This window comes from Tachypleus tridentatus, chromosome 7, assembly GCF_004210375.1.
Source record: "Tachypleus tridentatus isolate NWPU-2018 chromosome 7, ASM421037v1, whole genome shotgun sequence".
In the NCBI taxonomy this organism is placed as follows: Eukaryota; Metazoa; Arthropoda; class Merostomata; order Xiphosura; family Limulidae; genus Tachypleus; species Tachypleus tridentatus.
In genome coordinates, this window is record NC_134831.1 from 144,514,830 (window position 1) to 144,775,269 (window position 260,440).

General features: G+C 33.7%; 1 protein-coding gene and 3 long non-coding RNA genes across 28 annotated transcripts; 1 reads left to right on the forward strand and 3 right to left on the reverse strand.

Moving 5' to 3' along the window:
- Positions 1-10,224: 10,224 nt before the first annotated feature.
- LOC143256814 (uncharacterized) lies at positions 10,225-44,411 on the reverse strand. Its single transcript, XR_013031525.1, has 3 exons — positions 44,224-44,411; positions 43,568-43,813; positions 10,225-12,561 (listed from the first exon to the last, which is right to left on the reverse strand). It is a non-coding gene; the product is annotated as an uncharacterized LOC143256814 (long non-coding RNA).
- Positions 17,869-240,064, forward strand: LOC143256811 (uncharacterized). Of its 24 annotated transcripts, XR_013031510.1 has the most exons (10): positions 17,869-17,988; positions 19,579-19,855; positions 55,303-55,509; positions 66,855-66,980; positions 88,352-88,467; positions 106,664-106,738; positions 107,439-109,694; positions 110,554-110,699; positions 115,575-115,624; positions 146,101-147,261. XR_013031510.1 is itself a non-coding variant. In XM_076514525.1 (7 exons), exons 3-7 carry the CDS (start codon positions 55,464-55,466, stop codon positions 238,934-238,936), a joined length of 252 nt encoding a protein of 83 aa, XP_076370640.1. In that variant the 5' UTR covers positions 17,869-17,988; positions 19,579-19,855; positions 55,303-55,463; the 3' UTR covers positions 238,937-240,064. The 24 variants fall into 24 exon arrangements, 3 of the variants coding, with proteins under 3 accessions (XP_076370640.1, XP_076370641.1, XP_076370639.1); XR_013031509.1 differs by lacking the exon at positions 88,352-88,467; XR_013031511.1 differs by lacking the exon at positions 107,439-109,694 and having other exon boundaries at positions 66,870-66,980.
- On the reverse strand, positions 72,966-96,599 carry LOC143256813 (uncharacterized). The gene is made up of 2 exons (XR_013031524.1): positions 95,846-96,599; positions 72,966-73,228 (listed from the first exon to the last, which is right to left on the reverse strand). It is a non-coding gene; the product is annotated as an uncharacterized LOC143256813 (long non-coding RNA).
- LOC143256815 (uncharacterized) lies at positions 108,750-154,455 on the reverse strand. 2 transcript variants are annotated; one of them, XR_013031526.1, is made up of 2 exons: positions 153,160-154,455; positions 108,750-110,298 (listed from the first exon to the last, which is right to left on the reverse strand). It is a non-coding gene; the product is annotated as an uncharacterized LOC143256815 (long non-coding RNA). The 2 variants fall into 2 exon arrangements; XR_013031527.1 differs by lacking the exon at positions 153,160-154,455 and adding an exon at positions 110,499-110,635.
- Positions 240,065-260,440: the final 20,376 nt, after the last annotated feature.

A 260,440-nucleotide genomic window follows, 5' to 3' on the forward strand; every position in this document is an offset into this window, starting at 1 on the left:
GACCATGTACTTCCCTTGCCTAGGTTGTGTATATGCGAATTTCACGTTCATAACCCGTCACTGCAAAAACGTGCCACACTCTTAGGAGCTAGGGGTGTGGTATAAGATATATGGTCAAACACTTCTATTTGATCATTTAAAAGTTCAAGATTGTTGGCTGTGGACTAAGCCGCCTTCCCTTTAGTTCAATGGGTCCTGCATGGTCAGAGCGCTCGACTCGCATTCTGAAAATCGCAGGTTTAAGTTCCTGTCACATCAAATATTTTCGTCCTTTCAGCCGTGGGAGCGTTATAATTATCGTCGCTAAAAACCAAAAGTCAACTTCAAATAAAGTTTACGTATGAGACAATAAATTTACTACACATTATTAATTTTCCTTGTATTATTACATAATAAGAGTTTTCGTAACGATTGTATTGGTTAAAATAGTTTAGTTATTTTTATTCTTCAAAAACTTGTTTTTATGCTGAAGAACATTCACTGTTTGATCTTATTAAAAAGCGTCAAACAAATCGTATTTGCGGTAAGTTACGATAATTATTAGGTTTAAACAATAAAGGTCCACTGAAGGTTTTATCAAATTGATGTCAAAGTTTAAGTAAATCTTTCCGTAAATCTATTTCATTTGTCGTATTCATTACTAGATGGCGCTACATGAGTGTAATTTTTAATCAAGACGTTAATAAGTAGAGGAGCGGCATGGCCAGGTGGTTAAGGCACTCGACTCATAATCCTAGGGTCGCGGGTTCGAATCCCTATCGCACCAAACATGCTTCTTTCAGCCGTGGTGGCGTTATAATATTACGATCAATACCACTATTCGTTAGTAAAAGAGTAGCCCAAGAGTTGTGGGTGGATGGTGATGACGATTTGCCTTCCCTCTAGTCTTACACTGCTAAATTAGGGACGGCTAAGGCAGATAGCCCTCGTGCAGATCTGCACGAAATTCAGAACAAACCAAACTAAACAGTGTTTTCCATTTAGGTTTCATAATTTCATTAAAAGATAGTTAATTTTGCGGAATTACCCCCTGTTGACCAACTTAGGCTCACTATTAAAAGATTCCGGGCTGGTTCGTTAGGCAGGTGTTAAAACACTGAATAAATTTGTTTGTTGTTGTTCCTTGCCACTGAGGGTAGGGTAATTGGAAGTGTTTTTAACGTCATCCACATATAAGAAGATTCGGCTTTGTCAATTCGTGTGTAAATAAAATAATCTTTAACTCGTGATATTACATCTTGATGCTGTTGTTCTGATGAAATTATTAATTTTAAGGTATCTGCACTCAAAGTGGAAACCAAGACTAATTCAGGTAAAGATGAACAGTGTGGGTTAAGGCAAGAATATTTTGTTAACATTACTTGCGGATGACAAGGAAACATTTGGTCCTTTAAAGGCAGAAATGAAAGGATTTACACCCACACTGTATTTTTCAGAAAGTTATTGATTCTCCTCTTAAATTCATAGTAAGTGTTGTCTTCACATACTGCCAATGACAATTCACTTTTTAAATTGATCGCCTTGTTAGAAAAATTAAGCTGTCTTAACTTAGCGTGTATTTTCAGAATATAGAACAGAGAAAGCAGTGGTTTTTATTTGTCGATTGCACAGAAAATCTTGTGAACTTTTGTTTGTTTGAATTTCGAGTAAAGCTAGTTAAGGGTTGTTATCAGCACTAACCATTCATAATTTAGCAACATTACTGTCTAATTTTGGGCTGTTCTTGTATGACCGCAGAGTGGATTTGATTACTACTCTTATTACGTACCTACAGCTCCAACATATGCAAAGAGGCTTTTGGTTTGTTTGTTTTTTACGGTAACAAAACGCGAGCTAGAAAACGTCAGATACACGGTTCGGTACTTTAAAGAATGAGACAATCTCGGCCCACGCTTTTTGCTCTTCTTTTTTGAAGAAAAGATAAGTTAAAAGAGTTCTTAACCTGCCCTTGTAACATAACTCTATCATCTGAGAAATCGTCCTGATATCACTCCTTTGAACCGTTTCCTAGTCCGGCATGCCCAGTTGGTTTAGGGTATTTGAGTTACAGTCTGAGAGTTGAGGGTTTGAATCCCTGTTTTCCCAAACATGGTCGCCCATTTAGCTGTTGGGGCGTTATATCGTGACGGTCAATCGCACTATTCGTTGATAAAAGAGTAATACAAGAGTTGACGGTTGGTGGTAAATACTAGCTGACTTCCCTCTAGTATTACATTGCTAAATTAGAGACAACTAAAGCAAATAGCTTTCGTATAGCTTTGTGCAAAATTCAAAACAAATAAACTCAAACCAAACCTGAACCTTTTCCAAAACCTCAATATTCTTTTTTATTTAGAAGACCAAAACTGTGCACACAATTAAAAGTGAGGTCTACCTTAGGATTTGTATAATGGTAACTTCTTATCATTCATAGCCAATAAGCATATAAAAACGACCTAATATTTTTATGAGCTTTGCTACTAGCAACAGAGCGCATACTTCTGAGATTTGATGACTTCGCCTTCCCCATGCCAAAATAATGCTGCATTTAACGTAAGATCAAATTATGATAACTCAAATATATAACCTTACCATTATTATAATTAAATGTCAAGTACTTGTCCAACATACCAATTAATGAAAATCATTCTGCAATTCTTCAAATTCTTCAGTGAAACTGCTAGAAATATTTAACAATTAATTTCTTAGTAAATCTTACTTATTTGCTAATTATGCCTCTATCAATATGATCAAAATGAACAAGGTGAAAAGCACTAACTCTTTAGAAAATGCACCAGTAACAAAGCTCCGGTTTTACTGGATTCCATTATCAACAACTTTTTCGCTTTCTTCTGTACAACTGACTACCCTACAGTCCAATTAACTAATTGTTTCCTAATCTTTTCCGATTTAATTTTTCAACATATTTTTGTACGGCTCCTTATTTAAAGTTCTGAAAATCTAAGCACACCAACTCTATATCTTTTTCCTTCATTAAGATAACATCTAATCCCCCCCAAAAAAAAAAAACCCACCGAATATTAACAAAAATTTCCCTTTGGCGAATCCATTGTTTTCACTTACTTATGAATCATATTTTGCTAAAATATTTCATAAAACTTCTTTTATCAGACCTAGATTTTTTACCATTATAGAAGGCCCGGCATGTCCAAGTGGTTTAGGCACTCGACTCGTAATCTGAGGGTCGCGGGTTCGAATCCTCATAACTCCAAACCTGCTCGCCCTTTCAGCCGTGAAACTGTTAAAATATGACGGTCAATACCACTATTCGTCGGTAAAAGAGTTGGCTGTGGGTGGTGATGACTACTGCCTTCCCTCTTACACTGCAAAATTAGAGACGGCTAGCGCAGATAGCTCTCGTGTAGCTTTGCGCGAAATTCAAACCAAACCGTTATAGAAGCAAGTTTAACTGGTCTGTAGTTTCCAGAACAACTCTTGTTACCCAATTTGAAAATGTAAAAACGCTACAAGTCGATTCAGGTAATCACATAGTTTGGAAAGACTTTTTGATGTGTATAAAAAAAAAGTTTATATTAATATAAAGATTGACTTTTTTCTTTTATTTCAAACCTCAGTAACCAATTTGAATACCTGATATTTATTTTTTCTTAGTTTGAAAGGCGGAGTCATTTATTCAGCTCAAACTACAAACGACCTCTTTTGTGAGTCACTAGTTTATGGTTTCATATTTTTGCTTCCCATTTCACAATACTCTTTTTCAAAATGAACAGTTCCGACACAGCCCAAAAACTACTTGAAAATGTTTGTTTTTAATGTAAATAATCCGAAGCTTTAGTATTATAGACTGAAGCCTCGACAGACGGTACTGTCTCAGGACTGCTATGACACTGTGTGGAAAGTAACGTGTGTGGTCTAAATAGGGAAAACTATAATTTCTTTATTTATCTGATTTATTTAGCAATTTATAGGTAAGGTCAGAGAGTAATAAGTTATAGAAATAAGCTTTCTCTCGTATTCACTTCCATTAGAGATGAAGTCAAAATGTAAATCATCAGCACTGTGCTGAACCCTGCGTGGAATTTAATTACGCATGCGCGACACCTGTAAATCTATCCTGAAATAAATGGGCTTCCGTCGTTCGTGTTCGCCGAACTTAAATCTGTGTACACTGTATTTATTTAACCTGTGGGTGGGCATTAATGCTTGTACTAAATAAACACAAAACATGACAGTTTCACTTCATTTATTGTTATTACGGTGTACAAGTATTGTCATGTGGGTTGTGGGCTTTTGTGACAAACATTGTAAATGTCTTTGATCGTATTTCTGTGGAAATACAGTGTGTGTGTGTGTTTGAGATTCTTAGCACGTGACTGACATAAACGTAGAAACTCAAAATGGAAAGATTAGTCTTTGGAGGTGACAACGGGAGGTTGGAGTTTGAGGTTTTATTATTCTAGAACTCAAGTGTTCTACAACAAATGGAAAATAAGCATTGGGTGTGGCTTTTTTTTATTCAAGTCAGCAGTGTTTCCTTACGATACATCATGCATTATAACTAGTTAATAACTTGAACTTACTGTTAATGTGTACATGTATATACAGAAGGAGAGAGAAAGTAGTATGAAGGTTTAAATCATAAACTTCTATTAATGACATACGTAATAACTGGGTGAATGACTGTATGAAGTAACTGATGTCCTCTACACACAAAAATGGAAGTTTTCTGTTACTGTGATTACACTGATTAAGCTATCACTATCTGCAGTATCTCGGAACAGTGAAGACATTAATTTGTTTTAACGGATTTAATATTATTTTAAGATATATGTTTCAGTTTAATATATATCTAGAAATATATGTAACCTATATTGTTCAATGTCTATTGTGCAAGTTTTACCTGTTCTATAAATTTATAGAAGATTCTCGAGCGTAAGAATCAACAATGTACTAGGTGTGTATGTATTACTAGAGATTGAAAATATATATTGTTGGTCATGGCCAGGTGGGTTAAAGCGTGCGACTCGTAATCTGAGGGTCGCGGGTTCGCATCCCCGCCACACCAAACATGCTCGCCTTTTCAGCCGTGGGGGCGTTATAATGTTACGGTCAATCCTACTATTCGTTGGGTGGTGATGACTAGCTGCCTTCCCTCTAGTCTTACACTGCTAAATTAGGGACGGCCAGATAGCCCTCAGGCTTTGTTATAATTGACGGTATATTAAGACCTCGAAAGTCATAATTGTTACAAACTCTAACTAATCGGGAAATTACAGATATTTTACCAGGAACGTTTATAGATTTCGGACATTGCAAACCGATAAGGCCCGGCATGGCCAAGCGTGTTGAGGTGCGTGGTGATGACTAGCTGCCTTCCCTCTAGTCTTACACTGCTAAATTACGGACGACTAGCGCAGATAGCCCTCGAGTAGCTTTGTGCGAAATTCAAAAAACAAACAAGCAAACCGTTTAACTTCAACGGATTAATTTCAGACGTGAAGTGTAACGATATAAACTAAGAATGAATTCACTCATCGTTTGTAAATTCGTAAAACTTTTGTATATATATCATTATTTGTAATTCTCGTTATTATAAATTGTATTATTCTTTGTTAATTAAAATATATTTGTATTAAAAAAGAAAACTGTGTTTTTTTAATCTTGTGCAAAACTACACGAGGGCTATCTGCGCTAGCCCTGCCTAATTTAGCAACGTGAAACTTGAGGGAAGGCAGCTAATCATCACCACCCACCCCCAACTCTTGGGCTACTCTTTTTCCAACGAATAGTGGGATTGACCGTAACATTATAACGCCCCCACAGCTGAAAGGGCAAGCATGTTTGGTGCGACGGGAATTCGAACCCGCAACCCTCAAATTACTAGTCGAGCTCCCTAACCATTTGGTCATGCTGGGCCTAAAACTGTGTGTATCAATCGTGTTGGCAAACACCATAAGTTTCATACATCTCTAAATTTTATAAACTAATTGAAATCATAATACATAATATTATAAATTAGAGGCTCATCCGAGATAAATCATAATACGTAACATGATAAATTCGGTATTCGTCCGGGATCTGAATCAGAGACAAAATACAGTCAGATTCAATTTATATCTAACAATCCCAACAGCCTGATTGTGAAGATTTTTTTGAATCATCTTCCCTCAAACAACTAGAAAGATATAACAAAAGTTAGTTGCTCGAAATTACCAAAATTTTAGAACTAGATGTTTGACAGCAATTGAGAAAACATGAACTATACAAGCGTATATTGGTCGAAGATGATTTGTTGTCTGAGAAAGCATTAGAGGAATACTCTCGTGACTCCATTAATCATCAGAGTTGAGTGATAAAAATAATTAGAAATCCAGCTAAAACTTAAACAAATCGAACTCTACCAAGCCCGTGTCAAAGCCGAGAAAGAATGAGCAGATATCAAAGCCGAGAGAAAAAATAAACATCTCAAGCTCGTATCGAACGAAACCTAGAATAAAATTAAGCTGAAATAAATGGAAATTAGACTCAACTCCGATCGGCCAAGGCAGCATGATGACTTTGGACTCAGTCGATATATTAAAGTATCATCATTGAATGAAAATGATGATGTTAAATATTTCCAACATATTGGGAAAGTTACCGAAGTCATGGAATAGCACACCAAAAAATGATCATTATTATTATTACAGGTAGTTTTAACTGGTGAAGCACAGGAAGCTCATGTTGCTCTCTCTCTCTCTCTTTGGAAGACTGCTCGAATTATATGAACAAGCTTACATAAGTGTAGCTTTATTTAATGACTGTACGTATAAACAATAAAGTTACTTATTATAGTGTATGGAATATAAAACAGTTGTTAGTGTTTAGTATATATGACTCGGTTTTTACCAGTTGAAACGAAGAATAAAGTTTTGTGTAGCTAAAAGTTCTTTATAGCAGTCTATGAAATGAACTGCAGCTAAATTATTGCAAGTTAAAGTAAATGTGAAGTTGTAATAAAAGTAAACTTAGCTGATTATGCAGAAACGTCTAATTGCGTGCTCAAAAAGTGATAAGTATTTGGCTTTGGACGAACTGCGCATGCGTATTTTAGACCTAAAGAAGTCGATGGAGCTATTGAAATTTATTTAGTGTAATGTTTTAGGAAATTACACGCGAGTTAAGTATTTTTGTATGAAATGCTTTCAAAATTAAAAAAGACAACTAAAGTTCAAATCGAAGTTGGTCGAAACTGTTCGTCACATATTGACAACGTCTTTGTTCCATTGTATATCACACTCGTTGCATTGAAACTATGCAAAAACTATTTTGACTATGCAAAAAATCAGGTAAGGTGATTCTGAAATGAAAAGCCAATATGCATTTGAACTCCTCGGGCAATGAATTGACTTTCTAATGATATGAGATTTGTAAGGTGTGATCGAAAAACTTGCGACAGAGTATTAGGACAGAAACACAAGCGTATTATTTATTTAGATGTTTTGTAATTAGGTATCTTGATGTCAGATATTAGTTTTAATATGAACTGAATATCCAGAATTGTATTATTATTCTAGTTGTTTTAGAATGGTAATTATTCTCTGGAAGTATTTAGTTATGTGGAGGTCTTGAATATTTACTCGACTCTCGCACTAAGACATTTGGAGAATTTCCTGAACTAGAAGATGTTTCTTCCTCTATTTCTGGCCCGGCATGGCCAAGCGTGTTAAGGAGTTCGACTCGTAATCTGAGGGTCGCGGGTTCAAATCCCGGTCGCACCAAACATGCTCGCCCTCACAGCCGTGGGCCGTTATAATGTGACGGTCAATCCCACTATTCGTTGGTAAAAGAGTAGCCCAAGAGTTGGCGGTTGGTGGTGATGACTAATTGCCTTCCCTCTAGTCTTACACTGCTAAATTAGGGACGGCTAACGCAGATAGCCCTCGAGTAGCTTTGCGCGAAATTCAAAAAACAAACAAACAGACAATCCTCTACTTCTTGGTAAATGGTATAACTTTACTGTGTATGGTACATAGTGAGAAATTAAATGTCTTCAAATGAAATGTACAACAGTAAAATTCTTACTTAATCGTTCTGTTAATTCATCATAAGAATTCTTATAGATCTGTGTAAAATATCTCATAATTTTTGTAGTTTTCGTCCAATTCTTTGTTTTCATTTCAGTTCCTTATATTGGCAACTGTATTCGAGGCAGAATATTTCTTCTTTTTTTATGTATGTGTTACTGAAACTGGGCCCAGCAGACTGTAGTTTTATAAAATCAGTTTCAATCACTGAATCAAGTAGTAGGGTGTCCCATGTGAGTAGTGATTTTATGTATGCCGTTTATAGCTACTCGAATCTTTTTTCTTATTATGTGATTTTCCGGTGTATGCCTTACTTTCACAGTGGTAGCAGGCTCATTAAACAATCGTGTTGTACGTTTTCACTCGTTCACGCATTCTTATAGAGCATCACAGCACATGCGTGTTTTACACTTGAGAAGAACAAAAGTATTGAATGGATAAAGCGGATGGTACGTAGTAAACCTAGTGACAAAATGAAAAAAAAAAGATGTTTACGAACACTTAATCGCGCAAAATTTTACTTTATTTGGTAATGAATATCTCATTTTTTACCCCTCATCCCATAATTCCCATATGCATTTATACTTGAGGTATGCTTGGATAAGAACAAATAAAGACAGCTCCATGCGTATAGCTGATGCAAAGAAACAGCCTAATTGGATCTTACATGTGCAATTGAAGGTAGAAAACCGAGTAAACATGGTATAATACGGTACTGTTTACACCCGCTCACACCTATAAACACATGTTCATGTACACTTTGAATGTTTTCATTAGAAATAATGAACCGCTTCTAAATGTATCCCTCTTTCTCCTTCCCTCCCTCGAACCCCCATACATAAATATAAAGATCGAGGGGGATTATATGCAAAATAGCAAATGTAAATGATCTGGAAGCATTACCTACAAGTCGTGTAAACAAACTAGTCAAACTCGTGTAACAGCTTTGGTTGCTTAAAAATGTATACGCGTCATAAATCACAAACAAATTTCTGATATTTTCCCTTCTAATCGTAAAGGTCTGTTTGACATCGCTAAGGTTTCTCATTCTGAGAGATGTGTAAAGAAAAAAAAAACCTTGTCTGATCCATTAGGCTTTCTTTACTGTTTATTGTTGTTATCATGATCTCATCCATTAGTCTTTCTTTGTTATGTATTTTTGCCATCATGATCTCATCCATTAGTCTTTCTTTACTGTGTATTTTTGTTATCATGTTCTCATCCATTAGTCTTTCTTTACTGTGTATTTTTGTCATCATGATCTCATCCATTAGTCTTTCTTTGTTATGTATTTTTGTTATCATGATATCATCCATTTGTCTTTCTTTGTTATGTATTTTTGTTAGCATGATCTCATCCATTTGTCTTTCTTTGTTATGTATTTTTGCCATCATGATCTCATCTATTAGTCTTTCTTTACTGTGTATTTTTGTTATCATGATCTCATCCATTAGTCTTTCTTTACTGTGTATTTATGTCATCATGATCTCATCCATTTGTCTTTCTTTGTTATGTATTTTTGTTATCATGATCTCATCCATTAATCTTTCTTTGTTATGTATTTTTGTTATCATGATCTCATCCATTTGTCTTTCTTTGTTATGTATTTTTGTTATCATGATCTCATCCATTAGTCTTTCTTTGTTATGTATTTTTGTTATCATAATCTCATTCATTTGTCTTTCTTTGTTATGTATTTTTGTCATCATGATCTCATCCATTAATCTTTCTTTACGGTATTTTGTTATCATGATCTCATCCATTAGTCTATGATCCATTAGATTAAGTCTTAAAATACTTTGTAGTAGTAAAGTCTGAATACATCGCTATACATTCTTATTAGTTTGATTTAAGCTTCCTATTTGGCATATGAAATAAGTTTCGAAATTGATAAATGAGTTCTCATATAACCAACGATTTATAGTAAAAACATAAATTGGAATCTTCCTATATACCTTACACACATATTCAGGCGAGCCTACACACCTGGTAGAATATTTAATATATTACTCCCCCTGGTAATAAGCAACCAAATAAAGTATCTGATTATCCCTCAGACTACTCAACACTACACTGATTTGTTTGTCAGAAATTTCTCTAGAGGACTCGTAAAGATCGACAAGAACAAATGTGATGTTCTACCTCATTACAGCGATAGTGTAGGACAGGGTAATGAACTTCATGTGGCTAAGTGATAAGCTAACTACACATATTTTATTTGTATCCGAACGATACATTAATCACCGTCACAGTTTATTCGATCACTGATAACCGATTTTGCCGTCCTTCGTGTAAAAAAAACGAAGAAAGCGACATCAAGTGGGCTTTCACTATGGATACAATGTAAAACGTAATTGTGTTTATGTTCAGAAGGTTGTGAAATTATGTCGTACGCAATCCATATATTTCAGGTTTAGTTTAAGTAATAATTATTATTACTGTCAGATTTGATTTATTCGGACGTATTTGTTTTTGTGTGACGTAATGTGTTACAAATATATAGAGAAAGTTATGGTTAATCAAAACGATCGTGTGTGTATATCGCGAGAACGAGTTTTTTATGTGCATATTTACGTTTCTATATTAATTTAAAGCCTTATTTCACCACCAGTAACGCATATTTCCAAATTATAGCTACCTGAACATTAAAGTGGTATTGAGATGATATTTTTCTTAGTTTATTTGTTTCCCGGACTACCGGTTGAGAGAAAAAAAGTTTTTTCACACAGGTTATGAAAGTTTTAATAACTAACATTTTTTTCTTTCTCATTTTTTTAGTTTTGCAAGGTTGATAAATTGCTTCAATAATTTTATTTAATATTCTGTTTTAAATGTAGCTTAGATTTACTTCTTGAAAGGCCCAGCATGGGCAGGTGGTTAAGGTACTCGACTCCCAGGGCCGCGGGTTTGAATCCCCGTCGCACCAAACATGCTTGCCCTTTCAGCTGTGAAAGCATTATAATGTGACGGGCAATCCCACTATTCGTTGATAAAAGAGTAGCCCAAGAATTGGCTGTGGGTGGTGATGACTTACACTGCAAAATTAGGGACGGCTGGTGCAAATAGCCCTCGTGTAGCTTTGCGCGAAATTAAAAACAAACAAACAAACTTCTTTAAATTTAATCAGTGTATTTCAACAGTGCTTGTGATTTACTTTTTAAATCTAAAGTATCATTTATATAATTCGCAACAAATTTAAAATTTGTTCTCAAAGTTTATATAAATCAGTGAAAATGTGTATGTGTCTGGAAAATACTTGAATCCCATTATACGTAGACCACATGAAAAAACTACATTGACAAAAAGCAGCAATTTTGATGTGTCAGTGCCCGTGGTCAGATAGATAGAACGTACACCATCTGATTAAAGTTGTACAAGATCAACTGTGTCACTTCAAGACAGGATCTGCACTGCATGGCTATTAGGAATGACCAGTCTACTGCTCGTGGACTGAATACAAAAATCAGAATTTCGAATGGCTGGGTTATGTGTGACAAAGTAAAATTTATTTGTGGGTCTGGATTTGTCCTACAGTTGCACATACAGCGTTGCACAGCTCGTTTGAACTTTTGTCAAGATCATTAGAATTGGCAGCAGTGCCTGTATTTTTCACAATACAATCAAAATTACGTGTCTCCACCAGAAACTAACGGGTTTGTGTTGGGAGAACCAGGGGTTAGTACTGTCAATTGCATGTTGCTGAGATTGTAATGGGTAGTCCTAGAGGTCGCGGATTGGCAAGAAAGATTGACCCCTGGGATCTCCTTAGAGCCTAAGTGCGTTAGCACCTTACATATTCTATCACCTGAAGAATGGTTCGAGAACCTCTCATAATTGTCTGCCTACTGATTGGAAGCATGCTTTGCAGATGTAAAGACTATGTCAATGTTAAGAGGATGGCTTGGTAGTTTGTACCTGTAACTGAGTGTCCCTGTCTGATATCACTTTTTCGTACTAATTGATTCAGTCACATACAGACTCTGATCATTTTCGATTTGTGGTTACTCACGTTTCACTGAATATAACTAGAAATATATTCCAGTGAAACTGGTTCTGTGAAGTAAAATTACCTTGTCTTGATTTCTCCATCACACATTTATTTCAGAAGATTTGAAATTTCTGTTACCAATACTTCAAAAATTTGCATGTCATTAAAAAAGCAGTTTTACTGAAAATATCTAAACTAGGACTTTTTTCGGTGTTTATCAAGAAACAATAAAAAACAGGTGTCACCCTTGCTGATTCCGACTTCCCTCTCAGTGGCAGTACACTAAAAGCATTTACAAGAGAGGCCTGGCACGTCCTGATTTTAAAGGCTCTTCTAATCACAGTCTATGGGTCTCAGGCGTAAATCTCCATCATTTTAGTTGTAGGCACGTTATAGTTTGACGGCCAGTCCCATTATTCTCTAATAAGAGAGTGACCCAAAGGTTGATGTTGACTAAACACCTTCCTTCTAGTCTATCACTGATAGGTTATAGATGGTTAGCACAAATAGTCCCTCGTTTATCTTTGCTCGTAACAGGTTCGTAGGCTGCCAGAAAAAAAATAAAAGAATTCAATTAATGGTTTATATTATATTTATTATATCCACCAAAAAAAAAGTTTAATATTAAGTGGTTCTCAGTTGTATCTTATTTTCTCCCATGCAATTAATTAAAATGACATTCATGTGTGTTTTTAATGTGAGAAACAAAACGTTTATTACTCAAACTTTTGAACGGTTAGATTATCGTTAGGGTTAAAAAAACATCGAAGAAATAACATGATTCATTGTACTTGTTTCGTAGATATGCAGTAATTCATAGCATAGTGATGGACGAAATAAACATTTTATATAGTTTCTTTTGATTATTAATAACAATATAAATGGTATCATATAACGTATTTTTGCGTTACAATTGTAAAACTGCTTCTACGTGTTTTACAATGATTTTGTAATGCGTAACTTGTATTTCAACCTTCTTTTCGCATGCTCGTCAACCCTCGATATATGATTTAATGATATAAAATAAACATATTTTAAACCACGAACAATCACTGTGTGTTCACACTGGAACTTACTCTACAGAATATGCACAATATAATCATTTTTTGTCGTCGTGTATCATCAGAATTTGCACTGATTCAAATGGAATACTAAAACTTTCTTTCCCTTCAAGTTGATGTTTTTATATTATACGTGTACTATTGTTTGTTATTATAACACATAAACTTCCTGTTTCATCGGAATGTTGTAGCTATCTAATATAATATTAATATTATTAGTTGTCCCAGTACATCAGAGGTAAAATGTGTGTGTATATGATGCCCTGCGATTTAAAAGTGGACCAAACTATGGGCAGAAAGTTTAAAGCGTCCCGGAGGAGAAAATTTGTATTTGTATTTCGCACAAAGCTACTCGAGGGCTATCTGTGCTAGCCGTCCCTAATTTAGCAGTGTAAGACTAGAGGGAAGGCAGCTAATCATCAGCACCCACCGCCAACTCTTGGGCTACTCTTTTACCAACGAAAAGTGGAATTTACCGAAACATTATAACGCCCCCACGGCTGAAAAGGTAAGCATGTTTGGCGCGACGGGTTTGCGAAACCGCGACTCTCAGATTACGAGTCACACGCCTTAACACGCTTGGCCATGCCGGGCCACGGAGGAGAAATTAAATGTCTAGGATTGTAGTATCAGCCTAGGCATTTTTGGTGCAATTAAGATTGAATTGTGATTAAAATAACAAACGAAACTGGGTATTCGTAGTGGGCAGAGCATTCTTTAGCTTGAACATAGATTTATTTTAAAGAAAATTTATTGGCAATATAAAAACTAGAGACCAAAAATCACGAAAAAATTCAATAAGGTTATTAATTCCAAATTAAACCGAAAACTTGTAAACAAACGTACGCACGAGCACGTGGATAATAAAATCTTCAACCTCGAAATCATAAAATGCCTTTTTTTTCAAAAAAGTAACTTAATGAACACAAAATTTGGAATCTCAATTTACAAGCGATCACATTAAAACGTTTTAAGAAGTCAAAGTGAAAAAGAAAGTAATTGATGATTGTTTGTTTGTTTTGAATTAAACACAAAGCTACACAATGGACTATCTCTGCTTTTCCCACCACGGGTATCGAAACCCGGTTTTTAGATTTGTAAGTCCGCAGACATCCCGCTGAGCCACTGGGGGGCCAATAATTGATGAACAACTTTATACAATTTACAAAGATTCGAATACTGTCTTACGTCAGCTCGAGACAGAATTCTCAAAATTCGTAATCGCTGTCCACTTATAACCATACAAGAATGAGAATAAAAGTGGCCTGACATGGTCAGGTGGATAAAGCATTCGAGTTGCAATCTGAGGGTTGCAGGTTCGAATCCTCTTCACACCAAACATGCTCGCCCTTTTAGCGGAGATGTGTTATAATGTGACGGTCAATCCCACTATTCGTTGGTAATCGAAGAGTTGGCGATTGCCTTTCCTCTAGTGTTACACTACTAAATTAGGGACAGGTATCGCAAATAACCCTCGTGCAGTTTTGCGCAAAATTCAAAAACAAACAAAATGCCACTCCTTCAATTGAACGAAGTTTGTATATATCATCTGAAACTACTTACTTGTGTTTGTTCTATTAGTGTTTTCTACTGATTTTGTTTTTGGAACCGGTTTGTTTTTCTCACTACGTTATATGAGAACGTGAGAAATTTAACTATACATATGTGTGTGTGTGAGTTGAGTGTACGTGTGTATAACTCAAGGCGTTCCTAAGATATGTAATAAAATCGAGAATAACAGCCTCGAGTGAAAAAGCTCCACATTAAAAGTGTTAGAAACAAATCAGTGTTGTTTAACTAATTTCTCAGAGCCTTACGCTATATGTCACATAATGTTACATGGGATATATGTTATTGCATTACCTAATTAACTATTATTCGAAACTTAAGTACAAAAACAAATACGAACGATCTGCAATAACGTGTATACGTGTAACGAAATTAAACTAGTGCCACAAATGAGATGTTTAGTGTCTGTATGCTTGATTTACGATAAGCTGCTAAAATTGTTAATGCATGTTATTATATTGAAGTTATTACAATCTAGAAACGAGGGAGTAAAATTTCGAAAACGTGAACTTCCTGTGTTCTTCATGGAAACGGTTTGTTTGTCTGAGCTTTTTAGATCAAAGAGCTATCTGCTGTGTCCACCGTAGAGAATCGAGTCCCGGACTTTCACGGAAATGGAAAGCCTTGCATAGTAGAGCCGTTAAGAAAACAATGAACTAGAAATGAAACACAAGCAAACCAGTAACAAAAACCTCTTTCACAAAATGAAGACTATAGTCGGGAAAAGGATCTTCTGACCCCAAAAGAATCATTGGGATAAAACTGGGCATATCTTCTGGTGTAATCATTGTATTACAATTTTAAATAGTCTCGTCAAATATATTTAGCAGAAGTGATTAAATTAACGACATAATTGATCATTGATTATTTTCTCTTCTCCTGACATAATCTGCACTTAAAAAGGAAGACAAAATAAATCACTGAACCATTAAGCGGTTACAGAGTGCCCTTCTTTACAAAAATACTCGGGCCCGGCATGGCCAGGTGGGATAAAGCGTTCGACTCGTAATCCGAGGGTCGCGGGTTCGAATCCCGGTCGCACCAAACATGCTCGCCCTTCAGCCGTGGGGGCGTTGTAATATTACCGTAAATCCCACTATTCGTTGGTAAAAGAGTAGCCCAAGAGTTGGCGATGGGTGGTGATGACTAGCTGCCTTCCCTCTAGTCTTACACTGCTAAATTAGGGACGGCTAGCACAGATAGCCCTCGAGTAGCTTTGTGCGAAATTCAAAACAAACAAACAAATACACTCTCTTATCTCTCTCTGTCTTTTTTTTTATATAACATAGGAGAGTTGCACATATCGACATGTTTTGCATTTTCTATTCATAATAATACTCATTCAGAAACAAATTCAGGTATTTTTCTTAGCTTATTTTAGTTTCATTTATATGATGTTTGTTTCTGTAAGAAGCTACATTTTTTTAAACTCAATTGCATCTCGGCGCTAGTTTATTAAAACAAAGTGCACAATTAATATCCATTTTTCTTTGTACAGACTCATTAAAGAGTTTTGACAGGGAAAACAGTGAATTTTCATGACAACCGTGCCGTTTCTGGACTGTAGAGTTTCCTTTTATATACTTCTGAATGACAGCACGATTGTTCCTGTGCCAGTTTATTGTTCAGCTGCTGTCCATCAGTTGGCAATACAACTCAAACCATGCAAGTACTTTTTTTTAATTTTAAAAAATAAATAAATTGAGGTGCCACTTACAGCGTTGCTTTGAAACTTGAGTTTGAGCGACTGTCTTTTTAAAGATGATAGCTTTTAATGTAAGTTAGTTATTTTACTTTATATAACAGTGATCAATCAATGTAAATGTCAGTTTAAAGGTACGTAAGATGGTTAACAGTTCAACAGACAAAATTAGCTAGGATGTCTGTCAAGTGAGGCTTCGCACAACCATTTCATCGCTTGCATGGTTATAGCTCACCTTACATTACAGGCCAGGAGTTATAAACGGTTGTTGAATCGTTACAGTTAAGAATAGAGAGTAAAAATTGAAAGCTCGTGTCACCCTGTACACATTAAGGCTTCATTTAATGCGTTCAAATTCCGTTCGTTTTAACGCATTTTGGTGCTACTGTTTTTTGTAAGACTTGATAGCAAAATGTTTTATTTGATTTTTTTTGTTTAATTTTCGAGCACGGCTACGCAAGGGTTACCTGAGATAGCCGTTTCTAATTCTGAACTGATAGACTAGATGGACGGTAGTTAGACAACAGCGCCAACCACTAGCTCTTTGACTGCACATGTCTGGCATAATTGTGGAATTTGTCTGTCACTCCTATAACATACTCATGACTCTAAGTTGATTCGCGAGGGCATTATTGAACTGCGAATCATGAACTCCAAAATACCAGATCAGTCAGACTAATTTGACGGCCACGTCCGGTCATTTGATTTTGGTTTGGTTTGTTTTGAACTTCGCGCAAAGCTACACGAGGGCTATCTGTGCTAGCCGTCCCTAATTTAGCAGTGTAAGACTAGAGGGAAGGCAGCTAGTCATCACCATCCACCGCCAACTCTTGGACCACTCTTTTACCAACGAATAATGGGATTGACCGTTACATTATAACGCCCCACGGCTGATAGGGCGAGCATGTTTGATGTGACGCGAAATTAAAAAAAAACAACACATTTTGTTATAATTTCTCAGTAAAATCATATGTTTTGGTTTGTTTTGAATTTCGCGTAAAGCTTGAAGATTATAGATTTAAAAAGTTGGTTAGAGAGGAAATTAAGATATGGAAAGATGATAATATAAAAAATGAGGGTTTCTTTAGATTTTGTAAAGATATTTGTAAATAAAATGTTAGGTTTGTGGTAGGACCTTTGAAGGATGATAAAGGAAGGCTCCAATTTGATGATTATTTGATGGCTAGGATAATAAAGTATTCTTCTTCATCAGTTTTTAGTAACAAATATTTAAGCAGCTTTTCATATCTCGAACAGTTGATAGGTGGAAACAAGATCGAACAAGATAATTGCATTAATTCTGAGCTGGTTAATAAACAATTGGGAAGTTTTGATAATGATAAGACTCCTGAGCCAAATAATATTTCCCCAAGGGCTTTGACGGAGATTAAGAATTGGATATGTGAGCCACATTCTACTTTTTTTTTTTGTAAGTCCTTGAATAGTGGGCAGGTACCAGAGGATTGGAATTTAGCTAATGTCACTTCCCTCTTAAAGGGAGGTAATAAAAATTTTCCCAGTAATTATAGGCGCATTAGTCTTACCTCAGCTGTGGGAAAAGTTTTGGAAATTCTGATGACATGCAAAGTCATTATCAAGGTTTAGAGTTAACATTCTTTGAAAAGGTTACTGCTTATTTAGGTGAGAGTAAGGGTGTACATTTGGCATATCTGGATTTTCAGAAATCATTTGATAAGGTGACACATAAAAGGATTGTAAAAAATTAAAGATATTTCTATAGATCAGGGAATGGGTTAGAAAATTAGATAGAAAAGTGGCTGAATGGAAGAAATTAGATTTAGATTAATTAGAGCTTTGGTCAAATAATTAGCAGATAGCTTTTAATTATAATAAATGCAAGGTAATGCATGTGGTATATCATAATTTGAATTACAGGTATGAATTTGATGGAATAACCTTACTTAACAGTGTCATTACAAAAAAGGGGTTTTGGTGTTGTAGTCGATCAGTCTTTTATGCTTTCTAAACATGGTCCTGTTGCTAATGGTAGGGTAAGTACAATTTTAAGTTATTTATGCAACAATATTGAATTTAAGTCTGAAAGGTTATATTATTACTGCATAAGTCGCTGGTAAGGTCACATTTAAAATATAGTGTTCAGTCTTGGGCTCCTTACTTTAGGAAGGACATTAAACTGTTGGAAAGGGTTCAGAAAGGGGTTACTAGAATGGCTCCTGTAAGTGTTATATTGATCTTTACTTCTCTCCCTGTATTACTATAGCTAGGTAAGTGTTATATCAATCTTTACTTGTCTTCATGTATTACTGTAGCTAGGTAAGTGTTATATCGATCTTTACTTGTCGTCATGTATTACTGTAGCTAGGTAAGTGTTATATCGATCTTTACTTCTCTTCCTGTATTACTATAGCTAGGTAAGTGTTATATCAATCTTTACTTGTCTTCATGTATTACTGTAGCTAGGTGAGTGTTATATCGATCTTTACTTGTCGTCATGTATTACTATAGACAGGTAAGTGTTATATCGATCTTCACTTATCATTATAAACTTTCGTTATTATACTTGTTTGTTTACTTTGTATCAGCTATAGTTGTGTGCGTCAGGAATATCAATCAATTTGATTTTATTACTAATCAGGATCTATACCGATCAACCAATCAACTTTAATTACTTGCCCAAAGGATCGTATCGTCCGTTTTATTTATGTATACTAGTATCCTTTTCGATAAAAAAAGAGAAATAACTGGGGCCCCGGATGGAAGAGTTCTCTGAAATAATTAGATCGATAAGGTATGCTTGTCTGGATAAGTCACATACTTACTTAAAGAAAATTCGCTGAAATAGTGAAATTTTGATTCACACCATAAACAAGTATGTAGCGACTCAGACGGCTGTATGAGTACAATAAGCTTTAGTGTTTACTCAGCTAATATTCTAATAATCAATGTTGATATTAACATTTTGAGGGGGTTTAAATGAATGTTTGTTATAACTTTCATGTTGTTTCATCACGATCCATATCGTTAGGTACTACTGTACTTAATGACAAATTAATCATAAATTTAGTATAACTCATACATATGTTATAATAAAAATAATACAGTTCAAGTTGTTGTTTAACTTGCTGATAACGTTTCTCGTTACAAGAAATCTCTGTAGTGTTAATTAAAATCATTAGTGTCGTAGTTCGTGTGACTGAATGTACAATGTACGTGTGGGTGTGGACAGAGAACTAAATAATTTCTCAACAGGACGACTATTGGGTACAGGTGGAAGCTTACCCTTTGAACCTTGGCACGTGCTATTAGCCAGGGAATCAAGTAAGACCATGTTGAAGAACTAGTCTCCGTGTCTCATTTCACGGAATCCTGCCATTTCAGTTTAACACGTGCTCGCTAAAACAGTAGGCTTTCATGGCTGCCGTCTGGTCTTAGGAACCTTCCCATAAACACGACTGTATCCATCAACACAAAAGGGAAACAGCTCCGCTTGGAATGCACTGTTTTATTACAAGACTGCTTTCTCTAGGTACGATGAATGAAAAGTTAAATATTACTTTAAAACCTTATACAGTTAGAGAGATAAAAATTTAAAAATTGATTTACTGTAACAAGAAAGTAGTTAAATGAATGATGTCTCAGTTAAACATTAAATACTTAATTATTTTTCCCTTATAAAAAAATTTAACAATTTAAATTTTACCAAACTGTAGTTGCTTTTATTTTCTGTTTATTACTAGAGACATCCATATCAATGATGTTTTAAATTTACAGGTTAACGAGGTTACTTTTAATAACACAAGATGATGCAAGAGAATGACATTGATAATTTAAGTATTTTTACAGTGCTAAGATCTGGGGTTCGATTCATTGCAGGCCCGACATGACCAGGTGGTTAAGGCACTCGACTCGTAATCCAAGGGTCGCGGATTCTAATTCCTGTCACACCAAACATGCCCGCCCTTTCAGCCGTGGGGACGTAATAATGTTCAGTCAATCCCACTATTCGTTGGTAAAAGAGCAGGCCAAGATTTGGCGGTGGGTGGTGATGACTACCTACCTTCCCTTCATTCTTACGCTACTAAATTAGGGAACGGCTTGTGCAGATAGCCCTCGTGTAGCTTTGCGCAAAATTCAAAACAAACCAAACAGTCGATTCATCGCACTGGAAGGAGCGCAGTCGTCCTATTGTGTTGCTTTGAACTTACAAAAACAATAACACCAACAATGTTGTTGCTGAAGACACGAAATTTGAAAGTTATTACAACTTCTACTTTTGAATTGAGGATAAACTGCCAATTTGAAACGTCATGTTATAATTACTTTGGTTCTGGTATTATTTAACATTTATAATTAAAGTAAATATACTCGTATCATAAAACATAACATATTGTTTTAAGCTTCTACATATTTCAAACGTGTATGAAAATATAAAATATCTTTATGTTTCCATGACAAAATGTTTGACGTAATAAAATCGTTTATAGCTAATATAAAAATCAGTGTGTGTGTGTTTTCTCATTTCTTCCATATTCCACTGATTGGGAATAAATGAGTAAATTATTATGAAGGAATAAAGTAAAGACTACATCATAAAACGGGTGTAGCAATTAGACAACAACAACAGAACAGTAAACTGAACAAACTGTCCCAAGTCTCGATACTGGAGTCACCGTTTTTGACACATACTTCAGTCTGATGTTAGAGAACGTGAAACAGAAGAGGACACACGAATGTACCCGTCTAATCTAGTTTTCGTGTTACTATATAACGATTGCAATAAATATCGTCAACTTAAGTCTCAATACATCCATTACCACTGCACAATTAAGCCTACTATTACATGTTAGTGGAAAGTTGATCGTTTATTCATAAACAGCGTGTTTGGGCTAACGTATTCATATACCTCAATTTGTTACTTTTATATGTCTATCTTTTCGTTGTGTGTACTGTAATATATTTTAACCTAATTATCTATTAGTAGATAACTGACACCCCTACTATGTAGGCCCGGCATGGCCAGGTGGGTTAAGGCGTTCGACTCGTAATCTGAGGGTCACGGATTCGAATCCCCGTCACACCAAACATGCTCGCTCTTTCAGCCGCGGGGGCGTTGAAATGTTACGGTCAATCCCACTGTTTGTTGGTAAAAGAGTAGCCCAAAAGTTGGAGGTGGGTGGTGATGACTAGCTGCCCTCCATCTAGTCTTACACTGTTAAATTATGAACGGTTAGCGCAGATAGCCCTCGTGTAGATATGCGCGAAATTCAAACAAAACAAACCAATATTCATAGCCTGTTTTCCCAAACATATATATTATTGGAGTAAATTTAACTGTTTTGAAATCTGTCATTTTATGTTTTTAATGTTAATGTAAGTAATATGAATTTGAAAACTAATGTTAAGAGTGTAATATATTTGTTTTTTTCTTATAAAAATGGTAATAGTATGTGATTTTATTTTCATACGTGGTTTTTTATTTGATTTAGAACACATATTTAAAGTTAAATTAAGTATACAGTTGTTGAGTATTGATGTTTATCATCTAATTATTTTAAATCAAATAAAGAAAATGTACATTTTGTATTTGCATCTAGGATAAAAACAGTTTTATCTATATTGATTAAGAAAAAAGACATGAATATTCGTTTAGGTTCACCATGTGACAAATTTTCAAATTTGAATGTTTTATATATTTTTCCATTAATGTCACTCGTTGGACACCAGTAATGTTTACGGACTTAAGCATTATAATTTAGGCTTCGATTCTATGGACATAGCAGATAACCAAATATAAGTTTAGTCTTAAATAAACAACTGATTTTTCATTAGTTTTTTGTACGTATATAATTCATGATAGAAATGAAATAAAAATCCTAGAACCCGAGTGCTAACGAAAGGTTCATCTTTTCGCTCGGGTGATAGGGTTTTTATTTCATTTAGGTATATAAAATATTTATTGTTTTTATATTATAAATTATTATTAAAGTTTTCATTTTACATCAATTTAATTTTACCAACATCATCAACTTAGACAACTGACTTGTTGGTGTAGCCTAAATAAGAAAGCTGTTTCAAACCTGTTAAAATTGAAAATACTGAGATTTGCCTATGTTATGCTATAAATGATTTTTTCTTTTTTTAACGAAAACTTGCATGTTGATTTGTCGTTATATTGTGGGGGATATATTGAGTGTCTTTTTTCATAATGCACCATTTTGCAGGAATTTCTTTACAGCATGAACCATCTTGTTTATTATGCTTATCACTCACCATTGTTGTTCTATATATTTGCAGATTTCTTTGTGATATGTGTGTTAAGGAAAGCATTGTTAATTTGATAATGAACGCAATTACAACTAAATAATAACATTAACTTTAAACTGATTAAGTAAGGCTTAACCAATATTTAGAGAAATAAGGTTTTGTTTTTTTCTTTTAGCACTCTAACTCCAGGTCTTTTATTGCTATTATTGTAAATGATAGGATCTGCGAATAGATGCAAAAATCGACAGTTTGATCATATTGATTACGAATTTTGAAAATAACATGTATATTTCTTTTTTCATGACTTTAGAAAAAACACTTAGGTTCAAGAAGTATTGATAGAAATGAATAAAAACTCTATAACCCGCACGTTTTCGAAAGGTGGACATTTCTTCTTCAGCGGCAACTTGTTTGTTTCTTATTTATTGAAGTTTGTGTGAACTTTATTTTGCTGATACTTTGATCAGCTATTTGTTTCAGAATATATCTTGCAATGCAGTGATTAAAGAAGGAAGAATGCAGTAACTTTGAATTATACTCCTAGATGGCGCTGATAAAATCAAATCATGTTTTCGTTTGTTTACATCATCATCATCGATCAATAAGTGTTGAGAGCTAGGTAAGCGAAGAAGGAGATGATGGAAGCCAGAAATAGCGAATGGGGACTATAAGATGGAAAAGCGCTTTGGAGAATTTTTTTTTACCTCTATAATTAAACCGTCTAGCTCTCTCTTCTTGTCTTATTTTATATTGATTTTCTACATGGAAGAGGTTGGAAAGATATAAAATGTCACCCTTGCTGTTAAAACAAAACAATGTTGCCAGATAATTACAATAATCTTTCATGAAAGATTATCAAGTTTGAAAAATTCATTTTAGGGTAAGAGTATCTATGTGTGTTTGTGTGGAGGCAGAGGTGAACGACATGATCGAGAACGAATGGAAAAACACGAAACAAATATGATAATTTCAAAGATAGGCTGGGCATATGAATACAAAAATTTTGAGTGTATACAGGTCTGTAAGTTTATTATTGCGTCGTATGATTAATCTCGAACACAGATGCAACTTGCAGGTTCAAGCGTTTTACTGTGCAATTTTGAAATGTATTCCCTTACGACGTGTAGAGGTAGAAGGTTGTTTACTCAACCTGCTTCTTCTAATGGATGAGTAATAGGTTATTCGTGAAACTGAAGTTCTCTATTTTATTCGTGAAATTGAACCCCTGTGTTCACTGATCTTTGGTATCGTGAAGGAACGGTATGTTAAGTACACCCTAAACTTAATGTAAATTGGTTCAATTAGAAAATATTAACAATGCTTTTCTTCATCAGTGATAGAAATAAAAAGTGTAAATAAAAATAGTTTTATTTTTTACGTTCATTAAAGCATAAATTCAAACTTGGTTTACATGTTACAATTCCCTCGGTAGGTTAGTGGTAAAGTTGACCGAGTTACAACACTAAAATACTGCTGCTACAGTAATGTTAAATACTGTTTATAGCAACACGTTCTATATGTTTACAATCTCTCTCCACAATATAGTGGCGTAAGAAGCGGTCAGGAAGTCCCCATTTTACAATACGTCCCAGCGAAAAAAAATTATGAAAATTACTTTCAGGAAAAACATAAGAATGCATAAATTTTAAATGAGAACCAAAGAGCTTCTAGGCGAGCCTTGAACCCTGGTGTAATAGGTGCATTTGTGGATTACATTCCCTCGCTTTGTTTGGTCAAATAAAGACTTATTTATCTCCTATACCTCTGCAATAGGACAACAAGAGAGTATGTGTGTGAATAATTGTATACAGAAATACAAAAATTTAGTAAATAAAAAACAGTAATATGTTCCAGTAATTCATACATTTAATTAAAGACTTTCAACCGTTTTATTTCAACCAGTGTATTTCTCATATAAAGCACAACATAAGAAAAGAATAGTAGCCTAACGTAATTAGTAGTACAGTTTTCATTACAAAATTAGATCTTTTATAATACGAGTAGTGTACAAAATTATCTTACCAGCGAATTTATTGATCCGAAAACCAAATATTTTCGACATCGAAATGAGATTTTCATGTTCAATACAAAGCATATCATTTTGTATCATCAAATTAAGAAAGGAAACATACTGATTCCCAAGTTATAGTTTTGTATATTTCTGAAAGTAGAATGTGTTTTAAACAAACGTAATCGAAAAATAGAGTTTTAGAAATTCGTTGTTTTGCATGAAAGCAGCAGAAAGATTTGCAAAAGTAACTTGTAGCTTTATCATGTACTAAAATACACTAAAAAAACCAAAATCCGCATATATTTAAAGTAGAAGTACATCATCTAAATACGTGTGTCACATACCATTCCCAAGTTAGATGGAGCTTTACTGAAATTATTGTTTGTTTTTGAATTTCGCACAAAGCTACTCGAGGGCTATCTGTGCTAGCCGTCCCTAATTTAGCAGTGCAAGACTAGAGGGAAGGCAGCTAGTCATCACCACCCACCGCTACTCTTTTACCAACGAATAGTAGGATTGACCGTCACATTATAACGCCCCCACGGCTGAAAAGGCGAGCATGTTTGGTGTGGCGGGGATGCGAATCTGCGACCCTCAGATTATGTTTGTTTGTTTGTTTTTGAATTTCGCACAAAGCTACTCGAGGGCTATCTATGCTAGCCGTCCCTAATTTAGCAGTGTAAAACTAGAGGGAAGCAGCTAGTCATCACCATCCACCGTCAACTCTTGGGCTACTCTTTTACCAATGAATAGTGGGATTGACCGTCACATTATAACGCCCCCACGGCTGAAAGGGCGAGCAAGTTTGGCGCGACGGGGATGCGAACCCGCGACCCTCAACGCGCCTGGCCATGCCGGGCCTACTGAAATTATCTTTATTATTATTACGGCAAACAAATTTACCCTTAACCGTCAAAAAATTTTTTTGCGTATCATTTTCCATCAGCCACCTTGTGTTACGGTTATGTATTTTTCATTTATTATTATAATGGATGTTAGATTCCTGACCAAGTTTCTTTATGAGTAGTAACAACCTGTGCTTTGAACAGTTAGGAAAAACTAAAATTATTTGACGTCGAGACGATTCAATCTTAGGCCGTTTCTACCAATTAAAAAAACTGTCTTCAAATATCACTGATACGCAGCCCTAAACATTCTGTGAGATAGGATTTTCGATTATTAAAAATAAACGTATTATTCAGTATCTAGAAATGTTTAACAAATATGCAGTTGCTCAAAATATATTTTTGATTTACACAATTGTGAAACATATTTTCAGTCAAATGTTTATTAAGTGAAGATATTTTGTAAACGCATTAATAGTTTTTAACAAAGAAATAATGTAATTCTGTAATACGTCGCTTGAAGATTTCATGTTAGCATTCTAGCGGGTGCTCGTTGTTTGCCTGATGATATAATTTTTTTTTTCGTTCGTCGACTTACACAACGACTTTTGGTTAAAATATTCGTGTCTTGTCTGTTGTTCATTTGTTTCTTGAATCACACACAGACTTACTCGATAGCTATCTACAACCAGGCAGTACCATCCACCGATAACTATTGGGCTATTCTGTCAAAAAAAAAAGGGAACTCACCGTCTCATTATAATGTCCCCACCGTTGATAGGGTATGTTGGGTAACAGGATTCAAATCTGCGGCCAACAGATTGCTAGTCGAACGTCATAACCAGCAAGTCGTTAGAATAAGAGATACAACTATATGACTTATATAAGTGGGGTTACTCTTTAACTGTTAAATATGATTTTACAGAGTGCGAACGTATATTGATGACAACCTTGTAATTCGTATACATATATAACGTAAATGTTTTGTGTTTCTATAGGACTGGATATTGCAAAATATCCTAAACTCAGCAGTTTGTGTTCCTACTCGTGTTTCTGTTCCATTTCGATACTACTACAAGTAAATAAAAAATATTTTTCATAATACGAAATAACTATGAAGATGGTTAATATAAGTCCTGCAAAAACAATGCAAATATGACAGTTGAGACGATACATGTCATCTTTACTATCTTGTTTACATTGTGTTTACTTCGTTTCTTGTGTGCTTGTGTTTTTATTCCACTGTTTCAATAGACACAGAAAGGTTACATTTATAACTAAGTTCTAAATGCACTGAGGTTCCAACTGTGATATTTATTGCTTATCTGCTACTGCCTGGTAATTTTATTTCTTTTTAGAGGAACACCAATGTCTTTAAGATAGCTAACTTCAAGGGGTAGTGATAACATCATTACACTATACTTATGGTTTTTAAAACTTACTACCAGTTATTATTAGCATTAATAAAAGTGGATACTTTTGAAACTATGTCACCTCAGTAAAATTGATTGACATCATTGTTTTGGGTTTTGAGTTTACTTGTAACAAGAAAGAAGAAACAGAAGAAAGAAGAACAATAAATCCAATATTTTTCCTATGATACTTACCGACATTACCAAAACCTGTGACTCAGTCATTAGATACTGTTATCAAACGACATATTGTGTAGTACTGTAAAGTTGTGATAACCTGTTGAGGAAATATTTAAAATATTGTTTTAATGAACAATTCGAGCCATCCCTACATTGGCGGCGCTACCGTCTGCCTGATATTTCGCCACGGAAACAATATTTTTCACGAGAGCTTTGCCAAAAAAGGGAAACTTTCATTAGTTTATAAAGTGAATAGTTCTAAGTGTTCCTTTAATTTACGTTAGGTTTTTACTTGTGTTAGTAAGCAGTAAAAATATAAATTTCGGTATTAAATTTAATGCTTTTAAGTTGTCTGTGGTCAAATATTTTTTCTTCTTCTTCTGAAGATAGATGGTAAAAACACCTGAATACATTGACTCCATTTCAGAAATCGGTGAGGATAAAATATCTTAAAACAAAATTTATAAAATGTTTTGATCGCAAGAATGCCAGCATATATATAATAATTATGGTAGTTTCGTGTGTGTTCTCATTTGTTAGTTTAGAATTACATTGTCTTGTAATGATTTCGGGTACAATGATAAAGTTTGTTTTTGGTCTCGGATTTAGTTTGCATTTGAACGAAGAGCTTTTCGAATATTGTGTTTAAGAAATGGACTTCCTCCCAGTGGCACAGCGGTGTGTGTACAAACTTAAAACCCAAGAAACCGCGTTTTGATATCTGTAGTGGGCAGAACTTTGCGCTTAGTTTCAAACAAAAAATTGATACAATGAATATAACCACTTAGTGACGATAATACTTTAATGTTTGAAAATCAAGATTTAAAACCAGAATCGTTATACCAACAACAAATAAAAAGCGAGATGGAATTACATCCTAAGTTTGGAAGTTTGAAAAAAAATCACAATCGTTAGGTATCGAACACTTAAACTTCGATATCACGATATGAGATAAATGAATTAGCTAGTTGGACGTTTTCTGAAGTTCACCACGTGTCATTCTGTAGCATCTGACGGAGAGAATCCAGTCCCTAAGAACCTGCTGCACGCTTTTAAAATACAGAATGATTGTCCAAACAATTAGTTCACTCAAACTTTGCTATGAACTCTCTCGGTACTCGTAAAAGATAAGAATAGTTAGGAATTCTACAAGCACCCAAACTAACTGACCTTGTTCAAACAGTGTTTTTTATATATAAAATACTCAAAAAATGGGAGAATGTACGCAAACCATTGGAAACCTGTTTGGTATGCTTAGAGTTTGCCTCAAGCTCTGTCTCTGAGACAGTGAAGGACACATAGTATTCAAACGAAAAACACTATTTCATAGCTCTTACCTTCTCTCTCGCGGGTTTGAATCCCCGTCACACCAAATATGCTTGCCCTTTCAACCGTGGGAACGTTATAATGTGACGGTAAATCCCACTATTCATTGGTAAAAGAGTGGCCCAAGAGTTGGCGGTAGGCGGTGATATCTAGCTGCCTTCCCTCTAGTTTTACACTGATAAATTAGGGACGGCTAGCGCAGATAGCCCTCGTAGCTTTGCGCGAAATTGAAACCAAACTAAACTTCCCTTCTATGTAGTATTGAATAATATAATAAACATATTTCAAAGTCTCTTTCCAAACAGAAACGTTCTATGCAGAACGAATATCTTCATCACTATTATACTTGGACAGCGATATTCTATCAAAAAGGGGTAAATGATGCTATGATATATATATAAAAGTGGTGAATATTATGATAGCAAGATATATTTCGTAGTCTCTATTATTCTAAGACAATAACATTCTATCGAACAGGTGTAAATATTGTTATAATGGTAAGATACATTTCAGGGTCTCTGTCCTTCTCTGACAGTAATATTCTAATTAGAATAACACTATAGTGATAAGATTCAGTTCGAGGTCTTTGTCTTTTCTCGACTGCTGTACTACCTTACACAACATCATAATATGTTGTACTGCAATATCTTGTGTTACATTTATCTCAGTGAAGTATCCACCAGCACTTCATGTTATACACTTCAATAAACTAACCATTGCATGCAACATTGTTGTACTCTGTTCTTCAGCACACCATACTAATTAGTACGCATTTCTTTGTATTACAACACACTTCAGTGCAATATGTTATACAATATACTCCAGAAACGCAAACTGTTATACGCTACGCTGTTCTTCAGTTACACTATGCTGAATTCTACGTGGTTCACTGTTCTCAATCTTTATGTAGCATTGTGTTTGCTTCTAGTTTGTACTGCTTTCGGAAAAAGTGAATTAATTACGACATGCTACAGACTGTTTTATACCGCACTACATAGTTTCTCATTTTCTATGCTACGTTATTCTACTTTACTATATATCATAATATGCTAACCACCACGTGCTACATACTTTGTCTGTACGTAATATTACTATATATTATATTGATATTTTTCGGAGTTGTTTTCTTAACTTGCTACACAACACTTGCTAGCAGACGTACCTGTGCAGCACATAGGAAGACAAATGGACTCCTGATGTAACATAGGGGCTGTTAGATTCGTTATATGTTACCGCTTGACGTCCCTTGGGGTGCGTACCAGATTTGGTGATAATCAGCGATTCGCCAGACGTGAGAGGAAACAGACTTTTTTCGAGCAGTAGCTGAGATTAATGTAATGGTAAACGGTTTGCATAACTTAAACTTTTAGAGCAGTGAACGTTTAACAGTATTGTAATGTTGGGAAACTTTCTTAAAAATAACAGTAAATAGTAATGCTGTGCCAAAGATAGAACTACATACAGTCTGCCAATCTAAATAAGTAATCAGCAATGGGATTAGTTTGTGTTCGTAGTTTATACAGTAAACGTCAGAATGTTAATTTATGAATTTATTACGAAACAACATTGTAGAAAAGTTTCTAAAATAATAATTAACTTAATACCATCTCCACCTTCTAAAGCCAGTGTCTTAAATATATATTCTTAAAACACGACTGAGAAACTGCCGTATCGCTGTCTCAATGTGTAGATGTACATATTTTATTTGTCTGTGTGCTTATTTGTCTAGGTATCTGTGGTCCTGTCACTATTTATCTACCTGCCAGATTCTTGTCTATCTCGGTTTGTCTAGTGTGAAGTTATATTTTCTGAATATATAAATAACACGTCTTGTGCTTTATTGCATCGTCTAACTGAATACTTGATTTCGTATTTTTATGACTATTTTAGTTGTTTTTTGGGTTTTATTTTCTTCGAACAACAATGATAAGATAACATTTCTACTGGTCCAAATTACATGCTTGTGTGAAATTTAACAAGGATGCGCTTCTCTTGTGGCAAAGTGTTTTCTAAGCAGTTTTTTTTTAAAGCCCAGAAGGTGAAGTGGCTCGGAGGGAGTGTTAGATAGAGACTAGTTTTTATTCAAGGCTGAAACCACCAGGGCGTTTCAACTGAATTCCTGCTCACGTTGGAAAGCTAGGGACCTTATAAATCTTCCCTATATGCGCCTTAATAAGGTTAAGGAGATGAGAAGTGAAAGTAGGTGATTGGGTGAAACATAAATTATCAATCCAATTAATTCAATACAGTGAATTTATATGTGGGTGTATGTATGTGTATCATCATCTTTCAACGTTTATCCACCGCTTTAGAAAAAACAGTCTCTAGGGGTTTCAGAAATTGTTGGCTCGGTATGGCCAGGTGATTAGGGCGCTTCGTTCGCAATCTGATAGTCGTGAGCTCGAATCCTTGTTCCATCAAACATACTCGCCCTTTCATCCGTGGGTGCAACGGTCAATCCCACTATTTGTTGGTAAAAGAGTAGCCCAAGAATTGGCGGTCAGTAGTGATGACTAGCTAGCTGCCTTTCCTCTAGTCTTACACTGCTAAATCAGAACGGCTAGCGCAGATAGTCCTCGTGTAACTTTGCACGAAATTCAACGAACAAACAAACCAGAAATTGTTTCATGTACATCTATTCTGACTTGTATTATTTTATATACAGTAAGATTAATAATACAGTATCGCATTTTACAAAACACAGCTGTTTTACAAAACCCCTTTTATCAGAATGTTATCTAAATTGTTATACATTTGTGGTATTTGGTTTTGTTTGTTTTGATTTTCGCGCAAAGCTACACGAGGGCTACCTGCGCTAGCTGTCCCTAATTTAGCAGTGTAAGACTAGAGGGAAGGAAGCTAGTCATCACCACCCACAGCCAACTTTTGGGTTACTCTTTTACCAACGAATAGTGGGATTGACTGTCACATTATAACTCCCTCACGGCTGAAATGGCGAGCATGTTTGGTGTGACGGAGATTCGAACCCTGTACCCTCGGACTACGAGTCGAGTGCCTTAACCACGTGGCCATGCCGGGTTTTGTGGTCTTTTGACTTTCCTTGAAAAGTCTTCAACAAGCGCTTTACTTTCTCTACTTTAACTTGCTGTAAAGAACATTAAGCTGATTCGGTGAACTAAGTCTCTAAATTTCCAAAATTTACAATATTTCATTTTCTGTAATCTTAATATATTTGACTATTTTAAAATAATCTGCTTTTTTGTAGAGACAAATTTCAATATTTTTTATTTTTAAAATATATAAATCACATTGAATACGATATTTTAATTATCATTTTATTTGTTCACTTTTCTTAACTAGTAGTTCCTATATTACATGCAAAAACCACTAGATAGAAGAAAGGACCAGTACTAGGTAAGCGTAACTTTTGTTTTCGTTTCTAACAACGGTTTGTAATTTCTCAAAGAAACAATCATATTGCGTAATATCCTTGTCTGTTATTTGTTTATATTTATCCTAGAATCCGTCATACAAGTAATGTAATTTCAAAGCGAAAGTAGTAAAAAGGGCTTGACTATTCTAAGTTTACAGACATTGTAATTAATGAAACTTATTAGTGTGATTAGAGTGACTAGCCTTAATTAAGAATCTATTTTCACAAAATTTACGCAGAAAGCCCTGGAATAAGTTGCTACTTCGAAGCTTCTTTACTTGATTTGTACCGACAAGTGATACAGTTAGGCTTAACATTCGACTATCAACATTATCTACTCATCAAAATGGGGGATTCTTTGGTATCCTTTCCTACTTTTTTGTCCATTTTTTTTCTTTTCTTGTAACAGAGATATTAAAAGTAAAGTAGATTACTGCTTTTATTTACGAAGAAAATCCGTTCGGTGTGTAGTCTTAAATAAGTGTGTTCTTAAACTAATGAACTTTGTTGTAGAATAATTATTTGCACGAATTTAATCTTGTTTGTTCATTCTGTTTATTCCTCACCTTCGGTTTAAGACTGTTTTTTTTTTAGTCTTGTTGAGCTATGTTCTAATCTTATCGATAGAAACGAAGCATGGTTTATCTACCAATAATTTACTCCTGCTTGTTTGTTGTTGTTGTTTTTTTGGGGAGCATGCTAAGACACTAGTTTTTCTTTTCAAAATCATTTTTGAACTTTGTGCACATTTTCAAAATTAATATGCTGTTCCCCGCCATTTGTCACTTTAGTGCACATGGTGTTACTGATGGTTGTATTTTATATGCGTCTGTACACCAACACTGAAAATTGTATGACCTCGGGCTTGTTATTCCAATACCAGTTAGCCTTGAGTACACTTCGGGCCGCTTACTATGTAGTTTATGTTAATGAAGTTAGATAGCCATGGACCGATTGGAATGAAGTAATTAACGTTTTATTACAAATATACATTATTGTTTTTTTAAATGTAGAAACGTATTGTTGATACTTAAAAATTTATGTGTGTGTTATATATATACAAAAGTATGTGTATATATACACACATGCCTATCTAATGTGTGTGTGTGTATTTCTGAACTTGTTCTGATATATTGGTTTTGCCTCATCATGACGTGTCAGGGCGTTTCTCATCCTTCGTGTCATGTAGCTGCGTCATACACGATGCATAAAGTTGTTAATTGGACGTCTTACAGATTCCATGTTATGTGTGAATGAAATTGACAAGTTCATGTTATTCTATTCGTTTTCTCTCAGTTAAATTAGATCTGTTTCAGTTAACTGCTCTTAAGTTGCTGTTTTTTGTGTTGTTTTTGCGAACAGCATACACATACACAAAGACTGGTTATTCCTGTGTTATAAAGCGTGCTTTAAAGATCAGCATGCAGGCAAGACATAATAGGTTGCAAAAACAGACCAAGGGCAAGTTTTAAACATAACTTGCTGCTTTAACTAATGCAAATCAACATTTCGTTCAATACATAATTAATATATATTTTATAACTTTACGATCTCGATTTCCATATTAAATGGGACGTTGATTTTTGGTGGGGGGGGTAACAAAAGCATTCTCATTAAGCTCCTAATCCTTCATTTATTCGCTTGATGCTTTGATTAAGTGCATAAACTAAAAGAAAGAAAAGTCATGCCTCGTAAAAACATATTCTACAGATGGATTGATAGACAGAGAGTATGGTGCAAAATCGAAGAACAACAATGGCGAGGTTCTTCTAGAATATGACCATACGAATGTGACATAGATCATGTTCATGAAGAATGATGCCATGTTTTTTGCACACCATGTTATTGTAGAATAAGATCGTATTCTTGTATGTTGTACCATGTTATTGTAGAATAAGATCGTATTCTTATATGTTGTACCATGTTATTTTATAAAAATGGCCATGTTATTGTAGAATAAGATCGTATTCTTGTATGTTGGACCATGTTATTTTATAAAAATGGCCATGTTATTGTAGAATAAGATCACATTCTTGTATATTGGACCATGTTATTTTATAAAAATGGCCATGTTCTTGTAGAATAAGATCATATTATTGTATAATAAGGTCACGCACTTTGATAGTGCATGATCGAACGCTCTTAAATTGTATAGACATGTCATATATATCTGTATTTTTGTAGCTACATTCACACATATTACTTGGATCAGCAGGTTTACAGTATAAAATCCATTCTAAAGCTAATTCCATTTTGGAAGCGAAGTCCTTTTTAACGCGGTCAATCAAATTGTTTGTTACTCGCATTACTGTCTCTTATGAGAATGTACACACTAATGTAGTTTTAGTTCAGAAAGCTCAATTTTCATTTTCGTTTTCAGGAAATAATTTCGCCCATTAAATTTTTAAGACTATTATAATTTTAATTTATTTTATTATTCTGTTTCACTTGTTTTAGTTATCTACCGTGTTTCTCCGATAATAAGACCTACCCATAAAATAAGACCTAGTGTGATTTTTGGGGATAGTTTTAATATAAGCCCTACCCTTAAAATAAGCCCTAGTTAAGAGTGGCAGGAAGAGGAAAGAAAAAAAAATTAGTTTATTAATTAGTTTAATAGTTAGTTAATTAGTTTGTTTAAGTATTAATCAGTTAGTTTAATAGTTTAATAATAGTTTATTTTAAATGGTTAGTTTAATAGTTTTACTTTGTAACTTCATTTTTTTAATATATCAAAATAAGACATCCCCGAAAATAAGCCCTAGTGTCATATTTTGGAGTGAAAATTAATATAAGCCCTGTCTTATTTTCGGAGAAACACGGTACCTTACGCTCCTGGTTTTTCTGTTATTAGTTATTAACGTGCTCATTCTTACACCAAAACCAACGATTTTGTTCACAACGATAAATTATACTCATTTTAAAACCGTACACAATTAGTCTTTCTGTTTATGTAAAAAAAAGGTTTGTTTTTCTTAGCAGAAAATTAGAGATGACCTTTTCAATACGTTGGTCTCTTTAACTTGATTTATGAACTAACAAGATGCAATTTATAATTTTAGAAAAATTAAGGCCACGATAGGTAAAGTGCACTGCGCAACCGCGTAAAATCTCCTCACGAATCACGTGCTATGTCCCCACGCCTAGCTGAATATTGATTGGTTCTTTCTCACCAACAGTCCAACTGATTCATCAGTCTATTCTAATCCCTTCATCTGCCATGAATAGGTCATCTACAGGAGTATTTTCTATTATTATCTTTACTTTATATATCTATGGATATTTATGCATCTGTTTGTGCAAAATATTATATTAGACATAACATCAATTCCACTATTAAATGTATCAGGATTTTTTCCCACTATAAACTCTAAGTATTTCCAGTTAATATCGTAATATCATGATGATGTACAGTGGAGAGAAAGGGTCACAGTAGTTACGTGTTTGAGCGTTTGCTGTCTTTGAGACAATGTTATAACAAATCTAGACCCCCACTGGCACAGCGGCATGTCTGTGGACCTACAACGCTAGAAACCGGTTTTCGATACCCGTGGTGGGCAGAGTACAGATAATCTATTGTATAGTTTTGTTCTTAATTACAAACAAACAAACAAACAAACTGTGATTTAGCTAACATCAATGGTGGGGTTATACTGCTATTTCGTAACTTTCATTGTCCTCTTCAGGAAACTTAAGAATTATTAATTTTATCTGTCTCCCTGTGCATCTATAAAAAACAATAGATCTTGAATACATTGTAGTTTAAAACCCCTTAATTTGCAATATGTAAATCAGTACCACTAGACAATAGTAAGTTACCTTGGTGCTGCCGTTTATTAGATAATTCAGTGTTTTCATTGTTATTTTCTTATGGTTAAACGGTGAATATGAAAGTCTTTTCTATTTAATTTATTTTGTAAATAACATGAAGTAATTGACAGATCACTGAAAGAAAAGTCTTGTGATGGACAAAATATATCTTCAGTTAAAACTAAGTAATTTTAAATCAGAACGCAAAAACTTGTTATAAAATAATAATTTTTTTACGATAAAGTAACGTGAAATATTAGACACAAGAGCTAAACGTACGAAAAACGTACATTTTACTGTATTAAGATTTTATAATAAATGTTTTTAAACATCAGGCACGTGAATACAAAGTGTTTGTTCTGTGTTCTGTAATCACCCGTGTTCATTTTAGATACTTAAACTTTAAAAAAAAATTGTATTGGATAAGGTTGTTTATGGCATTGGCCTAGCTAGATTGGCAAGCATATCATTTGTTGAAACAATAGCATTTTTCTGACTATTGTGTGAGTATTGTTTCGTCGTCTGAGCTCTTTTCATGATTACCGTGTTGAACATATTTTATTCCATTGTGTTTAGGGTTAGACTTATAATTTGTATTTCAGTAGGGCAATTGTCACAGTAATATGGTCCTTTTTGCATCAACATAAATATTTTAGCTTGCATACTTGGTTCATTAAGGGTTTTGATCTTACACAGCAATAAATACTAGCTCTCATCTGGTGACAACAATTAAAACAATTTTGAATCAAACGTATTACTGTATTACAGGTGTAACAACAGAATCTTAATATGATCCATCATACTCGCTCTTGTGGCTGAAGTAATAATATTTAAACCACGCTTTGGTGGAAAGTTGAGCACTCGTCTTCTGTCTGATTAACATGACAAGGTTAGTTGTCTTCTGTCTGCTTAACATGACAAGGTTAGTTGTTTTCTCTCTGATTAACATCAGAAGGTTAGTCGTCTTCTGTCTGATTAACATCAGAAGGTTAGTTGTCTTCTGTCTGATTAACATGAAAAGGTTAGTTGTCTTCTCTCTGCTTAACATCAGAAGGTTAGTTGTCTTCTGTCTGATTAATCATTTCATAACTATGCAACGTCCAGCTATGTAAAATATAATAAATTCAGATAAATCGACTGCTTAAATATGGAAAGCTTTCAGTGACGTATATGATTAGTGTTCTCCTATTGGTCATCAACAGCTCTTGTAGATACTAAAATCCTCCAAATAGCATGTATGAAAGTTACATTTTTGAAATACTTTAATAAATACTGGATGATTTGATAAATGCGAACTAATTCACAGTGAACATGTTTACAAAAAAACAAGTTTTTAGTAGCTTTTTCTGAAAATGTTAGATTGAAGTAAATGAAAAGAAACCAAATGATTAAATGTAAGCTGCAATACTGTAATGAAACAACACTCCTTGGCCTTTCTAAACATATGTAAGTTTTCGGTCTTAGCCCTAAAAGAAAACTAATAAGTTAAAGAAGCCTAGAACAGTTTGTGAATTTTAATCGTTTTAACTATTTCTAGATGGCAACATCTATACTTTGAGAACTATCAAACATTTTGATTCTGTAGTATAAATTCGTAAAACTGCTTTATATGGTGATTAAAGTGGTTCTAGTGTTGACACCAGAAGAGATTTTGTGTCGAAATCTCCAAATTAAGCACTAAGTACAAAGTGTTTTTAGTTTATCTGAAAACATATCGTATCAGAAATGTGTAAATATGTAAAGTATTATATTTTGTGCTCATATCCTCGTTTTTAAGCTCCCAGAAAATGTCTAATTATGCAAATAGTTTCCTATTAATTTTACCAAATGATTTTTTGATGAAATAATGAAAAGAAAGTGCTCAAAAGTGCTAAAACCTTAGTTTATAATTGATAGCTATTTAACACATTTGAAATGTAATCCCTGCTAAATGAATCCTATCGTTGGTTTGTAAAGTTATATAGGTTTTACAAAGATCCAAAATTATCACTATTAGGCTGAACCCTTCAATGTGCGCTTTCTTCATCGTAGTTTATAAAAACTCCAGTTGTTAAGCTCTGAACACCACTTTTTTACATATATTTTTTCTATCCGTATATCATGCTTTAGAGGTGGTGCTTCAGTTAGTGTTGACTAACATGTCGTAAGTTGGCCTTGAATTAATCAGGATTTTAACTTCAAAGTGGAAAGTTTTAAATGTTTGTCACGTTCTGCCATTATTCTTGTCGTTCAGAGACGACCAAACTTAAAATGTTGCATGCAATTACCGAGAATCCGCAACATAACCTGTGATTGTTTTATTTCAGTAGAAAGTTTTTTTGTGTTCCATCTGAAGGTGTAAATTAAATCTGCAACAAAAATCCCACCCACTTTCATCGTTTATGTACGAAACAAAGAATATGAACTAAGCTTTTGATAATACAACAAGTGGTTATTTAGATAATAAAATTACTTTGTATAGATGGTTGGTTAGATACGATTGCGATATCAATGATGCCTTTGAATAACTTTCATGAAAAACAATATACAGTTATTATTAACAGATCATTTATATCGGAGCAAGACACTAACTAATTCATACTCTCGATAAGTTTATTTGTACCGAGCTTGATAAATACAAAACCGAAACGTTAATTATTACGGACAATAATATTTTTTAAACCTATTATTTCTGTAATTTTAAGACCTACGTGAAAAGTATCATTTGTTTAAAAATATCAGCCCTATATATAAATGAATCAGAAACAGATATAAACATTTAGTTAGATAGTGATGGGATGTTGAAAATATTTATTATGGAGCCTCTTGTAGAATAAATGTATACTTTTGAAGGCTTGACTAACACATATACATCACGAATTGCTTCATTTCCCGCCATTACCAACGTCTGACTTGAAAGTCTAATTTTACTGATCATATGTATATATCTTATTAGCTTCCTACAGATAGATATTAAATCTAGCATTAAAAAGCACTCATGTCATCTTCATGTATTAAATCAGTTATTTTGCTCAATTAAAAGTTTCTAATTTAACTAATCTTCACATTTCAATTTCCTTCAATATGCATAAGTAAAATGTGATGAACGACCTTGCGCAAAGAAAACATTAAATTACGCAATAAATTACTAATGCAGCTATGTGCGCGGGGGTTCCCCTGTGCTGAGAAACTTGAATTCAGATAAACTATGTAAGGGGGTCATTTCGGTGAAGTTCAACGATGTCAAGGCATCCCTTCTGTTTAGCTGCTGGCATTTATGTTGGTCTTTTAGAAACTACGTCTTCTGTATATATTCATTTCAACAACCAGTAATTAAGCTATACCTTCTGGATCTAAAGAAGCTAGATTACATACTTCTGTATACACCGCGTTTTGTTTTGTTTGTTTTTTACACTAAAGAATAACATCACAAAGCATTGTATAACTAATTTAACAAAAACAGCTTAATAATAGAACTTAGTAAAACATTTTCGTATATAAAAACGTATAAATGCTATGAAGACACAGTTAAAAAACAATAGAGATAAATAAATATTGTGTATATAACAAATATCGCTTCATACACGAAACTCGATGTTTTAGAATGATAAAGGCACTATTTCTATAAGAGTTTATTTAACTATATTTGTCATAATACTTACAAAATATGGTTTTCATTACACACTGGGATTCTTATTTAGGAAGTTTAAATTTATTCAGGCTCGGCATGGTCAGGTAGTTAAAGCACTGGACTCGTAATTTAAGGGTCCCTGGTTCGAATCCCCGTCACACCAAACGTGCTCGCTCTCTCAGTCAGGGGGTATTATAATGTGACGGTCAATCCCACTATTTGTTGGTAAAAGAGTAGCTCATGAGATGACGGTGAGTGGTGATGACTAGCTGCCTTCCCTCTAGTCTTAAACTGCTAAATTAGGGACGGCTAGAGTGGATAACCCTCGTGTAGCTTTGCGCGAAATTAAAAAACAAACAAACAAACAAATAAATTTATTCACATCTTCAGTGGATAGTTAGAACCTTTCGTACGTTATAATATTACACCGTTTTGACCAGAATTGTGATTATTTTTAAGTACAACATATAACAGTTAAATTTGAATATCTTTACTAAAACTAATAGTATGATAGGTGAGGTACATGTGACGGTATGTGGAGTTAAAGGTGAAAACGTTCCATCTCTAAATAGTTCATGGATGTTGTGTGTTAAGATGGTTGTAGTATCCAAAATATAATAGATGTAAAGTGGAGGGTATGTAGACGTCAAAAAAATGTAAAGAGATATTCCCGGGTGTTTATTAATTTTGGAGTTGTGTTTTTTAATTAGCAAGGCTTCTGCTAATTACCTTTTTTATGTTGAGTTCGTGTTTTGGTATGGAAACAATATGTTCTGAAAATATGTGGTGATTGAACTGTATATTGTAATTTACCTGCGAGGGGGTTATTGGTGTTTTTTATACGTGTATTTAATTTAACGCTTATATAGGATATTCAATCCGTTGGTTCTCTGTCGGACAATGATAAGTCTGCGGACTTACAAAGTTAAAATCTGGGGTTCGATAAGGCGCGTTGAGCACAGCAGATAACCGAATGCTTTGCTCTACAATAAACAAACAACTTAAACTAGTTGCAAGACAGAGATAAAGTTACTTGAAAACAAAAACTATGCATAGACTATTACATAGGAAATAATATGAAAAATACAGTATTGATGAATCTATAACTTAGAAAACAACTAGATTTGATGCTTCAAGTAAAGTCATATTATCAGAGCCAGTTCTATCTTATGAGCTTCTTGCAGTTAGATATCATAGGCTTCAACTCATATCCACATTTAAATTTTCTTCCGCATGCACCGGTAAAGTATTTTTAAATACACTTGTACACAGAAAGCTTTATATTACGCAATAAACCTACAATGTAGCTATGTGCGCAAGGAGTGGTGTCCCCTCTGCTCAGAAATTGGACCTCAGAGACTATGTAAAAGACAGTCTAATTGTGATATATTATCTAGCATGAATCCGTAAGAGTAAAGTGTCAGGTCAAATTATGGTCGAGATGAGAAGATAAAAGCCTTAAAAATGAGATTATTTGTGGGGTCAAAAAGCTAAATCACAATAAATAACTATCAGAAACTCCACACCGTTATTATCATATTATCATTTCAAGACAGCCATTGTTTCGGTCCTTCACTGTAACGGGTGCACAGACTGACCTTGCACTGTTGTAGAGCTCTGGATTTCATAGCTGTTGAGCGGGGTTGTGATTTCTGTGATATTACAAAATATTGCTCTTACTTTGCTGCCTTATAATAGTGGTAGTCAATCCCTTATTGTGATTGACGGATAGTAAAGTACCACCGATAGGCTGCCTTCCTTTTCGTCAGTAATTCTAAATTAGAGACATCGACAGATAGCTAGCTGTACTGGTTCTGTCATGAACACTAAATAGAAATAAATCTTTATAATAATGATATTATTCTGCTTCTTTGTAGATAATATAAGATATATTTTCTGTGTTTTAAAGTATGAAGAAAAACATACTCATATATATGTATATATCTGTTAAATGCATAATACTGAATATCACCAAATGCTGCATTTGTTATTAATGCGAATTTCATTGCTATTATTAGTTTAAAAGTTTGAAATGATTTTAAATATTAATATTATTATTTACTTTTAATTTTATACCCTCAAAAATATTATATTGCTTTGTTATTTTAGTATGTTGATTAAGGAATAACTTGAATATACTAAGTTGGCCGGATCTCGTGAGCTCTTATTGGGTTTATGGCTGAAAATATCATTCTAGCCACAGTGATGACAAGAAAACCCACTTGTAGAGAAAAATATACATGTAAAAACGACTGGTAAAGTCACTTCACACGTTTTCGAACACTGCAAATCAAATAAACACAACATAACCATAAAAAACACCCAAATACTAAATAAAGAAACAAACATAAACAAACGCAAAATTAAAGAAGCCTTACTTATATAACAACTCAAGCCCAAAATAAACCAATAAAACGGAACACCTTTATACTTATATTAATAAATATAATCAAACATCTAAGCATCTATACATTCCTACACTCAATTACAGAACCCCATTCAAACATGTGGTCAGCTATCGGTCAGTTACCTCTTTCTTTCTTTGGAAACCTGACGATGGCCAAAGAAGGTCGAAAGTTGTTGTTCGCTCCTCTACATAAAAAAAAAAAATTCTCAACCCATACCTGTCGTTTTCACATATGTATTCTAGCCACAGTATCTACCTGATGATTCGGCACATTATTGTCATTTACAGGTCATTGTTTTCTTGTGCATTGGTTTATGGCATTACTACTCAGTATTTATATAGAACAAGTTTCGTTAAATTTAAACACTAGAAATTACTGATATACAATTTCTTAATCAAATGTTCCCCTACATTAATTATATAGATGTTTTGCTAGAAATTCATTTACTCTTAAGATTCTCAATTAATTACTAGATGTTTGTGTATATGTGCTTTTATTTTTTATATATGAACGGAACAATTTTTAAAGAATTCCTTCAAATCAACTGGATTCTCTCATACATGAAAATTATCTAACTGTACACCATTTTTTTTAAACATAATGATATTTATAAGTTTAAAAAAGTCCTTGGGCTATTGTGTTTTTGTAGAGTTTCAAAACACAGAATGAATACTTATGAATGATACCATACTTTAACTCTCCTTTTTCCTGGTATATAAATGTGTCGCATATTAACTCTTTTTGTTATGTCACCTTCAACAAAAATACTGTTAAATCAAGTTAATATGGAGTAATCATATGGCTTATTTCTTGAAGATTTTTTCTTGAATGTGTGAAAAAACAAACGTGTTTTTATCTTTAAATTTAATGGTTATACATCATTTGTTGTATGCATATCAATTTAATGGTTATACATCATTTGTTGCATGCATATCAATTTAATGGTTATACATCATTTGTTGTATGCATATCAATTTAATTGTTATACATCATTTGTTGCATACATATCAACTGAACTGCAGAATAAATTTATAAAAAAACCTTATTTTCTGACGATTTTTTTTAAATTTATACATTAAATCAGCTTATACATTTAACATAACAGGTTGCACCATCAGTAAAGCATATATTCTAAGGAAAGTATTCAAAAACCTTTACTGGTATACATCTGATCAGTGGTTGAACTGGCCATGGTGACTTACTGATGTCGAGTGACAAAATGTTGCATTATGTTCAATCATGATAAGGAATGTAAGCGATAGTGAACACTAGAATTAAGCAGAGAAGACTGGCCTACTGTTTGTAATTTGTACGGGTGAAAATCGGTCAGTGGTGTTAAAGTGGTGTGTAACTTGTGTCACAACCAAATATATTATCATAGTGAGTGAGATAGAATGCAAATATTCATCTTAACCGCTTAAGAGACTTCTATTTCGTGGTCATTGGTATTTCGAGTTTATAGTAACACAGTATAGCCAGCGTTGATCTAAGCAGTGATACTTAAATAACACATATAATTCATGGATAACCGTGATAAAGTTTCACTTATATTTGTCCATATAAAACTGTAGAAATGGCCCAACAGACAACTAAAAATTGTGTGTGCTTATGCTGTTAATTAGGCCGACAATTTTCGTCTTTTTATTGTCCTATATTAGTGGTTAATGATACGTAAGAAACAGCAGTACACGTTGAACTTCACAGCTAACGTAGAATAATCAGCGATATAACCTATATTTCGTATTTGCCTCTCTAGTCTGTCAGTGTTTTTAGTTTGTTTTTCACTTCATAGGCGAGTTTTTCAGTACTGTGGTGATGAATTATTTTAATCGTATATTGTAAATATTAAAGAAATTATAAAATCAAAACTACAGATAAATGTACAACATATGAAGCTAGAAAGAAAAAAAGGCTTAGAACATCACGCTCCAACCATGCAAACGCTTTCGAGAAATTTATGATAACTAGTTTTACTTACTAATTTCAGCGTCGGTTTCAGTAGAGGGTCTCGGTGATCCCTTATTATGTCGTCGTTTGCTCTGATGTTTACTTCGAACCTTAACCGTTCTAGTAAAGGCCCAGTCTGTCGAACCCCTTTAACCCTTTGTTCCCAGAGCCGCGCCCTCCTGTAGGCTTCATGTATATGTATAGGATGTATATATATGTATTATATATAGTAAGTTTGAATTAGTTTACGTGGGATATCCAGCGGCTTTCTCACCATCTGGTGGATGGGAACGTCAGGTTAAAAAAAAACAACAAACCAAAAATCTATTTTGTATTTAACGTGAGCTAAAATAATATGGTTTGGAATAAAGGCAAGATTTGTGTATCGTGCTCCTATACGCCATTTAGTTCTAATCTGCTATACTGTTCCTTTATTCTGTTATAAATCTCCAAAAAATCACAGAATACTTGTTGAGTATTAACATTGTCTCTCTATATTTGTATGTAAGACAGAGTATTAATTTTGTTTTAGAAATTTAAATTTAATTAAAGTATGAAATTGCCAATATTATTCTACTCTACTAAGACATTCAAATTGTATTTAATCTGTTTTGGAGATTGGTGTAAACTGTTGTAGAATTGACCTACTTTATAAAGTTCTAAAAAGAAATAAAATATTTAACAGACCTGTATTTTTTTTGACTGATCGACACAGGTTATGGTGAAAGGAAAAAATGGAGGAAGATCCCCAGTTATACAACACACTTCATATGGCAGCTGTAATTCATAGTGAAATGGGCGGATTAACATGGTAGTAAACTGTCTGGGTTTTAAACAGTCTTGGTCCCTCGTTATGTAGATACATGTGTAGTGTGGATGTGCTTATGCATGCACGCGTTTCTCAACACACATATCTTGGCCTTGACCTTGATACCCTTAAGTGTGGGCTCTTTCCTTCTCCTGTTATGAATTTTCTCTTATTCCTTACAGGATTCGCCCATAATTGGACACACGCGTGTTGTGACTTGTAGAACGAAATAATAATAATAAAACAGGTACTTTATCCACGTTTTGTACTAATTTCAAATGATGGTGATGGGGAAATGTGTATCTTTAAAATAATTTGGTTCAATTGTCATAAGACAACGGTAATAGCGTTGTACATTCTTCTACATGACACATGGGAAAAATGGTGTAAGCGAAATGAAATACAGAACTTCCACAATCATGAACAAATTTATGTAGCTTCCTGTTTCTTTATAAATATAAGTGTAAGTGTTATGGTTTGTATTTTTGGATGATCAGTGATGAATCTGAGTTTCTAAACCGGTACAAGTTTAGACTTGCAACATTATAAGGCGCGGTATGGCCAATTGGGTTAAGGTGTACTCCAACTCTGTGATACCGACATTACATATTATATGTACTTGAATGGGATATAAATTAATTTGCAACTTAATGTAGATGTACATTTCTGTCATTATCTTAAAAAACGAAAATAAATCTAAATCACTATAGAAATTCTGAAGCTTTATTTTGATATGTTAGTGCAAAGACCTAGTCTTCACAAGCAGTTGTATTTTTCGGTGTAGAATTTCTCAGAGACCAGCTTTTCTTCTTAATCAAAGAAAGACGAGCAATAAAACATCGCTATAAATAATAATTCATCTTTAGATGATAACAGATTTGAAAAGATTTTGACAGGGAGTCGAGTGATATCTGACAGTTTGAGATGTTTACTCCACGTGGTTCCAGTGTGCTACCTTCAGTGCTGTTCATTCGCGCTAACAAGGACAAATGGATGCATTTGAATCTGTATTCGCATCATTTGAACCTACTCTTACATCACTGAGTTGCTTCTTCTCTCGTGACATTTTTCTTTTTCTGAAAGCCCACTCCGTATCTGTAGGGTTCCTTTATGCGCTAACTGTCGTCCCCTTTAAAAAAAAGGAAGAAAATCCTTTTTTTAACATGCAAATATCGTTCAACGGAGATTGTTTTGTTCAGACGACTCGCAGCTGTTGTAATGTGATTGGTGTTTTGCGTCACGCGGACATGCTCGTAGTCTGCTATCGGCGTTTTGAGCTTTACGTATTTTCTCCCCTTCAAGCTGTAACGCTTTAGATAAACACGCACTAATGATCTTAGGGATAAAGATAAAAAAGTCCATCTGTCTCAGGATACTTCCTTCTCCCCTTGTTGAGGTTGAAACAATGACCCAGTAAGATACATCAGTTGGGATCTCTAAAACTCTTAAGAGCTTACTGTCAGTGAAGAGGCCATGCAAGCTGCAATCAAACAGTACTCAATTATTATATCTTTCGTCTCGTTCTAGAGTAAGTTGGCTTTTCTATAAAAAGCTATAACGTTTGTCAGACAAATTAGAAACCAACCGTTTTCCGAAAGACTAGAAGCTTTTAACTTAGTGACTCCTGTTTTGTTTATTTGTCCATATTTTATGCCCCCAAGTGGCTCAGCGGTATGTCTGCGGATTTACAACGCAAAAAACTGGGTTTCGATACCCGTGGTGGGCAGAGCACAGATATCCCATTGTGTAGCTTCGTGCTTAATTCAAAACAACCATATTTTATATTTATATTTTACTTTTTCTTTCTGTCTGTTTGTAAATCCAGATATGTCTGTCAATTTTTATATTTATTTACCTATTATCTGTCAGCGTACTTATTATTTTTCAACGTATTTGATTATATACGTGTTTTGATTACCTACATGGAACTTATGAAAATATTTCGACAATTTCTTTTACTAAAGTACCTTTTGATTCTGATCTATTGGTACAGATTTTGTTAACGCTAAGTATCCTTGGCTTGTTCTTCCACATTTAGTTTTGTCTGTACAGCATTTTCATGTAAGAAAGTTATTTTTATATATATTTATTGATTGTTTAGACTACAAATTAGTTAGAAGATTGAAATTTGTTTGGAATGATATAACAAAGTTCGTCCACCTGTTTGGATAGGATATTTCAATCTACTCCTGAAGACCATTACGAGATTCTATCGAAGTACCTCTAATAGATGAACTTAGTTCATGTCTTTCAGGAAAATACCCAATTGTATCAACCTATTAACATTTTAATTGTTACGTTGCATTAAACACTGAAACAAACGCTTATGACAATAACACGAAAGAGCATGATAATATATTTCATCTGGCTTACAGTTTCAGAAATAACAAAATAGTGAACAAATATCTTGTCATCTTCTAGAATGTAATGAAAAAATATTGTTTTAGGAAGTGTAAATAATCCATATTACCTCCAATACAGATATTATCCCCGTCGCAGTAAACATGCTCGTTCTTTCAGACGTGGGGACGTTATAATGTGACAGTCAATCCCACTATTCGTTGGTAAAAGAGTAGCCCAAAGATTGGCGGTGGGTGGTGATGACTAGCTACCTTCTCCCTAGTCTTACACTGCTAAGTTATAACCCTCAAGGGGCTTTGCGCGAAATTCAAAACAAACCAAACAAACAACTATTATTAACAGTTTCTGGAGAACACTGTGTAAAAAAAAAACAACAGAAACATATAATGATTAGTATGCATTCATTAATAAATTAGGTAGTTGCAATCGACAAGAGTGGAAGGTTTATGCATTTCCTAAATCTATATGACAATATACTATTAGCCTGATAAGTGTGTGTATATATATAATGAAAATTAATATAGTGTGAATATTATTTATCCAACGCAAGTGAGATTAAATAATTAAATATATTTATATAAATATAAATATATAACATATTTACAAACCATATAAAAAGTGTTTGTTGCACGTGCTATCACTGATTCTATGGTTCTTGAAAAGCTTGGAATCAGTATAATCTCAATTTTAAATAACTCCCTCTAATAACAACTGCCCATCAGCCGCACAGCGGTATGTCTTCGGACTTACCACGCTAAAACCCGGGTTTTGACACCTGTGGTGGGTAGACCACAAATAGCCTATTATTGTTGAACTCTGTGCTTAATTCCAAATAAACAAACAAACTAACAACGTCTAGTGATATTAAAAAGCCATTAAACTGTTAACTACAATGGTGTCTACTAAAAAAGCGACCACAAGTGAAAATTCTGTTTCAGGGAATAAATTCCGATTTTTCAATTTATCAATAAACCTAAATAATAAACATTGTACAGCAATACTAATTCATATGTTTCAACATTATCACAACCGAGAATGAAGATTTTTAAGCCTTGGGGGTTGTAAAAATGCTTCTCAAATTGTTGTGATTTTTTTCAAACGACCATACTTTCAATACAAGGTTTTAATTACTGTTTTACAAGAAATTTCTGATGTAAGATATTAATAAGTGTTTTTTTAGTGTCTGTCGTCAAAACTTTCTAACGCTGAAGCTAACGAAAATGGTTGAGAAAACTGTTGTGATATTTTAAATATTAAACCAACTCTTTCATAACTTTAAAGTGTCATACTTTTTTTATATTTCTACACCTAAGTTGCTTTTAGAATTCTACTAGTTACCACTCTGAATCAGTATCCAATAATCACATAGAGTTCATAATAGTTATAAAATAATTACTTTTACTTGATTGATGTAGCTATAAATTACTTTTTTTTTATGTGCGTGGCTATTAAGTTTTGCCCCTCAGTGGCACAGTAGTATGTTTGTGGACTTACAACGTTAGAAACCGTGTTTTGATACCCATGGTGGGTAGAGCACAGATATCTCTTTGTGTAACTTTGTGCGTATCTACAATAAAACAACCAGTAAGTTTTAATTTAGTTTTGGTCCACCAGAAGTGGAAAACTTTACATGGCCAGATGGTTAGGGCAATCGACTTGTAATTTGAGGGTCGCGAGTTCGGATCTCCGTCACACCAAACATTCTCCCTCTTTCAGGCGTGAGGACGTGATAATAGTGTGGTCAATCCCACTATTCGTTGGTAAAGGAGTGGCCCAAGAGTTGGTGATGAGTGGTGATGACTATCTGCCTTCCCTCTAGTCTTAACGATGCTAAATTGGGGACGGCTAGCACAGACAGTCCTCGTGTAGCTTTGCGCGAACTTTAACAAACAAAGAAACAGAAGTGGAAAAGTTCTAGCATTAACAACCTTTTTACTGATACATCAGACAAGATAAGGTTTAAAACGCACAACGTTAAAAATAATGTCATTAAAAGTTTGCCTTACAAACCAATGTCTTCCTCAGTGATTAGTGTGTGCTGTGAATTATTAAATACAGTTACGGTTGTCGCAAGTTATATATCCATTTTTCTGTGTATAGTTTTGTCTTCTATTTCCAAGAGAAATCTATTATTTTGTGCCACATAGTTGTATATGCTGAGGGTAAGTTGGTTCAAAGCAGACAAAGGAAAAAATGAACTAAGCGATTCAGTAAATAAACGTTTATTTTCTTTTATTTATCAGTAAACCTCAATGTGTCGATTCCACACTTTTTTTTTCATGTGAACTGTACTTGCTTGTTAAATTCCCGTTTCTCTTGTTACTGCTGCAAGCATACCACACCGTCATGTTAACTTGGTTGATTATAACTATGGTCAACCATAGCATTTTGCACTTATGCTTACAAGGCATCTCATCGTATTTAGTGTCGTACCCAGATAGCAATTCTTAGCTCAGTAATTTGCTGAAGAATTTGCTCAAATAATTGCGCTATGTCATAAATGGATAAATAATACAAAATAAAACCTAGGCCAACATCTACCGACTAATTTATTCTTTCTATTTTTATCCTAAACTACGGGTCCCCCGGTGGGACAATGGTAAGTCCCACAATTTACAATGCTAAAATTAGGGACTCGATTTCGTTCAGTGTACACAGCAAATAGCCCGATGTGGTTTTACTATAAGAAAAACACACCTAAGCTACAGGCGTTTATGCTTTGCTGCTTTCCTTCTCGTTGCTCGCCCTTTCAGGCGTGGAGACGTTATAATGTGACGCTCAATTCCACTATTCGTTGGTAAAAGAGTAGCTCAAGAGTTGGCGGTGGGTGGTGATGACTAGCTGCCTTCCCTCTAGTCTTACACTGCTAAATTAGGGACGGCTAGCACAGATAGCCCTCGAGTAGCTTTGTGCGAAATTCAAAAAACAAACAAAAACAATCAATCCTTCTCGTCTGTCAGTTCGAAATTATAGACGATTATAAGTAAATAACCCTTATGAAGCGCGAAAATTTTAGAATAAAACTATCGTGTTAACTTTTTGTAATTATTTTTCAAAAGTTAAACACCGTAGTAAAATTTTCCTTTTTTATGTCCCGAACTTATGAAATATTCCTAATATGGCTTATTCCTTTCAGTAAACAGTACTTATAATTTGAAATTTAGCTATTAAGTGGGTTATTATATTTTATTATTCTTACGCTACGTTTATCTATTTAGTTTTTATAAATTCACAATTCAAGCCTTTCAGCAGACTTATTCCATTTTTGTCATCGAAAACTTGTAATTTTACTTATCTTTAGACAAAGGTCCTTTAGATTTCAACAGTGAAAATTGAAATTGTCGATTGTAACTAAATTACGGCTGATTTACTGGTGGTGAATTAGTACTACTATTCGTAGATTTTCAATATTAATTCTTCTCTAAAGTAATTACAAATTTTTAGATTAGTTTCCAGCGCCATTAAAGTGGTTTAGGTTAATTGTAGTCTAAAAAACTCAAACCTTACAATTTTTATTTCAACTGATTATTTTCGCATCATAATGTTATATTTTAATCACTCGAATTGAGTTCCTTTCTTAGAAATCTTCTATGACAATTCCTGCAGAGAAGCCTTTATGTCAAAATGATATCAAACTGTTTGCCATTTATGATATGATATTCCTATTTAGGTTTCTGAAGCGGATAAACAGCACTCTACACATTATTTTTCAGTAACTTCAAAAATTGTGTCTTTTATTGAACACAAAGGATTCAAAGCATACCCACCGTGTATATTGAAACCAGAATTGTTTTTATCATTATAGTTTTCAGGCTTACGTCTTAGCCACCAGGAGGAGACGTCGTCACAAAGTGACCATAACGTTATCATTCTTCATAATTCCTCTCTATGGCCAGATGGTCAGGGCGCTTGACTCAAAATCTGAGGATCGTAGGTTCATTCCCTGTTCCACCGAACATGCTCGACCTTTCAGTCGTAGGGAGCGCTATAAGTTTCGGTCAGTCCACCTATTCGTTGGTGAACGAGTAGTCCAAGAGTTGGCGGTGGGTGGCGATGGCTAGCTGCCTTTCCTCTGGCCCGGCATGGGCATGTGGTTAAGGCACTCGGCTCATAATCTGAAAGTTGCAAGTTCGAGTCTCCGTCGCACCAAACATGCTCGCCCTTTTAATCAAGGGCGTTATAATGTGAGGGTCAATACAATTTTTCATTGGTAAAAGAGTAGCCCAAAAGTTAGCGGTGAGTGGTGATGACTAGCTGCTTTCCCTCTAGTCTTACACCGCTAAATTAGGGACGGCTATCTCAGATAGTCCTCGTGTAGCATTGCGCGAAATTCAAAAACAAACGAACAAAGAAACAAGCCTTTCACTGCTAAATTAAGTACAACTAGCGCAGATAGTCCTCATTTAGCTTTGCGGGAAATTCAAACGAAGTTCTATGTTTATCTTGCACTTTAGAACTAATGTATTTTTTCTACACCATAAATTTATCCTTTATGATTAATATAAACACTCATAGACCTGATAATAATATCTTTAATTCTTTATATGAAAGTAATTAGCATACAAAACGTTTACTTTTATAAACATTTCATCGGTTTTTTTCTTTTTAACTTATTTCACGCTTAGACAACAAACGAACATAGAAAACCCAATTGAACTTAATTTTAATGTTTCTTTACGTTGATTCAGTGACGTATGATTGTGAAAGTGTGTTCCAGCGATATTTATTAGGTCCTGAATGCTAAAAGTGATTATTGAAATCATTTTTAGGTCTATTGGTTTTTTATCTTACGTCCTGTTTTCTTATGAAAGACGAAAACTATTGTTGTTTCTTCTACCTCGTATCTCGATTATTGTTTTTTCTACCCTGAAATCAGTTAGTGTATAATTAAGTTAAATGTTTTATTAACTAATGTTTCTGGATTATTTTGTATGCAGGAATGTGCGACCAAAATAGCTTTATTGGTGAAAAAGAAAGAGAAATCTAGCGTAATAAAATAAACACGGAAATGTATCATATTGTAATAACTGAGTCTATAGATAGAAATAATGTTACTATAAGTTAATGTACAATCTTTAAGATATTGGTCTGTTTTAGTTTATGGTAAAGCTGCTAAAACCATCTGCCGCCGTCCCTAACTTTGAGCTGCTGACCACAGGGAAGACAACTAGCCGGCAGCGGCCACCGCCAACTTTTGAGATACTTTTTTACCAATGGATAACTTCTTGACAGCTGAAAGGACGAGCATGTTAGGGTTCGACATCGAGTTTCAATCTTGGAGACTGAGAGTCGAGCGCCCTGTCCATTTAACGTATTTCAAATACCGCAGGTACTGCAGAAAGATTGTGTTTTAACAATTCTCTCTCTTATTCTAAGATTGCTGTTCCTCGTAATTTCACTACAAAGAGAGGTTTTTTCTCTAGGGTGGAGTGTGACCTGCTGGTAAGCATGCCAAACTGTAGATCCGAGGGTCCATGTTTCACGTTACTTTGTCATAAAAACGCTTTGCGCACTTTAAGACTGGAGGCTTAATTCAACTAGAGTGGCCCAATAAATTAGTGGTATGTGCTTTTGACTGGCTGCCTTCCCCCTAATTTGTTTTTTTCAAAATTAGGGACAGATAGCACAGATTAGCCCTTATTTAACTTTGAGCAAGTATTTTCAAAATAAATAAAGAATTCTCCGAAGTCGGTCAATTCTATTGGTTCAGGGGAAACAGTTTTAAAATTGAGACGTGAAACAAAGTAATAACTTCGCAGCTTAAGTAGAACAAATAGAATTAACATATTCTCCATACTTTGATTTTCTTCCCGAAATTAAAGTGGCGAGTTCTTATCTAATATAATTTTGAACCACAAAACATTTAGAAGTATAACAATTGGAGTTAGCCATAAGTTTAATTTAGAGTCATTTTAGTTGTTCTGGGACAAATTACATAGTTTATCTACAGTTCTTTCGGGTCTGTCATAACAGGATTTCATTTAGAACCATAGTTTCAGTAAATTGAAAAAAAAATCATTTTATTAGACACAAACAAACTCATTGGGTGAGATAATTTAGGATACTTCAAATCAAACTTCAAATGGCTATCCTAATACTTTTTGATAGTCAACCATTACAGGGTTAAGCTAGGATTATTTGGGAGTTGATAATATATGGTAATTTTTTAATTGGTTATCGAAAGATTAATCTATGACTTGGTTATAAAGGAAACCATCACAGTGCTAATCTAAGTTTGGTTTATATAGGTATATATAAAAGCTTCATCTAGGCTATTATCTAGGTCCGGCATGGTCAAGCGTGTTAAGACGTGCGACTCGTAATCTGAGGGTTGTGGGTTCGCATCCCCTTTGCGCCAAACATGCTTGCCCTTCCAACCGTGGTGGCGTTATAATGTGACGGTCAATCCCACTATTCTTTGGTAAAAGAGTAGCCCAAGAGTTGGCGGTGGGTGGTGATGACTAGCTGCCTTTCCTCTAGTCTTACACTACTAAATTAGGGACGGCTAGCACAGATAGCCCTCGAGTAGCTTGTTGTAATTGAAACTTTCCCTTATATACGATGTGCGTTTGTGTTTTCATGAAAATCTGGGTCTTTAATGCAGACCCCTCCCCAGTGGCACAGCGGAATATCTGCGGACTCATTCCGTTAGAAACCGGATTTCGATACCCGTGGTGAGCAGAACATAGATAGCCCATTGTGTAGCTTTATGATTAATTCCAAACAAACAAACTTTAGGGCAGTATGTGATCAATTTCTTTTTCTTCAAGTTGTAGTTTTCAGTCGTTTTAACTGGTTTGTTGTTTAGAATGAAATGAAATTCACTGTCATGCTTGCATAAATCTTCTTATCAGATGTTATTTACTATTATTATGTATCATATATCCAACCCGTTTATGCCTCTCAAACCACTTTTTCTTGCTGTAAAACCACAAATTACGGGAGATGCGGTGTGGAATTTATAGATTCGCTTATCTGTAGTCACTCGTAAATAGGTTAGTATTATGTGGTGTGGTTAGTCACCACAATATAAAGCTAGCTTGAACTTTACTGCGTTCAAAAACATGATATCTGGTGTTTTTGCTTTTATTACCTTTAATCTATTTGAGTTTAAAGCATCACCATGATGACTTCGTCACATACATCCTGTAATTTGTGAATTATTATTATTATTATTATTTATATTCAAACGAACTCCGGGTCTGTTAGGCCCAACTGTGTATGTCTAAAGAATTCATAATGTAAAGAAAATGACAAAAATAAATAATATGCGATTTTCTTGTGCATCCAAGCTGAATATTTCATATAAAAAATCCTCATTTGCTGTGAAGATTTCCCATCTTCTGGGTAACAATCAGAAGAACTGCTATAAGAGACTCGCCAAAGCGGTCAAAACACGTACATGAAAAATTGATTACACTGCTGAATTTAGAGAAGGCAATACAACATTCTGTGACAAAGCTTGTCAAAGCAGGTGTTCTTCTCAAAATTTCAACCAATATCTTCTAGTGTAAACCTGCTTCCGTTCCCTCAAGCCTATCACCGATATGAATAATTTTCTACCGTTGTGCATTTCTTTATATTACTTTCCCACCCATTAAAGGTCGTAATGAGAGAAGTTTTGAAGTCAAATATTTTTTTTTCGAAATACTTCACTATAAAAAGTTACTGAAGCTTACGTTAAGTAGATGTTGCTGTTAATATCCATATTCATTGTCGCCGCTTCTCGTTGAATCACCGGTAAGTTTACACACTTAAAGCGCCAAAATCCGGAGTTTGATTCCCTGCGATAGACAACAGTGTGTGGATAGCTCAATGTGGGGCTTTATGTTAGAAAACGAACAAAGAAAAATGTTTGTTGTCGTATGCTATACTGCTAATTTTTAATTTTGTTTTCCGTCTAAATACTAGAATCTACGGATAATTAGTTACAGTTTCCAGTTTAGTTTTTTATAGAGAACAGTGAAGTGGTTTTTGAAAATCATCACATTCGTTCTTTTTATAATGTAAATGTCACGAGATGACGCTCTCTAGAGATACCTCTTTCGTGTTTGATGGTGGTGTATAAAAACAGCCGGTGTAGTTACACATGGGGGCCCACGCATTTAGGGGGCCCCGGTAGGGTCGAAAGTTTAAATTATTATGCACTCAATATATTCATTTTCAGGGTTATCAACTTAGTTTATAATATATTTATTTATTCATGCATTCATTCCATGAGGTTTTACTTTTTTTGTTCTATGCTTACTAATTCGGATCGGACTATTGCATTCTCTAGCATGTTTGACCGAGGAAACTGTTAACGGCTTTGGCGAAATGTTGACACGACCTGACACTTTCAGGACTCAATGCGTAATTTAAATACTTCACACGTTCAACGTCAACTGCACGCCATAGGAAAGAACGAGTGAAAATGCATTCCTGATTGTGGTTTTGCGCAGAAAATACCATCTGCTTTATGTTGTGATTTATAAAAGTGTAGTTTATAATGTCAGTATGCCTCCAAATCATAAAAGTGTAGTACAAAATGCGTAAATTGTAGAAGGAAGAATTGCAGTAGGTTGCAGAAGTTCCTAAAATCAGCGTTGATTTTTTAGAAATGTGCCCGTGACAATTGGTGCAGATACGGAGCAAGACAGTGGGCTCAGTGTCAGTACCCCATCAGAGACCAACAACGTTGAAACGAACTTCGCTAAAACACTTAAAGAAGGAACCATCAGAGGCATGTAGGAGAAAAAAAAACTTCACAAAATAACTTATGGACCTGCCTTTCTCCCAGCAGATGACAAACACTACAGACAGAGGTAATTTCCCTTTAAATATTATGGATATCCAAGTAAAACAATATATAATATTATGTTTCGTGTAAGCCTAATGGACCATTTCCATAAGACACAAAGCTAAACTACCATTGTTTCTCCACAAAATATTTTGACACTACAACACAGATAATATTTAAACGACCGTGTGTGGTTGGCTTTGTTACTCTTCGAAATCAGACCGTACTTACTGAGAACCTGGCTACTTTTTTGTCGATCGTTGTACAGCTTTATTACTTAATATGACATAGATCAAAAGAAGATAGAGACTAGCGTCACGCAACAAGAAAAAATGATTTTCATGAAACATGAAAAATACGCGTAGATTCTTGGTAGTGTAAGAGCAGTTGTAATTACAACTGCAGTTGATGAAGATCTAGAAACTCGTACACCATAAAAAATAAATAAATTTTTTGGAGACAAGTTTGGTACATCTGATTGATGCTCTCAAGGAACGCCGAAAGGATTATACTATTAGTAGGATTTTTTTCTACATAATATAATTGTTTACCTATGACCCAGTATAAAAACGACTCATTTCTAGGCATAGTGGTTCGATTATGTATCTTGGTTATAAGATGAGCTCATTAGCGAAACTTATTGAGGGGAATATTGCTGACGAAAGTAAGGCTGCGTCTTTTCCTATCTGTAATAATAGATGCCATCCAATACATTTCCAGTGTTTGATCGGCTGAGGCAAATGTTTTGATAGGTAACACCTGAAAGGAATGTTGCAATTAAAATTAAAATTAACGAATCTTTTTGTGGAAGTATTTTACCACTCTGGCAGTGGGCATGAAATACATTTCTTGACCTTACTGAACAGCAAAGTCGAGGTTAGGGTAATGAGGAGTCGTTAGTGTGAGTAGTGTGTACTGTGGTGGGCAAGTAAAAATATCAAAAATAGCAAACTGCTTATAAGCTAAATATGGCACTATAGGATTTGAAACAAAAATCAGTAATAACATAAGGAAATGGGATACGTTATCTTTATTTATGTTAATTTCAGAAACATCCAGCCCCTTCAAAATTATTTTGACGCGACTTCATCTTACCTCATAGTCGTAATGGTTTGAAGCATTTATTCATCTGAGGTTTCGACATCTTGAAGGCATTTAAAACAGTATTTTTGAGCAAAACCTTTGATAAGCGCATTGAGGCTTTGGCATTACGGACGTCAGTTTGTTGTTGTTATTGTGCTCCAAACAAATATCTTGAGAAGAATGAATATTGTTGCAGTCTAAAAATAGAGACCTTTAAAAAGTATCAAATTTGGTATGCAGTGCTACTGAGAATTAAGTAACGTTTAGAAATAAGTTTTAAGAAACTATAAATACATCAATTAAAGTATTGGAAAGGTAGAGGACAAACAAAGTTTCATGAAAGGCGCTGGAAAAAAGTAAAATTTCATTTTAACAAGTTTTCTACAAATGAACTATTTGCCTACTCAGAAAAGTTTTTTCAGGGGGAAGCGTTTTACAGGTGCCTAGATATAACAAATGCACAGCCTTCTAATCGATTTCAGACCTTACAGGCAGTTTCAGATAAATTCAGAGTAATCGAGCCATATACGTTTGTTTGTGCAAGTGATGATGATATGTGTGAGGGAATTGAAAATAACTTACCAATAATTTCAGCTGGCATTTCTTCTAGTTTTTCTGGATAGCTGCTTTAATTTAAATCAGATTTAGAATGGGATGTATCATCATCGTTTTTACTGTACTTCTGCATTCATTTTCAAAACTCAAATTAATAAAGAAATAACGAAGTGGTACTATGCAACAGGAATTGGGAATGTTATCCATTGGAACTGAAACTAGCCAAGAAACAAGTTACTGCAGATAATTGATGACTTTAAAGAACGTAAAGCATGCAAAACGCGATTGCAATAGGTGAGTAGAATACTTTTTAATGGGAATTACTATACATTGACCTACTGTGTCACACATATTCTAATATTTCGAAAGTTAAATTATAAGTTTTAAACGAGTCAAATTGTTTTTGTTTTGCTCTTATAAACGTGTATAATTGTTTTTGTTTAAAATCTGAGAAGGGATTATTGGTTTGTTTTGAATTTCGCGCAAAGCTACGCAAGGGCTATCTGCTTTAGCCGTCCCTAATTTAGCAGTGTAAGACTAGAGGGAAGGCAGCTAGTCATCACCATCCACCGTCAATTCTTGGGCTACTCTTTTACCAATGAATAGTGGGATTGACCGTTATATGATAACGCCCCCACGGCTGAAAAGACAAGCATGTTCGGTGTGACGGGGATTCGAACCCGGAACTCTCAGACTACGAGTCGAGTGCCTTAACCACCTGGCCATGCCAGGCCAAGAAGTAATGAAGCCTCAATGTAATCCTGCCCAGAGGCTCATGTTTCACTTCCTCTTTCTATGATGTTTCATTCTAGTTATAAATGTATCTACACAAGAAAAAAAAGTGTCACGTTTGACAGAGTTAAGGGAACAAAAGGCTGTTTAGGTTTCATTTCCGTTAAACTACCGAATTATTATCGGTGGTAGGATATCCGTCGTAGCCTGTCATCAATAGTAAAAAGAAAATACTTTACCTAAAATCAAATGATCGACTTCTTTACCTCCACCTCGCTTAACTTTTGAATGTACTATGAAACTAAGAACGTAAAGGGTAATGACGAACCCTCGTCTAATTTTTCTACTGCAAGACTTCCGGTGATTTTAGTGAAGTCTGTTCTTTATAAATATCTGTTCTTTTTTTTTCCCATTATCGCCTGAATATCTTATACACGTACAGGCGTTTCAAACAGGATGTAACGATATAGGATAATACAGTTATTACTTCGAGCATATGGTAATTCCCTTGAATACGCAACGTAAATATTATTTTACGTAATGATCTTTGAAGCATCTGTATTTGCTTAAGTTTTACTCAAGCCTCTGCTTTTCGGAAATAAAAGTATTTTTACTCATTCTTTGTGTAGCATCTCTGGTATTGTTTCAGTTTTTATTTAAATGTCACTGCTTGTCATAGATTACCTTTCCCTATAAATAATTGAACCTATTTATTGATATTGTGTATTAAGTGCCTTTGATACTGCGAAATGGTATAATACATATGAGAGCAATCTTTTGAACTCAGTGGATATTAGATCGTATATTGACGTTGTTCTTATAAAGATAATTTTAACTGTTCACAGGAAGAACATTTGACTGAAGAGTTTTGACCTCGTGATCTTAGTGATTAGTTTAAACCCTGAGCATCTTCCAACATGAACAGAAGATAAATTTACATCATCCATCTCATTCATTACCACTCAAAACACCAGTCTCTTCAAACATGGCATTCAAATTCCATGGTAACCACAAACAAACACGGTCGTTATTTTCATGCATTTTATATGATATTCGGTTAGATCAAGACAGTATGGTCAGAAATATATTCGACATGGCGCATTCTCCCCTCCCTCCCCCCAGTATGTAAAGCCCCATTAATTACACTGTAATTGATTGCTGAGTGACGACTCGATAAGGACCTGCTACTTATATTGATTTTGAGATGTAGTTCTTTAATTACTGTTGAAGTATATTTTGGTAAGATGAAGAGTTATCGGAAAAAATGAGATAATTAGAAACTAGTCATGTGCTTTGTATTAAGTGTTGATATAAATCTCTCCTGGAAACAGTACGTACAATGTTGTCTTTCGTACCGGAAATATTTTAGAATCTACACATACTTACAACGGTATAAACCGGATTTCGATACCTGTGGTGGGCAGAATACAACCCATTGTGTAACTTTGTGCTTAATTACAAATAAACAATTCTTCAAGCAACAACGTAAGTTATTTACTTTAAAAACAGGACAATATATCCTTCGTTCTGAAAATAAGGTTTCTAGTAAAAATGAAACACGTCAAGCTTTTGTTCAAACGTTCCGTAATCAATTATTTAGTTTAAAGAATTTGCTAATTTTCTTTTCTTAGCTACGACGGATTATTTTTAAGTTCGGGAAATTCGAGGCATAACTTTCGAGACCGATAACAAGCTTTAACGAATTTCCCACTTCACGACTAACGAAAATAAAGGGTTAGACTCCTTCATTGTAAAAATCAACATGTACAAACAGTCTGTATCTTAAGACCAAAACGTACAAACATTACATTTATTTAATCTAGAACAACAAAAAAATTCCCAGTTTTTGTAAACTGTAGGAACATTGTGTTCGTTAAGCAACACACACATACACACAAAACATTAATATTCTAAACGTCAACTACACGAAGATATTGTTTGAGTTGCAAATATAAACATATTTCATTCTACAAACTGAAAGTAAAATATTCATTCCGAACATTCCCGTCATTTGTGGAAAAGAAGCTTTTCGTATGTATCGTTTAACCATTTCAGTTTCGATACCCGTGGTGGGCAGAGCACAGATAGCTCTTTGTGTAGCTTTGTGCTTAATTAAAAACAACTTGTCAGGAGCTATCGGATTCACTGGGTTAGTGAAGTTGTAGGAAATTGATAGCTTCTGACAAAGTTATAACAGTGAAGCATTGAGCTAATAAATATAAGATGGAGATATAGGTCGTTATTTTATTTATCTAAATAGAATATTTCGTAATAAACTCAGTTTGCTTTTAGCCAAAGGTAAGAAAACATAATAACTTCAGACTTTGTTTCCTGTATTTTGAACACACGTTACAAACTGTTTGCCTGTATTATCAGATTAAGTGATGAACATTATAATATTCGGATTCAATAAAGTTCGGATTAATTTATATGCAAAAACGGCTCGTTTGGGTTGAGAAAATATTTTACATAGAAGAGCGAACAACGTTTCGACCTTCTTCGGTCATCGTCAGGTTGTGAAACGAGCCGTTTTTGCATATAAATTTCTCAACAAGTGGGTTTCTTGACATCACTGAAAGTTCGGATTAATTAAAGAAAATTTGTTTTTCAATTTCGCGCAAAGTTACACGAGGGCTATCTCCGCTAGCCGCCCGTAATTAAGCAGTGCAAAACTAGAGGGAAGGCAGCTAGTCATCACCACCTACCGCAAACTCTTGGGCTACTCTTTTACCAAAGAATAGTAAGATTTACCCTCACTTATAACGCCCCCACGGTTGAAAGAGCAAGCATGTTTTGTGTGACTGGGATTCGAACTCGCGACCCTCAGATTACGACTCAAACACGTTAACCACCTGACCATGCATTTAGCAACGAAAAATAATTATGGTCAGTTTTTAAAACAGTGCCCAGACCTGTGATAACGTTACAAAATCAAAATTAAGATGGCTACTCCACCAGCCTCGGGAATATTTTTAAAGTTGATCTTTTAAAATAAACTGAAAATAGATCCAAAGGAACTAGAAAATCATATTTTTATAAGCTTTTATATTTTCTCAAAAATCACGTGTGAGTTTAGTGTCGTTACCCAAAAGTGTTAAAGAGTTGATCGTACAAGTTGAATACTTATGTATGTGTGTGTATAAACACACGCACACTCAGCCAATAAGAAATAGTTTTAATGTTTTTACAGTTTATCAATTCATTCTTCTAACGTTCCCTCGAGAATATCTAAGGCTAGGGTATATATATATATACACATACATGTACAATACTTTCCCGTTGGGGCCTCTGTATTTTTGTCAGATCGTATGTAGGTTTCGTCAAAAGCTCCCACGATGCAATTGACTCTGTGATGTCTTCCTTTTAACAGATGTCACGCCTTGTTAAAGAAGTCAGTGTCTCTTTAAAACCCACGCCTCACAAATGAGCTAATATCGTTGTAGCCTCATGAACGTTAATATAAATGTACATGTATATATATATTATATCGTTGTGTGTTTGTATTTAGGACTAATATTTACGTGAGAGCGTCTTTCTTCACATGTCAACGACTCAGCAACAAACCGGATGTAGCCAGGAGCTGTGTGCTTACTTAGTGATAAAATTAATGAATCACACTTTCATTGACTTCTACACAACAAAGTTCACTTGTCCATATATAAATTTTACAGAACCGGATGTGTTTCAGACTTTAACACTGTGGTCACAATATTATTTTTCCTTAGAGAAACATTAATATCATGGACACAGTGAGATTCAGTATTTTTTTAGACACGTACTACTATCAAATTATAGCTACTGTACTAACACAAAGCTAAATTTATATAAAAATGCCATATTTGACTGTACAAGTTGTTTTTAAAAGTAAATTGGACGTTTTATAAAAAAAGAAATATAATAACAAAACGAATGATAAGTAGAACATGCCGCTTGGTGGTTTATCTTTGTTTGGAGGACGATGCCGGTTGTAATAGTGACATGTACTTCTGCTTCTTACCTTGAAAACTCAGAAACATATTAACGATTTATGCTTAGTTATTTCACGTATTATTTAAAACACTAAAAGAGGCACTATAAAAAACATATTCTACTCATTGTGCAAAAAAAAAGGCTGAGAAAGATTATAGATGTATACTTTACTCGGCACAACATGGTGGTTAAACCACTCGACTCGTAATCTGAGGGTCGTGGGTTTGGATCCCTGTCATATCAGACATGCTCGCCCTTTCAGCTGTGGGGACGTTATAATGTTTCAATCAATCTCACCATTCATTGGTAAAAGAGCAGCCCAGGAGTTGGCGGTGGGTGGTGATGACTAGCTGCCCTCTCTCTAGTCTTACACTGCTAAATTAGGGACGGCTAGCGCAGATAGCGCTCGTGTTGCTTTACGCGAAATTAAAAACAAACCAATACTTTACTCTTGTACTTAATCTGAAAACCGTAACAAAAACCTATGTATGCTATCACACTAATGAAATCTAAGTAAGATGGAATTCTCAGTAGCTGCTGCACTTAATTCTTTTAGACAATATTATAGTAAATTAATTTATGAGACTTTTCTTTTCATTGGCTATATTGTTTGTGAGGTAGAAATTCCGAGCGTGGGACATGCGTATACCCGATTTGATTTTATTGTTAACCACGACTTCTACCAGGCTAAAGTGGAGTAAATGTATCTAGGAGACCTTGGACGTGGTCAAATATATTAGTCAAATGGATTTGACCTCCTGAGTATGTTTGTGGAATCACACTGTTAAAATCGGATTTCGATATCCATGGTGGACAGAGTAGAGATAGGCTATTGTTCAGCTATGTGCTTAATTCTAGCCAAAAATAAATAAATAACAAACCTCCTGAGTCCAAATTCGTAAACAGATCTCAATTCAGTTAAGAGATAACGAAGCTATGAGTTAACATTTTGTACTGAGCCATTATGCCGCAGCTAAAATAATGTTATAGAAGTGTATTTTGCTTTTGTTCTGACTAAGTCTGATAACCTCATAAAATCCAATCTTAGTTACCTTCATACAACCAGTTGAAGCTATCACACTAATCAAAATTCAAATGTGTATATACATATATATACTCTACGTTTGTTCTGATTTAGGTTGACAACCGTCATAAAAGCTATCGCATTAGCATAGTCCATAGTTAGAAAAGACAGAAATAACACGAAAACAGATAAAAATAAAATAAATTAACAACAATGCAGTAATGTATATACTATAACATGTAGCACAACTTGAGACTGATTACTTTAAAGAATAAAAATCTATAGAACATGTAATTAATTGTACTCATAAGTTAAAAAAAACAATATAATGAAAATAAACATAATAATTTATTTGAAAAGTACATCATATAATTTCTTTATTTATTCTAAAAAGGATAAGTCAAAAACTGACGCAAACAGTTTAAATAAGACCATCCATGGTTATGGCCAAATGTAGGATAGTTTTATGAACAACGAGCTCTACGTATTTTATTTTACGAAAGGTTGTTTGTTGTTTTCAATATGTCAATGTACCCCACTAGTACAGCGGTAAGTCTTTGGATTTACAACGCTAAAATCAGACGTACGATTGTCCTCGGTGGACTCAGCAGATAGCCCGACGTGGTTTGCTATAAAAAAACGCACACGCACACACAACATGTTAACAATCACTACTAACCTATCTATTGGTAAGTCATGCGCATGGATGTAATTTTCCATATTAGTACTGTTTACAATTTTCTGTTGTTAAATATACTTTGCATATTCTGAAGGCCCGACATGGCCAGGTGGTTAAGGCGTTCGACTCGTAATCCGAGGGTCGCTGGTTTGAATTCTGGTCTCACCAAACATGCTCGCCCTTTCAGCCGTGGGAGCGTTTAATGTTACGGTAAATCCCACTTTTCGTTGGTAAAAGAATAGCCCGAGAGTTGGCGGTGGGTGGTGATGGCTAGCTGCCTTCCCTTTAATTTTACACTGCTAAAGTAGGGACAGCTAGCGTAGATAGCCCTCGTGTAGCTTTGCGCGAAATTCAAAAACAAACAAACATACTCTGAAATTATGTTCTGATGTTCTTCGCCAACTTTTCAAACATAAAACTGATTACATTATTTGCATGTGGTCTTATATACGACACAGTTTACAAACCATAATGTCAGTTATTTCTTGATCTGCCGCTGAATGCCTTTTGTTGCTGCTGCGTGACGGGTTTTGGTAACAAGTAAAAATATGAAGTCGTGATTTTAAGTTTCCACCTGGACGTTCAACGATTTCGGTAGGAAGATTAATGTAACAAGTGCACCTTCAGAGAAGGTATGTTATATTTTCACATGTGAAAGAAATTAACCGAGCTACTACACTAAGGTTTTCGGTGAGTTTCTCTTAGGAGGTGACGGGATAATGTTTTCTAACAATGTCGTAAATACCGATGCAATGTTGTCCGGTGAATATTGTTTAAAACATATTCTAGATCGTTCCTAGCCTTACGAATGTTTAATATAATGTTTTGGGGTAATTTGTAACCTGTTGGTCTATCTCGATTGTTCCACACTCTAAACGGAATTAGCTTAAAGCCAGCCCTTATCATTCACATACTTATTAAGCTCTTAAGGTAACCCATTCCAAAAGTCAACCACCCTGTTAGAAAAATAAAATTTTCTTAACTGAAGATGGCTCCTATCCTGACAAAACTTATACTTGTGTCCCCTAGTCCTACTGTTCTCACTGTTGAACATGAAAAAACGTGATTTATCAACACTGTACATTAACTTTAAAATCGTAAACACTTCAATCGGACCCTCCCCAACTCTTATTTCTTCAAGGAATTTCAGCCTCTTCTCATATCACAATCCTTCTATTTCAGGTACCATTGTAGTAACCCATCTCTAAACCCTTTCCAAAGTTCAATGTTTTTCTAAGGTAAGAGGCTCAAGACTGTACAATGAAAGTGTAACATATTTAGATACGTATTCAATATTTATGTACATATAATCCTATTTGCTCCTATCATTAGCAACATCAAAGTGTTTGGATGGCTTTAGAGACTTGTCGAATATTATACCAAGATCCATTTCCTTTTTTGATACTGTTAAAGTTATTCCTATCCAAATTATGCTTATAATTCAAATTATGAAAACCCACATGTGATATGTTTCATTTGTTATAATTAAAACCCGCGTACCGTTTATTTGTCCAACTAACTAAATGATCTAAATCCTTTTGTTAAACAGCAGCATCTTCTTCACAGCTAATAACAACCAAGATCTTAAAATCATTTGCAAATTTAAATAATTTATCGACTATTCCTTCATCTGTATCATTAATGTAAATCAAAAGAGCGAAAGTCCTAAGACTGATCTCTGAGATACCCCACTTACAACATTAATGCACTTGACAAACTCCATTTGTAATAATCCTCTGCTTTCTTTCATCCAGTCACTTTTCTATCCAATTTGTTAACTTAACCTCCAAACCTATATAGACAATATTTCTATAAATCATTTACGTGACATTTTGTCAAATGCTTTCTCACAATCCAGATACATTAAACCTACACCCTTTTCTTCATCTGCATAAACAGTTAACCTTTTCAAAGAATTCCAAAAGATTTATGAAGTGAGATTCTTCCTTAATGAAATCATGTTGGGCTCTCCAATAAAATTCTGTACTTTGTTAAATGACCTTGCAAAGCATTTTTAAAAGATTTTTCAAAAATTTCCCATAAGTGTTGAAAAACTTGTAGGCTTATAATTACTGTAATCACCTACCTTGAAAAAGAAAGTTACATTAGCTAACTTCCGATTCTTAGGCACATGTCCGCCATTCAAGCACTGACAAAAAATAGCAGTAAATAGTTCACATATCCAATCTTTAACCTCCTTCTCCTTCAAATCCTTTAGGGAATATTATCTGGACCAAGATCCTTATCGTTTTTTAAAACTTCCCAGTTTTTCTTAAACAGCTCAGAATTAATAGTCATCTTCTTTGATCTCATTTCCATTTTTCAACTGTTCAAGATATAGAATACTCTTTCTATAGGTGTTAAATGAATTTCATTCAGTTTACCAACTATCGCTCAGCGTTTAACATTTTTTGAATGGTGAGTTTAAAACGTAAGACTTACGCATAATTTTCGATATAAATATGCCTCTAAGTCTCCTTTAATAATTGTCATCATGATGTGTTGAAAAATATTTCTCCATTGTTTCAGGAGTGATCAAAATTGAATTTTCTAGATGGATGACTTATTAAAATAACTGTCAAATGTAAGGTTGTATTCTAAGCCATAATTTTACAAAACTCTATCATCGATTAACCCGTATCACATGTCTGAGGCCATGCAAGACTGTCACACCATGTTGTAAGTGCTTTCCTTTCCAGAATTCCCTGAGAAGTAATCAAATGTAAATAGCTTTCTTTGTCAACACACAGTAAAAATAACTGCCATTATATTCCATGAATAATATTGTATATAAAACCAAATGCAAAGATTGGTCGAAAACTTTATAATATACTATTCAGAGTATGCAAAGACATTGAACAATTGAATACTGTCCATAATACCGTTGCAGAGAATTACATTAGTGCCTATGATTTCCCAACATTTAAACCAGTAATGATTTTTGACACACTTAAAACAAGAAAATACTCCGCAAATATATATATATTCACTAAATCCTTGTTCGTTAAAATGCCACGAGTGAATCGTGATCGTGAATGGTCTCTTTAGAAAGTTTTGTTTCAGTTTTATATTTATTATTTAGACTTACTCGTGAGTATGCAGAATGTACAATCAATATGTTTTTCTAACTCAATAATATGTTGTTGTTTTTTTAGGCTACCACTTAAACTGATTTTATATATATTGTATATTTTTTATTCAGGAAATTTATGGTTTAACCGCTGAAAACAAAGGAAACATTATAAATTATTAGGCCTACAATTTATGAAATAACGCAAACCATAGAGTATCTTTTTTATACAGATTCATCTTAATTGGTTTATTCCAGAGTTGTGTATTTCAGATCTATCTTTTCTTTCCTTGAATTCATGCTCGAGAAATCTGTCACTGATATCGAAACTCCTCAGTTGGCCCGGACCATGACAGACACAAGAGAACCTGAAATTCCATTCATGTATGTATTTATATATGAATGTATATCTGTGTGTAGTGTGTTAAAAAAATTTTCATTTTATATGATTTTTTTTCATAATTTCTTTTATTGTTTGAGAAAATCAAAATCGGTGCTATTACCATAAGGTGTACTGTGTGATGCATCAATATTATATAATGTTACAATGTTATTACCTTCTGTTGTATTTTTTAAATCCATTTCATTCTACCCAAATTTTTTTATGTCGTAACACTGTATTGGTGTGATAGAACCACTCACTGCTTATCCAAAAAAAATACGTTGGGAATAAAAATGTTTTTGCTGGTGATTATTCGTATATATATATTTTTTTTACAATATAGAATCATACTTTAACTCTTGTTCTGAGCCTGAACACTGTCATAAAAATTCAGTTAGCTATTGCACTATTCAAAATTGAGAATTATCCACCCAGTATATCTTGCACTTATCGTGTTTGGGCTTAAGAATCGTCAAAGAAAACTGTCTTAAGAGATGAGTTAAAATAGAGTAAAAAATAAGTGACTCTTCCTTTGAATTATGGACGTTTTGAGAAATGTTATAGAAATTTGTTTAACTCATGCTCTTATAAAACTGAAAATCATGCTAGAAATGTTTTGTAACTATTAAATAATAAAATAAGTACAGAATTGAGGAAACCAAAGATAGTCATACGTTTCACAATAATTTCATGTATTACTACCACAGTTTTGCCCGTAAAGATCTTTCCACTTCTATGACTATGAATTTTCTCTGAGTGCTAACGGTTTCAAGTATTAATTATATCAAAGTGATATATTATAACTGCAAATTAATTACTGTTACTGACCATTCTCCCCTTTCAGCCGTGGGGGCGATAAAATATGACGGTCAATTTCGCTGTTTTCTAGTAAAAGTGTGGCTGAAGAGTTGGCGGTGAGTGGTGTTAACTAACTGATTTCCCTCTACTGTATTACTACTAAATTAAGGGTAGCTATCGCAGATAGCCCTCATGTAGCTTTGTGCGAAACCTAAACCAAACTTGTCTAATTAAACAAGAGCGTGAATAACAATGTAAATCTGACTTAATTTTGTACTGAATACTCTTCAAAAACATTAGAGAAATATGTCTTAACTGTTTTCCTTATGAAGGTTGAAAATCATTACAGAAATATGTTTTAACTGTTGCCCTTATGAAGGTTGAAAAACATTATAGAAATATCTCTTAACTGTTGTCCTTATGAAGGTTGAAAACCATTATAGAAATATGTCTTAACTGTTACCATTATCAAGTTTGAAACAATTACAGAAATATGTCTTAATTGTTGTTATGAAGGTTGAAAATCATTGCAGAAATATATCTTAATTGTTGTCCTTATGAAGGTTGAAAATCATTACAGAAATATCTCCTAATTGTTGCCCTTATGAAGGTTAAAAATCATTACAGAAATATGTTTTAACTGTTACCCTTATGAAGGTTGAAAAACATTATAGAAATATGTCTTAACTATTGTCGTTATGAAGGTTGAAAACCTTTACAGAAATATCTCTTTACTGTTGTTTTTATGAAGGTTAAAAATCATTACGAAAATATGTTTTAACTGTTACCCTCATGAAGGTTGAAAAATATTACAGAAATACGTCTTTACTGTTCCTTATGAATTTTAAAAAACATTACAGAAATATGTTTTATCTTTTGTCCTTATGAAGATTAAAAATCATTACGGAAATATGTTTTAACTGTTACCCTCATGAAGGTTGAAAAATATTTTAGAAATATGTCTTATATTCTTGTATTAAAGAAGGTTGAAAAACATTACACAAATATGTCTTAATTGTTGTCGTTATGAAGGCTAAAAACCTTTACAGAAATATCTCTTAACTGTTGTCCTTATGAAGGCTGAAAAACATTATAGAAATATGTCTTTTACTCTTGTACTAAAGAAGGTTGAAAAACATTACAGAAACATGTCTTACACTGTTGTACTTAGTAAGCCTGAGTAAAATCATACTAACTGTTAATTCTTGAATAATGTTAATGTTTAAAAAACATTCCTTATGTTGAAGAAACCTAAGTAGTGTAACTAAAATCATGTTGATCTTTTGCCTTGAATAAAACTCGGAAAACACAACGAAAAGTTTTTAACATTTTTGTTGACAAAGAAGTGCAGGAAACGATATCTATATACCTGTATTTTTGCCCCAAAGAATCTTTAAAGAAGCATTAAAAGACATTTATTGAATAATTGTCTCAAATTAGAGTCAGTAATATCACCGAAACCTCTGCTTCTTTCTTTTTTTCTAATATGATCGGATTTGTTAAAACGTTTTATTATTGTTCCCATAAAGCTAGTGGAACACTTTAAAAAATCTGGCAATTAAGTTATCAAAAAGCCTCCAGTAAGATTTTTCATTAAGAAGTAAGAATAACACGTATATACACAAATACAGTTTCTACTCTTCTCAGTACAGTACTTTAAACCTATGCAGTACCGTACGTGGCACCCAGGTTAAAAGGTCTGACTACGTACACAGTAGGCTAAATTAATAGATGAAGAGATGCCCATATATTTCGAGCTGCATATTATATATTAAAAGAAATAAAAAGGCAGCCTAGTGGTTAACCTTCTGGACTGTAAAATTGAGATTCCGCGGTTTGTTTACTATTACAACTAAAGTTCTACGCTTTGGATCGTGGATCCGTTATAAGCGTGACAGTTAAGATCCACTGTGTAGTCTCATAAGAGTAGCCCAAGACTTGGGATTGATATCTGCCTTTTTATTAGTTTATTACTTCAAAATTAGAGGCGTTGAGCTCAGATAGCCCTCGTGTAGCTTTGCTCGAAATCTTACAAACTGACAAATTAGAAGAAGGCAACCTTTCAGAAGCACTTATAATCTAAAATGGCTACTATTAACTGAGTAGCAAGACTTACTGTCACATTTATAATGCATCATTAACTGAAAGTGCGAATCACGTTTTGTAGTACCACCTCTCAAACCTGAGATTCTCAGATATTTAGTTTAGTGCTCTAATCAATAGATCATCAGATCTTTAGTTCAGTGATTTAACTAAAGGTCATCAGATCTTTAGTTCAGTGCTTTAACCAAATGTCATCAGATCTTTAGTCCAATGTTTTAACAAAGAGATCATCAAATCTTTAGCTCAATACTCTAACCAATTGATCCTCAGATCCCTAATTCAACGCTCTGACCAATAAATTCTCAGATTTTTAGTTTTTTGCTCTAACAAATAGATCACTCCTGAGCACCACAAAAGAGAGTGTATTTGCCGCCAAAAGTCATTATCCAACTGTGAACAGAATAATGTAATTGTCTGTGACACTTATAACGCACCTACAGCTGAAAATGCTAAGCTTGCTCAGCATCACTGCAGTATGATTCTTAGGATTTCTGAGTTACAGCCGGAACGCTAACGTTTCGGTCTTGTTTTATGCATTTTCATGCTCACGTTGGCTAAACAACCTTGTCAGAAGCCCTCTAGTGTTCATTTATAGCCGTCCTTATTATAGAAGTAATGAACAGATGGAGAAACCCTCGCCACCATTGGGGTTTTATTTCTTTGGCCCGAAAAATAAGATTGGTTTACATTTTTATAATGGCCCCTATATAGCTGAAGGCGCAGAAAAGGTCAGTGGAAGTGTAACAGAAACTGTTTACCGTTTATCCTACATAATTATTAATAACATTATATAATTAATTACCTCATTTTAAAAGCCTGGCAAAGACAATTAAAATCCTACCATTTTTAATTATTGCACAATTATGAATCTTAATAGAGGCCTACCTTTAACTGTTCTTCTCGAAAAGAGTAATATTAAAGAAATGAGAAATTCTCATCAAACAATTTTCTTTTACAATATTAATAAAAATAATTATTTTTACTTCAGTTTTTTTTTGCTAAATAAAATACTCCCTTTGTTTACAGTTCATTAACACGTGTTAACTATGTCGGATTCCATACTTCTCGGTATTTTGTAATATTCATATATAACTATTCACTTTCGAAACTTACAAGAATAAAGATACATAAAAGTGAAAAAGAAGTAAAACAGGGGGCAATGCATTCTTGGTGAACAGTGAAAGATTGTAATAGCATGTATAACTTTACCCTCGCCAAATTTGAAAAACTCCACCATTTTTTACTACGTCTAAGCATTTTTATGCATAATATAAAGGTTTAGGAATGTATGTAACATAACATTTCAGACTTGTAAAATATTTGACTATAGATGGCAGTAAATATCAAATTGTACAATTATCAATTTAATTATTCTCGAGCTTCCTATTGGAACAGCGATAAATCTACGAAGCTATTCTATAAACCGGGTTTCGATATCAGTAGTGGGCAGAGCTTCCTGCTTTTAACTATAAACAAACAAAATTATCCTTAGATTATAAAATTTCTTCTTTATTCTGTATAATTGTGTGTGTGTGTGTGTGTGTGTATTAGTGAAATTAAATAATTACGTCCAATTGAAGCTAAATGAATAAAGAAAATCATGAGAAATGACTGCGTTAAAAACAGCAAATCCCAACCTTTGATTACACTGCACAACAATTTTTTTGAAAAGTTTTGCTTCCTGAAAAGTGTTTGCTGATTGTGACAGGTACCTGGTGGGTTTGTACAAATATAGTTTTGGTTTTGCTTCATCACGTAGAATCTCTGAGAAAAAGGCAGTTAACTGTTTACCGGTAATAACGTATTTAATTGCGTTTATGTTTCTAATACGCTCTTAAGTTCAACATAATTAAAAGTGTTTTGGTTCTGATTTTTGTTTGTATTCAATGTCCGGTGCATCACGTCGTAGTGCCCAATAGTAGTCAGCAAGCATTGACGGATTCCAGTTGCCCTGATATTGTTTTCCATTGTAGCAAAACTGAATATTTCGATGAAACGGTACGTGATTGGCAAATTTGGATGCGATTTTCTTGATCATCAGCCAAAAATCTATAAGGAACATCCAACAGTGTTCAAGAAGCAAAAACTTTGTTGTGCAGTGTTATTTATATTATGACCATAAATTTTTAAGCCATAAACAGAACACATTGACATGTTAACGAGTTCTTTTTATGACTTAAAAATTCATGGTTATAATATATATATCCCCCATTTTATATCGATTTAGATGATAAAATCGTACTATTTGTTTGTGTTTTATGTTCTTATCATATCATGTTTTGCATATTTTCTCAGTTTTTATGTCGTAACACATATAAAAAGTTACAGTTTTATGATGTTTTACCTTCTGTTTTACCATTCTGGCGTGATATTACTGGTAAAAATTTTTTTAAGAGAAACCAGACAAACAAACAAACACAACTTGTCTTATTTGTTGAAATGTTGTAAACAATGTACAATTGTCATCATTAGTAACACACATGTTGTCCTGAGACTAAGTTTATTGTTGTTAATCTGTACCTAATTAGAATTATCATCAATAATACATATATTGTTTATAGTTTAATTTTTCTATTGTTGTTTCTGTACTTGGATTGAATTATCATCATGAGTTCACGTGCTATTTTTATTATTAATTTTCACCATTACAACAATTTGTTCGTTGTGGAGCACGAAGCTACACAGTGAGCTATCTCCGCTCTGTTCGCCGCAGATGTCGAAACAGGATTTTTAGCGTTAGAGGCTCTCAGATTTAACGCTGAACCACCAGGAGTCCATTGTGAGAGTTAGAAAGAAAATACATTCACATATTTTTTTTGCGATTATATAGATTTCGTAGAACAACTACTTATGTTCAGACACTAGAATTTTAATCCCACGGTGGCTCAGCGATACGTTTGAGGGCTCAAAAAAACTAAATTTCTGGGTTCGAGCCTTGCGGTTGTCACAGTGCGAATATACCAACGTACAGCTTTGCAACTTGATGGTATATATCCAGTTCCTCATTAATACCTAATGGAAATAGAATTTTCTTGTTCCAACACCTTTATACAAAATATAATAAAAAATGAAGAAGTTAAGCCAAATGATGATTGATTGATTTATTTCCACTTTTTGTTGAGCTGCTAAGGTTGGCTACAAGATTATTTTACCTCCATCTACTGGAAAACAGGCCTTCATGTCTTACTCAATCCTTTTTCATCTGCTGTTTCACAGATAAAGCTTCGTGACAAACACAAAATTCTCTCACATTTTTTTATACTAGACTAATGATTATTTCTCTTTGTTGGCCTCAAGGTAAAGCCACTTCAATCCCACGTCAACAATTTTCTCGATGTGCTGTAGAGATCTATAAGAAAATAGAAAATATATTAAACTACAGGTGAGTGATGGTTAGTTTTTCCTGTTGAAAAATATATCTAGTTGTAATATCATTGTACGTCCTGCCACTTCTTTAATTAAAAATAGAAAACGAGAAACGAATTGGAACATATCGTCCTTCAGATAACCAAAAATGACAACACCTTTGCATAACCCTATGCTTTCAAGAGGGGTATCCAGATTCTGTTGGCTCCTTCTATCTTTGTTAGGGTATTTGTTCTACCAATTAATTAGAGGTATAGAAGTCTTTCTCTGTTAGGAAGACAATCAGCCAATCTAGCAAATACGTGAGCGGAATCTGGACACTCATCTTGAAAGCAATAAGACAGTTAATAGAATAGTCATAGCACACGCATGCTTTTCCAATACGATCTAGGTTCTACTTCCTACCACAACGTAAAGGCCTTTTCATAATGGCCCGGCATGACCAGATAATTAAGGCGCTCGACTCGTAATCCAAAGGTCGCGGGTTGGAATCCCCGTCACACCAAATATGCTCGCCCTTTCAGCCGTGGGAGCGTTATGATGTGCGGTCAATCCCATTATTCGTTGGTAAAAGAGTAGCTCAAGAGTTGGCGGTGGGTGTTGATGACTAGCTCCCTTCCATCTAGTCTTACACTGTTAAATTAGGGACGGCTAGCGCAGATAGTCCTTGAGTAGCTTTGCACGAAATTCAAAACAAACAAACAAAAACAAAAATAACGTCGTTTCATTGCACGTTTTATTCACTCTCAAACTTTATTTTTTAAGTATTTCAACAATATCATGTTCATTGTACTTTGTCTTAAAACATGCAACAGTCAGAAATTACTTATTTTGAAAGTTCTGACAATAGCAATGTGTCGTTATAATTATGTTGACGTAAGTAAAGCATGTTAATTCTACAGCATAAAGAAGTCACATAGTGAGTACTTTTTATATTTATGTAACTACTATTGTCTAATGTTATACACACTTTGATGAATGTATATTAAACTTTGAATTTACCATGTATGCCATTTTTCATTTACATTTATTTCAATCTTTATTACTCAACCTGCTTTCCAATCTTCCTTTTAATTCTTGTACATTTACTTAACGGCTTATAACGCTAATGTTCGGGGTTTAATCTCCACTGTGGAATATGAATACATTATATTGTGTAATACCTGCGTGTGACAAAAGACAAATACATTTATTGTAATTTTACTCTGTTTTCCAGTTATTTGTTGTAATTACTTACACTTTTAGTATGTCTTCAGTAACCTAATGTTACACATTTAGTGTGTCTTTAGTATCTTCAAATTGCACTCATGTTATTTTACAAATGTAATGTGTGTCTTTTGTTTCTATTCCCATTGTATTAAACATTTATTCTCGTTACTTCTCGTTATGTCATACATTTAGCCTATATTTTAATTTCTAATTATCGAGGTTTAAAATATCTATGGTAACACCTGACCTAATCACGATTATCATATGACATTTGATAATTAAATCTTTTTATAATTTCTGATGAAAATAGTTCTTTACACAATGCTGTGTAAAAGTGTTGGGACAAGAGAATATTTTGTCATTCGACACGTCATTACATTTTTTTATACTTAACCTTACAACAGTGTTTTGTATTGAGTTTGGAAATAAGGGACTGGAAAAGCAATATTATTTTCGTATATTTGTCACCATCAGATACCCTCACTGTCAAGATTATTGTTAGTTGAAAGAGCAGGTACGGATACTGCTTTCAATCATTTTTTGTATTTTCTTTCAGCGGAACACGTCTGCTTTATTCATGAAATAATTGGGATTGCAATTACACAATGGACTAGTTCTATATGTTCGCATCAGATTATCCTTACGAAAACTGTTTTCCTTTACAAGTAACCCAGAATATCCCAGTGAAAAATATTCCTTACAAATAAATCTATCTCTTATCTGTAAACTCGAACTTGGTGAAATTAAGGTATATTATCAATCGATATCCGAATTAGATTTAATATAAAAAAAACAAGCGTTTTTCAACGTTTCACTTAATTCAGTTTTATTATCATTAAAAAGAGGCTTTGGATCTGTTACACTTTATGATTAGCATCCATCAAAATCATTAGTTTAGTTTGTTATTTTTGTATGGTATAGTATCCCTATAGATTACAAAATACTAGATAGTTTTGATTGTTTGTTTAAATTTTGCGCAAATCTACACTAGGGCTACCTGCGTTAGCCGTTCCTAATTATGCAGTGTAAGACTAGAGGGAAGGCAACTTGTCATCACCATCCATCGCCAACTCTTAGACTACTCTTTTACCAACGAATAGTGGGACTGAGCGTCACAATATAACGCCCCCACGGCTGAAATAGCGAGCATATTTGGTGCGACGGGGATTCGAACCCGCGACCCTCAGATGATGAGTCTTAACCACCTGACCATGCCGGGCCAGTTTTTTATCATAAACATCGAACTGATCATATTTAGTCCCAACGAAGGTTATTTAATTGAGACTAACAATAACCAAGTTGCTTTGTTTTTACTTCTAATCCACATTTCTTCAGTCGATTTTAATTTGTGTCCAATCTATTTTATCTAAGAAGTTGTTTGTGCATGTACATTCTTTTAGGTTTAAAACCAGTATAACTGTTCCAATATTTCTGTTTTGTCGATATTTTTCAATGAAGATCCAATTTCTACCATGACATTATAAAACCACCAAGCCATACTATGTTTTCTATCTTTTTTTTTCTTGGTAGGGGCGCGGGTTGGCTCTGTGGTATATATAATGATAGTGTTCAGGTTGAAAATAAGCGCGGTATGCAGACTAAATGGTTAAGTCAGAGACCTCTAGCGCAGGTTAGCCCTGTGATGAAACTCTGTATTTCCTAGTTAGTGAGCCCGTTTAGAATCGGCAAGGTGCCACAGAATGTTCTCCACACTCTGTGGATGAATTATTAGTGTCGATTGTGGGTGGTAGAGAACTGCTGCCAGACTGCTGCCAGACTCTAGTTGGTAGTTCACAACTAAGGAAGGCAACAGATAGCTATAGTTAACTAAGTTATAAGTACAACATAGCAATACTGTTTCTAATATTCTCGATGGATCAAGTGTAAGATTAAGGGATTGTAACGTTACAGTTCGAGGTTCAGTCACTGTTTCAGTGCAAACCCTTAAAGGTTTGGTTTGAATTTCTCTCGAAGGTACATGAGAGCTATCTGCAATAATAAACTAAAAGGAAGGCAGATAGTTAATACCACTCACCGCAAACCCTTGGGTTGCTCTTTTACCAACGAATAGAGGGATTGAAAATCACATTATAATGCCTCCACGGCTGGAATGGCAAGAATTCGAATCCGCGACTCAGGTTGCTAGTCGAGCGCCCTAACCACCAAGCCATGTCAGGCCCAGACCTTTCCTGATAACGTATGATTGTAAAACATTCCTAATATAAACAAGTTAAATTTTGCAAAACTTTAAATCTATAAACTAAGTAAAATATTAACATCTGTTAAAATATATATACGTTACTGCATGTCAGAATATAAAAAAAAATTATTTATCCCCAAAATTGTATCATTTTAAGAGTTGGCGAATTCGTTTTAAGTTAAAAGTAAGTATTCTGTAAACTTCATTCTTTAAATTATTTTCCGACGAAATCTGTTTCGTGTAACAGACTACATTGCACAATGCCGCGAGTGACTTGTGAAGATAGCGTACCAGATGGCGTGAATCCGGTCTCATGGTTCGCGATCTATATTCACAACACCGAGCTTCAAACGTTGGGGTCGAAGGTTCGCAATGAACACGACTTTGATCAGAAATTAGTAATTATAGAGTTGGCGGTGGGTGCTATTAATTTGTTGCCTTCCCCTTATGTATCAGTAGAACTTTGGGAAAACCAAACACGCTTGCCCTTTCAGCCGTGGGGGCGTTATGATGTTCAGTCAATCCCATTATTCGTTGGTAAAAGAGCAGCCTTCTCTCTAGTCTTACACTGCAAAATTAGGGACAGCTAGCGCAGATAGCCCTCGTGTAGTTTTGCGCGAAATTCAACACGAACCAAACAGTAAATCAGTCACATTGTGGTAGACATATTTTCTACATATTTATATATTCCACGAATGCTGAGTTGTATTTTTCTAACTAAAACTTTTACTTTTCGTATTTTACCTCCACCTATGGATATTAATAACTTAATATTCCAATTTTAACTCGTTAATTCTTATTTACTGATTAAGATTTAAAGGTGAGAAACCTTTTATTCCAAATAAAAATTGTGTGAAACGTGTATTTTTCACAGCTTTATAACATCTCTACTTTCACACGAATTGTTTGTGGTTCGTGCACTAACTCGATAATGAATAACATATACACGTGTAACCTTTCTACATGCACGGAAACAACATGTACACAGAAGAACTGTTTCCATTAAGATTCTTTTTAAACTTTCACTCTAAGCGGAACAGAAGAAGGGAAGACACAATACTTTTCTTTTTTGTACTGTTCCAAATCATCTGGCGAAACGAGGCGAATAAATTACGTTTTTCTTTTTTCAAACTGCTTGAAATCAATCTTAATATGGTATCCCCCCAGACCCCAAGTGTTTGCTGCCCAAGTGTTGGAACGAGTTATGCATTGTCCAGCCTTCTAAAATTTAACAGAACCCGATTTCTGGTGATAATAGCGACGATTACCAAACACAGAGGTAGAGACAACAGCGTCCCCTGTGCTACTAAATTGCAAACTAAATGTTCGATTTTGTTGCTGTCTTCGTCTTGGTTTATCTAGCGTCTGGGTAAATGCGTGCCTTTGCCTCAACGCATCTCATGCATAATCTAAATGAGTTTGGCATTTAAATTCATTCTCAACGTCGATAAAGATAGAAATGTCTTTCATATCTCTTAGTTTCATTAGTGTAATGATAATAATAATGATACAAACGGAAGATGTCATCATTATTCAATTGAAACTTTAATTAATTATATTCAAATGCAAGAGCCGACTACTCTCTACATTTATACGTTTATTATTTTTGGATGTTTAAAACAAAGTTAATTAGTAATGTTTCTTGTTGTTTGTTTCACTTATAATGTATATTCATTATTGTTTTACTCAACTTTTGTGAAACGCCGACTATAACCTAGCTTTATCAGTGATTCAGCAGTATGTCTCAAAATTTACTGTATCTACAAATCGGGTTTCGATACCCGTTGTAGGCACAGCACATATAGTCCATTGTTCAGTTTAATGTCTAACAACAAAGAAACAAGTGAAGTATTAAGGTCATGTGAATGAACGCTTGAGTGTCCTCTATATCCTAAAAACAAGACGCGGCAGAGCCAGGCGGGTAGGGCGCTCGACTCGTAATCTGTGGGTCGAGGGTTCGAATCCCCGTCACACCAAACATACTCGCTCTTTCGGTCATGGGGGCGTTATGATATTACGATCAATTCTAGTATTTGTTAGTAAAAGAGTAGCCCAAGAGTTGGTGGTGATGACTAGCTGCCTTCCCTCTAATTTTACACTGCTATATTAGAGACTGCTAGCGCAGATAGCTCTCGTCTAGCATTTCGCGAAATTCAAAAAACAAGTATAAAATGCACAACCTAGAGTAAAACAATACAAAAGATAATTCCGATAATTTAGATTAAAAAAGACTTACATCCTCTCATTTGGATTTAAAGAGGTAAATATAATCCTTTGACTTGAATTAAAAGAGTTAAAATGTAGGTCCTTATGCGGTTGTAATAAAGTGGCACGGATGTAATGATAATTACATTAAATTATGTAGTCGTGTTAAAACTATGAAAAAAAAAACACGTTTCCGTAGGTTTCACTGCCTATATATGGAGAAAAATGGCCATCAAGCATGATAGTGTGGCACGATGTGATGAATGAATTCCGAACCCGCGGTAATTAAAATCACATCATTTCATCTGGATTTCTATTGTGTAAAAGTTGAGCAGAACTTATTAGCAGTAAGTACAGTCTAAAGGATTGGGTATTTATTTTGAGGATTCTACATCAACCATTTTATTTTTCTTCAAAAACGTTTTTCTTCTTGAAAGAGTTTGGAAGGTCCCTATTGCTTTTGATCCTGCGTAATTTGTTAGTGTTATGAATACACGTACATGTGTTTCAGCATTAAAAGTGCTTGACTGGGAGATTTAAGAAGTGAGGAGAAAAGGTTTATAGTCCCTAATCCACTAGGGGGCCGGGTCTAGTGTGGTTCTTAGTTTGCTTGACTTTGAATCAGAGGGTCTATAGCTTGTGTTCCGTTACTATAAACTCGCGTTCTATTTTGTGGGAGGATTATAAAATAAAATAAAAATTATCTTTACTTGCCAACGAGTGCTTTCAGCTAGCTGCCTTACCTTCATTCTATCAGTTCAACATTAGAGATGGCTGAACTAGCTGCCTTACCTCTATTCTATCAGTTCAACATTAGAGATGGCTGAACTAGCTGGCTTACCTCTATTCTATCAGTTCAACAATAGAGATGGGTGAACTAGCTGCCTTACCTTCATTCTATCAGTTCAACATTAGGGATGGCTGAACTAGCTGTCTTACTTCTATTCTATCATTTCAATATTAGGAATGGCTAAGTGCTTTATTATCTGTCCTGTCATTCTATATTTCTTTTGTAAAGACCAGTTATTGCTCTTGAAGAAGTCTTTTTGGGAAACACTGTTACAGTTGTTTCAGTATGTTGTTATTGATAGACATGCGTAGAACTTGTTTTAAAATGGTGTAATATCTAAGCTATTAAATAACAGCCATGGCTTAGTCATGAAAATCGCAAAATTCCACTTTTGATTTGTTCTTGAAAGCGTTTCTTCGTCATTAGAACAACCATTGTGGAGAATTTTAGTATTCAAAGTCTGGTAGAAACCTTACCTCTAGAATTAATTAACACTGTTCACACCGTCATATTTTGTTTATAATTTAGGTAATTTAAATGCTCCTATTTTAAGTAAAGAAGTTACGCTCATAGCTCATTAATAAATATACAAGAACATCTCTTTATTACTTAATGTAATTGTTTTCTTTGTTCTACCACAATATACTATTACCATGGTGTGTGTACCTTTCACAAACCAGCAAAGACTGGTCATAAGACATTAGTACTATGCCTGTTTCATTTTATACACTACAGTTTTAATCTAGTCACTTCCATTAGAGATTTTCAAGAATTAGATTAGTGCTTAATAGTAGTATTCTAACTCCACTAATATTTGTTGTGTATACATACAGAAAACACATTTCTTTCAATGCAGAACTCCTTAGACCATCTGGGTTACGACAAACACAGCAGAGATCGAAATACCTTGATGAAGCTGAACTAACCCAGTAAAACGTTAAAGTTTATCTTTTAACACCGTTATAGGCGTTTTTAATTTCTTTTTTTATATCAACCAATTGCTAATCATTCTAGTCAAGGGGTATTTTATCTACGTCTCTCTGTGGCAATTTGCTTTACCACATCCTCTGAATAATGAGGTAAACAATAAACAATTTATGTAGAACCTTCATTTTCGAACTTTAACGGGCAAAGATTATTTTGATGTTTTAAACTGATGTATGTATACAAATAGACAACCATAAGATTTACGTAATGCAAAATAAATTGGCTAACGTTTTCATTTTTATGTTGTTGTTGTTTTTACGATTTTGTAAAAAAAACATTAGTATGATATTAAAATAATTATATGACTAAAAGTATATTCTAGTTAAAAACAGAAATGAAATAAAGAAACACAGTGGGTACTTTAGCTGAAAACTGCGTATTGGTCTATGTGTGCTGTGTCTATATCGAAGAACGAACCCTCAATTTTAGAGTTATAAGTCTTCAACTTTACCACTAGGAAACAGGACCTTTGTAAATAATTATATCGAGTTTTCGCCATTCTTAAAGTCTTAGTAATATTTACGTGAAAGTTGATATTTCAATACTCTGTTCAGCACCATTTTGACCTCATATCTTCTGGAGATAATGTTTAGACTTGTACTGCAATGAAGTCCACAGAAAAAGAAAATAATACAAAACACGCACTCGTAAATGTAAATTATATGCACAGTACAAGCTGTTTTACTCATGTCCATCAGAATTAATACCAGAAATTCCAGTATTGGCAGAAAGCTTTGGAAGACACCCGTCTAGACTAGAACTATCTGTGGACACCATAAATTTAAACGGTTACGCATTGCAGCAAAAAGAAGGTACTTACGACATATCTGGCTATGTAATATTACTATAATTTTTATTTCAATAAAAATAAGTGTACACGAAATATTTGGACTTCATAAGATTGGTGAACTAAAATAAACAAATAAAAATACGTTATTAACTTCATTGATGCAGTTTATTTCAACGAGTTTCTGTTCGTTATTACCTTCCGGCAGTCTGTTTGTTAGAATTTTGTTGTCAAAGCCAATAAAGTATCTTAAATGAGTTCAATACCTTGAAGATAATTTTTACGTTATTTATTTGTAATAATTATTGATTAAACCGTAATGAAACTGGAACGAAAATGTAGAGTCAGTGTAGCTAGAATCATCATCTTTTTAGGTGAGTTATTATATATAATCTGACGAAAGCATTGCGGTTTAAATATAAAGGATATAAATTACAATGAGGGTGTGATATGGTCTACTGTGTCACAATAAAATAAATTGAAAATTGGGTTACAAAGATCTTAAGTAATCATGGGCATAGCATAAACAATAACAAATAAAAAAGTGTACACACAATGCTTTGTTAATGTATCATAAAGTTGTGTTTTGGTGCAACAAGTGTGCTCTGATTGTGTATGATTTTTGTGAAGTAAGGAACTGATATATGGAATCATGTGTGTACAAAGACGTTAGTTTGTTTCCTAAAACTTCAAAGGTGCAAAATGAGTGTGAAAATAGCGAGGCATAGCTGTCACAACAACATTCTGAGTCCGTTACAAGTATTTAATTGTAGAACATTTTCAATACATAAATTAGGGCCCAGCATGGCCAAGTGTGTTAAGGCGTTCGACTTGTAATCCGAGGATCGCGGGTTCGAATCCCGGTCACACCAAACATGCTCGCCCTTTCAGCCGTGAGGGCGTTATAATGTTACGGTCAATCCCACTATTCATTGGTAAAAGAGTAGCCCGAGAGTTGGCGGTGGGTGGTGATGGCTAGCTGCCTTCCCTTTAATTTTACACTGCTAAATTAGGGACGGCTAGCGCAGATAGCCCTCGATTAGCTTTGCGCGTAATTTAAAAAAAATGTTTTTTGTTTCTTTCATAATTTTCACGCAAAGCTACACTTACACAAAAATCTAGCTGCCGGTATTCGTCCACAGTTTTGAAATAATAAACTAGATGGAAGGCAGATGGTCACCACAACCCATCGCTGACTGTTATATTCAATACTTTATCATCAGTTTCACTGAGGTAAAAAACTTACTTTTGTAAGGTAATTTAACCTCGAAAAGTTTGATTCCCTCTGCTAAAAGTAAATCTGTTTCAAATATCCTATTACATCGCCTGTTAAATTCTATTGTCTGATTTGCATTGAATTTTGATCTATCCTGTTTATTTTAGAATTCGTTTCCAACCGAAAAATTAATTTATTTTATTTCCCAAGACACCACATACAGAAACTACTTTTCTAGTGATCTTTCAGAACAAACACTTTTATAAGTCAGTCAGCTTTCCTTTCAGTAAACAATCTGCATGAAAACAGATACAGAATACTGCGTTAAGTTTTAAAGAATGCGTCAACCATAGATGTGGCTCCTCGTACGTGGTTTTAATTTTCCAGAAGTAGTTACCATCTGAAAATTGTCTTCCAAACTGATTTGTAATATGTGGGAAAAACGCCTTTAACGTATATATGTCATGTCCATATTTTATTAATTAAATAATTTTTGATAACGTATTACCTTTGTTATTTCTTTTTAAAAATACAGGAAGTTCCCTTATGTTACTACGATGATTTTTATAATGACTGGTCGTCACTTTCTTTCAGTACATTACCAACTGTTGATTCTGGCGGTGTACTTAGTATCAAAATCTGTGTCAAGTATCCAGTTTTTCTGCTGTTTTTGAATTTCGTGTGTCTATTTTCTCTTTCTTCTTTACCGCTTTGAACTTTTCTTAGCTTTTTACACGTTTTGTAAATAATTATTAACTTAAAAATGTTGATTGGTTTTAATCTTTGATTAATTTAATATCTGTTTCATTCATTCTCACTAAAATGTGTCTTGGTTTGAGATATTTGTTTGGTTACTCCTCATTTTAACTGCTTTGTCTTTATCGGTTTCTGAATTATTTGTAAACATGTTTTATTTATAAAATTTACCCTCATCTCTGAATGTTCATGCGCGTTCTCTCGAGACTGTTCTCGAACATGATACATAATATGTGACGTAACAATTTCAGGTAAGTTATATTAGCTGCTGAGGGTTTGAGGCACTTATCAAAAACATATTAAGTAAAACAAAATAATTATGTTGTGTCTTACACTTGAAAAAAACGCAAGCTATAATACTTACAATTCTTTATTAACATGTTGTTCAGCAACTGCATAACATTAAAATGACGATAATGTTTTGAACGTAACAAAGATATAAATATTTTATATTAGATATAACTTAAGTTTTAATTGTAGCGAGTTATATTAATAATTACGCAATACTAAATTGATTTACATTCAAGAAGATGCAGTGTTTCAGTGATAAAAATGTTAAGTTGGCCCATCTCAGAAACCCAGTCTACGCATTGTGCAACATACTCTAATCAACAGCAGCCAAGTTGCCGAAAGAAGGAACAACAAAAAATACTCTCACTTTAATCGTTGTATCTCAGAACGGCTGAAACGGGTATTAACACTTCTATTGATAAGCAGAGAACAGCGTTTCGACCTTCCTAGGTGATCTTCAGGTTAACCTGCTTATCAATAAAAGTGTTAATACCTATACCAGCCGTTCTGAGATACATTGTTATTTCAAGTGGGTTTCTTGTCATCAAGAATTACTTTAATCCTTGTCAAATTAACTGTGGGAAAGCGATTATCAGCCTTGAAGTGTTCTGTGTGAATGTTTTAAAGCTCTAAGCTACACAAGTGGATTTTGTATTGTTGTTATGACGGGTATCGAAGACCAGTTTTTGCCGTTATAAGCATTCAAACTTGCCGCTAAGCCACTGATTTATGTGGGGAAGGGGTGTAAAATAAAGGCAACACCTGTAGTCTAATCATTTCACCAGCTTAACCAGGCAAACATGTTTTTATATCTTATAGAAACTGGTGCTTATTTCCAGTCCCATGAAAAACATGTTACAATACACACTAATCTCTTACCTCACAACATTATGTGATAACCAAATATATAGCACATATTTGACAATTAATTAGAGCCAAGATTGTCTTTATCTTAATGAGGCACATGGTGCAGATGAATAAAGATAATAGTGTGGATGCATCATATAATGATATTGTTTCTTTTTAAGTGAATACCCTCTAATACTTAGGCAATTCATAATAATATTTTTCCTATCCGTTTTGTCGTACGAACCACCATAATAAAAATAAAGTCATCAAAATGTCTCATCTATCACTATTTTGGACTCATGTATGTTTTGAATCTGTTGAAAATGACGTAATCTTTTGGAGTAGCTATTCCAGAACCAATCACAGACAGGTAGACAGAGTAGATGGAATAAATGGTAATATGTTCACGAGGACTTGTTCTTAGCTATATTCCGGTTCAATGAAAACAGCGTTATACATTGATAAATTTGTTCCACTGTAGCTACCCTTACATTAGAAAGATGTGTGTAAACATGACCTTCGTCAGTTTCCAATTACTTTGATGTCTACTGGTGTGTATCAGTATCCTGAAAAGTTTGGAAGTGCTGTAATGCCTCTAAGTATATGGGTAAATGTTATTTATCTATTTATGTCCCCCCCCTCCAATGGTTCATCTTTACATCTGAGGGCTTATAACGCTAAAATTCGAGTCTTATACTCGGGATGAGCATAACAAAAATAGTTTCTTGTGAAACTTTGTATCTGATAACAATCAGATCATTCATATACTTAAGACTAACATTTTTTACGAGCGAATTAATTTCTAATTAATAAATAAACCTTTATTCTTCAGTTTAATAGAACTGAATATCAACTTAAGAACCAATAGAAAGAGACAAGCTACTCATGCGAGAGACTGAACTTAGATCACTTGTATTGTAATTTTTCAACACAGTAATTTCTATAATACATTTTTATTGTATCACACAAAACTCAATCTTGTGTTACAATTCATTACAGTAGGAAATAAAGATACTTAAAATATTTATTAGTGATTACAGAACGCAGAAAGTTCTTTGTAGATAAGAACTTTGCTGGAATGGAAAGTAATTTTTTTCATGAATACAGTTTTTGTCGCCTAGCTTCCTTTCCTGAGGTTGTATGTACTGAATTAAGTTGGAAATATGAATCATTTACGAAACAAAACGAATTTGTGAAATTAGACATTTTAATTTATTCCCAAAATGTTTTTGTTTTGTTTTTTTTTCATTTTCAGTATTCCTCTTAGCGGTTCCATTACTTCAGGAACCTCCACCCCAGTGTCACAGCGGAATATATGCGGACTCACACCGTTAGAAATCAGGTTTCACTACACTTGGTGGGCAGAGCACAGATAGCTCATTGTGTAGCTTTGTACTTAATTCCCAAAAGAAAACAAAGAAATTTGTGAATATCTCTAACAGGACCGCGTTTTAACTGCCTCATCCTCGACCATTCATCAGAATCATACATGTGATTAATTTCTTATTATAACAGACTATAAGTTATTTTAACTTCGACATTTTAAGTTAAATTTCTTTAAATTGAAATACATTATTCATTAAAAAATAATGTTTTCTTTTTTAGGTTTTGTATGCTTGAAATTTAATATCAATTTCACGAAAATATTTAAAAATCTTTTTATGAAAACAGGATTTTTATATTTCAAAAATATATTACAAATCGTCGCAATTAAAGGCAATCACAATGTAGACCCAGCAGAAGAATTTCGTCCAACCTTTATCATCTGAGTGACTGATGAAGATGATAGCCAAAATACTGAAGAATGAAATATACATGTTATTCGAATTAAAAATATATAAATACACTTTTTAGTGTAATATATCCGCACCAAAACTTTTATTAGTTGCATGTTAAAGATCAAAGTATTAACAATAAAATACAAATTCCATTTTAACAAGTTTAAAAGCATCTAAAGTTTGAAAATTCGTTTCACTATTAATGTACATGCGTTTTGCTTAAAAATATGTTATTTCGTTTACCGCAAGGAAGAGTTTTAAAGAAAGTTATTTATAATTTTTTTTATTGGTCCACTGGTTTAACGGTGAGTTTACGAACTTATAATTGCTAAAGTATGGGGTTCGATTCTACACAGTAAACAGAACAAAGATAGCACGTTGTGTAGCTTTGCGCTTAAACAACGACCTATAGTACTCTTCTACTTTTTATTTCCACCAAAACTATTAATTATATTGACGTTAAAGCAACACACTAGAACAGAAATACATCTTTTTAATTGAAAAATAAAACAATGTAAATTTAGGTTTATGGGGAAGGAAATATTTCTTAAATAGTTTATCTCAAATACAAACGAACGATTATACAAAACATTAACATCTAATTAAGTTGAAAGTGTGACCGAAGCACAATAGCTTGTTGTTTTTGAAACATAGTTCAGCTTACAATTGAAGACAAAGACATAAAGTCATTTTTAGTCCTTGAGACATGTGAATGTACAAAGGAAAATTCCCCTTTCTAGGCACGTGCTCATTGGTCTCACTTCTGCTTTTTGTTATGTTATTGTACAAACAAAATGTGGCACGTATGTTCGCTGATTTGTATGCCATAAATAGCAAAGCTGGTGTTCTATTTGAAGAAATGTGTAATTGTTATTGGTGCCTTTCTTTCCTTTTTTTTATACAAAATGTATATGTGTGAGTGGAAAGTACATATTCTGTCACTCACCTTGCTCCACACACGGCCATATTTAAAGTTTTGATGCAGAACTCAATATCCATGGTATCTCAACCATAGAGGGCTCTGCAGAGCACGACTCTGAATTTATTTGTTTATGTACATTGTTAACTTTTCAGGTACGCTAAACCAAATCTGACGTTAGTCTGTACTACAAGGCAACTGTAGCTAATTTTTCAATAAAACTGTAAGAAACTCTTGAAAATCGTAATCATAAATAACTGCACATAATAATCAAAGAAGTTAAATAGATGTAAACATCAGATATATATATTCATAATGGTAATAAGATTGGCCTTGTATTAAAATTAGAAACATATAATCATAATGGTAATAGAATTGACCTTGTGTTAACATTAGAAATTTATATTCATAATGACAATAGAATTGACCTTATCTAAAGATTAGAATTTTAACTTATATTAACATCAGAAAATACATGCACATAATGACCATATAATTTTAACTTGTGCTGATTAAATATCTAAAGATATGCTTTGTTTTATTTCTAATCAAACATTACAATTAGATTGCCATTAAGAAAACGTGTATCATATTTATGTTAAATAGCCAGCAATAATATGCAAGAGAGGAAATATAAATAAATAACATAATTTATAAATATTATCGTCCGAAATGTTAAGATATTTAATATCGCTTTTTATTCTTATAAATTTTATAGTAATTAGAATATTTTTGTTTGTTTTTGAATTTCGCACAAAGCTACTCGAGGGCTGTCTGTGCTAGCCGTCCCTAATTTAACAGTGTAAGACTAGGGGGAAGGCAGCTAGTCATCACCACCCACCGCCAACTCTTGGGCTGCTCTTTTACCAATGAATAGTGGGATTGACCATAATGATTATAACGCCCCCACGGCTGAAAGAGCGAGCATGTTTGGTGCGACCGGGATTCGAACCCGCGACCCTCAGATTACGAATCGAACGCCTTAACCCACCTGGCCATGCCGGGCCTTAGAATATTTCATCTTGGCTGAGATAGTTTTGATATAAATGAGGTAAATTATCCACAAACGTGTCCCAGTTTGTATATGTGACTTTACACGTAAAAAATTTCTGATTACAGTAGAAACAAGAAACCTCACATATTGAATAATGGCGAACCTTGATAACTGTGAATCACGATTAAAGACAAGATCAGGGCCTGTGTGAAGAACAAGGAGGTGACAAAGTTATAGTAAAGTAGGTGGAGTTTGGAATTTGAAATATTTATCTAGCTAGTGTACTGAATACACAGGCCTGCGAAACTAAATTTCATAAAAATTGTTTTGGTTTTAATAATGGACTTTCTGTAATTCAGCTATGCAGATTTCGAAAGTACTATTATTTTTTTTCTATCTCATTAGATTTTTTTTATAAAATTTTAAAAAGACTCTTACATAAATCAAATTAATATTTCGTTGACCATAATCATTTTTTTTATTAAAATGTTTGGATTCTCCTATGAGCGATAACAGTTTCACTTCACGATTGGTCTAGAGAAATCTATAGCCAGTAGTTGTCAGAATTTTAAAAATAACAAAATCTGACCCGATTTCAGTGTAAATTATTTACTTATGTAAAAATTACATATGACGTTTCGTGAAAAATCCGTACCTGATGGAAAAAAAATGAATATCATACCGGATTTAGCGTACAGGAATTACAGTAGCACATATAAAAATTTCAAGAAATAAAACCGTTGCAGACATGTGTAATTGGGACAAGATGAAACATTTCAAATTGAAGAAATTGCTGGTTTGATTTGTATAAAAATATTGTCAGTATTGACACAGGTTTCTCTGTTTTTAACATTATAATGGTTCGATTTTGCAGCTCAGTAACCAGATATTTTGTTGTGTTGGAGGTATTATTTGTTAAAAGAATGCTAAATAAATACTTCAAAAGGTAAGATTAGACTGGAACAACCAGCGAATCGAAGAGTTATAAGCTGATACGTAGGAGAAAAGGGGCAGCTTGTTCTAGGAGTGTGAGAACCCCTGAGAATGACTACCAGACGTCGCCCAAGATTTGGTGAAATCTCACACAAGTTGATGAAATAACCACCCTGAAAATATTAGTTTACTGCATTAGAATACTGAGTAAGAAAAGAAATTTATACAAAGAACCCGGATACAGTACAAAGGATAATAACACAAGCATAGCAAGAAAATTTTATGACATGCGACAAGAAATCTTTCCTTACTTCAAAGAGTGGCCAGAACTGGCTATCCAAACAAGGAATTTCAGACCTCTTTTTTTTTTTCTTCTTTTACAGTTTTCATCGCTTAACCATCCGCAGTTTCTCAATAACAAACACAAATGTATAATACTGCGTGGAAAATATAAAAGTAGTTTTGTTTTTCAATTACAGTTCTTACTCCAATGTCAAACCGTCTGACAAAAAATATCGACTGCATCAATTACGCCTTCGCGTGTTTGAAATGGTCAGTACTTTAAATGTGCATTTGTAGCAACAATCTATAGATCTTGAACATAACTATTTATTGAAATGCATAAATAATAACTGAATGTAAATGTTTAACTTAGAAGATACATTTTTGTACCATGAACTATTTAGTTTTTAGTGAAGTTTTATCTAAGGAGGATTTTCCTTTTTCACTCTGTTACAAGTGGGGCCTGGCATAGCCTAGCGCGTAAGGCGTGCGACTCGTAATCCGAGGGTCGCGGGTTCGCGCCCGCATCGCGCCAAACATGCTCGCCCTCCCAGCCGTGGGGGCGTTATAATGTGACGGTCAATCCCACTATTCGTTGGTAAAAGAGTAGCCCAAGAGTTGGCGGTGGGTGGTGATGACTAGCTGCCTTCCCTCTAGTCTTACACTGCTAAATTAGGGACGGCTAGCACAGATAGCCCTCGAGTAGCTTTGTGCGAAATTCCAAAACAAACAAAACTGTTACAAGTTTTAAGGTGAATGTTACAAACATATAATCCTGTATAAGGTTATACAAAATAAATCTCAACATAAAACCTATTTATTTTTTAATGTGAAATAAGGCAAGAATACGGTTATAACATCTTTTATTTAATCACACCAATCATATAAAAATATACACTTCAACTCAATTTCTTTATTTTAGCTTGTGTGCTTTGAAGGCTTAAACCATTTTAACTTTTCTGTGTAAAGTACCTTGGTCTGATGAAATAAGGCTGTTGTACCAGAAACATTGCATGATTTTACACGTCTCAATGCTTAAATAACTGGTGTCGTCCTGTTTGAGTACACTTTTATTTCAATAAGAACCTCCACCATGTTTTTTGCAACCATGTAAAATCAAGAATTTGTAGTAGATAGAAAAAATAATACAGAAAACCATGGCTGAACTTCAACATTAAGCATCATTTTTTAAAATAATATCTATAAAGAAAACTGTCCAAGTTCAATGCTATAAAGTATAATGAACTATTTGTTAAGAAGTGCATATGCCTATTCTTTAATAGATTGTTTAGGCAGATTATTCATGATGAAACTTTGTAGAATGGACAGCAACTGTCTGTTGTGGAGACACAAGTGTAGAGGATGACGTTTCGAAAGTCTTATGCCTTTTGTTTTCAAGTCAGTCAAGGTTTCATGCATATGCCTAGTTTTTCAGGTAAAGTGAAATAATGGAAAAAAAAAACCGTCTTACTTAGGTTGAATTTGTTATCTTGTTATTCAATATATTTTTGTTCTTATAAATATTCAGAATTACACATCTCCTTTATAAAACAAAATGTTAAAAATAACTATTGGTGATGTTCTTTATTCACAAAATTGTCTCCACACAGATACAAGACTGAATTTCTCTCTCATATTTTTCTAATAATATTTTAAGCATACTGAATCTGAGTACGTATGTCACTCCTATTTTTCGTATTTGTAATTTAGATTTCACAAATAATGAAATGGGCTATATAAACTCAACATTCAAGGAAGATATTAATTTAAGGAAAAAAATGAAGGTCTAATTTACTTGACGGATTTTTTGAAACGGAAACAAAATCAATTTTGACATTTTGTAACTAATCTAATATACTTCAGAGCTATGTAATTATACACGTTTGAAAAGATCTATGAATACTTATAAACACTCTTCAACGAAGAGGGCCATATTTTGTATATCTAAGAGTTTTGAGATTCAATAACCATACCATTTAAATGTCACGATAACTTATGAAAGTTATTTTTCTAAATATGCAGCTCAGTGGAAATTAGACAGAATTAAACTTGATTACTATAAAAATAAATAATTAATTGTCTAAGAAATTTTCATATGAAAACTGGGTTTTTTCTTCCCATTAAGATGAACATAAGTAGCGAATGATCGTTCTAATATTTTTTATCCGTCCATTTGTAAATGTTTTACTTGATAATAAATTATTTACTCTTGTTTTGAAACGAATACAGTTGAGAGTTTTGATAGCTAGCGCTTACCCAAAGGCTTCACTTTTTTCGTACTCTGAGAATTTTTGAAATGACTTGGTTAATTTGCTTCGATCACCACAACTTGGTTTTACAAATTTCTGTCATGAAGCATACTGAACAATGGAGAAAACGTATTGTACTTAAATAATGTTGAGAAGTGATGTCTTGTGTTCTATATAACCAACGTCATTATTGCTTAGCACGATTATTGGTTGTTATCTGATAACGCTAATTAATAAGAAAAAATTACTTTTGCATTCTCATGTATATTAAAATTTCGTATCTGTCTCTGAATCATACAAAACAAGTTTTGCTGGCAGTGAAATGGTCTGTTTCACAGAGTGTTCGAGGAAGTATTTTGAACATATTAATTACTTCAAACAAAGTTTAAATTGGATCTGCTTAACTGAATGAGAGGTATAATTCTTACTTGGTTTGATAACTAAAATATATGGCTATACTAGCTCACACGAAAACTTTGATGATAGATAAGGTATCCAATATCAAAGATAATTTTAAAGCATACAATGTATTATATCAAAACCCTTAATTAGAGCCGATGATAAATGGCCGAAAGAAAAGAATTTCAGAATTTTTTAAGTAAGAGTAGATAAAAGATAGCACAAAAATGAAAATGATAAATAAATCATAGCAAAGTCATTATATCGTTTCTTTTCACACACTACTAATAATAAAATGGAAACGTGAATGCAGAGATTAGTTAACGAGATAACATACAAGTAAGATACTTCGTGTGTGAAAGTCAGTAAAATGATACTGAAGAATGGTATTATAGCTCAGTAACAGCAACCAAGTAATGTATATTATGTGTGAAAGTTAGTAAAATGATACTGAAGAATGGTATTATAGCTCAGTAATAGCAACCAAGTAATGTATATTATGTGTGAAAGTTAGTAAAATGATACTGAAGAATGGTATTATAGCTCATAAATAGCAAACAAGTAAAATGCATTATGTGCGAAAGTTAGTAAAACGATACAGAGTAATGGTATTATAACTCAACATGAAAAGTTTATTTCAGAATTTTTGCTCACAGCTACACAAATGAAGATATGCGAAAACCATACCTAATTTTGAACTGAGAGAATTTTAAAAAACGCTACTATTATCTCACGAGACAGTGGAACGTAGCCATTACTCTTTGAGCGCCCACGGCTCCGATGTGTGGAGCGAGATTTTGCGGCAACGAGCCGCGAACACCCGGATTCACAGTTAGATCACGGTAGCCACAAAGACACGCCCGCCCCCCAAAAAAAAAAAAAAAAAAAACGGAACGCTTTGCATGGTAAGTTTTCCTACTACAAACTCAGACAGTTGGAAGCTTCATAATGGTGGTACAAGCTTAGAATATGTGAATTCATTATATAGCTCATGTCTAGTTAGTTTGTCCACTCACAAAAAAATCCTTTGAGAATTCTCTACAATCAAAATAGGGTATAGATGAGATTCAACAAATCTATTCAGAGTCGAAATGCATCACACTCCTTCAACATTTGGAAGACTTGTGCGCAGTCCTGAAACAGCTAAATGTTGTTCAGCTTCTTCATGTGTTTAAAGGAAATGATCTTAGCAGCAGTACCACGACGAGGAGAGAGCTTTCATCTTCACATGATTTGTTACTTTATTTTTTGTTGTTATTCGCTTTGCACGGGACTCTAAAAATGTCGTGAAAAGGATCCTTTATAAAAATCTGGAAAGATGATATGTCGGAGATTAAAGCCACTAGACTTACCACTGAATTGACAGTAGTAACTCATTCAACTATGGTTCATATAATGCCCTTTGCATATCCAAAGTCAAGGAATTCTTGTAGGCGTAAAATTTAAAATAGCTCATTGTTTAGGCCTAACATATTAGAATGTTAGTCTAACTTTTCAATAAGCTTAGAAAATATTATGACGAATTTTAATTTTTTCTAGTTGTTACCGTTTTGTTTATTCCAGATTTTATTCATTTTGTTTTTTAATCAGCAACTTTTAAACAAAAGTTTATTTGGCAATATCAACATGAACTGGCGTATTTCTACTTGTATGCAACAGCATCAGAAATAATTAAGCCTTTAAAATAAAATATGCTCGAAGATCATTTGCAGGTTATGTGTTACAGAACATTTAGTGGGGAGTAAGGATATTAAATACACTGCGCTTCCTATAATTACACATAGTAATGGAGAAATATTTCAAGGTGCATTGCACTTGAAGAACCGCTTTCTTACTGCGCCATTGTTGTCAGCCATGTACTAAAAAATATCGTTTAACAAACCCCTTCTTTCAGACTAAAAGAACACTTGAAATTTCGAAAGAGCTGGTAAGTGGCTTTCTTATTTTTGCTGTCTTGAGAAATAGTATGAATAACTAAAACTTCAAGTACACGGTACGATTCGTTCAGGCGCTGTTTTTCTTGCATTTGTTGTCATGACTGTTTTTGTTTTGGGTTTGTTGTTCTGCGCAAAGTTACGCAATGGACTATCTGTGCCCAATTTGTAATCATGCAAGCCCACGGACTTACCGCTGAGCCATCAGAGAGTAGGGGCATGAGAGACCAAATATGTTAAAAATTTCTCTCTTCCTCAACCTGAATCTCAGCAAGTCTTTCCTTTGCTTGTAATTTCAATGAATTTATACCGTAAGACTGTATAAACATTTATAAAGTTTTGTTAATGAAAATATATTCGCTAATGGCGGATTTGCAATGCTAGAAATTGAGTTTCGATACTCGTGGTGTGCAGAATACAGATAGTACACTGTATAGTTTTGTGCTTAACTTAAAAAAAAAGAATAATGAAATTGTATAAAATTGTATGGAAGCGAAAATTCTGTTTTAGTACAAATTTACATACAGATATCTCTGTACCGTACCAACCGCGAGAAACGAACCATCAAACTTAACCCTAACGGTGGAATCAGCAGATAGTCAGATGTGGCTTTGCAAAAAGAAAGCACACACACACACACATTTAACCCTAAATCAGGGGAGAGCAGAGAAGTTTGGAGCTTATGTGTGTGCAGTAAATATTATATAAATCACCGCATTACAGAAAATTAAACTTGAAATTTGAAAATCTCTCTAACAAACGTTATTAATTGTAATACCGTAATCATGTTTCTAATAATTACAGAAAAATTAATTTAGCGTTTCTAATATTCACTTCTTATTTGAAATTCATATTAAAAATATAGTTTTTTTTAATCGTATGCAACATACATAATATATAAGAAGTGTCTACGGTGGAATGAAGATCCTTTATTATAAGGCTAAGGTCATGTCTTTAACAAAGTGTGAGTACATAAAATTCTATCTTAGTGTGAGTTTACTATAATTTTTCGTGTTGGACGTAACTATGTATATGACTAATCTACACATTATGTTCTACTCGCCACGTCCCCTGGTGGGACAGCGGCAAGTCTATAGACTTATAACAATAAATCCGAGGTTCGATTCCCCACAATGGATAAAGCAGATACGCAGATAGTCCTCGTGTAGCTTTGCGCAAAATTCAAAACAAACCAAACCAGGACCGGTGAAACGCCCTGTTTCAGAAACTACGTTGCACATACTGATCATTTTTAGCAACTTGATTATTATACGTTAAAATATGAATTGCAGCTTGATGCTAAAATTATTACTTTCCATTGTGCTCACTGTAAACAATAAGGGAAATAATTATTAACAGTACGACACAGATGTTATAAACTACTATTAAGTCTTAAAACATGCATGCTTAAAACGATTCATGTTCAAGTTTGATATAAAAGAACATTAGCTTTAAGAAAATAACTTATGGTAACGTTTATATAAATACACTAATATATTTTAGTTTTTTTAAATGTTTATCTAGAAAAAACAAAACAAATATGCTTAAAGGTAAATCATCAAGATATTTGTTGAACTTTAGAACAAATCTGCGGTGTTTTGTAAAACTGTAACAAATAACTAGAAAAACATTTTTTTAAGTACTAAGTACTGATTGGGCATTTAAAGTTTTAACATTTTCTTATGACCAATCAAAATAACTTCATTGACCCACAACAAGTTTTGATAAAATAAAATTAATATTCTGTGTTAAAATATCAACACAAAATTCGTTCGTTCTTTTTTTACTTTAAAATCGTAAACTATTGAATTCTTGAACTAACCTGCCACCAAACTAACACATCTTTTCCGTTCTTTAAATATAATAATCGCATCATTAACTTCTCTAATCTCCACACTCGTAATCAGAAATCTTCTGCTGCTGGGTCTTTAATGGTTGCTTTTTGGCGTCTCAGTTTTCAAGACCTTGCAAGATTCTTACTGACGTTATGGTATGCCTCTCTTTTGTAGACAGTTGGGTAAGCTAATTTGCATGCTCCTAAGCTAACGAATGCAAACGGTGGCTGCAGAACTGGGAGCGGAATGCTTCTGTTAGTCTAATGGTAATCTCTGCGGTCTGGTAAGCTATACACATTATTCTGTACAAGTTCTCATCAATCTCCCCTCACTCTTTCCTTCCCTCTTCTGCTTTCTTCCTCCCCCCTCTCCTGTTCTACTACTGGCTGCCAATAGAGGTAGCTTCAACCCTTTGATCCCGGTCCAGAAAGCTGCACATCTGCCTCAAGGCTCTGCGCATGCATCTATGGATTCTAACCGAACTTGATGGAAGAGATCGTGGTCGGAAACAAAGGATAACCCGAATAATAGGATGACTCATCATTATGGGCGAGGCTCGCTAGTGAATGTGCAGCGCTGTTCTAAAATGGTGTTAAACTGTAACAGATTCAGTGTTGATGGGAATATCTTAATTATTTCCAGTCTAAGCTGCAAATATACATATGTACGTCCAACAATCGATGTTCACAATTGTAAAAGTAATTATCTTGCACGATTTAATTCCTTACAGACATCAACTGTTATAAGAAATTCATTTCTGTTATTCGTGGCTCATTAAAATATAAATAATTTATCAGAATTTTTTAAACGCTAGTTTAGACCGAGATTTAAGGTTTGTTTGTTTGTTTGAATTTCGCGCAAAGCTACTCGAGAGATATCTGTGATAACCGTCCCTAATTTAGCAGTGTAAGACTAGAGGGAAGGCAGCTAGTTATCACCACCCACCGCCAACTTTTGAGCTACTTTTGTACCAACGAATAGTGGGATTGACCGTCACAGTATAACACTTCCACGGCTAAAAAGACGAACATGTTTGGTGTGATGAGTATTCGAACCCGCGACCCTCAGATTAAATTATGAAAAGCACGTTAGTATATATACGGATATATATTATAACCATAAATTTTAAGCCATAAACAAAACACATCAACATTAATATCAGGGTCGCTGGTTCGATCGAATCCCCGTTACATCAAGCATGCTCGCTCTTTCAGCCGTAGGGGCGTTATAATGTGACGGTCAATCCCACTATTCGTTAGTAAAAGACTAGCCCAAGAGTTGGCGGTGGGTGGTGATGATTAGCTGCCTTCCCTTTAGTCTTACACTGTTAAGTTAGGAACGGCTAGCGCAGATAGCCTTCGAGTAGCTTTGCGTGAAATTCAAAAACAAAACAAACAAACAGCATAAGTAATAAAGAACTTCTATTAGGATTACAATCAAACAGATAAGTTAAAAATGTCATGTGGTAATTTGAGCGCATGACTAAAATGTTAATTTTTACTAGTCTACAGTATTCAAGTACTCTGTTATTTAACAGAAGCTAGAGCATACACAAAATGCAAAATCGTGATTGTTAAGTAAATATATCGAATATGGATATGGAAAAAACAGAAAAACAGCAGTTTAACAAATAAAACATTTACTCACATACAAAAAAAATTATATGTTCAACACCAAATCGGCCAGGTTATTACATTCTGTTGTCGTGTTTCACTAACGGTTGCGATTGGAGAAGAATATCCTAAAATTCTGCGCAGGGTACAGACATAAGCAGAACAATAATATATCGTGATGTTGAATGAAACACGTGGACATTCCTTGTGCGGCATCCAATAATTCAGAGTAGAGGAGTCAGTCACAAGGTACGTAAAACATTAGGGGCTCTGAATTTTAGAGGTTTCAATATGATATCGATCATGATTTTATAGTTTGATTTCTCAACCCAACTGAGGGTAGGGGGCACGAGCCCCTTTTGCCAGTGTCCAGCGACGCCTCTGATTCACATAGTACATATCTCAAGACATATATAACTTATGTATGTGTATATATATATATATATAACTTATACCTAAAAGAAAGGATTGATATACATTAACGACCTTTGGAAATCGGATTCGCAAGGACGTCACAAATACATACAAATTAAGAAGAAATTGCCTAAATATAACTTACTAAAGAGATATTCTAAACTATTCATGGGACAATGAAATCAGGTTATTTCAACTGTGACAGTTATTGCACAAATTAAATGGATAACGTACATCCGAAGACTTTATTTCCGAAAAATAAGAAATATTGTCCATGTTTTAATTATACTCCGTATTGTCTTTATTAAACGTAGTGTCTTTTCGGATTCGTTTTTTACTGTTGTAGTTGCGTATTTTATTCATAAATAATAACGCTTTCATAAAAAGGTATTTTTTGTTGTTGTTTTTTTAGAAGGGATATGATAAGCGGTTATATGAAAGTGAAAGAAAACAAAACAAAGATTCTGTATTATTATCAACGTATCTAAAATACATTTTTATCTATAGCCTGAAGTATATCTATGCCTTTCCATAGGAAATGCTGGAAAATGGCATCAGTCTTGAAACTGGTTTGATTCCATTGTAATTTAGATATAGCAAGGATAATTTGTTGTTTTATCCACTGAAGGACTCTTCTATGTTTCCACATATAAGAATTACACATAAAAGGCAAATGAAATTATGACACAAGTAAGTATGTGAGGGTAATAAAATGTGCCCTAATAAAAGATGTATCAGTGGACAAATGATCCACGCAACAGATGGGGATACACTAGTTATTAGATTAAACTTATGTTCGCGTCCTAACGCGTGAAATAAATAGATAAGTTGGCCGACTGATTGTTGATTGATGGTAGTTTGATTGGCGGTTGAATGATTTACAAATAATAAAGACAGATATAAATATTCAACCACACAGCACCAAACTTTAAAACTGATATTTATTGTCTGTAGCATGTTGTGGAAAGATAGTTGATGTTAATGTAATATAATAACATTAAAAAGGGAAAAATATAACAAAATATATAAAAATAATAACTAAATAAAACAGATTGCTACAAACATCTACCACTTAGAGTGATAAATAAATATTGTCTTCTACAGGTGATAAAATAAAACCATAAAAGTATCATAATCAAAAAACCTTTAAGGGTGCGGTGTTAATAGGAAAGTGGTTAGCTTTATATCCATCAAAGTCATGTACTGGTTTTCTTATCTTGTATACGTTAGAGAATCGTGTTATAAAACACGGTTGCCTCCGTCTTCTCGTGTATATGGTGATTTAAAAAGTTTCATCAGCTTAAAAAGTTAATGAAAATACCAGCAGATCTCCGTTCATCCAGTGTTTAGTGAGTGAGGTAATAAAAAACGTGTTTAGTGATCAACAGGCAACTTTGTGTTGAGAAGGATAGGAAAGTGATTCTGTGGTCACGCTATCGAGAAACCCACCCACGTTTAAAATAATCGGTATTGGCCAACCTAACTCCTTTCTAACACATCGTAAAAATGACTTTATACTCATTGATATGAGTAGGACCCCAGGATTTTGTAATCAAATGTGTGAGCTTGTTGGAGTCTACATGTACAAAAAAGTTTGAGGGATCGCTTATATATGTATATTACTCAAAATTATAGTCTCTCCATTGGTCTAACAGTAAGAATGAGAGTCTATTTAATACAAAAATTAGATTAGATACCTGTGTAGGGCAGAGTACGTATAGTCTATTCTGTATATTTCCACTTACACATAACCAAATACAAATTTTAGGTGCTATTTAGAAAGCCTGCCTTAATTTATGGAATACAGATTTCTAACAGGTCCTATGTTTGTACTGTTTGACCTCAATATTCGTGTCATTTGGTGCATGTATTTTAAATAGAAGTTTCATATTATGTTATTTATTTATTTTCGAATATTTAACTTTTAGAATTTACAGATTTGACGTACTTTTGTCTTTCGTTTCTTGAGTTGAACTTTTGTGGCATTAACTGACCGTCTACTAGTAATCGATTTCAGCAAAGAGAGTTTTGTAATAAGTGAAAATAAATGAAATTATCTATCCTAATGAAATGAGAAATCTCTAAAAGTAAAAATTCATCATTCATCTGGTGACGACCGATTTACGCGAAGGGTTTGTTTGTTTGTTTTGAATTTCGCGCAAAGCTACTCGAGGGCTATCTGCGCTAGCAATCCCTAATTTAACAGTGTTAGACTAGAGGGAAGGCAGCTAGTCATCACCACCCACCGCCAATTCTTGGGCTACTCTTTTACCAATGAATAGTGGGATTGACTGTCACATTATAATGCCCCCATGGGTAAAAGAGCGGGCATGTTTGGTGCGACCGGGATTCGAACCCGCGACCCTCGGATTACGAATCGAACGCCTATCTTAACATACTTGGCCATGCTGGGCCCTACGCGAAGGGAAACTACGTGTGGAGTCTCAGGTAGCGATTTATTGTCTCATGAAAAAAAAATGCAAAGTTCAATTTATTATTTCATATGCATCAAAAATCACTATTTTATATAAATTACACTATGTAACAAAATTTTTACTTTTTCTTATTCCTGTGCAGAAAATGTTATTTCCCAATTGCTTATGCCTAAAGTAAATAGAAAAGACCTATTTTTCTCTTCAAATTTTGGAATCGTATAACAAAAACATGATGGGAGACTATTTGGGGGCTGATACGTGAAAGTGATTTACAATACAGTCGCAAATTTCGAGAAACTACTCACTTCTAAACATTTTTGTTTAACTTTAGTATAAATACATGTAAATCTTGATTCATATGATTCATATGTTGTTTTATTCAGACCTTATGTAAATGAAAATGTGCAAATTTGCCCGTTTTTACATAGAAAATAGGTTAATTTCTAAACTTCATTATCCTAGTCACAAGAGCAAATTTGAAGGGAATATTGGCCATCTTCTGTACTTTTACAACATAAGCAATTAAGAAATAGCATCTGCTATCAAGGAACAAAATTTGTGTTAGTGTAATGTTATGGTTTCTTACGTGAGTGAATTACTTAGCAAATAAGTGTAAACGATTAAAAATAACTCTTTAACTAAGTGTTTGTATGAATTAAATGACCATAATGTCTGGAGTAACTGTATCTATAACAGATGAAGTGGATAGATCAGTTATAACTCTAACTATCCATTAAATTTGATATCTTTGGTTCAAAATATACTTAATAAAAGACTTGTTGTTTTGTGATGTTGTTTTGTTGTTTTGTTTTTGCATTCTATGCAGTCTGTAAACTTGTAGTTTAATATCTTACTGGAAAATTATCTCTTTCATATTTAAGTGTTAAAAATTAGAAAAAAAAAGATAAAAGAATATTATATGGGACTACAAAGGATCGTAGGTTATTTAAAATTGTCCTTTCACAAACACACCCTCGAGACAATTTCAATTTAAGCCCATCCTTTATTTCTGAGGAAATCTTTAGTGACCCTCTTAATCTCCTGTAAAGCGCTGGATTCTATTACCGCCGACAGCAACTTACCCCACAAGTAATTGTCTTTGAAAGTGAAGTTACTTATTTCTCAGATATGGAAGTTACTATCTTAATTTTATAAAGTACGTAAGTAGCACATCTCAATCAACATGTTCCGAGGTTCAGTAAATAACACCTTTTTTTTACAGTTAACCTAAAAATGAAGTTTCCAAGTGCCTCAGTAACTGTTGTGATACCAGATAGTTTTACAAATCTGAGTATATTTCGTTAAAACATCATTTTCATACGAGGCGGAACAAAAATATTCAGCTTCGGTACGTAACCCTCGTAGTTGACAATGGAAGAGAGAGTATTACAACAGCCTGATACCAACAAGATAATAACAGCTGTAGTTGAACATTTTGAGACTTGATCTATCTTTATAATCTTTATATTTTGCCTAGAGATATGGTAGAACTGGTGATAGTTACATTTTTGTAGGGTTTTGTTAAAGTTCGTTTATTTCTTTGTCCAGTTATGTCACGTACCTTTAAGTAAGTTTTTAGTGGTGATTCATCTCATTGTTGAACTAATAATAGGAGATATCAGACTTAACACAATAACTACACTTCAATATGTTATGGTTTTGGCGAATTTTTGTTGATTTTTGTCCGAGAATTTTGACTGCAGAAATCAAGTCTAATTTTGATTTATTTGCAATCACATTCATCATATAATTACTATGTAAAAAATAAGATGAAAGTACACATATATGAAGAGGGAAAATATTTGTTAACTATTTCGTATACCAACGGAAAGTCGAAAACACTTGCCATCAAATTAGTATCTTTATTGCAAGAGTACTTCTTTAAATACAAAATTTCCAGGTTAATACGAAATTCTTATCGCAGACACTGAAATCTGTAAGTCCACTTTTCTTAAGCTTAATATTAACTAAGCCTTTACTAAGTACAGCTCCTATTCGATAGAGAGATAAATTAACTTTTGTACATTTTTCTGCTTCAGTTTAGTTAGGGCTAAATCTACCGTCTTAATATTATCAATAAATAAACTTGTAATGCTAGTCTACGATCTAACGTTAGAACGTTCTAAAAACTTTGACAAACTTTTAACACTTTATTGTAGAAAATATCTACTGAAGTACATTTACATAAACGATTTGTTTACATCCATTGAAATGAAGTCGGTAAGATCATTAAGTTTAATACATAATTGATTTTTTATCTATAATCCATTTCTCTGGCACTCTACTCGTTACCCAGGGTCGCGGGTTCGAATCCCCGTCGCACCAAACACGCTCACCCTTTCAGCCTTGGGAGCGTTACAATGTTATGGTCAATCCCGCTATTTGTTGGTAAAAGAGTAGCCTGGGAGTTGGCGGTGGGTGGTGATCAATAATTGCCTTCCCTCTAGTCTTACAGTACTAAATTATGGATGGCTAACGCAGATAGCCCTCGTGTAGCTTTGCACGAAATTCAAAAACAAACAACGTAGTTTATCAGTTGTTTAGTTATATAGTAATGAAAGAAGTATTAATAATATAGTTCGATATGTAACATAATTAAGTCGCAATATACGCTTCTATTCTCGACTTGATCAAAATTATTATGTAGCAGTTGCCTCTGATATGATCCAGTGAAAGAAATGAAAAATAAAAAGCAGCTACTGACAAGAAAAATATATTGACATACTGAACACTCCAGTTTCTGTGGATAGTATTACACGTTTATGGAAACAGCTTTAATCTGACCTTTGTGTGTTTGTAACTAATAACTTAAACATTATGAAAAATTCATGTTGATGAAACGAGTTATCTTTCAGCGTGGGTAAAACAATGAAGTGCATAATATTATTAGACGAAATGTAATGAATCCTTTAAAAGAGAAATTGGGATCTAAGAATACTGTAGGTGTAAGTACGTTTCGATAGAATAAATAAACAAAACTATTAGAAAATCTAGAAATATACTGCTATTAACAACATTCAAAATGTAAAGTATGTTATACGCTCACCCTTAGGTATGGTTTACTTTGATATTCTTGTAAACGTGTTTTAAATACTAAAAATAAATCAGCTCGAATGTATTTATACTTTTATATCTGCTTGAATAAAATATGTATTAGTAAAGATTAAGTTAAAATGTTAATATATGTTTTTGAGTAACGGAAGGAAAAAATTAATAGACATATACATATTTTTTTACATCAGATGTTGTTCTGATTTTTTGTAAAATATTTCTTTATTGCATATTTCGCCACGTTAAATTATTATTGAAATAAAAAATACTGATATCATACATAACCAAGCATCAAATAAACAAAAGTATACAAAAATGAAAAGATGTTTGTTCTTAAAAGAAAATAGATTCGGTCGTATCGATGGTAATTCTGAAGCGACTTCCTTTGTCTGGAACAGTAAAGAACAAGGGCGTCCTCTAACACAAAATAGATGGAAAAACGTATAGCTATATGTAATTTATCTAATAAACTAAAGGAACAACTGATAAACAACACCCACCGAAAGTTCTTGGGCTACTCTTGTCTGAATAGTGGGATTGATTTGAGCGTTACAATTTTGCAGTATAATCATTGCTCCAAAGCGCTGAGTGCGCTTTTGCAATAACGACACGCGATCTATGAATTCTCGAATTCCCAATCAGGGCACGCTAAACACCCGGACACGCCTGGCCCTGGGGAAATGTAAGAGTCTTGAATTGCTACTTTGGTGTTTAATTCTCCAACAATAATATTAGACTCGTTTTTCCTCCATTTTGAAAATAATGGTACGTTAAAACAGAATTATGTTGTGAGTAGCTGTGGGATAAAAAAAACCTTGCATATTTTTTAAATTTATTTTATTTTTGAGCATATAATTGAAAGAAACTTTAATTTTCATTTTAAAATACTTAAAATTACCTTTTTTCTTTTACTTTATTTTAATAATCATCACTTGACATCTTTAGAGTCACAATTTATAACGAAAGAGGATGAAACAAAATACACATCATTAGAAATAATTACTTTATCTAAGACATGATATTATATACTGATTTATGTGTGTATTGTTAGGAAAGTATATTGGGTTGGAAGAAAATATATTAAATGTTAGAGTCATTATTTTATTATTAGCAATAAATATGAGTTAAACTAACTAAGCATAATTTTAATGGAGAAAGGACAACTTTAAATTACCCTAGGGTTTTCTAAAGATACCCCGAAGTGCAGATAGGCCTCGAGTAGCTTTGCGCGAAATTCAAAAACAAAAAAATAAACAAAGATCCCTGAAACCATCAGAGTTTTCTCAGTTCTTATAAGGGAAAAGACTCAATATAATAAAACTAAACACAATTTTTCCAGATATGTCCCTAGTGGCAAAGATGTGTGTCTACCGAATTATACTGCTAGAAACCGAGTTTCGATACCTGTGGTGGACAGGTGTGGACGTGTAGTTTTGTGCTTAAATACAAAAGCAAAAACAAACAAAACTTCCAAATATGGGTTGAATCACTGGGATTATAGAGACCAGAAACTGGATGGAATCTGTAACCGGTTACACAACTTAAATTTGTTCTGAATGTAAAAGTTTTACAAAACTATACGTCATTTGAATCTATTGTTCCAAGCTAGTAGAACTGAAACATTACTTTACTGACTTTACACACGTATATAAAGATATGTAGCCCAATGATATGCTCATTTGCACAGCAAACGTGCGAATAATTTGCTGTGTTACAAGATCGAACAACAGTTGCTTTTGTGGAAAAGCATGAATTTGCGACTGGTGCAACGAAATAATAAATCATTTATAGGAAACAATGAGGGCCAGGCGTGGTCTTGTAGTTCGCTTTTTTTTTTTTTATTGAGGCCGTGGGTGTGATGGTTAAAGTAATTTTCAATCTCACTCTTCAGTCAAGAATTGGTGGTAGGCGCTGTTGACCAGTTGCCTTTGCTCTAGTATATCAGTTCAACACTTTTGAGGACTATGTGCGTAAAGCCTTTTTTGTAATAATGCCTGAAGATTTTAAAACAAAAAAAGAAAACAACGATGACAGATCTCATTCTTTACAAGTTATGTTCACTTTTGAGATTTCAGTTTCGTTGTTGTTTACATAGCTATTTTCAAGGTGCTAATGCAGTAGAAGCTATACAATTGTTTGTACTAACACGTGGCCCTGATATCGCAAAATCGGTTTCATTTTCGTAAATTTGTTATGATGTATTTTTAATTTTTCAGTTTTATATTGGAAGAACTGGAATGTATGTACTCAAAATTAAAAAAAAAAAACTGGGAATTTAAAAACCTGCAAAAGGGATCGTAAAACGTAAGGAAACAATTAATGTAAACATTACTTACTCAAACTATAAACCCCTATTTTGGCTCCATGCTGTTACCTAGAATTACATTTGGAAGAGTCAAAATCGGGATTTGTAGTTTGAGTAAATAATGTTTACAGTATCTTTAGCCCTTTTGCTTTACTTTTTTGCGATCCTTATCTACAGTTTCTTAAATTCCCAATTTTTTGTTTATCTTATTTGCAGACATTTTGTGCTCAACTATGAGCTATCCTTATACGTTGTAATGGCAATAAACATAGCTAGTATCTAGTTGATGTGATTCATGATGATTTATTGTGTCTCCTAACTACTTGATCCAATTAGTTTGAAATGTAAAATGTTAAGCTATAGATGAAGATTGTCATGAAGAATTGTTTGAAAATATTGTGAGTGTTTATAGTGTATATATAACGAAGTTCTCCATGTATACAATGCATAGCAATTGGGAAATATATGATTAAACTAGGACACGACTCCCACTAAGCGCGTGTACAATTTTATCAGTAGAAAAGAAACCTTATCAAATAAATCATATACGTCTAAACTATCGCTTCAATTAAAGAAATTTTCGTTTCTGTTAAAGTACTTATTTTACAAATGTGTTTAATAAATTCTAATATTATGTGTATTGATTGTTTTTACTTACTATATACAAAATATTGTGGCAGGGTCCCTAAATACACCTATTCTATCGGGTGCAAAAAACACCGAATATTTACATGTAACACTCATCTAATGTTCATCCATTATTGACTGGTAAGTCCCGTTTTACTCTGTACGTAAGCTTTCTGAAGGAACACGAGATATTTGTAACAAGATAAATACAAGGGGTAATGATGACATCTCTTACAATAGAATATTGATGTTTTTTAGTTTGAGTAAAATATATAAGAAACACCACTACGACCGTTGCAGTAACGTATTTAGTATTATACAAAAGGTTTGATGTAACACACCAAGTCGTTTTTGTTGTAGGCTGGCAAGAGAATAATAGCAATGAGATGAAGAATTATTATTATCGGGCCGTCATGAGTGGATTTTATTTTCCTGGTAAGTCTAATATACGTGCTTTTTTGAGTATTTTTATGTGTGTACAACCTTAACACTCAACAGTAAAGGCTTAAAAGTGTTGTTTAAACGTTATCTTTCATGTTCAAGGTGATTTTTTTCCCGAATGTTCTCTTAGAGCTTTGCGTAATGCCTTGCGATACTTATTATGAACCACATTGAGGTTCATGACACTTATATATCTGACTATTTTTTTAATAAAGCTAAAATGTTTAATATTAATTATTATTCCATGGTAAAAACCCTCCAGTGGTACGGCGGTATATCTGCGAACTCACAAGGCTAAAAACTCGGTTTCAATACCCATGATGGGCCGTGCACAGATTGTGTAATTTTTATGCTTGATTTCAGACAAGAAAACAAACGATTCGTAGTAAAATACTAACATCGGATTTGTAAATTCTCAATAACAGACACTAATAAAAACTTTTCTTTTAACATGTGCCACTGTTACAAGAATTAATACTTTTTAATTTAGCACGTAACATGTATCGCAAGATTTAGTACTTACAGCGTGTATAAGTCGCATAGGTTACAAAGAGAAAATAATATAGAAGCCCAAAATTATTCGTTTAAACGCCTGTTACTTAGTTATACAGTTAAACATGTTTTAATATCACAGGGTTGTAAGTTCTTTTTCTCTTATGTATCTATACCATATATCAACACTTGTCTGTTTCAGAGCAAAGGCACATTGGGCTATCTGCTGTGTCCACCGTTTGGAGTCGAACTTAAACTTACCACTGTCCCTCAACGAAACATGTATCCGTGTTCCAGGATATTAAGTTTTCCCTCCTAGGTGTATATATTTATATATGACACGCGTCAGTGTTGCACGTTGAGTTTTTTTCATATGTTTGTATACAGCATGTATTATTGTCGTAGTACATGAAGATATATATATCCTGTTCCGAATTTTAACATATTTATTTCCATGCTATTGCTTGTAAGAATTAAACATTGTAATCGCTCAATCCCAACGTTTATCATGAACTAGTATTACAAGGTTGCTAACGTGACATTACTGCGCTAAGATGACCTTTGTGGTGGCACAAAACATATCAGAAATGTGTACTTATATTTATTTATACGGGATCTATTATTATTTTCGTTTAAGCTGGGAAACAAAGAAATACTTCCACCACAGTTCTTCCACATTGTACATAGCCTTGTGAAAGACATGCAGAAAGTTAAAGCAAGAAATTATTAATTTAAATCAAAACTCTACACAAGTATTAAAGCAACACCCTGTAGTTCATAATTTAAATATATATTTATTTATTTATTTTATCATCTGATCTAACGAATCATTTCAATCCGTCCTTAAGTATTCTTTTGAAATATTCATTCAGGGTATGCTGTGAAAATATACCACTTTGACCTTTCATGCAAAATAACCACCAAACCGTCATAAGAAATGGTGGGCGTTCTGAAGTCAGTCGCTATCCATTAAAGTAAAAGCATAAGAAACTATCTATTAAACACTTTGAAATTATTGTGAAACTAGGTAGCAGAAACTTTTGCGTAATAGGTCTGTACCTCTGTCGAAAAAAGTATGTTTATCTAGCTCTGATACCATGTAGAAGTTCCACAAGTATATTCAAGAAGCTGAAGTGCAAACTTGTTATATCTATAAAACATCGATAGAGTTATCTTTTACTGATACACCCTGTACAAACTTCAAAAAGGCTTATTAATTGTCAATGCATTGTTTTTAGGATATCTACGCTTCTATATGGACAAATTTCCAAACTATATTTTGTCACAATGGGTATTATTCAAAGACAGAAAAGATACAATAATTCACCAAGTTTCAACGGTTTTTAAAAAGAATGGAGAGAGATGGTTGAATATAATTTGTATTTTTATTAGATTCCTTCTCCCAGGTATGTTCTTTTATTTGTAGTTTCTTCAAATCAGAATGTAGAGTTCACTAACCTCTTTGTTGTGTGTCACATTACTTCTTCAACAAAACTACTGGTGCTCTGTAACGTTATTGTTTACGGGATATTTTATTTACTTAATGAAAAACATTAAAAATACATTTCATAGGTAAATATGTGCTTTTGTGATTTTGACTAGAAGCGTAAATTAGAAAAATCCGTCTTTCTCCTTTCCCTCATGTAACACAATGGCAATGAATCTTATATCATCATTGGACCCGAAAAGGAAAGGCGAACTACTTTCCAAACATTTCCCTCTACATTTGAGTTGTACAAGTAGATTATGTAATCACCAATATATTTATACAAGTGGTTCTTCAATAGGCAGTTGACACCAGTTTCACACTCAAATCAAACACTATTGTTGTCCTGAAGACGAAAAACTTTCGAGACGTCGTCCCCTGCACCGAAACTGCACAAGTAGATTGTATACCCACTGATATATTTTATATAAATGTTTCTTAAATCGCAGTTGTCGCCCATTTCATCTTCAAATCAGTGTAGATACTATCCATAAACTATCTATCAAATAATACTATTATCGTTTATATAGTTTCGTGTTGCTACATCGGTCATAGAATGCGCAAGAAAGGAAATTGGAGCACTTGTTATGGAAGCACGTGCTTTAAAGTATATAGTGTCTGTAGCAGATGTACTGATAGTCACGTCCACTTCTTATAACTAAAAGTTTTACTAATCTGTATCGTCATTAAAAAGAAAGGGGAGTCTTCAAACTGTGAATATCCTAAAGCGCCAAAAGCAATCATTCCTGCATGCTAAATTTGATTTATTTATTAGTATATATATATATCCCCATAACAACTGCAGGCGTTTTTGCCAATCTGTCTGCTGTGTAGGTTTCGCTTCTGTATCATGACTTCACCAAAAGCCTGTGGTCGCGTTACATGTCTAAAACATTTTTTTAGAGCGAGCATGGGCAGTGGTTGGAGGGAAAGGAACACGGTGGGAAGAGGAACACAACTACCACCATACCTGTAGGTATACATATCAGCATATTCTTCATAACTACGTTGTTCTAATGAATGCTATTGTAGCGCCCCGGGCGATTTATGAAATGTAAGTTTGTGAAACAGGGAACGAGGGGGAAAGGGGAATATCGTGCAAGGTTGAATGGAACATTAAGGGCTCGAGACAGAGGCTTATAGACTAGGATTTTATTTTTTTTCTTGTTTTGAGTTGTGAGGCCCAATTCTCCCTTTTGACCGTGTACATTCCTTTTTTTTCTCTCTCTTTTGAAAGGTCGAGTTGAAATAAAATAGCTTTCGTTATTTTGCTTTTACATTCCGTAAAAAAGGAAAAATTCAGAAAGAGATATCTTCATTTGACCGGTACAACAAAAAACAATAATTCTCATTGTAGAGGGATTAATTTGCTCAAAGTCAGTATTTTATCAAATTTGTGTGACTATACTTTATGTATATGTACAGAACAGGTTAAATCGAAGTTAACTGATTTGTGCCAAAACAAAAAATAGCGTAATGCCTTAAAAACTAGATGCAAGATAGCCTTTGGTAAGGGTCACCTTCAATACAACGTTTTCGTCAAGGTCCTTTGTCAGAGCTTCTACGCCTTGGAATGCTAAAAATAAAATAATAATAAAGGTCTTAGTAGGAAATTGTAAAAATGTTTTATGTGTGACTAAGTCTTTATATGTATATATTATATAGAGTATACTTGAATAATAAATAATTAGTGTTTCAAAGAAAACAAATAAATATTATCATTCTATTAATGCATATCCTGGCTTAAATAAAATTAATAACAGCTACAATTCGTACCATAACAATAGTTGGTCGTAAATAATAATGACATAAATAATTCCTATGTGTGTAGTATTCTCAGCCGGCCCGATGACCTCTGGTATTTATGGAAAGGCCTCGTCGGTACTGGATATGGCAGCTATAGTGTGGTTCCATGTTGCACAAAGAGGTCGTAAATGAGGACGTGATCGTACTAAAAGGGATGTTTCACATTGTTACGTAAGGTTTGTTTGTTTGTTAGAGCGTTAATAACCGTAAAGTTACACAATGGGTTACCGCTGCTGTTCCATCGCGGGTATTTAAATTCCAGCTTTAGGGTGATAAGCCCTCTGACTTACCGCTGAGCCACTGGTGAACGTTATCTATATACCGTACATGGAAAATATAACATGCTCAATTGAAAAATCAAAAATCTGATTACCAATAGAGGAGCATTTAGGAATCATGTGTAAAATAGTCCTAGTTTTTATTTTGTAATTATTGTGATTTTTACTAAGTTACCGATGACAATAAAAAATATTTATTACGATATATGTTGAAAATAGTTATTTTACTAACCTAGCATAAGAAGCAAACCTGCTTTAAAGAACAGTATCAGATACTTCAAGAAAGATAAATTTAACCTTTCGACTAGGATGTTAATTTTGTCAGATATGTTTTCTAAATTTGTGCAATGTATTTTACTTTAATATTGGTTTCTTTTGAATTTCGCACAAAGCTACACGAGTGCTATCTGCGCTAGCCGTCCCTAATTTTGCAGTGTAAGACTAGATGAAAAGCAGCTAGTCATCACCACCCACCGCCAACTCTTGGGCTACTATTTTACCAACGAATAGTGTGATTGACCGTCACATTGTAACGCCCCCACGGCTGAAAGGGAGAGCATATTTGATGTGACGGAGATTCAAACCCGCTATCCTCGGATTACGAGCCGAGTACCTTAACCACCTGGCCATGCCGGGTCAACTTTAATATAAAGCTTAGCTTAAAATACAAATCAAAAGGTCCATTGTTGTCATTTTTTCATTGTTAAACTTTAAAATGATAATAAAACGCTCAAAGCCAACCATTATCACTCAAATATTTATCAAGAATTAGCTTAACTCTCCTTAACTTAACTACACCCATCAAACATGAAGGCGACCCATTCTAAAGACCACTCATCCTATTAGAAAACATTTTTTTTCTGAAGATAACTCATACCCTGCCAGAATGTATACTTGTTCCCAAGTCTTAACCATTCTTGTCATTAAATAAACATAAAATAAAAAAAATGATTCATCAAAACTGTCAGTTTCATTACCAGTCTCATCTCATATAACCCATTTTTTCAAGAGAAAATAACTTCAGAGATCATATCCTATCCTCGCATGTTGACCTTTTAAACCTACGTATCAGTCTAATGGCCTTCCTCTGAACTACTTGCAATTATTCGATGTACATGCTGAGATAAAGAACCTAAGACTGAATACAACACTCCAAACATGGCCTAACCAATGATCTATACAATGAAAGTTTAACCGTTTTTGACTTAATTCAGTATTTCTATAAATCCTATCTGACCTGCTAGCAAAAGCACTTTTATTGGATAGTTTAAGAGAACAATCAACTAGAACACGAAGATCCTTTCCTTCTATAACAATGTTAGAATTATTTTCATCAAATTCATACCAATAATTCAAGTTATTATATACCACATGTAATACTTTGTTTGCATTTACTATAACTAAAAGCCATCTGCCATTTAGTCACCCAACTTAACAAATAATCAAATCCTTTTCTAAAGCAGCAACATCATTCTCACAGCTAACAATACCCAAGACTTAATATCATCAGCAAATGTGAATAATTTATTGAGCATTTGTTCATCTATATCAATGATATAAATGAAAAAGAATAAAAGTCCGTGCACTGAGCCCCCAAGCACTTCACTTATGATATTAATCCTGACCGAACTCCATCCGTAAGAACCCTAAGTTTTCTTTCATCCAGTCAGTTTTTTAATAAATGAACCAACGTATACTTCGCATCTACAGATATAATTTTTAAGCAAGCCTTTTATGTGGCATCTTTTCAAATGCTTTCTCAAAATCTAAATGCACTAAATCCGTTCCCATACCTTCTTCTGCATAAGCACTAACCTCTCCATAGAATACCAAAGTGTTAGTAAGGCAATTTTTCCCTAAGTAAAACCATTCTGACTATAAAAAAACAATAAATATTAATAATCGATTTTACAAAGCATCTATTAGCATACGTTCAAATACTTTCCCCACTACTGATGTAAGAGTGATAGTCCTTTAATTACTTGGACACTTGTTATCATCTACCTTAAAAAGAGGAGTAATATTAACCAAAGTTTAATCATTTTGTACCTGTTTCCTTTTCATGCGTTTATATAAACTAGCAGTAAGTAACACATGTATTTAATTGTAAACCTTCTTCAAAACCCTTGGAGAAATATTATCTGGCCCAGAAGCTTTATCATTATTTAAACTTCCCAATGTTTTTTTTAACAAACTCGAAATTAATGCGGCCATCTTGCTCCCTTCTAGCACTGTTCAGGACGAGGTACATGCTTAAATTTTCATGAGTATAAATTGATAATAAAATATAATTTAAAACCCCAGCCATCTCATAATCGTCAAATATGATTCTTCTTTCATAATTCGTCAAAAATCTTACATCCATCCCTGCTATTAATTTTTATTCTTTCAGCCAAAATATTTTCGTATAGTTTCCATTTTCTCGTTCTACCAACTCTTGTGATATTCTATGATTCATTCAGTTACAATCACAGCAATCAATTTAGACTTCTTAAGGGTATGAAACTATATTTTCATTTTATCACATATGCTCTGTACGATTCAACCTGGATTTCAAATGTAGTTAGCTACTCCTTTGTTCTATAAGAAGCGTGCCTAATGCCTATTTTGAAATATTTTTAAGATTTTTTAATCAATTCAGTTACCCAATCCACAACAGATAATTCTTGACTCATTCTTTCAATATTTTCTTTTTTGAAACTATGAACCAAAATCTCATTAATCATTATATCCGTATACATTAAAGTATCAAGCCAAACTAAGCAATGGTAAATTTCATCCAAAGTTTTCCCAATTTCGAACCTACCAACCATTTCTAAATTTGAAGTTAACGATAAATCTAAAATTGTGTTCTTCCAACTAAGTTTCCTGTCCAATTGATGGAAAAAACATCCTGAACAGTTTATAAAAACCTCTGTCCTTCATGGTTTGAATCCAACATTTCCCGTACCTTACTCGTATCAGCTTTGATATCTTCAGCTATTTTCTGCTGTCAGCTTTTTGAGATTGATGACTGGGAATTTAGGTATAAATTAAAATTTAGTCTTTATAAGACCAAACTCTCAATGGCCCTGGAACCATTTTGTTTTGAGAAGTACTTTTGACGTGACTTGTGGGCTCCTTTATTTTAATTTTCATTCATTTTGCGATAATGTAAACTGTGAAAGGCGAGACTATTTAACGTACAGTCAACTCTGATTTCTATCCATCATTTTTCAAGTATAATAGAGATATAGAAATACATGTTTTATTTAATGTTTTCTTTTTAAATTTGTTAAGTAACATATTATTTGAGATTATAATATTTGTTTTTGTTATTCGATATATAACAGATGATTATTTCATAATATAAAGGCATCGCACATCTGTAGCATTTTCATGTCAAAATAAAAGGGTTATTTGAGAAAATTAGGTTTTGACTATATTAGTATCATCGCAAAAGGTTTGTAGCATTTATAAATGTAAGAAAACATGATAACAGTAAACATAAATAAATAGTAAAATAGGGGCAGATATTTTCAAGAAGATAATGAATCTTCATCACTGGATATATGCACCAATAACTGTAACTAGTATATGTGTTCATAGAAACTTAATCGACCAACTTTGAAGCAAGCTGTTCAGTTATTTCTGTCAAACTATTGTCTAATACACCGCTTTTGTTGTTGGTTGTTCTCTGTCTTTTTAGTTTTACACGTCACTAGTGTGCTGTTATTTTACTGTATCAACTAATTTGGGAGAGTGAAAGCGATAATTTATTAAAATGAAGATTATTCGCCTCAGTCATTAGAAAATTAATATAAAAGAAATAATAAATTTCATATCTATTAAGGTAAGGTTCTTGTAGTAGGTAGTAATTAAATTCTCAATTGAATAAGTTAAAAATTGAAGGTTCTCAGTATAGACCTTTTTTAAAAGGAAATACTAGAAACACACTGGTATCAACTGAATTACCAAATTCTAAAACTTGTATAACTATGAAGATATTAAACATCTCATTAATTTGTGTAATTACGATAAATCTATTTGTTTCAAATACAGGGTCTTGGTACGCCGATGAGTGCTGACTGTTTATGTAATGTTAGTAACAAATTTCTGTTTTTTTATATAAGTTTGTTTATGACGATGCTTTCACTCGAATTCTTGGATGAACGTCGTGATTTAATTAAAGTACTAATAATTATATTATATCATATATCTTATAGAATTAGAAATAAAAATGCTGCCACATCTAATATACAGACACATTATTTTGTTTGTTATAGAGTAAAGCTACATTGAGCCGTCTTCTATGCCCAACACTGGGAATCTAACCCTGGATCTTAGCATGGTAAATGCGTAGACCTATCTTTTATCTACGAAGGGCGTATTATATAGTATAGGCATTAATTCAGAGGTGATAAGCGTCGAGATTTGTTTCCCACACAAACATGGCTATCTTTCTTTTTCTAACATTCCATTATGTTTATACAAAAATATGATATTTTTTCAATTATGTTTTGAAGTAGTTGTAACAACATAGAATATTTTCCTCTTCATTGGTCACTTTGGTGACATTTCAGTTTTAGCACTTGAGTACAATGGTTTTCAGTAGTTTCCTTTTTTCAAATAACCTAACAGTGAATATTATAAAATGTTATTTATTTTTTAGGATAACAGTGAGAGAGAAACTTGATGTAAAATTATCAAAAAGTGTTACAATGAAAAATACGATTTTTTATAATTATTTATTTTTATTATTATTTTCCTTTTATTATTTCTTTTATAGGTGAATTTACTTCAGTTACCCCAAAGTTTTGGAGCGAATCATATGCCAAGGTAATCTTAAATAACTGCTACATATGTGTATTATACAGAACATGTGGGCATATAAGTTCATTCATCCACTTATTAGGGCGAGGCATAACTTAGTGGTTGGAGTGTCAGACTGTGGATCAGAGGGTCTATGACTCGCGTACTGTTGCCGCAACAGCGAGCCTCTGCACTGTAGGATCATGAATGTATCGTGCTATTCGATTTCAGTTACTCAGGAGTTGGCGGTGGGTGCTGTTGAATAGCTGTTTGCCCTTTAACCTATCTGTCCAAAATGACTGGCAACAAGCAGCTTTTTTATATCTTTGCTCAAAGATAAAGAAATATAAAATCATCTAGTTTGGTTAGTTATTTTAGCACAAAGCTACACAATAGGCTATCTGCGTTCTGTCCATCACGAGAATTGAACTTCGGATTTTAACATGAAAATTCGTATACTTACTGCTAATCCACTGTTGGATAATAATCAACTGAGCAAATACGTTAACATTATTCTGATCCAAGTGGAGATTGAACTTTTTTGTAGAAATAACACATTTTAACCAATAACAAATCTACAGAGAATGAATTGAAAGAGCTATATATATTTGTTACATCAACAAAAGAATAATTATTGAGTAGAAAGCTTTGTATTTAAGTACTGTGTACGGTCTTATCATTTTCAGGTCGAAATCATTGTTAATAAAGGCTTAAAAATTCAGTATCTCAGTTAAAGTATATTAAGAATATATGTATATCTTTTATCACCATGGAACATTTTCTCTTCTTTATGTCCTGTATTGATGGCACAAGTAATCCTTAAAATGTACTTTGTTAGTTCTATTTTATCTATTCATTCAACAACTTGGTACCACATGTATGAACCTTTGCGCTAGGGATGATATGTTTAGCATGTATATTTGATTTACAGCAAATGACCAATTAATAGATAGTAAAATTCCACCAGATGAATACTTAAGGCTGTAAAAATATGTCACAGACTTTATCCGTGAATGGTATTCGTGTGGCGAGTTTTACACGATGTAGAAACAGAGTTCACAGTATTTCAAATAAAAAACGTTTTCATTGGTCTTCATACAAGCGAGAAAACTCGCAGCAGCTCCAATACCAAGTCAAGAAAAAGCAACGACCTTGCCCGCAAAATGAATGCAATGATTACGAAAGAGAACCCTTTGACTTTACAATCCGTTGGGGAGAAACTAGGTATAATGATTATATAATAGATAATTGTTTTTCAATGTGATTAAGGCTAACAAGTTGTCAGTTATATATCGTAACCAAGAGCTGATTTTATTACAAAAAGTTACTGAAGTAACTTACATCAGAGTAATTCCACTTGGGTAACTTCTTGTCAACTGACCTGGTGTACTTTCGGATACCAGGATTTTGTTTAAGTAGACCAAACCATAAAAGCCGAAGCTTTAATTAAAATAAAGTGTTAATACCTATACCAATTGTTTCGAGAATACATTTTCACTTCAAGTGGGTTTCTTGTCATCACGAATAATATGTAGTCATAGCCACCAGACAATAAACGATCAGCGTTGAAAGAAATAGTTCAAACGACAATACAGAACCTGGAACTTCTTTCTTACAAAGTGTGATTAACCTTCTGTATTATAAGGATAATTTTAACATTTTAAATGATTAATGTAATATTAGACAAGAGCCTAATGTTATGTAGGCATAAAGTGACACTTGTTAGAAACTCTCACAGTGATGTATATGGACTATATTAATATTAAATACTAATTTGATATTATTAAGAAACGAATCAACTTCGTGTGGACCCAGTTTTATATAGCGTGTACTATGGTTCTATTTACAAATAAGTCTTGTGTGCTGTAGAACCTAATATGATATTTTATAAACCTGATATTATGAAGATACGCGATTACGTACAACGATAAAACTAGAGTGAAACTGTTATAATATAAAACATTCTGATCTGCTGCTATATTAAGACTAACTCGGGATTTTCAAAGTGTGACCTCAATTATCTATACGTGTGCGCGCGCATAATTTTACGTTTTAAACAAGTCATAAAATGAACACTGTCATATAATGCTACATAATAACTTAAGCATAATGGAGAGACAAAACCAGTAATATATAGATATTTATATTAATAATTAGTAATATAACTTTATATTAAATAGACATACTAAAACAATTTAGTTAAATTCACCTGTTCAGTGTTTTACAGTGAACTAATCAGATATACTGTGGCATCAAATCTATTGCCACAGGTAGCAGAATCTCATGTAATGTGAAGCTACACTGGCTACTAATATGTTATCTATGTGATATGCGACTGTAATCTAGAAGTTAACACAACGTCATATATTATTACAGCCAAATACAATATCATATGAAAATTAATACAATATTATTAAGGATTTTTATTCTTCTGTAGACTTGGCTTACTCAGTGTGTTATAAAGTATAACTTAATATTTTTTCAGATTAACATCACTCCCTTTTGAAATAAAATAACTCACAGAGCATAATTCAGTGCTTTATAAACAAGATCCGATGTTTATGTTTGTACATTGTATTTATAGTAAAGCAACGAAGGCTATCTGTCGCCGTCTCTAACCTTAACTACTGAACAGAGGAAAGATAACCAGCTGGTCAGCAGCAAACGAACGACTACCATCCGTGCTAAGGAAAAGATTGTCACTCCTATAATGTATCCATAGTTTAAAATACAGGAAATATAATATCGCATGGATTCGAATCCGGTTCGCAATCCAGAGTTCTGCCACAGGGCCAACCTTAATATTTTATACAGACAGATCAACGTTCTTTAAATACTCGCCTAAAGTTATGTAGAATTTTCGCGCAAAGCTACACTTTAAAGGGTTTTCTACGAACAGAGTTTCCTTATTTGGGACTGACAAATTAGAGAAAAAGTAACTAATCAAACGCATCCACCACTAACTCTTGGCTACTCTTGTCTCATAGAATAATGAAATTTTAGGTCTTTCTTACTCACGGCCTAAAATTGAGGAAATTGTTTGAACAGCAACGGACAAGAATCTTGTACCCTTTGATTTACAGCTCGCACGCGCCGTATAAAAGTTATGGAGAAAATAATTCTATATTATATAAAAACACAGCGCTAACTTATGATTCACAGAAGCTCGTACACATATGAACTTAAAGTTAAATAAACATTACCTCCATTTTTTGAAAGCAAAGTCGGCTCTTGTTTTATAGACTAAATGGATGTTGTATAACCGTGAGCAAATATAAAGTACATAAAGACTTTTTTTTTATCGTGTCATAATACTAGCAGCACTTGACGTATAAACGAACAGCATTACTTGATGTTGTGAATATGTTATGTGATATTATTTAAAGACTAACTAGATTATGTATACTTAACAGTAGCAAGATTGCTATGAGTGCATATACAATACGGTCGTTTCTGTTACTTTGGCCTTATTTTTTCATGTGTGAAAGAAGTGTGAATTTCTTTCATGTTGTATGTCATACCCTTTGTTGAGACATCATTGAGATGGGACACAAAGAAGTAGGAACTGTCTGCCCTAAAACCATGCCATGTAAGAATCTGGTGAACTGATCATGAGCTCTTCTTACCGGTCTTGAATCATCTATTAATATAGATGGCGCCACGCTGGCGTCGTTCGGTCGATGATTTGCTTAGTTTTTTTCTTTTATCTTACTTGTTAGGAATATTATATTTGCTTAGCTTTGAACCATTGAGTTATACTGAAATTGTCTTACATGAAGCAATAATTATACTTTACCAAGTACATTTGTTATTATTCTTTGTTTAACGTAATAAAACACTCTTGTTGTAGCCTCGTTCAACTTTCTTTCTTGGTAGAAAGGGGGTTGGGGGTGGAGATGAGTGTATTTCAGTTGTTAGCAGAGCAGACTGTGGATCTGAGAGTTTGCGGTTCGCATCTTGTTATCAATAAAGTTTTGTTTACTTTGAATTTTGCGCAAAGCTACACGAGGGCTATCTGCGCTAGCCGTCCCTAATTTTGCAGTGTAAGACTAGAGGGAAGGCAACTACTCATCACCACTCACCGTCAACTCTTGGGCTACTCTTTTACCAACGAATAGTGGAATTGACCGTCACATTATAGCGCCCCCACGGCTGAACGGGTGAGCATGTTTGGTGGGATTCGAACCCGCAACCTTCGGGTTACGAGTCGAGTACCTCAACCATATGGCCGTGCCGGGCCTATCAATAAAGAGATATATGTATAACAATTTATAATTGTGTGATATTTGGTGTGTTATAAGAGTGACAGTCAAATCATATTATTCGGTCTGACAAGAGTAGCCTAAGAATTGATGATAATAAGTGTTCACTTTGGTCGCTAACTTTCATTGAAGTTTTAAATAAACAATTTATATAATACATTTTCTGTATGCATCCACATGTGACTAAATGTCAACTGTTACCGTTCCCTCTCATTACTGATATGCATTCATTGGCATATATGTAAATATATTACAGACTTTTTAAACCTTTATTTCCATGTTGACTGAACACGGGTAGAATTTTGCTTAAATATTAAATTCCATGCATTTTCTATATTCACTTCTTGTCGATATGTATTGTGTGTAAGGTAGAATGAGAGCTTCAAGTAGAGCATTCTATTGTTACATTGCATAAGAGCATTTAAACAAAGTACTTTAAGTGATATATATAATAACATTAAATAAGTCGTTCTTTGAACCCTCCCTCGCGGTGGGACAGCGATAAATCTTTGGATTTACAGTGATAATATCAGAGGTTGGATTCTCCTCGATAGACATAACAGACAACCCGATGTGGCTTTGCTATAAAACACACACGTACACATTGGCTTTGCTATAAAATACACACGTACACATGCACTCTATGGTCAAATTATCAGGTATAAGAATATTCAGGTACAACATTCTATAGTTAAGTTGTGCTCTAATCATTAGAAGATAAAATCAAATAAAACTTTATTTGAGTAACGTTTGTGACATTTGTGATATTTTACTTGTTCCAAGACATAGGCGTTTACATGCGACAAAACAAGTTGCTCAAATTAGGTTAATAACTAGTTTAATATTAGCTTGTTGCTATGGCGACTCCAGTTTAATTCCACTGTAGATCTTGCACACAAAATCAAACTTTAAAATATATATGTATATATATTGCCTTATTATATATGAAAATATAATTATAATATCCGTTTTGCATTCGAAATATTTTGTGATCGTTTGTGTACTTCACACAGTAATATCAAATGTAATGTCAGTAGAGTTTGGGGTCAGTTTTTAGATGTTTTTGTCCTATTCTCGTAAAGTTAAGTCAAACAATTCCCCACCTAGTTTTGGTTAAAATCTATTAGCATATTTGACGGTAAAAGTAATAAGTGTAATAATTTCCTTTTGATTTAAGGAGTATGATGATTACCCCCACTTCTCTCGAAGGCCTGGCATAACCTGCTGGTTAAGATACTCTACTCACAATCTGCAGGTTGAGAGTTCGATTTCTCACACCGAATATGTTCGCTTTTTTTAGACGAGGGGGTGTTAAAATGTGCCGGTAATCCCCTTTTTCGTTAGTAAAAGAATAGTCCAAGAATTGACGATGGGTGGTCTTGACAAGCTGCCATACGAGTGGTCTATCCCTTTTAAAGTAGTGACGGTTGGCTACCTTACCACTGACAGACGCGAACCACCATAAAGGCAGATTTACGTTTATTTGTTAAACTATAGCGATGTTAATACCTACGCTCGTTTAAGTTAAAGGACAATAGTTCTCAATCAAACCCTAGTAAGATGACTTACAAATAGTTATAATATGTTTTCTTTTTATTAGATACGGACATGGAACATCGCAGTTTTCCTGTTTATTTCTATACAACATCATTTAGGATACAGTTAGCATGCCATTTTATGTATAATTATATACAGTGTAGTAAATAACTGTCTTACTTTATATGTATTTCACTCTCCTGAACTGACATAAACATATTAGTATGAAACTTTTTACAGAGCTAGATCATATAAGCAGTATTTTCTAATACAACCATATGTTATTATTTTATAAACACGACATTTTATGTTCTTCTGTTTAGAATAGACAGTTGGATTTTTTATGTATTTTATTGTAAAGCTAACGTGTCATGTTTGTGAGGATATTACAATATGTTAAAAGGTACTTAAATCCCCGGTAGTTCAGAGCTAAGTTTAGAGACTTACAAAAATCCGGGATTCGATTCTCTATAGCCTAGATAGCCAATTGTGTAGCTTTGTTTTAAAACAAGTAAACATAAACAAACACAAAAACAATGCATAGTTAGATATGTGTCTTTTGGTGGGATCTCGGTCATTTTTGTAGCAGGTACGTGGTGTTGTAATATGTGTCTCTTGGTTGGATCTGGGTCATTTTGGTAGCAGATACGTGGTGTTGTGATATGTGACTCTTGGTTGGATCTGGGTCATTTTCGTAGCAGGTACGTGGTGTTGTGATATGTGACCCTTGGTTGGATCTGGGTCATTTTGGTAGCAGGTACATGGTGTTGTTGCCTCATTTATTTCCTTTCCTTCAGTTTTTTTATATATTTTTATATAAACTTTTATAAAAAATGGAATAAGCCTTTTACGGTCCCGCAACGTGTGTATTTCTTCTTTTTATAGATGAGCAGGTTTATGAAGATTATTTGATTATTTTTTCTGTGTATTGATACGTGTTAGAATAATGAAAAGTTACAATATGTCCCAACCACCTTTATCTCGAAGAGAGAGAGAGAGTTATTTTTTTAGATACAGTATGTAAAGATATATCTTTAGACTTAATTGTTTTATCTTCACTCTCTCAGACCTTGTACTTTACAGATTTTCACCATACCTGCAACTTGAATAGTATATTAGCATACTATTCAAGCCACCCCTTCACACAGTTTCAGATTGAAGATGTTATTGCTTTCTTTCTTTCTATCTCTCACCACAAATTTAAGGGGATTAATTCTGACATAATTACTGTTCCAGGTCTACACTACCTTCTTGAAATGAAGTGAGATATTACATTGTTCGGATATTGACCATAACCTTGCGTTATGAATTACTAATTGGCGTAGGTCTTCATATGACTTATGCTGTTTGTAAGGTGTTGTAGACCTAGACCAAGATTATGTAACGCATAATTTTTACATATATATATATAGAGAGAGATTATCAGAAGCCTGATCTTCATAAGAAAGAACTGGGGAGTGTGGAGTGATATTATTATTGTTATTAGTAACATTGGTTTTTGCCTTATAATAATGTAGAATCGGTTGTTGTTTTAATCTTCTAGGATGGTATATCTTCTATCAAAAGAGAAATAATAATACGAACTGTGGCTTTCCTGGATTCTACTTTTAATTTTTTTTTAACTGGATTACTTTTTGTAAGTTTTTTATTGAATACATATTAATGTACAATTATAATTCTCGTGCATACTGACTAGACATTTCCAAATACTTCCGACAATACGATGTTTTGATTTTTTTTAATACATCTGCACTTAAGATCAAACAATTTGGTGGAGCTTGGTTTGAGTGAATTCATTTAAATCTAACTGATAATTTTATATTACTGAAGTGAAAACTGAAACTTACACTCGAATGTGATATTTTTTCTTAGTTCTTAATGAAATATTTCTACACTACATTCACAGACCGCCTTACCTAGCATTAGTTTTACAATTACTTGTAATGGCTTCTCACAAGCACATTTTTAGCCTAATTAGAGAAAGGAATCTTTTTAGTCGTTCTAAGTTTGTAGTTTTCCAGACGCCCAGACGAAGTCTAACATGGACGTGTTGAGTCAAACCGACGCCAGGGGCAGATACAGTCAGTGACGAATGGGTTGTATTCTTCGACGTTAAGAGGGGGGCTCCCTTATGATTAATGAACCTTAGCTCGTCTAACGGAAAGGCAAACGTTGCTGGAAAAATGGACTAAAGTGGTGGACGACGGCTGTGTAAAGTTAGGGTAGCTGCAGCCGTTGTCCTGTAAGGATAGTTAATCCTTTTTTACTCAAGACCAGAATTCTTCGTTTCCGATCGCGTCGCTTGCTGTTCGACCAGGAGCGTTACGTACTAAAAATTGCTAGTGGCGACGTTGTCGTTTTCCAAACTTTTTTTTTTTTTTTTTCAGAATACAAGAAAAATTTTTTTTCCTAACGGTTTAGCACTGAAGATAGGCGGAGCAAATAGCAAACCGGCTTTCGCACATCTAACGTGCAGCTAAATCTAATCAATATCACCTGAGGTGCGTCTAAATCATATCCACCTATGTGTATATCTACAAATATTGATTTCCAGCTTGTGTTCATCCGTGAGACTCGAGAACGTTGATACTATGTATAGACATGGGATCCGTACAGTTGTCTCGAGACTTTGTTACTGTTTCTGTGTAAGGAACCCGTACACTTGAATCTCGAATGTAATACGTCTAGTTGACGTCACTTGGTATGAAGAAGAGGGAAACGTAATGTTTTGCATATTTTATTAATGACAGTTTTAAACAGTACATAGTGCTTCAACATTATCGTTAAGAAGTACGTGTATAAATGGTAGCTGTATATGGTACTTTGAATATTAATAACTGCTATGTAGAGTTACTGCACATATTATAAGAATGTTATTTCAACAAAGTGTATTAGCGTTAAAAGTGTATTCAGTACATGATGCGCAAATGTTAGCGTATTAATTGTAGCTGTGTGCAGCGTATGGTGTATGAATTGTACTTCATATATACTGTTTGTTTCTACATAGTACGTGACTTGTAAGGTATTCTTCTGTTAAGCACATGATATATGAATGGTACTTGTGAAAGTACGTGATATGGGAGTGTTTGCTCTCCACAGTGCGTGGTGTGTAAGTTGTAACTGTTTATAATAATACACTGTTTTGCAGGTACTTTCGTTTAGTAACTGATGTGCGAACAAGAGCTTTCATGACTTTGATTAAGTAAGCTGAAATTGTGTTGGTTGTTTCTTGTGTAGTATGTAAATATTTATTCTCTGCCTCTGGTACTTAGTTTATAATCAAATTCGAATGTCTCTTTATTTCTGGACGTTTGTTTTGCCCTACTTTACATGTAATGTACAAATGTTAGTGTGTCTATTAAAATGGAAACATTGTCAAAACTAAAAACTATTCCAACATAACGTACCGTTAATACCACTTTGTCCTTGGGATAAGTGTATATTGTTTTTCTATGTAATTGCTATGTGCTGCAGGACAGTGTATCTCGGTAATTTTAACACTAAAAACTTTTATAAATGATTAATACAGGTAATGAGTTTTAGTTGAATGAAAAAAATATGCGTAACGTAAGACAAAAATATTGTTGCACGTAAGAACAGACATGCAATTTTTTCCATATTGTAGGTCGTTAATACATTGAACTTTGAAAGTAGGTGAAATCAATAAGGAATTGTTAGTTTCATATACACAATATCGCAAAACAAGTAATGCTGTATTAAAAATAGCAGCAGCCTGGAAGCCTCGCGAGTCCAGGCGGTTAGGACGCCTGACTAACAATCTGCAGGCCAATGGTTCGGATGACCATTACCGAGCATATTCGCCTGTTCATCTATGGGGGCGTTATAATACGACGGTCAATCCCATCATTCGTTGGTAAAATAGTAGCCCAAGAATTAGCGATTAGTGATGTTGATTGGCTATTTTCTCTCTAATCTGTCATAGCTAATTAGGAACAGCTTGGACGACTAGCGCAGATGACCCTTTGTCCCCGACAAAGCTGAAGCCATTCGAACATTAAACGATTTATATTGGTTTAATCAAGGGTTAAATGAGCCTGTTTTCGAAATAGCAAAACTATGTGTAAATATAAAAACGACAAAGCAACACAAGTGAGCTCTGGTACTAGTACCGCCTTAAAATTAACATCAGGTACTCAGCACCGGTGAAGTACTGGCAAAATTTAACTTTCAGGCTTAACATATGGTATCATTTCTATATTCTGGCGTTTTACTCATTACAGTATTTTATTTTGATATACTGTACGGTTTTGAGCTTTGTTTTTAAAAATATCATGAACTGTTGCTCCTTGCATGACTTTGTGTATTCTACGGCTACACGTGCTTGAAGAAGCAACTAAACGATTACGTAATTTCCTGTTGAAAGTAATTCTCAGAAGGAAACAAGTTAGTGTGACGATAATGTTTCAATAAATTCTGTTTACTTTTGTTGATCTTAAACATTAATTTAAATTTGTATTTTTATATCGTACAATGTGACTAAATGTGACTATATTTCGAAGCCTGTTACAATGAGATTTTCAGTTCTTGGGCTTTTTTTTTTACCTTTAGGTAAACTAGACTGACTGGTATGTTTTTTTATTTTAGTGTAACTATGCCGGCTAAGTAGAAATCAAATACGTTTCATATGTATACCTGAATAGTTTATTTCGTGTTCCAGCTCACAGCTTCTCAAACAAACTTACTCTAGTTGTTGTTTATATTTATTAATTAAGTGTTATTGCAATGTACATATACAATATTCAACAATTTCTTAAGAATATTTCACGTTTTGCTTATAGGTGATAGCGTGACTCCAAACTTGTTCAACATTGAGCGGAATTGGTAAAAGCAAAAACTTGGAAATTATATTTTCATATATATTTAAGAACTTGTTGTTGTTTTTCTAGAAGAAATTATAATAATAGATCCAATAATACATTGCGTTATTCTCAGAAAAAAAATAATTGAAAATCTGAATCTTCAACTGGAATTTCTATAATAATATCCGAGCAGTTGAATAATCTTTAGATGAAGTGTCAAAAAAAAACCCAGTAAAATCAATTAGAGGCCTGACTAGTTGTATGAGGTTTAGTGTGGGATTGCTATGTCCTCCTCAGTTGTTTCCGTCTTTCATGTCGACTTCTTTTTTTAATAATCCATTATCGGTAAAAAATATCTCAACGTAGCAACACCATTGGAGACTTAATTATAGGGGGGGCAGCAAATTCTTAACGTCCCCTTGAGAGCTTTAGGATTTTTCAAGAAAGAAAATTATGCGTGTGTCCTTGTATTGAAATTTCATTGTAGCTTTATAGCACATACACAGTAAAAGTGTAAAATTATTACTTTAATGTCATATCTTTTTCTTATGTTCTTGGGGAAGTAATTGCTTCTTCTGCTCCCCCCCCACGAAAAAAAAATCAATATCCCTGACCCCTGTTTGACTATCATGTTTCTTTTTTTGACGCTCAAGCAACAGTCTTACGATGCATTTTTAATATCCTAGACGTCAATAGGTAAACATTCATACTGATTTATAAAACTACCACGTTAATGTTTAGTATCTGGGTGTAAAAATAATTCACAAACACATAAATGGGGTACTTTGAATGAAATACATCAAGATTAATAACCATGCATAATGGTTCTTTGACTTCATTTATAAATAAAACACGCTTGTGAGATAAATTTATTATAGCTTTTTGTCCAATTAAAAATACAAACTTACACTCTTGTATTATATGATTGTTTCAATAAAAAATATTGGAGTTCGGTTACTCTGTGTAAGTTGGTGTAAAGTTACACTGCTAATTAATTAATAATTATGGCTTGCAACGCAACAAGTAATGAAGATAAAAGGGTTAATGGAAGTATTTTGATACCGCCTTCACCTGTACCTTTTACTGATTATTAGAAGTGTGTGTAATAATTTGTTAGCCAGATGTTCTTTCAGCAGGAAGAATCTTAAAGAATTTCTTAATTTGGAATTGTAGGGAAAACGTGGAATATTTTCTTTCTTGGTACCACCATTCGTGAACGAAACGAAACAATCAGACCGTCAAGTAACTTATACGAACTTACTAACACTTCTACCGTTTCTTATTCTGACTTTTATACTTCCAATTTCTGACAAGATTACTAAAAAACTTAATAATTTTCCTGCCGTTTTTAATGACTACAGATTATAAAGTTTTCCTATCACAAACGAAATACGTCTAAAGCTAATAGTAACTTTAACTAGATTCAGGCGTGGCATAGTGCTTAGGATTCCGGAATATGAATCGAAGTTCCATAGTTCCCGTTCCGTTGAAAATCGTGAAACGGTCATTGAGACTGGGGCTGCATAATAAAAGTGACAGTTAGTCCAGTGGCTGCTTTTCCTTTATTTCATCAACGAAGGCTAGAACAGATAATCTTTATATGGTTATGCGTGAATATTTGAAACAAACAAGTTTAAATAAATATGAAAACTAATGATAGCGAGATCTTTTTTTTTAGCAAATTCTATATGCTCGAATAAAAGATCTAATATATGTTATGTAAAAGATTTAATATATTTTATGTACCATATAATATATGATCAGATACTTTTTTTGTAATTTAAGTGTGCAAACCTTTTTACTGTAACGAATATTATTCGTTTTTATAAAAAAATGAAGATTTATTTTTTGCTATTTTTGTTTAATGTGAAAAATATTAAGCCTAAACGATGGTTTTTAATCTACCAATCTTAAAGTTTTTTATCTAAGTCATAGTATTTCTTTTAGCATTAGTAATATTAAAAGTTTATCTTTGAAACAAACCTTTTAAATATCTCTAAATATTGTATTATTTCCTTAATGGTAAATAGGAAATTAGAAGAATTACACTTTACTGACTGTCAAAATTACCTGAATTTAGTAATATACTTTGATTTTCTGTTGGGTTGTGTTGTGCTAACTGCAGGGATCAAGCCTCAAACTTTAAAGTTATAAGCCTTTAAGTTATCGTTCAACCACCGATGTAAGTCTTAGTATTGTTTGTTTGTTGAACTTCATGCAAAGCTACTCGAGGGCTATCTATGCGAGCCCTCACTACAGGGAAGCTAGTCAACGTCACTCATCACCAACTCTTAGAGTACTATTTTTACCAGTGAATAGCGCGATTGACTGACACATTATAACACTTTCGCTGCTGAAAGGGCGATCGTGTTCGATTAAGTGTTTCTACTTTTCGGCTCACATATAGCGAGTTGAGTGTCTTAATCACCACTGTGTACCAAACGGAAAGCCCTGATAAAAAAATATGTTAAAAAAATACCCTACTTTAGTTTCACAGTATAAAGATACGTAGATTTTAGTACCTTTAGAATCTAGTACCACTAGATTCATACACTAGATTCAATACTTTGGTATCTCTTACGTATAGAGTAGATTCAGTAGTTTGGTTTTTATAACGTAGTGTCTATTTTATGTCGTACATTTTGATAGTTTAGCCTTGGATATATTTCTCTGTCTAAATTTTAAGAGTTCAAATAACTTACGTATTCATGTTAATATGACAACAATTTAATTACATCTATTACGATTAAACGAGACTTCAAATATTATTTTCGCACATACGTCAGACTAATAATAAAAACAAATGAACCTTTTCCTTTTTGTTCTTTACAGTTACATGTATCCTTAAAAAAATCGTCAAAGCCTTATAATGGAAACACGACTAAGTTAGTTGGATTTATAAAGTATGTAACCACATACAAGATTCTATGATGAATTTAACAGAACCAGCACATGACTTCATTAAAAATTCGTAAGACTTCAATTCCTGTTGATTGAAAATTTATTGTTTTTTTGCTTGTCTGGACATAAAACACCCACTATGTAATTTATTCATTATAACAACTAACAACAGCATTCTATTATTTTGTTCTATTGGTACCAAGATTGTAATTAGATAAGGTTAGATTAGATAAGACCGACATCACATGTCACATAAGAAAACAATACAAGAATCGTATGTGGAACTCCATTATATGAAACTTGTGAAACACCAAAATAATTAACACAGCATTTGTCTGTGAAACAATCTTGAAAGATTGCGGCTCCAATGTTAAAAAACATGTTTGGGAGACCCAGCATTTTAAGTTTGAGAGACTACCAACACAAAAATTTTAAAACAGTTTATGCATTGGTTTCGAAATGACAATAGTTTGAAAATATATTCTTAATACGTGGCATTATCAACTGAGCGAAACCAATGTTAAAAAAATCGATTGTTGAGGGTGGAACAGTTTACAATAAATATATAGCACAACAATTATGCGTGAAAAGAATATATCATGAATATCTTGTTCATGTATAGAAACGAATATAGATACTATCACGCGTACATGCTGCCTTAGACGTTTTGGACTTATAAGGCTACTGTTAAACTGAACAGCCAAATACAGACTAGAATTATCTCTACCAGTCTTACTTTATCTAGAAGATCAAAACAGTAACTAAAGTCATTAATCTTCTTAAACAGTTGTCACTGATTGGAGTAAGAAACATGAGCCAGGTCCGTCAGTTTTTTCTACGATCAAGAAAGCAATACTATACAATGGCACGTTGTGTTTGGAAAGTAAATCTTATCATGTGAAGTTTGTTCGTGATGTAAAAAGAATTGCGAGTTAAAAATACATTCCAACTTTTTCAAGCTGTAAAATATTGCGTACTCTAGATGGCATATCAAAAATATGTCATTACTGTAAGTGTTAACTATATCCAAACAACTTTATACTGAACAACGAAACAAAAGTCACTCGTTTAAAATGAAACATTTTGCAACAACATTGTGCTGTATTAAATACATTTGTTGTTGTTTTGCACTTGAAAGCATGAAATACAATATGTACCTAAAATGATGTGTTTCGATTTGAAGGTATGAAACATCTTAAAATTACATATCGAGACATAAGAATAATTTACACTCTGTGAAGTTAATGATATATTCAGTTAACATAGAATTAGTGCCAGCAGGGTTTTAACTGTAAGAATTTTCTTGGTGATTAATAGAAAATTATTTTGTAAATAAAAATGTTATTGCCCCTGTGATCAGAAGTTAAACATCACCCAGCGATTACATTCTACGTCTTTCATATAAGTTATCATTTTTTATTATTCCTGCCCAAAAATTTTGAATACAAAATGTTACTTTGTAATGGAATAAGCTATAATTAAAATGGGTTTTTATATAAAAATTTCAATACTGGTGTGTTTTTTTTCTTATTATTATTGCTATGAATTTAAGTCAAGAGATGTCTTTAAGAAATAGTAGTCACTTCTCTCGGAACACGTAAACTGTCGTTGCAATTAGCGTCGCTAAAACCCTCCTTTCTTATCTCATTATCAAGTAAGTAAACGGAACAAACTAGCTGAAGTCTTGATATGGAAATTTAGTTTGAACACATTCGTGTGTCCTCTTCAATCTTACGTTGTCTGACAGCGTGAGACTGAAGAGAACACGCGAATGTGTTGAAACTAGTATCACCAATATCAAGACTTCTGACAGTTTGTTCCGTTTACTATGATATGTCTTCTTTTATTGTTGTCCTCTGACTGCTACACTAGATGCTATGTTATTTTATATGAATATAGAAACCATTCACTATGCTTCATAAAAGTTTCCTGTATCCGAAACGATAGACTGTTGAACTGTGTTTACATTTCAAATGATAATCAACTTTGCTAAAATATTTTATTTGTACACTGTTTCATTCAGATATATATCCCATAAATATACACATAAAGATTATTCACTCTATCCCAATCGATACGGTGTTTAATTATACTTGTATTTTAAAGGACACTTAAAGTTTATTTAAAGTTTACTAGTTACAGATAATTTTGTTGTATAGTAGCATCACTGAGTTCGTTACCAGACGTTCTTGTTCGAACTTGTTCTTATATTATTAACTTGTAATCCAAGAAAGTTACTTAGATTTAATATGATTAATTTATTATGTCATCATATCTAGGAAAATGCAATGTTGTAAAAAAACTCATAATGGTTATAATACAATGATTCATCAGTTGAGTATTTTTCTTTTAATGATATTTTCGACCACTATCTAACGGTTTTAAATCAAATTTGATAACTAAAATTGCGTCATATAATTTACTCGTGCGTAAAGAACAAAAATATTTCCTGTAAGTAAACGCAAACAACGGGAGTTAGTACTTCAAGTTTCAAAGTATCAAATCATGTATAAACGTATATGGATATATATATATATTCATATTATCTGACGTAATCGTACAATCCACAGGAGAGATAGAGAGACCAGATCCGAACGTCGACCACCCTATGTCGCTCCTCGAGGGGCCATAAAGGAACATGCCAGGTCTCAAGTTAGATGAGTCAAAAACTGAAAATATTAAAGGCGTACACACAGACAGACAAGGGGCCTCCAGGGAGGGTCGAATTTGCCAACCCGTCTGTGTCACCGTAGAAGTTTGGTAAAGATTTATATATGGATACATAGAGACTCCCAAAAAGGATAACTTGGGGGTGATCAAATCAGAACGCCTTTAGAAGGGGAAGTCAAATCTGAGGGTCACTTCACAAGGTACCCTAAGAATCGCTTCGAAGTTTCTAAGAGATCAACAGCATACCGTGGGAGATGCATAACACTCTCGAGGATAAAATAAAAGAATATGCAAATGCTGACTCTCTATGTTACTTCTTTGGAGTGTGTAAGAGTATATAGTTCAGGCTTGGTTGAGAGCAACAAAAGATGTGGGAATGTAAAGTGGACAAACAGACTTCCTTTTGTATACAGAGATGAAAAAACTACTAAAGCTTTCTTCGCTCTTACCTAATTTTGAACTACTGTCCAGAGGGAAGACACTCAACTGTCAGCGTCGACATCCTTGCTAAGGATTGACCGTCCCTTTTACAACGTATCCACAGCTTAAGTTGTAGCGAATTAAGTAAGTTTTTGACGTCAAAACTCGACTTTAAAATAGTTTGTTGTTGTTCTTTAGAATTAAGCACAAAGCTACTCAATGGGCTATCTGTGCTCTGCCCACCACGGGTATCGAAACCCGATTTTTAGCGTTGTAAGTCCGCAGACATACCGCTGAGCCACTGGGGGGCAAAATTGTTTAATTTTTGATTTAAGTGTATTTTATCGTTGGCGATTAGAAACTGGCATGATTTCCAAAACCCCGCTTAAAATGAAATAAGACACTGTATTAGGTGAATGAATAATTAATTAAGATATATATAAAAACAATGGAAATAAATATTGAACATTAACTTTGTAGTGTATGTTTGTGTATAGAAGAGATATTAATATTAAAAATAAACGACCCCGTAACGCCAAAATGTTGTTTTTATTTAATTAGACACTCAACGTTTCGCTTTACAGCTTCTTTACAAGCGTTTAGTAAAAAACAAACCGAAGCTGACAGTACAATCACCATTATATGATTGTGTTTTAGTGAATGCTTCTAAAAAAGCTGCAAACTGAAAGACTGAGAGTTAATTAAATAAAAACAACATTTAGGTATTATAAGGTCGTTTATTTCTTGTATTAATATAGAAACGTTATTGAAATATACTTATTGCAGAATAAAGTTTAATTTCATATAAGCAAAAGAAGTTAAACCCTCTACATACTTACAATAGACGTAATCATAATAATAGTACACAGATATAACTTCATACATTATTAACTCGTTTGCTGTTTTTATAGTAGGATACCTGGTTAACATGATGTCATCGAGTTATTAATAAACCTCCATGGAATGATCTGTTAAGTACGCTGTAGCTTGTCACACAATTCTCCAGGTTGTTTATTTGTCCCCTGACCTCTTCCTTGTCTATACAGTTCCAAATTCCCTCAGTAACGCTAAAATTTGAGGTCAAGGAGTTCTGTTGTTATAGCTGTCTGTTACCTGTTCTCGTAAGTTTTTAACATATTCTTAGGATCATTATATTGCTGAAATACAAACCACGGGCTGATAAAGTGAGTTCCTACTGGAATGGTTTATTGCAATCTATCTGTTTACAGTTAATCAAAAGTGTTACTAATAACTACCATGTGTTATAGCAATCAAGTATTCATCAGTATTTGAACGTATAAATGTATATATAGTTATACTATGAAATTAGGAATGAATCACTCATTCTATGTCGACATTCTTTAAAGATTATGTGCATAAGTGTATCATGTAATTTAACTTGGGGTATTTAATATATAAAGATATGTGATTGATAGACATTATGATATTTTATATTAACTATACCATTGATTACTTCTCCAATGAAGACGTTGGATTGTGACTAATAATGCTAAAAGTTTGTTTACTACAGAATGATTTCCATCTTCTTTACAATGAGGGCTGTTCTCTCTCTTCCTTTTAGTCCCATCTTTCTTAATTTATTCTGTTGCAGAGTTTTAAATTATACTATTTAAAGTATGAAACAAATTAATAGGTACATAAGATACATGCTTTAAATTTTCTGACTTGAATAATTAATTTATCGTGGTATTCATTCAAAGTCCTTGCATCTGTTTAGTCTTATGTTTAATGTCTAACTGAATACCTGTGTGTACACACACATCTTTGAATTATTGTTGTTTTATTTTTAAAGCGAGCCCCAAAACTCCAGCACTTTCGAATAGTTGACTGTTCTTCTCCTGAAGAAGAAAGTCAACTATTCGAAAGCGCTCGAGTTTTGGATCGCGTTTTGAAAATATTATTGTTTTATTACTTTACTTTTAAGAGTGTCCATACAAAAAGTTTCGATGTATCAAACAAAAGCCAATACCACGTTGACACGAGCTAATAATACTGGCTGAAATAGAGTATGTTAATAAGAGATATGATCTTGTGATATCATGTGATGTTACATGATTTTTTTGTTAGAAACAATTCTGGTCAGAGGCACTGATTATAGAACGTAATTTGAGTTAGCACATAAGTAAGCTTTGTTTGGCCTTAGTCTGTCTGATGACCACTGGATCAAAGGCAGATGAACTAAAATACTATAAAATTACATGAGAGTGTAACTGCTTGATAAATATCAAAAACGAAAACAGTTTTTATGAATTTTTCAAAACTTTTTATCTCAGTCCAAATTTGCTTTGTAGTATACAGATTTCAGAAAATTCTGTTTTTCTTAATGTTAAGCACAAAGTTACACAGTGAACTATTTGTGCTCTACCAATCAAGGATATCGAATCTAGAAATTTAGCGTTGCAAGCCTTTTGACTTGCCTCTGAGCCACCAAAGAGAGGGTTTTTTTTCAAATTGTAGAGGAAAACTGTAACACATCCGAAATATAGCCAGTAGTCAAAACTAGAATTAAGTAGACGGTTACAATAGTAAAACGACTACCTTTCTAACCTTTAAACATGCATATAAGTAAATATTGCACTAGAAATTTGCATACCATTTAGTGTTAAAATAAATTTCATTTCAAGTGACAGTTGTTCTTTACAGAACCAATAGATTTTTTTCATATCTGTACATAAACAATTCTAGTATTTTAAGAAATCCTGTTATTCATTTTATGTTATAAATACTACATAAAAAAGCTAATTCTATTTTTATCCCAAATATTTTATCCTTATTGACCACCAAAGACTGAAGCGTACAAATAGATCTGAATTTGAAGAATCCTTATTGGCTACCAAAGACCGACATGTACAAATTGATGCAAACTTGAAGAATCCTCATAGGTAATGAAAAACCAAGACGTACAGATGTGCGTTTGAAGAACATTCAAGGAAAGTATACCACATAACTGTACTGTGTTTTCTCGAATGATGTCTATCAAAAGCAAGAGTAAAAAGTTGGAAAGCATTTTAAAGCGCCTTCTAGAGAAACTAAAACTGATGCTAATTGGTATTAAAGTTCTTGTTTCTTTGTTATGAAGTATTGCACTTGAAATTGCAAGTCTCTTTCAAGTGCAGAACTTTACATTGTGATGTAAAACAACGTCTTAAAAATAGTCGTTGGGTAATATTTCATTGAGAGCTTCTGTCCTTCATGAACGTATAGTGCCATTTTGATGATGCATTGTGAAAGAGATAATGTAGATCTTTATGTATAAGGTCGTGGTAATGGCTTTTCTATAGAAATTATAAACAAAACTCTATACAATTATCATTAGTAGTTTCTGTAAACTCTATACAATTATCATTAGAAGTTTCTGTAATTGTATCCAAGTTTATAAATCCTTAACATGTAATCCTCTGTAAAATATAAGTTGGTTAACTTTGCAACAATCAGCTAAGTAGTTTTGAAACTTGTATTTAATAATTCTATCGCCTAAACAGCGTTCAGAAGTTTAGGTATTTACGTGTTCGTTGTGCTTATTTGAATAGATCTCTCTGCATATTTTGTTAAGTAGTGCAATAACTAAAGTGGTTGTGCACCCTATACAAATGAATCATTCAAAAGTTTAACATTTAATTAGTCGTGTATCTTATGTTGACTACTTTAACACCTAAGGGGTTCCGAATCATATTTCTCAAGTTTTACACCTACAATCTTATGGTATTGACATTTTATTGCTTTAATACCTAACACCAACATTTCTATGCCTAATGTTAAGTAAGTGATCGTACATCGTATGTAACTATGTCGATAAAATTAACATTTAATAAACAAGTTATAATTCACCAATTGTTCAAGAATTTAACACTTAACACCCAAGTGCTTGTGAATGCGTTAGTTGCTTGGAAACTTAGCAAGTGAGTCCTTCTGTACCTTTAGTATTCAAAAAATTAACACCTTAACTATCTATACGCCTAAAATGAGTTAGTTACGTTTACTGTACCTAAAGTATGTCAAAATATACGCGTTGATTACCTTTTCACATAATAAGTCAGTGTTTATGCTATTTCTATAGTGATTATTGGTTCATTGAAGAGACATACTTGTAGCATAAACAACTTGTGTTGTGCCTCAGGAACCCTGAACTGGAAACCTCAATCTTATGTACGTAGCTTCCAAGATACGCGTGGTAACTGATAAATTTCAAATTACTTTTTGAAGCGCTTTATTGAGTTGTGATCAAAGAAGTAGAGCCTTACTAATAATAAGGTATTTTCGTGTAGCTACATTTCTTTGCAATGTTTCAGTTATCCAACTCTGTAGAACTTTGTGAAACCTTAAATGCACTAAACTTATGTTTTATTTGTAAATCATATTTGTGATCTCCTATACACGTTAGTTTCTTGCTGTCACATTAGTAGTATTAGCATGGTTTTACCTAACATTAATGGCATATTGTTTCTTGGTAAGCACAATTAAATAAGGGGCTATCTTTGCTCTGCCCACCACGGGTATTGAAACACAATTTCTAGCGTTTTAAGTCTGCAGGCATATCGTTGTTTTTTGTTTTTAATTTTACACAAAAGCTACACGAAGACAATTTGCGCTAGTAGATTTAATAGTGTAAAACTAGAAGAAAGGCACCTAGCTAGTCATCACCATCCACTGCCAACTCTTGGGCTACTCTTTTACCATTTACCAACGAATAGTGGGAGTGATCGTTACATTATGACGCTCCCACAGCTGAAAGGGCGAGCATGTTTGGTGTGATGAGAATTCGAACCCGCGTCTCTCAGATTAGGATTCGAACGCCTTAACCCAGCTGGCCATGCCAAGCCAATACTGGTACAGCTAGTCAAAGAAAAATAAAACGACAAAGAGTATTAAAGATAGTGTGAGAAATTTATTAGGGAAATAAATATCTTAACTTTAAAACAAAAACCGTTTATTATTTTTACACCACCGGTGATCTCTTAATCGTCCCTCTTACTGTATTTATGACATCTTTAGGCCATTTTGCAAGCTGTTGGCTTCTTGGTAGTCTTTGTTAATGTTTTTGTAACACTTTAGAGTACTTTCAAAATGACAATATTTTAATTGTCCCTGTTAATGTGTGTGAAACGTTTTTGGCTACACCACAGACCGGTGAGCTCGTGGTCGTCTTTATGTCTGTGAAGACTTTTTTTTTTCGATATCTGTAGCGAGTACAACAAAAATAGCCTATTGTGAAGTTTTTTGTATAACGTCAAACAAACCATACCATATTAAGGGTATGGGAACCATTAGAATTAGCTAGTACATACTGATGCATTTTCAGTCTTAAAATTAAGACCAACCACTTATAAACATTCTAAAATATTTTTCATGTCGCCGATTATGTTCTCGTGAATACTTTAAAAGTGTTTAGGTAGTAAACTTTATAATTTAAGTTTTATTAATTGTTCCGTTTAATAGTTTTTCCTTATCCAGCTTAGTTTTAAGCTCTCTTACTCGCTGTGTATAAACATTTAATTGTTTAGCGTCTAATGAATATTTATAATACCATTGGTTAAGCCTATCTTTAGTTGAGAGCTTTCATTATTGCGCTATATATAACCATGACTTGTGACGCTGGAATCTTAACCATGTTATCTCTGAAAAACTAAGTGGTAAATGTGCGAATGTTTGAACAGATATGAAGCATACGCATTATTTATCTGAGAAATAAAAACTTTTTATTTTCGTCAAAACAGAACATGCTACATCATATAATGTTTCAGATTTTTGCATTTGCTTACAATATCTTTTAATTAATCCCACTAGTAACTGTAATATAATGTATTTAGTAAGCTTACCTTTCAATATCTGCGACTATGAATCTGTTGAAGTCAAAGCACCATTTACCAAACTACAACGTTCAAATCTAATAAGGGTGCAATTGTTAGAAAAACCTACATTAGAACATCGATATAGGAAAATAAAAATATATTTTTTTGATGTTTGAATATATAGAATACCTTTCATTGTTGGTTGGTCACTAAATCATTCTATAACTCATCAATTTTCAAGATTATGCTCTCACAAATGTTCTTATATGGAATAGTAACTGCTACAGGAAATAGAGATTATAATATTGTATGCCTGGATTATGCGAGTTATATATACATATATATTTAATCCTATATGGCATGAGAGTACTAAAACATATACGGAACTGATAAATCCATGAACGGTACAAAGTTTTTTATGGCTTCGAACACGCACGTGCATATATCAAGTGTAACAAAACATCGTTTAACCACTTTATGTTTCAACGCTAACCAGCTGATTTCTAGCTGAATCTACTGAATAAAACCTGTTTGTTAGAGAACATAGCTGTAACCCTGAAAATTCTATGATTCGTTGACAAATTTTAACTGTTATGGAAAAAGGAAACTATGTATGTGGATTAATTTATGAAACATAAGTTGCTGGCATGGAATGTGAAATGTTTCTTTTTTTTTCCTAAGAACTTTCAAAGTTGTCATTATGAAACTAGAATATTTAGTAATAGATATGTATTACTAATTAAACAAATGTTCCACACGGAAGCGTTATCGTCTTCGTTATAACTATATCATTAACAGCTGTGATATAAAAAAATAAAACATAATAAATATTACTCACATCGGTTTTCCTAATTTTTCAGTGACCTATGTTTATTCAAACGCATTATAAATTTTATGCTCAACATTTCTGTGTTTTAAGATTTTTGGATATGATGATTCTGCTTATTGATGTATATTTATATATATTCAGAAAATATGAAAATTAACATATTGAGCGTAGTGCAAACAAAACTTTCTACTCAAGCTCTACCTTATCAACCACCAAACGAGCTACTGGTTGAAAATTAGTGTTTACACTACGAAAGACCTACCGACTAAACCTATAATCTATTAGATAAAGTATGAGTGAGTTTTAATACCAGCGACTCTTCTGTAGCTTAGGTATATAATATATTAAATGTAAGTCACATATTTTATGAGTTACCTTATAATCTATACTTAAAATTAACGTATTGTAATTCTAATACAATAACTCCTAATAAAGGAAAGCATTCTTTATATTTTTCGAATAATTGAAAATCGAAAAAAATTATCTACTATCTCTAGTACAAGATATTGGAAATTCATTACTTGAAATGTCGACACTTGAAGTTACATGTTAATCCAGACAGTAAGTTAAGTGCGAATGATATTGGGGAAGTAATGGAAGATTTGAAATGTCACACGTGATGAAGATGGAAAGTGTATATTTGTCACTTGTGTGGTTTGTTGTTCATCACCAGACTACGTTTCCCGCCTCATTAATATTCTAGCAATTCCTCATTCTGACGCTTTGGTGAAATTTTAAAGATAATTATTTTAAGTTATAAGAATTGCTGCAAGCAATAACTTTGTGTTATATCTCTGTCTTGATTGTTGGTAGCAGTACTATAAGAAGGTTTACTATTAGTTCAGTTCAAAACTGCTCAATATTATTTTTTTGTATTCTATACGTTGTGCTCACCGCGAGAATCGAACGTCAAGTTTTAACCTTTTAATCCATGAAGCTTACCAAAGGTAGACAGGTATAAAATAACTTACACTAAACTGATTTTTACACTGATAATACGGTTAGGGCAAAAAGAACAGATGAAAAAGACGACTTGTTCATTTCATATGTTCATATAAGTTGTGTAAAGTTATTTTATATCTTGCCACACCTTTTGATGACATGCATTTCTATTTATACATTAAAGACCACGTTAGAGTAGGGAGTGCACTTTTGTATCGGTTATATATCAAGATAGTTTACACCAGTTAAAACGATGAACAGAGACAGAAATATCAAGTCTTAGTAACCAGCTGATTTGATGAACAGCAAGAAAAGAATAGTACGGCTTTCTCAAGTAATACAGTGAGTATAAGTTAAACTAAAACCAACTTTTAATATGTGTACTAACGAAAACTTAAATGTCTTACCTAACAATATCACGTCTTACTTTCCTAACCAATCACGATAATGAATATCCAGATAGAAAAATGACGTCTTACTTTGTAACAGGCATGCAGTTCGAAAAATATTAAGAGAGCTTATGACGTGTTAATTTGTAATAGGCAAGTTCTATAAATATTAAAAGAACAATATCATCCATTACATTATACCGATCAAGACATAAAAAAATGATATCATGATTTACTTTATACCGATAAGACATACCAAGTAAATAATATCATGTTTTACTTTATACCGATAAGATATACCAAGTAAATAATATCATGTTTTACTTTATACCGATAAGACATACCAAGCAAATAATATCATGTTTTACTTTATACCGATAAGACATACAAAGTAAATAATATCATGTTTTACTTTATACCGATAAGACATACCAAGTAAATAATATCATGTTTTACTTTATTCCGATAAGACATACACAGTAAATAATATCATGTTTTACTTTATACCGATAAAACATACCAAGTAAATAATAGCATGTTTTACTTTATACCGATAAGACATAACAAGTGAATAATATCATGTTTTACTTTATACCGATAAGACATACAAAATAAATAATATCATGTCTTACTTCGTACCGATCAAGACATAACAAGAAAATAACATGTTTTACTTTATACCGATAAGACTTACAAAGTTAATAATATCATGTCTTACTTTATACCGATGATCAAGACATAACAAGAAAATAATGTTTTACTCTATACCGATAAGACCTACAAAGTAAATAATATCATGTCTTACTTTATACCGATCAAGACATAACAAGAAAATATCACATATTACTTCATATTGATCAAGACATAACAAGAAAATAATATCACGCCTTATTTTATAACAGTAGGGTAGAGTGAAAACAAGCTAGTTGAACACAAGAATAACACGCCTTACACTCAACAGTATATGCACCTTTGTTAATTGTGTTGAAAGGATAATTATGTGTTGCTTTTTATGATTCACTTTGATAACAATACATCTGACGTTACACCTGGTACGCTTTTGACACTTGTGGGATCAAAAATTATAAAAACCTAGAATTATTCAGTTACGAAACTGTGTTTCAAAGCAATATAATCGCTCTTTCTTTTTATATATGTGTAGGCGAAGCTACAGTGAATTAATCATTCAAAGCTGAAATTCATGTACTCTGTTAACGTAATATTTCCTTTCTATATCTTAAGCTGCAATACATTTGTTGGTAAGACTACTTACCTTAAATAATTACGAAAATGAATGTTATAAACATAGAAACACGACGTCAAGGAAAACTGTATGAGTAGTCAATGCAACTACACTGAATGTAAAGGTAATTATAGAAAAACATGCAACACCTATATTACGGTCAACAGTATGTTCCATAAGAAAACAAAACTAACTAATATATATATATCTTTTCTTTTCTTTATTTTCAAGTTATTCTTAAGTGTTAGAATTACTCTTTTAAATACTAAACTTTCATTGGAAGATCATGTGCGGCACTTTTCAGATACGTCTTTCTAAATGTACATTTAATAATTATAGAAATATATGGAGGAGATTAAAATGTTTAATGTAACAAATATACTTTCCTGATAAAATCAGTTATTCGGGGGTTTAAAAGACTTAACTCGCCTATGCTAAACTCAAGTTTTATGGTAAATCCTCTTTAATAAGCAAGGAAACTTTCGAAGATTTGATTGTTTGTTTGCTTGATTGTTTTGAATTTCGCGCAAAGCTACGCGAGGGTTATCTACGCTAGCTGTCCCTAATTTAGCAGTATAAGACTAGAGGGAAAGCAGCTAGTCATCACCGTCCACCGTCAACTCGTAGACTACTCTTTTACCAATGAATAGTGGGATTGACCGTTACATTATAACGCCCACACGGCTGAAAGGGCGAGCATGTTTGTTGTGACGGGGACTCCAACCCGCGACCTTCAGATTACGAATCGAGCACCACAACCATCTGGCCGTGCCGGGTCTAAGAGGATTTGATTTGAAAAAAAGCTGTAAATTTGGTTTTTCGATAAATTTTTCATTCTACTTTTTTTTTCTTTTGCTTTAGCGTTAAATCACAAGAATAGAAAAAAAACTTTGCAAGTCGTAAATAGTCGGATCTGAAGAGCATTGTCTTTTGCTTATTGGTTCGATCTGAATATTTAACTATAATTTAAGTGATTAAATTGACCAAAACGGAAGAAGAAAAAGCTGACAAAACCACTGAAAATTATAAGAAATTGCGCTGTTATATTGCAGTTTAACTTTGTTTGTTTTTGAGTTTCGAACAAAGCTACACCAGGACTATCTGCGCTAGCCGTCCCTAATTTGGCAGTGTAAGACTAGAAGGAAGGCAGCTAGTCTTCACCGCCCACTGTCTACTCTTGGACTACTCTTTTACTAACTAATAGTGGGATTGACCAAACATTTTAACACCCTTACGACCGGGCTTAAGGAAAATTATGTCTACAATGCATTCATATGAAAAATATTACAATACTTAGAAACAACGCTTTCTAACAAAGCATATCCATTTCAGAAATTTTCAAAGTGATCGGCAAATGGTTCTCAAGATTTTCAATGAGAAATTAATATTTAGATTCCGTTAACATTCCGCTTTCTTGAGACTTTACCTAGGTTTCACTACACTGAGAGTGACATTTGTTATATGTTTCTATGGCGTATGAAGAATGTTGAAAAATATCAGTCAGATCTTTTAATTTGCATATGAGATACAACATATGGAGTTAGAAAACATGCTCAATGAGGATAATTCTAAATATGTAAACTCTTTATACCTGTTCCGCGAGTTTTCAATAATAATAATAAAATTATTAGAATTCTAGATTTAAGCAAAAATAAGGAACACCAGTGGAAAACAATGGTAGAAAACGGGAATTACTCAAGCTGTGCCAAACCTTTGTGAGCAAAATCGAAATTCTAAACAAATAGAGTTTTCTTTACGTATCCAGATCTAGGATTCTATTGAGCTTGATATACGTTATTATAGATATCCATACAGCCCAAAAATGATACATAAATAGACATATACTCGTATACATTATTTATTATAAGTGAAATATTAATCTCATTTTAACTTAACATAAACTTGTTTTGTGACGTAATCCTACCAAGACACTTACATAATCTTCTTAAAATCTTATATACATTTATCAGCAAAATTCTATGTAACTTGGATTCTGAATAACCTAATTCCATGCTGCTAATCTTACTGATAAAAACTGGAAAATGTTGGCATACGTGTCAGCACGTAAGTGAAACTTCATGTCTCAGTTTTCTCGAACTCTCAAATTTATATATATATTTACTGTATCAATATGTATACATATATATAACTTATTGTTTATTTGGCTCACCACAGTAATAATAACAAACTATTTTCCTGTGAAATACAATATTTTCTCTTTTTATTTTTCTCGTTCCCAAATTATCCTGCCCGTGAACATAAAACCATAAATTATTAATAATCGTTACAAGGGTTCTGTAAGTTTTGTGAATTAACCTACATTTGCTTTATCAGTAAACTTATAAATTTTTTTTATTATTTATATGAACGTGTAAAGGACAAACTTGCATACGTTTATACTATTTTAAAATCACCAAACCCCTAATTACCTGAGAAGGCTTCAAACCCAGAAAGACATACATACACTTAAACTTTTATATAACTCAGCCCACACACGTGCTAACATATATTAGCTAGTGAGATCCACTAAACTCGGAATATTCTTATTTGTTATAGTTAGAATGCTCTTAGGCTAATTACCTAATGGAATTTACATACTTTATATCTTTACCGAAAGGAATCCACATAGTAAACGTAAACCTTAATCTAATAGGCCTACCACGTATCTTTAACTTTTCTCCTGATAGAATATTCCTAGACATCTACCTAACATAGGTATACAGATCTTCCTCTTTATATTTATTTAAAATAATCCAAAAAACATTATTTTGTTATATTATAAAATCCTTATCAAAATTTATAGATTCATATATCTATTCTTAAGTACATATATCTGTTCTTAAGTACGTATATCTGTTCTTAAGTACATATATCTATTCTTAAGTACATATATCTGTTCTTAAGTACATATATCTATTCTTAAGTACATATATGTGTTCTTAAGTACATATATCTATTCTCAAGTACATACATCTGTTCTTAAGTACATATATCTGTTCTTAAGTACATATATCTGTTCTCAAGTACATATATCTGTTTTTAAGTTCATATATCTATTCTCAAGTACATACATCTGTTCTTAAGTACATATATCTATTCTTAAGTACATATATCTGTTCTTAAGTACATATATCTATTCTCAAGTACATACATCTGTTCTTAAGTACATATATCTGTTCTTAAGTACATATATCTGTTCTTAAGTACATATATCTGTTCTCAAGTACATATATCTGTTTTTAAGTTCATATATCTATTCTCAAGTACATACATCTGTTCTTAAGTACATATATTTGTTCTTAAGTACATATATCTGTTCTTAAGTACATATATTTGTTCTTAAGTACATATATCTGTTCTTAAGTACATATATCTGTTCTTAAGTACATATGTGCATGCAATCATTTCTCTAACTAATATCATTGCTGTTTATTAAACTGTAGTTTTGTTTCTTGGATTGTGTTACTTTATTTTCTTGAAAAATCAAATAAAAATGTAATGGCATACCAATGATAACCTGACTTTACTTTTAATATTTTATTATCGAGCCCTTGTATATTTGTCTCTTGGCGATACATTCGCAAAGAAGATTCATACACTCCTACTGAATAAACATCTTCGCCATATAGTATGGCGAATGCCATATTGTTAGAATTTTCTTGCTTCATAAATGAATAGTTTGCCGTATTGTTGAAGTTTTCTTACTTTATAAATTAATAGCTTGCCATATATTTTGGAATTTTCTTGCTTTATAAATGAATAGTTTGCCATATTGCTGGAATGGTTGTTGTGCCCTTGAGCTTTCACTGAGCAAACCTTTTATTACATAACAAATCTGACCAGGTAAAATCATGTGATCATTTGTACGGTATTATGAAATGAACTGTTTTATACATTTCCATTGTGTAATTGTCTTTTAGTATTATGCCATATTGAACAGTACTTTCACTTAAAAACACGCACGTTAACATGCATATAGTTACAAATACGTACATTAACATACATATATTTAAAATACGCATATTAACATACATATAATTACAAGTCCGTACATTAACGTAAATATACTTACAAATACGTATATTAACATAATATAATTACAAGTACACACATTAACGTGCATACACTTAGCGTTCTTTCGTAGTCGATATAGATAACGCAGTTTTAGTTATACGGCAAAAACCTATTATTTCAAATTCGTCTCAAACCATTAATTTGGACCGATTGTTGGCCACAGCTAAATGCTTCATACTTAAAGCTCTAATTGAGAGGAGACAAAGTGTTTTTCATTCTCTCTATTCTGTCTTCCTTTATTCAACTTTCTAGTTTGTTTGTTTTTTTCATTTTGGAAAGAAGAATTAGTCGCAAAACTGCCATTTGAAATGTAATTCCGTTTGCTTTTTACTTCTTTCAAGCTTCAGTTATACAATTCGGGTGGCTTGTAGTATCGAGACAAAATAATAAGGTTTAATAAGAAGGTAAACGTTGCACGAAGCAGCTGGTTCGGAAACTTAGGAAAAAAAAAACACAACGAGTATTTTGCGCGTGACAAATTCCTTTCATGGTTGAACAAACAGGTGTGAGACGATTCTGTAGTTTGTTGGAAAAAATTCCATAATTCATATTTTTATTTGCATAGACACTGCACGTGGCCTTCATATCGCGCTCTTTGTCTTTGCAGGTTAACGTGCGAGAGAGTTTGTGCCAGTAAACCTAAAGAGAGGAGAGTCTTCAAGAGAGGTCATCCTTGGAGGTGTGTGTGTATGTGTGTACCGACGACAGCGCCGAAAAACGGGCCTCCCGCCCAGGTTATACCTTGGCAATTCACCGTCCTCGGGCGTGACTGAACAGTCACGCGAAGTATTGGCTTTCTAAACCCGCTGCAGAACCGAGGTCACCCGTGGGGAGAGCTTCTTGTTCCCCATGAGCCTCACGTAGCTCTTTCCCGGGAGATTGAACCGATATCTCTGCTTTCTTGGAGTAACCATTAAAGTTTCTGATATATTATATTACCAAAATAAAATGGAAAAAAAGTGGTTTTCCTCCATGAAGAAAAAAAAGAGCGAACATCAGAAGCTTTACTGTGAGAGTGAAAAACTCCGTGTTCATTATACCAGAACCGCCACTATTAGAATATAACAAGGAAAAGATTACCCACATTTGTACAGTAATCATAATAAGAGAAGAGAGTTTAAAATACTATTTAAAACTCTGAAGAAAGCCTGATAGTTGTAACTGTAACCTCACATCAGAGCACCTGTAATGATCAGGAACTAGGTTTACAGCAGAGGAGTGAAAAAAAGAATAGCGCGTGATAACGTGCTTAGGAGGCGACAGCAATTTGTTTTTACGGATTCTTCGAGATGTCGCAAAGACAAAACATGAAGTGATTGTTTAATATGGCACGAATCTGGGAGACACTAAAGCAATATTGAGGGAATTAAGAATTTTTTTGTTTATACGACCGAATCAGACTAAAATATGTTTATCAAAATACAACTGTATCAATCTGAAACTTGGATTATTTGTATCTGGAAGAACCGAAAACTAAGCATGTTTTTGACGTGTGCACATTGGATAATTTATATGATGTTTTACGTGTAAGCTTAAAACTGTTTTACCATTTATGCTAAAATAAAAGAAGAATATATATTACCGTTGCTCAAATGTTATAGCTAGGAATGAGCTCTTGTATTCAACAGAAATATACTACAGCTGAGGTTTTCGTTTAAAAAGCTGGAAAAGTTAACAATTTAAATATATTTTATAGGATAATAAAATTGGTCTTATCTGTATAAAAACGTTCTCCATATCCAAGCCAATAAAATGTTCTAACACTGGAGCCATGACTTGAAGTTGATCTAAGTGACTGAGACAAAACAGACACAAGGTACTTATAATGTTGTTAAGTGAGAGTCAGGATAGATACACGTCAAGTCAAAAAAAGGATGGGTTTGGATCCTTATATCACAGCATGTCCATCTGCTTCATTAGCTCAGCAGCTTTTAATGTGACAACATTATCCAGATATCCAAATGTTTAATCTAGGAAAACTTAAACATAGTTTCACAAACTTTGTTTACCCCATAATAACTCGGTTATCTTATCGACATTATACAAATAAAACCGTTGCGTAGATGTTAATACAGAACTCAACATACTAGGATTTAAAAACATTATGACTGCAATGAAGTTCTGTATCAAGTAAAACCTTAAACTTCTAAATATTTTAAGATAATGTCATAATATGATAAAGGCGCATCTGGCAACATGGATTAAAATATATCACATTCGTATAAATATTCTTGTCCCAGCACTACAGTATGTATTTTATATTCTTCAGTAGTACATACATATTGAAGTGATATTTGTTACATAAGATAGGCATGCAATTATCAACAGCAAACGAGACTTGCACTCTATTTCTGGGTAATGAAGAATACCTAATACATCTAAAAACAGGGAACCCACAAAATGATCAGAAAACACGCGATACATTATTCTACACTAGAATTATACCAAAAAGTTTAATTAAAAATACACACTCAAAATACTAATATGTTTTGAAAGAAATAAACATATTAGTAGATCTCAAGAGCAGTCAAATTTATAGCACATTACAGAATACAGTGTGTTCTAAAACTAGAAAACACACTGATAACAACAAGAAGAACAACGTATCTCAAACTAACAGATACGGCAGTAATGATGTGTACATGTCGTTGAATAAAGTACACCAGTAAATACACCTCCTAGTATGGAGCATACCAGAACAAACAGAACGAGAAGAAATATCAATATGTTTTGGAAACAAGCAGGGTATGTTTTATCGTAATAGTGTTCTTTTTGGAATTTTGCACAAAGTTATACCTACACTAGTTATCTCTGTATTTTTAAGTGACAGAATGGAGTGAAAGGAACTCTTGTGCTGTTCTAATCAAACAGTTGGATTTGACAATCACTTATAAGCACCCAAGTTCCCTAAATGTGGATCCCCAGTGGCATATCTGCGCACTTACAACGTTAGAAACCGGATTTCAATTTCTGTGATGGAAAACCGTAAATGGCCCATCGTGTATATTTGTGCTTAAACTACAAAAAAAAAGAAACAAACAAACCCTAAGTGCTCAATACAATTTTGTAGGGAAAGGGGCCTTCAGATTTACAGTCGGACATGATAACTACTGGACATGTCCAGTTGCGTAATTGTGTTATTTAATAATGAATAAATGTGAAATATTTTATCTGGGCACAGTCCTTCAAACAATTTAAATAATTTGGAAATCATTCTTAAATGTAGAAAATTAACCCTTAAGATCTAATGAATTTTAAGACGATTGTTCTAACGCATCTTACAAAGAATTTTAATGTAATTATTCTTTAATATTAGAAAGGAGAGCGGGTCTTATAAATGGTAAAATATATGTTGTGTAGAAAGTATAAGAACAATGGAAATTTAAAAAATCTGGTAATCAAAAACACCTCGGCTCTGATTTCATATTAAATACACTATAAAGAGATAATGGGAAAGATAAATTAACATTGGATAAATTGTCCATAAAGGGTGGTTGAAATATATCATCGTTAAATGTTTAACTGTTCAGTTTGGTATGTTTAATCTATGATAGTCAGTGTTCAGTTTGCTATATTTAATGTATTATAGTCAGTGTTTAGTTTGCTATGTTTAATGTGTTATAGTCAGTGTTCAGTTTGCTATGTTTAATGTGTTATAGTCAGTTTTCAGTTTGCTATGTTTAATGTATTATAGTCAGTAATTTCGACATTTAAGCTTCATTAACGTTGTTCCAGACATGTTTAATCACAAAACGGCGTAGTGTTCCCTAAATGACAAAGAGCTTTCATAGTTACTGAAATGATGAATGAAAACATTTAAAACTAAAGCTAGGTGGTATTTTGGGGAGTGGGAGGGACAATAAAAAGTTTTCCTTTTTCTTCTGCCGTTGTTGCTATAAAATAATTAAAGAAACGTTCCCCACGAAATACTTCACGTAGCATTTTAGATTTGGTTCGTTTTGAATTTCGCGCAAAGCTACACGACGGCTATCTGTGCTAGCCGTCCCTAATTTAGCAGTGCAAAACTAGAGGGAAGGCAGCTAGTCATCACCACCCACCACCAAGTCGTGGGCTACTCTTTTACCAACGAATAATGGGATTGATCGTAAAATTATAACGTCCCCACAACTGAAAGGGCGAACATATTTGGTGTGACGGGAATTCGAACCCTCGACCTTCAGATTACGAGTCGAGTGCATTAACCACCTGGCCATATCGGTCCAGCATTTTGGGATAATCAAGAATACAAAACTAAACTATGTATTGGTTTATCAGAACCATCCACTAGTAATAACACACTCTATTGGTATTATCTAAGTCTGTGAATTACGTATTAAGTGTGGTAAGTTGTGAATTAACGTAGGGCAAGTATGTAGTTAGTATTCTCTTTTATGATGAAGTTATTTTCATGTATATATCATTCCTATATTGACGATAAGAATGTTTCTTTCACTCGTTTCATACCATTGCTTCTTTCTCACTGTCTGTTGTAATTCAAGAATAATCATTTGTAAACATTTAGCTTTCTATGCAAAAATAATTATTTGTCGAAAGGATTACATATCTGCAGCAGAGGGAGACAGGACGTGCCGGTATAACGGTACTGCATGGTGGCGGGAACTGATGCCGTGGGAAGGAAGCAGGAAGATAAAAGTCTCGCAACAGGATGTACCCGCTTCGGCAAGCATTAAAAGAAAAATAAGTCGTGCAGTTCATTTGACACGTGATAAGTTGCAGATGGCGTATCAATGTCAACATTCATACTCAATATCAGTAGGTTTATTCAAGGACATCCTATTTTTAGCTTGCCTAAAAATCAAGCTTTGTTTGTTTTATTATTTAGAACTAAACACTTCATTATTCCTCAAATTACCCAGATTACCCTCAGAGGAAGAAAGTCCCTATAATTCTTTATCCATTATTTAAAGCTTGTGTTGATTTTTATCACACTTTACAGCATTCTCTTTAGCTAAGACTAGTTTTTAGTCATTAGTACTCTTACAGTTAGATTAGTCCTATTCTAAAAACTAATCTTGCTGTAAAAGGTGTAAATTGTAATGAAATATATTTTACCGGTATCTAAACTCAAAACGAAACTAGTGTGTTGTCTTTCTTTAATTTTTCTATGTTTTTAATGAAGTATTCTTCAAATCTCATATTATGCGTATATGTATGTCTATATAAAAATGAGCAAAACAAGAAATTGGCATACGCATGCGTAATGAGCTGCTGCTTCCAAGGTGTGGCTCATAGTGGTGTCGTCTTTTTTCTATTTTCTGCAATGCTTTGTTCAAACTATATTAAACACACGGCTAGCTATTATCAATATTAATACACGCAATAGTAAACTTGTCAGTAACGGTCGCTTTTGTACGCTCTAAACAATGTATGTTTAATAATAAATTATCTATTTGAACTTCATAATTGTTTTATGCATTCTCAGCACAATTTCAATTAAGACAAACAAACACATGGTGAGAAACTTATTTTACTTCTGTTAGTTTCTTGTGTTTTAAACTAATTTGTTTCGGAAAGTGCTCCTACACAAAGAACTTTTAACTAGAGTGCTCTTTAAATGACATAAACTATTTTGTAAGTATTTCTACATATCAACAATGCGTCATTGTGCAAGTTGAAGCTTAAGACATTTCGTAGTCTTAATTCACCGTATATTGTATACTGAGATAGTCTGAATAAAGAAAACAAGCGTAGGCCTAACATCTTTTCTATACAAAAGTTTTTATTTGAAGCAAAATATTTATACCACCATTTTTAATATTACTGTTTCATTATTCTGCCTTTTAAAAATATGTATAAATTATCCCATAATTAGAATTAATTAAAGCACTCTATTGAAACAATTTATTCTGTTCGTATTGTAGATTGTTTAGCTCTTTTATGGCTGGTATGGAAAATATTCACTTGACATTGTTAACTAAAGGTTCCTAACAACCGTAAAGGTCTTTTATATCAGGAACTAACATTGTCAGGCGACTTTATATTTTTCAGTTCGATAAGTACTTTAAAAAGAAAGAGTTAAACATCTTTAAGGTTAACTTAGTGTACTGGTTATTTTTTCCCCCATGGACCATATTTGCGTAATTTTATAAGGGTGTTTCACAATAACTCCAATTATATATAGTTTGTATAGTCTTTCTTTAAAGAAGTATACAATAAATGAATTTAGTATAACGTTTTTGATATTTTGCCAATTTTACCTGGTTCCTGGTAATACAAAGTACCTGGTTGCAGAAGGGTTAACAAAATGTTAGTTTTAAAATCCTTTTTTTTCTAAAATCTGCTTCAAATCATATGCCAAATTCTGACTACATATGAAGCAATCTTATAACAAATCATATGCTCATAGTTGTTGTTTTTTAAATTTAAAGTAAATATTAAGAAAGAATAAAGTAAAGAAAAACGAAAAATTGGCTTACTTGAGAAGCATACAAAATATCTAGTCACTAACTGTGACTACTTTCGTGAATCGCCTCTTTTGTTAAATGGAAATTGAAAAAAACTTGTCTTATTGGATTTTGTTGAACACGTAGAACCAAGAAATTCAGTAACTTAAATGTATTTTTTTTATTTTCTTAAATTATTTGCATTGGTAAGACTAATGGATAAAAATAACATTTATGAAATTTAGGCTAATACTACTGGATAATATTGACTTACAAATAAATACACGAGTTAATCTTATCACATTAGTTTTACGATATAGACATGACTGTGATAATGTTTGCTTAAGATATTTTCATTAAAATAATTTTGAGTCTAAATTTCAAAGGACCAAAAAATTATATGTTTTGGTTACTAAATACTTTAACCTTAAGAAGAAAATAATGTCAGATGACTTATATATATATATAGAACTTTATGATACTGTAATTAATTTAAGTTACATTTGAAGATATATTAATGAATGTCTTCTAATCACTGCCCCTTCCGTTTCACGAGTCTGATGTTAAAGTATCAATGCTTTGGTTCGAAAATAATATAATAATGGAGTGAGCTCCATTAAATATTAATTGAGTTAATATTAAGAACTTAACTTCTGAACAGTGTATACAATGTATTTTCTGATGTAAGCATTCGGTGAAACTTAGTATTAAGAAATGTGTGAAGCTTTTAAATTTGTTCATATTGTCATATATGAGTGAAGCCACATTTCATACGTAATCATAAAAGGAAGAAAATCACAAACATTGCTATGTCAAATTTTGGGTGTATGAATCTCTCTGTCAAGGATAAAGATTAATTTATACTGTATTTCTTATAAAATGAATATTTTGCTTTCCTTAAGGCTACGGTGGCTCAGCGGCATATCTGAGGACTTATAACACAAAAAATCCGGTTTCAGTACTCGAGCAGAAATTGCCAATTATGCAAATTAACAAACAAATAAACTTTCCTAAGGAAAATTCTTTCGTACACTTTCCATCTGTGCCAGATCTCTGTAGAAAATTTCAATCATCTTCATCAAGGCGGTTTGTAAGATAAGTAACTTGTGAACCTGTACTTAAAACTGAACAAATTAAATTTCAAAACAAAATCATGGGCTAAGTCTTACAGTGCTGTGTAATGTTAAACTAAAAGTTACTGTAACAATTATCGTAACTTAAGGCTACTATGTTTCGGCTCAAAAATAATTTGTCTTTCTTACCTTTAGAAGTATTTTAGCTGCGACTTCTAGTACACCGATTACACTAACATAGAGATGGCATGACCTATTAATAACACTTTTACCGTTAAAAAAACATTGTTAACATCATGTTAAATTAGACACATAAGATATTTTCTGAGAAACTTGTTAGTTTTCTCTGTAAATATTTTCTTTACGTTGTGGTCTTAGAATCATCACGAGCATGGTATGAAGTTCCTACCCTTAAATTCCCTGTAAGAACTCCATACCTCGCTCTCGATAACCCTACTATCACCCTTTCTTCATTTCTGCACCTTCGTCTCCTTGTGTTCAAATAAGTAATTCTCTGCAAGGACTCCATATCTCGTTCTCGATAACCCTACTATCACCCTTTCTTCACTTCTGCACCTTCGTCTCCTTGTGTTCAAATAAGTAATTCTCTGCAAGGACTTCATACCTCGTTCTCAATGACCCTATTGTCACCCTTCCCTTACTCTTGCACCTTTAACTCCTTGAGCAACTCTCTAAACAGGATTTCATTGGTTAGTTATTGAAATCTAAATTACTACGACGCATCTGTTCCTTCAGTATAAAATTTTCGTAATAATTTCAACCAATTACTCGCAAGAACTTCATTCTTTGCTTCAGAAAATCTTTCCATTCTTTTCTCCCGAAAACCTTCTGCAAACCAGTTTTTACTCGTGTAATCTCAACTCGTTTACTTGATATCAAGAATTTATTGTTTTTGCTCGAGTGGGATCTGGAATATGAGAAAAATTGATAAGACAACACCTTTACATTTTAATAATCAGGTGTATCATTTACGCTCTGCCTAAATCGTTTCACGTTTGCAGATAACAAAGTCCAGTTCGTAGGTCTAATTTTCTTTTCGTGGTAAAAGTCGATAGTATTACTATAAACAGCTTACTAAAGTTCTCAGTGCAGTCTTGAATACTGTAGATATTGCTAATTTTCAAGTCTTATGTAGTATACGCCACTTTCAAACCGAGTGAACAAAGGCTTATGTCACATCGAACGCAACAATGTACGAGAAATCGCGCTGTAGCCGCTCTAGCGTCCCTCACTGTTGCGTCAGAACGCGTTTGCTTAGTGAATTGAATCAACGAACGTTGAAGAATTTCTAACTTCTCGTTTTTATCCACAACAACTCTCCTGGTTCAGTTGGTGTGGTACAAGGTGTGTTCGTCATTGATGGCACATTATACTCTGCGTTTCAAAGATAAAGAACTAAAAAAATAAAAAAAAGGTTTAGATCATCGACCAACGCCTCTCTTCCTGACTAACGCAGAAAAGCAACTGGCTTTATCTTCTCAATGCCTCTGTCTATCTCTGATCACACGCTCGTTCGCTGCAGCGTTGCTGTAGAAAAGCTCACCATTCGAGTATTTGATTGGTGAATTCTATCCAATAGTACCGCCTTCATCCCCATTAGACATCCAATCACAATCACACCTATATGTAAGGATGTCCAATAGGCAAATACCGAAGCCATTAACGCGTTTGTCAGGAATTGGGCGCAGTGTGGTAATTGGTAAATATTAAATAAAATAATTACTGCGCAATTTTGGAGCGCACGTAACATAGAAAAAAAAAAAAAACTCAACCCAACTAAGACGAGCATAGTTTTAAAAAAATCATTTGACTGTGTGTAAAACGGAAGGAAGTTTTATAGTTGTAGTGGCATTCCAAAGCGTTTACAAAACAAATCTGTCTAAGATTAGTTTTAGATGGATGATTTGGGAGAGTGAATACCCACTTGCTACCAAGAAATATATGTTCATTTGCTTTGCTAATCGCAGGAATGTCCTGTGCCTTTTTCTTACCTTCACTGTTTATTATTTCCAGGTTATCTTTTGGTGTATTTTATTACTATTTATGACTGACCTTATGTACATATATAATTTGATTTTGCACTCATAACAAGAACCACGTTTCACTTTTCTTTAAAATGTCTATATATATATAGATATATTAGTATTTTTTGTGATTATATTCGTGTAAAAAACACAAATCTATTGATTCTGGTAAGCATGGGTTCAAAAGTAATGGTAAACGACATAAAATATATCATATTTGCCCATCAAATCTGGTGAGCAATCAAATTATGTCAATTAGCTCAGGCGTATAACTGAGTATGACGCACAATCCGAGTGAGTATTTTAGTGAGATGAAATTGGTATTTGTTATGATGGCAGGTATGTTTTATACACAAGTGTCATTATTAGTTAGTCTATTTCAGTTATGAAGGTTTACAGCTTCTAGACATTCTCGTCTTCCTGGAATTGTTTATGGTGCTGTTGGAAACAGTTGATAAAAACAAACTAGTTAAAGTTTACTTCTTTGTAATTAGAAAGTTTATTCCCATATATCTCTATCCTAAATCACACAGTTAACGTTTCCTTTATTGGATATTTACAGTTATAAAAACAAGAAAAGAAATCGACACAAAGAAAACAGAAGGAGCAAAACCGTCTTTCATTAAACTTTGGGCCCGTAATCAGAGAGTCGCAGGTTTGAATCCCCTTTATAACAAACATGCTTGCCCTTTCAGTCATGTAGGCGTTATAATGTTACGAACAATCCCACTATTCGTTGGTAAAAGAGTGGGTAAAGAGTTGGCAGTGGGTGGTGATGACTAGCTGCCTTCCCTCTAGTCTTACACAGCTAAATTAGGGACGGCTAGCGCAGATAGCCCTCGTGTAACTTTGCGCGAAATTCAAAACAAACCAAACCATAAAACTTTGAAACAATTCACGTACATATATATATATATATACAATAGTTACTAACCATCACTAAGAAATCCAAGTTTCTATCTACGCAACCCTTTTTAGCGAATATTTATTTACTATTTACATCTCCAAATTCAACAGTTATAGCATTATTCCTATCCTACGGTCGTTTTTTTCTGATACTTTATCAAGAACAGTCTGTACATTTCTGAGTGAAATCATAGCTTCCTTTAGTATAAGTAACTCAGTTTTTAAAACATCTATAACTTATTGCTAAACGTTAAGAAAGAAACAACAATTACTACAAACATTTGTTTGTTGGATGCCACAAAAATGTTTACACAATTTTAAACACGTGTATATTCCAGTAATAAACTTGCATCATAGGGAGATAAAGTTATTACACTAAATATTCCTAGTTCGTATATAATAATTAGTACCATGGAATGCAATCATCTGTTTGTACCTAATTTCATTAAAGAGAAAAAATAAAATGTGAATAATAGAATATTCAAACGTATAGGTGAAAATGGATAAAACTTTTCTGAGCTATAAATACCTTTAACTGTAGTCAATATCCGTATTTCTGTAAACATTGAACCTTTTTCCCCTTTGTAAGTTGAGGTTAGAAGGGGTAAAGTACTTCCATATTTATATATGGATGATGTTGAAATATTCCACTTGAATTGTTTTGCCAACAGGTTTTTCACAAAACGTGTATTTTAAACTTCCTACTGTCAAAGCTTCAGCTCTTGAGAAGCAAATAATTCCACAACTCTGCACACTTCCATTAAAACCGACAATTTGTTGTTAGATGTCGCTTATCATTCAATTCTTCAGGATGTGCTACTTTATGTTTTGTTTATCTGAAGAAGCATATTATGTTTTAATTGATTCATTCTAGTTTTTTTGTAGAGTCACACTTTCATTTATGTAAAAAAGTTAATTTATATAAACTAGATATCGTTGATCGACACGTTGTACTTTGGAGATGTTGATTAGTTTACTGTTCATATGTCCATGGCACTCGTAACCATCTTAAATTAATATTGCACGATTATCGTATAATGTTTTTCTAATTAATTCGGTTTTGTAATTTAAGATAAGTTGTTTAATAGATAAACTTCCATTTGGATTAGAAATAGGATTCAATAAACTTCGTGTATTCGTAAACCACTTCTCACACTCTTGGAACGCAGCAATTCAAAAGCATCCACAAATGATTAACATTCATTTAAATTGTTTGATGATGCTCAAGTTAGATCAAACCCCAGATATTAATCTGATTTGATTTTTCCTCCTGTTATCTGGTTTATGTCAATACTACACACTAAAACAATAACTTATACAGGCAGATAACATCTAAAAAGTTATGCACACATCGAAAATAAACAACAGTGTGCAGTTGCATCAGATATCGAAATGAATAGAAAATTATTAAGTAATTATAACATTTGCATTTTGTTTCCCTATAAAGTATATATATAAATTGTCACATCAACTTCAATGATCAAACCTTCATTAGAATGTTTTAGCATTGTGTGTTACGCCAATGTTTTACGTAAAATACTTGTACAACTTCGATAGTTTAATTAATCAGAATTCTGAATTCTATTTTAGACACATTTTTCTAAATTATTTATACACCAGCTATGTTGGTTACGGTGTCCTTACATTCGCAGGTCGTACTTAAATATGTAAACTAATTTACTGTTGATATTAATTCTCTCGATTACTACAGGAATTTCATATATTTACATACAAAATTATCCAATTCACCAAATGTTTTGGCACGTGTTTTATACTGAGAATTGTAAAATAACATAAAAATAGTGAAAATATTCGAATATGTGTAAGACAATGTATATCGTATATTTAATAGGTTTGGAAGGTTTGTAACAACATGAACCAACAACTGTCAATAAATTCTTTAAATAACTGAAATATTTAACATAGATAACAGAACACGTGACAGAAACTCACCAAATCCATTTCTGCACACTCATAACTTTTGGAAAATTGTAAGCATTTGTAAAATACAGATCATAAGCAAACAAATAAAAATCATACACAACTTCCAACAGTGTAGAGAATACACACAGTTTGATTTGTTTTGAATTTCGCGCAAAACTACTCGACGGCTATATGCGCTAGCCGTCCCTAATTTAGCAGTGTAAGACTAGAGGGAAAGCAGCTAGTCATCACCATCCCCTGTCACCTCTTGGGCTACTCTTTTACTAAAAAATAGTGGAATTGACCATCACATTATAACGCCTCCACGGCTGAAAGGGCGAGCATGTTTGATGTGACGGGAATTCGAATCCGCGGCTTTAAGATAACGAGTCGAGTGCCTTAACCACTTGGCCACGCCGGGTTTGAATATATACGGAGTAAAGCAAGGACAACTTAGAGCATTTTATAAAAAGAAATTAAGTTTCGATACCCTCAGCTGTAAGTCTACGGATTTACAACGCTAAAATAAAGGGTTCGATTCCTCTCGGTGAACTCAGCAAGTTTCACAATGTAGCTTTGCTGTAAGAAAACACACACACACACACATTTGATACCCCTGCAGTGAGCAGAGCACAGATATCCCAATCTGTTGATTAAAAATTTATCAAATAATACTAATGATCTGAGAATAAAACGTAGAGTTTGTGAGAAAGACATTACAGTACGGGAGTAAAATCTATTCAGAAATCATCACACAAATTTGCACGTATTCTAACTATCATATAACGATGCCTGCTGAGTATCCTATATTTTTCTATAATGCAATCATCGTTAATCGACTAGATATAATTGACATTTTATTCTATTGGTACCTCCCATATAACTATTAAACACTAAATAGTGTTTTCATACTAACTCTTAATTCATAGTTGACCACTTCTGAAATTTCTACCATCAATTAATTATTAACAAGGGATAAAACAATGGGAACTAATGTGAAAAGATGAGACATTTCAGATTAAGATGGCATTCGAAAAAATTGACAGCAGCATAAACAGGAAGAACAGAACAAAAGTACTGTTAACGACAGTGCGCTGACTTGACTGAACATTAAAATATATACAGTAATTAGTTCATTTTTACAGTACTAAATTCTAAACTTCAACTTATGGGAACAAACTTGGGTGTCTGTTTACTGGTTAACAAACAATACTTTGTAGTTATTTAAGTAGTAATTACTTGAGCAAAATGCGTTGTTTTAATTCATTTAAAACACAAGAATATTAAATTATTAAAACGCAACCTATTGTTTTAGTTCGTTTCTTGTTATAATTATTGAAACAAACACCGTTGTTTTAATTACCTTAAATCATATAAGTGCTGAAATACAGGAACAAACCTTGGTTTATTTAAGTTAAATACCGTTATATATAACTATTAAAATGATTTATATTTGCATTTTACATTTATGGCAAAGCGATAAAGCTGTTTGATGCCGTCTCTAATTTTGAACTACTAACCAGGGAATAAACAGCCAGAATCCATTCGTGCTAAGGTAATAACTGTCACCTTATAATCCACATACAGCTTAAAGTGGGCGAAGATGGGGAATAGCTTATAAGATTAGTTCCTAGATTTTTAGCTTCGAAATTCGGGACACCACCACAAGACCAAATGCTACCTATATTGAAAAAAAAACGTTTGATATTTTAGCTTATTAAAAATGCAAAAAATAATAATAAAATTCATGTAGCAACCTTTGAAGTTTTTCGAAGATCAAACTAAAAGAGTGTATAACTAATGAAACATTACGATGCTTCACTGGATTTAAGTTGACAAAAATATGAAAATACGAAACTTAAATAACGTTTGATGACAAAAAGAAAAACCTTTCGTTTCAGTTATATCATAAACAAAAATAGAAAGTTATAGAAATAAGTCATAATTTAAAATCCAAAACATAAAACTAATGTTTGACAAATTTAAAATAGTAAAATAAATTATTGAGATAAGCCTAAACGTTTGAGCTAGGTTTAAAATGCAAAAATTGAAAACAATAAAAAAATTCACGGTCCAGTTAGTTACAGACATAAAAATATTGAATAACAAAACAACTCTTGTCGGTTTACTGTTTAAAATCATGAAAAATATCAAACTACTGTAGGAAACTACGAGATTTTACAAAGTTTTAAACAGAAAATTTGGAAACCTTAAAGCAAAACATAATGTAGTTTATTTCAAACATGAATTTAATGAATTTTTGAAACAATGCTTGACTTTTGATTAGTTTAATACAAAACTACTTAATACAAGAAACAACCTTTGATTATATAGTTACTTCGAAATTGAGAACTTTGGAAAATTTAACAAATAATTCATTATTCTTTGTTTGCTTGGTTTAAGATACAAATATATAAAAAGAATTAGAACTTGATGATTTTAAATATTAAAATATATTAATTTGAAACTATTAAAAGTATTTTTTCATATATACGTTCATTTGAGTTCGTTGAAACTAGAAATCAGAAAACAATAATAAATACGTATTTCAACTGTGTTGTGTTTTTTCCAAGAGCTGATATTCATATATTACATTGTTTTTTATAAATTAAGGAGAGTATAATAATAAGAAAAATATTTTAATTCTACAAAATATCTAATATATATATGAAATTCTATTTTGATATTTGTTTCGTAAACCAAAACAGAGTTATTGAGTTAAAAGCCAAATAAACAAATATTTAAAAACATTAGATGAGTAAAACCACAAAAACTGAATATGAACGTTTTCTCTGTTTCTAAAATAACACAAAAATACATTATTCTAGTCTGCTGACAGATCAGTTATTAGCTCAACTTAACTCGTATACATTCTTAATATAATTAAATAATAACATATATAAAGGCAAGGCTAAGGAACAAAGAGGATATTCAATGAACCTATATTTCAAATCTGACATCTCTAAAACAGTTCTAGTGTAGATATTTACAAATTTTGAATTAATCCTTCAACTATGTCAGAGGTCATGATGATATCAGGAAAGCATTCATTTCTGTTCCACTTGTACTTTAATCGCTCAAATATTCACTTAGACTTAAAATTACAATATTATGTGAAAACCTATCATGTAGTCATCTGAAAATCTAGTAGTAAACATTCATGTTTTTACGTACCTTAGATGCATAATGTTAAGATATTCGAACTGTTGTCTTAAAATACACGATTAAAGTTGCTCTTGGCTTTTAATTCATAAAAGTTTTAATTTAGTTTATAAAAATAATAAATGCGTTATATAAATATATATGTATATCACTTCTAGATACGTTATAGTCACATATTCACTAATTAATTAAATGTTAATGTACATCGTATTGTTATTATAGTTTAACATGTACGACTAGTGTTTGCTACCATGTTATAAACATTTTTACATATTTACGCCAGCTTCTTGACTTAAGATGTCAGTCATGTGCTTTCTTTGAATTTAAAAGTATATTTTGAATGCGTAATGTAATATAGAACAAAACTACATTATTTAGATTTTGAACTCAGTATAGTTTTGTAGACATTTGTTCCAACTTTCACATGTACGTGTACGTGATACGTCAGCTATGATTGACCTTCCAGTTAACGCCCCTCAGTTAATGAGTAGTAATAACAAGTTCTTGTTTTTAAAATACCAAATAGAGACGTCAGTATTTGTTCTTAGTGTTTCATATTTTCTCTTATTGTTGTTATTCATTATTTCATACATCACTGCTGAAGACAACAGCTGCCAATGAATACTAACAGTTAGTGAAGCAATGGGAAGTACAAATGACCGAGAAGTTCCAGAATGTGTTGCTTCCCCTGTGAGACATTCGATATGTCTCTCCAGATAGCTTATTACAGTATTTGTTTGTATATTATATTAATTGTTCCTCTCAGCCGATCAGTTTGATAAATAAACCATCACTTATTTGTAATCTCACCTCGAGCTACTTATTTATCTATTTATTTGTTAAATGTCTCTTACCTGCTTCTTCGGCGTGCGTGTATTCATTCATTTTGTTATGTTTCTCCTCTCCTCTCCATTTGTTTGTTTTTATCTTACCAGTCATCTGTTCACCTGTTCGCTTCTCTACACGTGATATTATGTATTACTATAACCTCATTTGTCAATTTCAGCGGACCTTTAGTAGGTAAGCAGTAAATTTATGGACTTGGAACGACAAATTCCGGGGGTTTAATTTCCCGTGGTGAACAGAGCACGGGCAGCTTATTGTGTAGCTTTTCGCTAAAACCAATCAGTTATATCAGACTTCATCTTTGCAACTTATTCAGTGATTGTAATTATAGTAAAAAAGACGTTACAATAAAATCGTTAAATAGTTTAAGTAAACTTCCAAATGTTTTGCTTGTTTCATTACTCTAATCATATTTCTCACATTATCTTGTGAGAAAAACAACATTTATATTTAATAACAAGACGAATAATTTTCGTTAATTACCCCAAAATAATAAAAAATATCAGATTAACAGTCAAATGGATCTACTAAAGCACATGAGATCCAAAATTATAATTCTATAAGAACAGAGTAAAAAGGAAGAAAGTTATTTCAGATTTGATTGTTTCTTCCTAATCAGTTTGCATATCGTATTATCAATAGTTAGATTGGAACATTTTGTGTTTTAGTATATTTTAAGCTCAACATTTGAAAGCAGCTTAGCTCTGTTCTTTCCAGTCATAAGCACTTGCATATTTCATCCTTTGTAAGCTCGTAACTTACTTGGTTTTCACCAAAAAAGCGTTCATAATTATAAATAAATAATGTATAAATGTATAATAAAGCGATTTCCCACAAAGTTAGTTATACATCAGCCATAAAAGTGTGTATAGAGGAACAAGTCTTTTGGGTTTATATATCATTTTTTTGATGACTTCATTTGATTTTATATCATGTTTTACTAATATGAGCTTAAGAGCTGAGTTATAGCATATTTGTACTTCACTTTGTGTATTTTTCTGCAAAACAAAACACGGAAAATTTCGAAAATATTATTACGTACTAAAGTTACTGTAAGATAATACTTAAGATAATCTTCCAAGTAACAGTCAGTAAGTGAGGTTTATATTGGAAATAAGGAATTGTTTTCAGGTACGAGTGTACAAGATGTTGGATATTAGTAGTATCAGTATATAAATATGAATGCTATTTATACATAGTTCACAGTTTTGATAATTTAGCTTTAAAATATAAACGCTGGTAATGTTGTGATACGTGAAGATTCAACATGTTCATAGTTTATTTTACACTATGCCAGTGAAAAGACGACTGAAAATACATTAACCTTGGTTTAAGAAGAGTCCAAAAAAGCAGGTTTTCTTCACATCAAATTGTATAGTACACGGTGAGTCTGTATATATTTATAACCATACTTCAAGAGCACGTCACTCACACGAGAAGAAAAGTCATTACAATTTTCTTAAACACATGTGAGTGTAAAATCGCTCGGCCATTATTGTTCTAAAGAGACTGTCGTAAGTTGAAATATTTGCTGTTATTATGGCGACTATAATTATGTTTGAATGAATGTGGTGCATTCTATCATAAATCGTTACCACTTAAACCTGAAAATAATGAATTTTGACTTCACGCATTACTTTAGGACCTAATAACTCGTCTAGCAAAAACGGGAAACATTTATTATAAGAGGAAGTGATGCTACACAAAGGAATGTATTTGTCATACTATGACGTGTGAATCACTCGCCGTATACTAGCAGAAGTTGTTGAGTGTAGTTAACGTTCTATAAACGTAAAACTTCATTCCCTTATAAACATCCCAGGGGCACAATAACACAGAAAATACATTACAAATTGACATTGAAAGCAAAAATAAGAAATTGCTGGAATTCCCTTCTTACATAATTGATACTAATACGTCCTGGTACTAACTGGAGTTTACACTTGTCTTACTGTGCAACTTCTAAAGTTCAAGCATCCCATTGCATGATAAATCTGTGACAATCATAAATGCCCCCCCACCGAAAACAATTATGTACCATGTTGAAAAGTACTTTCCACATCGAGTAGTAAATAGAACATTTCTTGTTGCATTCGTTTAACTTCATTCACTATTCTTCTCATATACAAGGCTTTTTTTTTTTAGTTTGCCCTTTCCTGACGAACTTTTTGCAATATGTGCAGGTTATTAGTACTAATTTTCTAGATCTAAAGTAAGGGGACATTAGTGGACGACCAGCCTGCAAAATCTGACAATAGTAGTGGCTTCTAGGTACGATGGGCTGTTCTATCGATGGTGTCACGTCCCCACAAGGGATTGTGAGTTTTCTTTAACTCTATACACTCCCTGTGTCACGTAAAATAGTCTTTACTTCTATTTACAACTCCGCTTTACGAATTTTCTTTCTTGGAAGAAACAAGATAGATTCTTCTTGTCGTATAAGGATACCGTGGCAGAATTTCACTGGTGGAATGACTAGGAGTTTACCGTGAGTAAGAAATAACCACGACTTGCAGCTTCGGAAAAACGCCACTGATCAGAATGTATAAATCGTTATTATAAAGCGTGACGAGCGTGAAGAATGGCTTTGTCTTCAAAAAAGTCTATGTTCCAATCCACTTAGTAATAAATAACGTGAAAGATATTCTGTTATCAACTCCGTATTTCTTAGGGTCTATATTTCTAATTACCTTTATTCTGATGAGTTCTGTATTTTGAACTTTCCAGTAGTTATAACAGTAAACTGGTGCATTAGTCTTCAGTCTAAATCTATTTCAAATATTTTTAATTTGAAATTATATTTCAAGATTATTTATGTCCTGTGAGATCTAAGATTTATATGTCATTATTTCCTTATCGCAAAATACCTAATTCCAGTGTTCTGTAGGCCTTGTAATTCGAATGGACTCTATATCAAAAAACCTACATCTTAATAAGATGATGAATACATATATATATCAAATGGTCTGTATTGAAAGATCTATATTTTATAGCTAGTATATTTCTTAGCGTCTATATTGTGATGTGTCTACTTTTAAAAGGTCTATGCTTGCCCTTTCAGTCGTGGGAGCGTTATAATGTGACGGTCAATCCCAATATTCTTTAGTAAAATAGTAGCCCAAGAGTTGGCGGTGGGTGGTGATGAATAGCTGCTTTCCCTCTAGTCTTACATCGCTAAATTAGGGATGACTAGCACAGATAGCCCTCGAGTAAACACAACAGATAGTCTAATGTGGTTTTGCCATAAAGTGGTGTTTCGGTAAGTTTTTGTGCTTTATAATGATTATAAATGAAATTAGGGGCGGCTAGCGTAGATAGCCCTCGTGTAGCTTTGCACGAAATTAAAATCAAACAAACCAATTATCTGTCGATAAAAAAGTTGCGGTGATTAATATTGACTTTCTGCCTTCTTTCTATCACTACCAAAGTATGGACGCCTAGTGTAGGTATTCCTTGTGGAGGTAGCTTTTACGCAAAATACAAAACAATTAAGATTTATTCCCAATTTCTGGATTTAAAAATGGTTTGTTTTTCAGTTGTATTTAATGTAGAAAAACATAGTTTTATTGAAATATTTTACGCCTGTTGAATGATTTAAGCAGGTCACATTTTACTGTTTGTATGAAATGATTGAAAACTTTCTTACCTATATGTGACTTTATAATGCAAGTCTAATTTTAATTGTTTGTTAAGTGCATGAGTAAAAAAAAAAAAGACATTTATAAACACCATACAGTACATAAAGTCTAGGCGTATTGTTTTAAGTCAGCAGTAAGTCTGCAGATTTACAACGCTAAAATCGGGGGTTCGATTTCCCTTGGTGGGCACAATAAATATCCTGATGTGACTTTTCTGTAAGAAAAACACACACAGTATTCTTTCCATTTGCTGACGAGGAGTGGAATCCAGTGAAACATATATTACTTGTGGTAAATCGAATGACATATTAGAATTTACATTTGTTTTTCTGCTACTTCACTGTCTTCTTTTATAAATTCTAAACCTGCTTTTAACTATTTTTTGCATTGTTCAGACGATTTTATTTGTGCTCCTATCTAAACCTATTTTTTACAGTTGTCAGTCATATCTCTTTCCTCGTTCCGTTCAACACTTACTTTCCATGCTTTCTATTCACGATAGTCTGTTCTGTTTTAAAATCTAAGTACCATTTTAAATTTTCTTTTCTATATAATTGACGCTCGTTTCGTTGTGCTCATTTAATAATAAAAAACAAGCTACTGAATAAACAATAAACCGTTCTGGGATCATGAATAGGGTATCTTTTCTCATACATACTTCTTCCATAGCCAAGTGTAAAATACAGTAAAGTAGCTTCATTTCAAGTAAGCGTTTAAAGAATTTATATCAATCATAATCGCGTTGAAGAATGTTAAAGAGACAAAATTTACGTAAGGTTTATCGCGAATAAATTAAAATTGACGGAATTGTCATTGTTGTACAACATCTAATTGTTGAAAAGGAAGGAAAAAGAATAATATATTTTAATAAAGGTTATGGATGAAGGTTTTAAAATCGTAACATAAATTTTGAAGTGAACACAATAATATCTGTGAAGTATCAGAAGTGATCATACACTATCGTTTGTACGACACAAATGAAATGTATATATAAAGTTCAATGTTTAATATCCAAGGCAGTTTTCGTATATCCGTCTCTAACTCTCAACCAATAGACCAAAACAGAAACAGCTCTGTCAGCAGACCCTAATTTTTTGGCTGAATAAATAGATTTCGCAGACACTCGTATAGCTTACCTGCAACCCTAAAGTGCGAAAGACGTTTTGTTAGAAACAGGTCGCTAATCAAACCGTCGGACTCACAGTCAGTGCACGTTAAACAAATGGACCACATCATCCTAATGTCCAGTAGGTCTAAATGGATATTATTTATCCCTTTTCTTGTTCAGATTCTTGTAAAGTAAAAAAAAAATCAGATTATTCAACCTACGTGTTTACCAATTCTAGATCATTCTTATGTTTAAACCTTAAAGGTAATGAACGTCAAGCCTAAAAAACAAACATAACCTTAAAAAATTTTGAAAACGACCTGAACTTTAGAATTTTTTTACACTATTAAGCCTCCTCCTTTTGTCAACGAACCACCAGTCTGTGGAAATAATAATAATTTCTTGTCCATGTTAACGCCCTTTGAAGGTTAATTAGCAGGTGCAATTCTAAAGGACTTTCTAAACTTGTCAAACCCGCACGTACACGAGGTTGAAGGTAAAACCAAATGATGAAATGACCAAAAAAGAAAAAAGTATTGTTGTAGAATGAAATAAAATTTGTAGCTGGATTATTTCGTTTATAGACATTCTCAGTCAACAAATTCCATTGTTTCTTTCTCTAATTTTAATCAGTAGTATGTCTTCGGACTTAAAAACGCTAGAAAACGTGTTTTGATACACGTGGTGAGCAAAGCACAGATAGCCTGATGTGTAACTTTATGCTTAATTACAAACAAAGAAACCGCTGTGCTTCTTTTCATGAAAAATATTATATTATTTAAAGCATTTGAAATTTGAAGGTTATGATCTATCGTTTGTAATGGTGCAAAAAATTAAATATGTTAAAAACCGTTCAAAAATTCATCTTATTCACTTGCTTCATTAGAGTACTTCATTGTCCTTCTGTTACTAAAGCTATGCAGATCGGAGGACAAGGGGAAGAAAAAAATCAGTATTTCTATAATAAGATTGTAGTAAAGAATGACCTATGTTCCTCATTGTCTCAAATAATTAAATACTAGACAGAATTTGTAATATTACAGCTATGACAAAGCATAGTTATAAAACAATGTTAATCACTTCTACGTTATCAAACATCTGACGACCATTAATGTGGTAATTATTCACTTCATGTACTCTTTCAGATAGTGGTCTCACATCAGTCTTGTCTCCGAAGTGAAACAAGCTGTTCATGAATCGTGACTAAATCTCTGAGAAGAGGATTAAATGCTTTACTCATGTGGGGAACAATTGGACAAATTGAAATCAGACAACCACAACAGGCAATTACAAACAGACTCCAAATATTTCAACTTATGGTTAGTAGAAGACGAAACTCCTCTCAAGCCAAAGTACAAGCTGTTCATACACCTAGACAAGGCAGACAGTCCTCTACAACACAAAGAAACGACCACTACCTGTCTCATATGGCTTGCTACATTCATATAATAGTATACAGGTTACAAAACTGAATCGAAGGTCCGCACTCACAACTAGATGCAGTGTTAATTCTCAGATTGTACGTAAAGCATAAATAATATGCATTCTGATCTAAAAACGGTGCGAAACAGCTCACCTGCAGTGATAAAACGTTAACCAAATATACGAGGATTGTAGGTGCAATTGGCCATAAATAATTTCAGTTTAACGTGTGATAACGCTCGCTCCCATCATGCTATACTGGCCAGTACATTTCTTGAAAACAAAAAAGAGATTGATCAAATTGGGTGCCGTTCGCAATCAATAACTTTAAATTTCATTGTGTATTTGGGAATACTCTTTTGGGCGACATCAAATTCCTACACGTGAATTCAGCTCAAATAAAATTACGTAGTGGATAACTCAGGAACAATATAGTAATGTTGCAAGGAGATGTCTGGGTCTCCGCAAATTATGGTGTGTAACACTTTCTTTGATAATAGAGCCAGCATATCATGTTTTGCAACATTTTCCTTAATAATAGAGCCCACATATCATGTTATGCAACATCTTTCTTTATGATAGAGCCCGTAGATTACGTTGTGTAAAATCTTCCTCAGTGATGAACCCACAGATCATGTTGTGCAACATTTTCCTTGGTAATAGAGCCCACAGATCATGTTGTGCAACATCTTCCTTTATGATGGAGCCCACAGATCACGTTGTGTAAAATCTTTCTTGGTGATACAGCCTTGTTTGTAATTCTGAATAACATTGACGGTCGTGTCCTATATAATTACTCTTTACAAGAGAAAGCCATGGTCCACCCCTCCATTCAGTGAGCCTCAGCATGGTATTACTCATGATGTTATTTTCCTATTTTTCGCTTATTTTCTTACTTTCTGAATATCTCTTGGATCAGCTACAAGTGGTAATAAATATCTAACTTGTGCTATTACCATTCTATGCATCTTTCCATACTGTATTTTACCAATTCATGAGATTGCCGGCTTGTCCTGTCATGTTGGTAATGAGACTGCTTCCCGTAACGACAGGTCTCCAAGAGCCATTGAAATAGCTCTTGAAGTAATTATGGCTGGTTTCTTTGAAAGAGGATTCAGCAGTTGTCACATGTTATCTTCCTCCACAAGACTTTAAAGCACTATGGTATTTGGGATACCATTTATTATCTGGAGGTAGGAGGATAATCTGGTGGAAATTTGAGTTCAATGTATCCAACTCCTTTCCTAGTACACTGTTCTTTCAACTTTAGAAGTTTCTCTCAACTCTTAACTCCCTAGTACCTGAATGAGAAAATAATAAATTGAGAACTAGAAGAAGTGGTTTATATAGTTACTTACAAGATATAAAGTAAGAAGGGGTTTGTCAATTGTTTTATCACTATTAATTCTAATTGATGTGTGATTCAGTTTTCAACATCATCCGAAAAGTGAAACACGTGACAGCACAACAACAACAAAAATAGCATGTTATTGAAGTCACTTTAACATATAACTACAATACTGAATTGTCTCATGTTCAGTCACATAGCATTACTGAGGGATAACCTTCATTACAACTGTAAGGGAACTTCCGTGGATACAATATTTAGGTTAGCTGGTGTACACCAGTTGGACAGTCAGCTGCAATGATCCATCACATAAATTAAAGCCCCCTCCTTCGGATTTATGAAGTTAACTGACGTTGAAAATTATAATGATGTCGTTTACTGAATAAATTAATAATTTCACAAACTACTGCTCTGACTTCCTTCCCGACCCTGATGACGTAACAGCATCTCTGGTTAATCTTCCCTTAATCCTCTAGTTAAAATTTCAATATTATATTCGCTACGTAATTACAAGAATTACACATTAAAATATATTTACAGCACGATGAGTTTGTAACTACAAACTGCCTTAATTGTTTACCTACTGATCATGTCAACACGTAACCTTTATATGTCAGGGAAGATGCAGAAGCCTTAACATAGTCATAGCTCTTAGCAATTAAAGAAGTTATTAAAGCAGAGAAAAAGTGTAGATTTAATAAAATAGGGAACTTTAGTGCAGAAATGCGTGCTATAAATTCCAGGGTATGCTTCTACAACCTGAAAAATATTTGCTAACATTGTAATATACGACTTTTAACGTTCAAGAAAACAGTGAACACTAACGAAACAAGTCAGTTGTTAATGATTAATCAACTAGAAAAAACTTTTTCCTATTAACTTCTTATCGTAAAACTTATCTTATACAATATGACCTAAATACGGGCACATTAAATAAAATACGGAACAATATATACATGTATAAGTCTGCGTATATAAATTATTAAATACATTCGAGACCACGCTTCATCTGTTTCGTGATCAAAGTAAACATAAAAACAGTTTTCATTTTAATTTCCACTGAATGGCTGAGATACACATAGTAGGCTTATCACAGATAACCCGTTGAGTAACTTTATGCTTAATAACATACATTTTAATTTGTTCCAAATGATTAAAAATAAGAACTTCGGTAAGACAAAGATAAATACAAGCATAGGTATAGCTGCATATACAGTACGAAGTGTCCTGTAGTCAGTAACCAACGCGGCAGCTTGTACTATAAACAGTTACAAAGGAAGGACACATTACTTATTATTGAAATCTGTATGACAATATATCATATCATGGATAATGTTCCAGCTGCAGGCCGTGTTTTCCCGGTGAGATCATCCTACTTTGTGGACATAGTGAAGTCCGAGTCCATGCACGTTTCTTTGGATGCTCTAAAACAAGTGGACAATCACTCTGACAGTGTGAGCTTTGTCTAATTTATAAAACTAGTTGTTTGCCAACAGTATAAACTCCTTACCTGACCTGTCTCTGGGAGAGGTTAATGATATTCTGGACAATCAGATCAGTGATCGGTTCTGTGATGAGTTTCACACACTGCGCCGGATATATACTATTACTTTAGACCGTGCTGGAACATTGACAAAGAGGAACAGAAACGTTGGTTGGCTAAAGTGTAAAACATCCCTTAATGTTCCTCCAGAGGCACGGCGGTATGTCTGAGGACTTACAACGCTAGAAACCGGGCTTCGACACTCGTGTTGGACAGAGCATACATAACCCATTGTGTAGTTTTGTGCTTAATTTCAAATAAACAATTTTTAATTTACCGCCTTAATTCTGTTTTTATCATAATGCTATTGCATTTTCAATTGATTGTTCAAATGTCAAAATGTAGGTACGAGTTGTGTATTCATATTTAATTTTGTTTAGCACTATTTTCCTGGTTGATTAATAGTTCCCATGCAATGGATATGGGACCATTAATTGCTCTTTGTATAGCTTTATTGTTATTAGTTTCAGGCTTAAGACATCTGTTTTATCCAGTAATCTATAACATACTGTTATTGTAGCTTATTGCACAATACTCTGAGTTTGGCAGCACTGGATCTCATAGTAGATTCGATATTATATCAGCCTCTGGTTGTTTAAAATTAGTAAGGCAACTTAGAGAAGTGTAGTGCAGCTTGGAAATAAATTTCTGTCTATATTTAAGTAATGCTAGATGAAGGAAACACCAAAATGCAATTCTTTCTTCCTCGGGAAGTGAAGCGCTTGACTTGGCTTGGTTGTTAGGGCGCTCGACTCACAATCTGAAGGTTGCGTACGAAGCCCCGTCACATCGAACATGCTCTCCCTTTCAGCCGTTCAAGGCGTGATTGTGACGGTCAATCCCACTATCCATTGGTAAATATGTAGTCCAAGAATTGGTTATGGTTTGTGTGCTACTTTCCTTCTAGTCTATGACTGCTAAATTAGGAACGGCTAGAAAAATGGCATCTATAAGTGTCATATAAGCAGAAACGTTTGTGATAAAAATATTTTTGTTGCTGAAGTCATCTAGCTAGTCCATAAATCAGACACTAGTTGTTTTTAAGGTAGAATATTTGTTATTCCTTAGTGTGCATGGGCGTGCCGTGTGTCTATTGATTAAATCAAATAGAAACTTCACTATCGTTACTGTGCAAGAAATTTTAAACTGAATTTGATGCTATTCGCTAAACATATTTCTCATGGAAATGTATCTAGGAAGTACCCTATAAAGAATGTATATCGTTAACTTATGTTAACTAGCTTCTACTGGTACATTTCACACCAATCCAATCAAAAAAAGAAAAGTTAAAAACCTTGTATGCCGGACTAATCCTCTCACTTTGACTGACTTCCCTAATTATTACCGTTTGTGTGTGTATGTTTTATTATAGCAAAGCCACATCAGGCTCTCTGCTGAGTCCACCGAGGGGAATCGAACCCCTTATTTTAGCTTTGTAACTCCGTAGCCTTACCGCTTTATCAGCAGGAAACCATTACTGTTTGTCAGATACATTCGTTATCTAATTAGAAAGAGAAAAGTTACAACAGTTGTTAAACTAAGTAATTAATCTTATGCAACGCACTTTGAAGCTCCACTTGATAACAATGTAGCAATTAGGCATTAAAAATGTCTTTCATGTGTGATTCCTTTCTCCTTAATGTTGTAGTTATACCAGCTCAAGATTTGTAAGGGAACTAGCTAACAGAGTTTGAATTCTACACTCACGTTTTGGTTTTGAAGCTACACAAGCGCTATATGCGCTAGCCGTCCCTAATTTAATCGTAAAATAATAGAGGAAAGGCAGCTAGTCATCATCACCCACCGCCAATTCCTGGGCTACTCTTTTACCAACGAATATGGAATTGACCGTAACTTATAACGACCCCACGGCTGAAAGGACAAGCATGTTTAGTGTGACAGAAATTTGAACCCGCGTCTCTCAGATTGCGAGTCGAACTACCCATCTGGCCATGCTGAGCCAACACTGACATTATCTCATGCTACTTTATATCAAATGTTTTAACGTTCAACTAAAAATACTGTACGGACAGTTGAGTCTCTCGCTGTCACATACGTAAAAGGCTGTATATTAGTTTTATTTTAAGACGTCCTCTAATTGTATATATTTCGTTATTAAGCTTACATCATTTGTTTGATCTTCTTCGTTAAACAGTCTAAAGACCTGAAATCAACTTGTGTTCATGTACTGATAGAAACATTATATCAAAATGTCAAAGAACTCTCAAATATAAAGTGATGAGACGTCACATCACCTTCGTGATGGTTACTAGTGTTATTTTATTTAAAACACAGTAAACCATTATTTGTTACGTAATTTAAACTGCAACTATGATTTCGATGAAACGAACTTATTATTGCTATAACCTTCATGCAGTTTGTTTGTTTGTTTTTGAATTTTGCGAAAAGCTACACGAGGGCTATCTGTGCTAGTCATCTCTAATTTAGTAGTGTAAGATTAGAAGGAAGGTAGCTAGTTATCACCACCCACCGCCAACTCTTGGGCTACTATTTTACCAACGAATAATGGGATTGATTGTAACATTATAACGCCCTCACGGCTGAAAGGGCGAGCATGTTTGGGGTGACAGGAATCCGAACCTGCGACCCTCGGATTACGAGTCGAACGCCTTAACCCACCTGACCATGCCGGGCTAACCTATATAAAAGTATCAACGCCCAACAGTCATCCGGTTAATGCTTGAATAAGTCCAGCCTTTTCTTAGTTTTCATCGTTTACAAACTAGGAAATGGCATTTTAACAGTTTATTTCTGAAATGTTCAAGTACATGTGAAATGTGATTTCTAGATAACACATTGTTATTATTCTACTCTCGTTTTTGTTAAATAAAAGCGAGACAAAAATGGAAATAACGACCTCTCCATTAATATAACGTAACAGTTGTAACCAGCTCTCTGATGGACAACATATTTAGTATGACTTCTAAGTTCTTAACCGCAACTAGATGTAGCACAAAAAAAAAACAATGTTATCTTTAGAAGTATAGCATAAAACATCCACTGTCCCCTGCGTTGTTTTAGCGCCCTCTAATGATCCACAGAAACTGCAAGGTACTAATTAAGCTCCTCTATTACCCCTAATTATTTTTGTATCTACTCCAAGTGGCACCCATATTCGAAAACAAATCCAGCTAGGACACGTGTACCACGTTTGATTCTAATGGCTTGTGAGTTGTGGTATATACATGCTGTCACAAATGTACCTTTTGGGATCCTAAGAGGACAGAAATACAAACTTCGACATTTGGCTCGTGTCATAGATCCTCATTATGTTTTTGTAACTTTTCTGGAACATTTAAATCCTCCTCAGAAACCTCTTGGGTGCTACGCCAAATACGTAACTATACTGGAGATTCATAATTTGTTTATGTCAGTGGTGAGCAAACTCGACTTCTAAGAGTCAACCTGATTTCTTCCATCCCAAAATAGGTCTCATATAAAGTTACATACCAGGTTTTATTAAGTTTTATCATTTTTTGGATATGACTGTTAAAGTCAATTTTCTACCATTAAACATTTCGATGCCATTACGGTAGTTTGTTTTTCAGAAGTAAGCACAAAGTTATATTATGGGCTATTTCTACTCTGCCTACTACGGGTATTCAAACCGAGTTTCTAGTGGGGTGAGTCCGTAACATACCACTGTGCCACTGTGGGGCGCCACTATAGTAGACTTACGAATGAAGAATATTGTAACAACCCTCTCTAAGGGTTAATACTCGTATAATAGGGATACTAAACGATACAGAACCAAAAACACAGTATTTCGAAGAAATAATAATTCAGTTATTTTCACAGAAACAGAAGGTGACACAGGAAACTACGTCTATAACCAGTCCTCTGCAACATTCGACACTTCAGTGCCATTACCAAAGACTCGTGATTGGATGATAACCTAAAGCCCTTTTCTTGGATTGATATTTGTATCCAAGGGTTGCTGAGCGATGTAGAATCGAAGAACACAACATTTCGAAGAAAAGAAAGTTTAATGTTTTTTGCAGAAACAGAAAAGATAGCACAATTGATCGTTTAAGAAACCACATCACAAGCCAGTCCACATCAACACCGTTGTCTAGAACGTGAGGACATCGGTTATTAAAGAGAACAGTTCGATGTAAAAAACTATATGATGAAGTGTGGCATATCTGTCACTATTGTTAACAGAATAATAAACATATATTTGAAATTTACGAAGGCTCACAAGCTACAAAACCATAATCTTTCAGCTACGCTTTGGAAGTACAGAAATTTTATTGGGTTATATTTCTGACAAAACTTCAACGAAGTTCAGTATCTTTGGTCAACTGATTAATGGTCTTGGAAATTGAAATTTAAGTATATTGTAGGGTATGTAAAAATCGTGTCAAGGTTTGTGACTAAAGACTGGCCTTGCTAATCTTATCAGAAACTTTTTTTTTACAACAGAAACTGCGGTCGCTGGGCATTAGTGCATAATTAAAGCAATCAGACCGAGCAAGGTCGACCATGGAAGAAGTAATACCAAAAGCAGTACAGGATCATGAACTTCATGCTTATGGAGTATAATTAACCATCAGTAAGAAAATAACAACCATAAGACTAAAAAAAAGTTATATATATATTTAAATGAATCTATGCTTACCAATATAACATTGGATTAGAGTTCTTAAAATATAAAACTTCAAGAAAACTATTTGAATATCAAACTCTCATGTTGCTTCGTCAGGGGTTGAACAGTTTCGCGTATTTTTATCACAAAATCAGCAGAAATACTTCTCTGGAATTCGTTTCCTAAAGCTGTTATTATCAACCACTAAAAGCCAGAAATTTATAATTTTTCTTTCAAGTCTTATCAAATTCGGAAATTTGACGCGAATATTAATCATATTTATTTTAATTTAATTGAGATAGTTTAGGAAAACAAATCAAGTTTTCTCGAGTATGTTCAGTGTGTACGATGATTAATTGTTATATCAGTTTTGGTATTTGTATTTATAACAATAGCAAAGCCTCAAACGTGATTCTAAGATCTTATCCGAGATAGAGCTTATATTAAATAGTCAAACTAAATAGACCAACTTTATCCCTTTTCATAACATGTATTATTATATTATTTTGATAATGTTACCTTAATTATGCTGACCTTTGTCTTCGGGAAATTTAGTACAACTTGCTTCAGCAATCAAAAGCAGCTAAATAATTTATTTGGAATGTAAATTAATGTTATTTTGTTTTAGAACTCAAATGCAGCTCTACATCATGTTGTTGTTTTTTTCCTTTTAATGTTGGTTTTGTTTGGTTTGTTCTGAATTTTGCGCGAGGCTACACGAGGGCTACCTGCGCTAGCCGTCACTAATTTAACAATGTAACACTAGAGGGAAGGCAGCTAGTCATCGCTACCCACCGCCAATTCTTGGACTACTCTTTTACCGAAGAATAGGGAGATTGCCCGTGACATTGACCCCAAGGCTAAAAGGTGTGACGGGAATTCGAACCCGCGACTTCACATTACGAGTCCAGTGCCTTAACCACCTGGCCATGCCCGGCCTTTTATGTTGCTCCATGCTCATATTAAAGTCCTATTTCATTCTTATAATATTATTCCTCACTTATATTACAGTACATTTGAATCCTCACAATTACAACAGCAGTCACTAACTCAATAAACTCCAATTCACCTTTAAATGTTTCTGTTTGTTTGGTAATAAAACAACGTTTATGAATTTAACTGGCTTGTGCCATATCATTTTATCTGCGACTTTAGTTTTAGTCAATAAAACTTTTTCAAATAATTTTAATGAGACAAATTAAATAAATATTTTGTTAAAAGAAGGATCAGATTATTGTAGTTCTTAAGCGTGGATTATTGCAATACTTTCCATATGATCAAATGCTTATAACATTTTGCCATCAATTTAGTTTCTTGTATTAATTTTACTGCCCGCCTCTTTTGGGCAAAATTTTGTTAAAGGAACTTTAGAATGGGCGGGGTTTGAGTCTAGAAAACCTTCACCACAGGAAGGGGATTCTTGTAGCTCTGCAGCTGTGAGCCGTGCAACTGATGAGAAAGTAGGTTGACTGAATGTCACTGAATATATAAAGCTTTCACAAGAACCATTTATTATGTCGTGGAGTCCAACAAGCAAAAAATGACGTCCATGTGATGTTTGTTCTTTAGTCTGCCAGATGGTATCCTTTCGAACCTAACGTTTGCTATCAGTTAATAACTAATAATTATGCTGTGATCTTGCTTTGAAATTACGTGGATTTTTGATTTTATATAAAAACACAAAAAAACAACAACAAATACTCTTCCGTTGAAGCAAAGTATGATTTCTAAGCTTTTGAAAACTACTAACTTCTCACTTTCAACCTAGTAAATAAGTCTTAAACAGACAAGATCTTCATTAACACGAGATGTGTTTTCTTACGAAGGTCACACTTCCACTGTGAATGTAATAACAATAAAACGTTACTCATGTGTTATGAAGTCTGCTGGAGAACAATTGTTTTAAATATTTTATTCTTGCCATTTTTCAGATTCATGCTTACGAATTTCTACAAAACTGTTATTATAAAATTCATATTTTAATACCAGAAATAGTACTTGTTGTTGTACGAGATAATCTAATAACAGTCCAAGAAGACTTAATTTTATCTCAGTTAAATTTCAATTAAGTTTAATATTTTTTCTAGGGATTCCGAACCTAGCCCCTCCAGCCTCAAAGCGGCATGACTGCAGACTTAACGCTATAAACCTGGTTTCTATACCAGTGGTTAGCAGAGTACAGATAGTCCATTGTGTAGCTTTGTACATTACTTCGAATTGATATATATATTTATAGTTCCATACACTTGGTGTCGTTCCCCACTAGTACAGCGGTAAGTCTATGGATTTACAACGCTAAAATAAGGGATTCGATTCCCCTCGGTGGACTCAGCAGATTGTCCGATCTAACTTTGCTATAAGAAATCACACACACTTGGCGTTATCGCATGATGGACAACTAATTATTTTACATATATTGTTCCTCACACATGACGTTATCACATGATGGATTTCGCTTTGTTTTGAATTTCGCGCAAAGCTACACAAGGATTATTTACACTATTCCTCCCTAATTTAGCAGTGAAATGCTAATAGAAAAGCAGCTAGTTATCATCAATCAGCACCAACCCTTAGGTTATTTTTTCACTAACGTATAGCGGAATTGACCATCACATTGTAACGCCCCCAAAACTGAAAGGGCGATCTTGTTCGGTGGGATGGAGATTCGATCTCACGACCTGTAGATTGCGTGTTAACCACATAGCTGTAGTAAGTTATCACATGATGAAAACTAACATTTCTACTTGTATACAGCATTTATTAGTTTTAGTGGAGTCAAAATAAAAACTTTTAACTTGAAAAAATAATGTCGATAGCCTAGTTTGTTTACTTTTTAGAGTCTTGAAAATATAATCTTAATATTTTGATTCAGCCTTTTTATACTTTTCGACGATTCCTCTATCATTTTTTTAATTAACAGTTTTTAATTATATTAAAAGTTTTATGTGTACATTTATTTTAAATTTTAAGCTACCTATGTGTATATGCATTCAGTTGAATGTTGCATGTTTTTGAACAGTTTATTGCTACATTGGCTTTTTTTTCCACTCAACCTTTTTACCTCAGCGCCCCCCAGCAAACTTACAACGATATCTATGGTTAGCAGGACACAGATAGCCCATTGTGTAACTCTGTGATAACTTTTAACAAACCAAACAAATTTATTCAGCCAAGTAGGTTTGTGTCTGAGATGTTTTTTTTTGTTTTTTTTTTGTAAACACGTCTTAAACAAGCGAAGCACAGAAATCAGTAGAATAAATTACCACTCACAAGAGTAGAGAAATCTACTACGGTAATCGTCTACTGTTAGAAAACTTAATGAAATAGTCACAGAAAACCACAAACAGACAAAGTACAACAACAAACTCGAAAAACGATGAATTCTCAATGTGGTTAATACACTCTAAGTTGCACAAATTATTTCCAATTAATATCCGTTAGTAAAACTCCGAAAGGTATTGAGTGCTCTTTCAAGAACAAGTTTGCCTCTTAATGTAGTTTTTGAATACATCTTGCAATAGAATTTTTGTAAAATTCCTGAGCGATCTCTATTATGAAATATCGTTGTTCATAACATATATATCTAATTAACATACCTTAGGAGAAAAAAATGCGGCCAAAAATGGATTAAGCTTACTATTTAAATAACGAAACCAATACTGACGGCCATAAAGGTAGCTACACTTATAACATTCATAAGAATTTCACAGCAAATATTCATTAATTAATTAACCAGATCGCGTTTTTGTTGTTGTTGTTGTTTTTCAACTTAGAACATTATGTTAGATAAAACAAACTGCGCGGCCTGGCTAATTAATGAAGTTCATTTGTTGTGAAATACTTATTTATGTTATCTAAAAATGTAGCTCCCAGTTTGACCGTCAATTTGATTTCGTTCCTCAAGTTGCATCCTCAGTCATTTTTTGGTCACACCTTCTTTCACGTCTAAGGTGCTTTTGAGTAGCTGTCACTATTAGTTTTCCATACACATCAATAACTCACAACAGTTAAGAAAGCGAAACTCAATAGTAACCAACATTAGCGTTAGTTTCGGAACCCTATTGTTTAGTAGAACATAACTATACTTCACAGAACCAACCAGATTCTTTAAAATATATGGTGATAGTTTTTCTCTTTAAAACAGTGTAAATAAGATCATTTATAGTGACACCATGTTATCTAGATTAACAGTTTCTTGTCATCACATGCATTAAGTCGATGTGGCCCTAACAAGCATCATTACACTATGTAACAAATTTTTTACTTTTTTTTGTTTCTTGGCAGAAAGTGTTATTTCCCAATTGTTTATGCCTAAAGTAAATGGAAAGACATATATTTCTCTTCAAACTTTGCTTTAGTGAGCTGGGTAATGAAATTTTCAAATTTACCCGTTTTCCAGATCATTCCAGGTAGATTCAGTGCTGAGTAGCTGATAGAGAATTTTCTCGAAATTACAAGAATTTTCAAGAACTTTCTAGAATGTTGTACAACTTACTAGAATTTTCTAGTGTTGTAGAACTTACTAGAATTTTCCAGAGTGTTGTAGAACTTACTATAATTTTCTAAAGCGTTGTAGAACTTACAAGAATTTTCTAGAATGTTGTAGAACTTACAAGAATTTTCTAGAACTTTCTATAGTAATATATATATATATATACAGGGGCTCACCACTCTCCAGTTTAGTTCTAGCTGCCTAAGTGAATACATAGACCTATCTGAAGGTGTTGTTCCCATCATTGCACATAAAATTAGGTCTTATAAAACAATTTGTCACAGCTCTTAATAAGGAGTCTGCAGCCTTCAAGTACCTTCGAGACTTCTTCCCTAAACTGTCTGAGACAAAGTTTGAAGGTGATGTCTTTGTTGGACCACAAATAAAGAATCCTGGAGTGCACAGAATTCCCCAAGAAGCTCAGTGGGAAGGAAGCAATCTTGGGGCAGCTTTGTCGCTGCGGTTCGGGGCTTCTTCGGCAATCACAAGGCCGAAAATTGTGTAGAACTGGTTGAGGTTCTGGTGAAGAACTACGGCAAAATGGGCTGCAGGATGTCCCTGAAAGTCCATATTCTTGACGCTCATCTTGATAAATTCAAGGAGAACATGGGAGCACACTCAGAGGAGCAAGGCGAGCGCTTCCACCAAGATATACTGGACTTTGAACGCCGCTAGCAAGGAGCGTCTAACGAAAACATGATGGGATACATTATTTGGGGGCTGATACGTGAAAGTGATTTACATTACAGTTGCAAATCTCGAAAAACTACTTACTCACTTCTGAACATTTTTGTTCATTTTTGTGTAACTTTGGTATAATTACATGTAATTCTTGATTCATATGTTGTTTTATTCAGACCTTATGTAAATGAAAATGTGCAAATTTGCCTGTTTTTACATAGAAAATAGGTTAATTTCTAAATTTCACTATCCAGGTCAAAAAAGCAAAGTTTGAAGGGAATAATGGCTATTTTCTGTACTTTTACAACATAAACAATGAAGAAATAACACATGCTATCCAGGAACAAAATCTGTGTTGCATAGTGTTATTTACGCAATTTGCTTAAGCCACTATCACGTGACACTAAATACTCTTTAATTACGGAAATGTCATACAGTTTAGTAAATTTATACTTAAAACTTGTCCATGAATAATAACTGTCCATGCATATGATTCTTTTTTAAAACTGGAACTAATGTAGTTTGCTTGGCCTAACCAATACTTACGTAACTGCACGTCCATTCATCTTATAGTTTTGCTGGTCTTAATCATCCGTCTTTAATCCGAATGATAAAAAACTGAAACGGTCCACTGTTATCTAAGGTAAAGCTATTGTAAAAACGTTAGATTGTGACTTTTATATGTAGACGTGCAAAAATATTTTAGTTAAAATCGAGCAAGTTTTGATGAATAACTTTGCACAACTTTGGGATGTGGCCAAAACCTAGATCAAATTTATCAATTAATTGAAAGTTGAAAAGATTGTTTGTTTGTTTTTAATTTCGCGCAAAGCTACTCGAGGGCTATCTGCGCTAGCCGTCCCTAATTTAGTGATGTAAGGGAAGTCAGCTAATCATCACCACCCACCGCAAACTCTTGGGCTACTCTTTTACCAACAAACAGTGGGATTGATCGTAACATTATAAAGCCCCTACAGGTGAAAGGGCTAGCATGTTTGGTGTGACGGGGATTCAAACCCGTGCTCCTCGGATTAGGAGTCAAGCGCTTTGACCATCTAGCCATGCTGGGTTAGCTTGTAAAGATCTATTAGTGTATCAAATCTGAAAGAAAAAATTTCATAAAAGTTAAGTATGTTTTTCTTTCAAATAAATTTTCTGTACTTTCAGTACGGGTCCTTTGTGGCTAGGTGATTCGAATCCTCTTCACACCAAACATGCTCATTCTTTTGGCTGTGGGGGCATAATAATCTGCGATCAATCACACTAGTTGTTGATGAAAGAGTAGCCTCAGAGTTAGCCGACGGGGTGATGACTAGTTTTCTTCTCTCTCTAGTCTTATGCTGCTAAATTAGGGATGGCTAGCGTAGATAACCCTAGTGCAGCTTTGCGCAAAATTCAAAACGAGTAAGTAAACAAACTTTGTATGCAAAGAAACATTGGAGAAAAAGTCAATCAAAATTGTAGAGTTTATATTTTATATATTAATAGCTTGTCGTGACATTTGGTAGATAGAGTAATGGTTCAGTACCTCTTCTGGAAACATATGGTAGTTTGGATTACTACTTTATTTAGTTCGTAAAGAATTTCAGTGCAAAACTTTTATACGTCATTAATGAGGCATTAAATCAATTTGATTTAAGATTATTTTTTTACATATTGCAAGGTTCATAATAACAGTTGGAAATCCAGTAACAGGACACTGACACGAAGCTTGTACGTCATAAGGTGACTCCTCCTGCTATAGTCATTTTTTCATATAATTCACATATATAGTGTAAAATATTTATGATCTCACAGTTGTTATTTTACCACAAGTTTAACACGTGAAGCAAAATTGTAATACAACTCATATAAGTTCATGAATTGTCCCCGAGATTTCCTGTATGGCATTTTATATTTGGATATAAGTGGTAATGCGTTATGTCTGCGGATTCTACTGTTACAAACTTGTGGTAGGCACAGCTGAGATATCCCATTGTATAAATTTATGCTTAACGCCTGTAACGGATTTACTGTTATGTATTTATTTTACTATCTATATTTGTTTCAGCTCAATATATATGTAGAAATTCATGTGACGAATCTTACTAAATGTATATTGCGAAAGTCGCGCTTGTTCTATAAATTTGTAGAAGATTCTCGAGCGTAAGAATCAACAATATACGATGTATGTATGTAAAATACTAGTGACGCCCAGTATTATTGCCAGCTGAATTTTTGAAACTCTCCCCCTAATGTGTACACAAGGTAGCCATTGCAACACACGAGGAAACAGTTTAATATATTGTGGGGCCGCTGCAGTCAGTATACTATAAATTTCGGAAGCTATTATTGTAATAAACGCTTATTAATCGAAAAATTACAAATATTTCATAAGGAACCGTCTATGCATCTCGAACATTACAAACCGTTTAATATCAGTGAATTAATTTCGAACGTTGCTATATTTACGAGGATATTAAATATTTTCGATGATAAAAAGTCAGCTTATAAGCAGCGTCAGGCCGGCCAAGAATAGACATCTAGATAGCTTAAACCAGTGGTTCTTAACCTTTTTCAGTGTTTGCACCCCTTTCAAATCAGTAATCATTTCTCGCACCCCCTGGAAACTTAAATATAAAAAAAAGCTAAAAATATAAAGCATACTCTTATGTAAAAATATAGATTTGCTTTAATTTTTCATGGGCATCCTCGCACCCCTTGGGAATCATCTTCGCACCCCCTAGGGGTGCGGGCACCCCTGGTTAAGAACCTCTGGCTTAAACGTAGTGTAACAACACCAACTTAGTATTAAGCTTGTCGTCGACCTGAACCGTCGATAAAAGATTCAGTACCAGGCCAGATAGAAAACTCGGTATTGTTTGATAGTTTGTAAAAATGTTGTGTATAAATCGTTATTTGTAATAAACGTTATTATAAATGATAGTGTTGTTTATATAATAAAATATCTTTCTGTTAAAAAAGAAAATTATGTGTGTTTCAATCTTTTTTGGCAAATATCGTAAACTTGATGCGCATCGACATTCGATTAACTTCTAAATTCAAATTTCAGGTTATTTGCAATCGTAATACGTTAATATAATAAATCGGAGACTCGTTTGAGATAAACTGTAATACGTAACTCAACAAACGAAGCTAAAGATCAGCTTGCTAGATATTCTTGATTCTTAGAAATATTACGTTTACTTCTCAATAAATAGTATACCTACACAGAAAAAATATTGTTTTTCCCGAGCTTTTATTTCTTAATCACTTGGAACGTCATCATACTAGATTAGTTTCTATGATAGCAATGACGTAGCGATTCGTTTCAACAATTACATTTGATGAGGACAGATTAAGTCTTCTCACGTACGAAACGTCATTTTAAAACAAACAAACGTTTTTATCTTCAAAATGAATAATAGTGCAAGTCTATCTAAGATTCTTGTTCTTCAGGTTTCGTTACTAGTGAAATTTTTCGTGTCCGTTGTAAGCTCATATATTTAAGCATATACAAAATAACTGAAAACAATAAAAATCAAACTTGCTCCATTTATTTTGTATATATTTTTTGGTTAGTAGACTAGCCAGCACTATATTCTAAGACTGTTTAACGAGGCTAACGTAAGTCACTGTTCACTTTTTGACGAGGCTAGCGTAATTCACTGTTCACTTTCACCTCTGTGTTTAACGACATTTAACGTTGAATATGCAACTACTAGCTGGAATATATATATATATACAAATAAGTGAAATTTGTTCTATAACGATGAATGACTATCTCACCAAAAAAGGTAACTATTTTTCCAAAATATTTTAGAATAAGACTAACCATTTTTATTTCGTTTCTTTTTTTTATCATTAGTAACAAAAATACTGAAAATTTTGAAACTCTTATCTCATTGCTTACGTACACAAAGAAATATTACGTTTCATTCACGCTGTATTTATACACAAGAAATTTGCCAATATTGTACTAACTTTAACAAAATTAAAATCAACAATGCCGTTATGAATATATGGCAATAATTTGTACAGAGTTAAAGTTACACTTTTTAAGAATGTTAGTTGTGCTATTGTGAAAAAATAACCCACTGTCTTCACTTGTTTACAGTGTTAAAATCAACCATCTTAGGTGTTATACATTAACTGTATAAGCGTTAAACAAAAATGAATTCCTCGGAGTGTCATCTCATTTTATAAATACCTACATTTCATGTATACTTTTTATAGCGTACCACGTCCTTGTGTATACATTTAGTAAATGTAAAAATGACAGCTTAATAAAATAGAGTCACTTCATATTCAAAGTATTCTTGGCTTTTTATCTTTTTATATTTTCTAGTAAAAATATAACCCACAACACAAACATTTCTTTTAGTTTTTTTGTTCAATAATGTAACTTCTAAAATAACCAATAATGTTATAAGCTCTGCAAAACATGGTGATGTATAGGCCTAATTATCAGAACGCACAAACTAAGCTGTTTCATTTCAGCACTTTTACTGTCGTAATTTTACGTCATTCGTGAATAAATATCTGGAAAAGAAAATATGAAAAGATAAAAATGGTCAAACATTCTATGTGTTGACTCGACAAAAGTAACAAGTATACATGCTGTTGAAACAGAAAGTGGTTTGCTCTTGTAATTTAAATACTATCTTTTATTTCATGAATTACACAGTTATTTACTTTTCATAACTTAATACTAGTGTATTTAGAAAGATATAATATATGCTGTCTCATATTCACTTTAAGTGTTATTAGTCTTATTATAGTTGTTTTCCTTGTTCAGTTTCATAAGTTTTGTCCACTCGTGAGACCGAGTTTCTTATCTAAGCCTTTGTTTTCCTCCAGAATGAAAATGGCATCAGGACAATTAGATGAATATGAAAAATCTAAATCTGCAGCACTGACGAATAATTTCGAAACTGAGTGTTAGATCATAGGATTACTATTTAAATTCACAAATTGTAGGTTACCACGATTACAATAAAAAAAAACGTATGCTGAACTGTTAAATATTCTCCAGCATTAAAAGCTATACTTTGTAATTAGTATTCTGTTATAGCTTGTTAATACACTCTTAGTCGAGAGGACAAAAACCTTAGAGTAATAAAAATAAAGGGATTGATAATTGAGGCTGATTTATATTTACCAACATATAAGCTTCACAACAATGCTCAATAATGAAAGGACCTTAAATACAAACGTGGATGTCATTAGATATAATTTTTTTAATTTCGTGCTAAGCTCCACGAGGGCTGTCTGCGCTAGCGGTCCCTAATTTAGCAGTGTGAGACAAGAGGAAAGGCAGCTATTCATCACCACCCACCGTCAATTCTTGGGTTACTCTTTTATAAACGAATAGTGGGATTAACCGTCACATAATAATGACCCCCCAGGTGAAAGGGCGAGGAGTTTGGTGTGAGGGAGATGCGAACTCGAGACCCTCAATTTACGAGTCGCGTGCCTTAGCTACCTGGCCATGCCGGACCTGTTAGATAAATACCTGGTCAATGAGAAGTGTACAAAATATTTAAAAAACAGCCTCGGAGCGATACGAAAGAGTTGTCTTCACAAAGTTTGAGCTGATAAGTTAGTGCAACGGTTAGTGCAAAGTTAATTAATGTTAGTGTTTTTCTCCTTTTTTTCAAATTGTTTCTAAATCACTACATGTGTGGTTAGCTAATGTGTAGCTTTCTTCTGACAACAGGGGTCCTTTGGTATTAGACAAAATACAATTGTAACTCTAATAAAATATTCATAATTGTCCATTGAAGATAAAGGGCATAACACTTGGATTTTTAGAATATATGTATTATTATTATTTTACAAAATTACAAATTTTTTATTTAGGTTTTCAATTGCTCCTTCACAATTGTAAAGTAAGGCATAAAATGGCGGCTGTTTATTCGTTTCCTCTAAGCCAGGATATGCGTCAGTAAAAGGGCGTGGCAACAGTTTTTAAATGTAAACGACAGAAAGCGTAAAAATCAGCACTCGTTGTTTGACACTTCTTATTAACACTGTTTCTCAGACTGGTTTAACCCTTACAGTGTCACATTAACACGTTTTAGTGTTGAAATAACACCGATTTGTGTCACTATACGTTCGCTGACACTAGCATTTTGACACTCATGATTTTTCCGTGTATAAACACCAGACTAGAAAAGACTATAGACGTTATAAAAGACTATAATAATTAACCTTTTAGTGTTATTGTAACTTTTCTTCCTAATATTTTGTTAAATAAAATATTAATTACTTTAAATGTAATCGCTTGTAAAAATATTGCTTAAAACCAAGCGTCACTTAAAGTTGTTGTTGTTGTTGTTTTGAATTAAGCACAAAGCTACACAATGGGCTATCTGTGCTCTGCCCACCAAGGGTATCGAAATTTGGATTTTAGCGTTGTAAGTCCGCAGGCATACTGCTGAGCCACTGGGGTGCATCACTTAAAGAGATAATGAAAATAACGTTATGATATTACAAGAAAGGTTATGGAGTGTTGATAACAGATTAAAAATAATGTTATGATATTACAAGAAAGGTTATGGAGTGTTGATAACAGAAATGTTATGGAGTATAGATAACAGATTAGTAAATATGAAGAGTGATTTTATTGTAAATGCAACAAACAAGAATTTTAGTTACTTCTCGATCATTAGGCCAACGTTTGTCAAGAGACTTAAATACCAATACCTTCTCTATTCAGTCAGTAAACTTGGTAAGGGGTAAGTGGAAAAGTTTCAACCATACATGAACACGGTTGTTTCTTTACAGGTAATTTCAGTTGCTTGGTGTTAAAGAATTGTCACGCAAATACTTATGTTTGCACTAAACGTTTGTCTGTCGAATTGAGACCAAATTTCTACACGTCAAACGACGTTTGATACAAAGCGTTGCACTCTGGGAGTGTGTTGGAGGAAATCCAAAAGGACATTTTTGGGCGAGGTTTTGCGTTTCCGTTGTTCCCCTTTACTCAAAATATTGTTAAAAACAAAATATCACTGACGCCCATTTCACAACAACAACGGAAAATAATGATCAGGAAATTCCTTTAATATGACATTCCTGGTGGATCTCGTATGAGGTAAAGAAGGTTTGCTTGTTTCATACATTATCTCATTATATTTACACCGAAGTGTGTTTGTTCCCTTGACCAACAATTTAAATATACAACAAAGTGACGCGTACACATAAAGACAGTTTTAAAATGACGAAATAGTTATTAAAGTTTTCAAGACATACAAAGCATCATTACAGATACATTCATACACACTGACATACGTATATAAATTAAGAACCACATTATATTATTCACCATAGACTTGGAAGTGGCATTCTTTAAGGACTTTCTTCCTAACCCTGCATCTTTATTCCTTTTACATATACACAAACACACGTGTACATATATGTCATATTTTTGCACTCTGATTTAATACCTAATGGGTACAACTACTCTTGTGTACAAAATTTAAAATATAAACGAACTCCATATATCTATGCAAGTACGCATGTAAATACATTACAGTTTACAGATCTTATAACATCAATGGATAAATAGTTGTGAAAAGTTTGCAATAGAAGATAAAGATATATTTATTTCTAACCGAGTTCGTGACACGTGTAGGCACACTGTGTAGGTAATTATATATCTTCATAACATTATATATGTATATATATATATATATAAGCATGGTAGAAATGAATACCCATATCCACAAGATCTATCTTCAGTTGTGAAACATCTTGTGTTATATAAATAAATAGATGAATGTATATATATTACAATATATATCGTAAGCATGAGCGAAACTCATAGAAACATGAGTACAGATATATCGTATATGACCACATCCATATTTATGTTAAACACTTGTGATGGATGTGCAGATGTAGATAGACTAACGTGTAAACATGAACATATATGGATATACAAGTGTAGATAAATTAGTGTGTAAGTATGTACATATATGCTGTAATAAATACATAGTACACAATGATTATTAAACACGCTCACATTTTATAGTTACCCACTGGTACAGTGGTAAGTCTATGGATTTACAACGCTAAAATCAGGGGTCGATTCCCCTCGGTGGACTCAGCAGATAGCCCGATGTGGGTTTGCTATATGGAAAACACACAGACACGTTTCATAGATACATCAGTGAGGTAAATTATATGTGACTTTTCAAATTTTGTAAGTGCAAATATTATGTATATGACCAAGTTCACACTACTGAATAAATATTTCTCACTTGTATAACAACACTCACATCTTTTCAGGAAGGTACACATACACATTATATACAAATACATAAAACAGTTCCACAAGTTTTGTATGTAGTTAGGTGTATATAAATTAATGTGTCATTATTTTCACATATGTTTGAGTAATTTAACCTGTGACTAGTTTCACATGTGTAGACACATTGGTGTTGATAGATTTATTTGTGACGAGTTTCGTATCATGTATAGATACACTGGTGTACATATGTATAGACTGTGACTTTAGACATGAGATTAGTTTAACATCATGTGTAGATACGTAGGTGCAGTAGATAAATATCTGACTAGTTTCAAATCACGTACACGTCCATAGGTGTAGGAAGACGTATTTATCTGTGACCAATTTCTCGTCACGCTATACATATATATACTTAGTTGTAGATAGCCTAGTATATGAACTTGCATGTAAAAAAATTTACTACCAGTATAAATTTCAGACAGTAGCCAATAAATATTAATATAAGCTGGTTAAAAATAATTTCCTGGGACTTTAAGTGTATTGCTATAAAAAAAAACGATAGCAATCACTAAATTCGTAAAACTAAAACACATGTAAAAGTTTTGAAAGTGTAGTCCTATCTATCTGAGTGACTTTGTATGGTGCTGCCTTCTTTCAAAGCGAGCTGTTTATTGAAAATATTGATAATTCTCTGGCTGGTATCTTTTATGTTTTATTAGTTTAATTAATAAAACATTGATTTTAATCAAACTGTAATTTAAAACCCGAACCAACTCGCACTTTTTCAAAGTATTCCGCGCGTGGTCGAATTGTTTTATGGATTTTTATGTGTTTTAATCCGAGTAAAACAATGAAGTTTATCACTTTTAAAATTATAGTATCCTGACATATTTGGCATGCTAATTTATAGAGAGCAAACGCAAAAGGTGAGTTCAGTTTTAGTTATTTGAAGAAGGAGGTATATAGTTGACTGAAAAAAGTTGTTAGGACTATTTTGCTGGTTTTACAAATTCCATTTTACTTTGAGTTTCACTTGTTGGGGAAGTTGAATTCCCGCAAGCAAAATGCTGCACAGCTAATGCCTGATCTAATATTTAACTTGGAAAGCTGCTTCTAATTTAGAATGTCATCTAAAATATTTAACTAGTACATTGTTTTCGTTTGTTACATTGGTGAGAATGCTCGCCTTTTATGCTATACGTATACAACGTGTGGTTTTATATGTAGAACAATTCATTCAGAATGTATCAGGGAATTTGCCTTGTAGTTGTCCTATATAATAAAGTTAAAGCGTCAAAATTCTGGATAAAAGATGTCCAGTTGGTGAATTTTACGGCGATATCAAGTCAGGAAGCAATTGCTGGCTTTGCATATGGTAAAACGTTGCATAGTTATATAAACTAATATATTGGCTAGTTTCACACCATGTGTAAATAAACTGATATAGGTAGACTTATTTGTTGTTATAAGTTAAATAAGTATATGTGCAAGATGTAATTCCGCAGAGTCTCCGAAAGTGTTTTGTTTCAAGAGTAAATAAAATCAAAATCAAGATTAACAAATATTTTTATTTCTTGCTTTTGAAGTTCATACGTCATGCTTTGTTGTAGCCTAGAGAATGCATAATTATTCTCGTGATTCACAGCTTCTGCACATTTTACTGATGTCACGCCAGTACAACTTGCAGCGTTAAACATGTTTTATGTGACGTCATTTTACTGTTTATTGACTGACTGACACTACTGTGCAAGTGATTAAAACAGGTAGTCCATCAGGCGGTCTTTCAGGAACATCAGTAACTGATCATAATATTCTCACAATGATAAAGTTCTCCCTTCAACGTGAACCTGTATTACATACAAAATCTAAACATTGAAGAGTGAATAATTTATAATGCTGTATCAATATTATGTTGTTTTGCCATGTTCATGATGCTCAGAAGTTCTATTTTCATGTTCTTTTTTTTCAGTAACTAGCGAGTAAAAATTATTTTTGAAATCCTTATTCGGAATGTTTGAAGACGATTTCTTTTGAAACTTCTCATACAATATTTTAAGATATGTGAAACACATTATATCACAAATGAATTAAAGTGGATTAAATGGGGCTCGTACTATACAGACAAGACATGCTCTGTTTGCTTAGCGAATCAAATCAATGAAATCAATTCTATACACCTGTCAATCCCACTATTCGTTGGCAAAAGAGAAGCCCAAGAGTTGGCGGTGGGTGGTGATGACTAGCTGCCTTCCCTCTAGTCTTACACTGCTAAATTAGGAACGGCCAGCGCAGATAGCCCTCGTGTAGCTTTGCGCGAATTTCAAAAACAAAGAGTTCCAATATAAGTACGCATGACAAACTGGAAAACACGTCTGTGCCATATTAATTAATCAGTATTTGAACAATTTCTTTTTTGTCTTAAGTAACTTGATAACATAAGTTGCCATAACTTGTTGTATTCCCTCAAAATGTAAAGACATCACAATCAGTCAGTGATGATATATTTTTGGGTGTGACTTTCGTGATGTAATTCTACATGTATAATATCCAACAAAATGATTTTTTTGACACTACAGAGTAACAGCTTGTTGTTAGTAGAAAAATAAAGAAAATAAGAATGAATCCATCGGAACATGTTATTTAACCTGTTTAAATAATGCATCGTAAATATTATCACATCATAAATAAATATTAATGTAGAAGTTAAACAATTCGGGATTGAAAAGGAATCCAGTATACAGAAGTTCTTTTTTACTGCTTTATTAACACGAACAATAAACCATTATCATGCTTCAAGCACTTTGTAAGCTACACATGCACATTACTCACCGGCTATTAACACATTTTTCAGTTGTGTTCTGGCTTGTGCGTTGAATTATATTGCATTCACATAAGCTTTTGTTGGTGTTTTCTCGACGACATTGTACCATCTCCTTAATTGTACTCAATCGTAAAAGAAAGTAATGTTTTTATTGCCTATGACAAAATAGCGTTTGTGTCAACATATGCTTCACTTTAAATTTTTATCCCACATCTTCTATATGCTTTTATTATTTCAATATAAATATCTAGTCACCAACTGCACTTTTTTAGAAAAGAATTTTTGTAATCATCACTTGAAAATATGATAAATAATTATTGAAATAAAGTAAGTATGACACATCAAAATGGAACGTAAAAGAAAAGATTACGTATTGACGTTTCACCAATGTAAACCCTGGATGATGCCAGGTTAATAGCAGCGAAATTTTGACGCATGATTATTTATTTCTTTTATTTACTTATTGCTGTATTATTTATACTGAAAATTTGTGGGATGCCACCAGATTTCAAAAGTTAATAAAATTAAATCTTATTTCAATATAATCAATGTCGTTCAGTTTTGCACTTTGGAAGAAAACGCAAGATCTACGCATTAGGTATAAAATGCATTATATGTGAATAAACGGTTTTTACTTTATAATGTAGTACTAGAAATGAATAAAACTATGCCATTTGAACATTTACTATACCTGTAATATAATAACATTAAATTTATGAATATGATTTATCCGTTAAAATAATCACAAAGATGAAAGCAACCACATCATAATTATTATTTGTAAATATCAATATAAAATTAGACCTTATTACTAGATTTACCACTACCTCAGCTGGCATCTCATGTCAGAGATAAAAGCAACGTGCCCCTAGTGGCACGGCGGAATGTCTGTGGACTCACACCCCTATAAACCGAGCTTCGAAACCCGTGGAAGGCTACACTCATTGTGTAGCTGTGTGCTTACTTCGAAACAAACAAACAGTAAAAGCAACGCTTCTGATTGTGTGCATCAAACTTAAGTTAATAATAATTTGTAAGACAAACGCTTACGTCTTATGTAACCTCTATATCTTTCCCAACATAGACACTACAGTTAATAGATTATACCATCTTTATATGACTACACAAAGTTACACGAGTACTATTTGCGGTAGCTGTCTCTAATTGAGCAGTATAAGACTAGAGGAAATGCAGCTACTCATCACCACCCACCGCCAACTCTTGGGCTACTCTTTTATCAACGTTACATTATATGACCCCCACAGCTGAAACCTATCTTAAAACTTAATTTATGCTGAAGGCCCTAACGTAATTCATAAAAATCGTTGTTATTGTTTGTTATGAAGCACAAAGCTACACAAAGGGATATCTGTGCTCTGCCCACCAAGGATATCGAAACCCAATTTCTAGCAGTTTTCGTACGCAGATATGCCGCTGTGCCACTGGGATGCAGTTCGTTATTAAACAGAAAAGCATACAGTGAACTATGGCGCTCTCATCACGGGTATAGAAACCCAGTTTTTAGGATTTCAAATTTCAGATTTGCCGCAGATCCACTAGTGGGCCGTTGTGCTGATGATCCTCATAATTCACTTTAAAACTCGTGTTGTGTCTGTGATCCTCATAATTCACTTTAAAACTTGTGTTGTGTCTGTGATCCTCATAATTCACTTTAAAACTTGTGTTGTGTCTGTGATCCTCATAATTCACTTTAAAACTTGAGTTGTGTCTGTGATCCTCATAATTCACTTTAAAACTTGTGTTGTGTCTGTGATCCTCATAATTCACTTTAAAACTTGTGTTGTGCCTGTGATCCTCATAATTCACTTTAAAACTCGTGTTGTGTCTGTGATCCTCATAATTCACTTTAAAACTCGTGTTGTGTCTGTGAACCTCTTAATTCACTTTAAAACTCGTGTTGTGTCTGTGATCCTCATAATTCACTTTAAAACTCGTGTTGTGTCTGTGATCCTCATAATTCACTTTAAAACTCGTGTTGTGTCTGTGATCCTCATAATTCTCTTTAAAACTTGTGTTGTACTGGCATTTCTAAAGCTATTTACGTCAAGTTTTGGAACGTGTAATCTTCAAACTCTGTATGATAATTGATGTTTTTGTTTGAATTTTATTTTTGATAGTGAGATGAGAGGTTAATATCTCCAAATGATTTATGGAAAGTTCTTTAATCGAATGACAATTATTGATTACATAAGTTATGTCTACAATATAAATATATTGATAGCAAAACCTACACCGTGACTCACAAATGCATTCGTTAACGTAATTATATTAAGATCACGTTTATCAGAACGATATTACGTTTCTAAACCCAGCAAATTTTATTAGTTAAATTTCAACGACGACTGCTTAAACTAGGCACACTTGCCATTACTAACTTCTTTTTTTAAAGTAAAAAATCTCGTATCGAAACACACTAGATCTATTAAATATTCATAGCTGTACCATCAAGGAAAAAATTTAATAACGCTTTTAAACTCGCATGAAAATTAATCTCTATGTATAGACATTTTTGCAAGTTGAAGAAAAAAAAAGATGCTGTATTCATCACTCTTAATACAAGAGCAAATACTGTGTAAAACCTTGAAAATTGGTTTTAATTAAGCTAGCGTATTCTTTAAAAGCAGTAATGAATTATAGAGCACAGGTCGTAACATTTTGCTTCTTTGAAATAACATCAAAATAAAAAAAATACAAGTTTATTCAAGGATTAACACCATCATAGAAAATCTGTTGAGACACAAATTAGGTTGCTTACAGTATTGGGCAAAAGCGTAATCTATCGAGACATAAATTAGGTTGCTTACAGTATTGGGCAAAAGTGTTAGGACAAGAAAATAGTTTATCATTCTTTCCATTTAACGGGGCTAATTTTTCCATATTGACAACTGAATGAGCAGGGTGAGAATGCTTATCATTCTTTAAAATTACCAAATACTTGTGTCAAGGGTATGCCATAAAGATTCTGCTTGAATGAACATACTAATCGAATTTACGGTCTGAAATAACAGTCAAGGTACCTCATCCGTGTCTGAACTGTATGGAAAGAGTTAAGCAAGGAATAAGCATGTTGAATCGGTTTGTTGTTTGTTTTTTTGAATTTCGCACAAAGCTACTCGAGGGCTATCTGTGCAAGCCGTCCCTAATTTAGCAGTGTAAGACCAGAGGGAAGGCAGATAGTCATCACCACCCACCGCCAACTCTTGGGCTACTCTTTTACCCATGAATAGTGGGATTGACCGTCACATTATAACGCCCCCACGGCTGAAAGGGCGAGCACGTTTAGCGCGACGGGGATGCGAATCCGCGACCCTCAGATTACGAGTCGCATGCCTTACGCGCTAGGACATGCCGGGCCCCACTGTCAAGTACAAACTAGATAGTGAGACCGTAACAGGTAAATTTGAAGATAGGAAAGGAAGAGACATAGACCTAAACTTAATGATACTGATGTTAAATATCTTCGTTTATGGAACAGAAGGAAGACTGACACCAATCTCATGCATGAGGTAAACAACCATGTACCAAATGACAGACAAGTGTCCAAATATAGAGTATCAAGAAGACTCAATGAAAATGGAATATTTGACCTTGTAGCAATTAAAAAAAAAACACACAAAAAACCTTACTTTAATCTCCAAATATTAACAAGAGACTGAACTTGGATAAACAGTACAAAGACTGGACGTAGATGATTGGAAAATGGTGTTAAGTGCAGATTAGTTCATGTTTGAGATATTTGGTTCAAAGTGTAGGTTGTACGTCCGGCGGAAGCAGGGTAAAAGATGTATCTCAGAACTGCTGGTATAGATATTAACACTTTTATTGAAGATGAACTAGGAAGATCAATTTTTTTTCTCTCCTTATCAATAAAAGTATTAATACCCATATCAGCCGTTCTGAGATACATTTTATTTTAAGTGGGTTTCTCGTCATCAAGAAAGGTAAAGGATACTAACCTTAGTGCATAGTACCTACCATGAAATATAGGGTAGGCAATGTGATGGTTTGGGGTGTTTTTCTGTTGAGACGATAGAAGATATTTGCAAGCTATCTTACCATCAGATACTGACCTTTCATGGTACACCCAGTCGTTTGCGTATTATTGGTAAACGATTTAACTGCCAAGAAAATAATGAACCCAACACTCAACTCATCCAACTTATGCAGAAATTATAAGAAAGAAGCTGCTAAAGTCATTCAAATCATACAATGGCTCTCAATATGCCCTGATCTCAGCTTAATTGAACAGATCTGAGATTTGAGAGATCAAAAACATGACAAATCAAAAGTTACTTTCAAAAAGGTATGGGAGTGAATCAAAGAAACTTGGAGCAAAATCTCAATGGACACTTTGGTTAAAAATGTTGCAATAATACCTGAAAGACTGAAATATTACAGCAAAAGGGTGACACTCAAATTATAAACTGATTGTAGAGCTCAGGCACTTTCCATGGCCAAGTGTGTTAAGGCGTTCGACTCGTAATTCGAGGGTCGCGGGTTTGAATCCCCGTCGCACCAAACATGCTTGCCCTTTCAGCCGTGGGGGCGTTATAATGTGACGTTCAATCTCCCTATTCGTTGGTAAAAGAGTATCGCAAGAGTTGGCGGTGGGTGGTGACGACTAGCTGCCTTCCCTCTAGTCTTACACTGCTAAATTAGGGACAGTTAGCGCAAATAGCGCTCGTATAGCTTTGCGCAAAATTCAAAAACAAAATTCAGTCTATAAAAAGAACCGAAGCTGAATTATTGAAAAATAAAAAATATTGAATTGTGATAAAGGCAAACTCAGGTGTAACAACAGAAACGTATGAATACATGTTCACAAAATGATAAGCATATGGTTTTGAACAAACTCCAGCAACCATTATTTTTGTATAATATTCACTTGTTTCAGGAAATTATACGCGGTTTAAGTATTGTTTGCAAATTAACTCGCGCAATCGAAACCAGTCGGCACGTGATGATAACGACATTGTGGCATCGTGTGGCATATTCGGTGCACTAAAACGTTTGATTAAGCAAAAACAGATACATTTATTATGAATATAAAAGTCATGCACTCAGACTACTGGAACAAAAGCTTTTCTAACGATATGATTTGCAGCGTTTGATTGAGAAATTTGCGAGAACAGTTCCGGACAGTTTGTTTTGTTTTTTGTTTTTGAATTTCGCGCAAAGCTACACGAGTGCTATCTGTGCTAGCGGTCCCTAATTTAGTAGTTTAAGACTAGAGGGAAGACAGCAAGCCACTTCCACCCACCGCCAACTCTTGGGCTACTCTTTTACCAACGAATAGTGTGACTGATCGTTACATTATAACACCCCCACGGCTGAAAGGGCCAACATGTTTGATGTGACGGAAATTCGAACCCGCAACTCTAAGATTACGAATCGAGTGCCTTAACCACCTGGCCATGCCAGGTCCTGGGATTAACAGAAGTGGTAAAGGCCAGTGGAGAAAGGAAAGGTAAACTATATGTACAGATAACGACAGTGTAGGTAAATAAAAATGACCTTTAAGTAATCAATGACCCTCTGTGGCACCCTCATTTCACTGAGAAGTCAATACAAGGAAGTAGGTGGCAATGAAATGTCAAATGTTTCGAGTAAAATATAGAGAATTGAAGTGTACATTCTTCCATACCTACACTTAAAATAATATTGAAACGCTGTACTGGAATCAACGACGCTAGCCAGCAACAACGTTTCGACGATTGATAGCAACAGAAAGCACATGTGTAAACCGGAAAAACACATATGACTGGGCTTTACAGGTACGTTATACTATTTTTTTACATATAAAATGAATTGAAAATACACAATTAAAAAATGTTTAGTTATTTGTTTCTGTTTAAAGCCACGGAATGGGTTATCGAGGGTCTGTCCACAACGGGAATTGAACCCAAGATTTAAGTATTCTAAATCCATAAACATACCGCTGACCCAACAAGTAGCTATTTAAGAACCCTCTCCCTACAAAACAACAAAGAATTTATTGAACAAAGAGAGAGAAATCACAGCAGTGACAGGCCAGACGATGAAAACACCCATGAGTAAAACTCTTCTCCGTATCGAATATATATATATAATAAAACTTTGGATCATGAACCAGTAAAGTGGTTCATAATTTAGGGATCGCATAGAAATGTGCTCAAAACTAATAGAAAACTTGGACAAAAACAACTTGAAAAACAGACTTATTCTCGAGACAACTTCCAAATCTTACCTTTCATCAGTTAAGACCATTCAAACAATGATAATAAGTAAAATAAATATTTTCACGATGGTAGACAAAATGAAAATTTGTCAAGTTCTTCATATCAATATTATTGTTTCACAAGCCTGCAGCAAAATTGGCTGGGTATTTTGCACAAAAGGCTACACAGGTATACTATATGATGTGTTGCGAGTTGCCAGTTGATTTATGTGGTTATGAATACATAATAGATGTAATGCTCTAAGCGGCTGTTTTTGCACTCGATTCATGCTTACACGAATCTTCAGGTATACAAAGCCACCTGGTTCAATAAATAATTACTTTAAAAAGCACTAAGGTTCATTTATTTAAAGAGATGTTTTTAATATGTCAGTTTTATTTGAAAAGGCTGCTTTTCTACTGGTAACGTTTTACACGCACTTAGTGGAGTTGTGTTTTATTTTGTGCATTAAAAAAGTCAACATACAATATAATTAAACACCGGAAATTTAAAATCTACAAATAGGGAAAAATTAAGGAAACTGGAGATTTATCGCTAAATGTTTGTACCAGTTACAAACTCCTATTATGACTTCACTATAAAATTATTGCAAGTGATATGTATTGTAGTGTGTGTGGGATCACACAGAAACTTTGGTAAAAGTGCTCACCAAACATGCTCGCCCTTTCAGCCGTGGGGGCGTTATAATGTCACGGTCAATCCCACTATTCTTTGGTAAAAGAGTAGCCCAAACGTTGGCGGTGTGTGGTAATGACTAGCTGCCTTCCCTCTAGTCTTACACTGCCAAATTGGGGACGGCTAGGGCAGATAGCTCTCGAGTAGCTTTGCGCGAAATTCAAAACAAACCATTACTAATTTACTGGCATTTACTATTAAACTTTAATTTCCTCCTGTCATTTCTTCTCTTTTCCTGTTTCCTTGTGGCCGGCCCATCAGTAAGTCTAAGGGTTTAAAATACTGAAAAATCTATGTTTCGATACACGCAGTGAGCACAGCATATGTATAGTCTATTGTGTCGTTTTGCGCTTAACAACAAAGAAACAAATCATCTAATGTTCGAATGACTGTTTAACATGGCCTATTTTAATATTCGCATCACACAAAAAATCGCTGAAGCTGCGTCTGTCGATTTGACGTGTCTGTTTGATATAGATTAGCATGAATCTTGACTTCATTCTCCACTTGCTTGAAGTATGCAACAGGAGACTGGAAACATTAACTTGGTGATTTAGTTACCTGTTGGTCTGGTTTCAGTATGCAAATCGTTCTTTTTTTGTGCCTGGGACACGTGAATGGTTTTTACAACTGACCTTTCTGTTCGTGGATTTCAACTGCTACATGTCACCACATGTTGCTTAGGTACGACCTATTGCAGGTATGTTTTTTTATGTTACTGAACCCGATGTTGATCCATATTCCTTTATTTTAGTACCAGTAAACACATGGGACATCATTTTCATAGAAATACTAAATCCCCTATCTGAGCAGATATTGACATAAATCCATGAAAATTTTGCATTGAAAAGGACAAACACATGCCATTCTCAAAAGTGATCCGTTTTCGGTGGCATCATATTACCTGAGAAACATCAAGCAATGTCAAAATGTAGTTCTGATACAAACCGTTCCACTGTATCTTTATATCTACTGTAATTGTCGCGTGACTTGTTGATTTACATATTCAAAAACATTTTAACATAATGTACTCGACCCCTGTACTCGCCATCTTTAACTTACATTTAGAGAGCCATTCTGTTTTTTAATATGATTTTCTAGTACCTAAGTTGTACTTTCATAATCAGGTTTAGTACAAACAGGACTAGTATCGTGCAAGATGTTTTTTAACTTAAAAATTTAGAACTTCTTTACAGTTTGTAAACAAACTATATATAATAGAAGTATAATTATTGTACTAAAATACAAAAGACTCGGCACAACTTAGTAGGTAACTACTCGACCTGCAATCCGAAGTGACGGCTTCGAATCCCTTAATCTTTTCAACTATGTTTGTGGGTAAAGAGTTGGCGGGGGGTGATGTTCCTTCTAATTTATCATTTCAAAATAAGGAACGACAGGTGCAAGTAGTCTTGAAATAGCTTTCGCGAAATTAAAGAAACATTAAAAACGTGTTTTGCAAGATAAAAAAGAGGTATTTATACAATATTTCAGCAGAAAATAAGAAGTTATGTGTATACAATATTTATCAAGAATTAATAGAGAAATTATCTCTAATACATTTCTCCATAACTATATAACAATCATCAATACAGTCCATTTATTTAAAACAATTGTGCGGAGGTTGTTTTTTCTGAAATTATTTTTCCTTGACAATTGAAAGCGTTCATTTGACAAAATTTTCCCATAGACATATAAGCAATTTTTTTGTATTTTTACCGCTCCAGGACACGCTAAGTTCCGTTTTTACATCAAGCCATATTATTATCATTTCAGAACAATGGATAAGAAGTGATTCACTCACTGCTAGAGTACTCAGATTTTTTTTATCATTCATTTACTATTGAGTTATTCTGAAAAGATTGTCTTTACCTCATAATTATCAATTTACCAGTCTATATGGGTGAGATCGCGTCGTGAACGTTACATCCGCAACAATAGAAGCATATTCCAGATTTTGTATTAAAGTTGGCAACAATTATTACGTTGAAAAGTGAAGGCGATCGTGTTTAGGTATCAAAAAAGGTCGTTTTGAGGTGTAGTTGATGTCGAGGGTCAAGTTGAGGTCACGTTAATGTGTTTTTGATGTTCATTTTAAATTGTCGGTTATATTGTCCGACTGATGATGGTGCATGTTAAGGTATGAGAAGTAAAATAATCATATGTGAGAGTGGAAGGAGTGATACTGAGATCAATGGAAAATATTTGTTAGAGAAAAAAGAAGTTTGAGTCTTGACTCACGTTAATACATAAAATGATCAATAGGAAACCTTTGTCTTAAATTAGCAAAGCACATAAAAAGACAACTTTAGACAACCCTGCGGACTAATGTTTTTGACAAACACCTCGAAACAAATTAGCATTTTCAAAACGACAGCTTATAACGTTTCCTTTAAATTAAGAAATGAGTTATGTATGGGAAAGAGCTCTTTATTAAAAATATTTATAATTAAAATATACCTGTTATTTTACACAACAAAGTAAAGCACATTTACCCTTGTCTATTACAGCTAAAATAAAGCACATTTACCTTTGTCTATTACAGCTAAAATAAAGCACATTTACCTTTGTCTATTACAGCTAAAATAAAGCACATTTACCTTTGTCTATTACAGCTAAAATAAAGCACATTTACCCTCGTCTATTACAGCTAAAATAAAGCACATTTACCTTTGTCTATTACAGCTAAAATAAAACACATTTACCTTCGTCTATTACAGCTAAAATAAAGCACATATACTTTCGTCTATTACAGCTAAAATAAAGCACATTTATCTTCTCTGTTACGATTCAAATTAAGCTTGTTTTATCATTTAGTTTTCAACACTACATTCTTTATGTATTCCCTCAGTATAATGTTTTTTTAAATCCAGCTCCATAAAATTACAAGAATTAGAAGAGTTTATAATAATAATATTTATTAATAATAATAGTATTTCAACCACACTATGTTCACCATATCCATTTGGACGATACGTTTCGTTCAATCTGAAATCTCATCATATCGGCTAGAATACAACAAACACAAAAGATATCGAAACGCTATATAACTAATATATAACTATATAACTAAGCCATTTGTTACAATAATTTTTATGGTGCAGGGTTGTTTCTTTGTTTTGAATTTCAACACGAGGGCTATCTGCACTAGCCGTTCCTAATTCAGTAGTGTAAGATTAGAGGGAAAGCAGCTAGTCATCACCACCCACCTCCAACTCTTGGGCTATTCTTTTACCAACGAATAGTGGGATTTACCATCGCTTTATAACGCTCTCACGGCTGAAAGGGCGAGCATGTTTGTGTGACGAGGATTGGAACCCGCAACCCTCGGATTACGAGTCGAGTGCCCAAACCAAGTGGCCATGTCGGGCCATGGCGCAATATAATAATAAATAACTATACTTGTCATAGGACATTAAAATTAGACGCATTATATTTTTAAAACCGCGTTCTTTATCCAACTTCTTAGGGATTCTGAAGAATTAAAATAGTGTATGATAATAGTATCTTTTAAAACTGGACTGAACAAAACTCATTGATGGTAATAAATATGGCGAACATGGTGTGGACGGAATACCATTATCATACACTCTTCTAATTTTTGAAAATCTCTAAGGGACAAGATAAAGAATACAATGCTAAAAATATATAATAATCCTAATACTAATTTCATACAACAAATTTAATTAATTATAATCATACTTCACCAGTTTAGAATGGGTGGTCACCCCATAACAAATGTTGTTGCAGTAAATATGTTATGCAAATAGTGTTCCAACCAGCAACGTATTTGTTGTATTAAAGCCGGCCCGATGAGCTCTGGATTGAGTAAAATGCGTTGTTGGTAATGAATATGTAGCTGGAATACTATTATTATACACGCATTCAAAGATAAAGAATACAATGTTAAAAATATAATAGTTCTAAAACTAATGTCTTATGGCAAGTATAATTAATTAAAATCAAAATTTGTAAATGATGTATAGGACGGGTTTAATAATGTCTTTTCTCGCCTTATTTTATAGTACTTAAAAACAGTAAATATTGACAAATCGTTCCAGTATATTATATTATATTATATTATATTATATTATATTATATTATATTATATTATATTATATTATATTATATTATATTATATTATATTATATTATATTATATTATATTATATAATGAACTGAGGCAAAAGAAACACAAACACAGCGTTCAAACGTTTTGTGTGATTGATTATTAAAAAACATGTATTTAAACATCAGATTTAAATGTAGTTTTTGATATAAATGTCGTGTGCAATGAATGAAAAGAAACATGCTTAGTAACAAAAGAAGCCTTATTTACTTCACTGTTTAATCCCTCTGGTGTTTCATAGTTTGTAAACCACTCGAATATTATATGACATGTATTTATTTATGTTGTTATTGTTTGTGATTAAGCACGGAGCTACACGATGGACGAGTATCGAAACCCGGATCCCAGCATTTTAAGTCCACAAACATATCGCTGTGTCACTGAGAGGAATTTATTTATATGTCATCTGATGATACTGGCGTTAGTACAACTTGAAAGATTATGATTGCGTTTAATCTTCGTAATATTCCATATTATCTTTTTTTTTAACTTGCTGTAGATTTATTTAAGATATTTTTTATTGAATATATTATCTGTTAGGATTTTTCAGTTTAAGAAAAATAATGCGCTCGAATCATGCACTAATACCAAATTGAAAGGACTGACGACGGTTTATGTCATAAGCTTTAACTGCTACCAACTGTTCATAAGCAAAGCGGATGTGGTAGCAACCAGCGTTTTCCACTACATAATTTGAAATGTTACACAACATAAATAATTTTCATATGCTTTATTTCATAAGCAGTACAGACTATTTCAAATACAGACTTATTCTCACATGTTAAAATACACTTTCTTTAGGTTTTCCGAACCTGTTCCTTGTTTTATCCGTTAAATTGAAGTTTCAGTGGTAAGCGATTAACGTTGCGTGGAAAACAAATATCTGTGGTAAGGGATTAACGTTGCGTACAAACAAATATATGTGGTAAATGATTAACGTTGCGTGGAAAACAAATATACGTGGTAAATGATTAATGTTGCGTAGAAAACAAATATTTGTGATAAATGATTAACGTTGCGTGGAAAACAAATATATGGGATAAATGATTAACGTTGCTTGGAAAACAAATATATGGGATAAATGATTAACGTTGCGTAGAAAACAATATCTGTGATAAGTAATTGACGTTGTGTAGAAAAGAGTTTCTGAAATAACTTAATGATAAGGGATTAGCTTTGTGTTGCAAAAATATCTTAACAAATGTTTACACGAATTTCAAAAATTAATACTTTTGCATATAATTTATGCCGTACGAAACTAGAAAAATAATTCAGTAAAGAAATAATGAGGGATGAAATTATATTGGGCTGTTTAATACAACATCGACATCTCTTAGCGCAAAGCTCAATTTCTGATTAGCCTTTGTCAGTTTGAAAAGCATTTTAACAAATGTTCAGATTGACCAGAGAAAGGTTTTATTATCTGAAATAAATGGGTTGTTAATAAACTGAAAAGCTTGGTTAAAACTGAGATGAAGAGAAGAAGCTATTATTAGCCAGTACTCACAATACATCAAACATAAGTTTTCATTTTTAGAAGGCTAGTTGATATCATTTAATATCACAACATTTGTGTCACTCTTCAACAATAAGAAATGTTTAAAATACAGTAATAAATTAGACTAGCACTGGTATTTTTTTATTAAAATGCATATTTTGCCTTCAGTGCGTCTTCGTTAGTTATCGATATGTTGATTAAAGATATGTATCATGTTACGAACAGGAATGGTACAGATACAAAAATATAAAGGTCTGTCTACTTTTAGCCTTATGTTTATGAGCACCGAATGATACATTTGTAATATAAAATTACAGAGGGGGAAACCTAATCATATTGATGGGTATACTCATCAAAAACTTTATTTATTCAAATATCCAGTTCTTTATATTAATGGCTTTACCCAACTGGAATTAATTTTATCTGGAAAGAGTTATTTCCGAGGTTTGGATATGTTTGCATACTTGAAAAATGTCAGTTTTCGTTCTGTTTTATGGTAACTAAAACTCGCCGATTTCAAACACACTGTTATTCTTCTACATTGGTCTAAAGTTGGAAGCAGGTTATTTATAGGAATTGTTTTATTGGTTGTTGTTTTTTTACTTTATGGCAAAGTTACTCTATTAGTCGCTGACTCTAATTTTGAACTGATTCTTGCGCTACTTTTTATCAACTAATAGTGGGATTAACAGTAACTTAGAACGATCGACCCCATGAGTGAAAGAGTGAGCACGTTCAGGACCGGGTTTCGATCCCGTGTGTCAAGCACTTTAAAAACCAGGCTATGCCAGGCTCACAGTTATTAGGAGTTGCATTTTTGTTATATCTCTAGCCTTTTAGTAAACCAAATTACAATTCATCTTTTATATAATAATTTTCAAAATGTTTTACGGACGCCACCTAGTGGTTCAACGGTAAGTTTGAGAGCTGATAAAGCTAAAATTAGGGATTCGTTCTCTGGAATGGGCACTGCACAGACAAACCAGGTTACAGCTTCAGTCTTTGCAAAATGTTTGAAAGTTTAAATTTCGGTAATAAATTCTGATTAAGGCAAGCTATTACCGTACAGACAAAAGTTTTTTCATGGGTGTTAAATCTTCTTGCTTCAAAGACTGTTTAATATTCTGTTCTTAGATATTTTTCTAAAATATTAAATGAGTTTTTGCCTCCCAAAACATCCAAACTACCAATGAATGTGTTTAAATTAATGAGATCTGCAAGCAACTGAGCCCCCTCATCCACATGTCTGCGAAGTTATAATGCTGTGCTCGGTTACAAACAAATAATATAACAATTGAAACTCGTCTGCAATTATAGGACATTTAATGTATTATATTTAAATCTAATAGCTAATTAATTAGCTTTATATTACATTTATTAATTAAAGTGAATAGATATGTATCAGCATTAAATTTGTTAATTAAAGCAGATATATATAAATATCTGTTAATTAAAGTAGGTGAATACATTTCGGTATTATATCTATTAATTAATGTGGATAGATGCATATCAGGTAATAATTTATTACTCAAACCTATAATTAAGTTCGTAATAAAAAGTAATAGAAATGACTGTGAAAACAGAAACAGTGAAAAAAATGTAAATATTATGGGACTGCTCCCCTTTTATTGTTTGAAAATTATCTTTCCCAGAATACTCTCATGACGTTAATATTGTATGATCTTAATGGGACAGAGAATAATCAACAAATAGATGTTGCTAATGATCTAGCTGTAAGTGCAGGTGTGAACGTTACGTCTCCAGGATAATAAAGATACATGTTAGCACGATATGACCTACATGAATATGTAGCTACTGAAAACCAACTACTCAGAAAATATAACTAAACCAAAAAGCTGAAATGGGTATTGGACCTTTGAAACATGGCGTTAACAAGAATGGAGTAGGACACATTGTTCAGAAATCCATCCAAATTCAAATTGTGTGATGACAATTAATGATTGTCTGTTTTATAGCATAGAGGAAGACGATATTGTGGTCAACATACAACATATACAACGAATATGCTAGGGGATTGTTACAGAAGTGAGTTGCATTCCATCCACTGGTGATGTACATTTACATAAACTAGTTCCCACTGTAAAACTACTGATATTACAAGAAAATTCTGATCCGTATTGCCATTTATATAGGAACAAAGTGTGTTAGGCAGAAATGCATCATACAGCAAGACTGACAGTGATCATCAGCATACCCAAATATGATAAAACAATGTCAAAGAAAAATATGAAAGGGAATACTAGCACCTTTAGATTGGGCTGCAACAACGTTCCCATAAGAGCATTATTAAAAATCTACGAATTTGTAAAGAAACTGGAAAGGTCAAATGACAACAAAACAACTTAGTTAAATCATGTAATACAAAATACGAAGATCCAATATTTCATAATTGTATACTAATAAATTTATGGTATCATGAAAAATAAAGTGAACTGCTGTATTTGACGTATAGTTTATCAAACAAAGTAGTAGTTTTGTAGCTAAAACAGAATGGAAAGGAATAATTGTTTGTTTGTTTTGAATTTCGTACAAAGCTACTCGAGGACTATCTATGTTAGCCGTCCCTAATTTAGCAGTGTAAGACTAGAGGAAAGGCAGCTAGACATAACCACCGACCGCCAACTCTTGGGCTACTCTTTTATCAACGAATAGTGGGATTGATCATCACATTATAAAGCCCCCACGGTTGAAAGGGCAAGCAAGCATGTTGTGACCGGGATTCGAACCCGCGATCCTCGGATTAGGAGTCGAACGCCTTAACACACTTGGTTATGCCGGGCCTGAAAAGGAAGAAAAAAATTACTGTGGTATTTTCTGTTTACAAAGCATGCTCATTATGTATTAAATATGCATGCTTATAACTCTTTTCCAAATTTAAAATTGAAAAAAAGTTTTATTTTATCCTTTAGAACATGTCTGCTAATTTTACATTAATCAGCTTTCCCTAATTATTTTTTTAGAGTCGCTTAAAATTTCAGAAAATTTCAAAATGTTCAGTACTTCCAGTCTTTGTCTATCAATTAAATAAGGCAGCTAGCTAGTCATCACCACCCACCATCAATTCTGGGGCTACTATTTTACCAACAAATAGTGAGATTGATAGCAACATTATAATATCCCTACGACTGAAAGGGTGAGCATATTTAGTGTGACGGAGATTCGATCCCATGACGCTAAAATTGCCAGTCGAGTACTTTAACCACCTAGCCATGTTGAGCCTCGCCCTGATGGAATCACCTCCAAAGACAAGTGCAATTGAGAACGTTGCACAAAGCGCTTTCAATACAAGCACCTAGTCACCACAACCAACAGATTCTTACATTAACCATTGCAAAATTTATGATATATGCTAATCTTAACGGCATGAAATTATGAATTCAGTCTACGTCTACTCAACTGACTCTTCTAATTCACCTAACAGTCGTTACTGAATTACACTGAATAGATTGTGATGTAACAGATTAAAAACTGAGTTTACTACAAGTGTACTTTTACATTAGACGAATAAAATGAAGAGTGATTAATACCAGGTTGCTGTATTTCAATGTGTTTACAAGATATCTCCACTAACGTTTGAGCTAAAGAAGAATTTTGGCTTTTTTTTTTTGCCCAAATGTTTTTCAATGAATTTTTCTTTGCTTTCTTTGTTTTTCTCTGTAACAATATATTGTATCATACACTACCAATAAATTCAACAATACATTTAGTTACAAATACTTAGTGTTTGGGACCGCTGTGCAAGTGCCACCTGCGAGTTTCCATAATAATTTATTGCTGAGACATAAGTTCCCTTATATCTATGCTCATAAACAATTATTCGATATGTTTAATATTAGAATACCAAATGTTCCAGGTTATTAAGTTAACAGTGCTGATGTGGAATGTTTCGATGAGTCATAGTCATTTCTTCATTATGTATTTTTTTATTTTAATGTTTAGCACTTTTTTAGCACAGATATATTTAACATCACAGACCAAGTCAGATCCGACAAGGACACCATCAATGACTAATTTATTTAAATTGTTTTTGCTCCAGAACTTAGGTTGAAACTGAAATAAAGGCTACGACTGTAATAAGCAAGGGTTGCAGTATAGACAGCCAGTTTTACTCTGGGATTAACTAAATTCATCAGTACACAGTTATAGTATAGACAGTATAGACAGCCAGTTTTACTCTAGGATTAACTAAATTCATCAGTACACAGTTATAGTATAGACAGCCAGTTTTACTCTAGAATTAACTAAATTCATCAGTACAAGTACACAGTTATAGTATAGACAGTATGGACAGCCAGTTTTACTCTAGGATTAACTAAATTCATCAGTACACAGTTATAGTATAGACAGTATAGACAGCCAGTTTTACTCTAGGATTAACTAAATTCATCAGTACACAGTTATAGTATAGACAGTATAGACAGCCAGTTTTACTCTAGGATTAACTAAATTCATCGGTACACAGTTATAGTATAGACAGTATAGACAGCCAGTTTTACTCTAGGATTAACTAAATTCATCGGTACACAGTTATAGTATAGACAGCCAGTTTTACTCTAGGATTAACTAAATTCATCAGTACACAGTTATAGTATAGACAGTATAATAGACAGCTAGTTTTACTCTAGAATTAACTAAATTCATCAGTACACAGTTATAGTATAGACAGCCAGTTTTACTGTAGGATTAACTAAATTCATCAGTACACAGTTATAGTATAGACAGTATAGACAGCCAGTTTTACTCTAGGATTAACTAAATTCATCAGTACACAGTTTAATTTCTTTTAATACTTCATTATCTTTCATAATTTTTTAAAATTGACCCACGAACTTTGCATACGATTGTATTAATTAAATTTTTGGTCCAGGTAAAGAATAACACGCAAACCAGAATAGAGTAAGCTTTCAAATATTTCATATCTTATCAAACCAAGCCATATGAAAATCCTTCATTAATTCACGAAAAGCATCTCACTGATAAGGTATACGCATTTTGATGTAAGTTACTTTGTCAGTATCTCAGCAAGAAGTAATTTTTTTTGTTTTCCCACAATATGAAAAATTATATGTGAATGTTTAATTTGCATGTATATGAAACATAATTTCATATCATTAAAAAGCTCTTTAAAACACATCAAAAGAAAAAAAAAGCTTATGAGGAATTGTAAAATGCATTTGTATTACACTATAATATTTATAAAATTTATAAAGCCTTACGTTATAAAACACACTACAATATTCTTCTGGTTCTCTTAGAAGACAAACTCTTAGCGTTATGTTTTTTAATTTAAAAGAATCAGAGTAAACTGATCTTACTACGAAGCCTAAAAACTGCCAAAACTAAATAATGCCTGCATTTCAAAACCAATATATTTTCGCAGTATGTCACTGTCCTAAAAGGGAACACATTTCTGTTACTGAATTAGCACACTATGTCATCAGTTTTAAATGTGGTACAATTTTTGAACAGATGTACGTCTAATTAACACTTGTAAGTAGTGAGAGAAAAACATTTTTATAATAATTTATTAATGTTCTTGTGGCGACTTAAGGAGCATTTCTGTTGTTAGTTATTGAAAACTCGTAAACTGCATCACATATTATATAGTACACACATTTCCTTTTAAATTACAAACAGAAAGAATAGTTTACTTTGACCGGAAATTTCGAAAGTGGCTATTCTGTATACGGGGTAAAACAAAAACGATTAACTTTTTTATTTCCTTGTTTCTTACAGTCTTCTGTAGTGTGGTTTTCTTATAGCAAAACGACATCCCCCCATCTTCTTTGTACACCGAGGGGAATCGAACCCCTGATTTTAACGTTGTAAGTCCCAAGATTTACCACTGTCCCACCGCGGTAGACTATAGTTTCCTGGAATAATTCGAGAAAAACTCTTTGTTTATTTGTTTTGAATTTCGCGCAAAACTACACCGGGGCTATCTGCGCTAGCCGTCTCTAATTTATCAGTATAAGATTAGAGGGAAGGCAGCTAGTCATCACCACCCACCGCCAACTATTGGGCTACTCTTTTGCCAACGAATAATTGGATTGCCCGTCACATTATAACGCCCACACGGCTGAAAGGGGGAGCATGTTTGGTGCGACGGGGATTTGAACCCGCGACTCTTCGATTACGAGTCGAACGCCTTAAACCACCTGGCCATGACGGGGCCTTGAGAACAAACTAACGTATTTGATTTTTTCTTTTTTTTCTTAATATCGAAAATTCTGATACATATATTCCGTATTTTATTTCATTTAACGTACAGACAGCGAAGACATTGCAGGGATAGTTTTTCTTGTGGAATGGTTTTTCTTTATTCATGAAGGGAGTGACTTTGTTTAGGTAATTTATCAGGCCCCTTACAACCCAGTGTGAGACATTTTTGTCGAAAAGAAACAAAAACAAAATATCCTCCAATCCGGTTTTTCTTAATTTGAACCTAATATATTTTTGGAAATTTTTATTGGCTAAAAAGAAAGCATTTCCTGCACTCTTTTAGCGCTGTGACTATATAATGTGATTTGAAGTGGTAATGTGATTAAAATCCGTCGGTGCATCACGAGCTTAACGGGCACGCACAAGAAGAACAGAAGTCCCCGGATAACACACAGAGTTACTCCGAAACTGTTTAGAACCAAATTAGTAGATACTATGCAGCAAGTCGAGTATAATATTATGTCTGTATCTGCTCTCAAAGTGTTCCTGTTTACTCATCCTACTGTTGACTATCGTGATGCTTCGACCTTCCCTAATGAGTTGCATGTGGAACCGTTCGTATCTCAGTTAAAACCTAAGCATAAACAGAAGAGCAGTTACTTAATTAATGATGCTGAGAACATGGCTTTGTTCATATGTACTGAATTTACTACCAGCGGGTAGGCCTTAGTACTCGTTAGTATGGAGACTTAAAGATGCTGTATTTCAAGTGACAATTTATCAGTTAAGAAACGAAACCTTGTCTTGAAAAGATACGCCCAAATCCACCTTCTTTGGAAGTTACCGAATTGAACTTACTTTCAATATTAAACACATTTTAGTGTAATGACACACCTTGGCTCCTGAGGGACGTGTTAATAAAATATTTTAAAGAAAAACCAAATAGAAAGTCCTGTACAGACGGAATGACACAAGCTTATTTATCGAAATGTACACAGTAGCACTTTTATTTACGACGTTTCACGAGCATTATCAGTTTGTTTGTTTGGCATTAAACACAAAGCTACACAATGGGCTATCTATACTTTGCTCACCACGGGTATTGAAACTTGATTTCTAACGGTGTGAGTCCACAGACGAAACGCTGTGTCACTGAGGGCGGCATTATCAGGTGAAATATGAAAAGCTCTTACATTTTATCTAATTATGCCGGATAATCCTGGTGAAAACTGTATCTGAGGACGGTTGGTATGGGCATTAACACTTTTCTAAAAGCAGAGAACAACGTTCAGAAAAGGTCGAAACATTGTTCTCTGCTTATAGTAGAAGTGTTAATACCAGCCGTCCTGAGATACATTTTTACTTCAAGTAGGTTTTTCGTCATCACGGATTACTGGTGAAAACTTGTGAACAAAAACAATCAAACAAAAGTTTTACTATGTACAACCGATAAAAAAGTTCTAAGAGTTTAAAAAAACAGTTATTTCTAATCTTTGATACAAAGAAGAATGAAGTTACATGATCTCCTAGCCACAAAGTGTCTGCCCAATATATTTTAAAAGTATTGTTTCATTATTTTATAGTGCAATACTTATTGAATAATATAAATAAGCCTAAGAATAGGGCTAAATAACTAATACTCTGAAGTCACAGCTTATTCACTTAGCTTTGAACCTAAATAAGGGAAAAGTTTTAATTTTTATGTGCACTTTTTGTTTTTGTATTTTGGAAAAAACATGACGCTGTATTGTATTGGTCTATAGTCTAGAATTTTTATTTTCATTTTCGTGATGCAATATTTTATTATTTGGCGCATGAAAGGTCATGACGACTGACATGATTTGTCTTTTTTTTTTCCTCTCAAAATGATACAGGTGTTTTTTCATCCGAACACAAGAACTAATTCTGAGAAAACATCAATATAGATTCAATAGTACGTGTGGCTTGTATACCCTAAAAATGTACATACAAGCTGAAAATTACGGATGATTATTAAGATGTATTGCTTATGAAATACTAGCTTATGCCTTATGCCTCACGAATTTTATGTACTAAAACCTAAGTTCTGTTTTACGATATCACGATCCTGTACTGCATCAAGACTGTTACAACTCAGTCCTAGTTTGTTGAAGTTAGAATAATAACATTTTAAGAACAGTTCTAATAGTTTTTGTTTATTGAGTATAAAGGTTTCTTCCTAGTTTTATTAGTAAAGTTTGGGTGAAGCTGCGAACTATTTCTTTTGAGTAACCATAATAAATGTTTATCTCTTATAAAAAGTTGATTATAAAAGGTTGCACTGACGTCCACTTTTGATGTTATACTTGTTTGTTATAGCAGTAACAAGCGAGATAAACTGACGAACTGGTGGTGGGTTCTTATAATTAAAACATACGTAATGACTTAGTCTCAAATCTCAGATGAAAAGACGAGGTAAAAACATTTTATGGTAATATATAAACGAAAGTAATGATTTATTATAATGATCATAATTAAAATGGACTTTCATGGTGTTTGTAACGTAGTAAAGCAGAATTACAGAATGAAATGCTGTTTTATGTCTTCCAGTACTATTCATATAGAATGTACGCAACCTTAGTTCATAAAACATAAAGTTTTGGGCGAGATTTGACTTACAGCAAAAGCTGCTTTGCCTCGGAAAATATTTCGAATAAATCATAAATATGCAAACATGGTCAAGGTAATCGGGTATAATTAAAGATAAAATCTCTTTTCTTGGCACATATTTACCAGTTCTAAGCCTACTTCCATTTTCCTCGTTTTCGCTTTACACTTTCTAAAATTTCAGATATTTGCAGAAATATAAAAAAGTTCATTTTAAAGTATATTTTCTACAAATGTATTTTACTTATTGTATTTATATCTTTCCTTGTTTATAATTTCTTCTAACTTCAATGGTTTGCATTTCCAAAGGTTTTGATATTGAAAAAGGTACCGTTATAAAGTGAAGTCTCCAACTTCAAGTTACTAGTGACTATTATGCCATTATGACCACTTAACTTCATTATTAGTTATCATAAAAAATGTAAAGAATTTGACGAGCAATCAAGAATAAGTAGCACTAATAATAGTGCTAGTGAGATAATTTTTTTTTTCTGAGAACATCAAAAACACAGTGGGGATTGGAAACGTCCGTTCTATAACGTACAATACCATACTTCTAACCAATAAGAAAATACAATACAGCTCTTACAAAATGTTTGTTCTACTGCAGATTCGTCTACACTCGAGTTTCAGTATCAGTATGGTTAAAGTTGTGGTATTTTCCTTTCCTTCTCCCTCTCCCCATTAAATAAACCGAATGAAGGTTATATATAATTTGCAGACTGTGATACGAACATTAAACACTGATGAATGAAGAGAGATCAAGAAAATATTGTGTAAATATATGATAACCAGACAACATCTATGTCCAGTTTTTAACCATTTTTCGATAATTTTTATCCCTGAAAAATTATCAAAGTAAACTGTATGCGATGGCTAAATTATACAATCTTACGTTTTTCATCTAAATTTGTTTTTAAATAATCAAACACACAGCTGTATTTTCTTAAGCACTAAGGAATGAAAATTATACTAACAAAATGTTTCAAAGAAAATAAATGTAGGCAGATCGATCAATAAATTACATAGTTATGGATAGTGTTTAAAAGTTGGTTCATAAAAGTATTCCACGTATATATATTGTACAATACTGATATAAAGAAAATAATGGATTAAGTAAAGCTGATCTAGGGATGGAATACGATTTGGCAATAATACACAATTACTGCACAATGATACAGTGAACAGGTTAACAGGTCGAGTAAAACGTTGATCAAGGAATTTGCATAACTGTTGTACAATGTTACAGTAAAGAAGATAACAGGGCAAACAAACTCGATGGTATGCAATTTGATATTATAATATGAATAATGTACAATACACGATAAAGTTTACAGAATCGATACGTTTGAAAAGTGAAAGAATAACATGTTAAATTACTTTGCAATTTCTTTATAAAACAATGAAAAATCTTGCTGGACTTGTTGCATTGTTACATCATTGTTTTCTATTCGACTATATGAGGCTTTCTTACATCGTAAGATCTATGTTTTGTTACAAGTTGCGTTTTTTAAGTGCCTCCAATGACAAAGTCATATGTCTGCTGACTTATACTGCTATAAACCGAGTTTCGATACCCTTGGTGGGCAAAACACAGATACCCCTTTCGGTAACTTTGTGCTTAATAACTAACAAAGCTTTCCAAATGCTTTTTTCAAGTGAATGATAGGGTCAATGAACAAAGATATCAGCCTGTAAGTCTTATAGGCTTAATGAGAAACAGCTTTTGAAAAACAAGCTTTGAGGACTGTTATGTCCTCACATTTTTACAGGGTGACCCTTCATACTTCACACTTCGTTGAGCGCCTGAAGAAGAAATCCTTGTAGGATTTGAACTGTTTATAAATGTTACAATGACATAAGAATCTTGCTTAAAAACAGGTCCGGCATGGTCAGATGGTTGGAAGCGTTCGACTTGCAATCTGAGGATCTCGGGTTCGAATCCCCATCCCACAAACATGAGTTATAATTTTACGGTCAGTCCCACTCCATTATTCGTTGGTAAAAGAGTAGCCTAAGAGTTGGCGGTGGGTGATGATGACTAAACTGCCTTCTCTCTAGTCTTAACACTACTAAATTAGGGACGGCTAGCACAGATAGTCCTCGTGTAGCTTTACGCGAAATTCAAAAACAAGCAAACAAACTTAATTTGCTCCAATAACCCTAGGTACCACAATATTACGTTCCCCCTTACACTCACGAACACGTATATTGGGTTCGTCTTCTTTATCTGAAAACTGCTGTAGTTCGTGTTCTGGCAACCAATATGAAAACCCGATACATACTCTTATATATCCCACTCCCCCCATGTTCACTCCATTCAGATACACAAGGCCTAGTCTAATATTTTATGTTATTCTAAAAATTCTCCACTACATGGTTATTTATTGTTGAAGAAAGAAAAAAAAACAAAGATTAAGATGCACGTCTTTAAATACTTAAAGGCTTTAAGTATTTCATAAATCAACATAGTAGATGTCGAATGTCAATGACACAAGATTTGATTTTATTTATTTTTTTACATATGCATTTTAACATACGGCATATACTCCATTAGTAATAAAAAACCAGTAGTGTCCCTACTCGCTGTTGTTTGTTTTGAATTTCTACACGAGGACTATCTGCACTAGCTCTTCCTATTTTAACATTATAAAATTAGAAGGAAGCCAGCTAGTCATCACCACCCATCGCCAACTCATGGGCTACTCTTTTACCAACGGATAGTGGGATTGACCGTCACGTTATAACGCCCTCCCAGCTGAAAAGGCAAGCATATTTGATGTGATGGGGATTCGAATACCCGCGACCCTCAGATTACGAGTCGAGCTCCCCACCCACTTGGCCATGCCGGACCTAACTTGCTATTAGATTGTAAAATTGTTTTACAAGTGAACAAAAGAAGATATGCACTGTGCTATATTGAAGCTACAAGGATAATGTTTTCCTGTATGTAAAACAGTTTAAGGAAGCTTAAGCTACAATATTCTGATATAAAAACGCTTTACTTTGACACGGAAGCACATTATTCTAATACTTACAAGCATATTGAAGTCGTTTTCTAACTTGTTATTAGAATTGCTTTAGCATGTGTAATCCCCGAATGTGCAGCTTTATAAACATTGTGTATATTGATGTGAAACAGCTACTGTTCGTCTTTCTTGAAATTAACCTCAACTAAAGTGTTTTTATTGATTTAAATTAATATTTATTGCTATCTTCCTTTGATATTTGGCTTCTTAAATTTAAATCAAAAATAAAGCGTGCCTACTCCATACACAAACAAGTGAAGCTTTAGTTTTATTTTTTCAAATCAGTCTGTTTCTATGACTTAAAGTAAATATTTGCAAGTACTTGGTTTAGAAAACATATATTTCTGAATTTTTTTAAGTACACTGATCAGTGGTGTATGTAGGAGTTACAAAGTGGGGGGTGTTTAGCTAGGCATACAAATTTTTACGAGAGATTGAAAGTGGCTGATAAAAATAGCATAATTCAGGGGGTCTGGGGACATGTACCAAAGAAAATTGGCAAAATGATATGATTTACAGTTGCTATACAAGTCGAAAATGTAAAAATACCTCAAGTTCCGACGCCCCTGCTGATTTGTCTAACTAACTACTATGAAATGGAATGCGCCTTACGAGAAAGAAATGCGCGCTTTTGGTCAAAAACTAATAGCCTTAATGACTGCAAACTGAAAGCCTTTACATGAAATGACTTTTCCAACTTTCAAAAGTATTCTGTTGCTATTAATGTGCAGCAGGAAAGTCAACAGAAAGTTAGAAGTTGTTTGCTTGTAATAATTCACGTTTTGACAGCCCGTGAAAATAAGGTTTTGGTAAGATGTCGAACAAGAAATACGTGTCTACAAATCGGTAATTATAAAAGGTATGGTTCATTCCACATCGCCAAACTCATTACGCTAAGTCAGATATCAGGTGATACTGAGCAAAGGAGAAGCCAACTTCCTTGTAAGTCTGTGTAAAATCATCTCTGAGCTGTAAGATAATGAACCGGAAATGGCTTCTGAAAATAATGTAACATTTACACTTTTTTTCTCAGGGGTGGTCAGCTATCCTCAAGTAATATTAAAGACAAAACGCGCCACCGAACAAAGCGAAAATAAAACTGTCTCTTTTTTTTTTTTATCGCAAAAATATAAATGTAATAAGTACTGCAAATAAGCCGTCAAGTTCTCCAATATTAACACTGTAGATTCGTTGGATGTTTTAGAGAAACAGTTTGTCCTAGTGGTATGTCTACACAGAGATGGAAAAAGTATTGAAACTATCCCTTTGTTCCTTTGATACAACTGCATATAATTATAATTCATTGTGCAAGAAAATTACAAATAGACAGCTGAAAGTATATTGCTCATTGGACCCGAAATCATTATTTGAGAGGATAGAGCGTCAGTAACAGAACTAACCATGTACCCAAGCCCCATGGTTGTAAGTAAGTGGTCTATTTAAGTCTTTATTTGTTGTTTAGCTATACAATGATCTATATTTGCTCTGCCACCGGCCCGGCATGACCAAGTGGGTTAAGGCGTGCGACTCATAATCTGAAGGTCGCGGGTTCGCATCACCGTCGCGCCAAACATGCTCGCCTTTTCAGCCGTGGGGGCGTTATAATGTGACGGTCAATCCCACTATTCGTTGGTAAAAGGTTAGCCCAAGAGTTGGCGGTGGATGGTGATGACTAGCTGCCTTCCCTCTAGTCTTACACTGCAAAATTAAGAGTCGGCTAGCGCAAATAGCCCTCGAATAGCTTTGCGCAAAATTCAAAAACAAAACAAACAAATGCTCAGCCACCACAATTTCTAGCGTTGGCAGTCCGTAGACATACGGCTAAGCCACTGGGGAGGGGGGGCTATCTATCTAAATGAAATTCACACTGTACTCCTGCAACGTGGAGAAATTAAATGAAACATAATTATATATTCGCAGACTGTTGTAATAAGATTGGCAGTCTACCTCAGTAGTATTAACATTCATTGGCACCTGAAAAATGGTCAATGTTTAAATTAAAAAAACTCACCTTCTAGTAAAACTGATATTTTATAGACAATTCTAAAAATGAAGCTGTTCCCAGTCTTAAAAACATGCATTCAACATGTCTCAAAAGTACATCACTGCTATATATTCAGGAGCGCAATATTTTGCAAGAATAAACAATTATTTATACCTTAAGAAAACCACCATAATACACATTAAATATTAAAGAATTTCACGCCATTTACTGACAACATTTCCATTAGGTCCATCATTTTTATTCGCTATTTTAAATCTATTTTTTCTGTATATTAATTATGCGTAATAGATTCACGTGTATTCATACTAATTACATTTTCAAGTTGTGCTAAAAGGACGTGTTTAATTATGTGTTTAACTTCATTACTATGTTCTGCTAAAGGTGAAATAGTAATATGATTGTTTTTGACATTTCTTTTGTGGTCATTCATTCTGAATTAGTGTCTCAGAGTATCGTTTGCAGAATGTCATTTAAAACTTCTTGTTGCCAGGATCAACGAATAGCAATTATTGTATTGTGTTCTGAAAATGCTCTTCGCTCTTCACATATCAGAGTAAAAAAAAAGTGTTTCAAATTGCATTCTGCAAACAATACTCTTGTAACGATTTTGCAGTTTTTTTCTGTGATTGGTTGTATTCCACTCATCCAACAGATTTTTACATTACAATGCTAGAATTCAGGTTTCGATACTCGTGGTGGGCAGAGCACAAATAGCTCATTGCTTATCTTTGTGCTCAAATTCATACAAATCAAAATTAACCTATTCCTTTAGTAAATCAAATATTTGTAGCCACAACGTCAAGTCTGTACATAGACAGCTAGGAAGAGACTTCAGAGGGCTGACCTATTCGACAAACACCAAACGAGGTACTGTTCTCTCGCATCAAGGCACAACATAGCTCATCTTCAATGACAACAAAATCACTTATAGTTAACCAACGACATTTGAAGCAGTATCATTTCACAAATGACTCGTACTTTACTCTACAGACAAATAACGAATGTACACTCATCTGAATAGAATCTGCAGCCAGATTCAGTTCCATTTTCTTAAAGGAACCTAATGCATGTGGAAATGATCACAGTAATAGGTTGCCATACCAGCATCTTTGTCACTTACTTCATCTGTTTCGCGCCAAGTAACACATAAAGCCTTATAACAGACTCACACCATGTGAAATGGTACCATCAAGCTGATGTGACATAGACAGTTAATATAATGTTATGCCTCTTTAACCTGATGTAATGTATACAGTTAATGAAGATTTTCTGCGTTTTTAAGTTTGAAACTAATATATTTGTTGTTAAACGACACAGGCGAACAGAGCGTTAAAAAAGTGGAATTATGTTAACATAGTTTAACCGGTTAAAGTTTATACTACCCAATAACGTATAGGATCCTTTAGAAGTAAATGCGTGGATGAGGTCTTAAAAATATCGTGTCCTTAGAATCAAGAAATATAGTCAAACATCCACAAATTAGATACTGGAATCATTACACATATTTTGTAATATATGCTTTTTTCAACTAATGAATACTTGTTAAAAGACAACAAATGTTTTTTGTTGTTTTTTTTTGTTGCATCAATTTACCGGTCCTCGGTAGTATAGTGGTGAGTATCCCCGCCTATCACGCAGGAGACTGGGCTTCGATTCCCCGCCGGGGAGTATGAGTATTTTCGCTCCCCAGTGGCTCAGCGGTATGTCTGCGGACTTACAACGCTAAAATCCGAGTTTCGATACCGATGGTGGGCAGAGCACAGGTAGTCTATTGTGTAGCTTTGTGTTTAATTCAAAACAAAAACAATAGCATCCATTCACTTGTTCCTTTAAAATCGAATAAAATAGATTTGTTTTGTTTTGTTTTTTGCTTTGAAACTTCGCCGCAATTTTAGCAAATATATGTATATAACAATATTTGTGGCAGATAATTTAGCGCAAATGTGTGTAAATTACAATATATCGTATCACATTTCTAATCAAATTTTAAGAATTCTTTACAACATCGAGGAAGGCTAGAAGCAGAGCACAAATCAAATTGGAGCTTTATAAGAAAACTACACTTGTTTGTTTTCAATTAAGTGCAAAGCTACACAATGAACTACCTGTGCTCTGTCCACCACGGCTATCGAAACCCAGTTTCTAGCATTGTAAGTCCGCACACATAGAGCTAAACTAAATGTGATCGATACATAAATAGTTTTATTTCAATGTTTCTTTGTTTAAAGTACAGAGAGAAGCTGACTGTTATTTTAAAACTATAACTCCCACTACGAGCCCAGCACCACCTATATTGCCCTTTAGGTAATATTTCAATAAACACCCTCTTCCTCCCACCAAACGCACAGCACAATTTTGACTTTCAATTTTGCAACGCAATCATAAGACTACAAATCCAAACAATTTCTTATGCATTTAATCATTAAAGTTTGAGCAAAGTTACAGTAACAGTTTATTTCATAATTGTAACTCTATTTACTTACAACGTTAAAATCCGAGACTCAAATCCCCGCAGTGGGCAAAGCTCAGATAACCCATTGCGTAGCTTTGTGATAAAACTATACTAGTTTTACAATTACAGAAATATCAGTTCTCTTTCTTTTGTTGAGGCGAAGTTGAAAACTTTAGCTAATTGATTTAAATCTAATTTCTGTGTGATAGTCCAGTTTATGTCATGGCTGATCTGAGGTATGCTTTGAATGACATGAAGTGAGTATTAAAAAGCTTCTTTATCCACTCGCAGTAGTGGTTGACAAAGTCAACAAAACAGTATTGTGCTATTTATTCCTTAACATACCATACCCAAATACCCATAAAGAAGAAAAGAAATTGACAAAATGACGCGTCATTGTCACCTGTTCTACGTGGCTTACGTCTGAATTAAAGTCAAGCATTGTTGAATAATAATTTACATTTATAATAGCAACGAATATATAGGTCTAGATGTTCCTAGAAAGTGGAAAGCTGTTGAATCAGATTAGTCTGTATTTCTGGTCCAGATAATGTTTACAGAATTTTTATTTTTATGGTAATTCTTCTAAGATGTTTATTTATATTAGAACAAATTGTGGCCAAATATCGAAAATCAAGTTCTCAAACTTCTATTTTAGATGTGAAGAACATCTTACAATTTCCTCGAATAGCGATAATTTGCGTTTCGTAAATTATGGTTTGGTTTTGATTTGTTTTGAATTCTGCGCAAAGTTACACGAGGGCTATCTCCACTAGCAATCCCTAATATAGTAGTGTAAGACATCACCACCCACCGCCAACTCTTGGGCTACTCTTTTACCAACGAATAGTGTGATTTACCGTCACATTATAACGCCCCATGGCTGAAAGGGCTAGCATGTTTTGGTGTGACGGGGATTCGAGTCGAGTGCCTTAACCACCTGGCCATGCCGGGCCTTTCGTGAATTGTGATCGAAGCCGTAAGTCTTTCAGCAAAGCTTACCAATAATCCGCAGGTTCATTTTCAGTCGTGATTCTAATTTTTCTTTCTTTCTTTAAATGGCCCGGCATGGCCAGGTGGGTTAAGACGTTCGACTCGTAATCTGAATGTCACAAGTTCTAATCCCCGTCGCACCAAACATGCTTGCACTTCAACCATGGTGGCATTATAATGTGACAGTCAATCCCACAATTCATTGGTAAAAGAGTAGCCCAAGAGTTGGCGGTAGGTGGTGATGACTAGCTGCTTTTTTTTTGGCTAGTCTTAAACTACTAAATTAGGGACCGCTAGCGCAGTTAGCCCTCGTGTACCTTTACGCGAAATTCAAACAAACAAACAAACAGTCTTTCTTTAAATCCTTAAGAGTACTGAGAAAAGTTTCTGCTTTTTATTCCCGTTTTACAGTAACGAAAAATTAGCTCTTCAAAACCTGTTCCAGTAACAACAAAATACTGAACCTTATATCACCAAATACTAGACTCATTTTACTAAAACCCCGGCATGACCAGCTGGTTAAGGCGATTGACTCGTAATCTGAGGGTAACGGATTCGAATCCCTGTCACACCAAACATGCTCGCCCTTTCACACGTTGGGACGTTATAATATGACGGTCAATCTCACTATTCGTTGGTAAAAGCGTAGCCCAACAGTTGGCGGTGGGTAGTGATGACTAGCTGCCTTTCCTCAAGCCTTACACTGCTAAGTTAGAGATGGCTAGCGCAGATGGCCCTCGTGTAGCTTTGCGCGAAATTCAAAAACAAACAAACATTTTACTCACAATTTCCTATTAAGAAATCGTTGTATGTAATTATTCGCTGAGATTATCCTTTCCTTGTCGTACTTGAGAAAATCAAATGTTTGCAACTGAATTTGATCCACTTCGACCAATAACTATTATGATTCGGTTTATGGCGATTCAGCAAGATAAGCCACATCAAAAATACACCCATTTTCGCCCTCTGTCTGCCTTTTCTCTTTTGAATTTTCTTTGTGATAAGAAGCTGTAGTTTCTTTGATTTTTGAGACAGCGTAACAGAAAATTGTAGCAATGACCTCGTGACAAGTTTTCGGAGCAATAGTTTATTGGCATATCTTAATGGTAGTTTTATCACTTTCTTTATCGTTGCACACTTGAGAGGATACCGTTATTTCATTTTCTCTTCCTGATATTGAGCAATTAAGAAAAGCACATTCCTCCAGTCATGTTTCTGAGTTTATTCTTTTACCACATTTGACTCACTATAGTTTTTATTGTCAATTTTGTAACTATCTTGCTGTTGTTGTTTTTTCAAACTTCAAAATGCATATAAATAATTCTCTAAAAAGTGTAGTCTGTTGAATTTACACCTTAGTTATTACATACCATAATAGCCAAACTTCCTGGTTTGTTTAGAATATTTTTAAATGTTTTTAATCTGCGCACTTCGTAAAAAAATGAGACCCTCCTATTGCATAGGGAGGGATATTAAACGACCCACCCCTAATCTCCCATTGGCTACTCCTAAGAGATGTGTTCAGATAGACGAAGCATAACAAAAGAGCTGATATGTTCAATGTACAGCAGTTTTAGCCTACAAGCTTATCCGTAAAGTCACATTTATTTTTTTGCTCTTTTACTTACAGGCGGTTCCCCACTTCACCTGTCAGATAACATTGAAAAAAGGTATTGTATTGTGAATGTTTTTGTTGTTGTTGTTATTGTACTTTTCGAGTCAGTGCAGTATGAACAAATAAAGTACTGTTATCTTTTCATTACAAATGCAAACAACTTTCAAATTCTGCGTTTGCACTGGACGACAATATCAAGCTCTTCTATTAAGTAGATAGAGATACAATAACTGATAAATAGCTTGTTGCCATTATCAACATAAGTTTTAATTCCAGCTCTACTGCCAGGAACACTATTTGCTCCATTGTTATTGTTTTTTCAATAAGATTTAATGTGCACATAAAATGATAATTAATATTAATTTTCATCAGCTTTTCAGAGCATTTTATTCCGTCAATTTTTTGCATAATAAGCCTTTCTGGAACGTTTAATGAGTATGTAATTAATTATTTTACAAGAGAATTATTAGCTCGCTTAACACTTTATTTACCGTATGGAATTGTTTGTTTTTGTCTTTATATATTTATAGGAAAGAAATATAATTATTAGAATACCTGTGTACAATAAAACTGAGGCACAAGCTGTTTTAAATATAAGGATCATTGGCTTTAATACATCCAGCTACAAAAGTGTACAATGCATGAAAAAAAAATTGGGTCATTCTATATGACTATTCTATTGTAGTATTTGCTCACCCGAAAAAAGTTCATGCAATCATAAACATAAAAAACATGATTTTTTCTCTACTTATGAAGAAATAAGATATATTCCTGACAACTTGGTAAATAAGATTATATACATAAACATATAAAGTAATTTGATCAACTACTTCTCATTCACATATGTAAATGTACCATAATATTATAAACCACAACGAAATTCTTATCCATCATCTGCAACTTTCAAATGAACGTAAATGTTTGTTCCGTGATGTAAATGTGGGGTTTCATGTCTTATAGTAACAAACTTTAGATTGGAAATAGTTATTTGTACCCCATTCTGTCGATCAGAGACAGGAATGCATGATTATACATTATTTATTTAAACGTTTTATCGTAAGATGGGATGAATATTTGCACATCAGCTAGCAATTAATACAGAGATAAAAATGTGTAGTTGAACATCATCTAAACATAGAAGTACGTGTTGTTTTACGTAAACTATTACTTAGTTCGGAAATAATAATCAGCAGGTAACTGTTTCGAGCTTGAATCAGGTTTTAACAGACACAATTGAATGTGATGTCAATATAGAGATGTTTAAAATCAGACTTTACAAAGCGAACTTTATATGGGTTGTTTAATGAAGAGCATTTCAATTGAAGCATGTTGGTTACAAGAAAGCTAGTGTGCAACGGTGCATTCAATGGATCAAGACATGTGAAGCAACATTCTTTTTGCAGATGTCCTGTTTTTTGGGTGGTTTTTTTTTTCAAACACTAGTATATTTACTTTGAGAGAAAATAGAACCAGATTTAAATCCAGTTTCATTCAGGAACGTGATGCATAATGATGTGATATTAAAGGAAGGATGGTGTGGGCAACAATAACCATTGATGAACTTTCAGACACATATTGTGGGAATTATCCCTACAACACTTTGCATCTTTTTTAAACATACTCATGCAATTCCATCTTATCATAGCCTAATTGGTTATGACAAACACGCACCATGTTAATCTTAAAGAAAAGGCAAATTGGTTGAAAAGAATTGGTCGGTGTGTCCAACCTCCTCGAAATTTCCATCAAATTACTCCAGATACTAAAACGCTCTGGAAACAGTTCTTTCAAAGGATACTTTTCAGGACGCATTATGACCTTATCAACACCCCTGATTCGATTTTAATCACCCAGCTTTGGTTGTACGTTGCGCTCACTGTTTGTGGTAACCACACTCCATATTAAAGTGAAATGTAAAGGGTGTACAACCACATCTGTCAAATGTTTAATTATGAATGTATATTAATAAAACTCACTTTTTGTGTAACGAATATATGCTTGAAAATCATCTAGTAAGACATTATCACTATAATTAGATGACTATATATCATCTTACATTTACTCGGCAATACAGGTATATATATCATTATACATTTACTCGGCAATACAGGTATATATATCATTATACATTTACTCGGCAATACGAGTGTATATGTTTTTTATATTATTTGAAATCCTCTTCGAGTGTCCATACATGATCAAAAACTTAGATTTGAGTCTACATCATGTTATTTTTAAGAGATGTAAACATAAATTAACATAGTAAAAGATCATAAGCAAAAGGTAGATATGGATATCACAATGTAGTATAATTTTCAATACTAACTGTTGTATCCTACACCATACTCGAATACTTGGATATCCATTTATATCACCGAGTACCATGCTCAAATTTGTAGATATCAGCGTTGCTTATATTCTAGTATAATAATCATGGATGCAGATGTGAACATACCTGCAGTATCATACATAGGGACGGTAGACATAATAATACATCATTTAATCTTCCCTTTAGGAACTTAATCTCATCTTATACTCTGGAGCGTATATATGAACGTCCATCGTATAATATATTACAAGGAGATGTACATATCATTCTCTGGTGACTAAAGAGTAATTTGTGTGCTTATAACACTAATAATCGAGTTGCGAGAGGCATTGCTAGCTACTTACAAAATTCGGAGCTCGGGCCCATAAATGCAGGAAATTTGGGCGTTTCAGTATCATATTGATCATGGTTCTCTGTTTTGATTTCTTAAGACACTAACTGGGGATTCGGTGCACAAGCTTATACCTACGCCTCTACACGAGGGACCGAGCAGAAATAATTGATTTTGTAGCTTTGAGCTTAACAATCAAACAAATGCTCCACATCATATAATAAAATATTGAAGGATGTAGATACTTATTAATTCATGTTATTTAGATACTTCACTTACTAGCCCGGCATGGTCAGGTGGTTAAAGCGCTCGGCTCGTAATCTAAGGATCATGGGTTCGAATCCCGTCGCACCAGATATGCTCAACCTTTCAGCCGTAGGGGTGTTATAATGTAACGGTCAATTCCACTATTCGTTGGCAAAAGGGTAAGCCGAAGAGTTGAGTGGTGATGGGTGGTGCTGATTAGCTGCATTCCCTCTAGTCTTACACTGCTAAATTATGGACGGCTAGAGCAGATAGCCCTCGAGTAGCTTTGCGCGAAATTCAAAAACAAACAAACTTTACTAACCGAATTGACGTTGCAAACACAGGTCTGGAGTAAAGAAATACTGGTTTAGTTACCCAAGCTGTTCCAACTATTATTATACAAAAAAAAATGTCAACAACATAATATGTTTATTTAAAATTAATGTTTCCGATTTCACATTACTGAACACAAACCTACTATTAAGTTTGTTTTATAAAGCCAGTGAGGTGGAAACAACGCCACCTGTCAATTTGATTGGTATCGCAACTACTTCAAGTTCCACAGTTCAGTGTCTCAAGACGATATAATCAGTTCAAGCAGTTTAAGGAAAGTTAAATGCCCTACGTTAAGTGTATAACTCGAACATAATTTAAAATTTTCTTTACTGAAAGACATTCATCTGTTTAAGGAAGACATTATAATCTAGATGACAAAAAAGAATGTTTGAAATTGGCACGAATGACTCACGTTTAAATAAGTATTGTAACGGAAATCTTTGTTAAAACACAGTTATTTTCTGTGTTTGCATATGAAATTGATTAACCACCTTCATATGAAGTGGGCCCAGCATGGCCAGGTAGTTAAGGCACTCGATTCGTAATCTGAGGGTCGCGAATTCGAATCCCCGTCACACCAAATATTCTCCCCCTTTCAGCCGTGGGAGCATTATAATGTGACGGTCAATCCCACTATTCGCTAGTAAAAGTGTAGCCAAATAGTTGACGGTGAGTGGTGATGACTCACTGCCTTCCCTCCAGTCTTACACTGCTAAATTAGGGAAGGCCAGCAAAAATAGCCTTCGTGTAGCTTTGCGCGAAATTCAAAACAAATCGTATGAAATGACTGGGAGGTCGTTTTCACACTTGATTCGTAACCTCTAGTTTTATTCGTCCCTTACCGGATTCCTGATATCGTGTTCGTGATTTTCTCGCTTGGTAATTTATGCAATGAGCGCGGTGTTCAGATATTTTTTTGTGTCCGACAGATTTTTGAAATGTTATTATACATATTGCTTTAATATATCATCGCCAACATTCTAATTCCTTCTCCAATCCAATTGAACGATTAAGTAAACTCTTATTATTCTGTTTACTATAGAGTAAAAGTTTCTGAAATTATGCATAATTATTTTCTAATTCAAATGGTTAGCGTATAAAAATCCATTTCATTTACTGTTTCAGTAATACTGAAATGCTTTAATATTACTGAAGATTTGATATTAAGTGTTTTAAATTATGTATCAGCAATATATTATACACTTTAAAATAATAATAATAATAAATCAACCAATCCTAAAAGGGCCATGTATGAAAACTGTTCTGTTTTGTGATTGAAGAGCGAATTTTCGAAAGATGCTTGTTTGTTTGAAGTGAAGTACAAAACTACATAATATGTCTAAATGCGCTCTGCCCATCACGGGTACCGAAATTCGATTTCTAGCGTTGTAAGTCCACAAAAGTGTCATTCAAACGACGCATTGCTGATAAATCTCGACTGTTTGCTGGTACAGTTTGCCACTCTTTGTCACATTATGATCAGTTAAATGACAGATGATTTACCCTCTGGTCACTCCCTGACAGTAAATATAAAGACAGTTACTGTCCTGACTTACATAAAATATGTTGGATATATTTCAACTAATTAAAGAATTTTGCATCTAGTTTTCTGTAACCCGTTTCAATTAAGTGTGAATAATATATGAAAGATATGTACCCTACAATATGTTATTCTGTCGTGTCTGTTTGCTTTTTAGAGCAAGTACACGTCTGAAAATCGAATCCCAGTTTTTAGCATTAAGTTCGTAAACTTTCGGCTGGCGCACCATGATAAATTCTGTCGTTTAAACAAATATATGTTTGTGTAAATTAGTTTTAATATTGATAAAGATGTTGTAGAATCTTGTCTTTATTTGAATATATATATATACAAAAAATGTTGGACTGTATGTTAGTATGAACATGAATTTTAATAACCCTGCATATTTATCGTATGTTTATTTTAATACCATGGATAATCAGTAGTTTATATACATTCATACACATATAGTAAAATCAAAAACACGGTCACACCTAATAAGCTACTGTCGTTATTCTAACATTTAAACTAATTTTACTCTATTTTTTAACACCTTACGATGAAATTTAGAAAGGCAATTGAGCCTTAATACCAACGCCAAGAAATAGGATGCGTGTGTTTGTGTGTGTGTTTTCTTATAGCAAAGCCACATTAGGCTATCTGCTGAGCCCACCGAGGAGGATTGAACCCCTGATTTTAGCGTTGTAAATCCGTAGACTTACCGCTACACTAGCGGGGGGCAATAGGATGCGTTTAATATTAGAGAAAATGAAACTGAGGAGACACACTCCTTTCTGTCTTGTTGCAGTAATTATTAAGCATGCGTAGCGGAGGTGAATAGGACATCAAGGTGAGGGTAAATAAATCAGGGCCACATTCATGAAACTGGAAAAAATTTAGAGTAAACGTATTAAAATATTAAAAACAAAAATAAAAATTGTTAATAGTAGTTAAAATTAGTATGGTTGTATGGATCGGAAACATGGAGAGTAACCGAATTAGTATGGCTGGATCGACCGTAAACATGGACAATGACCTACCGAATTATTATAACTGTACGGATCGGAAACAGAAAATGAATGAATGAGTATATTTGTATGGATCAGAAATATGGAGAATAAACGAATCATTACACTATGTAACACAAATTGTTTTCCTGGATAATATGTGTTATTTTTCAATTGCTTATGTTGTAAAAGTACAGAAAATGGCCATTATTCCCTTCAAACTTTGCTCTTGTGACCTGGATAATGAAATTTAGAAATTAACCTATTTTCTATGTAAAAACGGGCAAATTTGCACACTTTCGTCTACATAGGGTCTGAATAAAACATAAAACAACATGTGAATCACGATTTACATGTATTTATACCAAAGTTATACAAAAATGTTTAAAAGTGAGTAGTTTCTTGAAATTTGCGACTTTCTCTCTGGCGGAGTGGGTACAGTGTGGCACTAGGGCGATGGATGATGGAAGGTTTGGGTACATGATTGCAGATGCATTCTTGCCAGCCCGACGTTTGGAAGGGTCTATCATGCAGAAGTAGCCATTGCTTGAGTGGTAAGTGGGTTCTATTCCCCTCTGTACCATCCTACAAAAGAGCAAGATAAAATTGTTATTATTAAGAATAAATTTATTTCATTTACAACTAATGTGTAAGAGGTTCATGCAAAATATTTTATATGTAATATTTTTTCTATACTTTGGGAAATTAAAAAATAGATTAAAAGATATTTAAATTTTAAAATGTCTAAAATTTGTGTAATATAAAATCTTACTGTTCAAGCAAGCAAAAATTGTCCGTCTTACCTTCTAGAGTTTTTTTGCAGTGCTAACAGGTAAAATGAGGTACCCAGGGTTTGTTTTGATCCCCGACAGGCATGGCGAAATATGCCTTGTAGGCTTCATACATTTTAGCAGATGCTGTCACAGAGTACGTTTTCGCTCTTGTATTGATAAATTGACCACATACATAGCAGAATGCGTCTGGAGAATGCTTGTAGCTTCTTGATGCCATCTCTGATAAAATCAGATAGATCATTGTGTTTACTTAGGCAGCTAAAACTAAACTGAAATGGTGAGTGGTGAGCCCCTGTATATATATTACCATGGAAAGTTCTAGAAAATTCTAAAAGCTTCTTGAAAATTCTCGTAAGTTCTACAGCATTCTAAAAAGTTCTTGAAAATTTTCTGTCAGCTACTCAGCACTGAACCTACCTGGAATGTTCTGGAAAATGGGTAAATTTGAAAATTTCATTATCCAGGTCACAAAAGCAAAGTTTGAAGAGAAAAATAGGTCTTTTTCATTTACCTTAGACATAAGTAACTGGGATATAGCATTTTCTACCCAGGAACAAGAAAAAGTAAAATTTTGTTACATAGTGTTGTGGTTGTTTCAACCGGAAACACGGGGAATGACCGTAAAAAACGAACATAAACTGGACTAATCAATGTCACATTTAAATATTTTATGCTCAGTATGATTTAGAAATGATTAAACTAACTCAAAACGTTCAAGTATTGTTATGCTTTAAACAGTTAAAACATAATAAAGCCTTTATTGATTAATTATGTTTTAGTAACAAAAAACACACTTCAGTATTTCTACTTTATTATACTTTAAACAATTAAAACACAGTATAATTTATTTATTATGTTTTAGTCACAAAAAGCACATTTCAGTATTTCTGGTTATGTGTTTGTAGTTGTTCCACCCATGAGATTAGCTGTTACCGTTCACCATGCCCGACTGTTTGTCTACCCGTCCTGTGTATTTGTCACATAATCGCTAAAGCTCGACTGCAACCACTCCGTGACATCTGTGACCCTTTTTATCCGTGATCGAACTCTCTTTTTACAGCCTTTCATTTTGCCGTCTATCAAAGTTCTTTGAATCCTAGTTGCTCTGATAATGTGTATAAAATACCAATACTTTTATTTCATACCCTGTTTGTGGTATTTTCAACATTCCATAGTTCTTCGTTTAATGTCCAAATCTCTGCAGCACACAGGAAAATGTATTGTATATAAATAAGTATCTTCTTTGTCTCTAACCTAATGTTTCTTGTGGTTAATACATCCTTCATACGAATGAAATTTGCTCTTGCAATTTCTACCTCACATATATCATCTTTAGTAATTTGTTGCCCCAAGCAGACAAACTTGTCCACTTATTTTACTGTGAGATCACCGCTTTGATGTTGACTGTTTTTTTACATCTCTTATTCACATTTAGATTATTCTCATAGATCACTAAACGTTATTTTATAACACTTTCAAACAACTGTTTATAATAATAGATGTTTATATTCCTGCTAAACCCATACTCTGAATTTCTCCTACTCACTAAGTCAAGGCCCGGCATGGCCAGGAGGTTAAGGCTCTCGACTCCTAATCCTAGGGTCGAGGGTTCGAAACCCCGTAACACCTAACGCTCTTTCAGCCGTGGGGCGTTATAATGTGATGGTCAATCCCATTATTCGTTGATAAAAGAGTAGCTCAAGAGTTGGGGGTGGGCGGTGATGACTAGCTGCCTTCCCTCTAGTCTTATACTGCTAAATTAGAGACGGCTAATGCAGATATTCTTCAAGTAGCTTTGCGTGAAATTCAAAACAAACCACTAAGTCCATTATTCTCTGTAATGCTTTCACTATCAGCAACACTGTATCGTCAGCATACCTCAGTGTCATTATATAAATCTCTTCACTCGTTATTCCTGGGAGCTCGTCTGTCTGATTTCTAGTTCTATTAGGAGTTAAACAGTTAAAACTGACTAGAATTTATTTATTATGCTTTAGCAACAAGTCAGCTACACTCGAGTTTGTTTTTTTATTTTGGTTTTATTAAATGTTACAGTATTGTTTCTTGGTTGTTTTACATCAGTCCCCAATTTTGAACTGCCAGCCAGAGGGAATTCAACCGGCCGGCAGCAGCCACCCACCGCCAACTGTTGGGGTGCTTACTCTTTTAACATCGAATGGGAGGATTGACCGTTAATATATAATGCCCTCGCAGCTGAAAGGGCAAGCATAGTCGGCAATGAGTTTCGAACCCGCGGTATCTAACTTGCCATTTAAATGTTTTAACCACCACGCTTAGAAATTATTAGACAAATTTTACCTTTTTTACTATTATTATTTTTTAACAATAATTAAGCCATATTAGACACTTGTAGTTTATTTTGCTTTAATAAATATAAAAGGTTGTTAATATTTTTAAAATTCTATCGGGGTTTTGGCATACTTTGAGTTATCTAGACTTATTATTATTTAGCAACGAGTAAAGTCACAATTGTGCCTTTACTCATAACTTTATTTTTCAAAATAAGTTAACAGTTGACCTATTGTAATTGTGTAATGTTATAGTAATAATTAAATTCATAATTTAGATGTAGTAGTAATAATTATCACCCACGTGAATTATTTGTACATTTGTTGTGCCTTATAAACAGTTTAGGTCGCGTGGAATTCTGTTTGATATTCAATGTGGTTCAGCTACAGGTAAGACATTTTACTTTGTTGTAATAACAGTGAAAATTACATTTCAGATGCTTAAGGTTTAGTATGCCTTATTAACGGCTAACTCTTTTCGAATTTGTAATAATTTATTACAATCATCTTTACAGAGTATTTTAGTTTTACTGGTTTGTAGCTGTGGTGTAGCATCTTAGATGTACGCTTAAGCCTCCCCTTTTTTTTGGCTTTTGGTTTGTACTAGTTTGCTAATATATAAGGCATGTGGATGTGACTTTTTATTGTGTGTTAGCTTAGAGCATGTAGGATGTAATCAGTTAAAGTATACAGCCTCAGAACTGCGTACAAACAGATTATCTTTGTTTGTTTGCTTGTTTTGAATTTCGCGCAAAGCTATTCGCTAAATGATTCTATATTGTAGTGCCTTATAGGAACAATTTAAAATGCTTCAAGGAAAACAAAATCAAACATTATATCAGATATGTACATATTTTTAATCCATAGGACAAAGACTGCATTGTTCAACAGTATTCTCATAGTGAAATAAGATAACCTGTTAGCGCAGTAAAGTAAAATCATTGTCCCTCGGTGGGACAGCGGTAAGTCTTCATATTTACAGCGCTAAAATCAAGGGTTCGACCCCTCGGTGAACACAATCCGATGTGGCTTTACTATAACAAAAACACACGCACACACAAACACATAAAATAATTTTAGTATATTGTGTGCTCTGGTAAATGGTTATCACTGGCAATTCACGTATCACGTAGATATACAACATACACATCGAATAGGGTTGTTTTATCAAATCCAAATGAGGCATTCTTAAAAGCTGAAGAGACATTATAGATTACAAATAGATTCATAAAACTTACATTCAATGTATGTGTTTTTATTACATCATCCCATTCGTTCGGTCTGGCCTAATCTGTATTGTTTAGGTAACAAACAATATAATTGTATGAGACACACACTTATCAAATTTTTATCATGTATTATATTAATAAATTAGTGCATTATAACATGTACATCAGAAATACAGTTGTATCTAAAATGCTTCCATCAGTGGTCCGAGATCTGGACTATAACACTTTTGTACTTTTATACTTTCAAGCTTTTGAAGATATCAAACTACAGATAATTAAATACATAAATTTAGGAGTAAATTTTATGAAATAGTTTTATTTTTGAAATGTAGCATGTGTAAAACTGTAAATATAATTTTTTTTTATAACACCCGATTATTTTTTTACCGTACCCTTCATGCGTAAACGTAACACACAACAAACAACTTTACTGTAGTCCTTACCTAACCGCAATTTTGAATACAAGGATATAATTTTAAAAACACTATTCTAAAACCTGAAATATCTATCAGTACAATTTGTAATATGATTCAGAAGATGTTTAGCAAGAATAAATCTTGTAAAGTGTGATCGGATTGTTAATCTGTTTTTCCCTGTCACTCTCACATATGTACAATTACTGTCTCTCGCACTATATTGCTAGCGTGGTACTGTCAGGTAAGACAGCTCCGATACTGACTCGAGATTCAAAAATATATTTTTGCGAAGTAATTTTATGTTTTCTTTACTATTGAAGTCGTGTTTAATAAACGATGATTGTAGACAAAAGATCAATAATCGAAAACAATCTTTATTTAAAACTCAACACAAAGGATCTTTACAAGATAATTAGTACTAATTTGGTGATACCATGTCCTAACTGTATTTCCTTCAGTCGCTAATATCAGAACAACTAACGCTTACATACGTGATTGGATCATTTCTCAGAGAAATAGAAAAGAGGCTGTTACCTCCAGAGGCCATCTTATTGCCAATGGAAAATATACTTCTCAAATTTCACAACTATATTTCCTAAGAAAAAATAAAAAGTAATAATCCATGTATAACCCCATCAATGGGCAGCTAAAGAGAAAGGAACTAAACGGCATATTTTTATGAATGGGATATTAAAATAATATAAAATAAAAAAATGAAAATTTCTATGTCAATACAAGAAGGCAGAAAGACATAGCAAGTTTATGTACAACAGTAACACATGCATGTTAAATGCTCTGAATCTGTGTTCATGACATTTCTGGTATAATTCTTTTATTCGTTTTGAATATGCTCATCCATTTTGAAAATGTTTTATTAAATCAAAGTTATAAATTTACATTGTGTTATTCAACCATAAGATTTCTTCCTGATATTTCAATCTATTTTTACCAAAAAGAACATAAAGAAATATCCGATTTAACAAATTAGTGCATCGTGTTTATTGTCCAATGGGCTGTTAATAAAACTGCTGTTTTATTCAGAATATTAGAAAAAATTATATACCACCCCTCAAAAAGAAAATTGCAAATGCAAGTACTTATGAAATACCAGGTTAATATGGAAACAATAATATATACATCCTGGTACGCCTAATTATTTTAAAATAAGAAGAAAGTATTTAAGTCATCAAAACTTTGTTGAACCCAAGTGTAATGATTATTGAATAAATAAGTTCAAATTCAGCGAATTCCTTTTCGTGGGCTTGGCATGGCCGAGCGCGTAATTCGAGGGTCGCGGGTTCGCGCCCGCGTCGCGCTTAACATGCTCGCCCTCCCAGCCGTGGTGGTGTATAATGTGACGGTCAATCCCACTATTCGTTGGTAAAAGAGTAGCCCAAGAGTTGGCGGTGGGTAGTGATGACTAGCTGCCTTCCCTCTAGTCTTACTGCTAAATTAGGGACGGCTAGCACAGATAGCCCTCGAGTAGCTTTGTGCGAAATTCCAAAACAAACAAACAAACAAATCCTTTTCGTGATTATCTATGTTAATGTATATGTTATACCAAAACGTGCTTCAAAATCGTCAGAAGGGGTTTGAGAAATCGCATGATGCATACAAAACTTGTATTCACGAGGGAGTAGAATCACCTTAGGGCTAGGGATGACTGTCTCACGCGCTGATAATAGTTAGAGGAAATATAGATACAAAGGCATAAACGAAAGGGCAGAACGGCGGGAAGCGATGATACTAAGCAAGTTATAGGTTGCAACCATATAAAAGACAAAGCTATATGTGCTTTTATTAATTTTCATTTGTATTCCCGTCCACTTACTTCAACCAAGGCAATGTCTGTAATATTTGTCCTTCGTCTTTAATGGCAAATTTTTTCGTTTCTTTTCTTTGGCGGTGTATCTCTTACAGAAGGGAAGTTGTAGTCTGGACCGGAAACGGGAGGGTGGAACTGTTTAACCTCGAAGGTGGAGCAACCACCAACGTTTCTGAAGTCTGGCAAACCCACTGAATGAGTATTGTTGTAAACTAACGTAGAAAAAACACACTTCGCTTTCCTCTTGTAGTTTTGAAATTTTAATTTTATGGCTTATAATTACATAAATATATTTATGGTCAGGCATAATATAATATATTAATGTTAAGGTGAAGCCATATGTATTACTAATTGTGAAAAATCTCTTGTCGTTTTAAACAATTGTACTTTGACGTACGTTAAGGAAAAACTAAAGATATATAACGTTGCTAATAGCTATATAAAATTCCTGTTGAGATTAACTAACACATATAATCAAATTAGCTGGTAGTAGAATATAGTTTGTTTGTTGTTGTTTTTTTATTCAACAAAATAAACGCGTTTCAAACACAAGTAAGAAATATTTCTAAAAGTTTTAATGTCGAATTTGCAGCAGGTAGTAGGTGCTGTTCGCAATCTCCACTAAGGTTTGTCTGTTGTTTATATTTGCAGGGTCTGACCCCTTTATCGTCGTGCCTCTATATTTTAATATCTTGTCAGGTACTTATTAAAGGACTAAAACACACAAATATTCCGAATGTTTTATACATCGCACAACAGGTGTAATCTAACTGAACTTGTAGGAGGGGTGGTTATCAAAATAGGACGGAATTAGTGTAACGTACATAACCCACATCTAATGGCTAAAGAAACTTACACCTACAGAATTTAAAGTCCTTAATACTGGAAGGCGTGGATGTCAAAATAAGACAGAATTAGTTGCTTTAAATAACTCACAATAAAGAACAACAAAATTCTACTCGTGTATAATTTAAATTTCTTAATATTGATGGTTAATGGCTATTGAAAAAGTATAACTTGCAGCATAATCAAATATGAGTTCAGATACTACACCAAAGCTCAGAGCTCGTTAGGCTGAAAGACATTACGTGAATAAAACTGTTTGTTTAAGCAAATTTGATATGTTTTTGCATATTTGCATATCTTACACAGATACAGAAAAGAACACCTTAAGGATAACACAGACGGACTGTTTTCAGAACAAGTACAGTGGAAGCTTAGACTTCTACTACACTTATAACAAAAGCAAATACTTAGTCCTATAAACACCCGAACTCGCAGAACCAAAAGATGTTTGTTTGTGTGTTTGTTTTAATTTCGCGCAAAGCTACACGAGGGCTATCTGCGCTAGTCGTCCCTAAATTAGCAGTGTAAGACTAGAGGGAAGGCAGCTAGTCATCACCACCTACCGCCAACTCTTGGGATGCTCTTTTACCAACGAATAGTGGGATTGACCGGATATTATAACGCCCCACGGCTGAAAGGGCGAGCATGTTTGGTGTGACAGGGATTCGAACCCGCGACTCTTAGATTACGAATCGAGTGCCTTAACTACCTGGCAATACCGGGACGAAACAAAAGATTGGAATTCTTTAATCAGAGCAGAATTTCTGTAAAAACTGGATACACTTTAAAGCAATGTTGATAAATACTTACGCTAAATTACGCAGATAAATGACTTCCTTTAAAAGGAAAACAAATGGCACATTACTTTTTCATTTTAAGCATATTTGTACATTATTACCGTTCGTTTCGCTTTTGTGAAGCAAGTGAAAATCACAGGAAGCAAATAGAACAGACTTGTTATTTACAAATTCCTTCCAATAAGCGATTGCATGAGATACTTAAAAGCTGATTGACACAGGTCATAAATCATATATATTTATGTGTGTATGTCTGGTGGCATTAATTTCTATTTGTGGCAAAAGCCCTCTACTGTTGTTAAGATAACAAAGAGTAATCAGCAACAAGTAACAAACTGACTGTTATTGATACTATTGAAGTTAACGAGACGTAGATAGATTTGTGCAGGTAAAAAAGGCTTATCGAAGATTGGGAATAATTAAAAGGAACCATTATGGATAGTAAATTATCCTTAAAAAATGTGTCCTAAGTTTTCTCTGGGTAACAAGAAATAAATCAACAAAAAATTGTTTGTTGGAAGTTAAGCATAAAGATGCACAAAGAACTGTTTGTGCTCTGCCACCATGGGTATCGAAACCCAGTTTCAATCGTTGTAAGTTTACAGGCATGCCACCGAACCCCTGATGAGCACACAGAGAGCAATTCGTTCACGAAAGTTTACTGATAGCAACAATAAGTTGGCAGTTGGAAGTAGCACGGATATCCTACAAAGACTAGAAAGAGTCAATGCAAGTAACCAAAAGCCCACAACCTATAGTGTGGAATTGAAAATCCAAATCCAGCGAGTACCAGATGAAATATAATGTTTGCTGGGTTGTAGGTTAAAGAAAGATTTGCTAATTTTTTACAGGTCGTCTCTAGGAGATCTTGTAGCAACAAAAAGATCGACAACATGTAACAGAAGATTTCTCAGGACTGTTCAGTGTAACACGACGGAAACCTCTGCAGAAAATAAAAAGGGACCTGTTATATGCACCTATACTCCAGACAGATATAATCTACTAAAACTTCAAATTCAGCACAATTAACTCTGCCTAAAAATCCTCCAAAGCGAGATTGATAGAACAAAATAATGTAGTTTAACAAATAGCAGATGCTCAATGAAGGATATTACATATTACGATTTGTCCCTGAATATCGGTTCAAGTAATAAAAAATACGCTTTTGCACATAACACACTTGACAATAAATACCTTTGAATGAAAGAAGAAACTGTTTAGTGTAAGTACGAAATTACTTTTACTGGCAAGCAAGGTATATTTAGATCCCGACATGGCCAGGTGGTTAAGACATCGACTCGTAATCTGAAAGTCGTGGTTTCGAATCCCGTCACACCAAACATGCTCGCCCTTTCATTCACATGGTTGGTGGTGATGATTAGTTGCCTTCCCTCTAGTCTTACACTGCTAGATTACGGACGGCTAGCGCAGGTAGCACTCGAGTAGCTTTGCGTGAAATTCAAAACAAGTCAAACCCAAGAGTTGACGGTGGTTGATGATAATTATCTGCCTTCCCTCTAGTCTTACACTGCTAAATTAGGAACGGCTAGCGCAGATAGCCCTCGTGTAGCTTTGCGCGAAATTCAAAAGCAAACAAACAAACGAAATTACTCCTGAAACCGCTGAACTAACATTAAATTTTATTAGATGATATGTTTACTGCATGTTGCTAGAGTAATAAAAACGTTTTTTTGTTTTGGTTTTTTTCATTTCTGATAGAAATTTCAAGCAGACACATCCAGGCAATAAATATCTTCTGATGGTTTATAGTGTTAACAAGAAGCAGACTTCTATAACTAAAAGGTGAACAGGTAAAGTTGCAGAAACAGTATGAAAGAGACTGTTGCAAAAGACAAGTTAAATCTAGAAATCTCTGAAAATGTAAGGATGCAAACAGCTGAAAGCGACAAATTGTGTCTAGAAATCTCAAGGATAGTGTGAAAGCGACAAGTTGAATCGGGAAATCTCAAGGTTCGTATGAAAAGACAGTTGTAAGCGAAGAGTTAAATCTAGAAATCTCTGAAAATAAAAGAACTCAAGGTGATGCAAGTGACAAACTGATCTAAAAATCTCAGCCAAGTTATTTCTAGAAATATCTTAAAATACAAGGCCACAAACTGCTACAAGCAAATCATAATCCTCAACACGTGTTTGTGATACTTAAAAGGTAAAGTGAACAAATGAGTGAACCAAATAAATTGTAACTGAAAACCAGTAACATACAAAACAAAACACAAATACTTTTATATGTCTACGAAATGTTTTAAGGTTCCTATAGGTAAGATAATTATAAAGTATAGTGATGAAGATTGCTAAAACATTAAACTCAGTATGTTACAGGAATTGTGTCGTTTCGGAAGACTGGTCAAGTTTTATAAGACAGAGTGCTACAGAAGACAAGTACAGGTAAACATCGATATAAAACGCATCGATAAAGCGCGATAATCAGTTGGGCGCGATGGGGTCTTAGGCCCCAAATTTTTTGGGGTTTCTACAGAGGCCGCCGCTTAATATTACCACTGCTTAATGTAATCATCCGGTTAATGTGATCAAAAATCAAAAACCAAATCCACTTCAATCTTTTTGTTTGTTTTTCTTTATTTCACTACAAAACGCGTAAATTTTGCATTATCGCTCACCCCGAGGGTCAAAAAAATATACTGTGTAATCAAATCGGTATAAGGCGCAATCAGATACAACGCGGTCGAATTTTTTGGACCCCAACTAGCGCCTTATATCGATGTTTGACTGTAGTTTCTAATGATGGGCATAGTGTCATGACCTAGAGTATTGCAGGAGAATGCTGAGATGTTGTAAGCAGTATATTGTAGAAAATTCATTGTCTATGTAGACTTGTAAGATGTCATAAAGCATAGTAATGCAGAAAATAGATCATTTCTGAAAGTCACTATGGCTTCGTGAAGGAAAAATGCTACATGAAATGTATTGTTCTTGCAAGTTGCTACAGTGTTACAAAACAGATTGCTGCGGAAAACAATAGCTTACGAAAACGTATAAGCTATTTTGAAATAGAGAGCTACAGAAACCAAGTAAACAGGTACCAAGAAGAAGCGTGCTCTAAGAAAGAGATGGTCCTTGAAAATTGGTAAGATTTTGTGAAGCAGTAGATAGATGGCCTCTGAGGACTTCTAAGGTTAAACGGAGCGTCTAGCTGCTATATTGTTGCACATATTATCATGAGGTTTCAAAAACTACTAGAACAATACAAAATAATGGAAAAGACAATTAATTCTTGAATATGTGTGGAAAGATGAGAATCACTGCTAAAAGTAACAAGCGATTCCTAATAATTGCCGGGACAAGGAGAAATAGAGAACGACATACAGCGCTTAAAGTTTAATGGCGGTTACAGAACAGAAATTAATTATTTTTTAACACTTGAACAAGAAAGATCCAGTGATTAACGTGCTTGAACTGCGGATCTCAGGGTTCCTGTTTTGTGATCCGCGCTTGGAAAACAGCACTTCGTATTTTAGAGCCGTAGATATGCTCTAAAAGTAGCTTCGTTTGTTTGTTTCAGAGCAGAGCCATATTGGAAGATCTCCTGTATCCTTCGGAGGGAATCGAACCCAGGATTGTTATGTTTAAATCCATAAACTAACCACTGTTCCCTCGGGAAACGATAAGAGTGACTATTAAATCTCACTGTTAAGTCATAAAAGAGAATCTAAGAGTTAGCGACAGATGCTGTTCATTAGCTGCTTTCTCTCTAGTTAGCATTTAGAGACAGTTGTGTAAAAATAGTCCTTTTGTAACTTTGCACGAAATTCTGAAACAAAGAAACAAGAAATACTGATAATGAGAAAAAGAAAAGTCAAATAGATCTTACGCCGAAATCTTACACAATTTACGGATACAATGTGAGAAGAATGAAAACGCTCTTTACCTGAATGAGTGAACTGAAACAACTGGAATAACGCATTTTATACAACCATACGACAAGCCTCGAACCTACAACCTTTCGACAACGGTATTGAATCACTAACTACTCGGTCATGCAGTCCATAAGCATTTTTACTGTCAAATTGTTCTTTAAATATTTTGGACATTAATAACCAGCTCATAATTAAAATAAAACATATCTCACGTCTGCTGCAGTAGAATGAGAAAAGAAAAACAAATATACCGACGAGCTATAAATAATTATTAAAAGTTTCTTTGTGCCAACGAAAAATAAACTGCTGTTGTTAAGAGATATTTTTTTCAAGACTGGAAATAATATGTAATAGGCAACTACAAACAACAAACAGTTTCTGGTAATTGCTAATGACAAAAAAGAAAGTTAATTACATAAAAATGTATCCTTAAGAGTACCATAAACAGCAATAGAGATTACGATAAAGGTTAGTTTGTGGTTACTGAAATCGTTAAGGTAACAACAGCAAAATCTGAAACAAGTCCTTTAAAGAATATGGTAAAAATAAAAACAGTCAAACCTTCATAGAAGATTTTGCCCTCCGGTGTTCGGCGGTAAAGTCAGTGGACTTATAACGCTAAAAATCATGTTTGGATGCTCACGATGAGTAGAGTAGAGATACCCATTGGGTAACTTTATGCATTACACAAAATAAACAGACAAATTCAATCACTTTTGTAATGGCTATAACAGACTAGGTTGCAATTATGTTGAAGATAGAAAACTGTAAACAGACATCTGCATGTCAAAGAGGAAAACTAGAGATTTACTTACATATAATATGATTTCTGACAACTTCCAGTATTAATAATAAATTAGTTTATATAGGTAAAAGATAATATACACAAAAAAACTTTGGATGTAGCTTCCGCTCGCAACAATTGAATACTGGGCACTTTTCAAACAAGAAAACTACTGGCTGCAAATAAATAAATAAATATTTCTACAATAGTAAGATTTAAAAGATACAATTAGCCAATAATTTCTAAAACCTGCAGATCGGCAAGACGGGTTATTGTTGGTGTTATACCTGGTGTTATTCGTTTTAGCTGCTGATAAGCATAATCCCTGAACATAACTAGAATAAGACAAAACAAACTACTGCAAATAAAACATGGTTTGCATCACCACAAGAAACATCTGTTTCCACTTTCTAAAACACATATATTAAAGGAAGAGTAGAATATACAGGAAGTGGGAAAAAAATTACTTTTTTTTAAGGATTTTGTTTTTCTCAGGTGTTAAAATCTAGCCTTATATTCTAGTAAAATATATTTTCCGATGTTGTTGCAGTAACTGAGAACTCTGTTTTTGATTATTAGTAGTTGGATTAAAAATCCATTCAAAAATTGGAAAACTAAAGAAATTTTTGCAAAGTGTGGATTCTCGATTTCATGCTGCTCACAGGGAGGAAGACAGTGGCTTTATCAAGATTATTTTTCTGGACGCTAAACTTAAGGGTTCTCAGACTGATGACATTTTTAAAAACGACTTAAAGACACAAACTGAAAAACTGTTACAATCACAGTCAGGTGGTCTTCGTCTAGGTTTCGCAATATAATTTAGCTTCCACCGGGAGGTTTCAAAGTGATACAGTATTTTAAATTTTCTGCCATAATGAATTGTCTGATGATCTCGTTAACGCTGGGAGTAAACAGATAGAAATCTTAGTGAATTGGTTAAGTGGCCCTCATAACGTTTGCAATGTTGATGCAGTTCAAACAGAACGGAAAATGCTTGAAGCATTGGTCAAATGTCGGTTTATGAACAAATCCTACACAGGTTTATTGGAGGTTATGCTGACAAAAGAACCATTTCGCATAGATTTCAAAATCTTCTACATATAATGGAAACCATGTTTGTGCTGCTGATATCAGCTGCTCAGTGTGAATGGGAATTTTCATCATAAAACAGACTTAAGTCCAAGTAAGTAACACTTAATTCAGCTGTTGTTGTGTGCAGTTCTCAGGCTTGCATTAAGACCAAACTCCAACTAATTCAGTGGATTTAGTTATGGAACGTTATCAAAAGATGTTTGAAACTCATTTTTAAAGCATCAAAAACTAAGGAACAACAGCATAAGAAAGAAGGACAAGTATATTGATAAAGACACAACACACCAGAATCACAGCGTAAGGAAAGAGAAAACATTTTCTTTTGTTCTATTATTTTGTTTTCTTGTATTCTGAAGGAAATGTACTTGAAGAAATCTAATTTGCTATTTAAGTAGATTTGATAGCTAAAAGTTTTGGTCAAGAAGCCGTTGGAGTTCTCTATAGTGTGGTTCATATAACATAAACGTTTTTCAACACTTCTTTCGCGACTAGAATCTCTTGAATTGTTAAAAAAATAATCAGGTCTAGTAGATACGAATGCTTTAAAAGAATTAATAAGATGCATATTGATTCTTTATTACTGTAGAACAATAAAATACAAACAGATGTATGTAATAAATACAAAAAGATAATGAAAAATAAATAGAAACAGATAATTTATTACCTCTGCAGAGTGTTAGATTTAGATACTACGTTATTTCTTCAGATTGTTTAGCTTAGCAAAATAACAATATTGGAACCAGTCTAGAAATTCTGATGGCAGTAAAATTACGACTGCTGCAATGAAATAGTTTCTAAACTATTATAACACTTGGGATCAAGAGGTATGTCCTGACAACATATAGGACAAAAATAAGTAAAGTGCCACAGACAATAATGTATTTTTCAAGATTGGTGTGATAACGTAAAACGGACAACAGCTGGTAAAATATACTCGCTGCAGACGATAGAGATAACATGAAATGGCTTACCTACTGTGAGTAACAGATGATTCGCAAAAACTGGTAAGACAGCCGAGAAAAATGAGAATTAGCAGGCCTAGGGGGCGAAGCTCGAACGGAAGCTTCAGGTTTTAAACATTTGTAGAGGTATAAACTGACTACCCTTGTACAAACGCACAATTTGAGCTAGAAATGACGATTGAAACAATGGCGAAAACAGTGGAACATGTATAATTATAAGTAGACAAGTTTTCTTACATAAATTTCACATTATTACAGCTTTAGTTATATAAGACATCACTGTTTTATAATTGAGTAACATTTATAGCATGTATGAAATACATGCGGAGATTTCAAGCTCTGTTGAAAGCTGTAAAGGATGATTCTTTTAGATGAAAGAGAACCAACAGAGACGTAATGATGCTTCATTCCAAAACATGTTAAAATGTTGAAAAAACGAAATTGGTCACTTATTTGTTTGCCTTTTAAACTTACTAAACTTTTTTTTCCTTTGTTATGCGTGTACAAGAACATAACCATGTAAAAAAGGCAAGAACATAAGCTGCCTATTCTTTAGTCCTTACATTTATATTATCTCGACTGAAAAGATGAAAGTACTTTTTGTCTTGTCAGTAATAATTTATTTGTCATATTCTATCAACAATCAGTGATCCGAACAGTAATAAGAAAGACAATTTTACAATCTGAAACTTACCATAAAGCACTTTTGTACAGACATAGCCAATAGTAACTAAGAATACTGGCAAATCAGTGATGATTGTAGTTGAGCACAAAGCTACACAAAAGACTATCTGTGCTCTGCCCACCATGGGTATCTAAACCTGGTTTCTAGCGTTTAAGACTCAGATTTACCATTGTGTCACTAGGAGGCTCAGCAGTGATATTTGAAAAACACTTATCTGTGTATTCCTACGTTTTAACACTTTTTTTTCTTTTCCTCTCCGTCATCAGTCATATGTGAAATGTCATTTATACTCTACTCACTGTACCCCAGTGGCACAAATGGACTTGTACAGCTTGGAACAGGGTTTCAGTACCCGTGATGGGCAAAGCACATATAGACCTTGGTATAGGTAGCTTTTTGCTTAATAACGAACGACAACATTATGAAATATTTATCCATTTTTATACCTTTTCATTCTCACATTCCAGGAGCATTTTCTAGCATATTAGTACACTAAGTTTAAAATTAAGGACTACAATAAGTGAAAAATGAAGCGAATTTATGTTACAAAGATGAAACTAAAATCAAGAATATTACATACAAGTTTTCCAAACAATTGCAAATAGGGAGACTTAAGAAATCGGCATTCAAATACCTCTATGAAAAATAAATAAGTAAAGAAAAGCAACAGTTAATATAAATGTGTATTTAATGAAGAAGATGTGTTGTTCATTTTTGAAAAGTTCTATATATCGAAATATCGACAACTAAAAAAATAGTGTGCTTCACGTAACATCTTGAAAAACAGATTGAAACAGGGTTAAAAATGTTTGATATTGTTCGTACCCCAAGTGTGGCACTTCTTCAAACTCTCCAGTTTTTAAAACTGTTTTTACAAAGTTTGAACGAGAACGACACCTTATATGTGCAAAGTGGCCTAGACAGCCAAATCAGTGATCCCTATGGATCAGTCTAGAACGACCATAATTTTGAGCTGTAGATCAGAGGAAAAGAAACCAGTCGGCAGCAGAAGTCGTCAGGAGGCTATTATTAATTGAACAGTGGCATCCACTCCTATAACACACTCACAACCAAAAACTAGTAAAAAAAACGTTCATTAGTACCACTTTTCGAACTCACAACTCTAGAATACTCAATCTTTTACACTAACCACTATGCCAGATGTTTGAATGAAAAACATATAAGTAAAAACACCAGCAGTGATTATTCAAAGGAGATACTAGCGTTGTAAGGGTTTGTGGAATAACTATTTTGTTATTTCAGTTTTATTCATGGGCACACACACGTTCGTTGCTAGATCACTGCTATAAGAGTTTAACACATTATACAACAATGAAGAAAGAGTAATTCCCTTAAGAATAAGAGTTTAACACATTATACAACAATGAAGAAAGAGTAATTCCCTTAAGAATAAGAGTTTAACACATTATACAACAATGAAGAAAGAGTAATTCCCTTAAGAATAAGAGTTTAACACATTATACAACAATGAAGAAAGAGTAATTCCCTTAACAATAAGAGTTTAACATATTATACAACAATGAAGAAAGAGTAATTCCCTTAAGAATAAGAGTTTAACACATTATACAACAATGAAGAAAGAGTAATTCCCTTAAGAAAGTTCACTAGTTTTAACTTTAAGATAAGCAACAAAACATGTGGAGTTTTGTTTTATATAGTGAATCAGAAAATAAATCTTGTAAAGGGATAGTTTTTTTTTTTTATCTATAGACGAGACAGTGAAAGACTCAAACAACAAACCACAATTTCAACTGAATGATTAATCTATTCGGTTTTGGTAGTTATTGTGATAAGACATCTTAAATATTGCCTTTATTGTATATTTAATCAATTATCAATTTATTTTGACTGAGTTTTATATGGACGTCTGCTTATTTTCTTGGCGTAAAGCAGACGTTATGGACTTCGCGTTGAGTCCTTCATAGTGTCTACATTTTGTGGCAACAAAAAGGGAATGATTATAAGGTAGAAACATGGCTACGAGAATGTCAGTGCCAGGACCTTAGGTTTTAGTTGCTGCATAGGGTAATCAATAGCTTGAAAACTGTGTTCATTATACAGATTTCATGTAGAACAAACCAAGTTTAAATGGTTAGCAACTGTCTAGGTCAGCATGACACTTGTGGAGAAAGTCTTGGAGGAACAATCTACACAAGTCCTATACGTAGATTAGTTCTCCAGTATTTTCCTTCCAAGTGTCACGCTTATCTAGGCATTTTTTGCCCATTTTACCATTGTTTGTTCATCACGTGGACTCTGTCTAAATTATCTACGAAAGATAACAAATTTCCTATTTTATGCTTTAGAAAATTCAAATTTTTCCCTGCTTTCATTTGTGAAAATTAAATTATTTCACTTTTTAGTGAAGTGTTGATTCTTAATTCTGGTATCGAAAGGCATGTATTAACTTCCACTAAACATCCGTGGAAAGGTGGTGATCATGATGACGCATTAGGACGTCTAGAAATGGTAGTTGATCGTTTGATTCAACTTGGACAGTCAATTGAATACTTTTATTCTATGATTTTGGTGTTGGAGAAAATACTCAATGGTGTTATGTTTGTGTGACCAGATGACGAAGATTTTATACATGTAGCGTTTCCTGTTGAAAATAAAAACACCTAATAATCGAAAGAAGAAAAATCATCTAATATACCATCTCTCCTGTAGTTACAGCGGAGAAACAACCAATCAATGAATTAAGATAAGATGCTAATTCAACAATGCTCTTAGACCCAGAAAAATCCGTCATGACTGAAATCCCTTAGAACAATGAAAATTAATTTGAACAAGACAAACAGTTATCATCATTAAAACACTTTTCTCAGAAAAGCAGTTTTGACTTTTAATCTCTCTTTATTCCTTTTTTCACAAAATGCAGACCTGATAAACGACTTAGAATAGAATCCGAAGCGACAACTCAGAACCAAAAGAAGCGGCAAGGGAAATCCATAGAAAACTCACTCCCTAGTTGAACACACTGCATAAATCCATTTTAAAGATTGGTTTGGTTTGTTTTGAATTTTGCGCAAAGCTACATGAGGGCTATCCGCGCTACCCGTTTCTAATTTAGCAGTGTAACACCCACCGCCAACTATTGGGAAGATCTTTTACCAACATATAGATTATAACATCCCCACAGTTGAAGGGGCGAGTATGTTTGGTATGACAGAGTTTCGAACCCGCAACCATCAAATTATTAGTCAAGCGCTCTAACCACCTGTCCATGCTGGGCCTCCTTTACAATATTAATCCAAGGCCTACTCTGATACTTTATTATAGCTTATACTGTTGCTTAAAGGCTTGTGAGAAAGTTTATAGTCATGTATTATTCCTTCGAAAGTTGTTTTTCTATGTACTTACTTAAAATAAAATATAACGTAAGTCTTTATTTTCAGAATTCTTTCTTCAGAAATAACAAACGTTTACATAAACCTGTGTATTTACGGTTTTTGCGAAAACTTCATACGTGGTAAATTGTTTGAATTTCGCGTAAAGCTACAGGTGGGATATGTACACTAGCCTTCCCTAATTTAGCAGTGTAAGACTAGAGGGAAGGGAGCTAGCTTGTCATCACCACTCACCGCCAACTCTTGGGCTACTCTTTCATCAACGAATAGGGAGATTGAACGTCACTTTGTAACACCCCCACGGCCGAAAGGGCGAACATGTTTAGTGTGACGGGGATTCGAACCTTCGACCCTAAGATTACGAGTTGAGTGTCTTAATCACCTGGCCATGCCGGGCCATGTGTTGTGGAAAGTACAACATATTTATAGTACAGTTCTTTCTAATATTTTGCAATTGCTATAAAAAGCCACACACTAGATGCAGATACAAATGTTATTTATGTTTTTTATCTTTTACTACAATATTCATCCATTCACTACAAATTTTTAAAATACTTTTTAATTTAAACAAGCAGAATCCCTTGTTACTGAACAAAAAACCCGTTAAAAACTTTTTTAATTTGGATTAAATTTGGATGTACTAAGAAATAAACTCAAAGTTCTTCTTTCTATATTTTTAACGCTAAACTAAAATACAGTAGTTGATAAAGTACATGATAAAACGTTATAAAAAGGCTCTTTTTGTTCCAGTCGTATCTGTGCATGTTTGGAACAAATAACTGCCGTAGCTTCTTAGATGGCATGTGTAAATGGACCTTTATTAATGGCCTCTTTGTTAGCCTGAAGTTGACCTAAGAAGGTTGAAACGTTGTTCCGTACTTTATTTTAATTAAAATTTTAATAACCATGCCAGCTGTCTTCACAATACATTTGTACTTCAAGTGGGCTGCTTGTAATCATGAACTGGCCTTTATGTTATATTTCATCCGAATGGTCGTGTGACTTAGTGAAACACGCCCCAAAAAAGTGTGAAACAACTGAAGATAGTTTGTAGGTTGTATTCAGAAACTTCAGTATATATGTGGTACTAATACCTATAATTTTATGGTTCATTTTAAAAAGAATGCATGATAAATGTTTCTGTAAATTAAACTGAAACTTTAAAATGAAGCGTAATTTGATTATTATTTTAATTAGTTTGTTTTTCTCAACGATACTTTGTTTACTTGTTAATTTTGTGTGTTTTTGTTGTAAAACACAAAACTATACAGCGGACTATCTGTACTATGCTCAACGCGGGCATCGAAACCAGAATTTTTTCATTATAAGCCCTCAGCCTTACCTTGGAGTCACGAGTGAACAGTCACAATACTTTGTTTTGTTTGTTTATTCACAGCTACACATTTAGCTATTGATAGCCTGTCTTCCACGAGGAATCAAATCCCAGATTTTTAGCTTGATAAGTCCCTGAACTTACCTCTGGCTTCTTTAGAATCGCTCAAAGCTTTTAACATGTACCGCGAAAGGTCGGTAACTTTAACAGATTTTCACACCTTAAACCAGTTTATTCCCTCGGCATGTACCTGACGTCACTGGTGCAAAGAATCAAAACTCCTTAAGTCGCGCGAGTATTCAACTGGACTGGTTAATGTATATAGAGAGAAAAATCAACCAATGAAGGTAGAGATAAATGTTATTAAAGCAAGTACACATTTCATAAGCTTTCTATATGCTGTAAGTAATATATAAAAATGAAGATATCACGACTACAAGAATGATTTTAAATTTTCTCATTTTGACTTGTAAGAAAAAACTCAAAAGGTTTTTTTTCTTGGTTTCTTCGAGGTTTTCAGGCATATATCGAATACGAATAAAACAACAAACACAAGCAAACCTACTTATTCCTCTCATGTTGTTCACAAGCTGGAGTTTATCTTGTAAAACAGGACATAATTTTAGAAAGTCATTTTAGCCATTCATTCAGACGATAGATAAGAAGGTCCAGTTTGCAACAATATAGCAGTGTAGCTGTACTGATTAGAAAGATGTTGCATAACTTGACTTCTTAGATCTCGAATATCCATGGTGCTTTCAAAACAACACATTCTGCAAAAAAATGCACGAATAAATAAAAACAAAACTTCAAATTCGCTCTTTATATTGGTTTTTGTTTCATAAGAACCTGAAGTTAATGTTCTTTATTACAATCAGTGTTAGACTGAACAAGTACTTTCCGTCCAAGTCTATTCATACATTTCTGCTAACGTGAAATGCTCTCTTACCTGATCAGAACGAACGTGTTTAGAGATACGTTCTATTGGAAGAGCGAACACGTCTGATGTGACGGGGATTCGAACCTGAGACCCTAAAATTGCGAGTCAAACGTCCTAGCCCCCTGGTTATGCGGGGCCAAACTCGGTTTTTAAAGTGTGTGTGTTTGTGTGTGTTTTTCGTATAGCAAAGCCACAAAGGGCTATCTGCTCAGCCCACCGAGGGGAATCGAACCCCTGATTTTAGCGTTGTAAATCCGGAGACATACCGCTTTACTAGCGGGGGACAGGTTTTTAAAGTAAGAAATTCTCAGACTTTCCGCTGAGCTACTGGGGAACATAGAACAATTGCATGTTAATTAAATTTTTAAAATTAAAATTCGCAGCAATACGAACACTTCTTTTCTCTCAGGAAAGTAGGCTTCAGAAGCAAATGAAAAAACAACAACAATACTCTTAAATTTATGGAGCTTTACTTATTTACTTCCTGTTTTAACATAATTTAGTCCTAACTGTACCAAAGAACTTTTTACTCCCCTTATCTTAAACAAAAGTGGGTAATATAACTAACGACAACAACATATGCTGTCTACGAGATATGTTTGATACCGTATTTTTCTGAATTAACTCATTGTATCAAGTCCTCAAGTGACCGGTAAGTTCCAAACTTACAATGCTAAAATCCGGTTTCGATTCCCCACAGTGGATACAGCACATAGTTTAATGTAGCTTCATAAAACAAAACATAAGAAACATTTTATAATTCTAAATATTCGATCTGAGAATAGCATAATAGTTAATTAATTTTGGTTTTCGTATTTGATTAATGGCAATACAGAATAATGAAATATTGTATAACATTACATGGTGTATATAGTGCGCATTTTATCTTTGGTCTAGCTTCGAAAACTATCTGCTACCGTTACATTTATGTGACATTATCCCTAAGATGTTTTAAATAATTTCAATGATTAAAATTAGTTTGAAATTCGAAAAATTATTATTCAAAGTAAAACGTAATTTGTTAAATTATTACTGTATTTCGTGTTAAATATATTTATTTTACTTTTGGTAGTTATACCTCAGCTATGCAGATGGATGTAATGTTGGCGATGGGATGCACCTTCCATATTATCAAAACTGCTTTGTATAATTCTGCGATATTACAAGTTTTAGCCTAACCATTTATATAATTAGTATGTTAAGAGTTTTAAAAAGTATGAAATTGTAGCCCCGGCATGGCCAGGTGGGTTAAGGGGTTCGACTAGTAATCTGAGGGTCGCGGGTTCGCATCCCCGTCGCACCAAACATGCTCGCCCTTTCAACCTTGGGGATGTTATAATGTGACGGTCAATCCCACTATTCGTTGGTAAAAGAGTAGCCCAAGAGTTGGCAGTGGGTGGTGATGACTAGCTGCCTTCCCTCTAGTCTTACACTGCTAAATTGTGGACGTCTAGCGCAGATAGCCCTTGAGTATCTTTGCGCGAAATTCAAAGCAAAAACAAACAAACAATGAAAGTGTATCCCATCTCGAACCTTACAATCATTTGTATAACCGTGCTATAATTATCGAAAGTCAAATAAAAGTACACTGGCAAAGTATTAAAATTTTTATCTCCTCTTTCTAATGCCATCAGTTCTTTTTTTTTCTCACCCACAAATGCGAACTAGTCTATGGACAGTAATTTCAGTCTTTGAAAGTTTCTGTGAAAGATGACAAAGTCAATATTAGGCCTCTTATCTTAACAGATTTTTCACAAACCCTCCATTATATTAAAACGTAGATTTTGAAGACTACGTTTAAAGCCTAGTGGAGATGAATCACAAGACTCGTCAGATAAGTGGTTGAATGAGAATGTTTTGATTTCAGATTTTTCAGACATCTTATTCATGAAACCATCTATTAATTTTGAGGTTTTTCAAGAGTTTCTTTTGGCGTTAAGTTTTCGTGATCTACGAGTTATTATCAGCTGCTTAACAATATCAGGTTATAAGTTCTTGATGTTAGAAATCTGGATAGTTTGACCCTGAAGAAGAAAGGTCCACTCTTTGAAAGCGCTCAGGGTATAAATTCTTCTTTATCGCAATGGATCGTGGATCTGCGAATGAAAACATTTCGCCATATTGAGCTGAGGTAGGTTTTCGGAGCCATTTCTTACCCAAAATACTCTGCTGTACGAATTTTTCCACTTCTAAGGATAATATTTAAGGCTCTACATCTTTTGATAATATCGCTGTTTCAATACTTATAATCAGAAAATCATTTTATTTATTTCTCCATACATAAGTCTGCTCATTGCAGCGTCACACAACTAATGACAATAGTTTGCAATGAACCAAATATACACGTGCTAAATATATCTGGCGAAACACCACAGCACTATGTCGTATAAACCGATCAAATACAGTTCAATTAACTCACTACATGTGTGTCATAGTGAAAGAAGTATCAAAAGAAGTAGGATTCATATAACATTAGGGATATTTAAAATCCTTATTTGTAACCGTCTTATGAATAATTAATATACGAAAAATATTAATTAAGCTGAGATGGGTGTGCTCATGTGAGTCCACGCCCTCACATATTTTAATTGGCAGTCGCCGTTTCCAGCCAAATGTACGAAGGTAATTTATCTGATTCTAACTTTTACTTAATAAACCTCAGATCTCGGATAAAAAAACAATGCGATTATACTGTACTAATACATTGGACTTATTTTACTGTACTAATATACTGGGTTTATTTTACTCTAGTAATTCATTGGGTTATTTTAAAGTAGAGACGTCGTAGTTGCATATATTAATCAGAGAAAAATACTTCCTGTACGATCGTAAAGCAACCTAACAAATTAGAACTTTTTCTAGATGAAATGACGTATTTTTATTACTGAAAATCAAATATACATGTTTGGGAAAGCTTAAAAAACTATTAACTTGTGGTTTCTAGACTCTTGATTTGACTGCGTCTAACAAATACCACTTCTCATAATCTGCTGAAAAAAATAAGTGTGGTCAGTAATATTTTAATTAAATACAACAACTGACCTTTTCAAAAATGTTGCAACACGTTTAAGCACGCTACTGAAGCTAATAAAGTAATTATTGCAATTCTCAAAATTATTTGTAGTCGTATTTTTCTGTTTTCAGAAAGCACAAATCTACACAGCAGGTTATCTACGCTTAATCTACCCCAAAAATTCAAACCCCGGGCTGTAATATCGTAGCTTCTCAAATTTATCGCCGATCTATCTGGAGACAAAATATCATACTTGAACTTTATACCTTTTTATGTTTGGAATAACTTAACTCGTGTGTTGTGAAGGAATAATTAGTTATACAAAATGTATTTCATGTTTTAACACCTTTCGCGTGAACGTAATATACTTTACTGGATATTATCTGCCAAAACGTTTAAAACCCGTTTGGTTAAACAGTGGACTGGTAATAGAAATGAACGTCTAAAAAACACGATATGAAATATATGAAACTTCGTGTTTGGAGTCAACATGTTAACTTTAATAGTTTCGATCGTAATATTTTCAAAGAATATTTTTCACATTTTTATAAACTTCTTAGAAATGAGGTATAGAGACGTGTTTCATACAAAAGCTAGATTTTTTTAATAAAATAAACTTGATAATGTTAATATATTACATTCTTAACAGTTCTACATCGATAAAAGTTTGCATATTGTTTGCAATAGAAAAACAAAATCCACAGGGTAGATACTCCTATACCAATTTTCATTCGTTTTTCGTGTATTAGGTACTAAACCAATGAATTCATATCGGCTTCTAGCATGAATACTGAATTAAAATTGTCACATGAAATAAGTACTTATATTATCATTATGGGCACTGTATTAATACTATTTGTTAAAAAAGTTCAACAAAATTTGTTAAGCCTAACGTGGTCTGGTGCATGGTTTGTGTTGCGTTGCCTTCAAAATCTCGTACTGCACTTTGAAGTCACGCATGAGATATAACATCGACAGGTAAATATCAATATTTAATTACAGCAGCCGAAAAGTTGGTGTTGGACGGTGCTGGTTAATGTCTTCCTTCTAGCTAAGCTAATCATTTCAAAATGGCGGTTGTCTAACGTAAATAGTTCCTTTGGAGCTTGACATAAATGTCCAAAACAAATGAACAATATTTCCTTCCTTCTACTTTTCGAATTTAATCCCGTTTCAAGGTAAAATGCATTCATGTATTTCCAGTTTTGGGAGCTATCCCCGTTTAGATACAGTTCGCCAAAAAACAACAACCAAAAACACCTTAATACCATAGGAAGGAAAATATTTAAGAAATTTGTAAGGTATGGAATATCTGTAGTACTGAAAATATTTTTACCACAGCAGAGTGTGAGGTACGTGACTGTGTACGGAAAGAAAACCTAACAGATACAGGCATAGGGCGGAATTTCTCGTAAAATATATGCATACATGCATATATTGTTGTTGTTCAAATTTCTACAACAGTGACAGGACAACCTGACGCCTGAACCCCCTGAAATATTTGAATCTCTGTCTTGTTAAAGTTCCAATAACGTATTTTGTATAAATAACCATGAGATTTAGACTTAATGAGTTTTTATGTGACAGTTAGGCCTACAAAGTTCAGCAGGCTATGGCGTGCAGTATCAAATCAGTAGAACTCATTAGAATAAAATAATTTTTATTAGTATGCTGTTTCACGTCTGTAAATACCAAACTGAAATTACTTTCTTGAAAGATAGACTTCTGTATTATTAAAAAACAAACCCTTAAGGGATTGTATTGATACAAGTGCTCCTATATAGCTAGCTACTTGTAAAATTATTAGAACGATCTTAAAACATGTCTTAACAGAAGCATTCCGAATGGGTTTGTTACAGTTTACATGTTGGATTATTTGCATATCAATTTAATAGTTTTTGACCATATACTTGAACATCAAATTACATTTATAATGTGTTGTTATAGAGATAAATAGCTCTGATCAAACAGACTTTATGCAGAAAGCCAAATGTTTCAAAACTTTGTAAAAGCATACAGTATAGTAAAAGGGATTTTCTACAAATATACATTATGTTGTATATTACCTGGATATACAGAAGCACAGATGCATGAATTTGACAACAGCTTCCACTGTATATAAACTTGAAATACATGAAAGTATATGAAAGCTATAATATGTAAGTATATGCAAGATAGTTTACGCTTCTGATATACAATATGTAACAACAACATTACATATTGTATATTATTATTGTATACGTGCTCTGTGAAAAATTATGCTTACATTTTTAAATGACCACATCAGTTACTTGAAATTTCACTAGTAAAGAAAAAGAGTATATACGCGTGTACAAAAGCGATCGAAGATGTTACTTTATATTGTATACTATTCTGTTATAGACGAAAATAAATAAAACTAATTAATATTACAACTTCAATGGCCTTGCATGTAGGAAAGAAAGTTTCTATGGTAAAGTGTGGTATTTTCCATATAAACAGCGATGTCTTAATTTGTATACATAAGGTTATAATTATACGTCTATGAATTTACACATTCTAATATCACCTACTTTTGTGCATATTTTTATATACATAGGTGTGTCTCCTAACTTAATGTATTACATATAAACACTATATATATATATAAACACAGTGATGCTTGTACTCATTCAGACGAAGCTTAACTTTCAGACTATTTGAATCAGTAAATTATATGAATATCTCTGAAGAAATTACTGTCTGATGAAGAAATTAAGACATTTATTACTAGTCAAAGTGCATTATTATTATTATTTAGTTTATTCGATTATTATGAGCGTTAGGGTCTGCGATAATCATGATTAGGTGGACTCCATCATCCGTAGGAGACGAGAGAGAAACTAAAGCTCATTTGATTTAGATGTGCAAAATACGAATTTCTGTTGTTTCGAAAAGTAATCGCACAAAATGTTTCTATTTAACTATGTATACAAAAGTCTGAAAACAGCGCGATACATAAGATCGTGGAACGAACCCTTATTGGTTGGATTACATTTGAATAATCTTTATATTAATTTTTGCCTTGACTACTCCTTCATGAACCCTAAAAAACAATGGATAGTATGAAAACTTGTAGAAACTTTATCTTGAATACTCTTTCATAAGCCTAGAAAACCAACTAATAATATAAAGACTTGTGCAATCTTTCGTGATGACTAGAAACCCACTTGAAGTAAAAATGTATCTCAGGACGGCTGGTATGGGTATTAACACTTTTACCAAAACAAAACAGGTTAACCTGAAGATGACCTAACAAGATCGAAACGTTGTTCTCTGCTTTGTTTTGGTAAAAGTGTTAATACCCATACCAGCCGTCCTGAGATACATTTTTGTGCAGTCTTTATCTTGAAGCATCAACACTACGTATTATCAGGTGAAATAACTATTTAAATATTTTCTTAAATCACTCACTGCTGTTTAATTTCGTTATTAAACAAAAATTTCTTCACGGATATTGATATCACTTACCGTTTCACATAGTCTATCAAGATAAGCTGAGTGTGAATGAATATCAACATTATTGTGTTTATACACGTGACTAGACTATATGTATATAAATGAAGATACCACTGACGGTATGCATGATACCATGTTTTAGCCCAGAAACTTTCTTCCCTACATGAAAAGCCACTCAAGTTGTTATTATCAGTGAGTTTTAGTTATGTTTGTTTGTATATATCTATCAATCTACGTATAATACGTAGATAGATTTATGTTTATTAACGTACCTATAAAAACACTAGTATGCATCTCAACCACTGGGTGTTGTGTTTTGGCATTTGTTTGTTTAGAATTAAGCACAAAGCTACACAATGGGATATCTGTGCTCTGCCCACCACAGGTATCGAAACCCAGTTTTTAGTGTGTAAGTCCGCAGACATACCACTGTGCCACTGGGGGCTTGTGTTTTGGTATTTTAATACTTGTTTTCCATATTTTAAAATCGTTTATAGAACCGCTTCAACAATGTCCCTTTTAACAATATTTTCGCTAACTTGCTTCACGTAGTATGTATGTGATTTAGAATCTGATAATATTATAACCCATCAACGATTCTCACTAAGCCTTTTTTCTATGTAACAAAGTTTAAACTGCCTGACTAAAGAGATTTACCCGAAATGTTGCAAATAAATACAGAATTTTTGTCATAGATGTGTGCTTTACCAATTCTGAACACTTCTTCTTTCCATTATTTTTCCACGTCTTGTGGACTTCTCTACTATGTATTTTTGGCATTAGGCTTACAATAAATGTTTTAAATATGTCAGAAGCTGTTCTCAGAAGAACGATATTGTAATTCAACAAAATTATACTAGCAAATATAAGAAAGTGTAGAATGTTAGAATATGTAGCAACAAAACAGTGGAAGGTATAGCACTATATTATTCTAGCGATGACTGACTAGCTAGTTCCAATTGAAATGTGTAGGATGTTAGAATATGTAGCAACAAAACAGTGGAAGGTATAGCACTATATTATTCTAGCGATGACTGACTAGCTAGTTCCAATTGAAATGTGTAGGATGTTAGAATATGTAGCAACAAAACAGTGGAAGGTATAGCACTATATTATTCTAGCGATGACTGACTAGCTAGTTCCAATTGAAATGTGTAGAATGTTAGAATGAGTAGCGACAAAACAGTGGAAGGTATAGCACTATATTATTCTAGCGATGACTGACTAGCTAGTTCCAATTGAAATGTGTAGAATGTTAGAATATGTAGCAACAAAACAGTGGAAGGTATAGCACTATATTATTCTAGCGATGACTGACTAGCTAGTTCCAATTGAAATGTGTAGAATGTTAGAATATGTAGCAACAAAACAGTGGAAGGTATAGCACTATATTATTCTATCGATGACTGACTAGCTGGTTCCAATTGAAATGTGTAGAATGTTAGAATATGTAGCAACAAAACAGTGGAAGGTATAGCACTATATTATTCTATCGATGACTGACTAGCTGGTGCTAATTGAAATGTGTAGAATGTTAGAATGAGTAGCGACAAAACAGTGGAAGGTATAGCACTATATTATTCTGGCGATGGCTGACTAGCTGACTGACTGCCAGTTGAAACATATAGACTGATTGCTTGTTTTTGAATTTGACGCAAAGCTGCACGAGAGCTATCTGTGCTAACCGTCCCTAATTTTGCAGTGTAAGACTAGAGAGAAGGCAACTAGTTATCACCACCCACCTCCAACTCTTGGGCTACTCTTTTACCAACGAATAGTGGGATTGACCGTCACTATATAACGCCTCCGTGGCTGAAAGGGCGTTTGGTATGACGAGGATTCAAACCCGCGACCCTCGGATTAGGCGTGGAGTGCCTTAACCACCTGGCCATGCCGGACCTAGAAGGTTAAAATGTGTAGTTATGTATTTTAAAATTACATTTATTCATGCTTGCAGTAACGTATCTACGTTGACTTATTTAGTGTATATATACATATATATATTTCATGTTATCGTGGGGTACATAAACTTTATATATCCATTCTTTTGTATGTTCTAGTCATAATGAATTATATTACTGCAATAACTCTCTTGCGCGCTATGAACGAATGTAAAGTTTAACGATCCATTTCATAGAACAGTCTTAAAAAATGTAATGTATACGTGTTTTGTCTGTGTCATTAAGATTTCTACTGCTTCGCTTATCCGATAAATGAATATTTTTATCTGTTATTAAGAGAAAAATAAAGATAGCACAATTGTTTTTCTTTAGACATACGACCAGACACGACTTGTGATTAGCTTGTTAGGACTGTAAGTTCGAGATTCCTCGGTCAGCTGTCCGTAGTCTCAAACTCACGTCCTGTGGTAGTGGAAGCATTAAACAAGTAATGGTTAAATACGGTCAGACAAGAGCACCTCAACTGTTGGCGGTGGGTGCTGTTGACTACCCGACTTCCCTCTGACCAGTAATTTCGAAATTAAGGACAGCTAATTTAAATAGTCTTTGTGTAACTTTGCATAAATATCTGAAACAAGCGAACTCTCCAGTTTTGTTTTGAAAACAAAGCCGCTTGGTCTTTCCAACTGCCTATCAGAACGTAACTGTTATCTTTCAAATATTACATTTTTTTTAATTCACGTTTCATTCAATCAACTTGTTAATTAGAATTAAATAGCCTGTCCTGTTAAATTACGTCTAATGTAAACTATGTTTATACAAATATCTATTATTCAGGTGTTCATAAAAATATAAAATGGTTACGTGTTGTCAATCTATCTATTAAAATATCATTTATTCTATTTTCTCAAAGTGTTCCTTAGTATAAACTACCTGCGTACAGTTCAACAGTTATATTAAAGCATCAAGACCTATGGCATAGGACTTTCTGAAGATAATGTTCCATTAGGAACAGCATATTATAAACTGACTATTGATAGTGACCTAGTAGTTCAGCAATATTATCAAACTGATTTGGATATTTTACTATACCAATATGTTTATGATATGTAATGACAATGTTTCAGTGCATTGTAAAACGCCATCAATAAAACTGTAAGAATTTATTTTTTTCTATTTTGAGTAAACTGAAGAGTACTTTATAACCAGAACTTGTATGACAATTCCTTTTCCTGGAATAATGATATCTCATAACAGATATTACTGTACGCCCAACTGTTCACCTTTCACTGTTTTTAACTATTCTGTGTGGATGGTGTAAAGATCTCAACCGTAACCTACCTACAGATCTGACGGATGATTTTTCTCCCATGACATAATCGCGAGGAAGATGGCCACCGAACGCAGACATGTATACCGTTCAGACATTGCCTTTCTTGACTTACTAACATTTAAACGAACACTCATCACCTTTTCTTATCTTCATTTCCTCTGTTAAAGACGTTTTCATGGCAAATTTACGACTTGAAGTCTTCAAATTCCCATCGAACTGTCTAGACACACCAGCAAACTTGTGTATATTTTCTTTTTTATTGTGTGATTTTCCCCTCCACTTTCATATTCTCTCTCTCTGGAGACAATACAGCGAAAGCACTATACGCCTTGTACACCAAAAGACAAGCTCTGCATCATGGACTAGTTGCTCAGGCTAGTTTTTCTAAAGCATTATATCTTCTTTGCCTATATTCTATTCAACCGAAAACAGGGAGTCTTTTATTAAAAAATTTGTCTTAATGATCTATGGCTATCT

Bases quoted from the DNA above. Each gene is read 5' to 3' on its own strand.
- LOC143256811 (XM_076514524.1), top strand. From the start codon at position 57,373: ATGACTTTAAAGAACGTAAAGCATGCAAAACGCGATTGCAATAG. The intron at 57,417-66,869 runs GTGAGTAGAATA...TGTGTATTTCAG, and splicing joins GCAAAACGCGATTGCAATAG to ATCTATCTTTTCTTTCCTTG. The intron at 66,981-146,100 runs GTATGTATTTAT...TTGTCTTTGCAG, and splicing joins GAACCTGAAATTCCATTCAT to GTTAACGTGCGAGAGAGTTT.